The sequence below is a fragment of the Symphalangus syndactylus genome, chromosome 6 (assembly GCF_028878055.3).
Source record: "Symphalangus syndactylus isolate Jambi chromosome 6, NHGRI_mSymSyn1-v2.1_pri, whole genome shotgun sequence".
NCBI lineage: Eukaryota > Metazoa > Chordata > Mammalia > Primates > Hylobatidae > Symphalangus > Symphalangus syndactylus.
In genome coordinates this window covers 79,615,211-79,838,034 of record NC_072428.2, presented here as the reverse complement: position 1 = coordinate 79,838,034, position 222,824 = coordinate 79,615,211, and the positions used below count along the sequence as shown (strand labels likewise).

Genomic DNA, 222,824 nt, shown 5'->3' with positions numbered 1-222,824 from the left:
TTTTAAGCATATTATGTGTGTCTATTGTAAAAAATAATATGGAATATCATAAAGAAGAAAGCAGAAACTATCTTCAAATCTTATGTAGATAAAGCACTTTTAATCATTTTTAGTCAGTACTTGCCTATGCTGGTTTTTGTTTTGTTTCGTTTTGCTTTTTATTGTTCATGCATTACCATGTAAATAAATATAGAATCTTCACTAACAATTTTAATGTTTGTGTTTTGTTCTTTTGTACTTAAACCTCTTAAATTACTTACCCAGTACCTACTGATAAACTTTTTATTAATTTTCAGGTTTTTTACCACTATAAACAATTGTGTAATAAATTCTTTGTGTTTGCTTCTTTCCAAGGTATCTTCTCTTTTATTTATTGGATCCCATCCTATCTCCCTTAATCAAACATTTGTCCCTGTTTTTCCTTTGCCGTTTTTCCTCTCTCTGCTATACTATTTCTTTAGCAAACAGATATGAGATAATAACTTCCATCTCATTAAAAAAAATTTTCTTTGGGCCGGGCATGGTAGCTCACACCTGTAATCCCAACACTTTGGGAGGCTGAGGCGAGCAGATCACTTGAGGCCAGGAGTTTGAGACCAGCCTGGCCAACATGGTGAAATCCCGTCTCTACTAAAAAAAAAAACACAAAAATTAGCTGGGTGTGGTTGTGCACACCTGTAATTCCAGCTACTTGGGAGGCTGAGGCAGGAGAATTGCTTGACTCCAGGAGGCGGAGATTGCAGTGAGCCGAGACTGCGCCACTGCACTGCAGCCTGGGCAACAGAACGAGACTACATCTTTAAAAAAAAAAAAAAAATTTTCTTTGATGTCACTCCAACTCCAGCCCATTTTCTTGTTTCCTTAGACACCTAGAATGCTTGACAGAGTTGTTTACTCTTATCAGCCTTGCATCATCTTTTCTTGCTTCTCCTAAACCCACTCCATCAGGTTTTGTCCACATTCCTCCACACATAGTTCTTGCCAAGATCACCATGACCTCCATGTTGTCAAGCCCTTGGTTTGTCCTCCAACTTCATCTTCCTTGACCTCTGAACAGCACTTGACACCTGATCATTACTTGTTGGAATTCGTTTGCCTTCCAGGACACCACCCTCTAGGAGGCTCTCCTATTTTATTGGCCACTGCTCTTCAGTCCCTTTTGTCTGTTTCTCCTCGTCTTCCTGACCTCCAAATCTTGGACTATCGTGGAGTTCCATTCTCGGAACTTTTTTGTTCCTTACCTACATTTGTTCCTTAGGTGATCTCGTCTGGACTCAGGACTAAATCCCAGCATTCTACTCCCACATATATATCTCCAAGCTAGACCTTTCCCTGAACTCCAGATTCATAACCCAACTGCTTGCCTAACATCTCTACTTGGATGTCTAAGACACATCTCAAACTTGACAAGTGGAAAGCCCTTGATTTTTCTGAGTCTACCTCACCCAAATTTTCTTCCTCGGGCTTCCCCATCTCAATAAATATAATACTAACAAGCTGCAAATCTCAGAATCATCCTTGACTCCTTTCTTTTACAACTCACATCTGTATCGTGAGGAAATCCTGATGGCTGTATCTTCAAAACGTATCTAGAACTCAACCACTTTCAGCCACCTCCACTGTCCTCTCCCCCATCATATCTTATCTGGATTATCATGGCTTCCAAGTGGCTTTTCGGCTTACTAAGAAGTCAGAGGGTCTTTACAAATTCAAGTAATCGTTCATCACTGCTTTGCCTAGGGCTCTCTGGTTCTGCCTGTCTCATTGAAAGTAAACCTCACGGTCTTACTATGGCTGACAATGCCTTGCATTATCTCAGAGCACTGTCCCTCAGCCCCATCCAGCCTGCTTCAGTTTCCACCCTCCCTCACTCTGCTCCAGTCTCACCAGCCTCCTTGCTGATTCTTAGACACACCAACATGCTCCCATCTCCGCACCTGTTGTTCCCTCACTTGGAATCATCTCTTCATGGGTATCTCTATGTCTTGTTTCCCTGGTTCCTTCAAGTCTCTTCTCAAATGTGTCCTTAACAGAGAGTTCTTTCCTAATCACCCTGTAGGAGCAGGACATTCCATCTTCTCTTGCCCTGACCATTCTCACCACCAACACTACCACCACTACCACCACTACCCACCCACCCACACATACACCTCCCCACCATACACACACACTTTTTGTCATTTGTCTCCCTTGACTATAATGAATGCTTCTTTGCTTATTTTGTTGTTGGCCCAGTAAAGAATATCCCTAACGCCTAATCTAATGCCTTGCACATATAAGAGCTCAACAAATATCTGTTGGATGAAATAATGAATATTCATCTTCTAGTGTAGTTATCTTTTCATGATAGGCTTTTAGGAGTGGGATTACTGACACCAAGGGTATGAATATTAAAGACATATTCGACACATTCAACAATTTATGTTCCCATCAACAGAGTACTATTGACCCAACTCAAAATATTTGCCTATTAGATTACTAAAGATGAAAAAGTATTGACAAAACCTATCAACTTTGTCAATACTTTTCATCTTTAGTAGTCTGATAGGCAAATATTTACATTTTAGGATTATTTGAATGTTTTTCTGTGTATATTTCTTGACCATTTATATATATCATTTGTGTGAATTCCTAGATTATATTCTTTGTCCACTTTTCTATTGCAATTATTTCCTGTACTGACTTGTTCTTTCTGCATTAAATCTTTGTTTAAATTGCCATTTTTTTCAGTTTAGCATTTGTCTTTTCATCTTATTTTTGGTGTTTTTGCCAAAAAGAAGATAAATTTTTAATGCAAATTTATTCATTTTTCCCGTGTAGTTTTTGATTTATCCAATAAGAACATAGTTATGTGAATGAATATTTGAATATTGAGCCTGCTCAGGCTTTCTTGGTAATGTTTGTTAAGCATATTCTTTCATTGGAGGTAAATGTCTTGATAAAGTTTTATATCATGAGTCTAGGTAGAAGGAGGTGGTACAGCACTACATGACCCATCAAACATATAGTCCCATGAATCTGGGGAGTAGGAATGCTATACCAAGGCAAAGTGACATGAAGCCAATTACTTGGGGAGTTCAGGGAAGGGTGAGCTGACACAGTTGTTAAACATCTATATGTAAAGCGGGTACCAGAGGGAGAACATTGTGTAGCTCCTGGAGACTGTGCTCTCACAAGGTTCTGCTCCAAGGAGAGATACATAAATGAACACAACTACACAGGTTCTGGAGAAACAGAAAAGTTTACACTGACAGGCTTCTCAGACAGTAGAACCATATATCCAACAGCAATTTCCCTTGTTTCCTCAGCAGTATTGACTGACATATATCACCACTAATTGGTGCTATACATAAGCACAGCTAAGGCAGCTGTCTCCCCCTCATCCCCCCGTGTATCAGGCACTAAAGATGTCCTCAGAAGCAGAAACAATACTTTCTCGTCCCAGTATAAATGGGATGAGTTAGGGTAGTGCTTTCCATCCATTGTCCTACAGATGGGTTAAGGTGTACTGACATATTTATTCCTGGTAAACATGGCTGCTGGTAGAGGCCCTGGGTGGCCTGAATCCCCAACCCTTACTCCTCAAAGTACTGTTTGTGGACTAGCAGCATGGACATCTTCTGGGAGTTTCAGAATCTGCAGTGTCACAGATGTCCAGGTGATTTGCCGGGAAGTTCAGAAGCTGTGCCCAAAACAATTGACTCTGGTTTTGAACAACACCATCATTTAATTCCACTTCAATGTATTATCATTCTTTGTTTCTTGATTGTGAGAACATTTGGAGAGCACTGATTATTATAATCAGACGTAGGAAAATGATCAAATAATGCGGTTGCTGCTATTGTTTTTTAAATTTCTCTATTTTCTGGAAAAGTATGGACACTATTTATCACTTGATTTTGTGGGCTTTGTAGCCCTCTCTAATTGTTCACATGTAATATAAAGCTTGCCCCTTCTTAATGAGACTGTGAGATCTTAAAGAACAAGGACTATTTTCTTATAACCCTTCCTTATAATTTTTTAATACCGTAAAGTGGTGTTGTGCAAACTTTGCATAGGAATCACTGTGGGGAAGGTATCTTGTTAAAAATGCAGATTCTTATTCAGTAGCTCTGAGATTTGGCATGTCAAGCAAGCTCTCAGGTGATGCTGATACTGATGGTCCACGGACCACACTTTGAGCAGCAAGGTTGTAGGGTATTCATTTTATTCTCACAATGTGTTTATGAGGTAGGTGAGTTTGATATTATCCACATTTTATAGATGAGGTACCTGAGGAACAGGAAATTAAAGTCATGCCCAAGATCCCATAGCTAGTAAGTGATGGAGTTGGATTTCCCGTGGCGTTTGCCTCTTATAACCCATTCTTCCTTTGCACAGTAAAGGATAGAAGGGCAATGGATACTGGCCCTACAATTGCTAGAGGCTCCAGAGCAGCCTGGGGTCTAAGGCAAAAATTTTTTATCTCCTCTTTGGATGGCCATGACTCAGATAGTGTGTTTTAGACTGGCATTATGGTGAATAAGAGTTTTGTACCAGGGGGACATTTGGACACTCTCTCAGTGGCTACAAAATAAGTTTTACCCAAGATACTTATTACTTTACATCTATCTATCCTGGATCACTTGTAGCACTTTAAAAACATAGATTCCTGGGCTCCACTGAGAAGATACCAAATCAGCATCTTCAGAGACAGGCGTTCAGGCATCTGCATTTTTTTCATTTAAAATTTTTTAAGAGACGGGGTCTTGCTATGTTGCCCAGGCTGGTCTTGAGCTTCTGGGTTTAAGTGATCCTCGCACCTCAGATGTGCCACCACACCTGGCTTGGCATCTGCATTTTTCAAAGCACCACATGTGATTCTAATGGATGATGAAGGTTTCCTAAAAATCACTGCACACTCTCTCTTTCCATCTTCGCCAAGCTGAATTGTGGAAGAGCTAATGATTATTAAAACTTACTGTAGGCCTGCTAATTGCTCAATGTGTGGATACAGGACCAGCAGCACTGGCTTTACTAGGAAGCTTGCTACAAGAAGAATCTCGGCCGGGCGCGGTGGCTCACGCTTGTAATCCCAGCACTTTGGGAGGCCGAGGCGGGCGGATCACGAGGTCAGGAGATCGAGACCACGGTGAAACCCCGTCTCTACTAAAAATACAAAAAAAAATTAGCCGGGCGTGGTGGCGGGCGCCTGTAGTCCCAGCTACTCGGAGAGGCTGAGGCAGGAGAATGGCGTGAACCCGGGAGGCGGAGCTTGCAGTGAGCCGAGACTGCGCCACTGCACTCCAGCCTGGGCGACAGAGCGAGACTCCGTCTCAAAAAAAAAAAAAGAAGAATCTCAGGCCCCAACTCACATCCACTGCATCAGAATGTGCATTTTACCAAGATCCCCAGGTGATTTCTATGCACACAGAGTTTGAGAAGCACTGCTTTACATGCATAATCTCGTTTCACCTTATCTTTCCAACAAATTCCAAGGTAATTTTTCAGATGTGTGGGTGTTGAGGTCTAGGGAAGTTAAGTAATCTGCTACTAAGAATTCAAAATTGGCTCCACCTGAATCTAGAACCCACGTTCTTAACAAATATATCAGTGATTCGCACAATTTAGTATATAGAAGATTTACCTAGGGAGCTTATTAACAATATTGATTCCTGAGCTTTCTCCCTGAAGTTCTGATCCAACCCATCTGAGGCAGAGCCCAGAAATCAGCATTTTAACCCTTCCATCCCAGGAACTTCGAGGGAGGTGACCGCAGAACACAATTTGCAAAGCACTGGCACTTTATTATATTTACTGAAAGTACTTTTGGGGAGAGAACTACCCTATATTTTCAAAGCACTTCAAAATGAGAGCTTGACTGATAGTAATAAAGATTTTTTTTATTTTTTATTTTTTACTTTTTTACCAAATTCTGGATTGAGATCCCCTAGGCACCTCTGGATCTAATCCCAAGCTTTGGGAGAAAGCGTGAAGGAGGCCAGGTAAGGTAAAGACCCAGATCTGTTCGAGAATAAACCCAAAAGCTTATTTTTCACACTTTCCAAAACTTAATACAGGCAGGGATGTTGGTTACCTTTTAAAAATTTTATTAGATTTCATGTATAATTTAAATCACTGGGTGGCTGTAACTCCTGCTAATAAATTGTGTACACCCTGAACACAATAAAAATCAGCTGGTACAGCAGAATGGGTCTGTTCAGTGCTGAACCCCTAAGGGCATGACAAAGTTAAAAAGGGATGAACGATAACTAGCCACAGAGGTGCAGGATCTCTCTTCTTGAATTTTGTTTCAACAAAATACATTTTTAAAACATGTTTTGTTTGACATAACACTCCTCTCCTGAAGACCGCAGGGTGCTCTGTGTACACACACACATACACGCCTGCATGCATGCACACACGCACATTCCCATTGCCTTCATCTGATGCTTACCACGAGGATGTACAAACAGGAAGAGAACTAAAGTGAAAGAAGTAGAATGAAGGCCGGGCACGGTGGCTCATGCCTGTAATCCCAGCACTTTGGGAGGCCACGGTGGGCAGATCACTTGAGGTCAGGAGTTCAAGACCAGCCTGGCCAGGTAAAATCCCATCTGTGCTGAAAATACAAAAATTAGCCAAGCATTGTGGCACATGCCTGTAATCCCGGCTACTTGGGGGGCTGGAGCATGAGAATCACTTGAACCCGGGAGGCGAAGGTTGCCGTGAGCTGAGATCACGCCACAGTACTCTAGCCTGGGGGAAACAGAGTGAGACTCTGTCTCCAAAAAAAAAAAAAAGTGGAAAGGATCAGTAGTGGTAAATTACTTGCTAAGACTCACCACTTTGAGTCCACTCAGTCATTATATATATATATGTATATAGAACATTTGTTACACTCTAGGCCATTTGGTAGCTACTTAAGTGGCAAATGAGAGTATATCACAATCTCCACTCTCAAGAGTATATCACAATCTCCACCCTCAATATACCATGCTCATCCTGGAGCAGTAGGGTAGGGACAGGAGGAAAAACACACATGTACACAATTTTAACATGTTAGCTTAATGGGGGCAATGTCTCCTGAAAATAGATCTCCCTGGAATTTATCTGTTATCAATAAGGAGGAAATCTGGGCTTGGAAAATGTGATACAGTGAGCAGCCAGCAGTTCTGGAATGCGTACTTAACTCTGTGCCAGACATGCCCCACAGCAACTGGCAGTCTCTGAGTAGTTATCCCAGACTTGCAGATGAGGAGGGGAAGCCCCAAGAGAGTTAAAAACATGCCCATGGTTACAATGGGGGAATGTGGCATAATTAAACCTAGGTTGTCAGACTCTAGAGCAGCGTTCTTCTGACCTTACAATCTTATTTCCATTGTTGAGAAGGCGATAAAGAGAAGAAATGAAATCCATACATGAAGAAAATTTGACATAGAAAAATAACACTCTAATGATTGTGGCTGGGTTTTTGGAAATTCAATTTTGTAGTATTGGATCAAGTTTGGTAATTTACTAAACGAGTAGAAGGATGGCCTGGGTAAGGCTAGGTGGTTGATTTCCTTTTATAAAGTCTAAAAGAGATCCATGTAATGAGAGTCCACCCCAGCCATCCCATATGATAATGTTTAGTTTATTCAAAGGTGACCCCAGTATCAAGTAGGATTATAGATTCTGAGATGAGATTTTGTTAAAGGTTTTAACTCAGAAAGATGAAATCAGGGGTCTCAGAACATGACATACCACTACCCAGGTGCTGAAATCATCAAAAATCACAATGCTTTTCCCTGGGCCTATCTTTCCTCTCTGAAGATCAAGGTGTGTCGGGGCTGGAGTCAAACCTGGCAGTCTGTCTGTTTGAAGTTGCTGTATGTGGTAGGAATTCAAGGATGTGTGAATCAGTTATGCTGTAGTAATGAATGAGACTCCCAAATATCAATATTTATAACAATAAAAGTTTATTTCTCACTCCTATTTCCAGCATGGGCCAGTTGCAGCTGTGTTCCACATCTCTGTGCTGAGTCCAGGCTGATAGGCCAGTCTCTTCCTGAAGCATTCCCTGTTGTTGAGACCTGGGGAAAAGAGATGGCAAACCATGCTCTGGTTCCTAGTGGCACTTCTCACTTTTCATTGGCCATGTCAGCCTTAGCCACTCTGGAGTTCAACAGGGAAGGCTTCTATAATCCTCACAGAAAGGAGAATCAGAATATTTGGTGGCAAGTAAATCCAACCTACTGCAATGAGTCGAGGGTTTTGAGGAACACATTTGGGATCAAAACTCAGGGGTCAAGTACAATGCATGAGAGCAGGGCCATAAATGAAAGGCAAGACCAGTAAGGCTACAATCCACCAGAATTGAGGAGCACAGGGATTCAGAGCAAGGGTGGGATCAAGTGGGACTGCATGGGCACCCTGGGCAGTTTGTGTTCCCTGATCGGTGCTAGCACCATGGGACATGGATGAGCTGGCTGGCTTGAAGGTTCACAAATGTGCAGACTTCGGGAATACAGCTTGTTAGGGTCCATCTGAGTAGTGTGAGCTGTCCATCTGGTGTTTGCTGACCCTCATTGCCTTGTTTTCTGCTCTGCACACTGATCACCCTGGGGAAACTGAGGTAGCATGTTATACCAGTGAAGGTTCTAGAACATTTCCCAGGTCTATGGCCTTAAGAGGATCATTTTTGGACATCGAGTACTTCTTTCTTAAAATAGATAATTTATATTGGACAAAAGCCTTCCAACCCACTTTAAAGAATTTTTGATTTAAAAGATAGTACAATTAGGAGAGCCTTGCAGATAGCTACTTGTCTGGGATAAATGGTGATATATGAGGAGAAATAATCAAGAATGTTAAATTAGCTTTGCTTTTCTATTACTTGGAGCAATATCAAGCTAAACTCTGCTACCTAGAGGAAAAGACAAAGAATCAGTGCAAACAGGAAGTTGGATTAGGCAAAGGAGCACAGGATCCAATTCTTCCCCTTTTAGACCTTGAGAAAAAGTGTAAGTGAATTTGGTTCAGCAGTCTTTACCACTCCTTTATTTAGTGTTCATCTCACGAGTTTGGAGACTGTGCCTCCTCTGCCCTCTTGCATCCCACTCAGTACATGTACTACCTAGATTTGCCTCTCAAGGCCTGTCTCAGTGTCCCAAATCTTTTTCCCCACTATTGAAATTACCGTTTAATTTCCTTGTTTAAGAGCACTACCTGAGGAATCTGTGAATAGACTAACTCAGAATAAATGACTGGTAACCAGTCAGTATGTTACTCTTCCTAGGAAAATTTGCATTTAAAATCTTCCCAAGGACAATGCTTCAACTAAGCAAATACTGCCGTAATGATGCAATATGAGGCAATGCAGCTTGCCAGTAGGGGAGCTGTTTTGTTAGGGGCCCTTCCCTGGTTTATTTCTAGTCTCTTCTAAATAACCTGTATTTATGAGCACCCAGCTTGACAAACAATTCAAGCAGCCCAGCTGCTGGTGACTTCTGCATAGTACTGTACCACTCTTCTTTTCTTTTTCTTTTCTTTTCTTTTCTTTTTTTTTTTTTTTCTGAGACAGAGTCTTGCCCTATCCCCCAGGCTGGAGTGCAGTGGCATAATCTCGGCTCACTGCAACCTCTGCCTCCTGGGTTCAAGCTATTCTTATACCTCAGCCTCCTGAGTAGCTGGAATTATAGGCGCCTGCCACCACACCCGGCTAATTTCTGTATTTTAGTAGAGATGGGGTTTTGCCATGTTGACCAGGCTGGTCTCAAACTCCTGACCTTAGGTGATCTGCACACCTCAGCCTTCCAAAGTACTGGGATTATAGGTGTGGGGCACCGCACCTGGCCTCTATACCACTTTTCAGCAAGATATTTGTGAATCTGGGTCTCAGGTGTCTATGCCTGCATGGTCAGGAAAAAACTAGTCATTATAACACTAGTTGTAATTTATCATCAGCCTTCATGATTTCCCAAGCACTTACACATGGATTAACCTTGTTGATACTCAAAAAGCCTATGATGGAGGCAGTGCAGGTTTATTATCCCCCATTTTATGGATGTGGAAACTGACGGAGGGATTAAGTGACTTACCTAATTAGTTTCTCTACACCCAATCCAGTGATCTTTCTTTATGTAGTGCTGCTCCTTCAGCCTCTGGCACGGCCTGGACTGCTGGTGCTTAGAGTTTGGATCAGGCAGGCGAAAGTGCAAGATGGCAGGGCCACATCATCTGTCAAAGCCACTGATGTTTGGTATATCTAGGACATGGCCACAGTGTTTTGCCACAGGGCATCACCTGGTGGGGGAAGGTTCCTATATTGGTATTCTGCATCTGTATGGGTATTGATTTATTTCTCAAAGGGCTCTGTCTGCCTTCTATCTAATTATGTTACTAATCTTCATCCCAGTCCTTTGAGGATTTTTATCCCAGTGCTACAGAGGTGCCAGTTTCCAGGGTTACCAGAAATCCATAGATTAAAGCCTTTCTCCAGCTTTCTTGTCAAGGTCCTTATCAGTAGAATTTTTTTCATCATCTTCATTTTCTGGATGGTGTATCTCTTACAACTTTTCTCTTTTACTTCTATTTGCAGTTAATCTGTTAAGAATAATCCCCAAGAAGCTGCTTTGTGCAGATGTAAAATAAATTATAGACACTGTGTCCTCAATGATTGTTTAAACAAAACCCAAACAACCCTACATCAGGGCCAATGTTGTGAGGTAGATAGTGCTCTGCTCTTGAAACCAGCAGATCTGGGGCCTGTGGGACGCATCTCAACTTGTCAGTAACTAACTCTGTGGTCCTGACCTAGTCCCGTAATGGCTCCTGGCTGAGTCTGTTTTAATAACTGCCATATTGGTTTGGGAGGCTTTGATGAGATGATTCTGTCAGACAGGCCTTCTCAAACTTTAATGGGCTTTGGAATCACCTCTGAGAAATCCAGGTTAAAATTCGGATTCTAGGCCAGCTCATGCCTGTAATGGGCTTTGGAATCACCTCTGAGAAATCCAGGTTAAAATTCAGATTCTAGGCTGTGGCTCATGCCTGTAAACTCAGCACTTTGGGAGACCAAGGCAGGTGGATCACTTGAAGTCAGGGGTTCGAGACCTGCCTGGCCAACATGGCAAAACACTGTCTCTACTAAAAATACAAAAATAATTGGCAGGACGTGGTGGTACGTGCCTGTAATCCTAGCTACTTGGGAGGCTGAGACATGAGAATTGCTTGAATCTAGGAGGTGGAGGTTGCAGTGAGTCGAGATCACACCACTGTACTCTAGCCTGGGCAACAGAGACAGATTCTATCTCAAAGAAAAAGAAAAAAAAGAAAAAAATGCAGATTCTAAATCAGCAAGTCTGAAGTGGGGCCTGAGATTCTGATTTCTCCTAGATTCCCAAATGATGCGACCAAGGTTGAAAACCACTGTTTAAAGAAATCTCGGAATGACACATGGCTACAGCCTGCAATGAGGGTCTGAAAACTGAGGGGGTGGGAGAAATCATAGCAGCTTTTAGGAAACTTCCCCAATTCATCTTTCTTGATTTTTAAGACCTGCCGCAAGTAGGGTTTAAATGCAACATTTATTTTTTTTCTCCTTCTTACAGAAATAATGAGTGGTATTTGTAGACACAAGGCTAACACACATCTCAATACTTTTCTTGGCTGACATTCACACTGATTTACAGTGCCAGAGGCTAAAGGTTTGAAAATACCCCAGCATCCTACCGCACAGGTAGCTAAATTAAACCCGATACCCAGGACCTGCGTGATTGGAGTGATGTACTATTCCAGTCTACCTCAAAAACCTGTCAGTGGGGGAGTATTGGAGGATCAGGAGGAAGCCAAATTTGGGAAGTAGAAACTGTATTGCAAAAATACAGTCTCAGCAACTAATTACCCATCAGATAATTGTTTGGGATGATAAGAAATTTTCTGTTTCAATTTGCCTTGAAGTTCAATGGATTCTTGACCCAGAGAAAAACCTTCTCTTTTGCCATTTGGAGAAAATGGTCAAAGTCTTGTAACAGTTAACCATCCTTATGTATTCCCATATCCAAACCCTCCTTCTTAGACCCAGGTACTGGACAATCTCGAAAGGATTGTAGACTAATCATGCAGCTAACCCAAGACATCATCATCTCCAGAATGATAAGAGCTAAAATTGTGCAGTGCTTTGTGGTTTAAAAAGCACTTTGGGCCAGGCGCGGTGGCTCACGCCTGTAATCCCAGCACTTTGGGAGGCCGAGGTGGGCGGATCACGAGGTCAGGAAATCGAGACCATGGTGAAACCCCGTCTCTACTAAAAAATACAAAAAATTAGCCGGACGAGGTGGCGGGCGCCTGTAGTCCCAGCTACGCTGGAGGCTGAGGCAGGAGAATGGCGTGAACCCCGGGGGGCGGAGCCTGCAGTGAGCCGAGATCACGCCACTGCACTCCAGCCTGGGTGAAAGAGCGAGACTCCTTCTCAAAAAAAAAAAAAAAAAAAAAAAAACCACTTTCACTTACGTTATATCATTTCATCCTTATGACTATTCTTTAAGCCACACACTATTATCTCCATTTTCAATTCTGGAGAATTTATGTGATGTATCTAAGGTCATCCTGTCAGTGGCAGAGCTGGAGGCAAACCCATCTTTTGACCACATACTTATTGTTTTTTTCCACAAAAGTACGTGTATCTTTGTTCTAGAATACTATCTTTTCAATCCTGGACTCACATTAGAAGCTTTTAAAAATACTGATGCCTGCCCTATTTGAGGTCAATTAAATTAAATCAGAATCTTTGGGGTGGAGCCAATATCCATCTGCATTGTTTCCTTTTCTTTTCCTTTCTTTTTTCTTCTCTCTTTTTTTTTTTTAAACTCTGAGACTGATTCTGATGTGTATCCACAGGTGAGAAATCACTATTCTGGAAGAAGTTTTAGGGAACTTTTTTTTTTCTTTAAAAGGAAAGTATCTGTTTATAGAGCCAGATATGGACATGATACTTGGTTTTTTGTGTGAGTAATTTCTGGCACCTAGCTCAAATGTCTGACAGACTGGGGTAAAGGAAGCAAAATTAGTGAGCCTCTGCTTTGAGAAAGGTTCCCTGCTGATCATTTTACTGCTCTATAAATGCAGTGTAATTAGTATTAGTATCATGGCCTTGTTTGTGCCATTTGTAAATATCAGGGCTGAGATTTGAACCCATATCTGCTAATGCCAATGCCCAGATATGTTCCATTGTGCCAGTGGTTCTAAACCTTGGCTGAGAGTCTGGTTACCTGGGCTGGAGTAAGGCCCAGGCATTGGTGTGTTTCAAAAGCCTCCCCAGTAATCCTAATATATAGTGAAGGTTGAGGATCACTGCCCTACACTGTTTTATCTTTGAAAAGTGCTTAGAATACACTTGTTGAGCTTGAGGGTATGGGGCAAGGGCTTCCTTAGCCATGTAGACATATATATACATGTACACACATCAACCTACTCACATCTCTCTCCATCCCTCCACCCCAAGTTAGAGAGAACAAAGACTTTCATTCCACAAGAACACATTTTAGAACAGAAAATTCAATCACGTGAATTCACATGTCAAGCTTTTCCTGAAAGCAGAGAGAGGGGAAGAACTTTCTTCTGTAGGCCTGGGGTTTCTGAAGGGTCATCAGCCTCGGGACATGGCACAGAGTGGGTAGGGGAAGAGGCAGAACATTGAATTGGGCCACAAACACAAACATGGACATCTTTCCAGTTCCACCCCGAGCCAGTCTGCACTAGGAACCAGCCACATCTTGGCAAGACAATGTGATAATTTAGACCAAACAGTGTAGAGAATGGCCTTGTGACTGGGAGATCATTAAGAAGTTTAGAAAATGCCTTATTAACTCCCTAGGAGTTATGCATTAGTATAACTCTAGGAGAATGCATTAGTATTTTGAGGAAAATAGAACAGATTTCCCATTGGATTGGGTCCCGGCTCCACTAATCTTCAGTAGGTCCCATGTGCCTGTTCAAAACTGTCTGGGGTAGTAGACATGCAAATGCATTTCAGGTTCAGGCGAAGCAATTCTTAGGCACTGTCTCTGCTCCAAAAGCCATATCCAAGTCATCATTTTTATTCAAGATTCCAAGTAAGTGTTTCAGAATTATGAGAGAGAGATAGAGAGATGCTTGCACCTTCTTTTCCATTAGTATTCCTGCCGTGTTTGAAGAAAACACCATATAATTTTTACATGAATGTTTGAAATTTGTCCAAATGAAAAATTATTAGTCAATTTCATTCACTGGATTTCTCTGAACCTTAGTTGAACCTGAGACTCCAACTTCAAAATGCCAGACTAATCTCTGAAGGTCACAGTTCAATGACATCAACCTTAAGAAAGGAATCCTTACAATCTAGATTAGGTTGGATCTGAATTAATTTTTTTTTTTTTTTTTTTTTTTTTGCCAAAGATTATGTGCTGCCTAAATAGAAGGAGACTTGGTACTTTAATTAAAAATTTTGGGTCTCCTAAGCCAACATTTCAGAAAGGGCCCCCTAATCTCTATTAATAACTGAATTCAATTCAAGAAGTATTAACCGAAAGAATATTTAATAGGTAGATTCAAAATGGAGTGAAACACAGGCCTATTAATTTGTTCACTAAGCACTAATCATGCTGTTACTATGTGCCAGACACTGACCTAAGCATAGGGGTATAGAGATAAGCAAGTTGCTGCCTCCATCCTAGGGGCTTCTAGTACAGTGGGGAGACCCACAATATTTCCTCAGCACCCCATTGCAAAGTAGAAGAAGTATTTTCACATCTGGTGTATAGATCAGGAGAAAGAGAGAGAAGGCAGATGGCATGGCTGTCCCCTTGGTGAGTTCTCCTTTGCTGCTTCCTCATGTGGACTTGAGCCACACAAGGAACCAGACCTTAATATACCCAGTCCATCACCACCTCCTGAACAATTAAAAGGTTTAGCTGCAGTGCTTTTTGGGGCTCTTGAAGGTAGTGATAATACTTGCTGACTTCCCCTGTGGGGTTAATTCATTTTATAACTAAGAGAAGGAAGAGGATCACTCTAATATGGTGGTGACCTCTTGATTGGTCTCTTAAAGCTATGGAGACCTCTTTCTGGATTCCAAACCTTACAAACCATTTTCATGCTACTGATAAAGACATACTAAAGACTGGGTAATTTATAAATAAAAAGAGATTTAATGGACTCACAGTTCCACATGGCTGGGGAGGCCTCACAAGCATGGTGGAACGCAAAAGGCATGTCTTACATGGCAGCAGACAAGAGAATGAGAGCCAAGAGAAAGGGAAAACCCCTTATAAAATCATCAGATCTTGTGAGACTTATTCACTACCATGATGAGAACAGTATGGGGGAAACTGCCCCCATCATTCAGTTATCTCCCACTGGGTCCCTCCCACAGCACATAGGAATCATGGGATTCCTGATTCCATGATGAGATTTGGGTGGGGACACAGAGCTAAACCATATCACAGGGACTGATTGGGTAATTTCACCTAGACAAGGATGACATGTCATAACAAGAGGAAATTCTACCATTTTCCATTCTTTTATTATTATAATGTAACTCACTTAACTGGGGCAAGAATACTGGGTCTTCACCTTCCACCCAACCAGACATAGATTAGGACTCCACCAGGCCAAGGAGAGGGATGGGAAAGTAGGAAGCACTGGGGTCTGGGCATGACGCAAATCGCCAGGTGTGGGTGTGGAGAGCCAAATTCACATTCCCATGCATTGGCAAAGCCTGCAGACAGGGAAGTAGGTGGGATGGCAAAGACCATCACTGAAGATCCTGTTATGGGTAGCTTCCTGTTCTTACCAGATCAGTGAAGCGCTGTGAATGGCTTCTCATAGTTAATAGTTAGCATAAGACAGACTGCAGAGGCCGCATCAAAGGAAGACAAAAATAGTTATTGTGTGAACTTTTGACCCCTGGCATGTATAAAAGCGCTGAATAAACCAGAGCTTGTCGGCGCTTCCCTATCAGGGGACCGTCCCTCCTAATCCCGCTTTTCTGTGTCTTTCTTTCATCATTCTTCTCACTACTTCTCGGTGCATCCCTGAATAACCCCTGCGGCAGGACCGCTAGTGGTATGCCAAAGACCAGTGAGAGTGGGATATCAGTGGACAGGAACAGACAGAAGTCAGGTGTCCAAAATTCTAGGTAGGGGCTAAGGCATGAATGGTCATTTCTGGTCTGAAATAGGCTAAAAGTGAGGAGCATGGAGAACCACAAAGGGCTACTGGCTACCATGGTCAATGGCAGACTAGGAGTTCTGGGAGGTGAAGATCTTTGTTATAAAGCTGTCTTGGCAGGAGTCATGTCAGCATTTGGGTGGGCCCAGGGCCACAGATGGGAACCAAGAAGTGAGAAGAGAATGCAGCTGGTTAGGGCAGAAGAAAGTGGAGGCTACAGGTTGCTAGCTTTCTGGGTTTCTGCTCATCAAAGAAGGGTGTATTCTTCCATACATATTCTCAACCTTATTGTTGCATTTATCCCAGTATATTATTTTTTCTTTACTTTTTATCTCACCAGCCCACTTCAGCGCTTCCAGGACAGAATCTGCAAGCTTGCTCAGCACAGGTGTGGCAACACAGTAGGTGTTGTTTGCTTTGCCTGATTCCTAATTTAGGGCTCTTTACCATCCCCCTGGGGTTTCCATGTGGATGCTCAAACTCTTAGAAAGGACACCTCTAAAAATTATTCAGGTGCTTGTTGCTACCATTGTCTCTGACAAAAGGGTTCACGGTAGCTTGCAAGCCAGTGGCATAATGTTTCAGACCTTGCTTTTATGTTCTGCCAAAATATGCTAATGAGGTAATATTTATTGGGAACTGCTACAGGGTTGGCCCCATGCTTATGGTGCAAACATCAGTAAAAAGATTTGAATACCTGTTACCATCAACCCAGCTAATTAAGTAAAATCATCCCCTGAAGAGGCAGCTCTTCTCATCTCCCTGATTATGAGCTGAGAGATTCAGAACTCAGAACTATGAGAAATGAATGTTTATTGCTTAAGCCACCCCATCTATGGCATCTCCCTGATTATGAGCTGAGTGCTCCCTGAGACCTCCAAATATTCTGCTCCCATGACTCTTACTTGGATTTTTTTTTCCCAGGCTGACAGTCTTCTGTCGAGGTATGGCCTTTATTTTTTTCTAATTCCCCAAACACTGTGATACAGTCAGAACAACATTATTGCCTGTCTTGTCTAATCACATTGGTGAAGAAGGAGAAAAGGAGGAGTGGAAAAAGGAGACGACAGTAGTGTGTAGCAAGGGAGAAAAAAGAGAAACAGAAAGAAGGCTGAGGGAAAATAAGGAAAGTAATGAGAATCTTCTTGACAGTTTGAGTTTTGCGTTGTTCAGAAAACTGTTTAAATCCTTCAAATTTTCTCTTTCAAACCAGTCCCCTGTCAGAACTTGAAACATCTTTTCTGCCTGGGACACAGGCTGTAGGAAACTTAAAAGATTCAAAGATGTCTACTTATCTAGATAATTTTCCTACGTGTGTGTGTGCGTGCGCGCGCGCGCGCGTGCATGTGTATGTGTGTGTGTGTCTGTGTGTGTGAGCGCTTGCCCACGTCCCTTAGGCTATGGCAAGCACTTTCGAGTTCAAACACCAAACACGAACTCTCTACTTATTTGTTCCCAGGACACAAACTCTGGCTGTAGTTTTTGTTTTGTTTTGTTTTTCACTGTAGGATGGCTTATTGGGATGGCTGAGAGGAGGACAGTAATTGTTATTTATTTTCAGGCCATCAATTAGCCAGGGAGTAGGGGGAGAGAGATGATTAACTTTTTTATTTCTAGAATTGCTTTGTAAATTTTGAATTAAAGGCTGGGCGCGGTGGCTCACGCTTGTAATCCCAGCACTTTGGGAGGCCGAGGCGGGCGGATCACGAGGTCAGGAGATCGAGACCACGGTGAAACCCCGTCTCTACTAAAAATACAAAAAAAATTAGCCGGGCGTGGTGGCGGGCGCCTGTAGTCCCAGCTACTCGGAGAGGCTGAGGCAGGAGAATGGCGTGAACCCGGGAGGCGGAGCTTGCAGTGAGCCGAGATCGCGCCACTGCACTCCAGCCTGGGTGACAGAGCGAGACTCCATCTCAAAAAAAAAAAAAAAAAAAAAAAAAAAAAAAATTTGAATTAAAAAAAAGTCCTGGGTGGGCACGGTGGCTCACGCCTGTAATCCCAGTACTTTGGGAGGCCGAGGCGGGCAGATCACTTGAGGTCAGGAGTTCAAGACAAGCCTGGCCAACATGATGACCTCCATCTCTACTAAAATATAAAAATTAGCCAGGTGTGGTGGTGCATGCCTGTAATCTCAGCTACTCGGGAGGCTGAGGCAGGAGAATTGCTTGAACCCAGGAGGCAGAGGTTGCAGTGAGCCTAGATTGTGCCACTGCACTCCAGCCTGGATGACAGAGCGAGACTCTGTCTCAGGGAAAAAAAAAAAAAGTCCTGCTATGACCTGAATGTTTGTGTCTCCCCTCTTTCCTCCAAATGTATATGATGAAATCCTAACCCCCAATGTGATAGTATTAGAAGATAGGGCCTTTGGGGGTTAATTAGGGTTAGATGAGATCATGAGGGTAGAGTCCTCATCAATGAGGTTAATGCCCTTAGAAGAAGAAATGCAAGGAAACTTCCTTTCTCTCTCTGCTCTCTGCCACGTGAACACAGAGTGAGAAGGCAGCCATCAACAAACCGAGAAGCAGGTCCTCACCAGACATCCAATCTGCTGGTGCCTTGATCTTAGACTTCCCAGCCTTCTGGACTGTGAGAAATGAATGTGTATTGCTTAAGCCACCCAGTCTATGGCAATTTTTTATGGCAGCCCAAGAAGACTAAGACATGTCTCTTTCTTCCTCTGTCCTCCTGAGCTTCCCTGATCCCAGTGAAACCGCCTTTGCAAAAGTATAACAGACAGTGAAAGAGATTTAACTTAACCGACTCCATCTTGCTTTTACCCTTTAAGCTGTCCTTGTTTATTCCTGGGGGTAGGCTGAACTAAGTTTGGGAGAAACAGTTTATAGTTTATAGTTTAAACAAAGATGGTAACAGCCCTTTCCCAAAGCAGACCTCCTTCTTGCCTGAGGACTAGATTGCCTTTGTAGGACTAACATTAGCCACAAGATTAGAAATTATGGTTTAGGAGACCAGTCAACATGGTGGAACCCGGTCTCTACTAAAAATACAAAAATTAACTGGGCATGGTGGCACTTGCCTGTAATCCCAGCTACTAGGGAGGCTGAGGCAGGAGAACTGCTTGAACCTGGGAGGTGGAGGTTGCAGTGAGCTGAGATTGCACCACTGCACTCCAGCCTAGACGACAGAGGGAGACTCCATCTCAAAAAAAATAAAAAATAAAATAAAACACCATGAAATGAAAAGCCAAAGCACAAGGTCCTAGGAAGAAGAGAAGCAGAATCCTCGACAATGGAATCGACAGTTGTCTGTGCTTTACTGTGTGTATGTGTGTGTGTGTGTGTGTGTGTGTGTGTGTGTGTTGGGGGAGGAGGTAGTGATAGAGAGTGAGAAAGAGGTAATGTCTGCATATTCCCGATGGTTACTTTTTTTCTGATGGTTTTAATTATGCTTCCTCTACTTTTCCTAGCTGGCCTTCTTTACCATCCTCCCAGGGTTTCCATGTGAATTCTCAAACTCATAGAAAGAACATCTCTAAAAATGATTCAGGTGCTTGTTGCATTACTTTTCTTATTTTCCCTCAGCCTTCTTTCTATCTCTCTTTTTTCTCCCTTACTACACACTCCTATCATCTCCTTTTTCCACTCTTCCTTTTTTCCTTCTTTTCCTTATTCACAAAAACCATTAGACAGGACAGCCTAATCACTTCCCTAACCGTAGGATGACAGTGAGCTAAGGAGGGGATAGAAATTCCATGTCACATGGAAAACTCTTTAGTGGATGTGGAGGTGACAGGAGGTAATAGAAGCAAGCAACAGAGAGTGGAAGGAAAAGTAGTATTGTGCCGGAATTGAGAGTGTAGGTTTTGGACACACCTGGATTTGAATATTAGGGTTAGCACACAGCAGCCGTGGAATCACTTAACTTCTCTTAGTGTCAGCTTTCACATCTATGAATGGGAAGAAATTAGATTATGTATTTAGAGCATTTAGCAATGCTATATATTTAGTTAAAACTCAATAAATGTAGACATTATTAAGTGTGGAATACTGGAGGGCAAAAGCATTGAAGAAGTAGTTTTTAGATGAAGGTGCATGAGAAATCAGTTGGGCACAGTATGAAGAGTACGACTCCCACCTGCTGCCCATCCTTGTGTCAATTCTCTGGGCAAACATGGGGACTGGGTAAATGGGTTGCCTCCATCTGAGAGGACTTCAGGGAGATCTGGTGAAAGGCAGATGAGCAGTTATCAGGGGTTCTGTTTCTTAAAAAGTAATGCCTTACATCTCAGCTTCAACTAGATGACCCCCAATGTCCATTAAAGCCTGATTAAAAAAAATACGCGTGATATAACATCCAAAACCTGCAAAAGGATTAAGTACAATTAAAAGGAAGTCGTCCTTCCACTCTTTCCCAGTCTTCGGGTCCCTCTCCCCAGAAGCAACCACTGTAACTAGTTTCTTATATTTTTAACTGTATTTTAAATGTTCTAGTCTCCAAAACCCCTTTTCAGAATATCCCATTCTCCTTTACACATGCATTAAAATCTAACTTTTAATGTTCCCTTTTATACTACTTGAGAACTTCCATGACTGTCATAGCTGGTCTGATGATGACCCTGCCAGCTGTTCACAAGGGGGGTATGCAGAGCTCTGGTGAGCACCCAGAATGGGAACATGGATAGGCAGGAACACACAGCATGTGCAGGTGGGGCCTGGCATCAGTCAAGAGAGCCCTACCCACCTGCTCTCCTGCCAGAGACATTGGCTTTCTGCCCTTGTGGCCCAGATCATAGCAAAGCAAGATAATGCTGAAACAGACAGACGCAGTGTGGTGAGGAGAAAAGGGAGGGAGAGAAGTGCATACATGCCCAGAGGTTAGTGGGCGGAGGAATAGAAGGGGTTTTATTCTGTTCAAAGAGCCTGGAGAAAAGTCCTATAGGGCCAAGAGGAGGAAAAGTTAAACTAGAAAGAAAAAGGAATACAGAGGACAGAGTGTCACCCACAATGGTGACTGCAAAACAGAAAATGTAAATGCTTTCTCCTCTTCTGTTGTTCCAAAACTACCTAATTTTATATTCTTGCCAATGGTGACTTCATTCATTCTGCCATTCTACATGGCACTATCCCTTTCCAATAACACAGTATATGTCCATTGTTGATTTTGCTGAGAAACACCCACAGGGCTGCTCAGGTCTGGCTTTTACAGCATGGTCTGATTTCAGTAATGTTATAAGGCAAACTCATTAGAGCCAAGTTAGGGGCCCACAGAACAGATAAATGAATAGTCTGCTAAGCTATCCATTTAAAATGGCCATAATAAAAATGTTAATAAACATCAATATTTGTACCATGGTTTATGATCACTTTTAACGAGCAATTCTGTGTGCTCTTTGAGTGATTTTCTTTAATAGATGACTTCCCTGTTGTCAAATCTGACCTTGACTCAATGCGATTATGCCATCCCACTATGTCTGTGCTTGAGTTAAAAAGCCTCTTGGCTGAATTCCACAACTGAACTCAAAAGTTGAGAAGTTGGACATCTTAGTGACTTTTATAAGTGGTTGTCACCTTAATGCATGATTTGGGGTGGAGGTTGTTGCTAATTTAAATTGTAGGTTCCATAGAGACACCCCCAATTCTAAAAATGCAGAATTAACATCTGCTTAGATGAATGACTAATTTGGACCCTTCAAAATCCATTTCTGAGCCAGAACTATCTGGGTTGGGTGTCTGGACAACTACTGAATGTTAATTTATTTTCAACTTTATATTTGGCTCTCTAGACATTGACTTATTAGGCCACCAAAAATTCTTTAAAAATAGATAGTGTCATGTAAACCAAAGGTTTTCTTCACTCATTGACTCTGTTTCCTCATCTGTAAAGTGAGAGTGATGATAATCTCTACCTTTCAGAATTATATACAAGGCACATACATATATGTGTATATGTATGTGTATATATATATGTATATGCATATACATATTTGTATCTTATTTAAATAAGTTACTATATACTAAGTGCCTAACAGTGGTGCCTGCTGTGTTAACTATCATAATTACTCTGCAGTGGCCCCTGTAGGATTTTCCTGAAGTTCCTCGCTCAGATGTGTAAAAATAGTAGGCTTAGTTTTGTGTTTCCCTTAGTTTTGTGTTTGTCATGTCTTTTGCATAGTTTTGCAGGTACATGCAGATCATGCAAGCCAGAAATAATCAGATTGTCTGACACCAAATGATACTTCTCCAGGGTTGTTTGTTTTCTCTCTGATCTCTTTTTACTTATCAACTCTCACCGACACAAATTTTTTACAGTAAGGGCTTTGATGGGGAATGGAGTGTTCTGTTTACTGAAAGATAAAGATTAGCTTAAAATTAGCTGCGAGGCCTCTTTTGTCCATATCTTGTTGAAAATATTTCCAAATGAGAAAGTCTATTTTCTTGTCCTCAGACAGTTCCAGGAACATGTTAGTTCATCTTTCAGTGGTGATGGAAGCTCTTGGAGTGTCTGGGTCATTGCTCTGAACACTGGCTTTCATCACACAGGCCTGAGAATCTAAAAGCTGAAGAGCAGGTGTTGGCAACTTGAGCCAAAGTTGACACTGAGGCTAAAGTTTCTTTGGGCTTACTGTATTATAATCATGTCTTACATAGTTTTGTGTTGTAGGTACTCGAGAAATGTTTGTTTAATAATTGCATCCTTGCTCCCTGAGATCCCTAGCCTCTCCTGCCATCTCCCTCTCTCCCATCTTTTTCCAAAAAACACTAAAGACAGCTTACAAGAACTCCTAAAATATAAAGAATGTGGGAGGCATTACTTAAGGATAAACCAGCATCAGTCATGTCTCCCCTTTCTCCCTGCTGTGTGGCCACGTTTCCACTGTGGTGAGGCCAGTTCTCCTGTCACTGTAGATTGCACCAGGAATTGGGGGTATGGGGTGGGCAAAGCAGTGGCTGAACACAGTAAATCAGTTTCTCTCTCCTGAAAGACAGTTCTCAGTGTTGGGTGATGATATTTCTTCCAGAAACTTCCCTTCTTGATGTGGTTAGAAGTAAATCTTGTTATGTCCATTTTAGGGTACTGGGCCTCAGAGAAGTGAGGTCATGCAGATTTGGGATTTGAATTCAAGTTTGCCTGACTTGATTGTCTAGAATCCTGTACTGAACCAATATGGCAGCCACTAGCCACATGTGGTTATTTAAATTTAAATTTAAAGTAATAAACATTAATTTGAAAAATTTGGTTTCTCAGTCACACTAGCCACATGTTAAGTGCTCTATATCCACATGTGGCTAGTGGCTACTTCTAACAGGAAACACACTCAAACTCAAAGTGTTTTCCTCTGCTCTCACACTACCGACACAATCAATACAGAAGACTTCTATGACCAAATGTATGGGGGTTTTTCCTCACATACTTAAGCAAGCAATTAATTTTGCAGTGGACACCAGCTGGGTATCCTCCAGTTCAATCCTGATGCGCTCTACCTGGGAGATAGCCTCGAAAACCATATGTTGAGGGCTTAGTCCCACAGGACTGCCCCCCACTTCCCACAGATCACAACTCCAGGCCTCAGGAACTTCTGACCAATGGTCTTCAAGTTGGGGTTCCCAGGACACTCTCTTTGGGTTAGATTAATTTGCTAGAGTGGCTCATAGAACTCAGGGAATCACTTATGTTTACTGGTTTATTATAAAGGGTATTACCAAAGATACAGATGAAGAGATGCATAGGACGAGGTATGGGGGAAGGGGCAAGGAGGTTTCATGCTCTCCACAGGCACAACACCCTCCAAGAAACTCTATGTGTTCAGCTATCCAGAAGCTCCTTGAACCCTCTTCTTTTGGGGTTTTATGGAGGCTTTATTACATAAACATAATTGAATAAACCATTGGCCATTGGTAATTAACTTAACCTTCAGCTCCTCTTCAGGGGTTGTGGGATGGACTGAAAGTCCCAACCATCCAATCATGCCTTGGTCTTTCCAGGATCAGCCTCTATCCTGAAGCTACCTAGGGGCTGACAGCCATCAATCAATCATTAACATACAAAAAGACATAACTTTGGAGTTTCTAAGAATTTTAGGAGTTGCATGCCAGGAAACAGGTTCAAAGAACAAAAATATTTTTCAAATATCATATTACTGTTCTGGACAGTGCAAATATAGGACATTTCCATCATTACAGAGAGTTCTACTGGCTTGGGCTCTTAAAGTGGAGGACTGAATTGTAAACTAAAAGGTATCTGAGACAGGTCTGAATTGATTTAGAAAGCTTATTTTGCCAAAGTTAAGGACTCGGCCATGACACAGGCTTGGGAGGTCCTGATGACATGTGCCCAAGGTGGTCAGCACACAGCTTGGTTTTATACATGTTAGGGAGACATGAGACATCAATCAATATATGTAAGAAGTACATTGGTTCAGTCTGGAAAGGAGGGACAACTCGAAGAGGGGAAGGAGCTTCCAGGTCATAGGTAGATAAGAGACAAACGATTGCATTCTTTTGAGTTTCTTATTAGCTTTTCACCCAATGTCCAATTTACAGGAATCATCACTTATGCGTTAGTCTGGCTTAGTGAAATAGGGCAAAGGAAGCAATCAGAGATGCATTTGTCTCACATGAGCACAAGAATGACTTTGAGTTCTGCCTGTCCTTTGTCCACAAGTAATTTCTTTGTAGGTAAATTGTGATGGAGGTATGTAGCTTTTTAATCTTTGTACCTGTCTTATTTGGGAATAGAATGAGAGGCAGGTTTGCCCGCAGTTCCCAGCTTGACCTTTCCCTTTGGCTGAATGATTTTGGGGTCCCAAGATTTATTTTCCTTTCACAGACTCAAGCTCAACTTCAATATCCTATGCATAGCACAGATTTCCAAAACCCAGGAGTCACTAATAGTCAGCATTGTTTCTTTTTCCCATGCCATCAACACATTTTCAATGTAGATGAAACACCCTTCCATTGGAAGAAGATACTATCTAGAATTTTCTTAGCTAGAAAGGATGTCAAGGCCTGACTCTCAAAGGACAGGCTGACTCTCTTGTTAGGGATTAGTGCACCTACTCTAAGTTGAAGCCAGTGCTTATTTAGCATTCTAAAAATCCTAGGGCCCTTAAGAATTATGCTAGATCTACTGCCCGTGCTCTATAAATGGAACAACAAAGCCTAATGACAACACATTTGTGTACAGCATGGTTTACTGAATATTTTAAGTCCACCGATGATGGTACTTACTGCTCAGAGAAAAAGATTCATTTCAAAATGTTAGTGCTTATTGACAATGCACCTAGTCACCCAAGAGCTCTGATGGAGATGTACAAGGAGATTAATGTTGCTTTCATGCCTGCTAACACAATATCCATGGATCAAAGAATAATTTTAACATTTAAGTTTTATCATTTCAGAAATACCTTTTGTAAGGCTATATACCTGCCATAGTGATTACTCTGATGGATTGGGGCAAAGTAGATTGAAAACTTTCTGGAAAGGATTCACCATTCAGAACATTCATGATTCATAGGAGGAGGTTGAAATATTAACACTAATAGGAGTTAGGAAGAAGTTGATTCCAATCTTCATGGATGACTTTTTACAAGTTATTTTACTGGTGAGTCATGGTGGCTCATTCCTGTAATCCCCACACTTTTGGAGGTTGAGGCAGGAGGATTGCTTGAGCTCAGGAGCTCAAGACCAGCCTGGGCAACATGGTGAGATCCTATCTCTAGAAAAAATACAAAAATTAGCCAGATGTGGTGATGTTGCACCTGTAGTCCCAACTACTCAGGAGGCTGAGGTGGGAGGATCACTTGGATTTGGAAGGTTAGGACTGCAGTGAGCCATCATTGCACCACTGCACTCCAGCCTGGGCAACAGAATGAGACCCTGTCCCCAAAAAAGAATACAATAAATAAATAAATAAATAAATAAATGAAATTATTTTACTGATAATCCAGATCCTCATGAATGACTTGGAGGGGCTCAAGACTTTAGTGGAGGAAATAACTGCAGATGTGATGGAAATAGCAAAAAAACTAGAATTAGAAGTGGAGCCTGAAAATGTGACTGGATTGCTGCACTCTCATGATGAAAGTTGAATTGATGAGGAATTGCTTTTTATAGATTAAACAAAGAAAGTGGTTTATTGAGATAGAATCTACCCCTGGTGAAGATGCTGTGAACACTATTGAAAGGACAACAAAGGGTTTAGAATATTACATAAACTTAGTTGCTAAAGCAGTGGCAGAATTTGAGAGGACTGGCTGAAATTTTGAAAGCAGTGCCACTGTGGGTACAATGCTACCTAATAGCATCACATGTTACAGAGAAATCTTCCATGAAAGGAAGAGTCAATTGATGTGGCAAATATCACTGTTATGTTAAGAAATTGCCACAACCTCCCCAACCTTCAGCAACTACCACCCTGATCAGTCAGCAGCCATCAACATCCAGGCAAGACTCTCCACCAGCAAAAAGATTATGACTCACTGAAGGCTCAGATGATCCTTTGCACTTTTTAGCAAGAAAGCATTTTAAAATTAAGATATGTATATTGTTTTTATAGACATAATGATACACACAATTGCACAATTAATAGAGTACAGCATAGTGTAAACATATCTTCTGTATATACTGGAACACCAAAAAATTTGTGTGACTCACTTTATCATGATAATTGCTTTTTTTGCAGTGATCTGGATCTGTACATGCAATATTTATGAGGTATGCCTGTATATACTGTAGTCCAGACTTTAGCAGAATAGTTTAGGATGGGCTTTAACTATTTCCTCCATGATCTTTTAGCTGGGATAAAGTGCATATAGGGCTCCTCATCCTCCTTGGTGATCTTCTGTATAGCTATTAGTTCACTTGGACACCCTCACAACACACACACACACACACACACACACACACACACACACACAGACACTACAGTCTAAATCCATACTGATGAAATGAAACATATTTATAATTACAATATGGTCCACTAAAATGCTCTTGCCCATGATAGCAGTAGAATAGTATATTGTCATGCAGAGTTTTGTCAATCTCTTTAAAACGTTTCTTTTCCTGTGCCACCTTAGTGAAAAAAAAAGGTGTCAATTTTGGCTATCTATAAATTAAAGGTCACCAGTTGGATACTTGGAATACCTTGCCAAAGCTTGAAAATTAAAGTTATTTGTTTAGTTTTTACTTTGGGGGACAAGATTAAATCCTTCGGCTGGGTATTCTTCCAGATATTCTGAAATCGTACTCTGAGGAAAGGCAGCAGGAGACGCTATTGTCCTCTGCTCCTAGTGACCCCATGGGCCACAGAAGGATTGGAAAGGAGGCAGAATTACTCTAGTATTTACAAACAACTAATACATTCTACACAGTGCTGCAGCACTCACCCTCGCACTCAACCAGCAACGTATCACCCAATGCCTTTTCTTGGAGAATGCCAGGAGATTCTCCCTGACCTCTAATATCAATTTAAACTTGGATAATGAGTTTTCTTCTCTTTTTTTTTTTTTTTTTTTTTTGCCGAAACAGTGCTCTGAATACTATGTCTACTTAATAAAAAGTCTTCAGTAGAAGGTTTTGTGATATGGCTTTGGAGCCGAACAGACCTAAACGGAAGCAGAAGCTAACTGTATCCCTATGAGCAGTTTACTCAGTTCATTCTACAAATTTTAACTAAGCACAGATTGCATGCCAGGCACTGTGCTAAGTTTGAGAGACACAAAAATGAGTAAGATGAAATTTCTCCCTCTTGGAGTCTAGTGGAGGCTGTCAGAGAAGTAAACAACTAATTACCGCACAGCATAGCATACCAGCTGTCATCGCAGGCGGCTGTGAGAGCTGAGGCCCAGGGGAGGGTAAGGGAAACGTTCTCAGAGGAACTGGGTAATAACTGAATGAGTCCTAATGAGTGTGAACCTGAAATGTCTGCGACAGGTCTCAGTTAATTCAGAAAGTTTAATTTGCCAAGGTTGAGGACACATGCCAGTGACATTGCCTCAGGAGGTCCTGATGACGTGTGCCCAAGGTGGTCAGTGCACAGTTTGGTTTTATACGTTTTAGGGAGACATGAGACATCAATCAACACATGTACGATGAGCATTGGTTTGGTTCGGAAAAGGTGGGACAACTCGAAGCAAAGGCGGGATTGAAGCAGGAGAGGGGGCTTCCAGGTCATAAGTAGATAAGAGACAAATGGTTACATTCTTCTGAGTTTCTGATTAGCCTCTCCAAAGGAGGCAATCAGATATGCATTTATCTTCGTAAGCAGAGGGGTGACTTTGAATAGAATGGGAGGCAGGTTTGCCCTAAGCAGTTCCCAGCTTGACTTTTCCCTTTCACTTAGTGATTTTGGAGCCCCAAAATATTTATTTTCCTTTCACAAGGGTTAGTAGGAGGTAACTAGGAGAGCTAGGGCTGGTTAGAGAGGAGAGTGTTTGAGGTGGAGGAGAAGTAACCATCAATAACAGGGTGATAGGAATACCTAACACATGGAGCTGGTGGGAGAATTAATGCAGAAAATGTAGATGTATAAAATTCTAGCCCAGTCCATAACAGGTGCTGAACCAATGCAGTCCAGGAGGCCCATCCTCTCCCTCTCAACCATGGTATTCTCTCCCCCAGTTTCCTCTTTGTGGCAAAACTGAACTCTGGACTTAGCAGGCTTCCCTGTGGTCAGTGTGCATTTAGAGTCTGCCAAAGATCATGTACTCTCCACTATGTCAAAACTGCCCATATTTTATACAAGTTAATTGCAGAGGTTACAAGGGGATTTGGCCACCTTCTTAACTTTTCTCCACAGCACATGGTAAGCACAAGTGAGTCCAGGAATGCAAATAAAAGCACAATGCAAAGGTCTGAGTGTGCTGGTACATACACTGAATTATTCTCTGCATGATCATTTCAATCACTGTTATTAGGCCCTGTAATTAAATATCACTAATGTTTCATGACAGCCCCTCAGTTGGATTCGGGGCTCAAAGGAAAAGATTGGGGTGAGTTGGTGGGGGTGGGCACACCAAACACAGAGATGTCTGTGCTTGGGAAATGGTGTCATCCTTCAGGACCATTCACTAATACAAAATCTTCTCATTTATATACAGAAATAATGAGGCAAAGGAGCAGCTTAAGAAAAAAAAGAGAGAAGATAAGCAAAAATACTACAGATCACTTAGAAAGCCACAGTAATTTACCTATCTGCTTTTCTTTTCTGGGAAGATTTCTATCTGTCCACATTGTCATAAATTACTTAGTGGAGTAAAATTGGTTTTCAGTTTGTTCCACCTCTATTTGACCTCTGTGTAAACAAGAAGCCACACTGGATTTCCTCATACGCTTAGCTGTATAACAGCCCCAAGAAACCAGGTTTTCAGTTTCCAGTTGACCACAATTCTGGGGCTAACAGATCAGCCATAGCAGGGAATCGCAAGCAAGTTCCTGGCCCTGCTGCTGAGGGATTCATAACACTTTCTGCCTCCAGGCTGCCTGCTGGGTTAAGCAGAGCCTGTCCTTGGTGCCCCTGACACGTGCAAAGTAGCCAGAGGGAAGGAAACCTTGGAGGAAATGTGAGTTCATTCTCACCCTTGTCAGAAAGGAATTTTTCCTCCGGCCTCTGAGAAGGTCTGTGAAAGTAAATTAGGTAGAAAATTACTTTTTGACAAACTTGACTGAAGCTGTGAAAGTCGTTCTGCTTAAGTTTGAAAAGTGATTGGAACTGAAGGTTTTTTTTTCTTTTTAAAAATGATACTTTCTCTCTTTTCTTTAAAAAACAAACAAACAAAAAAAACAGATTGCCCCAGGGTAAAGAATAAGAATTCAGGTAGACTGTGAGCACTTTTCTAGTTTGTCTGATTCTGATGAGGAATTCTTTTTTGTTTGTTTGTTTTAGGCGGAGTCTCGCTCTGTCACCCAGGCTGGAGTGCAGTGGTGCGATCTCCTCTCCGCTCACTGCAAGCTCCGCCTCCCGGGTTCACGCCATTCTGCTGCCTCAGCCTCCCAAGTAGCTGGGACTACAGGCGCCCGCCAGCGAGGAATTCTTGTCTTCATTTGCATGTCATTACCCAGGCCCTCTTGGATTTTCTAGGCATTCTGCATCAGTATGTAGAATTTTCTATTATTTCTCATTGCAAATGTATCATGTTTATGGATTAATCAGGCATTCCTGCTAGTATTAGAACAATACAACCATCATATTTGAGCTGTCGTAGCTATGATTATTTGTTATCTACTTTTGGGTAACAAAGCACCCCAAAATTTAGTGTCTTGAAACAACAGCAATTCATTATCTTCCTAAATTTTGTGGGTTGGCCAGGCAGTTCTTCAGCCAGATGTGGTGCTGTCTGGGCTCTCTTACAGCTTCATTCAGCTGGCAGATGGACTGGGCTAGAGGGTCCCTGAAAGTCTCTCTCACATGTCTGGGACCTGGTGCTGACTGTACACTGGGCACCTCTGTTTTCCTCCGTGTATCTGCCTCTCCACATAGGTCTCATCCTCCAGGGCCTCTCATCTCCAGAGGACAGCCTGGACTTCCTTACAGCGTGGTTGCTGGGCTCCAAGAGGATAAATAAATGCCAGGCTTCTTAAACTCTTAAGGGGTGGGCCAGGACTAGCATAAGGTCACTTTGTCCATATTTTATTGGCCAATGCAAGTGACAAATCCAGCCCAGATTCAAAGGAGAGAGAAACCAACTTCACCTCTTGGTGGCATAAGCAGCATGCACAATGAGGTGGGGGAGGAATTGATGGCAGCCTGATATGGTTTAGCTCTGTGTCTCCACCCAAATTGTTACAGGAAAGTGGTCCCGATCCAGATCCCAAGATAGGGTTCTTGGATCTTGCACAAGAAAGGATTCAGGGCGAGTCCATACAGTAAAGTGAAATCAAGTTTATTAGAAAAGTAAAGGAATAAAATTATGGCTACTCCATAGAGCAGCTTCTAGGGCTGCTGGTTGCCCATTTTTATGGTTATTTCTTGATGATATGCTAAATGAGGGATGGATTATTCATGCCTCCCCCTTTTAGACCATGTAGGGTAACTTCCTGACATTGCCATGGCATCTGTAAACTGTTGTGGTGCTGGTGGGATAGCAGTGAGGAAGGATGACCAGAGGTCACTCTTGTCGCCATCTTGGTTTTGGTGGGTTTTGGCTTACTTCTTTACTGCAACCTGTTTTCTCAGCAAGGTCTTTATGACCTGCATCTTGTGCCAACCTCCTGTCTCATCCTGTGACTTAGAATGCCTTAACCATCTGGGAATGCAGCCCAGTAAATCTCAGCCTCCATCCTATTCAAGATGGAATTGCTCTGGTTCACACGCCTTTGACAAAATCTCATCTCGGATTGCAATCCCCATGTGTCAAGGGAGGGATTTGGTGGGAGGTGATCGGATCATGGGGGTGGATATCCCCCTTGCTGTTCTTATGACAGTGAGTGAGATCTGGTTGTTTGATAAGTGTCTGGCACTTCCCCATTCTCTCCCTCTCTTTTCTGCTGCCATATAAGACATGCCTTGCACCTCCTTCACCTTCTGCCATGATTGTAAGTTTCCTGAGGCCTCCCCAGCCATGCAGAACTGTGAATCAATTAAACCTTTTTCCTTTCTAAATTACCCAGTCTCAGGTATTTCTTTATAGCAGTGTGAAAACATACTAATACACAGCCCTTTTTGGAGACATCCAACACAATGGTAAAATGCATTTGAACTGATGCTTAAAAGTTTGTTCCAGGAAATTGAGGATTGCCAGTATTATTGAATGAATCTGGATAAACTGATGATAATTGATAGTGATAACAAGTATAACTACTCTTCATTAAGTGCTCCCTTAATGTGTGTTAGGTGTGATGTTAGGTGCATCATTTCTATCTTCTAGAAAACAGCATGGGAAGGATGGTATTGTTATACCCATTTTACATATTAGGAATCTGAGGTTTAGAGACCCAGTAGTGCAGGGGTTCCCTGCAGCAAGCCGTGAAAGGTGCAGAATGGGGCATCCTGCCTCCACTTTCCTCAACTATTTAGCACTCCAGAGCGTCCCACCTCAGCTCTTCCCTGACCTGGGCCACACCAGTCAAGACTCACTGCTTCCTTCCACTATCTGAAGGTCTCTTATGTTCAGACTTTTTCTAAGCCTGTTTTCTGCTCACTATCAAAGGGTACTAACAGGTTTTTAGTTAAACTTCCTCCATCAAATATGTTGCTCCTTTAAGTTGACAGCCTTGACTCACCCAGTTAAAATTTTTCCTTATGAAGGTACTTAGCCAAGAAGAGGCAGGAGAGAATTTTGAAGAATTTAGAAGAGTGCAAAGAGCTGACGATTAGCCTCTGCCATTTGGAAGAATGGCTATACCAGCAGGGTGGGTTATGAATAAATGCAGAAGGAATGGACCCTTTGAAGAATGGTTCTGGACAACCAGCCATACATATGAAAAAGCGCAAAATTAGATTCCTACTTCATACCATACACAAAAATTAATTCCAGGTAAATTAAAGGCCTAAATGTAAACAAGTAAAGAGGATATGATGTTATTTCTAGGACCTTAAGTGGAGACAGGTATTTCTTAAATTAGACACCAAAGCTCAAAACATATTGAATAAACTGATTAATTCAAATGATATTAAAGCTTAAAACTTCTGTGAAGTTGAAGATGTGAATACCCTCCAGCCCAGTACTTGTATGGTTATTGGTTATGGATAGATCTAGAGAAACTCTCATATGCAGGCATGAGGAGGAATGCAAAAGTTTGTTCACTGAAGCATTGGTTATAATATTAAAAAAATTAGAAACAGTCTAATTGTTCCACAGTAGGGGAATGGAAAAATGAACTGTGGTTTATTCATACAATGTCATAACATTTAGCAGTTAAATTGAATAAACTAGATTTATATGTAGCAACAGGGATAAATCTCAGTCATGCTGAGTAAAAAAAGCAAGTGCAGTGTATATACAGAATGATGCTTTTATGAAAATTTTAAAATGCAGGGAATAACATTAAATATTTTTAATATGGCTACCTGCATATGCAGAAACGTATCAAAAGCACAGGAGGATACACACCAACTTCAAAACAATGGGAATGGGGGAGGGAGCTGGCAACATAAAGAGAGGACTTCATTGTATCTTATGCTTTGTTTCTTAAAAAGGATTTGGATTCAATGTGGCAAAATATTATCCTATGTTAAATCTGAGTAGGAATAACAAGTGCTTTTATTACATTGCTTACTATATTTTTCTTACGTTTTAAACAGTTTATGTTTTTAGAGCCCCTAAAGAATGATAGCAAGGCTGTGAGGTCCAGGTAAATATGAAAGATAAAATTTGGAGAATGTAGATTGTATTTGAAGTTGCAGCTTGTGAAGTGCCTGGTGGCTTGCCTGGTGGCCCATCAGCCTGCCATCTCAGGACCATTTCCTTTGAGCCCAGCCCTGGTCCAACTGATAATGCTCCAGCCCCTCTCCTGCTTCCCCCTGACCTGTCTTTGGGGTACCCTCTGCAAGCAGAAAACAGGTTGAACCGTCACTTGTCTCTACTTACTGTTCCCAGCTACCCAAGCTCATTCCTATTTTCCCTTTCATGCTTAAAAATTCAAAAATCTGAGGTGAATAATGAGGATGCTGTTGAAGAAGGAGAGGAATTCCAAAAGGTCTCACTTCTTAAAAAAGCTTTGTGTTTTTCAAGTCTGTGTCATCTACGTTATTTCAGTGGCATTGCATGTTAACCTTGTAGACAAAGCAAGTATTTTTATTTCCATATAACTGATGAAGAAACTGAGTTATTGCAGAGCTAAAAATCATTAAAATAATTAGTGAGATGGCTGAAACAAGAAGCCAGTCTGAAGTCCCATTATATAGGCTCTTCACAGTGTAATGAATTGAGTGTGGTGTGTGACTAATATGGTGAGCACAGGTCTCCAAGGGGGCATTGGGTTGAATTGTGTCCCTACAAATGACATGTTTAAGTCCTAACCCCAGTACTGTGAATGTGACCTTATTTGGAAATAGGGTCTTTGTAGAGGTAATCAAGTTAAGATGAGGTCATACTGGGTTAGGGAGGGCCCTAAATCAAATGACTGGTGTCCTTTTAAGGGAAACACACAAAGACATACACACACACACACACACACACACACACAGAAGAAAGAAGGGCATATAAAGACTGATGCAGAGATTGGAGTAATGTAGCTATAGCTAAGGAACACCAAGAATTGCTGGGATCTGCTAGAAGCCAGGAGAGCAGCTGGGAGAAGATTTCTCTTTCAGAGCCTCCAGAAGGAACTAACCCTATGGCCACCTTGATTTAGGACTTCTGTCTTCTTGGACTATGAGGTAATAAATTGACGTTGTTTTAAGGCACTGAATTTGTGGCAATTTGTTACGGCAGCTTTAGGAAGCTAATACAGTCACCCAGGCTTGGGGTGATCTCACACAAGGTAATGCCTCAGCTGAGAACTGAAGGGCTAGTATAGGGATGGTTTGGGGAATGTGTTCAGCCACAAAATATGGAAAACCCATCCAAAGCAGCTTAGACAAATAGGGTTTGTTTCTTTCCCATAACAAGAAGTCCAGAGATAAGCAGTGCAGGGCCCTTGCTTAATGCCATGGAGGACCAAGTCCTTCCTGTATTTATTTCCACTTTACTATCTCTAGGTTGTTAGTGTCTTTTTTTTCTTCTTCTTCTTTGAGACAGGGTCTCACTGTTGCCCAGGCTAGAGCACAGTGGTAAGATCAGGGCTCACTGCAGCCCTGAACTTCTGGGCTCAAGCAATCTTCCTGCCTCAGCCTCCCAAGTAGTTGGCACTACAGGCATGCACCACCATACACAGCTAATTTTTAAATTTTTTGTAGAGATGGGGTCTAACTATGTTGCTCAGGCTGGTTTCAGACTCCTGGGTTAACGTGATCCTCCTGCCTTGGCCTTCCAAAGTTCTGGGATTACAGGCATAAGCCTGGTGCTTGGCTGTTTGTTGGTGTCTTTGTCCTCATGCTTGTTGCCTCATGATCGAAAGATGGCTATGGAGCCACCCAGCCATGCATCTGCATTCCAGGTGGAAAGAAGAAGAAAGAAAATGAAAGAGTCCTTTTCAGAAATTCTCAGCAGACTTCTGCTTGCATTCAATGGCAGAACTGGCTTACATTTCATATGGCTCCCCAGCTGCAAGGAAGGGAACCAGAAATTTGTATTTTTAGCTTTCTAGCCTCTATAATAGAGGAATACAGCAAGAAGTTGATCACTGGTGTTGAGTAAGCCATTTTGCAATAATTGTCATAGGTACTGTATCAATAAATTTTAGGTCTGGCAGCATATAACAAGAAAACCCAAATAATAATAGTTCAAACACATGGGTCTGGCTGTAGGCAATCTAGGGCTGGTATGGAGGCTCCACAATAATCAAGAAAGCATATTTCTTCTACCTGTCTTTTCCTTCATCCTCATTGTTAGCTTCCATCCTCATCATGCCCTCATAATCCAAAATGGCTGCTGAAGTTCCAGTCATCACTGTTTCATCCCAGAAAGCAGAGTGGATGAATAGGGAACATAAGATTGCATACAATTGTCAATTGTCGTTTTGAGGAGACTTCCAGTCAGTATCTTCCATTATATTTCATTGAACAGTATTAAAGAAAAGGCGAGAAATGCTGCTTTTACTTGAATAAAAACAGGCTGTCTCAGTAAGGAAGAAGAAAATAGATATTAGGAAAGCAATAAGGAGCTTCTCCCTCATAGGGCACATACGTTTCATGTCAAGTGGGAATCTGGCCTTATTTGTAGTGATTCATAGAGCTCTGTGTTAGAAAGGATTCTGAGGCAGTGATCCAGGCTCAGTAGGTAGGGTTCAGTGGTTGATTTGGATCTTGGTCCTGGTCATGAGTGTGCAGGTAGCTTTGTACATACATGTGCCTTGAATTTGCTATTCCTGGATATGGCTATGTTAGCCAATGAATGTGGAGGTTAAAAAAAATAAAAGGAACACATGCTCCTGACAGTCCTTCCTTACTCACCTTGTAGCTCCTGTGCATAAGCACAATGCCGGACATCTTACTGGTCACTGTGGAACAAGTGATTGTTGATGGATTTCTCTTCCTTTGGAAAGGGTTGTGGAAGCTCATTTGCTGGTGATGGGGGTGACTGTGGGAAGATGTATTGATTTGCTAGGACTACTGTAACAAAGTCCTGCAGAGTGAGTGGATGAATAGAAATGTATTTTCTCATGGTTCTGGAGACTAGAAGTCTAAGATAGATCAAGGTGTCAGCAGAGTTGGTTTCTTGCAAGGGTCATGAGAAAAGAATTTATTCCAGGCCTTTCTCCTTAGCTTACAGATAGCCATCTTATCCCTGTGCCTTCACATCATCTTCCTTCTGTCCAGGTCTGTTTCCAAATCTTCTTCTTCTTTTTTATTTTTTTTTTGAGACAGGGTCTTACTCTATCTCAAAAAAGGTTGGAGTGCAGTGGCATAATCATGGCTTACTGTAGCCTTGACCTCCCCAGGCCCAGGTTATGTTCCCACCTCAGCCTCCTGAGTAGCTGGGACTATGGGCACGCACCACCACACCCAGCTAATTTTTGTACTTTTTTTTTTGTAGAGACAGGGTCTTGCTGTGTTGCCCGGGGTGGTCTCAAACTCCTAGGCTCAAGGAATCCACCTGCCTCAGCCTCCCAAAGTGTTGGGATTACAGGTCTGAGCCACTGTGCTTGGTCTCCAAATCTTCCTATAAGAACACTAGTCATATTGGATTAGGATCCACCACAATGACTTCATTTTAATTTACTTACTTCCACAAAGACTTTATCTCTCTTTTTTTTAAGATAGAGTCTTGCTTTGTCACCCAGGCTGGAGTGCAGTGGCACGATCTCGGCTCACTATAACCTCTGCCTCCCAGGCTCAAGCAATTCTCCTGCCTCAGCCTCCCGAATAGCTGGGATTACAGGCTTCCACCACCATGCCTGGCTAAATTTTGTATTTTTTTTTTAGTAGAGATGGGGTTTCACCATGTTGGCCACACTGGCCTCAAACTCTTGACCTCAAGTGATCCGCCTGCCTCATCCTCCCAAAGCGCTGGGATTACAGGCATGAGCCACAGCACTCTGCTACAAAGACTTAATCTCTAAACACAATCACATTCTGAGGCACCTGGAGTTAGGGCTTCAACATATGAATTCAGAGGAGGGACAGACAAGTGTTAGCCCATAAGAGAAGATATTGTTTTCCTTTCTGTCCAAACAAAAATGCATTCCTCAGATGGAGAGAGAAGCTTGAGCTATTCAATAACTATCCCCAAAGAAGTTTCCTTTATACTAAAAACACTGATTTGAAGACTGGAAAAATTCAATCTCATCTGTTAGGTGATGTTGGGTGGCAGGAAACACTGTCGGCTTCTTAAGTTCATGCAGCATTATGGGTGGTAGCAGAGTTGTGCTATGGGGACCAGGACTGGGAGTTGTGTCAGGTGAGAAAGGACTGGAGCAGTAAGCCCAGGGGGCAGAGAGCAGGTCCTGGGAAGTGAGCTATTGCCAAGAGGAGTGGCCAGACACCCCAGGCTGAAATAGGGAAAGTTTGGAGGCTGTGAGGCTAGGCTGTGAGTGTTTGAGGGGGTGGGCTCTAGAATCAGACACATCTGGGTTTGAATTCTGACTCCACTTCCTGCTGCTTACATTAACTGGTCAAATCACATGATTTCTCTTAGCTTCCATTTTCTCATCTCTAAAATGGGGGCAACCTTCTAGAGTTGTAGGGAGGAAGATAATGTATCTAAAGTATTATCATAGTAACCTTTGGTGCATAGTAACTGTTCACTAAGTGGTGAGAGGTCAGAGGCCTGGAGTGAGGAGCAGAGAAAATACCCTAGACCAAAGCCTGGGCAGCCAATGCTAGGATCCAGTCCAGAGGTGTGGCTAAGGTCCAAACGAGTCACATGGAATTTGAAATTACAAGAAGGTTCTGAGGGTCCATAGCTATCTAAGGTCTTGCTGTCCCAAACCAGAAGTGGTTTAGATTAGGTTCCTTGAGGGCAGGAATAGTGTCTGTGTCTTTCTGGGTGTGTGTTCATGTGTATGTGTGTGCGTGTGTGTGTGTGTCTGTGTGAATGCCATTAACTCCTAGTGCCTGGTCCTGGTCTGACACTCATTTAGTCAACAAATAGCCCCCTTTACATACGTTATTTAATTTAATCACCACATGCTATACATCACGTATTATAATCCCCATTTTTAATATGAGAAAACTAAGGGTTGGAATGGTTTAGGAATCTGCCTAAGGTAATGCAACAAGTTAGGGTCAGAGGCATGATTCAAACTCTGTTGTATCTGACATCAAAGACCATGCCCTTTGCACTGCAAACTAGGGATGTCTGCCTCAAGTGGCCATTCTGTGTGTGCACAGAGAATGCAGTAGATACCAGCTAGGGGTGGAAGGGGGGTGACAGAACACTTTCCTTAGTGGCGAAGGCTATCCCCTCACTTTTCTTAGTAACTGTGCTGTCCCTCTGCTATGGTCTGAATGTTCATGTTCCTCCAAAATTCATGTTGAAATCTAATCTCCATTGTGATGACATTAAGCAGTAGGGCCTTTAGGCTTTGCCCTCATGAATGAGATTAGTGCTCTTATAAAAGAGGCTTGAGGGAACCATTTGCCCCTTTCTCCATGTGCAGTCACCGTGAGAAAGTGCCATTTTTTAAGGAGAGTGTTAGCCTTCACCAGGCACCAGATCTGCTGGTGCCTTGATCTTGCAATTCCCAGCCTCCAGAGCTATAAACAATACATTTCTGTTGTTTATAAATTACCTGGTCTAAGGTGTTTTGTTCTAGCAGCCCAAATGAACTAATACACCTTCTTATTATTTATTTGTTAATCATTAATACATTTTTTAATAAATTAATTAATTTATTAATAAACAGCCCTTGCCCTACCAATCATGGGGGTATTATAGGCACATTACTCAGGCTAGGTCAGTTATATTATATTATTGATAATATACCATTTCCCTGTCCTCAGGGATTGATCGATGTATAACCATGTGGTTCGAGTATGCCAAGAACCCTTCCCTGGAATTTTTCAACTACACCTGGAAGAGAGAAGTTCTCTTTCCTTTAGGATGATTAAGCTAGGAGGCTGCAAGCCCAGAGTGGTCTGTGCCGTGTACCTTGCTATGTGAAGAAATTCTACTTGTAACAAAGTGAATGAAGCCAGAATGCAGAAAGGACCAGAGACAAGTTGGACAAAGTCCCCAAAGCATTCGAGTCCCTAGATATACATATCCCTAAGACCAGCTCCATTCTTTCTCTTTCCATGGCTATATAAGTTATGGGGAGGAAGATCATGTATATAAAGTATACTAAGTATACATAATGTATACTTTATATACATGATGGTATACAATGGTAATATATTACATTACTTAGTTTACCATGGCAGAGTTGGATATCTGTCACTCTCAAGCAAAGAATCTAGATAGTTTCCCAATAGATGGAATATATATGAAAACACTTTCAGTAAAATTTTTATCTGACTAGTGGGATAACTAATCACAGACCCAAAACTTGATTTCTAGGTTTATTTCTTGAGGACGCTTTTCAATCTATGGCTTCCCCATTTTTAAAGAGGTTTTTCAGAGTAGTAGCTAGCCTATAGCTATAGGCTGGTGATTCCCAAAGAAAGACATCGAACTTCTCACTGAGAAAATATTTTAGGACCAGAAAACGGTATAGTATCAGTATTAATTCATACAGGGAAGACTATTTTGTAAGTGCCATTTAAATATTTCTTTTCAAAGCAATCTTATAGCTTTGAACCTTTTTTTCTATATAGATGTGGAGTTCCTTTGATGGGTTTCTAACAATGTCAAATTCATGACTTCTACTTTTAAGTCTGTGATATTTAAGATACTTAAAAAGCATTTACATTTGAATCCAGTTATTAGACATGATGGCCAAATTATATTTTAGATGAAACTTTTCCTAAATTAGCTGCTCCCAACTATATTTATAAGAAAACTTTATATTGTGACAATATATGCAAATTCTATTCCTGGTGAGGAGATGACATTGCTAATAGCAGAGAACAGTGGCCTGACAAGTCTATTTTCTCACAGGAAATATGAAGAAACACTTGCAGTTGAGGTTTTGTTTGCCCTTAAAGTTAATAAATTGCATGATCTAATAATAATTAATTGTGCCTTCCCTCCGTCATAAAGCTCTTAAAGCATTTCTCAATCAATTAGCAGCTCAGGGACATTATTATTACTGGACATTTTGCAAAATGAATGTGTTCAGAGTGAATACAGAGTAGACTTTACTGCTGAGCAGCTCAGGGTGGGCCTAGGTCACAAGCTGAGCAAGCAGGCTTTGAAGTTTATAAGGAAAGCTTTCAATGTCTCACCAGCTTACTGGCAAGGTTTCTTGGTCCCTTACTTTTATTTTTCACGTGTTGCTCTTCTCATTACTTATGCGTTGCCCATTAAATCCAGCGCTGCAGCTGAGGTCTGGTTTTTCTACATTTCCAAGTTGCATTGCTGGATTGATGTCTTTGAAAAGATAAGCTAAATTGTATGCCCAACCAGTGCAAAGTCCAATACTGCATAATTATCCAGTATAGTTTGTTGGCATAGGCTAGCAAAGCCAGGTGATTTAGGTCAGAATGTATTTTAGATTAAGGTCATGCTGGAAACCCACCAAGACTTATGGGCCGGATTTAAACATTCAAATGCCACCAACTTCTGCTCTGGCCCACTGAGAGGTTGTTGAAGCCCTATACAATTAACTATTTGCTCATAGCAATGGGTGACCAAAAAGGTGGTAAAATGATGTGATGCAGTTTCCCTGGCACCTTTACATGTAGACTCTGCCTGTGACTTCTTTGGTTTACATGGTATTTAATTTACATGGTATGTTGAATCAAACACAAGTCTTTTTGTGGATCCTCCAAAAGGGAGTTTTAAGGTTGCTTGAAAGGCCTTCCATAACTTATTGATTATCTGGAGGCTCTCAACCTGACTGGAATTCTGTTTATATTTGGTAGTTTAAATAAAGGAAGGCCCTGGCATCTAATTAAACTAAAGAGCTTCTGCACAGCAAAAAAGAAACTACCATCAGAGTGAACAGGCAACCTACAGAATGGGAGAAAATCTTTGCAACCTACTCATCTGACAAAGGGCTAATTAATACCCAGAATCTACAATGAACTCAAACAAATTTATAAGAAAAAACCAAACAACCCCATCAAAAAGTGGGCGAAGGATATGAACAGACACTTCTCAAAAGAAGACATTTATGCAGCCAAAAAACACATGAAAAAATGCTCATCATCACTGGCCATCAGAGAAATGCAAATCAAAACCACAGTGAGATACCATCTCACACCAGTTAGAATGGCCATCATTAAAAAGTCAGGAAACAACAGGTGCTGGAGAGGATGTGGAAAAATAGGAACACTTTTACACTGTTGGGACTGTAAACTAGTTCAACCATTGTGGAAGTCAGTGTGGGGATTCCTCAGGGATCTAGAACTAGAAATACCATTTGACCCAGCCATCCCATTACTGGGTATATACCCAAAGGATTATAAATCATGCTGCTATAAAGACACACGCACACATATGTTTACAGTGGCACTATTCTCAATAGCAAAGACTTGGAACCAACCTAAATGTCCAACAATGATAGACTGGATTAAGAAAATGTGGCACATATACACCATGGAATACTATGCAGCCATAAAAAATGATGAGTTCATGTCCTTTGTAGGGACATGGATGAAACTGGAAACCATCATTCTCAGCAAACTATCGCAAGGACAAAAAACCAAACACTGCGTGTTCTCACTCATAGGTGGGAATTGAACAATGAGAACACATAGACACAGGAAGGGGAACATCACACACTGGAGACTGTTGTGGGGTGGGGGGAGGGGGGAGGGATAGCATTAGGAGATATACCTAATGCTAAATGACGAGTTAATGGGTGCAGCACACCAACATGGCACATGTATACATATGTAACAAACCTGCACATTGTGCACATGTACCCTAAACTTATCATAATAATAAAATTAAAAAATAAATAAGTAAATAAATAAATAAAGGAAGGCCCTGGGAGCCTAGGATGCCCTATGATGCCAAACTGAGATATACTCCTCGGCTCTCTTCTCTTAGCCTCTACCTTAAGGTGACAGAAAGGGCATGTCTTAGCAATCGGGAACAGTATGATAGGCTGAATCATGTGCCCTCTCCCCAAAGATGTCCATGTCCTAATGCTTGGAGCCATTGCATGGTACCTTACACAGCACAAAAGAACTTTGCAGATGAAATTAAGTTACAGGTCTTGATATGGGGAAATTATCCTGGATCATCCAAGTGGGCACTAACTGCAATCACCAGTATCCTTTTAAGAGGGAAGCAGAGGGAGATGTGACACTGACAAAAAAGAAGGCAAGGTGGCCACAGAGGCAGAGACTAGAGTCACGCAGCCACAAGTCAAGGAATGCCAGCAGCCACCAGGGCTGAAGCGGCAAGGAACGGGTTCTTCCCTGGAGCCTCTGGAGGGAGGCTGGCCCTGCCAACACCTTGATCTGCAACTTCTTTCCAGCTTCCAGAACTGAGAGAAGAAGTTCTGTTGTTTTAAGCCATCAACTTGCGGTAATTTGGTATAGCAGCCATAGGAAACCCATGCAAACAGTGAAGTATAAGCAGGGAGAGAGGAAGATCCTCGGTCATGCCAGGGCCTGCCTCAAGTTAGGAAGTGTAGAGAATATACTGTGGTCCAGGACTGGCCTCCAAAAGAGCCTCAGACTGACTGTTTGGGTCCAACACAAAAAAAATTTTTTTAGTGGATAAAAAAAAAAATGAATGTGAGCCTGAGACTGATGGTAGGAGTTTGGGGACTTCACAAACCTTGGGTTATACCCCAAACTACAGACTGTCCATTCACTCAAATCTGGAGTTGCAGGCGTATAAATTGCTAAATGCTAATGGTCTGTGGAGGGATGTATTTATCTGGCTTTCCTTTATCTCAGCTTTGCGTTTATCTGACAGAATTTCACTGTCAGAGTTATTTTATCTATTTCCCCTACTCTGTTTTTGGTGGGAGACTATTTTATAGCATGGTTCTTGAAATTGCATAACTGAATACTGAAAATCTTCACAAAACCCAGCATTTCTCTAGGCCTTTTGGGCAAAAAGAAAAGCCTGGCATCGGCAGTGAAAGAAGATGGCAGCCCAGAGCTTCCCCACACCATTGCACGGGAATGTGGGCCACGGCACATTCAGTGATGTGTATGAGCCTGTGGAGGACACGTTTCTGCTTCTGGACGCACTCCAGGTAGCGGCTGCCGAGCTGGCGGGAGTGGAAATATGCCTGGAAGTAGGGGCAGGGTCAGTGTAGTATCTGCATTCCTAGCCTCTATGATAGGTCCTCAGGCTTTGTACATGTGCACTGATATCAACCCTGAGGCAGCAGCTTGTACCCTAAAGACAGCACGGTGTAACAAAGTCCACATTCAACCAGTTATTACAGATTTGGTCAAAGGCTTGCTACCAATATTGAAGCAAAAAGTTGATCTTCTGGTGTTTAATCCCCTCTATGTGGTGACTCCACCTGAAGAGGTAGGAAGTCACAGAATAGAGGCAGCTTGGGCTGCTGGCAGAAATGGTCAGGAAGTCATGCACAGGTTTTTCCCCCTAGTTCCAGATCTCCTTTCACCAAAAGGATTATTCTATTTAGTTACCATTAAAGAAAACAACCCAGAAGAAATTTGGAAAATAATGAAGACAAAAGGTCTGCAAGGAACCACTGCACTTTCCAGACAAGTAGGCCAAGAAACTTTCAGTCCTCAAGTTCACCAAGTTCTAGCATACAATGTGTGCCCAGAGCTACTGGAAACTGAATGCATTTAACATATCTTGAAACTGAAGTCATTCATTAGGTAAAAAAGAATTTTATCAGAAATTTGTTGTTAAAAAAAAGGTAGAAAGGTGGAACATTCCCTTTCACTCAGGCCTATAGAATTATTTGCACATGTACAAGTAAATATTTATATTTATAATTTGCATTTTAAATATAAAAGTTATGTATGAAGTATTTATTTCAGCATTATTTAGTAAGGCAACAGAATTGATCTGGCAAATGTCTTTTTTTTCATACTAGTCCATAAAGGCAGTTTGCTTTCAGATGGCAGGGCCAGCAATACACCTTCATTGTTGTATCTCCGGTGTATATCAACTCTCCAACTCTATGCCATAATTTAGTTCATAGGGATCTTGATTGCCTTTCCCTTCCACAAAATATTACACTGATTGGTTATATTAATGACATTATGTTGACTTGACCTAGTGAGCAAGAAGTAGAAACTACACTAGACTTAGTGGAAAGACATTTGCATCAGAGGGAAGGAAATAAATATGACTACAATTCAAGGACCTTCTACCTTAGTGAGATTGGTAAAGATCCAGTGACATGGGGCATGTTGGGATATTTCTTCTAAGGTGAAGGATAAGTAGTTGCATCTTGCTGCTCTTACAACCAAGAAAGAGGCACAATACTTAGTGGGCCTGTTTGGGTTTTGGAGGCAACATTTCCCAATTTCATTATGTTACTCCAGCCCATTTACCAATTGACTCAAAACGCTGCTAGTTTTGAGTAGGGCCCAGAACAAGAAAAGTCTCTGCAACAGGTCCAGGCTGCTGTGCAAGCTGCTCTGCCACTTAGGTCATATGATCCAGCAGATCCAGTGGTGTTTAAGTGGCAGTGGCAGATAGGGATGCTGTTTGAAGCTTCTGAGAGGTCCCTATAGGTGAATCTTTGTTTAGGATTTTAGAGCGAAGCCCTGCCATTACTAACAAATAACTAGTCTCTTTTTTGAGAAACAGCTCTTGGCCTGCTACTGGGCCTTAGTAGAGACTGATACTTAATGAGTCACCAAGTTACCATGCAACCTGAGCTGCCCATCATGAACTGGTTGTTATCTGAGCCACCAATGCACAAAGTTGGATATGCACAGCAACACTCCGTCATCAGATGGAAATGGTATACACATGACTGGGCCTGAGCAGGCCCTGAAGGCACAAGAAAGTTACATGAAGAAGTGGGCCAAATTTCCATAGTTCCCACTTCTGCTATCTGCCTTCTCTCTTCCAGCCTGCATCTATGGCTTCATGGGAACTTCCCTATGATCAGCTGACAGAGAAAGAGAAGACTTAGGCCTGGTTTACAGAGGATTCTGTATGATATGCAGGTACCACCCAAAAGTGGACAGCTGCAGCACTACAGCTCATCTCTGGGCTACCTTGAAGGACAGTGGTGAAGGGAAATCCTCCCAGTGGACAGAACTTTGAGCAGTCCCCCTGGTTGACTTTGCTTAGAAGGAAAAATGGCCAGATATTCAATTATATGCCAATTCATAGGCTGTGGCCAATGATTTGGCTGGATGGTCAGGGAGTTGAACATAACTGGAAAATTGGTGACAAAGAAATTTGGAGATGAGGGGTGTGGATAGATACTGAACGGGCAAAAAGGGTGAAGATATTTGTGCCCTATGTGAATGCTCACCAAAGGGTTAGCAAAGAAGGATTTTAATAAAGTGGACAAGATAACCTGTTCTGTGGATACCAGTAGGCCTCTTTCTCCAGCCACGCCTATCATCACCCAGTTGTCTCATGAACAAAGTAGCCATGGTGACAAGGATAGAGCTTATGCATGGGCTCAGCAATGTGGACTTCTACTCACTGAGGCTGACCTGGCCAAGGCTACCTATGAGTCCCCAGTCTGCCAGCAGCAGAGACCAACACTGAGCCCCTGAGATGACACCATTCCCTAGAGTCATCAGTCAGCTGCCTAGTGGCAGGTTAATTAAATTGATCCACCTCCATCGTTGAAGGGATAGTGTTTTTTCCTTACTGAAATAGAGCTTACTCTGGATACAGATTTGCTTTCCCTTCGCACAATGCTTCTACTAAAACTACCATCCGTGGACTTACAGAATGTCTCATCTACTACCATGGTATTCCACACAGCATTGCAAGGAACTCAGTTCACAGCAAAAGTGTAGCAGTGGGCCCATGCTCATGGAATTAACTGGTCTTACCATGTTCCCTACTATCCTGAATCAACTGGCTACATAGAGCAGTGGAATGGCATTTTGAAGACAGTAATAGCACCAGCTATATAGCAGTGCCTTGCAGGGCTGGGACAAGGTTCTCTAGAAGGCTGTCTATGCTCTGAATCAGCATCCAGTATATGGTGCATTTCTCTTATGACTGGGATTCACAGGTTCAGGAATCAATGGGTCAAAATAGGTGGGACACCATTTGCTATTAGCCCTAGTGACCCACTAGTAAAATTTTTACTTCCTGTTCCCATGACTTATGCTCTGCTGGCCTAGAGGTCTTACATAGGGTGAAATGTTTTCCACTGAGAGACACAATAATGATTTAATTGAACTGGAGGTTTAAGACTGCTCCTCAGCCATTTTGGGCTTCTCATGCCTCTACCTCAATAGACAAATGAATTACAGTGCTGGCTAGGTGATTGTTCCTGACTACCAAGTAGAAACTGGACTACCCCCAAACGGTGGTAAGGAAAACTATGTCGGGAAGACACGAGATTCCTTAGGGCATCTCTTATTGTTACCATGCCCTGTGATTAAGGTCAGTGGAAAACTACAACCTAATTCAGACAGGACCACTAATGACCCAGACCTTTCAGGAATAAAGGTTTGAGTCACCACTGGGTAAATACCGTGACCAGATGAGGTGCTTGCTGAAGGCAAAGGGAATACAAAATAAGTGGTGGAAGAAATACTAGCTTTGATCGTATGACCAGTTACAGAAACACAGACTGTGATTGTTGTAAGTATGTCCTCCATATTTTGCTATGACTCCATTTTGTGTGTGTGTAGCTTTGTTTTCTTTCTTCTCATTTCCTTATTCTGTAACATAAGATGCATTGATTTTATAGCATAGTGTTTAAATATTGTTAATTTTTAAAACTGGCTCCAATGTTCAACGTTGATTAATTTTACATCATATTATTTAAGTTATGGGATATCAAGGAGAGAGTAAATATCACATGAAGACTTTACCTTCCCTTCTGGGAAATGGGTTCGTGTGTTTCTGGTAGAATGCTGGATTGTTAATCATGTTAGATGGAATTATGACCTTGTTATTGTCTTTATGTGGCAGTTACATATGGTTTAAGGAGATGTGTATGGTGCCAAGTTGACAAGGGTAAACTTGTGATGGTTAATTTTATATATCAATTTGAATAGGCCACAAGGTGCCAGATATCTGTTTAAACATTATTCTGGAGTGTCTTGAGTGTGTTTACAGAGGATATTTGCATTTGAATTGGGGGACTCAGTAAAGGAGATTGCCATCCCCAAGGTGGGGGGGGCATCATCCAGTTTGTTGAGGGCGTACATAAAATAAAAGGCAGAGGAAGGAAGAATTCATCCCTTAAAAGAAAAGAAAAGCCTGGCATCCTGGTTACCTGCCTGGTTGGAGTGGACCTCCTCCCTGAGCCATGCTGGGAAGTGGCGTGCCCCTGGGGCAGCAGGGCAAGTGATCCTGGAGCACCGTGGAGAAGAACTACCTGGCTATCCCCGGGCTATGCGGAGTCTGGATATTAAATAACGTGTCTACTATGCAGAGGCTCTAACTTCTGACATGAAGCTGCTGGGGAAGCATCGATGTGCTGCTCACAATTAGGGGCTGGTGGAAATCCAGCCGAAAGGAACAAAGTGATTCTGAGGACAAAATAGCTCAATCAAGTGAAAAGTGATTTCAGACCTGACATCAGCCTGACAGTAGCAACTGGGTCCTTATTATTATCTGCTTTTGAACCTCAGTAAGAGAACTTGCCTACCTTTGATACTGTAAGCAGGATCCTTCATGTTTAAAGATTAAAGCAGCTTTCTGGCTTGTTAGAAAGAAATCACATGGGAATGGGTTTCACAGCCAGAAGCTGAGCTCTCTCAAAAGGATGTCATTCTGCGGCAAGATTATCTCCCCCTTCCATGAATACCAAAAAAGCCCCTGATTCTTTCCATTAGGAGCCCCATGTCCCCCTACTGTTAGATTTAGGATTGAAACAATATAGTCTGATTACCACTGTGTCCTGTGCAGTTTAGATTGTAAGTGTGAGATGTGAAATGTAAGAATTTTTTTTTTTTTTTTACATCTTGTCACTCCAGATGAGAATATACTTTGGAAGTGAAATTAGAAACAATGCAATGTTGATTAAGGACTAGGACTCTCACACGGCCCACCGTGACAAGATTTTGATTGGCATTATGTAATTAAAGGGTACTTTAAATGGTTGCTAAACATAACCAGCTACAAAAAGGTGACAGAAGAATAATTTTAATATAGGAATTTTTAAAAAGTTATACTCATTCATAATATATATAAAACACCTGATCGAACATTTAAAATTAAATCTGTAGGGTGTGCTGAAAGGGTTATATTCCACAGTTTCTGCTTTTTTGTTTACATAAAGCAATACTTTTTTTTTTTTTTGAGATGGAGTCTTGTTCTTGTTGCCCAGGCTGGAGTGCAATGGTGCAGCCTCAGCTCACTGCAACCTCCACCTCCCGGGTTCAAGCAATTCCCTTGCCTAAGCCTTCCGAGTAGCTGGGATTACAGGCACCCGCCACCACACCCTGCCAATTTGTTGTATTTTTAGTAGAGACAGGGTTTCACCATGTTGGCCAGGATGGTCTCGAACTCCTGACCTCAGGTGATCCACCTGCCTCGGCCTCCCAAATTGCTGGGATTACAGGCGTGAGCCACCGTGCCCAGCCTTACATAAAGCAATAATTTAAGGCACACTGTATTTGCAAGAAATTGCTAGTTAATGTGTATAAATCATTAGGGAAAAGGGGAAGTTTTGAGATATAAAACACTGGTATTTTAGAGGATAAATAGCAATATGCCTTGATTTTTCCCTCCTGTGATAGTATTTACTGAATATAATCAAAATAATTAAAATGTTTAATTGTTTTACTATCCATAAATTATCCTCAATCAAAATTTTTAATTGTTGCCTAATTTGAACATACTTCCATGGTTGGGAGGAGGTTTGGTCTGAGAGAGGGGAACAGAAACAGCCCTAAATGCTTCCTCCTGCTCCCTAAGAAATACTTACAAACCCAAAGGCCCTATTGCAAAAGCACCTCATTTGCAATGTCACTAGGGAGTTACCAAAATGTAGAGAAAAGTATGTTCTAAAGATAAAAAAAAATTAAGTTGATTTTAAATTTTTCTCTTTTTTTTCCTAATCCCCAATGTGATAGTATGATTTAATATCTATATTTATGAGTTAACAATAGTGGACACACAATTTGTTAGTGTGAGTTCTATGTGTTTTTGCCAGAAAGGCCACCCTTGATGGTCAAGCCCAAGGCTACTACTCGTTGTCCATGCTTAGGCCCACAAGCTGGGAGAAAGCTGCTGGAATCAGTGGGCATGCATCCTCCTAGGCAGCTCCTCCCAGGCACTCTTAGGTGACTGGTGGTTCCCTTGCAAATGCACTTACAGAGCAGCAGATCTTGTTAATTATTCATGTAACCAACCCCAAACTTTCTCCTTTGCCTCTTTTTGAACTTAAGGAATAGAGGGAACTGAACTGATCTGACTACAAGTAAACAGGCATGGAAACTCCTGATTGGCATTATTAGTCTTCCCTAAAGAGAAACACAGCAGGGCCTTCTTAAATGTTAGGTTGAGAGCATTTGACAAACCTGGACAGCCTAAGAGAAAAATGTTGCTAAATGGTTCACAGCAAGCCCTTCACATCACATTCCTACTTTCTCCTATAAATTGCTTTGCGACAACGGGATAGGTGGAGAAGACCTTTATTCCCATCAGATCACTGGACTCTTTGTCAGGACTTGGTTCCATCCTGACTCTCTGATTAACTATGGTGACAATTCAGATTATTGTCCCCAAGGGGCTCACTGGTTTTTCAGCATTAGCAGTAAACTCTGTTATCTCATTCAGCAACCCAATTACCCATGTAAAAGGCTGATACTGCAGGTAGGTGTAGTGGGAGACAAAAGAAGTGTAAGCCTCAGGGAGTTCTGAATCTGCTTGAGACGATGAAGCATACAAACAGTGCTTATTCACCACAGGAAGGTAGGAAGGAAGGAAGGAAGGAAGGAACGAAGGAAGGAAGGAAGGAGGGAGGGAGGGAGGGAGGGAGGGAGGGAGGGAGGGAGGGAGGGAGGGAAGGGAGGGACGGAAGGAAGGAAGGAAGGAAAAAAGGAAGGAAGGAAGGAAGGAAAAAAGGAAGGAAGGAAGGAAGAAAAAATTTTGGGAAAATTCCTGCTCTCCTTTTTATCTCTGTTCATTAAATTGAATTGTTTAAGAATTTATTCGAGGTTCAACTTTTAATTTTTTAAACTAGTGAATTATTAGCATTTTAATAAATAATATTTAATATCTAGTAATGAAGGTTCAGAATATTACACTACCATATCTTAGTGTCTATTAAGCCAAACCAGACCAAACCAAACAGAAACAGCAAAGTATTATTTATTTATTTTTTAAATTATACTTTAAGTTCTAGGGCACATTTGCACAACGTGCAGGTTTGTAACATATGTATATATGTGCCATGTTAGTGTGCTGCACCCATTAACTCATCATTTACATTAGGTATTTCTCCTAATGCTATCCCTCCCACCTCCTCCCACCCCACAACAGGCCCCAGTTTGTGATGTTCCCCACCCTGTGTCCGAGTGTTCTCATTGTTCAATTCCCACCTATGAGTGAGAACATGTGGTGTTTGGTTTTCTATCCTTGCGATAGTTTGCTCAGATGATGGTTTCCATGCATTTAGCATGTCTCTACAAAGAACATGAGCTCATCCTTTTTTATGGCTGCATAGTATTCCATGGTGTATATGTGCCACATTTTCTTAATCCAGTCTATTATTGATGGACATTTGGGTTGGTTCCAAGTCTTTGCTATTGTGAATAGTGCCACAGTAAACATATGTGTGCATGTGTCTTTATAGCAGCATGATTTATAGTCCTTTGGGTATATACCCAGTAATGGGATGGCTGGGTCAAATGGTATTTCTAGTTCTAGATCCCTGAGGAATTGCCACACTGTCTTCCACAATGGTTGAACTAGTTTACAGTCCCACCAACAGTGTGAAAGCATTCCTTTTTCTCCACATCCTCTCCAGCACCTGTTGTTTCCTGACTTTTTAATGATCACCATTCTAACTGGTATGAGATGGTATCTCATTGTGGTTTTGATTTGCATTTCTCTGATGGCCAGTGATGATGAGCGTTTTTTCACATGTCTGTTGGCTGCATAAATGTCTTCTTTTGAGAAGTGTCTGTTCATATCTTTCGCCCACTTTTTGATGGGGTTGTTTGATTTTTTTCTTGTAAATTTGTTTGAGTTCTTTGTAGATTCTGGATATTACCCCTTTGTCAGATGGGTAGATTGTAAAAATTTTCTCCCATTCTGTAGGTTGCCTGTTCACTCTGATGGTAGTCTCTTTTGCTGTGCAGAAGCTCTTTAGTTTAATTAGATCCCATTTGTCAATTTTGGCTTTTGTTGCCATTGCTTTGGTGTTTTAGTCATGAAGTCCTTGCCCATGCCTATGTCCTGAATGGTATACAGCAAAATATTTCTAAAGAGGGGGACAACAGCCTAGCAGAGATAGCATTTAGTTACACAGTACTGCAAATGAGCACTTCCTAAAGTCACTGTTTCCTCCTTTGGCATTTCTCTAACTTTGTTGAATGAGAAAGGGGCTGAGCTTCCAGCAGAAAAGGAAGAGAGCCATAGACTGGCATTTGATTGAAATATAATTCCTTAATAATTTTTTAAAATAATTTTAAATTCATAGAAAAGATGCACTAATAGTAGAATGAACTCTCATATACCCTTTATTTCTTTCCTAATCCCTAATTTCCTAATGTGATATTAATATTTTTCCACCTTTGCCTTTCATGCTTTCTCTAAATGTATTTATACATTTAGGGTTTTTTGTTTTTGTTTTAGTTTTAAGAGGCAGGGGCCTTGCTATGTTGCCCCTGCCTCTTAAAACAAAAAGAGAGACCTTGCCATGTTGAGGCTGGACTCAAACTTGTGAGCTATAGGGAACCTTTCACCTCAGCTTCTCAAGTAGCTGGGACTACAGGTATGCACCATTGCACCTAGATAGTTTTTTTAAACCTTTGAGAATAAGTTGCAGATATATCTCTTACTCCTTAACACATCAATGTATATGTCCTAAAAACAAGGACACCCTCCTATATAACCAGAGTACGGTCATCAAAATCAGGAAAGTAACATTAATACAATACTACCATGTGATTGATACTATTGTATTAATTGGTATGCATGTAAATACTACCTCAGAGCCCATTCAGATTTCTGTGATAATCCCAATAATGTCCTTTATAGTTCCAGGATCACGTGTTACATTTAGCTGTCTGAGTCCTTAGTCTCTTCAGTTGAGAACCCTTCCTGTGGTGTGCTGCTAAACTGCTTATGTGGCGGGGTAGGGGGGTCTGATTTGTAGTGGCTGCCAATGATTATAGTGTGAATATTCCCATTCTGGCTGATTTCAGGTTACCAGCTTTGTAGCACTGAACTGCACAATTGGGAAGAGATGCACAGCATCAGTTTTCTAGAGTGGGGCTGAGCCAGTACCAGCTGTCTCCAATGTACCACTGATCGTTCCTCGTTCCTTCGTCTTTCCTTGTGTTTCATGACTATGTTTTGTTGGTTTGTTTGTTTGACAAGTACAGAGCAGCTACTTTGTAGCATGGCCTTCAGTTTGGGTTTGTCTACTACTTCTTCACATTTATATTCAGTGTATGCCCTCTGTGGCAGGAATTTGACGGAAGTGACACTGTGCTCTTTGCAGGGCCTCGTCTCAGGACCATGTGATGATGACTTGCCCCATTACTAGAGACATTCACCTTCTTTCTTTCCTTTTTGAATTTCACGTAGGTGTTAACTTTTATTACGTGATAAGACAGTGTCTAGCCAGGTTTCTCTGCTGTTAAGATAAAGAATATTTTATACCTTATTTAATAAGTAATTAATAGGCATTTTATGGAGAGACTACATTGAGACTATTTAAATACTCAATCCTCCTTAAACTTTTACCTACTGGTTTTAGTATCCTTTGGTGATTCTTGCCTGAATCAATTATTTCTATTATAGTTGCCAAAGAGTGATTTTTAATATTGCAGTAACCCTTCTAATATTACTAGTTGTCATTCTGCTGTAAGGTAGATACTTCCCTTCTCCCCAATTTCTTTATTTATATTAATATGGACTCATGGATTTCTATTTTATTCAGTTGGTTATAATATACTATGATTATTTGTTTTGATGCCAAAACATTGTGGATTTGGCTAAGTTGAGCCTCTTTGGGATGGTGTCCTTTTGACAGGTCCTCATCACTCTTGGATCAGCATCTTGCTTTCTGGCAGAAGATATTCCAGTCATCTTCTTCTTTCCCTGTGTCAGCCTTGGAATGAGCTATTTTCCAAGGAGCCTTGGTTTCTTTGAGTGGAGAATGATATTTAGCAACCAAGATCTGGGCAGTAGATGTGCTCATTCTACTGCAGTTTCATTGCTTCTAGGCCTTCTCAGAGCTAGGAAATATAGTTATACACACACACACACACACACACAGACACACACATTGTGGTGGACACAATCATGTACATCTCAGAGACTCCTTTAAGAGAGGACTTGTTGCAAAGAATTGCCTTGCCCAGTGTCACACCTTGCCTGGGGCAGTCCACATCTTATACTGATTAAGAAAAGATTATAAAGGCTGGTCATTTTGGTCCAATGAGGAACAACTCTGACAGGCCACATATGCTCAAGAATGGGGTTGGCCAAGGCTCTCTTGAGCCTGCATTGCAGTTCAAGTTCTTCTGCCCAATCCATTTCCTTCCACATGTTTCGATTGTTTCGATCCCTAATAATACCCTACACACTAAATGTCATCTCAGCATTTGCTTCTAGAGAGCCCAATCTGCAACACACACACACACACGCACACACATACACATCTATTTCTATACTTATAAATATATGAGCTCACACCAACACCTCTAATTCTAACCAATAACTGTAAGTTTGTTCTAGTCTTCCCCTCTCCAATCATCATCAACACATTTACTTATTTTCTCCATCCCTCTGTATGTAGGCAACCTCCTGACGATGCAGGATGTCTCTTCATTCCCACCTCCACCAGTCTGACCCCACACATCCTTGGCCCTGGCCCTGCTGACCTCACTGGCTGTGTTAGCTGAATCTTCAGCGCTGATCAAAAGGAAGGAGAGTTCAGTTCATGTTATAAGACAGAGGGTTATAACATTTCATATAAGTAATACATTTTATTTGGTTTGAAAATATATTTCAACATTAAATAGTGCTTATTTCCTTTTTAGCGGTGACTGAGGTCTACTAAAATTGAAATTCTGTATTATAGTTTCATCTTGTATTAAATGGAAAAGTGTTTTTAGAATCAGCATTTTGGCACATATAATAGAAAAGACATGTCAAGAGAAGGCTCTAATTACTTTAGGAAGTTGCTCCATGAACATAGCAATCAGTTCTAGCTGAGACAGAAAAGTCTTTGCAGAGGAGGCGGGGTTTGAACTGGCATCTCCAGGATGTATTGGCTTTGAACAAATGAATCAGAAATATACCAGGGAAGGAAAGGTGGTAAGCGAAGTCAAGGAATAGGTAGAGTGGGTAAGAACGAGTATCAGGTGACAGTGATTAGATCAATTTGGCAGAAAATATTCATGTAAGAATGTGGGAGATAAACCTGGAAAGTTAGGATCCTGACCATGCTTCAGATTTTATTTTGCAGGCAATGGGTAGATATCTTTCATCCTTTGAATATCATGGTAAAGATGAGGCTGGCAGCATTGGTCAAGATGTACTGATGGGAGAGGGAGCAGTTAGGCCGTTACTGCGAGGGTTTGAGTGCTGAAGATAAAGGCACTAGGGAAGTGGGGAGGGGGCAAGTGTAGCAGACAGGGTCCAGTCAGGGAAGCAGACCCACTGTGAATACTATGGAATAGGGATTTATTTTAGGCATAGATCTTATACTATTGTGAAAGAACAAATGAAAGCTTTTCAAGCTGGGGCAGATTTGAGCAGAATTATAGGTTGAGGGGGAGGAACCAGTAGAAAAAAGAGAGGCTGATGATATATTAAGAAAGAACTAAATCCTGAAAGAGCCTGGAAAAGGTGAAAACCAAGAGCTCAAAAGGAGTGGTTACTCTCAGAAAGGAAGCACGTATATTCCTTTCATACATACACTGTCCCCCAACCAACCCCCAGCAGAGGAAATCCCGGCCCCCTCTGTAGAACTCCTGCCCATTATCTTCAGACTAATAAGCACCATGCATTTTTACTTCTAACAATACTTCATAAGGCAATCGTATATTCTCAGATTAAAAATATAAGTCACTTGGCTTTTTACACAGCTTTTGCTTATTAAACTGAACTGCACTAGAGCAATTAAAGAGAAATATCTTACAACTCACTGGAAAAGGATCATCCATAGATGTCAGGGTTCTGGTATTTTTATTCCCACTTTAAATTTAAAGACATGGGAGCTTGTTAAACTGGCTTTTTTATTTGGGGATTTGTGGAGTTAGCAAATTCTGAATGTCTTCAGTAAGATAATTTAGTAAGAAAGTTTGTGTATATCTTTCAGTGCAGGTGACAACATTCCAGTGAAGTATTTCACAGCGTGCAGAACATGGTCATTAATAAAGCAACATCCTCAACAGTCATGCATATTTCTTTTTTATAACAAGCATCTTGTTTGGTAATGGCAGGACAGCAGAGTGAATATCCTGCCACACTGAAATTCATGAAGTTCAGTCCATTTTATGAAATGCACTTTTTGCTATAATCTTTATAAATTGCTATCTCTATGACTTAGGGATTTGGGAAATACTCACCTGGTAATAACACTTTAAAATGCATCTCCCCTGCAGTATACCCATTATGCTGATTGAACTCAGAAATTCTTAAAATATAGCCTCCCTTATCTCTATAAGAATAATTATCTGTGGAGGATGCCATGCTTAAAAGGTGTAGGGGGAAAGGAATAATGGCTCCAGTGGAGGATCATCCTGGGATTCAGCATCTTTGTAAGAGCAGCTAGGATCATGCTGTCAAAATACATTAGGCAAATCCAAAGATTAGAATCCCTCTCCTTTGTAAAATGAGAGGCGAAAATGAGTAAAGTGCATACCTGGCTTTGCTTTGGTTCAATTCTTTTCTCTGGGCTGCTCTGCCAAACCTTGCTTATTGAAACTAACCTGGGAGAAGAAACGTCTGACTTATGGAATGTTTTCAAATAAATGCAATTTTTATACTCTTCAATACAAATAGTAACTCAAGCCAGGTGAAAATTTAGCTAGATGGGTGTTCTGGGAGGGCCAGTTTTGTGACTAGAGCTGACAAGGGCTTGTAATTAGCATAGTGACTGTGTGCAGTAGGTTGATCCTTCTAAAGTGCTTTTTTTTTTTTTTAATTATACGTTAGGTTTTAGGGTACATGTGCACAATGTGCAGGTTTGTTACATATGTATCCATGTGCCACGTTGGTTTGCTGCACCCATTAACTCGTCATTTAGCATTAGGCATATCTCCTAATGCTGTCCCTCCCCCCTCCCCCAACCCCACAACAGTCCCCGGAGTGTGATGTTCCCCTTCCTGTGTCCATGAGTTCTTATTGTTCAATTCCCACCTATGAATGAGAACATGCGGTGTTTGGTTTTTTGTCCTTGCGATAGTTTACTGAGAATGATGTTTTCCAGTTTCATCCATGTCCCTACAAAGGACACGAACTCATCATTTTTTATGTCTGCATAGTATTCCATGGTGTATATGTGCCACATTTTCTTAATCCAGTCTATTGTTGTTGGACATTTGGGTTGGTTCCAACTCTTTGCTATTGTGAATAGTGCCGCAATAAACATACGTGTGCATGTGTCTTTATAGCAGCATGATTTATAGTCCTTTGGGTATATACCCAGTAATGAGATGGCTGGGTCAAATGGTATTTCTAGTTCTAGATCCCTGAGGAATCGCCACACTGCCTTCCACAATGGTTGAACTAGTTTACAGTCCCACCAACAGTGTAAAAGTGTTCCTGTTTCTCCACATCCTCTCCAGCACCTGTTGTTTCCTGACTTTTTAATGATGGCCATTCTAACTGGTGTGAGATGGTATCTCACTGTGGTTTTGATTTGCATTTCTCTGATGGCCAGTGATGATGAGCATTTTTTCATGTGTTTTTTGGCTGCATAAATGTCTTCTTTTGAGAAATGTCTGTTCATGTCCTTTGCCCACTTTTTGATGGGGTTGTTTGTTTCTTTCTTATAAATTTGTTTGAGTTCATTGTAGATTCTGGATATTAGCCCTTTGTCAGATGAGTAGGTTGCAAAAATTTTCTCCCATTCTGTAGGTTGCCTGTTCACTCTGATGGTAGTTTCTTTTGCTGTGCAGAAGCTCTTTAGTTTAATTAGATCCCATTTGTCAATTTTGGCTTTTGTTGCCATTGCTTTTGGTGTTTTAGACATGAAGTCCTTGCCCACGCCTATGTCCTGAATGGTATTGCCTAGGTTTTCTTGTAGGATTTTAATGGTTTTAGGTCTAACATTTAAGTCTTTAATCCATATTCAATTAATTTTTGTGTAAGGTGTAAGGAAGGGATCCAGTTTCAGCTTTCTACATATGGCTAGCCAGTTTCCCAGCACCATTTATTAAATAGGGAATCCTTTCCCCATTTCTTGTTTTTGTCAGGTTTGTCAAAGATCAGATAGTTGTAGATATGTGGCATCATTTCTGAGGGCTCTGTTCTGTTCCATTGATCTATGTCTCTGTTGTGGTACCAGTACCATGCTGTTTTGGTTACTGTAGCCTTGTAGTATAGTTTAAAGTCAGGTAGCATGATGCCTCCAGCTTTGTTCTTTTGGCTTAGGATTGACTTGGTGATGCGGGCTCTTTTTTCGTTCCATATGAACTTTAAAGTAGTTTTTTCCAATTCTGTGAAGAAAGTCATTGGTAGCTTGATGGGGATGGCATTGAATCTATAAATTACCTTGGGCAGTATGGCCATTTTCACGATATTGATTCTTCCAACCCATGAGCATGGAATGTTCTTCCATTTGTTTGTATCCTCTTTTATTTCATTGAGCAGTGGTTTGTAGTTCTCCTTGAAGAGGTCCTTCACATCTCTTGTAAGTTGGATTCCTAGGTATTTTATTCTCTTTGAAGCAATTGTGAATGGGAGTTCACTCATGATAGATGCAATAAAAAATGAAAAGGGGTTATCACCACCGATCCCACAGAAATACAATCTACCATCAGAGAATACTACAAACACCTCTATGCAAATAAACTAGAAAATCTAGAAGAAATGGATAAATTCCTTGACAAATACACCCTCCCAAGACTAAACCAGGAAGAAGTTGAATCTCTGAATAGACCAATAACAGGCTCTGAAATTGTGGCAATAATCAATAGCTTACCAACCAAAAAGAGTCCAGGACCTGATGGATTCACAGCCGAATTCTACCAGAGGCACAAGGAGGAACTGGTACCATTCCTTCTGAAACTATTCCAATCAATAGAAAAAGAGGGAATCATCCCTAACACATTTTATGGGGCCAGCATCATCCTGATACCAAAGCCTGGCAGAGACATAACCAAAAAAGAGAATTTCAGACCAATATCGTTGATGAACATTGATGCAAAAATCCTCAATAAAATACTGGCAAACCAAATCCAGCAGCACATCAAAAATCTTATCCACCATGATCAAGTGGGCTTCATCCCTGGGATGCAAGGCTGGTTCAACATACGCAAATCAATAAATGTAATCCAGCATATAAACAGAACTAAAGACAAAAACCACATGATTATCTCAATAGATGCAGAAAAGGCCTTTGATAAAATCCAACAACGCTTCATGCTAAAAACTCTCATAAATTAGGTATTGATGGGACGTATCTCAAAATAATAAGAGCTATCTATGACAAACCCACAGCCAATATCATACTGAATGGGCAAAAACTGGAAGCATTCCCTTTGAAAACTGGCATAAGACAGGGATGCCCTCTGTCACCACTCCTATTCAACATAGTGTTGGAAGTTCTGGCCAGGGCAATCAGGCAGGAGAAGGAAATAAAGGGTATTCAATTAGGAAAAGAGGAAGTCAAATTGTCCCTGTTTGCAGATGACATGATTGTATATCTAGAAAACCCCATTGTCTCAGCCCAAAATCTCCTTAAGCTGATTAGCAACTTCAGCAAAGTCTCAGGATACAAAATCAATATACAAAAATCACAAGCATTCTTGTACACCAATCACAGACAAACAAAGTGCTGTCTTTTAAGCACGTTTTAGTTTTCAGCATTCAGTGTTCTTGCAACTTTTTTTACCTTAGTAATCTTTCAGAAATAAACTGCAGTCCTGTTTCTGTTTCATGAATTTATAGTTAATGGGACTTCAATTAAGGAGGGTGTGTGTGTGTGTGTGTGTGTGTGTGTGTGAAGCCATTTTATTTTAAACAAAGGAAGGAGAAGAGGAAGATGCAAGTTATAGGCCAAGATGTCATATAAGTTCTGAAGATGGATATAAGGGCACAGTCTTAGGGGACATGAATTGATGTTTTTCTAGTATATAGCATGTTTCAGACTCTGAATTAGGGGATTTTGTATTAGAAGCCAGGAATTCTGAATCTAGAGATTCTTATAATTAAATCTACTCAACTAATTCTTGAAATGCCAAATATTCTCCCTCAAAGGTGTGTAGGGGGCAAGAGCTCCCCTTGTCCCTCTGAAGTTTCGCTGAAAAATCAACTTGCGAAAGGCAGGTTAGTTGGAGATAAGAAATACAAATTTATTTAATATGTATACATAGGGGCCTTCAGAATGAAGACCCAAAGATACAGGGGAAATTGTCCATTTTTATGCTTAGGTTCAACAAACTATGGACAGCCATGTATAAATATGATTAGACAGAAAGAGTATGATCTAATGTTAACAGAATTAGTAGGACAGACACAGAAAGGCCTGTGCGTCCAGATTCTTCTTGGCCTTTCTAAGCATGCATTCCTTCCTTCTGAGTATGGGGCAGAACCCTCTCTGGAATAGAGGTCTTATACCTAAAGTCAAACAAAGTAGTCAGATAATTTATTTGTGGCCACTTTTTACATAGAAAGGTGGAGGGATGCCAGGTGCAGTGGCTCACGCCTGTAATTCCAGCACTTTGGGAGGCCAAGGCAGAAGGATCACTTGAGGCCAGAAGTTTGAGACCAGCCTGGGCAACATGGTGAAACTCTGTCTCCACTAAAAATACAAAAATTAGCCAGGCCTGGAGGTGTGCACCTGTAGTCCCAGCTGCTCGGGAGGTTGAGGCACGAGAATCGCTTGAACCTGGGAGGTGGAGTTTTCAGTGAGCCGAGATCACACCACTGTACTCCAGCCAGGACAACAGAACAAGACTCTATCTCAAAAAAAAGAAAAAAAAGGTGGAGAGATGGAGAGAAAGTTAGTTTATGGCTGGCTTTGGGAAAAAGAGATTCTGGTTTTGATGACCTGGGGAAGAGCAGTTTTAGTTTCTATGGCTAGCCCTAGGGGAGAATTGGAGACAGGAGGGCAAAAGGTCAGAGAAAAACTTCTGTTTCCTACACCTTCATTTTGGGGTATTGTTTTCTGAGCCCCAACAAAAGACACAAAGAGCCTTGGGACTAGCTCTTGAGATCAAAGAGTTATCAGGAATCATTTAGGTAGCAGCCTTAACTAGCGAAAACAAAGTAGATAACCTAGAAGAAAGCCAAAAAATAAAATAAAATCTGCCCCACCCCACCAAAAAATACCATCAACAAAAAGCCTCTGAAGCAAAATCAAGTACTGACCAAATAAAACAGATGGCCTCACATCACAGGCACTGTTCTTATACTAGAGCTTCATGAGTTTTCACTTAGAATGGATTTACTCTTATTTTAGACATAATTTTAACAAGACTGAATGGCTGGTTTCTTAGCCAGCTGGTGATTAGAAGCAACCTGTGCTGGCAGTGGCAGCTGTGATTGCCAATCATTTAATACTGAAGGAGAAGACATAATCTAATACATCTAGAAGCCATCCAAACTCAATGCCTATCAATCCAGAGTCTTTAATGTAGGGAATAAACTGCTTTAAAAACCCCTAAACATATTTTTATTTTATGGTGCAGAAAAATATGACTGAGTAATCAAGCAAAGATTAAGTTATGTAAAATGGACTCACATTAAAGTGGGAAAATATTTAAAATATTAAAATGTTTTGGGGCTGGCACGGTGGCTCACACCTGTAATCCCAGCACTTTGGGAGGCCAAGGCAGGCGGATCACCTGAGGTCAGGAGTTCGAGACCAGCCTGACCAACATGGATAAACCCTGCCTCTACTAAAAATACAAAATTAGGGCCAGGCGCGGTGGCTCACGCCTGTAATCCCAGCACTTTGGGAGGCCGAAGTGGGCGGATCACGAGGTCAGGAGATCGAGACCATCCTGGCTAACATGTTGAAACCCTGTCTCTACTAAAAATACAAAAAAATTAGCTGGGCATGTTGGCGGGCACCTGTAGTACCAGCTACTCAGGAGGCTGAGGCAGAAGAATCACTTAAACCCGGGAGGTGGAGGTTGCAATGAGCCGAGAGCACGCCACTGCACTCCAGCCTGGCTGACAGAGTGAGACTCCATCTCAAAAATAAAATAAAATAAAAATACAAAATTAGCCAGGCGTGGTGGTGCATGCCTGTAATCTCAGCTACTTGGGAGGCTGAGGCAGGAGAATCGCTTGAACTCACAAGGCAGAGGTTGCAGTCAGCCAAGATTGCGTCATTGCATTCCAGCCTGGGCAACAAGAGTGAAACTCCATCTCAAAAAAAAATTTAGGAGCAGAGTTTCCACTACATTTAAATTTCAATGATAAGAAATATTTTATTTGTGGCAATGCCAGCAAAACACTTCTTTTATCCACCATTTTCCTTAATTATTTACTTGCTCATTATTTTTACCCATCCTCCAACATTTGATGTGGCTGAGGTGTTAGTATATTGAGACATTAAGGAAATATTGCAGTTTTATTTTTATTTTTTATTTTATTTTTTTAATTTTTCTTCTGGTTCACAACATTCCTTTGGAACCAATAGGAAATATTGCAGTTTTAGATGCCTAATTTCCAACTTGATCTTAAATCACTTATACAGGTCTAGCAATTCTCAGGATCAGAAATGCAACCTGGGGAAATGCTTCTCTGATAAAAGAAAATTGAAGAAACTTGGAGTGTCCATGAGAAATGAACCATAACCAAAGACAGTTCCTTTGAGGAAAGTTTCGTTGTAAGTGAATACTCCTTGTCATTAATACACATCTTGTGCATATAAACAGAAAAATCATTGTGGCAGTGTTATAGATTCAAAAGAAAAAAAAGAAAAGGAAACATGGGAGAAACAAGGAAGATAACGGTTAAAACAAGGGATGAGGGCCCCAAATAGAGCAATGCAAGTACTTATCAATCTGCTTCTCAGCTTGGACTAAAGTAAATTCTTCAACTGCACCAAAATAATGCACCAACCCAAAGGTTGATGACCAGCCTGAACTATGTCCTAAGGCAAACTTTGCTTGAAAACTCTCTTTTAAAGTTCAGTTTCTTATATAGGTACACACATCAAATATATATATGTACATACATATATTTGATGTATATATGTATATATGTGTATATATACATGTATATACGTATATATACATATATATACGTATATACATGTATATACATGTATATATGTGTATATACACGTATATACATATATTTGATGTATATGTGTATATACATATGTTTATTTAGAACTGTTCAGTTAATATATCAGTTATATTAACTGAATATATATTAACTGTTCAGTTAATATATATTAACTGTTCAGTTAATATATATAACTGTTCAGTATATATATATGCATATACATATATATATTTATTTAAAACTGTTCAGTTAATATATCAGACATTTATTAAGCCCCACAATATGCCAGGCCTATTTGATCTATATAATCTATTAAAACTGTTCTTTATTAATTAGTTCTGGAAATCTTTGGTGATACACACACATACACACACCTGCAAACACACATGCCCATGCCTATGTTTTCATTCTTTTTTTTTTTTTCCTTTTTTTTGAGACAGGGTCTCACTCTTTCTGTTGCCCAGGCTAGAGTGCAGTGGCACAATCACGTCTCATTGCAACCTCAACCTCTAGGGCTCAAGCGATCCTCTTGCCTCAGCCTCCCAAGTAGTAGCTGGGATTACAGGTGTGTGCCACCATACCCAGCTAGTGTTTTCATTCCTTTTAAATAATATTAATCAAGTGTATCATTTCCTTCTGATCACTCTCTTTTCTTTTCCTACAAAATTGCAAACCAGAGATATCAAGTCTTACACAAACAGTAAAAGGCAATTATAATAAAACCGGTTCAACAAAATTGCAAAATTGGCTGATTTGATCTGCTTTGCCTTCACAAGCTGCTCTTTCTGTAACAATATCATTTAATTTCCACATTTATTGAGCACTAGAAAACCTGTTCTCAGGCTGGGTGAGATGGCTCATGCCTGTAATCCCAGCATCTTGGGAGGCTGAGGCAGGTGGATCACGTGAGGTCAGGAGTTCGAGACCAGTCTGGCCAACATGGCGAAATCTTGTCTACTAAAAATACAAAAACTAGCCAGGCATGCTGGTGGGTGCCTATAAATCCAGCTACTCAGGAGGCTGAGGGAGGAAAATCTCTTGAACCTGGGAGGCAGAGGCTGCAGTGAGCCGAGACTGTGCCACTGCACTCCAGCCTGGGTGACAGAGTGAGACTCTGTCTCAAAAAAAAAAAATAAGAAAATAGAAAATAGAAAACCTGTTCTCAGACAATATTTTGGTATCCATTAATTATATGTTTATTTATGTCTACATATATATATATACACACAGTCTTTTTTTTTTTTTTTTTTTTTTTTTTTTTTTTTTTTTTTTTGAGACAAAGTCTCGCTCTGTCACCCAGGCTGAAGTACAACGGTGTGATCTCTGCTAACTGCAACCTCCGCCTCCCAGGTTCAGGTGATTCTCCTGCCTCAGCCTTCCGAGTAGCTGGGATTACAGGTGGATGCCACCATGCACGGCTAATTTTTGTATTTTTAGTAGACACCGGTTTTCACCATGTTGGCTAATCCGGTCTCGAACTCCTGACCTCAGGTGATCCACCTGCCTTGGCCTCCCAAAGTGCTGGCATTACAGGCATGAGCCACCGCACCTGGCCTACACACAGTGTTTTTTAAGGGTGAAGCTAGGGGCTGGTGTTTCACCAATAAACACCAATGTACTTAGAGTCTAATAGTATAGTATTCGAACTACTTTCTATGGTGGCTGAACTAATTTACATTCCCACGAACAGTATATAAATGTTCCCTTTTCTCTGCAGTCTTGTCAGCTTCTGTTATTTTCTGACTTCTTAATAATAGCCATTCTGACTAGTGTGAAATGGTCTCATTGTGGTTTTGATTTGCATTTCTCTGATGATTAGTGATGATGAGCATTTTTTCATGTCCGTTGATCACTTGTATGCCTTCTTTTGAGAAGTGTCTGCTCATTTCCTTTTTCTTTTTTTTTTTTGAGACAGGGTCTCACTCCATTTCCCAGGCTGGAGTGCAGTGGTGCAATCATGACTCACTACAGCCTTGACCTCCTGAGCTTAACTGATCCTCCTGCCTCAGCCTCCTGAGTAGCAGGGACCACAGGCATGCACCACCATGCCCAGTGTTTTGTAGAGACAGGGTCTCCTTACGTTGCTCAGGATTGTCTCAAACTTCTCGCCTGAAGCGATCCTCCTGCCTTGGCCTCCCAAAGTGTTGGGATTAAAGGCATGAGTCATTGCACCCAGCCCTTTGCCCATTTCCAAATGGGGTTATTTGTTTTTTGCTTGTTTATTTAAGTTCCTTATAAATTCTGGATATTACACCTTTGTCAGATGTATAGTTTGCGAATATTTTCTTCCATTCTGTAAATTATCTGTTTATTCAGTTGATAGTTCCTTTTTCTGTGCAGAAGCTCTTTAGTTTAATTAAATCTCACATATCAATTTTTGTTGTTGCAATTGCTTTTGGGGACTTCACCAAAAATTCTTTGCCAAGGCTAATGTCAAGAAGGGTATTTCCTAGATTTTCTTTTAGGATTTTTCTAGTTTTAGGTCCTACATTTAAATCTTTAATCCATCTTGAGATAATTTTTGTATATAGTGAAAGGTAGGAGTCTAGTTTCATTCTTCTGTATATGAGTAGCACCACTTAAAGAACCTAAAACAGAGCTACCATTTGATCCAGCAATCCCACCACTGGGTATATACCCAAAGGAAAATAAATCATCCTACCTAAAGGACGCATGCACTCATATGTTTATTGAAGCATTATTCACAATAGGAAACACATGGGCTCAACCTAGGTGCCCATCAACAGTGGATTGGATAAAGAAAATATGGTACATATATACCATGGAATACTATGTCGCCATAAAAAAAAATCATGTCCTTTGCAGCAAAATGGATGGAGCTGGAGGCCATAATCCTTAGTGAATTAATGCAGAAAACCAAATACAGCATGTTCTCACTTATAAGTGGGAGCTAAACATTGAACATATACAGACATAAAGTTGGGAACAACAGACACTGGGGCCTGCTAGAGCAGGGAGGGAGGTGTGGGCTGAAAAAACTACCTGTTTGGTAGTATGCTCACTACCTGGGTGACAGTCATTCTTACCCTAAACCCCAGCATCATGCAATGTATCTATGCAGACCTGCACATGTACACCTTGGATCTAAGATAAAGGTTGAAATTTTTTAAAAAAGAGCATAGTCTTAAAGTCAATGTGTTGCTTTCCCCGGAGTGTCTGCTTTTTAAGCAGATCTGCTTTACAGTTTTCTCAGATAGCAGAATAAAATGTTCTTTATCTTATTAAAGGACTCTTGGGCAGCAGGTACTATAGATGGGGGTTGTGGGTATTTTGGGGATGGAGACTGAATTGATGTGGACCACTTTCCTGCCTGGATTAAGGAGTTAGGAAGGTTGAGGCTTTGGAGGGCTTTCTTCCTGGAACAAGCTACGGGCTATCTGCACAGCATACTCTGCCAGTAACCTTTTTTGATGGTTTCAACCAGGCCAATGAACTTGACGCCTTCTTCTCACCTCCCACTCCCTGGCCTGCACAGAGTTCTTTTAATCATGCTTTATTCTGGTCTCCTATTCGTTGCCTGTCCTGGTTCCACCCTAGTGCTATGCTGTTTCCTGTTTATCTCTCCTGTCTTTTCCACACCCTCACCTCTGTACCAGGTGGGGCTGATTTCCCTGGGCTGTGAGCTTTCTTGTTTGTTACTGGAGTGGGTGAAAAGAGGACCTCATATACATCAAATTTTCATTCCTCGGTCTATAACTTGGTGACCTTGAGCAAGTGAGTTAATTTTCTAAACCTCAGTTTCTTCATTTATAAAATGAGATTAGAGCCAGGTGCAGTGGGACACTCCTTTAATAATCCCAGCACTTTAGGAGGCCAACAAGACAGGAGGATTGCTTGAGGCCAGGAGTTCAAGATCAGCCTGGGCAACACAGTGAGACCCTGTCTGTACAAGAAATTATCTAAAAATTAGCTGGGCATGGTGTGCATGCCTGTAGTCCTAGCTCCTTGGGAGGCTGAGGCAGGAGAATTACTTGAGTCCAGGAGTTAGAGGCTACAGTCAGCTATGATCACATCACTGCACTTCAACCTGGGTAACATAGTGAGACCTTTACTCTTAAAAAAAGGAAAAAGGGCTGGGCTCTGTGGCTCACATCTGTAATCCCAGCACTTTGGGAGGTCCAAGGCGGGTGGATTGCTTGAGGCCAGTTGAGACTAGCCTGGGCAACATGGTGAAATCTCATCTCTACAACAAATTGGCCAGATATGGTGGCATGTGCCTGTAGCCGCAGCTACTTGGGAGGCTGAGGTGGGAGGATCACTTGAGCCCAGCAGGTTGAGGCTGCGGTGAGCTGTGATCACACCACTGCACTCCAGACTGGGCAACAAAGCAAGACTCTATTAAAAAAAAAAGAGTAGGAGAGTAGGATTAGTAACATCTGCTCCAAATATATCTGTAAGGATTGTATATGGGAAATTTTCAAATAATAACAACTAATATACCTGACATTTTTTCATTTTGGTAAATCATTAAAAACAACTCCACAAAGTAGATATTATTATTATCATCCTCTTTATATAGAGGGAGAAAAGTTTTGGAGGAGGGGAGGTAGGAGAATTATGTAATTTGTCCCAAGTCATCTGGTTTATTCAAGTGCCAGAGCTGAGTTTGGGACCCCGCCTGTCAGTCTCCAGATCTCTGGTTTGTAAATACTGTCTTATTGGAAGGGAACACAGGTTCATTTTCTCTTTTCTCTTTGCATGTTGGCTGGCGCTTGCGTCTTGGCGCTGCCTCACTCACAGTCAGCAGTTCTTTCTGTTGACCCCATTGGACACCAATATCACAGCACTTGTAGTCCCTGGTGCAGCCTGAGGGCTCGCTTTAATTAAAGTTTGTGGCGCTGGCAGAAAGAAATCTGGCAGGAACTATCTTCTTAAGGATTCTCCCCCAGACCCACTTGCTTCATTGCACCACAGCAACAATTGCCCGTCCCTGCTCATAGGTCTGCTTGCCTGAAGAATGGCCCCCGAGCATCTGGAAAGCAAAAACCAAAGGGCACTGTGGCCTGGCAGCAGATCTTCTCTTCCAGTTTTGACCCAACCCACATATTTGTCACTTAAAAGGAAGAAAACTGGTTTGATGAGTGATTTCCAGGCTTCGGGTTTGTTATCTCTCCTGACAGCTGTTCTCCAGTATTTTGTAGGCCTATGGAGTGGAAGAGCAAGAAACTTATTCGGTGTAGTCCAAGAAGAAATCACTGGAGGCAAATTTTAGCTCAGTGTAAAGAAGGCTTTTTACTTTTTTCAAACAATGGTGTTTGTTTCCATATGTAGGGAAAATGCTGGATGAGGGGGCATTTTCAGGGGCCCTGAGTTGTATAGGACTTTAGGGGCACACCCATCTAACTGCCTGGCCCTTAGGATCAGGACAGCTGGGCTGGAGAGAGGGTTAAATGATATGACTGTGGGTGCAGCACCTTGACTAGTGCCCACAGTTGGCAGGTGCTCAGCAAACAGTGTTTATTTAACTGACCTCACAAAGGTCTTATTATGCATCAGACACTATTGTAAGTATTCAGCAAATATTAACCCATTTCATTCTCATGACAGCCTTATGAGGTAGTACTGTTACTGTGTCTGGGTGGAAGAGTGGTTGCAGTGGTTTCTAGTGCTCTCTCCAACTTTGAGATTCTATGACCAGGCTCTTGTGATTGGCACTGCTGATAACAGACCCAGCCAGTCAGCTGGACTGAACTGATGTTTGATGGACTGTTGGATTATATTAGCCACCAGCTGTCTCGACCCTAAGGGCCAGGCATTTAGATAAGTGCACCCCTAAAGTCCTGTACAGTTCAGGGCCCATGAAAATGCCCCTTCATCAAGCATTTCCCCCCATAGAGACATGTCCATTAACAAATTTTTTCATTATCCTTGAAAGCATACTCTGGCTGCTTGGAAAATCATCTCTTCTTCCCCTCCTTCTCATAATCAATTGCTACCAATTGCTATGCCAAAATCCATGTTAAGCTATACATGTATGTGTGTATCTATACACATATATGTGTACATACACATGTTTGAGCAGGAGAGCAACAGAATCCGTTTATGTCTTGGTAAGTTATTAACACATAAGTCCAGTCTGATCTCATTCAGACCCTTCCTTATTTACATAGCTATTTTAATGTGCCTGAGATCTATTCATGTCCGCAAAGATCCCTTACTCCCTCTCTGTGAGCCCCTGGTACGGCTAAGTAAATAGCTGAACTGAGGTTTTCCATGACAACTCATTATTTTTTTTAAAAAAAATTGGCTTATAATAAAAGGTGATAAAAACAAGATTGAGCTAAAAGACAACGTAAGCAGAAGACAGAAAATGAACACAATATCTAAAGAACCAGATAAGACTGTGAGAAACCAGGTCAGTACAAGCTGGTAATTACATTAAAATTGACACAATCTATCTGTTTTTCTCATAAGCGAACATTTTGCCTGACTGATTTTCTATGAGTAAAGTCAGGAGTTCTTTTTTTGTTTTTACATATATATATTTTAAAACCACAGAAACTCATAGCTTAGAAGGAAGGAGAGAACAAAAGGAGAACCATTCCTTCTTTTATTCATGTAATTATTCAATAATAATGTATTAAATGTAAATTATGGCTAGTTTGGGGTTCCATAATGTGGAACTCATTTGAAAAACTATGAAAACAACAAAATTGTTAAAAGGGTCAGGAAATGGGCATTGCTACAAGGCTGCAGAAAGTGGTTGTCTACTCAAGGAAACAATTGAATTTTTATCAGTCAATACCTTTAATTATATGAAGAGTTATTATTGACCACATTAGTCGTCAATTATTTTTCTTTCCCAGTCAGAGAAAATAAGAAGAAATAGGCTTCCCCTACAGCAAGCAGAGTTTAGAAGCTGTAATACGACCTCATTATGGAATTGTTGAGTCCATGAGACCGGGCTGTATTAGCAAAGGGCATAGCCTCGGCATCATTGAGCGATCAGAAGCTCCGTGCCCTACTTTCTGTAGATCTCCATTACCCACCATGCCCACATACCCTCAGTCTCAGTTCCAGTGAGACAGATTACTGGAGCTACTACAGCCAATTGCCTAAACAGCATTGCTGGGCATCTCTGCTGTGAGTCCAGCTCTGACTCAACAGCATGCTTCCCAGGCCTGCTGGGGCAGTGGGAAGAGCAGCACGCTCTGTGTTAAGAAGCCTGGCTTGCAGGTCCTACTCCACATGTTGTTTTCCTTCTTTTGGCCCCAGTTTTCTCATCTGTAAAATGAACAATATTTCCTTCCTTCCTTCCTTCCTTCCTTCCTTCCTTCCTTCCTTCCTTCCTCCCTCCCTCCCTTCCTTCCTTCCTTCCTTCCTTCCTTCCTTTCTTCCTCCCCCCCTCCCTTCCTTTCTCTTTCTCCTTCCTTCCTTCCTTCCTGCCTGCCTTCCTGCCTGCCTGCTTGCCTACCTGCCTTCCTGTCCTTCTCTCTCTCTCTCCTTTTTTTGAGACAGGGTGTCACTCTGTTGCCCAGGCTGGAGTGCAGTGGCACAATCTCGGCTCACTGCAAACTCTGCTCCCACCAGCCTCCCGAGTAGCTGGGACTACAGGCACACCACTATGCCCTGATAATTTTTGTATATATATATATTTTTTTTTTGAGACAGTCTCGCTCTGTCACCCAGGCTGGAGTGCAGTGGCACAATCTTGGCTCACCGCAACCTCTGTCTTCTGGGTTCAAGCAATTCTGGTGCCTCAGCTTCCCGAGTAGCTGGGATTACAGGCATGTACCACCACACGTGGCTAATTTTTGTGATTTCAGTAGAGATGGGATTTCACTATGTTGGCCAGGCTGGTCTTGAACTCCTGACCTCAAGTGATCTACCCACCTCGGCCTCCCAAAGTGCTGGGATTACAGGCGTGAGTCACCTCGCCCGGCCTAATTTTTGTATTTTTAGTAGAGGTGGGTTTTTGCCATGTTGCCCAGGCTGGTCTTGAACTCCTGGGCTCAAGCAATCCACCCACCTCGGCCTCCCAAAGTGCTGAGATTACAAAGTGAGCCACTATGTCTGGCCCAAGTTGGTCTTAATGCTAGTAGCTCTCAAACTACTAAAATTAAAGTGTGATGAGAATCTAAGCTTATTTTGTTTGGAGGGAGTGCTTATTGAAAATCCAGATTTCTATCCCTTTTCCCACATAAATTTTTGTTTATTTAGCCTGGATGAGGCACAGAACATGAGATTCTGCATATTAAAAAGTATCTGATAGTGTAAGTTGGTTGAAGGTAAAAATTAAAATAAAAAAAAGAATAAAAAAGTATCTGATACAAGTGATCCTGGGCTAGTACATTAGTTTGCTAGGGCTGCCATAACACAATACCATAACAGGCTGGGTGGTTTAAGCAACAGAAATTAATTTTTCTACAGTTCTGGAGGCTGGAACTCCAAGATCAAGGTGTTAGAGGGTTTAGTTTCTTCTGAGGCCTCTCTCCTTGGCTTATAGATGGGCATCTTCTCACTATGTCCTCACATGGTCAACTCTCTGTGCATGGGTACTCCTGGTGTCTCTTTGTGTGTCTTAATCTCTTCTTATAAGGACACAAGTCAGATTAGATTAAGGCCTATCTCAATGGCCTCATTTTAACTTAACCAGTTCTTTGAAGGCCCAATCTCAAATTTTGAGTTACCAAGGGTTAGTAACATATGAATTTGGGGGGACAAAATTTAGCCCCTAACAGCTAAATAATCTCTACAATTCTATGCCCAATGAAAGCTAGATCAAACCTCTCTGCAGACTCAGCCTTGTTTTGGGGTCTTGTTATAGGACCCTTGTGTTATAGCTAAACTCTTATTTTTATACTTTTTCCATTTCTCTAGCTAAAGCTCCCAGCCCTAATTTGGTGACATCTGGCCTTAGTCTCCTTGTTCTAATTAGCATTGCCACCCTATCTAAAGTGCCTACCACCTCATTCATGCCCACCCCGTCCTACCACTCTACCTTCTCATTTCTGCATTGATTCAGATCTGTTATTGCCTCATTTATTGGTTTACTTGTTTCCTGTCTTTCTCCCCTACTAGACTATAAATTCCATAGATCAGCCATGGAATGTTTTGTTCCTAGCACCATGAACAGTGCCTGGCATACAGTAGGCACTCATTAAATATTGATGCATGAATAAATGAATGAATGAGTGATGAGTTGAGATGACCTTTAAGGTCTGTGTCTGTTCCAACCTAGAATTCAATTGCCTTTTCCTTCTTTACTCTTTCACAGGGATGGTATTTAAGAGACCTCCCCCCAGCCAGAGGGAATAAGGTATGTGGAATACTGAAGCACACTGATATCTATCTAGAGACCTTGGAGAGGTGAAAATGCTGCTCATTTATTGTCCTACCAATGTCTTAATCACCAATGCGTTAACAGTGCCCTGGACCTAGAGTGTCTGGACTGTACTGCGGAGATAGGTTGATTACAAAGAAAGGCAGTAAATCAGCCAAGGCCAAATGTCACACACCACAATGGAATTGACAGTCCAGCAGATGATCTGCTTTGGCCCACAGCTGAAGTCTTGGTGTGATCATCAGTCTTCTTGCAGATGGTCAGAAACTCCTATTTATGAACTTTGGCCTGAGACATTTGCTAACATGGCATAAGCAGTTAGGCTTTTTCAGCTATGAAATTCCTTTAGGTTGATGGAAAGATGCTAGCACATGTCGATAAAGGTGACAATAATAGTGCAATATAAGTAATAATAATAAATGAAAAAAATGTTAATAATAGTTTAAACAGGTAAAGTCTGAGGTACACTAAAAATGCGTTAATTATAATCTTTGATTGGGTTGGCTGTACATACATGAATAAAATATCTTGGAAGTCCTAACCAGAGAAATCAAGAGAAAGAAATAAAAGCATCGAATAGGAAAAGAAAAACTCAAAATATCTCTCTTCACTGATGATATGATTGGCTACCTAGAAAACCCTGAAGACTCTGACAGAAGGCTTCTGGAACTGACTTCAGTAAAGTTTCAGGATACAAAATCAATGTACAAAACTCAGTAGCATTTCTATACAGAAATGATGTTCAAGCCAAGAGCCAAATCAAGAACACAATCCCATTTACAATAGCCACACACACATGCACAAATACCTGGGAATACATCTAACCAAAGAGGTGAAAGATTTCTACAAAAGTTACAAAACACTGCTGAAAGAAATTGTAGATGACATAAACAAATGGAAAAACATTTCATGCTCATGGATTGGAAGAATTGATATCATTAAAATGGCCATACTGCCCAAAGCAATCTGTAGATTCAGTGTCATTCCTATCAAACTATCAATGTCATTTTTGACAGAACTAGAAAAAACTATTCTAAAACTCATATGGAACCAAAAAAATAGCCCAAATAGCCAAAGCAATCTTAAGCAAAAAGAACAAAGCCAGAAGCATCACATTGCCTAACTTCAAACTATACTATAAGGCTACAGTTATTGAAACAGCTTGGTACTGTTACAAAAACAGACACATAGGCCGCTGGAACAGGATATAAAGAAATATATAGCCATATACCTACAGCCACGTGATCTTCATTAAAGTTGACAAAAATAGGCAATGAGGAAGAATTTATAATGCTGGTATAGCTGGCTGGATGTATGTAGAAGAATGCAACTGAACCCCTAGCTTTCATCGTATACAAAAGATGAATTAGAGGTTTAAATGTAAGACCTCAAACTTCAAGAATCCTGGAAGAAAACCTCAGAAAGACCCTGTGGACGTTGGCCTTGGGAAAGAACTTATGACAAAATCCTCAAAAGTAATTGCAACAGAAGCAAAAATTCACAAGTGAGATTTAATGAAACTAAAGAGTTTCTGCACAGCAAAAAAAACTATCATCAGAGGAAACAGAAACCCTACAGAATGGGAGAAAATATTCACAAACTACACATCTGTCAAAGATCTAATATCCATAATCTATAAAGAACTTAAGCAATTCAACAAGTGAAAAACAAATAACCCTGTTAAAGAGTGGGCAAAAGACAGGAACTTCTCAAAGAAGACATACAGGCAGCTAACAAACATGAAAAAATGCTCAACATCACTGATCATCAGAGAAATGCAAATCGAAACCAAAATGAGATACCATCTCACACCAGTCAGAATGGCCATTATTAAAACGTCATAAACGACAGAAGCTGGTGAAGCTGCAGATAAAAGAGAACACTTATACACTGTGGAGGAATGTAAATTAATCCAGCCAATGTGGAAAGCAGTTTGGAGATTTCTCAAAGAACTTAAAACAGAACTACCATTCAACTCAGAAATCTCATTACTAGGTATATACTCAAAGGAAAATAAATCATTCTACCAAAAGACACATGCACTTGTATGTTCATTGCAGTACTATTCACAACAGTAAACACATGGAATGAACCTAGGTGTTCATCAAAGGTGGACTGGATAAAGAAAATGTGGTACATATACACCATAGAATACTATGCAGCCAAAAAAAGAAAGAACAAACTAATGCCTTTGGCAGCAACATGGATGTGTCTGGATGCCATAATCAAAGGAACAGGAAACCAAATACTGCATGTTCTCGCTTATAAGTGGGTGCTAAACATTGGGTACTCATAGACATAAAGAGGGCAACAATAGACACTGGAGGCTAAAAGAGGGGAGAGGTTGAAGAGGGCAAGGGTTGAAAAACTACCTATTGGGTACTATGCTCACTACATGGGTGATGGGATCATTCATACCCCAAACCTCAGCATCACACAATATATCTACGTAACAAATCTGCACATTTGCCCCTGAATCTAAAATAAAAGTTGAAATTATATGAAATAAAAATAAATAAATATGTTTAAGTGGAAAAAATCAAATATTTTATAGCTACATGAGGTAGTATTTTTAGATAGCTGTCATGTATATCTTCACTGAAGGCCTTGATTCTAGGCTGAGATGATTGCTTTTTCCTTATATTTATTAAATTTGAGAGGAAAGATTTGTTTCTACATCTGTTTCCTCTACTAGAGCAGTGGTTCCTTGAAAGCAATGATCTTATTTATTTCTGTATCTTCTGCACCCGCTACATGGCCCTCAAAATTTGTTTATTGGATACACGACTATCAAGGAGATTTAAATGTTATTGACTAGTAAACATTGCCTAAATGTTTTAAGGCAGATTAGACTGAGACTCATTAATTACTGCTACCATCATTCTAATATATCTTGCTCTCAATTATATTATTTATAGAATTTTAAAAAACTGGTTTTTAGTTTAAGGTCAACATTTATTAGAATGGGGAGAGCTAAGCATATTTGCAGGAAGGAAAGAAACCAGGAGAATGATACTTGCATGGCCCTCCTCTGGGAGTGCAAAGTGACTTTCAAATTATCCCAAGTCAGACATAATCAAGAAAGTAAATATACTGAAGGACAGCCAAATACCTGTGACACAATGCAAAGCATTTAAAAAATCATCTTGTGCTGCAGATTACACACATTGTTGCTCCACTCAATAGTGTATGTAATAGTAAATTGGCTCTAATTATTAATACTAATAATACTATTCACTGAGAAATCAGTTTATAATAGAGGATTATTCAGCTACCAAGTTCCTGGGGCTATAGCTAAGCACCTGCCAGAGAGGCAGTCATGAGGGGTTATTATTATTAATTATCTGTCCAATTATTTCTCCCTTAGGAACAGCAACAGTATATATGCCACATCTAAGGAGGGGAGGAGGGGCCCATCTGTGCTCACCCCACTGCTTCACAGTCCTTCTAACAAAGAGATTATGCTGCGGTGGCCCCAAGAACCTTCCTGCAAGTAACACAGGTCCTTAAGAAGCCTTCAGAGCTGCATCAAAGTGCAGCAGAGGAGACTACACTGTGTTGTTCCCCTCTTCCTCTGTCACTTTCCGTTCTCCCGGCTCCCTTCCTTCCAATCCTGCTCTTTGCTGCCCATTCTCAGGAAAACCTTCCCTCAGCTCTACCACTCTCTCGAGCTAATCTTTTCCATTGTGCTCCCAAGCCAACTTTTTCCTTTGAGATAGCTTGGGAAAATGATGACAGGGCAGTGGTGAAGCATCCTTAAGTTGAATGGGGCTTTTTAAAAAAGTTGTAAAATACACATACAATTTACCACTTAAACCAGTTAAAAGTGTACAATTTAGTGGCATTTAGTACTTTCACAGTGTTGTAAAACCTCACCACTGTGCAGCTTCAGAACATTTCCATCAACCCAAAAAGAAACCTGCATCAGTTAAGCAGTCACTCCGCTTCCCTCCTCCCACTCAGCCCCTAGCAATGACTCATCCACTTGTTGTCTCTATGGATTTGTCTATTCTGAATATTTTATACTCAGTATGTGACCTTTTGTGACTAGCTTCTTTCACTTAGGGAGAGGTTTATCCACTTTGTAGCACACATCAGTTCTTCATTCTTTTTTATGACTGAATAATATTCCATTATATGGATATACCATATTTTGTTGATCAGTTAATGGACATTTAGGTTGTTTCCACCAAATTTAGATTGTTTTAAGGATAGATTCTATGCAGTATCTCCATATCCTTTATCTATTGAGATTTGGCTTCTTCTCTAACAAGGATAACAACCAGTAATGATGACAGCCCATGGTTATGGGAGAGTTTGCCCTGTTCTGGACATCATACAGAATATTTTGCAAGCATAATCCCATTTAATCCTGATAAGGGCAGAAGCTTGTGTAGTTTGCTTTCACACCAGCATCCCAGCAGAGGGGCCAGGGCTAAAATCTAATCCAGACTTCATTGGTTCAGCTGAGCCCTTTGCTCAGGTTGTATCTGTCCTGAGAGGGAAGCACTGGGCTCCAATGTGCCCAAAAGCAGCTCTGTTAACGGCTCTTTGAGGTAAACATTATCATTATTCCCAACTTGTATTTAAGGAAAGTGAAAGTGAGAATTAGAGAGTTTCTGTAACTTATTCAAGATCACGCATCTAACAAAGGGGAGGAAGCTTGGGCTTGAAGCCATATCTGGGTCCAAATTATTAGCCACTGCCCTATTCTAGGATAATGTTGGGATGGACATCAGTGGCCTCCTTTCTTCTTCCAAGATTTTCTTTTACCATAATCCAAAGTTAAAGATATATCTTACTGTGTGACCCAGAACATAATGCACATATATAACAGGGAAAAAATTTCATGGAACTACACTTAACCTTAGTACCTGCAATACACTTTTCTATTCTATTTAATTTTTTAAAAGAAATACTGGTCAGCCTCTACTAAATTGGTTTCTAACAGGCTGTTGCCCACAGTTTAAAAACCACTGTTGAAGTCTATTTTTTTTTCAGTCTTTATTTTACTCGACCTTTTTGTGGCAGTTGCCACTTAGATAAGATTCTGTATCTTGAAACTCAATCTCTTTGCAGATCACCCTTTCATGGGCTTCAGAACACATTTCCAGCTTTCCTCCTGCACCTCGACCAACATGTCTTGTATGGCCTGGCACGTTGGCTCATGCCTGTAATCCCAGCATTTTGGGAAGCCAAGGCGGGTGGATCACTTGGGGTCAAGAGTTCGAGACCAGCCTGGCCAACATGGTGAAACCCCATGTCTACTAAAAATACAAAAATTAGCCAGGTGTGGTAGTGGGTGCCTGTAATCCCAGCTACTTGGGAGGCTGAGGCAGGGGAATCGCTTGAGCTCAGGAGGTGGAAGTTGCAGTGAGCTAAGATCGTGCCATTGCACTCCAGCCTGGGCGACAAGAGTGAAACTCTATCTCAAAAAAAAAAAAAAAAAGAAGTCTTGTATGTACTTCCTGCCTTCTTCTCCATCCTTTTAAAGCTGCTCTTTCTCCACTGCTCCCCAGCTCACTTTGATTCCTTCTCTACCTTCCCAGTCTCCTGAAATATATAAAGAACTCTTCCAACCAAGAGTTGAATAGAGTTCAACCAAGATTAAATAGACATTTTTTTCTTTTTTAGAGACAGGGTCTCACTTTGTCACCCAGGCTGGAGTGCAGTGGCATGATCATAGCACATTGCAGCCTCAAACTCTTAGGATCAAGTGATTGTCCCTCCTCAGCCTCCCAAAAACAAAGCTGGGACTACAGGCATATGCCATCACATTAAGATAATTTTTTTTTTTTTTTTTGGTAGAGACAGGGTGTTGTTATGTTACCCTGGCTGGTCTCAAACTTCTGGGTGCAAGCAGTCTTCCCACATTAGCCTCCCAAAACACTGGAATTACAGGCATGAGCCACTGCACCCAGCCTGAATAGACAATTTTTAAAGGAATATGTACAAATGGACAAGCACATGAATTGATGCTCAACACCATTAGTCATCAGACAAATAAAAATTAAATTCACAATGAGACACCGTTATACACCTACAAGAATGTCTAAAATTTAAAAGACTGACAAGCAAGTGTTGGCAAGGATATGGAGCAACTGGAGCTTGCGTGTATTGCTGATGGGAATATAAAATGGTACAGCCACTTTGGAGACTGATTGACGGTTTCTTGTACAGTTCACTTCACACTTACCATGTGCTTTAGCAATTTCACTCCTAGCTATTTCCCTCATGAGAAATAAAAACATATGTCCACGCAAAGACTTGTACATAAATGTTCATAGCAGCTTCATTTATTTATTTATTTTGAGGCAAGGTCTTGCTCTGTCTTCCACGCTGGAGTGCAGTGGTGTGATCTCAGCTTACTGCAACCTCTGCCTCCCAGGTTCAAGTGACTCTTATGACTCAGCCTCCTGGGTAGCTGGGATTACAGGCATGCAGCACCATGTCTGGCTAATTTTTCTATTTTTAGTAGAGATGGAATTTCACCATGTTGGCCATGCTGGTCTCCAACTCCTGGCCTCAATTGATCTGCCTGACTCAGCCTCGCAAAGTGCTGGGATTACAGGCATGAGCCACCACACCTAGCCTCATAGCAGCTTTATTTGTAGTAGCCCCATATTGGAACCAACTAAAACATCCATCAGCAGGTGAATACATAAATTAAACATGGTATATACACAAAAGGGAACATTACTTGGCAATACAAAGGCACAAACTACTGATAAAGACCAAAAAATTGATGAATTTCAAAAATATTATGCAGACATAATATTTTAACATAAAGGAAGGCAGACAAAAGGGTTCATACTGTACAATTCTATTTTTATGAAATTTTTATGAAATTTCAAAAAAGAAAAAAACTAAGTTATAATGACAGAAAACACATTAGTGGCTATCTGAATTTGGCAGAGTCAGAGAGTGGTTTACTGACTATAGAAGTCCTAGGATAACTTTTTGGATGATGGAAATATTCTATATCTTGGTTGTGCTTACATGAATATATACATTTGCCCAAACTTACTGAACTGTATACTTAAAATAGGTGCATTTTTATTTTATGTAAAGTATATCTTTATAAAATTGATTTATCTGGCCAACTGGGATTTTAAAATGCGTTCAACTTTCTCCTTTTTGTTACTCCCTGCAACTAATCAATTATGAAATCTGATTACTCGACTTCAAACATTTATCTCCAATGAGTTTCTCTTGTCACCCTCTCAACTGCTCAGTATTAGTTTAGGTCCCCAGCCCCTCTCCACTGTACCAGTCTGAGAACCTCTGGTCTTGCTCCCCTCCCCTACTCAACTCCAGCCAACATCTTCCTTCTCACCATTTCTATTCATACTCCCTTAATGAAATACTTCCATTGGCTGCCTTTTGTCCCTAGGTTGAGATACAGATTCCTTCCTTCAACAAATACCTGTTGGAAAGAGGCAGGCATTTGGCACATCGAGAAGAACCATTTCATAAATTGGTCCCTTTCAAGGCTCATCGTTAGTTACATTGAATTTTCACAACTCCTCATCTCTTATATGCTGTCCCTGTCACTGGTTTTACCTTTCTGTCTCTCTCTTTCCATTTATTTCTTTAGGTCTAGCTGAGATATTTCCTTCTCTGTGAAGATTTTACCAAGGACCCAGGCAGACATAGGGATCTCAGAACCTTTCATGTAACCCTAACATAGCATTGGTTGGTTATTGCTTCATTGTGTCTGTGAAGTCTGTTTCCTTTGTAGACTGTGTATGATTTGATGTTATGGACTCTGCCATGGTCATACCTGTGCCTCTAACAACTAATATGTTGGGGCTTAAAAATCTTTATTGAATTATGAGAATCAGACACTTACATTGGCCATATTTCTATTGACGATGAAGTTGGCAATATAAATTCTCCTGTTAGAATTGTTTTCCTCTCCTATGCTCCCATATCTTTTATCAATGCCTCTCTTGTATCACTTATTATTCTTCCACTAGATTGTGAACCTAAGTTTTTTTTTGAAATATTTTAAGCACCTAGAAAAGTACTGTATAGGGAATAATAAAAAAAAAAAACCTCTTAGGTACTCTCATTTTTGTCAAATCTTAGCATTTTTGCTTTGTTTGTTTCAGATGTTTTAAAAAAGTAAATGTAACATTTGTTTATACAGTGGAAGCCTCTTGGCACCCTTTCCCAATGCCATTCCCTTCCTCCCTTTTGAAGGCAATCACTCTCCTAAGTTTGGTGTTTTTCATTTATTTGCATATTTTTATACCATGTATGTATGAATTCATAAACAATTCATGGTATTGCTTTATATATTTTAAAACTTCGTACAAATAATATAATGCTGCAGATATTCTGCAATTTGATTTTTGTTTTGGCTCAACATTATATTTTTAGATTTATCCACGTTGATAGTTGTAACTATAATTTTTTTAAAATTTCAAGTTCCGGGGTATATATGCAGGATGTGAGAGTTTATTATAATGGGTAAATGTGTGCCATGGTGGTTTGCTTCACCTATCAATCGATCACCTAGGTATTAAGCCTAGCATGCATTAGCTATTTTTCCTGATGTTCTTCCTCCCCCATCCCTCCACCAACAGGCCCTTGTGTGTGTTGTCCCCCTCCCTGTGTCCATGTGTTCACATTGACTTGTAATTATGATTTAATGAGTAAGTTACAGCATGTATGCATGTATGAATATTCAACTAGATGTAGTCTGACTGTAAGCAGAGAACATGTTATGTAATGCAGTCAGGATTATTATAATTTGCCTGTCATAATACATGACATTCCTTTTTTTGGCTACTGTGCAGAAGACCATGCCACAATACAGTACAGATGTCCCTGAAGTGACAATTCACTAAGAATCAGGGCTGGAAAACATTTTCAATAAGCTAGAGAGATGGACCAAGTCTATGAATTTGAAATTTTACATGGACAAACGTAAAACATGGCATTTGGGTACAAAAAATGTTCAATGTTACAAATATAGGTTGGGGGAGACATGGCTTGCAAGCAGAACATGGGCCAGCCTCAGTGGCTCATGCCTGGAATCTCAGCACTTTGGGAGACTGAGGCAGGATGCTTGTTTGAGGCCAGAAGTTCGAGCCTGTAGTGAGCCATGATTGCCCCACTGAAGTCCAGCCTGGGTGACAGAGTGACACTCTGTCTCTAAAATAAAATAAAATAAAAAAGAAGCAGAACATGAACAGAAAGTGGACAAGATGGCAAGGATGGGAAAGGAAGCTCCCGTGGAAAGCCACTGGGATGGCATCTCTAGTACCAAGATGTTGGGCTGTAGAGTGCGCTCCTCCAGGCTGCTTGGACTACATCTGGGAGAGAGCCTTCAGTTTCTGAGTGTGGAGCTTGTTCAGAGGAAAGTAATGAGAATGGTAGAAGAAAAAGGTAATGGTTCACTTCAAGAAGGGAGGTTGAGGCCAGTGGGATCGTGATGGTTGATTTCCATGACTGGAAGGGAATTCTCTGTGGCCCCAAGAGATATTGGACCAATCTTGCTCCTCTTCCTGAATTCCTTCCTCAGCAGCACATCCACTCTGTCCCACAAGCTGGAAGCCTGGGAGGGGTCCTCAACTCTCACTCATGTTCTTGTCTCCTACCTACCTGATGGTTTTTAAGTCCTGTGAGATCCACATTCTAAACATCATCTTACTTCACTCAGCAGCCTTTCTACAGTTCCTCCTACCATGAAAACTCTCTTCTGTTGATTTTGTGTGTTGCACGTTTCCCTAAGTTTCCCCCTACATCTAAGAATGCCAGGGCAAGAGCAGATTTTTGGAGCTTGAAGTGTTTTTATTTTGGGAGGCTATCTTTAAAGGAACACAAAATTATAAATAAAAGGCCTTGGATGGGACTCATACAAGGTAGAGAATTATTTCGCAGCAAATCCACCTCAGGCTTTCTTTTCTTTCTTTCTTTTTTTTTTTTATTTTAATGCCCATCTTCTTTTCCATTGCCATGGGGTGGAATTCCTAAAGATACATCAAAGCCCTTTTCTCTTTAATGCTATATACTCCCGTGGCTTTGAAGATTTCCTTCCCATCTTACATGGCCATGACTGAGTGATGACTCCTGAGTCTGTATCTCAAGCTCCGGCCTCTTTGTCTTGTGCTTAGACAGTCATCTCCACTTGAGTATTGCAAAGGCACTGCAAACTTCCTGTGGCTTAGGCTGACTCATTTTCTTTCCCCTCACCTTCCGGTCCCTTTGTAGGGTTTTCATCTCACCAAATGACATCAGCATCTACCCAGTTCCAAAAGCTGGGCACCTGGGCACCATCCTTAACACCTCATCCTCCCCCATGCTTATATCCAACTTATCTTCAGCCTTGTCACATTTACCTTAAATACCCCTTCTCATCATCTTCATTGTCACCATCCCTGGCCAAAGTAATGTCATATCTTGGCTAGACCACCACAATAGTCTTATTCCTTTTTTTTTTCCTTAAAGGTGTCGCTGTTAAAATCTTAATCTTTTAGTGACATTTTGGGTTCACAGCAAAATTGAGAGGAAGGTACAGGGAGTTCCCATATGTCCCCAGTCCTTATACATGCACATCTTCCCCATTATCAACATCCCCCACCAGAGTGCTACATTCGTTATAACTGATAAACCTACAATTGACTCATAATCTCCCAAGGTACATATTTACATTAGGATTCGTCCTTGCTGTGGTACATTCTACGGTTTGAGTGATATGTATCCACCTTATAGTGTCACACTGGGTATTTTTACTGCCCTAAAAATCTTTTATGCTCTGCCTGTTCATCCCTTCCCTCTGACCTCAACCCTGATCTTTTTACTTTCTCTATAGTTTTGCCTTTTTCAGAATGTCATATAGCTGTAATCATCTAGTATACAGCCCTTCTAGATTGGTTTCTTTTTCTTAGTAATATGCATTTAAGTTCCTCCATGTCTTTTTTTTTGGCTCGATAGCTTATTTTGATTTAGTGCTGAATAATGTTCCCTTGTCCAGATGCACCATAATTTGTTTATCCATTCACCTACTGAAAGACAATTTGGTTACTTCCAAGTTTTGGCAATTAAGAATAAAGCTGCTATAGATATCTGCAGACTGGTTTTTGTGTGGACATACGAATTCCACTCCTTCAGATAGATACTAAGGCAGATACTCAGGTAGATACTTATCTCCTAGGTAGATAATATCTTAGGTAGATAGTATCTCTTAGGCAGTAAGTAAGTAGATAGTATCTCTTATCTCTTAGGTAGATAGTATCACCTTACCTTAGGTAGATACTAAGGCCAGAGTACAATTGATGCATCATGTGATAAGAGTGTTTTAGTTTTATAAAGAACTACCAAACTGTAGTGGCTGCACCATTTTGCATTCCCACCAGCAATGAATGAGTTCTTGTTGTTCCACTTCCTCTCCAGCCTTTCATGTGGTCAGTCCCAATAATCTCCTAATTGGTCTTCCTACCAATATTATCTGACAGCGTCCCCTACCCATTCTCTTCTCTACATTGCTGTCAGACCATCTTTCCAAAAGGCATATCTGGTCACATCATCCCCTGCTTAGGACCCTCCAAAGCCTCCTATCATTCTTAACACAAGGATCAAATCCTCAACTAGGCCTTTAAGGTCCTGCCTGATGTGGCTTGCCTGGCTCTCAACTGCCCTTTTACCATGCCACCTCTGCTCTCCAGCCACACCACCTCCTCTCCGTCCCTTCTGCAGCCCAGCCTTTGCCTGGAAATCTCTTCCTCAGCTGCCTCACTCCTGAGTCCTCAGTCTAGGTCAGGTTCCTTTATTATTCCCTTTTTTTTTTTTTTTTTTTTAAAAAGACGGAGTCTTGCTGTGTCTCCCAGGCTGAAGTGCAGTGGCGTGATCTCTGCTCACTGCAACCTCTGCCTCCTGGGTTCGAGCGATTCTCCTGCCTCAGCCTCCCCCCACCACACTCGGATAATTTTTTGTATTTTTTTTTTAGTAGAGATGGGGTTTCACTGTGTTAACCAGGATGGAGTCGATCTCCTGGCCTCGTGATCTACCTGCCTCAGCCTCCCAAAGTGCTGGCATTATAAGCATAAGCCACCATGCCTGGCCTATTCACTCTTAAAGAACCTTATTTCCCTCCTAAGTCTATTTATCCCTATTCAGTATTACCCATTCACTAGTGTCATTGATTTGATGGATTAATGGCTGGCTCTCAACTTGACTCTGAGTTTCATACAGGCTTGAACCATGCATACGTGTCTCTGCTTGCTTTTCCATGTATCTGGACCTTGCTCATAGCAAATCTTCAATAAATATTTGTTAAAGAGTAAATGGACCCTTAGGAAATGGATTAATAAAAAAAAATCTATAAAACGATGCAAGCCTAGCCTCTAAGTCTTGGGTCAGAGAATCATTTACTTTGAGTGAATGAGATTTAAGGACACTATAAATTGCAGAGGCATTTGCCCTGTTAGGCCAGGAAACGTATCTCTCTCTAAAGATTTTGACTTGCCAATTCCCAATACCCTATGTCAAAAGCCAGCTGGCTGCCCACACTTTTGGAAACACAGTGAGACATTAACCCTCAAAGGCAAAGTCCAAGGGCACAATTTTGCTGCAAGGGCTACCTGCCTGACTGCAGCTTTAATAGCTGATTCTCCAAATATGCACTGACGTCAGTGAGAGTTCCCTGTGCTCAGCGTGTCTGACTCAGCCTCCACGGTGCAATTTGGAGGGAAGAGTTTGACCTGAAGACATTTCACCTGCTACTTGTTTTAGGGTTTAAAGTGAAATGCAGCCTTTATGCCACCCCTCCAGCCTGCCCTGGTATGATTTAACTTTCATTTGCTAGTGGATTTGTATTTCCTTGTATTTTATTATTTAAGAACTATTAGATAAAAATCAGAATGCAGAGCTGAGGCTAGATCAGCTGAAAAATCAAGCTGAATCAAGTTCTTTTTAGTCTTTAGCCATAGTTAAAGACACAAGAAGAAATGTTTTGTTACTTTGAGATACAACAGAAGCTGGAGGATTTAGTGTTTTATGTTTTTTTTGTGTGTGTATCTGTTATTAAAAATCCTTTCTAACTTTAAAAATAAAATGTGGGGCTGGGTGTGATTGTTCATGCTTCTAATGCCAGCACTTTGACAGGCTGAGGTGGGAGGATCACTTGAGGCCAGGAGTTCGAGACCAGCCTGGGCAATGTAGCAAGACCCTGTCGCTACTAAAAAATAATGTGTTAGTCTACAAGATGCCAGAAAATTCTCAACAACTTAACTAATCAGGGCATCATATAATGCAAAAACATGTTAATGGAAAAGATTTTCCTGCCAAGTGTTCATAAAAAGCAGTCACGTGAAATCCAAAGTTTCACATGGGATTCTTTAAATATGATATAGCAAGATATTATGATGTTGTCAGAAGTGTTTGCAAAAGCCTCAGCATTAATTTTTCCCTTCTTAGTGCTCTCAAAGTGCCTTAGACACACCTCACTATAGTGCTTATTTGGGCATGACAATAAATTGTTGAGAGTCTCTGCTGAGATTGTGAGCCTTTGAGGACAGAGCACGTTTCTTAGCTATCTGTGATAGGTCTAGCTTTTATTATGGTGTGTGGCACATGGTAGTTGCAAAGAGAAAGGGAACTAGAATCAGAGCTCTGCGCTCCAATCCTGCCCTCATATTTTCAAACTGTGGAATTACGGCAAATGCTTAACCTCTGCAAGTTCCATTATTCTGTAAAAGGGGAATCACACTTCCTCACAGGGCCGCTGAGGGAGTGAAATGAGATATGTGTCCGTATGTAGTAGGTACTAATAAATGTGATTGTCAAGGAATTAAGAACTACACCCTGAGATTGCATCCAGGTTCCACATTTGCTAGCTTTGTGACCTTGGGCAAGTCACCTAACCTCTCTGAGCCTTGGCTTCTTATCTATATGATAGGAATAATAACATCTATATCGCAGAGTTGTGGTGAGAAACAGATTTCAGACTTTTGTATTTAATGCATCCAAACCAAAGTCTAGTACTAACCTTTTATTTTTTTCAAGTAAGAATGTTCCAGAAAAGAAACTATCATCTACTATCACCATAAAAGAAAGAGTATCTAACACCAAAAAGTGAGAAAGATAAATTTCCTTAAACAGAAATATCTTTAAAAAGAAAAATACTTTCCAATGTCTTTATTTTAGGCTTGTGAAAACTTTAGTCTTACACCAGCACCATCTGTGTCCAGACTCTTGAATCCATTAATAATGAAGATGAAATGATATAATATATATAAATAGCTGAGTGTAGAGCCTGGCACACAGAAAACACTAAATAAATATTAACTGCTACTATTTTTTTGTCACGATTGTGTTGGTTAATTTTATGTGTCAACTTGTCTGGGCTAAGGGATGCCCAGATAGCTGGTAAAACATTATTTCTGAGTGTGTCTGATATGGTGTTTCTGGAAGAGAATAGTATTTTAATTAGTAGACTGAGTAAAGAAGATCGACCTTACCAACGCAGGAGGGCATTCTCCAATCTGTTGAGGGCCTGAAGAGAATATAAAAGTGGAGGAAGGACAGATTTGTTTTCTCTGCTTAGGTTGGGACATCCATCTTCTCCTGCCCTGGACATTGGCACTTCTGGTTCTTTGGCCTTTGGGCTGGAATTGACACCATTACCCCCTTATCTCAGTCCAAAGGCTGAAATGGCAATGTACACTAAATTATACCACTGGCTTTCTTGGTTCTCCAGCTTATAGATGGCAGACTGTGGGACTTCTCAGCCTCCATAATCACATAAGTCAATTCCTGTAAATTTCCTATATATGTCCTATATATAGGATAGCTCTCTTTATATCCCAGAGAATCCTAAATAATACAATCATCGTAAGTTAAAATACTTAAATTTTCTATTAGAAAGTTTGATAAATGAATGAATGAAATGCCTGTTATATTTGTACTCAGTAGAGCTAAAGAATGAAAAGAGGTAACGATATGCATAACTGATCAGAGGTTTTGGGAATAACAATGTTACTGGCAAATATTCAAAACCAAATACAAGTGTTCACTGAGAGCTTCCTGTATTTCAGGTGCTCCTCTTAGTATTTTACATAAATAATTTTATTTGTGCTTCATGAAAACTCCATTTATCCCATTTTTACAGATGAGGCAACTGAGGCACAGAGAGGTCATATAACTTACTCTAGGTTACCCATTAGTAAGTGTTGTGGCTGGGATTCCAACCCAGGCAATCAGACTCTATCACTTGGACTTCAATACCATGATATTCTGTCTCCTTATAGTAAAGATAAAATATATAATAAATTCTAATTTAAATGAATATATTATGTAAATAGGAAGAAGAAACAATAGACAATTGACAGGAAGGGCAACGGGTTGCCTCATTGAACTAGATTTGGGGCAACCTTAGAAAGGAGTCCCATAATCATATTCCTTTTTATGTAAAAATTTCATGCTCTAGAAATGTGTCAGCATTTAAGCGCAGTTGAAGAATTTGATGTGTCAAGGGTTGAGCACCTTGTCACATCACCTTTATTTTCTGCTTGGCTTCTCTTGTTTGGTTTTCTGAAGTGCAACATACTTTTGATAGTTTGGAAAGGGTGGGTGAGGGATGGGACTGAGGGGAAGAATGATGGTTTGGCTCTGAGCCTTGTTTTCAGCATTTTGAATTCATGCTATTGCAAAGACAGCAAGGGAAAACTGCTGGGTGGGCACCATATTCCAGCTGGAGTAGGGGTGACAGGCCAGGCAGGCAGTGTTAGCTTTCTTGACACTAACTCACTTGGGTGGAGCCTAGGCTAATGAATCACTCGCTCCATAAAGCAGCCACTGCTTCCTTGCTGTGCACCAGCTCCATGGTGCAGGCCAAAATCCAGCTCTGGCAATGAGCCTGTGCAGAATATAGTAAAATAAGAGGTCACATTTTCCCAGAGCTTCGCTGCCAAAACGTGCAAGTGCCCAGCTGAAATTGGCAATAGTGGCCACCCAAACCTCCCTCCAGCCAAAAGCAGAGAAGCTGGCTTCTTGGAGATGGTTCAGCCACAGCCATGCCCTGGATCATTCCCAAGCCAACACTTCACAGCAGGGTCCCAGGAGGACCCGCCAAGGTCCTGGTGTCGCAGCAGGGGCTGCCAATGTGAGTTGCTCTTTTGAAGACCGGAGACCTCTCAGCTGGGTTGAGGCTAAGCCTCCGAGATTCACAGGATGCCAAATCACACAGGCCTTCCGTCTTCTCATTATTAATCTTGTTTCTTATTAACCCAAACAAATATTTTGGCCTTGGCTTCAGTGTTATTCAGGACAAAAATGATTATCCTTTTTGGGGTTCAAATTGATAACATTTTCTTTGTTTCAGGTGCTGCCCCTAAGCTCTTTTTGTGAATTATCTGTCTCTCACAAGCACCCATGCAGGAAAAGACATGAAAGTGAAGAGAGATGAAATAACTCACCGAAGAGCACACAGTGAGCACACACATTGAGAGCCCAGGTTAACTCCAAAGTCTAAGAGCTTTCACCACATATTGGTGCCTCTGTCTTGTGAGGGTTGTGAAAAGAATTATTATTTAAGTGTTCATGTCTCTATTTTCTTCCCAAATGGTTTCTATTAGGTTGGTGCAGAAGTAATGGTTTTGCCATTACTTTCAATGGCAAAAACCACAATTACTTCAATAGCTTCTTGAGGGAAAGGACCTAGCTCTAAAATAAATTAATGCCAGCCTGGCTCTAAAATCAATCAATCAATAAATAGTCACCCAGGCGGGAGTGAAGTGGTGTGGGACCATTTCTACTGTGGTGTTTCCAGAGTATTCATTCATGCATTTGGGAAAAATTTATTGAGCACTTATTATGTGCCAGGGACTATGCCAAGCATTTGCCAATGAAAAGGCAAAAAATCATTGGGCCTGCTCTTTGGGAGCTAATAATCGTATGCAGGGTAATACCCAGGGAAGTCAATGAGTTATTACAAAATAACAAGGTCAACCCCACATAGGGTATGCCATTCTAGCAGTTCTTACCAGTTATTTATAGACTATTCACATATTTTATGTATTTATCTTGTATTTTATTCTAAATGCAATTAACAAGAATGTTCTCATAAAAATAGTTACATTAATCCAATGGTGGTGTGGCGTAATAAGAAATATGTATTTGGTCTTTGCCCAGGGTTTCTGACACACAGCTCCCATATCCCTTGGAACCTCTGGAGTGATAGGAACATGTCTTGTTCTAATGAGATAACTCTTGGTAGGCTCCTGGATGGGTGTAGTCACCAGAAAGACCAAACCTTGATAAGCAGCCTGAAACTTTCAGCCCCAAACCCTAACCTCTGGGAAGGGGGAGAGAGGTTGGAGATTGAGTTAATCACCTCTATATGATGAAACCTCCATAAAAACTCCTAAACTTTGGGATTTGGAGAGCTTCCACGTTGGTGAGCATGTTGAGATACTGGGAGGGTTGTGCTCCTAGAGAGTGTATGGAAACTCTACCTGCTACCCTTCCTTTTTTGCTCCTCTGCATCTCCCATTTGGCTGCTTCTGAGTTGTATCCTTTATAATAAACTGACAAATGTAAGTAAGATGACTTCCTGAGTTCTCTGAGTCATCCTAGCAAATTATCAAACCTGAGGAGGGGTCATGGGAACTCCTGATTTATAGCCAGTCAGTCAGAAGTACAGGTGCTGTGGGACCTGTGACTGGTGTCTGCAGTGCGAGTAGTACTGTGATACTGAGCCTCTACCTTGTGGGATCTGACACTAACTCTGAGTAGTGTTGGAATTTAGTTGAATCATAGGACACTCAGTTGCTGCTCAGAAAATTAGAGAATTGATCACTGGAAGTGGAAAACACCACAGTGGGCTTCTTGAGAGAGCAACATAAATATGTTCATAACTAAACATGGGCATCAGAAAATATAAACATCTTCTGTGAAAATTGTGTAGCAGACTCAAAACACATAGATTTCATCTTTATGAACTATATCAAGGACAAAATAAAAGATGGATGTTTAAACATTTTGTGTTAAGTTCCTGTCCAGATTATTACAATGGCCTCCCGACTATCTCCCCTTTTCTTCTGTACCCCGCTTTAATCCCCCTGCACAGAGCAGCCAGGTGATCTTTTAAAACAATAAATCAGACCGTGTCCCTTACCAGCTAAAAGCCCATTAATAAGTCAGGATTGTTGTTAGACTAAAACCCAAATTTCTTATCACGGGCTGCAGTGATCTACATGATCTATCTCCTATCTGTCCAAACTGATATGATGATGACGATGATGATGATGAAGAAAAATAGACTGCATTTATTGAGCATCCACTAGGCACTTTATATGCTTTCTCTCATTTAATCTTTTTTTAAAAAATACCAACCAGAATTAGCTAGAATTTCATTTAATCTTTATGACAGTCTTATCTCTCCTCCTCTCTAATTTATATGGCAGCCGTACTTTGCTCCTTTCTGTTCCAAATGCTTGCAGCGCTCTTTCCCACCCCCTGGGCCTTTGTACTTGCTGTCCCCTTGGCCTTGGAAATGCTAGCTCCAGCTCTTCTCACAGTTGGCTTGTGTGCACCCACCAGGTGTCAGCTGAAATATCACCTCTTTGGAGAGGCTGCCCTTGACTACCCAATCTAAGCAGCTTTCTCCAGTTATGATGTCCTTTTCTGCTGATGGGTTCTTGCTGATAATTTACTGGAGCCTTTCATGGTCATGTTTATGTCTTTTATTGTGCTTGTCTATTTCCCCATCTGGAATGTTTTGTAAGCTCTGTAATGGCATCTTCCTCACTACTGTCTTGTTTACTACACCAGTGCGTGGTATGTTTAAGGAACAGTGGCTCAATATGTATATGGCAAATGAGTTGATAAATGTATCTTATGAATATTAAGTAATAAATGCTAAAAAAAAACAGCCCATACATTTCTTCTAAGTAATGACCATCTACTCAGGTCAGTATTTAATAATTTAGCAGGCCTGGATTTCTTTTTTTTTTTTTTTTTTGAGATGGAGTTTTGCTCTTGTTGCCCAGCCTGGAGTGCAATGGCGCGATCTCGGCCCACTGCAACTTACACTCCTGGGTTCAAGCGATTCTCCTGCCTCAGCCTCCAGATTAGCTGGGATTACAGGCATGTGCCACCACGCCCAGCTAGTTTTGTATTTTTAGTAGAGACGGGGTTTCTCCATGTTGGTCAGGCTGGTCTCAAACTCCCGACCTCAGGTGATCCACCCGCCTTAGCCTCCCAAAATTCTGGGGTGATAGGCATGAGCCACCATGCCGGGCAAGCCTGGATTTTATATGGTCACTAGATGTGTGTGTATTTGTTGGTTAAGTGGTCATAAGAAAAGCAGGTCCAGGTGAGCCTTAGGGAAACTTACCTAGGTGTTTTAGATATGGCTGGATGATAAGGTGAGTACTAGCACACTGTTAGAACAGAGAGCTGTGGGAGGAAGGAGTGATGAGCTGTCTGGGGCTGTCAGAAAGGCTGATGATAATTCAGGCAGCAGGTGAATCCTCTTTGGGTGGGTAGTGGCTTGGTGTGGGTGGAGCTTGGGATAGATGGGATAAGGAGGGATGAGGAGTGGCAGAAGATGAGATTGAAAGTTAGACTGCAAACAATGGAGAAAGGTGGTGAGTGCTGTGCTAAGAAGGACAGATTTTGTGCTGGAAGCAATGGCCTTAGAAATGGGGAGGGGCTTAAAAAATCACAATTAGGTTGATGTCACATAGAAGAGGGGACTTGGATGGAGAAAGCAAATACTGGAGGCAAGACACGAGGCACTCCCTCCACTAAGGTAGTGCAGTCAGAATGAAGAGGATGCTGTGCACTGAGCTAATGCTCAGCATGTTTGTTCAATAATATCAAGTATTTAAAATATGCACATTTAAATATACAACACATTATACAAACTGGTTAAAGGAAAATTGATGTAAGTGATAGGATAGAGATAATCCCTTCTTAAACGCCAGCATGATTAATGCATAGACAAGCATCGCATGTCCCTAAACGAAGGATTGTAGATGCAATTTTTAGGTATGTCATAGGATTGAGAACTAAAAGGAGCTTCGGAGGAGACCTGTGCCCTTATTCTTTATTTTTACCTGCTTGGTCTTGCTGTTTCCATTAGGGGCTCCTTCAAGGTCCCCGACTCTGCCACATCTCCAGTTGTTTCCTCTTGCTGGTCCCTCAGTTCTTCGTTTTTCTCTTCCATCCCTGCTGTGTGAAATCATTTTTCTTGGCCGAGATACAGAGTCATGTCCAGTGCCTTCCTTAACTTTGTTCAGGTAAAATTAATTGCTGTGCTGTGTGCACCTGTGTTACTCACATTTAGGTCTATTATGTAAAACACATAAGGCACACTCACGTGATGATTAATGGTGTGGACTTTATAAAGCCAGGCTGCCAAGGTTCGTTTTGGACTAAGTCACTGACCTGCTTTGTGCTTTAGTTTCCTCATCTGTAAAATGAAGATAATAATGGTATTTTTACTAATAGTGTCTTAGTCTGATCTGGCTGATACCACAAAATATTATAGACTGGTGGCTTATAAACAACAGAAATTTATTTCTCACAGTTCTGAAGGCTGGGAAATCCAAGATCAAAGTGCCAGCAGATTTGATGTTTGGTGAGGAATTGCTTCCTCATAGATAGTCATCTTCTCACTTTTGCCTTTTCAAAAGCAGAAGGGGTAAGGGTCTTTCCCAGGCTGCTTTCATAAGGGCACTAATTTCATTCATGAGCCATCATGACCTGATCATCTTCCCAAAGCCCCATCTCCTAAAGCCATAAGCTTGCCGGGTAGGATTTCCACATATGAGTCTCTGGGTGGGAGACACAAACAGTCAAATCATAGGAAATACTGTTTATTTCAGAGGGTTGTTGGAAGGACCTAATGAGCTAATACATGGAAAATGGAAGAACAATCCCTGGTACACAATATTCAATGTTTGCTGCTTTCTTGCTAGACTATGGGTTTCTGAGAATGGGGATGCAGGTCTTATTGATCCTGTAACTCTACAGCCTGGCCTGGCCCACTGTGGTCCTCAGGGATTGCTGCTGAATGAATGGATTGCACAGATGAGGAAACTGAGGAATATGTTCAGGGCCCCACTGGAGCATGCACCAAGGGCCTCGTGACCCCCAGGCCTGTGTTCCTAGGTCACTTATTGAATTGATCACCGCTGAATGTGGAGTAAGAAATTCCGCTTATGTGCCTTTAGCAAGGAAGACTGGGTGCCTTTAAACTCACTTTTTATGTTGCCTTTTATGACATCTAGGAGAGGGACATTTATGGTTACAGAACATTAAAAGAAAAATAAATGCAAGTGTAAACTTCTGAAATTACTGTGATTTAGGGAATGATGGTATTTTTTCACAGGTTTTATATAATGTGAGTGCATGCTATGGAATCATCTGAACAAAAGTTGTAAATAAACCTGAAAAGTACTCATTTTTAAGATAGGATATGATAGAAGTATATGCTTATCTTTCAAATATTTATAAAATGTGTAATATTTCTAACAGTTTAAACATGAGATATTTCCACACAATATTTATTGCCTAAGACTTTGTGAAACAGAGGCATAGCCACGTTTTAGGGTCCTGATTTAGATCCCCTAATTCCCCAAGCATGCACACTAGGAAGAGGCAAGAAGGCAAGGGAGGGTCCAGTTTCTTGCCTCAGGATTAAGACCTCTTTGTCCTCTACCTGCAGGTATCTACCCTGCCCTGGCTATGGGTCCAGTTCTGATTTGGGGGGAATTTAAGGAGCCCTGATCTATTGCAAGTTATTCCTGCTGCTGGGCCCATTCTGATCTGAGTTCCAACTCCAGTTAAGGGAACCAATTTTTGATTGCTTGTCAATTGTCCTCTCTATGTCAGGCTTTTACATGCTTCATTTGATTTAACCCTCCTAATAATTTAACATGTGATGAAACAGATGCCCAGAGAGGGTAAGTGATTTGACCAAGCCACCCTGCAATGTAAATGGGGAACCAGGATTTTAAAACCTTGGTGCATGATGAAAACAACCCAAATGCTGATCAGCTGATGAATGGATAAACAATATGTGATATATCCATACAATGGAATATTATGCAGCCATTAAAGAAATAAAGTAATGATACACGCTATGTATTAGTGAGGATTCTTAAAAAAAAAGAACCAATAGGATATATGTATGAGTGTGTATATATGTATACACACACACACACACACACACACACAGAGATTTATTATAAAGAATTGGAGGCCGGGTGTGGTGGCTCATGCCTGTAATCCCAGCACTTTGGGAGGCTGAGGTAGGCGGATCACTTGAGTTCAGGAGTTTGACACCAGCTTGGCCAATATGGTGAAAACTCGTCTCTACAAAAAAAATACAAAAATTAGCCAGGCGTGGTGGCAGGCACCTGTAATCCCAGCTACTCAGAAGGCTGAGGCAGGAGAATCGCTTGAACCCAGAAGGCAGAGGTTGCAGTGAGCCAAGATTGTGCCACTGCATTCCAGCCTGGGCAACAGAGCCAGACCCTGTCTCAAGAAAAAAAAAAACAAAAAACAAAACAAAACAAACAAACAAAAAATAATTGGCTCATGCAATTATGGAGGCTGAGAAGTCCCAAGATCTTCGGTTGACAAGCTGGAGAACCAGGAAAGTCTATGGTATAGTTTCAGTCCTAACCCAAAGGCCTGAGAACCAGGAGACTCATTGGTGTAAGGTCTATTATGAGTCCAACTCCAAAGGCAGAAGACCAATGCCTCACTGGAAGACATTCATACAGAGAGAGAACAAACCCTTTCTTACACAGCCTTTCTGTTCTATTCAAGCCTTTAATTGATTGCATGGGTCCCACCCACACTGGGGAGGGCAATCTGCTTTCTCAGGCCACCAATTCAGTTGTTAATTTCATTCAGAGACACCCTCACAGACACACCCAGAATAACGTTTAACCAAATACCTGGCACTCCATGGCCCAGTCAAATTGGCACATAAAATTGACCATTATATGCTATCACATGGATAAACCTCAGAAACATGCCATGAGAAAGACACCAGACATAAAAGATCACATATTATATGATTCTATTTATATAAAATATCCAGGATAGGCAAATCCATAGAGACAGTGAGCAGATGAGTGGTTGCCAGTCAGGGACTGGTGGGGAGTGGGGAATGGAGAGCAACTGCTTAATGAGGGTGGAGTTTGCCTTTGCGGTGGTGAAAATGTTCTAGACCTGGATAGTGGTGATAGTTGCATAGCACTGTAAGTGTACTTAATGCCACTGAATTGTACACTTTATATTGGTTAAAATGGTGAGTTTTATGTTTACACATATTTTACCACAATAAAAACAGACAAATGGAAACCTATTACAGTTATCTTTGAAGGCCTTGATTTTTCTCGTAAAACAGGATGTGCTTCTGCCTAGTTTCTGATTCTCAGTTCCTACCTGAGAACTGGATCTGTCAGTGGAGAAACCGTTCAGCCCCTTGGTCCCTCAGCTGCAGGGTTGCTGCTTTTTCGGAGCACTTCTCTGCTTCGTTTCCCTTCTGGCTTGGAGCTCTGTCCTTCAGGGAGAACCTGCAGTGGATGCCACTCATCCCCACTTCCTGCCCACTCGCAGCTCCTGGCCACTGCTCCTTCATCTCTTGTGTGGCTCTGCCGATACCAGTCTAAACTCTAAACTCTCACCTTTGGCTTGGCATTGTAGTGGCTGGATTTCCATGGCCTGGTGCTGGGCCTCACCTGGGCTTACCTCAACTCAGGGAGCTGGTCAGGCTGACCTTTGTCAACACGTTCATGTCCACTTCCCCACTCACCTTCAGTCTTTTCCTCCTGTAGACACTTTCTTACCACCGTACCCTACTCCTGACTTATCTGTCCTGCCATTCTGACTCCCTGGACCTGTCAAACTGTCCACAGTGTGACAATTAGTCCTCTGCAGAAGTGGAATGAAGGCTACTCATTCAGGCTTCCTTGCCCTTCTCCAGTTGGGTCAGTCTTCCCAGAAAACATGTGGTCATTACCCATCCAACTCCTAGTTAATCTTCCCAGCATGTGCTTAGATTATGTTTACTCTCCTTCTCAAAAAACTTTACTGGCAATTATAGTGACATTTTCTATGCTTTACTGCTGCTCAGCATCTTCTGAAAGCCTTTCTACATTTAGGGAAATGTGCAATTCGGAGTCCTGCCTTCCCAAGGCAAATGCTAGAAACTCTTACCCAGCCTCCCTTGCAGCTGGAGCACAGGCCCAGGACCCTTGCTCTGCCCATAGACTGCTCTCAGTAGACTTAGGTTCAGAGGAGAGCACCAGGAAGCCACATGGAGTGGGATCCATTTTCTGGAAGTAGAGATGAGGTCTTGAGTCTAGTGCCCGGTGGTAGTAAATGTGGTCCTCCATGGAACTGGCACAGTGGGTGGATTAGCTGCTCAGCTTTCAAGTTTTGTTCTTTGCCCTCCCAGAGTTCCTGTAAATTACCCAATATCTCAATATTTTTACTCAAATTACTCCCAATTTTTCAGCTTTATTGACGTGTAATTGACAAATAACAATAGTATATATTCTAGATATACAAGATGATGTTTTGATACAGGTATACATTGTGACATGATTACCAGAATCGGGCTAGTTAGCCCATCTGTCACATCACATAGTTACCTTTTTTTGGTGATGAGATTACTTAAGATCTACTCTCTTAGCAAATTGCAAGTACACAGCACATTATTATTAACTATAGTCACTATGCTGTATACTAGGTCTGCAGTATTTATTCTTCGTACAAGTACAAGTCTGTAATGTCTTTTAATTAATTTATTTTCTATTTAAACTCCCTGGAATGGTTGTTCGTAACTCAGAAGTCTTAAAGTACACAGTCCCTTTTGTCTTCTGATTAAGAGCAAATGTCTTCCCTTGCAGCTGAGGCTTTGCCTGTTGTGATGTCAGCTGTTTCTCCAGGCTTCACTCTTTTCATGTCTCTGTGATACAGCCAGAGGGTGTAGCTCCATCTCTCCTGATCAGAGGGGGCTCCCCATGTCTATGCCATGGTTCCTGCTGTCTACTCCACTTGGAACACACTCCCAGCTACACCTTTGTCACTAATATTCTACTCATCCAGTGTTTCTTTAGAGAAACACTCTAAATTTTTTTTTACGACACCTCATACTTAAGCTCCCCCACCATAAAAATGTGTCCACTTTTTCTAGAGGGCAGAGGCTCTGTCTTAGTCATCCCTCAGAATTCAGCCGTGTGGCTTAACAAAATAACACTGTGATCCCTCAAGGTGGGCAATTGTGAAAGGATCCCTGTAACGGCCTAACACTTGTTCCTCCAACGTCACTTTCTTCTTGGGAATGTCTTCAATTGCTGCTTCCACTGCTGTCATGACCTTAGGTGGCATCAAAGTCCTTACCTTTCTACCCTAAGGATGGGCCAATTCTCTTCTTTTGGTATCTTTCAGAACAGCTGTGCTTAAATTAAAGCTTTGTGCTAATAGCATAGAATGATTCATAAAACTCTTGGGTGAATAAATGGTTGTTCTAATCACCTGCACCTGCCCATCCTTGGGGAGCCCCTCCAGATCTGCCTCCCTATCCAGCTTCAAATGGCAAGAGTCATTTTTCATTCCCCCTACCAGGTAGGACATTCAAGCCTTGCTAAACTTGTAGGAGCTTGAGCTCAAGAGAGCCATATCAGAGAAAGGAAGACATTCTTTCCTTACCCCTGAGTCCTGTCTTCTAATCCCTCACTTCTTCCAAGTTCCACTGTTTCTCAGGACCACCAACACCAGAAGTGTCCATTACTCTATATGTGACTCCATCTTCTGAACACAAGGATGTGGCTTCATTTTATTCCAAGACTCAAATGGGACAGATCCATTACAGGACAACTCAATTCAATATCTATGTAAGAGACACATATACATACAGCAGAGATATATAGGCAGTGCACAGTAGATGTATGGAGAATTGAATTAACCCAAACTTATCCTTCAATGATTGTAGTTATAGGAATTTCAACTTTATACACAAATATTGTACCTTTAAAATATTTTTATAAATTAACCTAATTTCTCCCATCCCACTGGGCTTGTAGCTGGGGAAGGGCTACTTAACCTAAGCCATTCTTGGACTTTCTCTGCCCCCTCCAAGCCCAGAATTTAGATCACAGTTCCAGGGTCATTCACATTCCCCAGAAATCTGATGTGGGGAGATGTCTCCCTTGTTACCAGGTCATCGGTTTACAGTTTTCTGCTGTCTACAGGGCTGTATTAGAACTAGTGCCTCTCTGTATCATTTCTTTTTCTTTTTCTTTTTTTTTTAGAGATAGGGTCTTTCTATGTTGTCCAGACTGGCAGTGGCTATTCACAGATGTGATCCCACTGTTGATCAGCATGGAGGTTTTGTCCTGCTCTGTTTCTGACCTGGATCACCCCCCTTAGGCATCCTGCTGGTCCCCTGCTCCTGGGAGGTCACCATGTTGATGTTGTATTTAGTGCAGACATCCCATTGGCATAGTGCATTACAGCCCAGATCTCCTGTGCTCAAGCAATCCTCCTGCCCCGCCTCCCGAGTAGCTGAGTCTACAGGTGCACAGCACTATGGCTGGCTCTGCAGATTTTATTTCATGCTTGAGACACAAAAATCTTTTACAAGGCTAACACAACAAGCTAGATTCAGAGACTACCAGTGGGTGGAATGAAGCCCTAGATGTGTTTTTTTCACCAGCATAGTGTAAATTTTTTAAACAAAATTAATACACTCAGGACATAAAACCCCAGGTAGACATAGTCCTTACCACTCCCGCTTGCCTCTCTACCAGTTTTACTCATTTATTTGTTCATAATACCTTCTGATTCTTTGAAGGCATTTGAACATCTGAGCTTGCAACCATTCCTCTCTGGAGTCATACACCCTCTTTCTTTTCTGCCTTGGCCTGGGGTTGGCTGTGTGGTCTTGGGAGGATCCTTTCTTCTTCCCAATGCCTTGATTCAAATGCTCAAGTTACTCTATGAATTGCCTCTTTCTTTAACCTCCTTCATGAACTCTCTTAGGTCTTCAAAAGATAGAGGACTTTGGAAAACAAAGGCCTAGAGATATTACTGATTAATCCCTGATTTCTTCCCTGCCACATCCCTGAAAAAATAAGGCACATTTGGAAGTTGTGGGAGAAGACACGGTAGAAAAAAGAGAAGAAAACATAAATTTTGTTGCAAAATATTAGCTAACCACATCATCTAAAACAAAGAAAAACTAAAATGTGAGGAATTTTGAACACAGAAGGAAAGAAGAAAACATTATAAGTTCAAAGGGACATGGTTGGGAACCTCTGGAGTCCTACAGTATCTGTCAAATTACATGATGCAGGCAACAGTGCTTTTCATCTGTGTCCCCCATCCCAAAGCCCCTGTCCTTTCCTGTGAGCACTTAATACCACTGAACCCCCTTTTCCTGCCAAAACAGTCCACATACTACCCCCTCGGCAACTGTCACACACCTGGAGATAGGACACAACCTGCTCATTCTCTGAATAAGCTCCATACTTCATTGCCATGACTTTTCCCAAAGTCCCTGTCTGAAAAAAACAATGTCATTAGACATGTAAAAGGAAAAAAGAACCTTCTGCATATTCTAGCTAGAAAGGAAGCAGGCTGCATCTAGGGGAGATGATGCAGCAGGGAAGGTGCCCTGTGCAAGGCGGGGCTCTCTTGTGCAGGGCGGCCTGGAGAGGATGACTGGGAGCCCCGTGAGACTTGTGTAGGGAATGTGGCAGGAGACAGGGGAGAAGTACAGAAACTGGGAAAAAGGATCAATGCTTTGGCCTGAAAAAAATCAATCTCTTGCTGATTGAGAGAATCAAGCAGTTTTGATCTCGCAATCCTACAGGGTACTTGTAGCAAATACAGAAGGAATAAGACACAATTCCTGTCCTCAGGGAGTTTACTTTTTAATGGAGGAGGCCAGACAGACACTCCACACCAGGCAATACCTGGATATGTTCAAGGAGTAGTGGTGTAATAAGTGGAAATTCAGAGGATGGGGAGAGAACTGGGGTCTGAGAAAGCTTTTTGGAGAAGGGGAGACTTGAGCCAAACCTTGAGGATTGGGTGGGATTTGGAATGCAGAAAGGGGAGGCCCTTAGGTGGAGGGGCCCTGTGGGCAAGGTGTGACAGTCAGGGGACAGTGAGTAGGGGAGCCTGCCTGGCTGACACAAAGGAGTGAGTGGTAGAGAAAAGGTTGGAAAGGAACGAGAAACAGAAATGTGGTGAAAGCTTGACCAGTTGTGTGACTTTATATGATCTTTTGCCTTAGTGTCTTCATCCCTAAATGGCCGTAATAAGCCTAGTCGTGGTTTTCATAAAGTTAAATGGGGTGGTTGATATGAAAGCTTTCTATTGTGTGGGGCTTCAAAAAAGGTCAGTTCTCCCTTTCCAGACTGAGGTGCTTAGACAGTATTCTGTAGGCTGTGTGGTGCCAGCAGGGTTCGTGAGCAGGAAAAGGAACTTCAAAACCCTAGCAGACAGAGAACGATGGAGGAGGACATGAGAGGGGCCGGTGGACAGCCAATCCAATCCTGCTGTGATGGAGGCTGGCAAGCTCTAATGGGATATGCTGAGGTCCTGGGTGGGGTCTATTACCGGAATGGGTAGCCCTTCAGTCATCTTTCAGATCCTGATTGAGGCTGTGAGATCATGTTTGAAATCTTTTCCTAAAAGCTCCACAGAGCCAGCAGGCAGTAGGGGGCTGCCAACCCCCAGATCCTCAAGTGAGAGCGGACTCTGGGATTGAAAGTGAGAGACTCTACCCTCCCTTATAAATCATTATTGCCAGCCAGTCTTCAGTCTGGCTGAAATTTAGTGGATATATTAAAAATGCATCCAGGCACAATAAAGCCTAGTTTGAGGTTTAAAATACAGCTTGTCAGATGAGTATTTAGTGGTGTGTTTTAATATGCATAAGTGCAAACCGGAATTTAATATGTAGGCTAAAGTACACATTAGCAATTTCATAAGTGATCTCAAATTGTAGCGTACACAAGCAACTTGATGGGAGGGTGGGTTGAGGGGGAAAAAGGGAAATAAAATACTGTTAAACTTTGGGATTATTTTTTTCTTTATTCCCCTAAGTAGGACTTTATATAATTCCCAGGTGAATTTGTTATGGAGTTGACTTTTATTTACTTATTTCTTATTTGTTTTTGTTTTATGGAGCTAATGAATGCTAATTCATAGAACATAAAATCAGCTTTTTTGCCATATATAATTCATTACCATCTAGTACCGTCACAGTGCTGTTCCATCATCACCTCTATCCATTTCCAACACATTTTCATCACCCCAAAAGGAAATCCTATACCCATTATGGGGTCAATCCCCCCATTAAGCCGTCACTCCCTGTTTCCCCCTCCACGCAGGCCCTTGCAAACACCAATCTGCTTTCTGCCTCTCTGGATCTGCCTATGCTGGATCTCTCTCTTTCTCTCCCTTTTTGTCTTGTTTTGTCCTATGGTTTGTATAAGTTTGTGTTTTTCTGGACTTAGGCAATGCTTGCTGCTTTGGAAGTATTCAGAAGTTGCAATGCTGGGAACCAAGATGTCAGGTTATTGAAAGGAGAGGAACTACCAGATAGAGCCTGGCTTTGTAGAGCAAATGAAGGTAAGGCTAGGAGGCTTGGTCCTACCAAGATTTTCCTAAGAGGGCTAGTGATTTTTTGGTATTATAGGCTCCTTGGCAGTCTGATGAAGCCCTTAGACTACTTAGAATAATGTTTTGAATAAACTAAAGCATACAGATTACCAAGGAAACCAGTTATGTTAAGATGCAACTTTAAAATATTAAAGTATCTGGTGATCAAGTAATATATATGCTTCTTTATTAACACATTGAATAACAAGATCTAGCTTGGGTCTACTAACACTGTAATTTTAAAGCAGTGAAAGGTATAAATTATGTTTTGAGATCTGCAACACTATAACATGATATGAAAATATCTGATTTCTACTGGTAGCAAAGTCATGGGAATTGCTAATAATACTGTGGTTTGTAACCAACATTCATAAATAAGCAAACATGAATGGAAGTTAGTACAAACAAAGATATAATTTTTCCCCATCCGAGTTTATACACAGACTTATTAAGAACTCCTGCTCTGGGATCAATTGTTTCTAATCCATTTTCAGCCATAGACCCCTTCGAGAATCTGATCAAAGCTGCCTGTAGACCATCTCATTGGGAAAATATACTCATCAGCAGATATAAAAATTATATCTTGTCTGTTGACCCCTGACACCCACCCATGAACCATGTCCCAGTCTCTGGACCTCAGATTAAGAACTTCAGTTTTAGATGTACTATCAGCCAAAAGCACTGTCCCATTTAGAATTCATTGCCTGTAAATAACAGAAATGGACTTTGGAACCATGTGGTTTTAGAGGCTCTTTGTAGCAGAAGCTCTGGACAGTCTTGTCTACATCCTACGCCTGGAATGAGTAAGCTCCATCTGTGGCCAGGCCTTTGACGTTCTGGTCACTGTTGATACATCTGAATAGTCTAGCTTGGGTAGGACAATCCCTTCACTAGGGGAAAGCTGCACACCTTGATGAAATAACCCAACAGGCTGTATCTAATAAGCAAGAATAATTTCCTAAAAGGAATTTGAGGTGCTATTAGAGAAAAAAATTAAATTGATGTGGACATGAGGTAGGCAAAAGAGAAAACAAAGTCCTGTTAAAAGTAATAATGTGGGCCAGGTGCGGTGGCTCATGCCTGTAATCCCAGCACTTTGGGAGGCTGAGGTGGGCGGATCACCAGAGGTCAGGACTTTGGGACCAGCCTAACCGACATGGTGAAACCCTGTCTCTACTAAAAATACAAAAATTAGCTGGGCGTGTTAGCAGGTGCCTGTAATCCCAGCTACTCAGGAGGCTGAGGCAGGAGAATCGCTTGAACCCAGGAGACAGAGGTTGCAGTGAGCCGAGATCACGCCATTGTACTACAGCCTGGGGAACAAATCGAGACTCCGTCTCAAAATCATAATAATAATGATAATGATAATGTGGCTGGGCACGGTGGCCTACACCTGTAATCCCAGCACTTTGGGAGGCCGAGGTGGGTGGATCACCTGAGGCTGGGAGTTTGAAACCAGCCTGGCCAACAGGGTGAAACCCCATCTCTACTAAAAATACAAAAATTAGCTAGGTGGCACAAGCCTGTAATCCCAATTACTTGGAAAGCTTGAACCCCGGAGGAGGAGGTTACAGTGAGCTAAGATTGTGCCACTGCGCTTCAGCCTGAGCGACAGAGTGAAACTGTCTCAAAAAAAAAAAAAAAAAAAAAGTAGTGATGAGTACTCACTTTTTTTTTTAAAATTATAAAACATACTTTTTGGAAACATTTTAGTGTTTCCAAAGTCAGAATATGGCTGTATGGCTCTCAATATATGTAAACATTGAAAGCAGACATTTTTCGCCCCTAGAAAAGTAAGCTGTTGTTCAATGACTGTTGCATCTTAGAGTTGAGGAGTCTCAGAACCTAGGAACTGTGTCCTTAACAAAGTAATCAAAGCGATACCAGATGGATTCCTTCAAGTTTCAGGAAGTACTTCTACACCAATGCTCTTCATACCATTTTCTTTCCATCTCTGCACTTCTAAAGCATGCTTACTTTGCCTAATTTGGCTCTTATTTCACATCAGATGTTTGGCACACTACTAAATGCTGAAAATTCAATCCCATTAAACAGGTGTTTGTTGAACAGTGGCTATGAATCAAGTTCTCTTGTAGACACCATGAGCATTAAAAAAGGAGAGTTAGATAGAGCCATCCGCTCTCCAGGCACTGACAGTTTAGGTGTAGAGACTGCATATGCACAGGAACTAGTAAAATACTCACCTGGAGTGCTCACCTAAGTGCTGCAGCTGAGGGGAGTCAGGAATTCAGAGAGCAGAGTGTGAGTTGGATAGAGAAGGAAGCCCCTGTGGAAGAAGCTGGGGACTCCCTGTCTTGCCTCTGCACCTCTGGGGAGACAGGGCCCCAAGACTCCTCTCTGAAAGCAATGATGCACCAAGAAGTTGCACTTCTTGTTCTGGTCATTGTCCAAGACATAGAGAAGCCTTGGGTGAGGAGGACCACATACCCAGGAGGTTCCTCACTGGGCCAATACGTGTTCATCTCTTTGGTCAAACTTTCAGATCACTTCCAGAAAGGTCTTCTCTGACCTTTCAATATAAAACTTGTTCTCTTTATAAAACTTTCTCATAGAACCTTGTTCTTTTTCTTCAGCACGCTTAACGTAATTTGTAAAATTTGTAATTATATATATTTTTTCTCTCCACTGGTCTGTGAGTTTCTCTAGGGAAGGAAAGGAGTATACATCTTTTTTGCTTTTATATTCACACAATTCGATAAATTGCCTGCATGTACTAGGTGTTCCGTAAATATATGTGAAGTGATTGAAGAGTTAAGTATAGACTAGAAACGTTCTCATTGTTTTCCAATAAAGATGAAGCTCCCTTGGGGAAAAAGACATAGTTGATAGGAAACACCTTTGATGTTAAAAAATGTGCCAGACCAAAAGGTACAGCTGGTATATGAGTCACTAATGAAGATCTTGTGGTTATAGGTCTGAAAGTTAAGGTAATTAAGCATTATTTTTTACTTTGGGATTTAAAAATGATAGTGGGCTATTTACAGCCTATGGAATAAAAGTGGAGCTACCCCACTCCCTTCTAAACACACCAACAGTTCCACTTTTGTTTTTTCTTCTCTGCCACATACTTTCCCTGAAAAAATAAAATAAAAATAAAAATAATTCAGGGTCTCGCTCTGTCACCCAGGCTGGGGTGCAATGGTGCGATAACAGCTCAGTGTAGCCTCAAATTCCTGAGCTCAGGTGCTCCTCCTGCCTCAGCCCCCCCAAGTAGCTGGGACTACTGGGGTGTGCCACCACGCCTGGCTGTTTTTATTTTTTAATTTTTTAAAATTTTTTGTAGAGACGCGGTTTCACCATGTTGCCCAGGCTGATCTCGAACTCCTGAGCTCAAGCAGTCCTCCTACCTCAGCCTCCCAAATTGTTGAGATTACAGGCATGAGGCACCGTGCGTGACCGAGTTCCACCTTTAATGATACCCTGGGGAGTTGTGATTTTAGTGTGGTCTTACTTTCTGAAGCAAAACTCCCCAAAATTCTGAAAGGAGTTAGAAGAGCATGAAGACAGGCATGTTAATGACGCTCTTATTTCTCTTGAAATAGAAACTTGACATTTGCCAGCAGGCAGAAAGTTGTGGAGAAATTTAAAGGGTTCACTGGTGTTCTTGGCTTGAGAGCATGCTTTGGTTGCCGGCAGCAGGGGTGGAGTAGGAATTCCTTCCCATTCTTTATCTAGAGACTTAAATTTCAGAAAACGGGGCAGTAAGCATGAAGATTTGGGTTGAACTTTTCAGTAGCGCTCTGGTGCTTTTTTCAAACGAAAGCAGAGATCTTAAAACTTTTCCTTATATGGGATTTCACAGCTTTATGAAAATGGGCATGCTTAATTTCCAAAAATAGGTATAATTTTGTTTGAAGTCTTTAAAAAAATTACTACCAGTGAGAAAAAGACACTTTTATTATAACACTTGATACTTATGTCAATGTACAGGACTTAAAGCTCTACTGCTTCTTAAATCCAAGAAGCTGGTAGTTTTCCCTCTTAACTTAGGGAGGGTAAGTTTTACCTCTTGGCCAAACATGATGGTTTGTGTCTGTAATCACAGCACTTTGGGAGGCTGAGGTGGGAGGATCACTTGAGCCCAGGAGTTCAAGACCAGCCTGGGCAACATAGTGAGACCTTGCCTCAACATAAAAAAATAAATAAATAAATAAACAAATTAGTTAAGCATGGTGGTGCATGCCTGTGGTCCAAGCTAATGGGGAGGCTGAGGCAGGAGGATCGTTTGAGCCCAGGAGGTTGAAGCTGCAGTGAGCTGTGATTGTGCCACTGCACTCCAGCCTGGGCAACACAGTGAGACCCTGACTGAAAAAAAATTTTTTTTTACCTCTTTCCTAGTTCTAGAAAAGTCTTTCCATAATAATGTTGGCTTCTGGGGATTCATATCAGATTTAACTTCACGTAACACCAATCAAGCACCTGAACTATGACCAAAGAGGTTAAGGTTAATTAAGTATTTGAACTTTGTATTTAACCAGGCTTGGGGTGAATTGCTTAAATGTTCTAAGTCTTATTTTCTTTCTTCGTAAAACAGGGATTAAGAACAATATCTCCTCTTAGGGTTAAGTAGCTCCCCTACAGTGGAACAGTGTTGGGACACCCAAGGACTCTCCCTGCCATAAGTACACACACATGCATGTGAGTGTACACACACACACTCATGGCCACTGACCATGAGGCAGGGGAATAGAGTCTCAGGGCAGGAAAACTAAGGACTTCCTAGAAGCAAATCAAACGGAAAAACCCCAACTTTCTAGGACCAAGTAAATAACTCTGTAACTCTACTTCAGCTATGACAGGAAATAGCCTCTTCATATGCATAGAGTGTACACCAAGTAAATAACTTTGCAACTTCACTTCAGCCTCTTTATTTATACAGGGTATACACACCAAGTAACCAGTGGGAAACCTCTAGAGGGTATTTAAGCCCCAGAAAATTCTGTACCCAGGGCCCTTGAGCCACCTGCTTGGGGCTGTTCCCACCCTGTAGAGTTTCATTTTCAATAAATTTCTGCTTTTGTTGCTTCACTCTTTCCCTGCTTTGTTTGTGTGTTTTCTCCAGTTCTTTGTTCAAATGTTTGAAATGCCAAGAACCTGGACCCTCCACTGATAACAACCAGACCTCAAGTCCAGATCTTCCTTGTGGACAGGACAGAACCAAGGCCCAGCTCCCTCCTGACCTGCAGCCACAGATGTGATTCTGGCAGTGAAGCCCCCTTAACCCCATGTTTTAACCACTGGAGTTAAATGACTGCCAAGTAGGTATGAGGCAGAAAAGGAAACAGGCTACATGATTAAAACATGAGAAACAATAAAACAACAACGGTTGATTTTCTGATGGGTCTGAAGCCTTTGCAGGGATCGCCCAGGTCTCTGAGATTATGAAGTGGGAATTTCTGAGGCTTTCAGATTTCATAGACCAAAACCATTACAAAAACATTTTGGGAGCGGGAATGGAAACTGAGGTTGTCAATTTTTTATTTTGCCAGAAAATGACCAAAACAAAAACCCACATCCAAATGATTACAAATATAATAATCATTGATACAAGCATTGCATACATTTAGCTTTACATTGCTCTGATTACTCTCATTTTACCTCTGAGTTGTGAAAAACCTGTCTGTGGGTTTGCAGCCATTGGCAGATGACTCTGGAACCTCTGCTACAGAGAATGCACAGCCAAGCATGAACAGCGGCCAGGGGAGTAGGTTTATGAACATACATTGCTGACCTCAGCTCCTGGCAGCTGCAGTCAAGCAGCAGTTTTGAGGGTTCCTACTTCTGCAAACATTCTGAGACATGCAGACCACCATTCTAGGCCTCCCCCTCTTACTTCATTACTTACATAATTTATCCCTCAAGGACAGTACAGCATAGCACAACACATGGCTTATCTCTGATGCACAAGGTTGTGTTTCTTCATTTATCCTGCACATGAGTTTTTGTCCTCTCCACAGCATCACTAAGGGACCCAGCAGAGAGAATCTTCCACAGCCTACACTCATTATATTCTCTTTGTCTTTTCTCATTCTTCCTACAAAGTTAATATCACATGGATTAAGTCAGAAGACTCACAAGGCTTATATTATTCATTCATTTGTTTGCTCATTTATTGATTGATTTAATAAATATTTATTGAGTTCCTATATGCACCAGGCTCCATGCTAGGTATTGAAGGTATGGTAGTGGGCAATCAAGTGCAGTCCCTTTTCTCATGGAGGGAGAATTCAAGAGATGCAAACACATGAGAATATGCAATTATAAAAATGTGATGAGAACAGTGAAAAAATAAATAAGGAGTGTCATGAAAGTGTGCAACAGAAGGGGTGGTTAAGAAAAGCTTCTCTAAGGCCGGGCGCGGTGGCTCACGCTTGTAATCCCAGCACTTTGGGAGGCTGAGGCGGGCGGATCACGAGGTCAGGAGATCGAGACCACGGTGAAACCCCGTCTCTACTAAAAATACAAAAAAAAAAATTAGCCGGGCATGGTGGCGGGCGCCTGTAGTCCCAGCTACTCCGAGAGGCTGAGGCAGGAGAATGGCGTGAACCCGGGAGGCGGAGCTTGCAGTGAGCCGAGATTTGCGCCACTGCACTCCAGCCTGGGCGACAGAGCGAGACTCCGTCTCAAAAAAAGAGAAAAGCTTCTCTGAGAAGATGACATTTAAGGCAAAGCCCGAGAGATTATGTAGTGGACATTCACTGGTTTTGTTATCCTCGATCAACTTTCCCTTCTTTGGTAACAACGCCCTGATGATTATGTTTGGGGGCTTTCATTCAAGGTGTCCTGTTCTTCTCTGGCTGAGGGTAGGCATGTGGCCAAACTAACTAAGGCTGACTTTCTTCTAGGGTTTGGAGTCTTAAGTGGAGAGATGCAAAAACAGAAAAACCAAAGTGGCTTGTTCCACTGGTTGAGCCTCAACAAGGCGTCTGTTAGGAATCAAATCTCCATAAGATTCCTGAGCTCTTTGGTCTTTGAGCTTTCCAAAACTTGGCTGAAGAGACTGAGAGCTACCTCTAGGTCCACCAAATTTTTTTGTTTACATTATTTCCCAAATAATGTACCACAGAACTCTAATGGGTTCTGGAAACCGGGATTTAGCAAAGTGAAGAGTTTGGGAAAGAGCACGTCAATGGAAGGAACAGTCTGTGGAAAGGGCTTTCTGTGAAGTGGAGAAGGGCTTGCTGGTTTGGGGAACAGAAAGAAAGCCAGCTGGGCAAAGTGTGCTGAGTGAGGGGCAGAACGGTACCAGTATCTCTGGAGGGGCAAGCTGCACCAGACCTCATGGGGCCATATATAATAGTTTAGATTTTATCACCAGCACATAGGAAAGTTACAGACATATTTTGAGCATGGGAAGAATATTTTAAATAGCAACAAATGTCACAAAGGAAAAACAGAAGAGTTCAACTAACAGCGTAAAGAACTGTGAATTGGTCATCCCAGTTCTGCTCTGAGCCAGCTCCAGGACCTTGGATATTTGTAAGGCTCTGATGATTTCTCTTAGCCCCAGTTTTCTCATCTGTAAAATGAGATGGTGGGTTAGATGATCTCTAACTTCCTCTCTGATGTTTCGTGATCTATGATAAAACTATGCCACTAAATGTAATTGTCATTAAGGAGCTTACAATCAAGTGGGAGAGATAAACACACCCAACCTCTATGATACCTGCTGTTGATGTTCCAGGGAGTTCTAACGTTTAAAGCTTTTGGCAGCTTACAACCTGATTTTGCCAGCCCATTGTTAATGTTGACTGCAAAAGGATTTTAAACAGTACTAGGCTCAGTAACCAATTCAATGAAGAACTTTGAAAGAGGGTATTTACATGAAATGTGATGCTCTGCTAAGCTTAGATTTAGTGACTTCAACTGAATGCTTCATAACAGAAAACACTAGCGGGAGTACTGATTCTTGGGTGAATTTCATCTAGAACTTGTAACTGTAGGAGTGCCTATGAGTGATCTGTATGTCAGTTATCTATTACTGTATAACAAACCACCCCAACACTTAGTGATTTGAAACAACCACCACTTTATTTCTCACAATTCCTGGGTTGGCTGGATTATTTTTGGCTGGCTTTCCCTGGAGCTCACTCATGTGGCTGAGAGCTGGTGGGCTGCATAGCTGGGACGGCAAGGCTTTCTCTTCTCAGGGTCTTTCCTCTTCACGGAGGTTGGACCAGGTTTCTTCATGGCAGTCTCAGGGTAGCATTTCAAGAAAGCAAGGAGCAAGGCACAAGTGCACATTGAAGGCTCCTGTTTGTGTCATATTTGTTCATGTCCCAGTGGCTAAAGCAAGTCACAAGGCCAACTCCAGGGTCAATGTGGGAGGGAGCTACAGAAGGACAACTCGGTAGGGGTGATTCATTAGAAGCCATCAGTGTAAAATGTGTAAGCTTTTCCTCTGAGACTTGCATTGCAAGATATGCAACTCTAACCTATAAAGGATGGCACTTTCTTTTTCTTTTCTCTCTCTCTTTTTTTTTTTTTTTGAGACAGAGTTTCGCTCTTGTTGCCCAGGCTGGAGTGCAGTGGCACGATCTCAGCTCACTGCAGCCTCCGCCTCCTGGGTTCAGGTGATTCTCCTGCCTCAGGCCTTCCAAGTAGCTGAGATTACAGGTGCCTGCCACCACGCCCAGCTATTTTTTGTATTTTTAGTAGAGATGGGGTTCATCATGTTGGCCAGGTTGGTCCCGAACTCCTGACCTCAGGTGATCCACCTGCCTCGGCGTCCCAAAGTGCAGGGATTACAGGGGTGAGCCACCATGCCCAGCCAAGGATGGCACTTTCACAAAGACACAATATCTATGTTATTACTACTACAAGGGAGCATGTGGAGTCACCTTATTAAGGGACTGAGTCCTACATCAGTGGCTCTGCTTACCTCATAAAATTATTCATTAATTTTTAGCAGTGGCCTTGGGAAGTTATGTACATAATATTTAGAGGAAAATGGCATTTACAATGATAATGAATTAAAGCAATTCACACGGCAGTACCATTGCCCCAATTTAAACCTTGAGGCTTGCTACTTTCATATTTAGCTGCATCCCCTATGCTCCCAATCCCTTTGTCCTCGCGTGGAGCTACAGCTCAAACTCCTTTGAAGGCAGGAAACTTACCTCACACATGTGAGTTGCCCTCACTCTTTCAGCACATAGAACACTAAAAAGATACTCCTTAAATACTTGCTAAATAAACTGATCAATAGTTGCCTTTTATTAAATATCTTTGTGTTTCAGGTATTTCCTTCACAGACCGGATCATGAATTATCTCCCAGTGTGACAAGGTCTTATTCTCCACAGTTTACCATTGAGGGGACTGAGGTGCAGAAAGCCCAAGGTGTATGCAGCCCAGTCCCCTCTGATCCCACTCTACTGCATTGCTGCCTTTTGTATGCAGCAGGGACACTTCCTGTAAAAATGAAAAAAAGCCTCAAGTTGTTCGAGAGAGGGTCAGGAAGAAAACGGGAAGAGCCAGTAGACTGCAGGTGCTTTCAAAGGGCTCCCTGTTTTTGACATCCCTAAAATAAAAACTTGTTAATTAAGAGATTAGCCACAGAAATTCAGGTGGAAACCCTGCAGAAGAGTGGGTTCCACAGTTCTTCAAAACAGAATTAAAAAACCCAAGACTTGTTAATTTTTACCGGTGGAGGGAAGAGGTTACAGGAGTGGCCTTCTCCCAGGGCTGGCCTTGCTGAGCAGGTGACAATACCACACATATAAAGGTTTTAAGGTTTGTCCTCAGGTGAAAAGGTAGTCAATATTTTACATTTTGAAGATAGTTTTTAAAATCAGCTACTGCATCAGTAGTAACACAACAATAACTACCATTTACACACCACCGCACACATCGGGGCTGTGTAAAGAGCTTTACAGTGCACCATCTCAATTCTCGCAACTCTATGAAGTAGGTTTTATTATTCTTAATTTATACACGTGTTAACTGTGGCCCAGGGAGATGAGCTTTCCTGCGATTGCCCAGCTTTTAAGAGGTAGATCTCAAACCTAAATGTGTTTGACCAAAAGCCCTGAATAACATTTAGCTGTGGGCCTCTTGCGGATTTGGCGCTGGTCCGAGGTGGGGAATTGTAAATCTCATTTATTTATGCTGAGCTGCGCACACGTATGCACGTGTAATTTACAAAAAAAAAATCCAGGTCAGGATCTCTGTCCGCTTGAGGTTTCAAAGCCTACTTGGGTAGACAGCGGTAAAAATCTCAACTCATTCATTTACTCATTTGTTCTCTTCACAAGTATTTATTGCGCACTTCAGTATTCCAGACAGGGCGCTAACCTTGCCCTGGAGGAGAGGATGGTGAACACAACAGACATAGCGTTTGCCCCCAACTATCCCCTTCCCGATTCTGCTATCTCACGGGCGAGGCGTTCAAAGAAGCAGGAAATATATCAACAAGGGGGTGACTTAAGCACCCGCTGCGCGGGAGCCGGAGGAAGCGCGCTGAGCCTGCAGAGGTGGTCAGGGCGAACTTCCTGGAGGCAGCGGCAGCAGCAGGCCGGGCGAGAACCCAGGTCGCTCGGAAGCGGCAGTCTGAGCCGGGGACAGGGAAGAGGGGGCGGGAGCCGAGGCCCGGGCGGGGGCAGCCAGCGAGTTAGGGTTAGGACGGGAGGATTCGGCTTCCCGGCGGCAGAGGGCGCCTGGCGCTGCGGTCCGGCGCGCCAGAGCCGCCCGCGCGGGCGCCGAGAGGAGAAGCGAGGCGGGGAGCGCAAGCGGCGGCGGCCACTGCCACGTATTCCCGGCAGTGGTGGCGGCGGCGGCGGCGGCGCCCGCGGGCAGGTGGGCTGGGAGCGGCGCGGTGGCGGCGGGGCGGGCGAGCCGGCGGGCGGGCGGGGGGCACCGGGCAACGGGCGGGGGTGCGGCGCCGGGACAGCGCGGTTCCCGCCACACCGGCTCCGCCTCCGCGCAGTGCTGCCGACCCAGGCCCGGGCGCCCGGCGGGTCCCGAGCGCAACTCGGGCGGGCGGGGTTGGGGGCCCGAGGGACTCGAGCTCGCCAGCCCGTCGCGGCTCGAGACGCTGCATCCCGGTTGCTGCGGGGCCGGGGCTGGGAAAAGTTGGGGCGGACCGCGAGCCCGCGGGGCCGGGCGGGAAGTGCGGGTGCGGGGCGGACTCAGGGGCCAGGGGACGCAGTGCAAAGGGCTCGGGCCGGGGCGCCGGGAGGGCCCCGTACGGGAAGGCAGGAGACGCGGGTCCTTTGAGGACGCCGAGAAAGGGGTGCGCTCAGGGTCTCTGGGAGTGGACAAGAGTCCGGCGGGGGGGCCTTGCGGGTGAGAAGGGTCGGAGCCTGGGGGTCGCGGAGTAGAGGTGAGGCGGGGGCGGGATAGAGCCTTCCTCCTCCTCCGTTCTGTCGGGGCCGACCCTGAGACCGGGGGCAGGCTCTGAGCTGGGGACGCCTATGGCATCTGAAGACCCAGTGGGGAGTTCCTGTACGGGGTGGGTGGAGGAGGGAGCTGAGCGTTGCTTCCTCTGCCGCCGGGGCCGACTACCGCCCCTCCCCAGCGGCCAGATTCACCTCAGACTGCAGTGCTTTTGCCCTGAGGAAGTTGAGGAGGGACAGCTGAGCGGATGAGATGTTTGGGGTGTTCCAAGATGAGTGGGATTAGGCTGCATGGTATCACGACTATCTCCGGGAGCTGTCAGAAAACACTCCCATGTCCTCATACACCCACCCATCCGCTCCTCCAGTCAGTACTGCCAAGCTCCAGGCTCCCTTACTCTTTAAGTGACACCTCTAGGTCCCCAGAGCCCAACAGCGCATCTGCTCACAGCTTCGAGGGTGGCAAGGGTGGAAGACACGGCCTGCTAGTGTCTGCGTAGGTTGATGCTTTCAGAAACAAGTGGTTCTGGAGGTGCTGGATGCTTTATTAGAACAACCTATGTGGAGCCCGTTGACAATGCAGATGACTCATGTTGGCTTTTTTTTTTTTCCCTTTACAAATAAACTTTGTATTCGACACCAGTATGCCTGGTCATTTGCAGCAGTGATACAGCAAGAGACCCATAGTGGGCTTCTTGAGCCCTTATTCTCGTCCTAGATGTGTTAGCAAGAAGTTTGACCTTGGATGAGTCACTTGCCCTCTCTGGACTTCTGTTTTCTTATCTGTCACATGGGGTATAAAGAGGGAGCTCGACAGTAGACAGGAGTAGGTTTCTGAGGGACACAGTGAAATCTTTTTTCTTGTAAGGCTGGATCAGCCACACAAAATAAGCCTCAGCCTGTTCTTATAAAGAAATGAGGTTAGATTTAAAAGAAAATATGAGAAGCAAGAAATACTGCAAAAAGCAAAACAACAAAAAACTAATAGTAGTTGATACTAGATTTACAACATGAATACTGTTCTTATGCTTGCAGTTAGTGTACTTGGTTGTCCAGCTGTCTACTATAAAGTTGCTCATTGTGCTTAGAAAATGTGTATTTCACCTGTGGACCCGAACTTTTTCTTATTTTTTAACCTTCAAGCTTGGAGTGGACGCTCAAGCTTGGAGTTGGATTGGTCCTGCTGGGGTTTGTCTGAAGAACATCCTCAGGGTCTCTCATTGCATAATATTATAGGTTTCCTTCCGTCTGACTGATGCTGGGGTCCTTGTACAACTGTGCTTCTGCCATCTTTTCCATTCTGGCTTGAGAAGTGGTGAGCTGGTTCCTCTTGCCTCTGGCATGTCCAGACTTCTCATTTCTTTTCAAATGAGTGTAGTAAAAGGCAAGCAGTGCATTAGATGCAGCACATTAAAAATTGCTCCAGGCAATCATCTGTGTCCCCTCCACCCCGCTCCTGTCCCCTAGACCCCCTGGGAAACTTCTCACTAGAACTTCCTGGTCATAAGCTGGCCTTGACATTTTGGATACTGAGGGCCATCACAGCATTGAAATGACTTGGCCAGGGTCACACCACACATTAATGATCAAGCCATGGTGCTGGAAGGAGAGGAATTTTTTGTGTGTGTGTATTTTATCATAACTGAATGTTCTTGTTCTTGTCCATTAGTAGCTTTCAAAATCCATATTAGGTTTGACCACATCATTTTCAGTAATCCTTTTTTGTCAGCTTTTTGGAAGCTGCAGTTAGTGGTTATCTCTGAGTTTGAGGTAGTGGTATTTTATTATTACACAATTATTTCCAAAAATTTTTTTAAACTCCTTTTCAGACCAGATGAGGTAGTGTTAAAAATAATATCTTCTCCAACAAGTAAAGGCTTGATTAATTAGGTTGAGTCTTTAAAATATCTAGTGTTTGTGTGTGTATAAATTTTACTTTGAGAAGTATTAATAAAAATCATAATCGTCACCATTTGAGCCCCTGCCATTGAGCAGGCATTGTGAGGTAGGAGTGAGCATCATTTTACAGGAGAGAAAACAAAGCCAAGAGACTCTGGTACAGCTGTCATGCATAAGTTACTGATGATCTTTCAATCCATGTACCATTTTGTTAACAGTGGAAAAGGAATTCTCAGCTATCCTACAGGGTTGTGCTAGTTAAATGAGATACTGTATGTGAAGAGCAACAAGTAAACTATAACGGGCTCCCTAACCCAGCACATTTTAACATAAGCACTTGTGGACTCTGGAAGCAGTGTGGTGAAGTGGTAAGTTCAAGCGTCTTGGGAGTCTGGCAGGCCTGGGTGTAAATACTGAACCTGCTGCCTGACCTCTCTGAGCCTGGTTTCCACGTGTGTAAAATCAGGATAATACTGTCTGTCTTACATTCAATGAAATGTACCCGCTAATTGCAGTGGGTTCTGAGTAAAGGTTGGCGTCCACTCCTTTCCCTTGCACACAGGTACTTGGGTCAATGGGATTGAGTAAGTCTTTCAGCAGTTGTCCTCAGGGGGAAAAGGCTTAAAGTACTTTTTGTACTTATCAATGATTCTTCTAGCCTTTTTGCCTTCCCACCCTAAGCCCCAGCACGCGCAATGAATATTCCAGGGCCTGTGATTGTCTTGTCCAAGGGAATTGAAAAAATTGTAAGCCAGAAAGGACAGGTCTTTGATAGAAAGTTGAAAATGGATGTGGCTGGTTTCCCTTTGCCCATTTTGTGGCCTTCTTCCTTTTTTTTTTTTTTTTTTAAATTAATTTTGTTGGACAGGGAAAAGATAAAGAATTCAGGGGGTTCTAGCTGGAGGGGGGCCCTGGAAGAGCCTATAGTGTAGGGCAGCTAGAGGGAGGAGTGGGCTGGCTGATGGTCAAAGCTAGAGTTTGGTGTGGGGGAAATTTCTGTTAGATGCAGAATTTGGCTAAATATGGGACCAGTTTCCATCTAGTCCTTTAAGGCCCTCTTTTGGGACTTTGAAGTTTTTGTGCTCCAGGCAGATTTTGACTGGTTGTGGTGGCATCACAAATGAGTTTCCATAGTAAATTGTATGCTGAAAGGAAATGAAATTCCAAGAGGGTGTTTGTTGTGACTGATGCCAGAATTTCCTCTGAGAATTTTATTAACATTCAGTCTATGAAAGTACTTCTTAGTTCTCTGAAGATAATAATTAGGAAATAGTTTTTAAAAAGTAGAAGTGTCATCTTTGTGAGCTTTTGGAATGTCATCTTCCTAAATCTTTGGAGCAAATGAGCCTCAAAACATCACAGAGACTATATTTTCTTCCTAAATGTAATGTTTTCCTTCTCTTCCTGTTCTTTCTGTCCTCCCACATTATTTTGATAATGAGTTAATTTTGGTTTCTTTCACATTGTGGTGGCCTAATTTTTAAATTTATGACCCTTCATTTTTAGATCTTGCATGTATTTTTTTTTTACCCTTGAGTCAATTCTCAATCATTATGAAGAGCTGGTATAGCAAGGTGGGAAAGAGAGAGGACCCTGGAGCTAGGTTGGTGAGATCTAGGCTCTTTAGAACTTGGATTCGGTCCTCACAGTAGCTCTGGGATGCTGATCATGCTATTCCCAACACATAGATGTGGAAATGGGTGCAGAAATACATGTGTGTTCACATAGCCAGCAAGTGGTTAATCTAAGTGTCACTGTAATGATCTGTAGGACTCCAAAGCCCATGCTTCCAGCTGGAAAGGCAGGCAGGGGCCTTGCATGCTGTGCCAGGGTTGGGACTTAGTCCTATAGGCAGAGAGGGTCAGGTCTGTATTCTAGAAAGGTATCTCGGTGGCTGTCTGGAGTTTTGAAGGGAAGCAAGTAGAAATTAGAAGTAGAGAAACTAGTTCATTAAAGTAATATCTGAGAGATGATGAGGGCCTGAACGGAAGACATTAAGACAGTGGCAGTGGTGGCAGAGAAGAGGGGACTTGTTGGAATCCATAGAGCTTAGTGCCTTTGGATACTAGAATTGCAACATCCCTTTCCATTTCAGGTCTGATGCCCCAGGGATGGGTGTTGGAGATGCTGACTATGTACAGGTTAAAAGCAATCTCTGCAGAAACCAAAAGTACCTCCTTTGGTCTCTGCTAACAGCTAGAGAAAGGTGGCTGAGCACAGTCCGAAAGGGCCTTCCCTTCTCTGTGCCCCCCAGCCGTATGATTCCTAACTTTCCAGGAGCATCGCAGAGGATGGAAGTTGGATTCCTCAGACTGCATTTTGGGAAATGCTAGTTTGAGCAGTCAAGGTTAGAAGTGTGGAAGGGAAGACGCCTTCCTGGGGTGTTGTCTGCATACCCCTCTTCTCTGGTGGCACAGGGGACCCACTGGGGTTTGGTCCTCAGTTTTGGCTGTTCCATAAGAGTTGATCTGCCCTAGATGGGGTTAACTTGTGGTCACCAAACTTGCAAGGGTTGACTGGGAAGCAGGAGTGGCAGTGAACATAATGGCCAGCCCCAAGAGGAGTTGAGGCCAGCCTCCTCTGACGGGTGCAGTCTCTGTGGGGCGCCAAGCCATGCTCAGGGGAGCGGGCGTCAGAGCCCAAGGAGATGGTTGACTGGGGTCTGTATGTCCTGTCATTGGTAGGACTCACTGTTGCCATGTCAGGAATATACTGGTTTTGTGCCCTCTCCCCTAGTCAGTGCCAGACGTGGTAATAAACTTGCTTTTGGGCTTCCGTTTTTCCAAATTGTGCAACATCCCTGCCCTTCTGAGAGTTTGTGCTGGCTCTGGTCAGGCCGGAGGTCAGGTGGTCAGATTCTGGCTTTATTTGGGCTGTGTTCTCGCTGCTAGGAGGAAGCCAGGTTACCTCTGTTGGACCTGCCTGCTCCCAGCATCTCCAGCCACAAGCTGTCTCTGTCGGTGAGTCACTCCATGCAAGAGTCTGCTCACCCACTTTCTGCTTGATGTTTACACCTTTCCCTCAAAGAGGGAACCTCTTCTCCTTGTTCTGAGGGCACTTCTCGGCAGTCCCCTAGAGTGTCCAGTTAGTTTCTTTTGTGGGGTAAGAGCCCGTGCCAGACAGGTACACGTTTTAATGGGAGAAGAGCATTTCTGCCTGTGGATATGAGCTGTCATGCCTACCTCTTGAACATTATGTCCTGAGCAAAGCCCTTTTCTCGTTCTTTTTGCTTCATGTTTAGGTGCGTGTTTGGGTGTGTTTGCTTTAATTATTACTGGGAAGCAAAAAAGATATTTATCAAATGTTTAAATCTATAGCAGTGTCCCTGCAAGCAGGAAGAATAAGTATATATTTAGCCAGGATATCATTGATTTATCACCTTTTTTTCCATTTTGTTCCTGTTTTGTTGGCAGAACCACCTGATTTGTATACTGGTTCAGTTTGGATTTCAGTAGTGAATGTGAAAAGATTCCTGGGCTGTTTGCCTAAGTGGAGGGACTCGAATGAGTGGGCTTCAGGGCTGCCAGTCTTGGCTGTCCCTGCAATCCCAGGAGCCTGGCACATGGTGCCTTTGTCAGGAAGGTGGAGTTTGGCCAGGCCGTTTCTTTGGCTTTGCCTGGGAGCAGCTCTGTTGGTGACAGTGGAGGCCTCCCTCTGCCGTGGGAAAGGGAATTCTCTCTTGATTCTGGTTTTGGCTTATTTCTCATCCTATGGGGATGAAAGGGAGGAAGGCCCCAGAACTAGTGAGTTTTGGTGATGGGTAGGTTCAGGGTAGGACTGGTTTGCAGCTTCCACAGAGCTTTTACAGACATTTTCCTTGCATCCCACATTTTCCTTCTTCCCTGTTAGTCCCAATTCAGTCTGTCATCAGTACCGCAGAAATTGGCTTGAACTTTGTCAGTCTTGGGAAGACCTGGAAGTGCAGCATAGAAACCTGTTCAAATTGGTGCAGCAATTCCACATCAGCATAAGTAGCTTGTTTTGGTGGTGGTGGTGGTTTTTTAATCAGTTTAGGTGCTTTTTTTCTGAAATCATATAAGTAATATGCAGATGTATTCTCCTGCAGCCTGCCCTCGCATTTAAATAGTGCAGAAGGACACAGCAGACTCATCACATTCCCCTTCACCCAGCACCCCTCCCCAGGTGCCACCTCCTCCAGGTCCTCAGAGATAACCAGTGTTAGCAGTTGGATCCGTGTCCTCAAACTGTCAGCCTGTATACACAAATACGCTATGGTTTTCCTTCTTTTAGAAGCATAAATCTGATTGCATCATACTGCTTTTTTCACATAGTATATCTTCGAGAGCTTTTCATGCATGTAGCTCTTCTCTGTTCTTTTATTTGCCTACAAAATATTTTCCAGTGTAGGTTTGTCATAATTTATGAATTGGTCCCCTATTGATAGACATATAAACTAACTCATTAGTTTTGCTATTATATCTTCATTCATACATATTAGTATGCACATGTTTCTCTAGGAGTAGAATTGGCATGTCAAATGTTAAATTCATTTAAAATGTTACAGCAGTACCCATACTATGCTCTCAAGAGATGTGCTGGTTCTTGTTACCAGTAGTGTATGGGCTGCCATTTTCCTGGGTGAAAGAAATGGATCATTGTTCAGTAGGCATTTCGTTTATTATTGGTGAGGTTGTGAACCTCATCATTTGGCTTTTTTTTTTTTTTTTGATAAACAGACATGTTTAGTGATAGCTTGCTCTTCACAGAGATGTCTACAGAGACTTTTAATCTATAATCCAGGAGTGTATAACCGTGCAGCACAGACCAATTATCCAAATGCAAAATAAACTAGATTCTTACCACAACTATCCTATAAACACTGCAACTATTTTTTCCAAAAGGACCCTAATCTTAGGTGAAAACACCTACTGTGGGGGAACCAGAAACCTAGCTATGTGGCCAAAAGGAAAAAATAGCAATTCAGTGGTTAATTGGTGAAAGCAGGAAATGTATGCCTTTTACTGTGCTGCTGTTGCTGCTGCTGTTGCTGCTGTTGCTACTGCGGCAGGTGCTCCTGCTGCTGCTGCTGCTGCTGCAGCTACTTTGGTCTTCTTAGTTTTGTTCTTTTTGTCTCTCTTCAGCCCATCCATGTTAGCTCTCAGGAGGTTTGAATAAGCCATCTGAAACTTACTCACTTCTTTGGAGCCCACCACAGTGCTGATCATCTTTTTCCCATCGGTAGCTCTTAACAGACACTTGTTGTCTGCAGGCTCAAAGCCCTCCACAGTACCTTTCTTTGGAATGGGTTTGGTTTGACCGTCATACTTCTTTAAGGTGATATAGATGCTGCCCGACGTCTGGCACTTCTAGAAGAGTCTGGTCAGCTCCATCAGGAACTGCTCGCTCTCCAACAACACCATCACAGCGATGCTGGCTCGACTACCTCTGCTTAAGCCCCTAGCAATGAGAGCCGGTCATTTGGCTTCTTGATTCTTATTGCTGAGATTGTAGACATTAAAAGTGGTGGGTGCGTAGCAACTATAGAAGAGGAGGGAACCAAACCCTCAAGGACCATGGCTCAGCTCAGGCTGGTGTGAGCGTCATGCCACCAGTGGTGGCATCATGGTACCTGGAAGCAAGAGCTCCTGGTTTCACATTCTTTATTTCTCCCGGATGCTAGGTATGGTAATAGGACATTTTAATTTTGGTGTAACTTGCCAGAGTATTTCTCCAAACCTTTCATCTGAGTAATCAAGGGTCCGTAAGTATTAAGATCAGTCTGTCCTGTGCTGCTGAGGCGTGGATTGGAGACTGGGGAGCGGCACTGGGAAGACACTTAAAGATTGTGTGCTGGAAAATCAGGCACTGTTGCTTCTGGAAAAGCCTCTAGGAATGTGGGGTAAAGCAGATCTTTTCTTCTAGTTGTGTGTGATTATTCCCCCTTTCCTGGCTTGCTATGGGAATATTGTGGTGCTTTGACCCTTAGCAGGATGCTCTGGGGAGAAGTGATGACTTCTTAGAAGGTGTTTGAGGGTTGTGGCACAATGGGCTGGTAGAGAAGGCGTCTGGTGACTTCCATGAATAGGCTGATCCCGGGGCCCTCCCTGCAGGCTGGGCTGCCCAGTGGACACAGTGGGCTTCAGAAAGCCCTGGCTTACTGGACCACAGAGTCCTTTACCTATTGCTCAAAGGGGCAGAGAGCAGGAGTGATGGAGGGGGAACCCTTGGGAGACGAAGGGACTGCAGAGTTGAGCCACACTGGACTCAGCTCCCATTCAGCACCTTAAGGGTGTGTGACTTGAGCAGCTATCTCCCTGGGCCTCAGCTTTTCCCTGTAAGTTAGGAATAATAATTAGTACCTGCCTTACAGAGTTGTTGTGAAGATTAAAAGAATAATGTTTATAAATCTCTCAGCGTATTACCTAATTAGTACTTGGTAATTTTAAGTAACTCCACCTATTTGTGTTCCCTTTTCCATATATATATGGATCTCTCTCTCTCTCTATATATATATATATATTTTTTTTTTTTTATTTTTTTTTTTTGAGACGGAGTCTCGTTTTGTCGCTCAGGCTGGAGTACAGTGCCGCGATCTTAGCTCATTGCAACCTCTGCCTCCCAGGTTCAAGCAATTCTCCTGCCTCAGCCTCCCTAGTAGCTGGAATTACAGGTGTGTGCCACCACACCTGGCTAATTTTTGTATTTTTAGTAGAGATGGGGTTTCACTGTATTTGTTGGCCAGGCTGGTCTTGAACCCTTGACCTCAAGTGATCTGCCCACCTTGGCCTCCGAAAGTGTTGGGATTATAGGCGTGAGCCACCACACCCGGCTAATAACTGTTTTAAAATGAGTGACTACATATTACATTTGCATATTACATAAGTAGACTTAATCTGGTAATATTAAAGAGAAGAGGTCAGGAGATTAGTAGCTGTTGGGGCAGATGAGGGTGGGGGCTATGGGAATTAAAAGGGATGAAGGTGGGAGGCTTGGGTGGAGGCCTTAGGGGCGGCAGGAGAGCTGAGTTGGGATGTTCTCTTCCAATACCATTGCTCCTGCAGAAACCCCTCCTTTGTGCACACCAGAGCCCCACACGCAGAGGCCTTTTCCCTTTTTTTAGATAGACTGAGGGCTAGGGGATTGCTAGTGCAACTTCTACCCTTTATTTCGAGGTGGCTGAGTGAGGCCCTCAAAGCCAAAGTGTCTGCCTCAAGCTACACAGCTGGCCAGGACAGAGCACAAGTAGGCCCAGCTCTCTGTGCTCTGGGGAGTTGAGATTTCTTTCCCTTCTTCCCTGCACTGCCGTGCGTTGCTTATAGCCGGATGCAGGAAAGAGACATGGTGTTAGGCACTTTACAAAGATCTGCCGTTTACTTCTCCCAAGGTTCTTGTGAGATGAGGTTGAGATATGCATATTCTTCTATTCCTGCAGTGCCAGCCACAGGTTGATGTCTGCTGGTTTCATTCCCCTGGTCACCTGTAATCAAGGGGAGGACAAAGACTGGATCCTGCTCCCTGTTTCCCACCATACCATGTATGTCGTTAGTTTTTCCTGCATGGAGCAGCTCTCCTGGGGACTGGTGTGGCAGTCAGTATTATTTATCGAATAAATGAGCAAGATCCAATTCAGTCTTTCCCTGGCTCTCATGTCTCTGAAGTGAGAACATTTGCCTCTCTGTTTGGCCCTCTGGGATTAGTATAGCACCCCTGCCTGCCTTTAAGCTTATCCTCCTTCACTCAGAATTCATTCAGGAAATACACTGTTCTAGGTGTTGGGGATTTTACACCGAACAGAAGGAGCCAAAATCCTGTTCTCATGGGGCCTATTTTCTAGTGAGGATGACAGACGATAGTGATTAAAATACATGACATGTTTATTAGGTTCCCAGGGCCGCTGTAACAAAGTGCCAGAAACTGAGTGGCTTAAACAGCAGGAGTATGTTTTCCCTTGGTTCTGGGGGCTCTGAGGGGAGTCTGTTCCATGCCTCCCTTCCAGCTTCTGGTGGTTGCTGGCTGTCCTTGGTATTCTTGGCTTGTGGGAGCATAGCTTCAGTCTCTGCCTCTGCTGTCTCGTGGCGTTCCCCTGTGTCTGTATATGAATCAGGGTGCTCCAGAGAGACAGAACCAATAGGACATAGACAGATAGATGAGAGGGGATTTATTAGGGGAATTGGCTCACATGATTTTGGAGGCTGAGAAGTCCTGTCACAGGCCATCTGCAGGCTGGAGAACAAGGAAGGCTGGCAGTGGGACTCCGTCCAAGTCCAAAAGCCTCAGAACTAGGAAAGCTGATGGTGTAAGTCTCAGTTTGAGGTTGAAGACCTGAGAACCTGGGGGTTTGGGGGCAGGATGTGCTGGTGCAGGTCTTTCTTACTCAGCTGACTGATTCAAATGCCAGTCTGTTCTGGAAACATCCAGATGATGTAGTACTTTACTAGCTTTCTGGATATCTTTTAGTTCAGTCAAGTTGACATCTAAAATTAACCATTACAGTCTGTGTCTCTGTTTTCTTATAAGGACACTAGTCATTGGATTAGGGCCCACCCTAATCTAGTATGACTATGTGAACTCTGAATATCTGAGACAGGTCTCAATCAGTTTAGAAGTTTATTTTGACATGCGCCTGTGACATGCACCTGTGACACAGCCTCAGAAGGTCCTGATGACATGTGCCCAAGGGGGGTCTGAGCACAGCTTGGTTTTATACATTTTAGGGAGGCATGAGACAATCAGTGTATGTAAGATGAACATTGGTTTGGTCCAGAAAGGTGGGACAACTCGAAATGGGGCAGGGGCTTCCAGCTTATAGGTAGATAAGAGACAAATGGTTGCATTCTTTTGAGTTTCTGATTAGTCTCTCCAAAGGAAGCAAGCAGATATGCATTTATCTCAGTGAGCAGAGGGGCGACTTTGAATAGAAAGGGAGGCAGGTTAGCCCTAAGCTGTTCTCAGCTTGACTTTTCCCTTTAGCTTAGTGATTTGGGGGCCCCAAGATTTATTTTCCTTTCACAACTGCCTTTTTTTCAACTGTGGCAAAAAACCCCATAAAATTTACCGTCTTAACCATTTTTAAGTGTACAATATATTAATGTTACCTGTCTGTACATCACTATGCACCAGTATGACCTCATTGTGTTAGAGTTCTCCAGAGAAACAGAACCAATAGGGTCATGTGTATGTATATAAAGAGATTCATTATAAGGTGTTGGCTCACGTGGTTATGAAGGTTAAGAAGTCCTAAGAGCTGCAGTCAGCAAGTTTGAGACCCCAGAGAGCCAATGGTGTCAGTTCAATCCAGGTACTGAGGCCTTGAGACCCAGGAGAGCCAATGGTGTCAGTTCTAGTCCAAAAGCCAGCAGGCCTGAGACCCAAGAAGAGCCAGTTTCTCAGTTCAGGTCAGTCCAAAGGCAGAAAAGACCAATGTCCTAGCTCAAGCTTACATACACTGCAAGAGGAGTTCCCTCTTACTCAGGCTGTTTGTTCTGTTCAGATCTTCATTTGATTAGATGAAGTCCACCCAGATGAGGGAAGGCACTCTGCTTTATTCAGTCTACCCATTCAAATGTTAATTGTATCCAGAAAACACCCTCACAGACATATAAGGAATAATCTTTGGCCAAAAGTCTGGGCACCCATGGCCCAGTCAAGTTGACACATGAAATTAACCATCACACTCATCTTAAAATATTGTATCTGCAAAGACCCTATTTCTAAATAAGCTCGTATTCTGAGGTTCCAAGTGGACATGAGTTTTTTGGGGCTCTGTTCTGTCCAGGTGGTATGTGAGATATTGGTGACTGCTGAAAAGCTGGAAGAGTCCTGCAGCAGAGGGGAAGGTGAGGTGGTCAAGGAGGGCTTTGCTGGAAGGAATGTGTGCACTTCGGGCTGGAGAAGGGGGAGAGAGGGAGGAGCTGCTGTGTGGAGGAAGAGGATCCTGTGTGAAGGGGACAGCACAGGCAGAGGCCCTCAAGTGTAGGGACAGTACAATTTGAGTCCATTGTGTCAGGGGAGGAAAGGGAGAGGTTGGGAGTAAAGAAGAGGATGAGGATCAAGAGGTCCTTCTTTGCATGGACTGTGGCCTTTGCTCTAGTAAGATGGGAGCCACTGTTTTGCCTGTGAGCATGAATGAAAGCAGGTAGTGTGGGCCAGCTCACTGAGGACTTTTCTAAGTTCAGATGGATGTAGTTGAGCTGTGTGTGTGCCTAGATATTTTGCAGCAACTGTTTCTAGGCAGGTTTTTAAAAAATGTTAGTGCTGTGCTGACCCTTGATCCACCACCCTTTCCTTTCTGTATGCTTTTTACCTACCCACCCACCGACACATAAACCACAAACACGAAGAAGAGAGAGCAAACAGACAAGGCTGTGGTGGTAGGAATTGCTAGGAAATTGTGTGCATAGCTGCCCTGCTGTGAGCTGCAGGGCCTCACACATGTGAACTGGTGGGCTCTTCTCCCCACGACCCCTTAAGCCCTGGGCCTGCCTGGTGAACGCCATGCCTGCCATTCAGGTGGTCTTTAACCTGGGTAGATTTAGAAAATGCTGAGGTCAGTGTGCAAGCTATGTGGATTCTTCTGTGCTTCCAGGATTCTTCTGTGTATAAAATCACTATGCTGTGAAAAGAGTTGAGTCAGTTCCCCTGGTCAGCAGGCCACATTTGGCCTTGAAAACGTAGGACAGGCAGGAACATCCAAGAAGACCTTTGGAGACAGTGAGTAGATGGCTGTGTGGTCTTGGTACGCAGGCCCAGGGCCCTCTGCTGCCAGCCTTGTTACTGGCTTACAAAGTGTTCACACATTGGTGTTCTTATTTGTCATAAAAACACTTCAGTCTGCAATCTGAGTATTGGTCATTTAAAAAGAAGAAGGAACTCCAGGTGGAGGCTGGCCCTCAGCAGGCCTGGCCTGCTGGTCTGTGGCCTGTGCCGGTTCAGTTTGCCCAGTTACTGGGGGAATCACTACTTCAGATTCCTTGGCCTTGGAGTTAAAGGGAAATATCCTTATCTGGTTGACATTTAATTTCCTTTTTGCCTCCAAAGGAAGGGGCCTGGCCCTTGTGTAATGAGGGCTCTGGGGAAGTGGGCTATGAGGGGGCCTGATTTCAGACTCTCCTGCCTCCACTTACCAAGATAGTGCCAGAAGCAGCCTGCGTGGGGAGGTTATCTGGGAGGCCGATGTCATTGTGACCCCTCTGGGGAGCATCACTTTAGAAGATAATTATGTGTAAGTTGAGATGGAAATAGGATTCTCCAGTGCCAGGAGCAGCTGCTCTTCTGTAGTGTTTCAGGAGTTGCCTTTGGGGCCCCTCCTTCCTCCCAAACAAAACACACCCCTCCAAAATGAAAGTTGTGAAGACGATTCCTAGCTAGAAAAGTGAGTGTTACAAATGCGTTTTGTGAGTGTGTAATTCCAGAAGTTATTTTTAGGGTGTTCTTTCCTTAGCACATCAAAAGAGCTTCCTTAGAGGAACTGCCTTTTAAATTGCACAGCCTTTCTCTGCCAGAGTGCTACAGGAAGTTTTGACTCAGGTAGCGTTTCTTCAGAATCTGTGGAGGCAGGCTTTGCTTCCTTGTTATAGTTGGAACAGAAAGGCCTTGCCCAAGAGTGAGAGCCAGACAGGGCTCCATGTGTTCCCCTCCCATAAGACAGCCTCTTTGTCCTATGCCCAGGGGTGGCTTTTGTCTCCGCTGACATGCCCCCAGCATCTAGTAAATACGTACTTGTTGATGGACAGGATGTATTGGATGTGGGCCCTGACATCTTTGCTGGGCTCTTGAGTAGGCGGCAAGCTGCGATTTCACTTAGAACCCTGAGAAGTTGGTCTTCTGGTATCCAAATTGGGACTGGAACATTAAGTTCTGATTTCATCACTGCTGCCTTCGATAAGTTACTTGCCTCCCTGGGCCTCAGTTCTCTCATCTTTAACCTGGAGGGTTGGATGAAATGATTGGCATGGGGGTCTCCCTTCACCTCTCCACCCACTCTGGGCAGCCCCTTGCACCTGTCTCCCTGGTCACAGTGGCAGCTCCTGGAGGGTAGGCACAGGGAACATGAACTTTTTGTCCCAGCCAGCCTGACAAATACAGGGCTTCCCCAGAACTCAACGTGCTTCAGCCCTGGCGCTCCCTGATGGCCCGTCTGGCCAGACCCCCAGAGTTCTTGCTTTCTGGGTCAACTTGGAGGCAGAGACGAGCAGGTGGTGGAGGATTTGGCTAAATCTCCATTCTGGCTCTGGAGGCGGGTGTCTCCAGTTGCTCAACCTGATCTCCTTGTTCTTTTCTCAAGTTTCACACAACTTTTTATCCTTTCCTTGAACAAAGGCTTTTTATTTCTGGATGATGTTGTGAGAAGTTTTTGTATTTATAAGTAAGGCAGAAAAGAATGGATCATAAAAATTTTAAATCAATTACATTCCAAATTTGTTAAGAAATATCTATGTGTAGTAAAAAGACCATAAAGTACTTTATTTTAGTGGTCATCTCTGGATTTTCATATTATAGGAGGGTTTTTTAAGCATTTTTTTTTTTACATTGAGCATGTACTGTCTTTATAACTATTAAAATTATGATGAATAATAAACAGCTATTAGGATTTAGTATGTGCCAGACAATGCAAGAACTTGCCATTATAGTATCTTATTTAATTCTCACTGTGAAGCTATGACATTCCTATTTTAAAAAAACAAAATATACTGGGTGTGGTGACTTGTACCTATAGGCCCAGCTACTCAGGAAGCTGAGTTGGGAAGATCACCTGAACCCAGGAGTTTGAGACCAGCCTGGGCTACATAGCAAAACCCACCCTGTTTCTTAAAAGCAAACAAATATTAACCTAATTTTTGTTATTGTGGTAAAATATACATAAAAATTGCTTTTTTAGGCTGGTTGTGGTGTCTCATGCCTATAATCCCAGCCTTTTGGGAGACTGAGGCAGGAGGATCACTTGAGCCTAGGAGTTGGAGACCAGCCTGGACGACATAGTGAGATCCCACCTCTACAAAAAATTTTTTAAAAAATTAGTTATGCGTGGTGGTGTGTGCCTGTAGTCCCAGCTACTTAAGAGGCTGAGTTGGGAAGATCACTTGAGCCCAAGAGGCTGAAGTTGCAGTGAGCTGTGATCATGTCCCTGCACTCCAGCCTGGGTGACAGTGAGACCATGTCTCAAGGAAAAAAATTGCCTTTTCAACTATTTTTAAGTGTATAGTTTTGTGGCCTTAACCACATCCCCTGAGAGATCTTTTTTTGGGGGGGACCCCTTATGTGATAAATGAGGACGCTGAGACTTACAGAAACAAAGCTACTTGCCCAAAGTCACAGAGCTAGTCAGCTTCAGAGGCAGGATTTGAAGCCTGAACTGACATACTCAGAAAGGTCCCAGGTTCCTGGGATCTGTGGTATATAACAGTTGGAGTCCTTGATCACTTTCCTGCCTCTGCCCACCATTTGACTGTAGAAAGCCATTTGCTAGCGTACGTCTCTTTTTTGAAACTCTAGGGGTTGGATTGTGTGTGTTTGCCAGCGAGGTGGTGGTCAGCCCGACTTAGGATGTGTGGCTGATGCAGGTGCTGCCTGTAGGTGGATGCCAAGGTTGGTTTGTGAGCTCTGTTGTCTCGAGAAGGTTGAAGAGTGGGCTGCTGTGCTGAGAGGGTTGTGTGTCGGAATTCTGTCTCTAGAAGGTCCTCAGCAGTGCAGTGGAAAGGGCAGTGGCCTAGAGCTCAGATATGTGGCCTTGTCAGGTTTGGGTTATTTTGGAGAACACACATTGAACTTGGGAATTAGTCTGTACTTTAGTCCTGATTGTGCCGTGTGGTAGACATACTTTGGCTTCAATTTCCTCATTTCTCAGTGAGTGATAAAAATGCCTGTTCTACCTGCCTCCCAGGATGGTGGTGATGATTAAATGTCATGATGTGGGGAAAAAGTGCTAAGGAAACTACAGGGCTCTCAAGGAAGTTTCTCTGATGAGAATTTTGAGTGTACAATGGTGCGTGAGAAGAGTGGGGCTGACCTTGGAGATGTGAGGCGGATGGATGCGGATGTGAAGAGCAGCAGGTTTGCTTTATTTCGTTTTGTTTTTGGCACCAGCTTGTTTCCTGTACCATCACTTTGCTGGTGAAGTATAATGTTCCATTGTCTACCTAGTATTGTACTGCCTAGTGCTGAATGCTCTAGGATTTCACTGGAATTTGTCCCTGCCAAATTCCTTGGATTCACTCTCCCCAAAACTCTCATCTCTTTGGTGAAATGAGTTGTAATTTAGGAGATCATTCTGTAACTCTGTGGTGGTTGAAAGTACACAGCAACTTTCCCTGGTCTTGTCTGTCTTCCTAGTTTTTTTTTTTTTAGGAAATGTTTGTCTGTTTCTGTTCTCTAATCTTGAGCAGCCAAGCGTGTGAGTGGGCTGGAACCCAGTGGTCTGCCCCTGGGGAGGGGAGGGGAGCACTCCCTTGGGTGGTGCTTGCTCTTCATTGGACCTTTTCTGTGCTTGATGCTTTGTAGAACATTAAGGTACAGTAGGCAGAATCCCTTGTTTTATAGGAAGATATGTATACTCAAACCAATGAGTGTTAGGGATAGACAGCTTGAGAAGTCCCTGTCATGAGAGGTGTAACCCTCAGTCCAAGTGGATGAAGATGGATTATTGGGGATAGTCAGGATAAACTGTTGGCAGGACTTGTGACTTTTTGCTTTTTTACAACTGTTTGAATCAGCTCTTTCCAAGCTGGGGTTTCTGTCCAGCTATCCTGAGATAATTTCTTGAGTCATCACTGTTGTAGTGCACGTTTCATCTGACAGGAAAGCAGGGGCCCATGCAGGGCTCTGCTGAAGTCAGCAGCCCTGTCTTGTTTTTTGGCTTTGAGAATGGTACTCGAAGACAAAGTAGGTCACAGATATCTATTTTGAACTGAGTATGACTGGGCTGCATGGACATTTAATTTCCGGATCCAATCCTGTTGGTCGTGTTTGCGCAGGAGCTTGGCAGCAAGCACTCTCTGGTTGGTCGTAGGGTGTATTTATAAAGTGGGAAGAGTCTGGAGACACTGCAGTTCTCTATTCCTGCAGGAGAGCCAGGAGTGGGTGGGCTTCAAAACCCTTTAGGAAAGGGGAGAGTGGAATTTTTCCACCTCACTTCCTTAAATTTTCTGAAAATTGCTGATCCTCACTAACTTTATGGAACTTTTTTCTTTCAAGGAATCAAATTTAATTTTTACCCAATATTAGCTGGCCTCTGCTTCAAGTTGGATAATAGCTTCAATTGCTGTGTGCCTTGCCTTTTATTCACATTATCTCATTTAATCCTCACAACAAGCTCAGAACGTGGTTATTATTTTCTCCATTTTACAAAGGAAAAAACCTGACAATCAGTGGTGCAGTAATTTGCTGACAGACCCAGTGTGTAAGTAGCAGGGCTTGAGATTCAAACGTAAGATCTTCTGATCAGAGTGTGGCCTTTTGCTGCATAGCACAGTGGTCTCAGGAGCCCTGGGAGAAGGTGTTCTGGCCACAGTTGGAAGTGGCATCAGGAACCTGGGAGAGGGTGTTCTGGCCACAGCTGGGAGTGGCAGTACAGTAGTGGCTCCTTGGCCCACTTCCTTCTGGGCCTTCCTCTGCAACCTTCCTCTGAGTAGAGGCCAGCTGTGGGTGTTGGAGATGTGGGCTGCCCAACCCAGGGAAGCATCTGTCTTTGTGGAACTGGAGTTATGTTTTATGATGTCACTCTGGTATGACTGGATCACAGAATTCTGAGTTTATACCCTTTGTTGGATGTTTTCCTGTTTCACTATTTTTCTGTGGGTCCTTGCCCAAGACCTTGGATGAGTGCAGTAAGCAGGAGAGATCTGTGAGTTAACATAGGTGGGGACCGCATTGGATGCACCACTTCCTCTGTGTGCACCAGCGGTTAACCCACCATTCCTCATCGTCAGTACTCCGTGCCTTCCCTGCATTTTGGAGGACTAAACACTTTTGTAGCGGGGAGTGTGTGTTTTGCCTTTCTCTTCAGTTTGTCACCATAAGGGGCCAATCCAGGGGCCTGGCAGTAATGCTGCTGCTCCAGGTCATTTGTGTTTGTTGAGTGTCAGAGTTTTCAGGACTTTGCCCAGAAAGTCTTGTCCAGTGCTCCCAGGGAGTCGTCATCATCTCCATTTTACAGATGGAGATTCTTAAGGGAAGTCACTCTTAGGTAGCATACTTCTATACCATAGCTTCCCCTGTAAGTTTCATAAAACACAACCGAGGAGGTGTCTGTTTAAAATCAGCTTGTGTTCCGAAAGTGGAAGAATGTCCTCTTCAAATGTCCTGGGGCTCGCGTACACAGTGGGGTTCTCTTCTCCGTCAGAAATGTGTGGGCCCATCCTAGGTTCCCTCCCAGCCATTTCCTGGCTTTGTGAGCCTGAGCTGGTTACTGAACCTTTCTGAGTCTGTGTCCTATAAAGAGGCTGTGGTAAGATATATATGAGACAGTGTATGTGAGATCACCCAGGGCTCAATGTGTTGTAATTGCTTGTTTTTATTTTTCAACCAGGATGGCTTGAAGAAAACACGGATCTCAGCTACAGAGGCTGAGGCCTGAGAAACCCCCCTCCCCTGAAGGGCATTAGTAACAGATCTTCCCTGCACACTTCTTCCCCCAAAACAGGAGGGAGAGGATGAAGCTTAAAACCCCTATTTCAGCTAGAATCTTTCCAAGATTTTCTCATTCTTTTTGGTTTTGGAACGGGGTGCTGATATTTGCTTCATTTACTGGAAACCAAAACTAAGGAAGTCCATGTTAACCGCACAGCCTCTCAGAAATGCCCAGTTAAAAATGAGGAAAGGCCAAAATACGATTTTTAGAAAGCGGGGTATTTTAAATGTACATATTGGACGTGTCAGCACTTTTAGCACACACACTTTCACTGATTGTATAATTATCTTTAAAAGACTTAAAAAAACTAAATTTGAGGTTTTCTGGTCTCATTTCTTGTGGGGTCTTGCTCCGTTGCCCAGGCTGGAGTGCAGTGGCATGATCTCAGCTCACTGCAACCTCCACCTCCCAGGCTCAGGTGATTCTCTTGTCTCTGCCTCCCGAATAGCTGGGACTTGTACAGGCACGTGCCACCACATCCAGCTAATTTTTTATATTCTTGGTAGAGATAGGGTTTTGCCATGTTGCCCAGGCTGGTCTTGAACTCCTGAGCTCAAGCAATCCACCTGCCTTGGCCTCCCAGAGTGCTGGGATTACAGGCATGAGCCACTATGCCCGGTGTGGGCTCACCTCTTAAAAGACCTAATCAACGTCTAGTGGGTAAGTCTTACTTTTTGTTTTTTTTTTGAGACAGGGTCTCACTCTGTAACCCAGGCTGGAGTGCAGTGGCGTGATCACAGCTCATCTCCTGGGCTCAGGCAATTCTCCTGAGTAGCTGGGACAGGCAATCCTCCTACCTCGGCCTCCCAAAGTGCTGGGATTACAGGCATGAGCCACCGTGCTTGGCCAGCTCTTACATTTTTGGTCACTTAATGACAGACCTTTTTTCCCTTCCCCTCTCTCTCCTTTCCACATTAGTTTTTATGTTTGAGCCTAGACAAGTATAGGGGAAATTCCACAGGAACCAGCAAAGTGACCTGCAATTTTTGATCTTCGGGGTTTCCAATTTTGTTTATTTGCTGTGTGATCTTGAGCAATTCTCTTACTTCAGGTCTCAAGGAACTTAGCGTCTCGTAGGGGAGATAGAACTGGAGTTGATAGCCCTCTTATTGCTGTGGCTACAGACAAGAATTTTTGTCCTCAGTGTGGTGGCAGTGGTTTTTAAGTCTTTATGCGTTATAAATTAGAAGTTTGCAAGGTGTGGTTTTTGACGCTGAGGGAATTGCAAATGGGATCAAGGACTAGACTTCCCTGCATGAGACACTCTCACCAGACTCCCAGACTTCTGTTATACCACCTGGTGCAGTCAGTTACAGTTACCTGTTTACCTGGCCACCTGCCCAGCTTAACAGCAAGCTCTGCAATGGCAGAGACTTGGCCTGTGCCCTGTTATATCTTAGGCATCTTATGTATTGTACTTCCATGTGGAATACAGTGGATGCCTACATAAAATATTTGAAGGATTTCTAATCACTTAACATGGTAGCAGGCCTAGGGGCGGAATTGGCTACTGCCAGGTCCTCTGTTGCGTAAACTTGTCATGCCACATGACCAGACTTGTTTCCCTTCCCCCGAGGCCCACAGCCCCTCTGCTGAGAAAGACAGAACCAGTACCAGGTAGGTCCCTTGTAACAAGCCAGAGGGGTGAGTGGAATTATCTTCTGTTTTATAGACCAAGATCTGGAGAAGTCACATAGCTGACATGCCGGAGAGTCAGCATTTGAATGTGGGCCTGCAGGAGTCCGCTTTTTACACCCTTCACAAATCGGATATGCTGGTGCATCTGCCCCTGAGGACATATCCAGCGATACAAATCTTATTAACCTGATAGCCCAAGAAACTTAAACTAGGTCTGAGGAAGAACTTCCTGACATTTTGTTTTTGTTTTGTTTTAAAGTTTTTGCTAAAATGGGGCTAGAGTTGGGGCTTTTCAAACTGTTAATCACAATCCACAGTCACAGAATTGATTTAGTGGGTTGATACATTTTTAAATGTAATAGAACAGTGAAAAATAACAGTGTATGACACACAGTAAGGCTGTGTGTAGGTGCATCCCTCCCAGGCCATAATAGAAATACACTTCTGACTGTGGATCAATGATCAAAATATCTGAGAGAGAGATTATAGCTTCAATTGGTATTGGCTGGATTGCAAAGTCCTTCGCGGCAGGGATGTTCTGTCTGTTATGTTCCCTTCATCCTTAGTCCAGTACTGAGTACTCAGCTGATTGGTTGGTCTGTCTGGGAGAATTTGTAACAGTTCACCCCTCAGACTGGAAGAATAGTCAGAATGATGTTAAGGACAATTTGCAGAATACTGTCTCTGCAAGGAAATGACAGGTATTCTTACCCTTGCTTTGTGAATGAGGAAAGCAGAAAGACACCAAGGGTGAGAGTTAAGAGCTTGGGCTCTAAAGTCTGAGAAACCTGTGTTTGAATTCTGTTTGTGCAATGTCATGGTTGTGTGACTTTGGGTAACTTTTTTAAGCCTCACTTTGTCCATCTTTAGGCAGGGTATGATGAGGGCACCTACCTTAGGTATTGTGACAATTAGATGAGTTAGCTCAAGTTTAGTGGCTTTAGCACAGTGCCTGGCATCTGATAAGCAGTTAGTAAGCATTATCTGCTGCCCTTCGTTTTATGATTAAGAGAGATTAAGTGACTCATGTTGGGTCCCAGGGCACCAGCTAGAGCCAGGCCCACTGCAGGAGCCCCTTCTAGAGTTGCAGATCTGTGATGGTTATTGATCTTGAGCTAAACTTGTAGCTCTAATCTGTGGTTTGGCTGTGGCAGTGAAAGGAAGTGAATGTTGCAACAGAGCAGGTGTGTGCATACAAAGAGATGTCCTGGTTTTGCCAGTTAGAGAAAACAGTATCTTCCAGAGATATGGCTGCATGTGGCATCTGAGAATATAAATGTGACATTACTTAGGAAAGCCAGGTGCTTGTATTTTCATCAAAAACAAGTTTCCTAAAACTGAATATAGCAATTTATATGCTTAAACTTGTGGTTTTGTGTCTGGCACAGTGATAATTTTAGTGGAAACTCCAAGATTTGGTAAATACTGATTTCTGAAATCATTCACTGAGCCTAGCAGCACCACTGTGCACTTAGAATGAACTCCTTGAAAATATGTGACATGCTGAAGGTGCAAGGCCTGGACAGAAATCCCAAAGAGACTTGGTTTTGGCTTTAGCCCCTAATTTGCAAGTCTGGGTCTCTGTTCAGTTCTCTTTTCCAGGCTGGAGAGTCTTGAGTCTTCTTTCTCCTTAAAGTCAAAATAATTTTGTTCTTTATATCCCAAAGTGCTGATTATCTTTGTATCTTGATAGGAAAAGGTAGTATATATGAAAAATTACCTCATGGTCGAAACTTGCTGGTTTATACTTTAGTTGAAAGTAGCCTTTCTGCCTTGTTTGGAAGCAATATAGTTTAGGGATAGTTAAGTATAATGGTCAAGAGCAGAAACTTTTAGCTGGATTTAGGTTCCTGTCCTGCTTGTGCTTCCAACAAAGTGTTTGACTTTGGTGCCTTAACCCCTCTGCACCCCGTGTGTAAAGTGGGTTAATAAGAGAACTGCTACCTTGTAAGTTGTTGAGAGGATTAAACGGGGTAACATGTAAAACCCTCAATGCAATGTCTGCTCCTAAACTCTTCAGTAAATAAGAGCTGTTACCGTCATCATTGTAACCATGAGTATTATTAGTGGAAGGTCTTTCCAGGAGCCCAGAATTATAGACCTGGCTGTGCTGTTGCTAACAGTTGCCCTGGATATGTTGCTGAACTCCTAAACTTCAGGATTCTTTTCTCTGAAACGAGGGAGTTGTCCAGATGCCTCTAGTACAAACGTTCTGCCCCACCTGCAGCATGCTTTGTTTCTCATCAGGCCTGAGCGATGCCATCCGGGCTGCAAGGGTTTGAGTCCCCCTTTCCAGTAAGGACCTATAGTGGCTCTGCCAGATGTTGGCCCTGCTAACCTTTGCTTTTCTTTCCTTGATTTTATGTTTGTAGTGTAGCTTTCTTTTTCTGGCTCTGCCACATGACTCCTCATAGTTTTATATGTTTTTCTAGTGTATTCAGACTATAGGTCTGGCGTTGGAGTTAAGTCTCAGCTTGGGAGAGCTTCACACATAGGGGATATCACAAGTAAAGGTGAGCCCATCACTTTGCTGTTGACTTTTTAAATATGTTTGTGTCTGTAGCTGTCACATTCCCCAACCCAAGTACTGAGGACTGCCTATATCTGAGGCTGGCCATTGAGAGCCACTCATGAGAAAGGAATGGCTTTCCTGGATCCATAATAAGCTACCTTCTTGCTTTGTTTCCTTCCTTGCCTTGGTTTTAGTTCGAACTTTTAAAGAGCTCACCAGAGCTCATGTTTGTGTAATTTTACATTTTGCACATGCATCTTTGTTAGCCCCTACTTTTGCAAAAGATGGAGCTGTGGAGTTAATCTCTGGTCTGCCATTGATGTTTTAGGTTTATCTTGTTCTCTTGGACAGGCAGGCACAATGAATTAATTGAGTTGTTTTCAGCCCACTTCCTGCCTAACTGAACACCTGCCCAGTGAATGCTGCCAAGTCACTTGCCTATTACCTGATTTGCCAGCCATTCCTGTCATGTCAGTGTCTTGCTTGTATCCAAAGACTCAGTCTTGTCATTTGTAGTTCGCTTTCTGTGTTCTTCTGATAACTTTTTTTTTCATGTAATTTAAAGGTACTCGTGCATCCTCTTTTGTCACAGTCCCTCTGCATTCCCATCTTGCCACTGTCCTCCCGGTTAAGATCATTACTGACTAGGCCTCATAAAAATGCTGAAACACCAGATGTAGGACAAGGGCATACGTGCACCCTGGGTTGGTTCTGATGATTGCGTATCTTTCCCTTGGTCCCAGGCTAAGTTTCCAGCAAGCCATTCTTAAAGTAGTGCTGACGGTTTAGAACTAATTAGAAATAGTCTTTTAAGGGTTGGGACACAAGATGGTTTTTAAAAGAGTGCTGGCATTTTTTGACATTAGAGACTTGTATCTTTCCAAAGAGAAGAGTGGTCCTACTAAAAGTGAGAACCAGGGCGGGAATTCAGCTTTCTCTGATCACAGAAAGCCGCCCCTGTTAATGGCCTATGCTTGTCTTCTTGACTGTTTTCTTTGGTTGAAAAGTCTTATAGCCAGTCACATGGCTCCTAGTGGAGCCCTGGCTTAGGTGTGATTTTGTTGTTAAAAATATCCCAGAGATACAGCAACCCCTTCTTAGTTATTTGGTAGAATTACATGTCTTTTCTCTTAGCCTTTCAAAAACACAGAAGTGTACTGCTTGGATTTCTTCTGCCCAGATTTGAACTTATTCAAATGAGATGAGACTGGTTATCTCCTTTGATTTCATTGAGGTTTGCATTTTGTTTTCAGTTTCCTTTTGGCTTTTCTTTGCAGAATTTCAAATTTTAAAAATATTTCAAAGGGCATGGTTCCTCAAAAAGTTAAACATAGAATTATCATAAGACCCAGCAACTCCATCCTAGTTATATACTCAAAAGAATTGGATCAGGGACTTAAATCCTTGAACCCAAATCTTCATGGCAGCACTATTAGTGACAGTCAAAAGGTAGAAGTAACTCATCCAGGTGTCCATCAGTAGATACATGGATAGACAAAATGTGGTATCTCCATATCTATACAATGGAATGTTGTTCAGCAATAAAAAGGAATGATGTACAGATGTATGCCACAACTTGCATAAACCGCAAGAACATGTTATTGGTAAGAGAAACCAAACACCAAAGGTCACATATTGTATGATTCCATTTATACAAATTATCCAGAATAGGTAAATCCATAGATACAGAAAAAGCAAAGTAGTGGTTGCCAGGGGCTGGAGGGAAGAGGGTGTGTGGATTGACTGCCAAGTGGATACTGATTTTCTTTTGGGTTGATGAAAATGTTTTGAAACTAGATAGAGGTGGCAGTTGCACAACATTGTGAATGTCTACATGCCGTGAATTATGTACTTCAAAATGTCTGATATATGTTATATGCATTTCACTTCAATTAAAAACAATTTGGAGCGGCAGCATATGTGTTCTTGCGAAAGATGGTTTTTCCAGTGACACCATACAAGAGTTGTTGTCTAGCAAGGTACTTCAATGCGGGTAGGAGGAGTGTGGAGTCAGCCTGCTGGGACTGGGATCTTGGCTTGTCACTTGGCCTGGGGGCAAGTTAGCCTGGTGAGTTGCCTCCGCTTTCAGCCTGTTTTTTTCCTTCTGTAAAGAGCATAAAAGCATTACTTTCTAGGGTTGCTGTGAGAATCAGTGGAGATAATGGATATAAAGTGCTTGGTACACTGTAAGTGCTTAATAAATATTAACCTTTATCTGTTCTGTGGAAGGAGAGGAATAAAGTGGACTCAAGGAGAGAAGCAAAGTGCTGGAACTAGAGAAATTGGGGTTGATTTCAGCCATCTAGGTTTAGGTTAGACCTTTGAGAAGAATTTTAAAAATCTTGTTCTCGCCGGGCGCGGTGGCTCAAGCCTGTAATCCCAGCACTTTGGGAGGCCGAGGCGGGCGGATCACGAGGTCAGGAGATCGAGACCATCCTGGCTAACACGGTGAAACCCTGTCTCTACTAAAAATACAAAAAATTAGCCGGGCGTGTTGGCGGGCGCCTGTAGTCCCAGCTCCTCGGGAGGCTGAGGCAGGAGAATGGCCTGAACCCGGGAGGCGGAGCTTGCAGTGAGCCGAGATCGCGCCACTGCACTCCAGCCTGGGTGACACAGCAAGACTCCGTCTCAAAAAAAAAAAAAAAAAAAAAAAATCTTGTTCTCTAGATTTCTTTTTAGAAGTTGCCATAACCATGTGCAGTCAGTGATGCTATTGGGAGCTGATTTCTACCAACTAAAGCAAAGAATATTTATAAAGCACTTAGGATAGTGCCTGCCAGACAGCAAGGGCTCAATTAAGTGCTTGATTAAATTAAAGAAGAAAAAACCAATTGGATTACGGCAGTCGTAAGGCAGCAGTAGGGTGACGGCCCCTGCCCACTTCCCTTCCTGAGCTCTCTGCTTCATGCTTGGGTGGTCTCATTCTGGAGCTGGTTTTGTGAGAGAGTGTTGAACACACATCCATGGAGATGTGCCGGCATCTTTTGTTAGCCCTCTGGCATTTGTAGGAAACTCAGCTACTGGGGTCACCTTTGTAAATGTATTTTGTGTTTCTGATTCCTGCTTTCTTCCTTGGAAGAAAGGTCTTTATCATCACCTGGGCCCGGGTGAAACTTCCAGCTGAGTAGAGGACAAAGAAACCCAGGATCTAAGGAGAGGCTCCCATCGTCCAGCTTTAAGGGAAGGTGGAAGGCGGAGGGCTATGAGGCAGGGAAGGCTAGTCTGACTTTCACTGGTAAAGAAATAGTTTTTGTTTCTTCTTAGCACACAATTGTAGAGATTTCTAATATTAGGATACTACTCGAATGTAAATGGGCATGTAGATCTCTCTGTCTTCTTTTTTTTTTTTGATAGAGTCTTGCTTTGTCACCCAGGCTGGAGTGCAATGGCAAGATCTCGGGTCACAGCAACCTTTGCCTCCCGGGTTCAAGCGATTCTCCTGCCTCAGCCTTCTGAGTAGCTGGGACTACAGGCGTGCACCACCACACCTGGCTAATTTTTGTATTTTTAATAGAGATGGGGTTTCACCATGTTGGCTAGGCTGGTCTCGAACTCCAGGCCTCAAGTGATCCGCCCGTCTTGGCATCCCAAAGTGCTGGGATTACAGGCATGAGCCACCACGTCCAGACGATCTCTCTCTTTTCTAATTCCATTTGCACTAAATGTCATTATGCACAATTAGCACCTTTTGTATATTGGTGGTTCTTTACTGTTGGTACTTCACAATTTAGTGCCCAAATAATGTAAACTGTGGTATAGAAAGAAGCAAGATTACTGGACTTGGGATCTGAAGAACAGAGCTTAGCAGTTATGTGTACAGGATTTCTATTTACTTTATCTGCCTGATTCCCCTTCCTTCTTTTGAGACCAGCATCCTCCCTTCTTCATGGTTGTTACTTCTCCCTTATCCATTATTGGGACCTGCCAAGCATGCTTCTTGGTTCCCTGTGTTCTTGGTCTTGGTACAATTTTAATTATAATTAATTTTTTTAATTAAAAAATCTTTTTTAGTAAAATGAAGAATTTATTATGAGAACCAGAATGCCTCAAGAAAATCCAAGGCAGTAATTGCAGCCATGTAATAGGATGTTAAGATGGGGCCTTTCCCTGCCCCAAATGAATGTGAAGCAGCCTCCTGTGTAGAAATTACAAAGGAAAAACAGAACCAGTTTTACCGCATTTGGACCCCTTGCCAGGTCAAAACTATTAAAAGGGGGTCAGACTGGAGAGGGGAGAGGATTTGATGGATAGGTGTCTTTGGACAGAGCTGCTGTTGTGTTGCTGCCAATCCACCCAGCATAGATAGGGCTGGGGAGAGGTACAGTGGCATAGTGCACATTTGTTCAAGCCTATCTCCCTGGAATTTTGAACTTGAGGCCCAAGAGCCTTTTCTTCTGGGGTGGTGGAGCCAGAGAAATGGGAGCGTGAAGCTGCAGTGACCCTGGTTTCCTGTCTGGAGGAGAAAGCTGGCTTGCTGTAGCTGGCTTGGAGTAGGAGGAACTTGTAGGCAGAGAGAAGCAGAGAAGGGAGTGTGTTTGCCTGGAAATTCCCTGCTGTCTGGCCTCTCTTCCTTATTGCAAATTTTCTTTTGCCAAGGTGTTTTGTTTTGTTACTTATAACCAAGGGTCCTGAGTAACAGACATGACCTTCATTAACTCATTGAACTTCCCTTACTCTAATTTTTTCCTCATGTATACAGTAGTATACAAGTAATTACCTCACAGTTACAGAGATGATCCAATAAAATAATGAACATGGAAGCTTGGGGGGACTGTAGCATAGGAGAAGTGGAGGCTTTAGCATTTTGTGATTATTTTACTAACTACCTGTCACTAATGATCTGATTGTTCTGAACATCATTGGTTTTCTTACCATACGTTAAACATTCTTTCAGAAACAAATGGTGCCAATAACATGCTCCACTTTTTAAAATCACAGAGTTGCTTGACCTGACCTGTGTATTTCTAGGAAATGAATGAATGGCTCTTGATAAATTGTGGCCTTTCCAGACCGAAAAAAAGCTTTCTCTGAGTTGAGTTTTAATTATATTTTGGGAAGCAGAGAGTACTGCCTCCAGGTCAGATGAGCTTTTCTTCATGTTTCTGTGCCAGGGATAATGGTGCCAAAATTTTAGAGTAATGGTGCATTTATTTGGCCTTGGAGTTAAGTAGCCTTGGGTTTGAATGCCATTGTTGCCACTTATTTAATTATGTTGTCTCTTTGAGCCTCAGTCTTGAAGTCTGTAAAATGGGGATAATTACCCCAACCCTGCAGATGGAAGATTATAGGAGAGGATGTGTTTAAAGTCCTTAGCTATGTCTGGTATTTGGTAGAGGCTGAAAAATGCAGCTGTTACTATTAAAAACGATACCGTCAGTAAACCATTTGCAACTAAAGGGAATGAGGCTAGAAAATGTGAATGCCAAAATCAATTAATCAGCTATTAATTGAATATACTATTGAGTGCCTCCTCTGTGCAAGGGGTGGCAGTGGAGTGGATAAGAAGTTATGTAACACCATTCCTGTTTGTTTATTAGGGAAATAAATCATGTACGTATGGAAAAAAGTAATACGTGAGGCAGCTGGGGTTTGGAGGGTGGCAGAGGATTGGAAATGGGGAGGCTTCTTGGAGGTGTAGAGCTGATGGAAAAATATAGCAAGGGAATTGATGTCAGGAATTAAACACTTAGGGTGATCTTTGGAAGAGACCAAATTTTATTTATATATATATACATAGCCTCATCCTGTTTTATTTTTCCTTTGTCTTCCTGTTTCCTTCCCAGATCTGCTTAATGTTTCTGATCATTATATTGATGACCCATGCCCATTGCCCATTCCAGAGTTTAGCATTTTCTTTGCAGACTAATTTTTGCCATGAACCACTGGCCTATAGCCCTCAGTGATCAGAATTCTCCTAACAGATTCTGCATCCCTCCTCCCATTTTCCCCACTTTAATTTTCTGCACTGGAAATGGCCTTCTCAGGAGTTCCATCATGTGGAGTCATGATCATTCATTCAGCAGATGCTTGTTGAGCACCTACTCCAGGCAGCACGCAGGGCAGTATGCAAAGGAGGTCTGGGGAATAAAGAGATTGATGAAACCAGGCGGTCCCTGCCCTGAAGCAGCTTGGTTAGTAGAGGAAACAGATGGGCAAATGGACTCTAATTAAATGTGATTAGTGCTTTATATTGGTCAGATAAGGAAAGACATTTGGCGGGAGCCCCAAATCCCAGAGTCCTCCCTCAGTCACTTGCTGCTGTGCTTGGTTCAGAAAGGCTGTCCCCCTCACGGAGCAGTCTGGGAAAATGCATTCCTTATTAATAACTACGATTCTGATGTGAAATCTCTCTGTATAGTATCTTGGTTGGGAAAGTGTGTAAGTGAAGGTTCCTTTTGTCACCTCCATCCAAATCCTCTTCCACTGAGGAGTCCAGTCTTCCTTCCTCTCACAGACAAACCTGCTCTTCCTCCTGGGCCCCCCATCTCAAAATTGGCACTGTCATCAATCCAGAGGCTTGAGAGCATCTTTGATACCTCCCTCTCCCTCATCACCTCTATCTGATCATCCACCAAGTCCTGGCACCTCTATTGCCCTCTCTTCCATTGCTATCACCCAAGTCTAAGCCATCTCCAACTGCAGGTCATGACCCATGTTACCTCATTGTGAAATTAACTTAGTATTTTTCCCCCCGTCATTTAACAAAATAAAAAAAAATAGTAGAATGGAAGACATTAGAGTAAATTACATGTAGTAAATATAAGTTTTATTTTGTGAAACTTGTGTTTGTGTATAATAGTTTCACATACAAAAAAAGGCCAACATTGCTAAGGTCTTCACATATATTGACTTATATATCTCCCACAACAACCTATATAGTAAGTACCATTATGCTTATCCTTATTTTACAAAAGAAGGAACGGAAGCTCAGAGAATTTGAGAAGCTGGCCCAGGGTCACAGAGAATGCTAGTGTTCCAGCCCCCACACTGCAGCCACAATAGGCTTATAAAATGCAAGTTGGATGATTCTTCACTACTGATGGGTCCCATGCTCTTAGGAGAGTATAAAGTCTGGTCATAAGGCCCTGTGTAACCTGGTTTCCCCACACCTCTCTGGCCTGCTGACCGTCCTCTTGCCCCACTGCCTTTCAGCTTCTAGATGTGCCAGGCTTTGAAATACCTCAGGGCCTTTGCCTTTGGCCTTTCAGACTTAGTTAGGCCCCTTCATGACCTGCCCCCATAGTACCCTGTATTGCCCTGTATTGTATTGTAGTACCCTTTCACAGCACTTACTGGAGCCACCAAGATATACGGTCATTGCCTCACTTAATGACAGGGACACATCCTGAGAAATGCATCATTAGGCAGTTTTGTTGTGTGAATATCGTAGAGTGTGCTTACACAAACCTAGATGGTATGGCCTACTACACACCTAGACAATGTGGTTACAGCCTATTGCTCCTAGGCTACAAACCTGTACAGCATGTTGCTATACTGGAAACTGTAGGCAGTTATAACACAATGGTAAACATTTGTGTATCTAAACATATAAAAGGTACAATAAAAATACAGTATAAAAGATTTGAAAAATGTATACCTGTATAGGGTACTTGCCGTGAATGGAGCTTGCAGGACTGGAAACTGCTTTGGGTGACTCAGTGGCTGAGTGGTGAGTGAATGTGAAGGCCTGGGACATCATTGTACGCTCTTCGTGTGGCAGTGCAGTAGGTATGCTTACGCCAGCATCACCACAAATACGGAGTAATGCTTTGTGCTACGGTTTTATGATGGCCATGACATCATTAGACAATAGAAAGTTTTCAGCTTCACTATAATCTTAGAGGACTACTGTCATATATGCAGTCCTTTGTTGACCAGAACATCATTACGTGGTGCGTGACTGTACACTAAGTCCTCATTTAACCTCATACATGGGTTCTTGGAAACTATGACTTGAAGTGAAACCATGTATAATGAAACCAATTTTATGAAGGCTAATCGATATAAACAAGAGTTAAATTCCTATTGCATATTTCTGGCACAGAAATATCACCAAACTTCTAAATAAAGACCCCAAACACTTGTAATACTAAACACTGAAGTAAATGGGAGCTATACCTACATTTAAGAAAAATTAATAAGAACAAGTGAGATCACTATTGACCCAGTTTTTGGTGGATCAATGAGTGAGGGTGGTCTTGTTTACAAAATGAAAATTACCAGAGGCATCTCCTCCCACCATGCAGTTTAAAAACAATTACGAGTATGGCAGCTCACTGAGCACTTTCAGACCACATTGTTAATGTCCTGCATTTGTATGATTATACTTTATGAATTTTTGTTTGACAATAATTTGTATTCATTCATTTATCCATTTTCTAACCTGCTTATTCCAGTGTAGAGTAGCATATGGCTGGAGTCTCTCCCAGCAGCTCAGGACACAAGGTGATAAGTGCACCATGGGTAGGACACAGTCATCCCAAGGTGCGCTCACATCCACTCCGATGGGGACCATTAGACACACAAGTGCCTAACTTCAACATCTTTGGGATGTTCAAGTTAGGTATTTGTAGAGGATGTAAGAGGAAACCAGAGTACCTGGAGAAAACCCACACAGACGTGGAGAGAATGTGCAAACTCCACACAGACAGTGGCCCCAGCTGGGAATTGATTTCTTTTTTCTTTTTATCAACGTTATAATGCAATGATGCTATTTGAGGACCTGCTATAGTTCCTTGCTGACTTCAGGGGCACAAAGGCTGGCCTGCATCCTCAGTCCCTAGGGCAGCGTCTGGCATGCCAATCAGGGAAAACCTAACTGGGTGTTTGATTAGCTATGGGAGGTGAAGGAAGGGAGGGGTCTCATTTTTGGCTGAATCGTCTATCCCTGTCAAAATAGTCCTTCTTCTTCCTGTCTTACCTTTCTAGAAAGCATTTTTTTAATTGGACATGTTTATTTCTGTGGGTGGGTCAAAATCTTTTGAGTGGGCTTTTTGTTTTTGTCTCATTTTGAGACGGAGTCTTGCTATGTCGCTCAGGCTGGAGTGCAGTGGTGTAATCTTGGTTCACTGCATCCTCTGCTTCCTGGGTTTAAGTGATTCTCCTGCCTCAGTCTCCCCAGTAGCTGGGTATACAGGTGCCTGCCACCATACTTGGCTAATTTTTGTATTTTTAGTAGAGATGGGGTTTCACCATGTTGGCCAGGCTAGTCTTGAACTCCTGACCTCAAGTGATCCACCCACCTCAGCCTCCCAAAGTGCTGGGATTACAGGCATGAGCCACTGCAATGGCCTGTTTTTGTCTCTTAATCTGTGGATCCCCAGTGTGCTGCTCTAACTAGATGAAGAGCTGCTGGCTTACATCTGTTGGGCAGGCCCTTAGTCCTTGTGGGCTGGGCAGTGTGGTAGTGAAGGAGTCCTGAGCCCCAGATCAAGAGGTAGAGGACCTGACTACACCACTTCTTTGCAATTCAGCAATGAGACAGCTTCCTGGTCCATAAAACGGTGGTGGGGTGCAGTGGGGTCGGGGGTGGGTGGTAACAGCATACAAGTCTACATCTGGGCTGCTTTTAACAATTGGGAGATAATAGTGTGTAAAATTACGGTCCCTGGCATGGCAGTGTTGGCTGTTCAGGAAAAGTGACTGTTTTTAAAAAATCTCTTCTTTCTTGGATCTCTTTGTGCTTGGCAGTGTGCCTTTCCACTTAGATCCAGGCCATGGTTGGTCAAGGGCAGTTTTTTCATCAGCAGAGTGACTGTAGCCCTAAGGTCAAAGCCATTCAAATTCTTTCTTACGTTCACACATTGGTGATTGTTGAAACCTTGACCTTTGAGCTTGGAGAGCTTTCTGGCCTAGGCTAGTGCAATGATAACTGTAGGTCCCACTTTGGCCCTGCGGTCATAACTAGAGTGATACTAATTGCAGCTTTCATTTGTTGAGCATCTGCCCTTCGCCAGACCTGTACTCAGAGTCCATGATGCTCACACCAACCTTGTCAAGTAGGCAGTGGACTCCCCATTTTATGCAAGAGGAAACTGTAGTCCAGAGAGTTTGAGAAACTTGACGCGGTTTCCCGTTTCGAGTTCTCTATAGGACCTCCTTATAACTACTCTTTTAATTGCTTTTTTGGTTTTATTCCAATAGGTTTTTGGGGAAGGGGTAGTGTTTTATTATATGAATAAGTTCTCTAGTGGTGATTTCTGAGATTTTGGTGCACTGATCACCTGAGCAGTGTACACTATACTCAGTGTGTAGCCTTTTATCCCACACTCTGCTCCCATCCTTTCCCTACCAAGTTCCCAAAGTCCACTCTTATGCAGCATTCTTATGCCTTTGCACCCATAGCTTAGCCCCCAATTATGAGTGAGAACATAGGGTGTTTGGTTTTCCATTCCTGAGTTACTTCACTTAGAATAATGGTCTCCAGTTCCATCCAGGTTGCTGTAAATGCCATTATTTCATTCTTTTTTATGACGGAGTAGTCTTTCGTGGTATATGTATAGCACAGTTTCTTTATCCACTCGTTGATTGATGGGCATTGGGCTGGTTCCATATTTTTACAAATGCGAATTGTGCTGCTGTAAACATGCATGTGCAAGTATCTTTTTCATATAATGACTTCTTTTCCTCTGGGTAGATACTGGGGTTGTGGGGTTGCTGGATAAAATGGTGGTCCTACTTTTAGTTCTTTAAGGAATCTCCACACTGTTTTCCATAGTGGTTGTACTAGTTTGCATTCCCATAATTGCTTTGACTTAGAAAATGATGGCTGTTTGTAAGCTCCTTGTGAGCAACTTTTTTTTTTTTTTTTTCATTTTGAGTCAGGGTCTCATTCTGTTGCTTAGGCTAAAGTATAGCAGTGCAATCATAGCTCACTGCAGCCTTGAGCTTCTGGGTGCAAGCGATCCTCCTGCTTTGGCCTCCTGAGTATCTGAGACTATAGGCATATGCCACCATGCCCAGCTAACTTTTTTTTTTTTTTTTGTAGAGACAGGGTTTCACCATGTTTCCCAGGCTGGTCTCAAACCCCTGGGCTGAAGTAAATTGCCTGCCTACGCCTCCCAAAGTGTTGGGATTACAGGCATGGGCCACTGCACCTGGCCGTGAGCAATTTTTAATAGTTGTCTCTTTTCTATATGGCCTCTGTTCTTGATTGGCATAACCCAGTTTTACCTAGATGAGGTCATTGCTCAGTGGGTCTGCTCATCCAGGCTCTGCAGAGGTCTACTTTGCTCTGGAAGTGTTTCCTGCTCCTTCTTTTCCCACCTCCAGTGGTGGAGTGCTTGCTGATTGGATAGAGTCCATGCTCTGGAAATAGGAACCGATTTTCTCTCCTCACTACTTTTTATTTCTAACTGCTTCTGTTCGTCTTTTCTGGGCTGCATTCATTTTCCCTCTTTACTGCTGTAGTTTATTGCTCTTTGCTGACTCCTTTATTTTTATTTTCCAGACTTGCCTGAAATGCATCTTGATTCTGGCATCTTTAGATGTTTAAAGCCCTGTACTTTGTTACTAATGATTTCCCTCATTTTGCAGAATTCCATTTGGTTGCAGTTCTATTTGGCAAGACCCTGCTTTTCTTCTTTCTTAAATCATTACATTTTAATATTCTTCTCTTCCTGCTTTTTTATAGAAATTTGTATTTCATTTTTTAGGTTGTAATAATGGACCTTCCACGCCCTACAGTTTAACTTCTTATCATACTTACTTGTTTTCAGAATCATATGTTCTTGGAGCAGAGGCATTTTATGCTGTCCTTGCTTTTTCTAAAAGGCAAATCTGTCCATACCATTTTGGTACTCAGCACTCTTCATAGACTCTTGAAGATCTGCTCTCAATGCCCCATCCCAGTGTTGGAGACCAGTGGTGTCCCCCTCCCTTCGCCTGCCCGCTACGACACTAGATCAGCAGTTCTCCAGAATTGGTTTCAGGACCCCTTTGCATAACTCTTAAAAATTAGTGAGATTCCCCAAAGAGCTTTTGTTTATATAGATTGTATCTAGCAATATTTACTGTGTTAGAAATCAAAATTAAGGAAATTAAAAAATATTTATAAACCTGTTTAAATATAACAATAAACCCATTATATGATATATGATAACATAAAGTAACATTTTTAATGAAAAATAAATATTTCCAAAGCACAAACATTTAGTGAGAAGAGTGACATTGTTTTACTTTTTCCCAAATCTCTTTAATGTCTGTCTTAATGGAAGACAGCTAGAGTCTCATAAATGCTTTTGCATTCATTCTGTTGCAATATGTTGTGTTGGTTGAACTATATGGAGAAAATCCAGCCTTACACAGACATGTAGTTAGAAAAGGGAGGAGTGTTTTAATAGCCCTTTCAGTTAATTGTGGATAGTCTTTGAAACTATATCAGAACTTGACCAGCTGTAAAGGTTTGTTGCAACATAGAATCTGAAACCAATCAATGAACTTTTCATAATGCTGTTACATTAAAGTCCATTGTCCTATCACATCCGTTGAATGGATCTTTTACACATCATTTTGTAACATCATGCATCATTAGTCATTTGGAAAATATCAAAATATCATATTTAATACCACCATTTAGAAAAATATCAACATGTCACATTTGTTAATGTCATTGCCATTCTCATCTGAAAAGTCTTTAAGTATTGAGATGCTCTAAAGCTGAGAATACTAGATACAAGCTTTCCAAAGTTTTGTTTGTTTGTTTTGAGATAGAGTCTATCCCCCAGGCTGAAGTGCAGTGCCATGATCTCAGCTCACTGCACCCTCCACTTCCTGGGTTCAATGATTCTCATGCCTCAGCCTCCCGAGTAACTGGGATTACTGACACCCACCACCACCCTTATTTTTGTATTTTTAGTAGAGAGGGGGTTTCACCATGTTGGCCAGGCTGGCCTTGAACTCCTGACCTCAGGTGATCTGCCCGCCTCAGCCTCCCAAAGTGCTGGGATTACATGCGTGAGCCACCGCACCCGGCCCCGAAGTTTTAATTTTTGCTTGAACGCCCAAAATTTGTCTTTAGCAACAAATACTGTCAGTTTTCCTTGAAATAACAGGCTCACTGTATTTATTTTTGACAAAGTGTCTATAAATACCCAAATCTGAGTAATCATAGTTTTTCTCAGTCATTCTTTCAAGGAAAGATGGTGTTCTGTGAAAAACAGTGGCTAAGCTTGCAGCTTAGTCACACAAGTACTTTTTCTTCCCGAAGACAACCACTGCACTCTGGCCTGCAGCGGAAGTGCTGAATGAGTGCGCTTAACATTTTGTTACATGGGATATTAAAAAGATGTGTACTCAAGAATCAATATTTAATGAAATTAATAATTTTACTGCTTCATCAAGGACACGCTTAGCTAAAATTGACTTAAAAAATAGCTGTGTGTGGCCGGGCGTGGTGGCTTACGCCTGTAATCCCAGCACTTTGGGAGGCCGAGGCGGGTGGATCATGAGGTCAGGAGATCGAGACCATCCTGGCTAACATGGTGAAAACCCGTCTCTACTAAAAAAAATACAAAAAATTAGCTGGGTGTGGTGGCGGGTGCCTGTAGTCCCAGCTACTCGGGAGGCTGAGGCAGGAGAATGGTGTGAACCTGGGAGGCGGAGGTTGCAGTGAGCCGAGATCGCGCCACTGCACTCCAGCCTGGCGACAGAGCGAGACTCCGTCTCCAAAAAAAAAAAAAAAAGCTGTGTGTGTGGCAGTAGAGAATATAATGACCGCTGATACAGTGAGATGCTACTGCCTTGATTTATGCTAAGCCACCAGTTGTTTTACCTGCTATTGCTTTTGCACCAGCAATGTAAGTGTCAACACAGTTGAAGATAGTTTTGACCTGGCAGGACTCCCAGAAAGGGTCTTGGGCCACACTTCAAAAACCAATGGGTAAGAGTAAACTGCCCATCATTCATCTGCATGCTCTGGATTCTCTTGCTTTCCATGTCTTGGCTCCATGCCCCCTCTACTCGGAACATTCATCTTCACCACCACCTCTCCCTCCCTGTGTGTGTGTGCATATTCACACATATTTATACATCTGCACATGTATAGGTGTGTGTGTGTATAAATGCACACGTGTGTATATTCAGCATTTCTGGTTATAATCGTGTTGCAATGATCTCATCCAGTAGACTGTAGACTGGGCCAGGTTTCATATTTATCTTGGTGGGCAGGAGCACCAAGTACCATGTCTGGCACAGCTAATCACTCATTAAATGTTAGCTATTTTCATCATCATCATCATCATCATCATCATCATCATCATTGCAAGGGCTTAATACATTTTTCTTTTTTAACAAATGAAGAGTTTAGGTTAGTATTTCCCATGGTTTCCTTAGAACATTGGTTCTCTGTGATATCAGTAAGTGTTGATGAACGGGCATCTGTGATCAGCTAGATTTAGGAATGCTCAAATACATTTTTGATTGAAGGATTTTCAGGATCCTTTGTTGTATAAGGTGTATATCGTGAATCTTTAAGGGGAATGGGAGGCTATAGAATGTAGCATTTCCAAAGCTGAATAACTTGTGAGCCTTCTTTTTTTTTGGCATAAGTCATAAAATTAGGTTTCTTGGAATTTTCTTTGGGAAATAATCACATAGTCTGGCCTTTTCATTTTTACAGATGAGGAAACTGATGACCTATATTCATTCTTGCATTAATTTATACCTCAGATATGTAATGAGTACTTCTTAAAGTTAGACACTGCTAGGTTGGGTAATACAATAGCAAGTGAAAAAAAACAGAGGTGGGGAAAGTATTAATTATACTTTTTATATGGAGTAGACGATTAAGTGGGAGGTACAGACATTAATGAAGTAGTTACTGAAATTAGAATTGTTATGTGAATGGTGTGTAGGAAAGTAGACAGTGCTAAATCATTTGTTTTTTGTTTTACTCATTTTCAAAGCTCTGCCAGGCCCATTTAGGTCTTCCTCTCAACGTTTTGCCACTGCTGGCAGCTCTGTGATCCAAACTGCTGAAGATCAGTAAAGATGTCCATTTGCCCAGCTGCATCATCTGAGAATGTAGCATGTTGAAGACATGATCTGTTTCAGCATGAAACAACTTTCTCTTAGTGCCTCATGTTTAATAGGTACTTCTACATATTGATAGACTGCATGAAGAATGCATAAACATACTTAGAAAAACCTAGACTGAAGGACAAACCCTACACTGTGGTTTCCTCACCGACTGCCCTAACTCACTGTGCTGTACAGGGGGACTGAATAAAATCATTTCACATGCGTTTCCTGCACCCCCATGCTCTGACCTGGCCCCATTTTGGAGGGATCCAGTGACTCTTCCCTTCCCCACCATGCAAAACAGAAAAACACATCTTTCTGTTTTGATCCAGTACTGCCCACACATTGGGGAAAATGTTAATATACTATTTGTATGAATATATTTAATCAAAGGACATGATGTTGATACGGTAAAATTGGCCTGTGGTCTGGTGGCTGCCTGGGCAGATGATAGCAGGAGGGTTTTGCGACAGAATAGCCTTGGAGTCAGGACTTTTGTAAGAAGATTAGGTCAGTGTTTGATTTGATGTTTCATTCTGTGAAGTCACCTACAGAGAAATCAAACATTTACATGTTTATTAACTGGTGCTTTTGGTTTTGGCATGTGGCCACAGGCTTTGGGCTGGATGAGCTCTGGGAGTGCATAAAAATCTCTCATTCCCTCTCTTGTATGGGTAGATAAGCAGGAAAATATTTACCTTTTCAGGTTATCCTCTTCAAAGAAGCCTGAAACTTCTTCAGCCACATCATGTTCCTACCAGAGTCTGAAAACCAACAGGCTTTCAAGAGACCAAGGGTTGAGTGGAGTCATTTAGGGAATGGCATGTATCCAGGTTGCTAAATTTTTTGGTGTTGGCTCTGAGATTGAATTAGGGAAATTCCCATGGAGTTTTGGACCTCTTGATTTCTAATCTTCTTTGATTAAGTTGGAGTTACAGAAATATCATGGATTCCTACTTTTAAAATAACTTTTTCTTTGTAAAAATAATTCAGACTAATTGTAGAAATTTGGGTAAATAGCAGAAGGCATAATGCTGAAAATTACCCATAATCCTTCTTCAGAGATAATCACTATAAACATTTTGTTTTATTTGCATGTATTTTTATATGCATAATTAAGATCATTGTGTATACATTTTGGTTTCTTCTTACTCCATTTAACATATGAATACTTTTTCTGGTGTTGAGAGCAACATGGACTTGTATTAGTTTCTTGTTGCTGCTGTAATACATTTCCACAAACGGAGTGGCTTAAAATAACAAATATAGTCTCATAGTTTTGGAGGCCACAAGTCTGAAATCAAGGTATGGGCAGGACCGTGCTCCATGTGCGCAGACTCTAGGGGAGAATCCTTTCCACTCCTTGCTCTCCCAGCCTCTGGTGCTGCCGGCATTCCTTGGCATGTGGTCTTGTCATTCGTGTATCTGCCTCAGTTTTCACAGTGTGTGTCTGTGTGTTTGTGTGTGTGTAATGTACCTTTCTTATAAGGGCATGTGAATTTAGATCCAATCCAGATAATCAAGAATACAGCTTTATCTCACAATTCTTGACTTAATCACGTCTACAAAGACCATTTTTCCACATAAGATAACATTTCCAGGTTTCAGGGTTGGGACCTGATATGGTTTGGTTGTGTCACCACCCAAATCTCATCTTGAATTGTAGCTCCCATAATTCCCATGTGTTGTGGGAGGGAACTGTTGGGAGATAATTGAATCATGGGGGCAGTTTTCCCCATACTGTTCTTGTGGTAATGAATAAGTCTCACAAGATCTGATAGTTTTATAAGGGAAACCCCTTTCTCTTGGTTCTCCTTATCTCTTGTCTGCCACTATGTAAGACATGCCTTTTGCCTTTCACCATGGTTGGGGAGGCCTCACAATGGAACTATGAGTCCATTAAACCTCTTTTTCTTTATAAATTACCCAGTCTCGGGTATGTCTTTATCAGCAGCGTGAAAATGGACTGATACAGGACCTGACCTCTCTGGGGCCATTATTCAGCCTTCTGCAGGGTTCTAGACAATGGACTCTGGAGCCAGACTGTAGGGGATCTAATCTTAAGCAAGTGCCTTAACTCTCAGTACCTCTTCTTTCCGATCTGTAAAATGGGAATAATGGTACCTGCCTCCTTGAGTTGGTATACAAATTACAAAGATTAACATATACAGAACACCTAAAAAGCTCAGATTAGTGGCTGGCCTGTGTAAGGAGTAGCTGTTATTATTGTAGTTGTTATTTTTATTAACAATTCTTTGTTAGATGTCATTTTTAATGGCTGCATAAGAGTTTTTAAATGAATCTACCATAATTTGTCTAATTATATCCTTTTGTTGGATAAGTTTCTTTTTCATTTTTTATCTCAGGTATGATGTTGCCATGTAGCATTAAGTTTTGTTCCACTTTATTCCTTAGTGTAGAGTTCTGGAAATGGAATTACAATGTCAAAGGGTGTGTATAGTTTTAAGCCACTTAATGAGAATTTGTTAAATTGCTTTCCAGAAAGTTGAATGATGAGAGTACCTGTTTTACCATGGCCATACCTGTTATCGCATGTTACCATTTTCAATACTCTGAGGTCCTTTGACATAGTCTGCCCTTTAAGCCTGAAATGTACAGCATAGGGACCCTACACTTTGTGTTTCATTCAGTGAGGAGTATTCTGACCATGCAAGAAAACCTCCAACACAAAATGAAATCCTTGCGTTGTGAAGTCACTCAAGTGCCTTCTTCATTCTGTTATGAAGCCGGGAAACTTGCTGGTGTTTTTGAGGTTAGGGGGAGGGCTGTTGGGGGAAAGGTTGTTAGTAGCAGGGTAATGCTAGGTTTACAGGGACTTCAATAGCATAGTTTTGCTTCTATTCTCAAATGTGGACATTTAAAACTGAGCATTTGATGGGATGGGATGAGGGAGGTACATTTGAACAGAAAACAGATTAATGTAATCACTTTACAACTAAGGCCATGTGAGGGACAGGAGTATGGGGTGGGGAAGGGGTAGCTCCTGCATTGCCTGCTAGATTATCTGGGAGATCAGCCGTGGGAAAGGCTAAGGGAACAGTTTGCATCTGCACTTTGCCCCCCCGTGTCACCTGCTAGCATGCTCTCCTTTCTTGGTGGTGCCCATTGCAGTCTGGTCCTGTGCAGCCCAGGCCTCTGGGCTATAGAGAGGCATAGCAGGGGTTCCGAGTGTGTGTGCTCAAGAGAACCTGCTACATTTGACGTCATCTGGTCCATTGCTGTTCAGGCTATTTAGAAACAGGGTGGCTGTGTTTCCCCAGTGGAAAGGTACAGTATACACCATGTGCAGCAGGTCACGCACAAATTCAACAATACCCAAACCCACTGTAGTTGGCTAAATGGTGGCCCCAAAGATGTGCTTAGATTGGAACATCGATGGAACCTATAAATGTTACCTTAATTGGAAAAAGGGGCTTTGCAGATGTGACTAAGTAAGGATCTTGAGATGAGATAATCCTGGATTATTTGGTAGGCCCTAAGTGCCATCACAGATATTCTTATAAGAGAGAAGCAGAGGGAGATTTGACACAGATGAGAAGGCAGTGTGCCAAGAGGAGAAGGCATCTGTCAAGATGGAGGCAGAGGTAGGAATGATGTGGCCACAAGCCAGGGAATGCCAAGCCACCAGAAGCTGGAAGCAGTGACGAACGAGTTCTCCCCTACAGCCTCCAGAGGGAGCATGGCATTGCCTGTTCCTTCATTTCAGACTTCTGACCTTCAGAACTAATACATTTCTTGTTTTAAGCCATCCAGTGATAATTACGGCAGCCTCAGGAAACTCATATACTAGTCTGTGCCCTGTCCAAGACACTTCTGCTGTTTATGTGCTTGGCTCTGTAGCAGTATCATATTGCTAGAAAAGCTTCTGAGCGCTTACTCCCAATTTCTGTATTTATCTGGTCATGACCCAGCAGCAGAGTTGGCACTGGTTTGCAGAACTCCTGTTGAGTACCACTGATCTAGTCTCCATCATTTTATGAATGAAGAAACTGAGGCCCAGTGAGAGGAAGTGCTGTAGGTCTGGGACGAGCAGCAGGTGCCTCTGCTCCTTGGAATATTTAGACAGGGCCAGATCTGGGGAGAGCAGATAGCAGAGTTGCCCTTCGGGGGCCAGGTGGTGTCCCTGTCGCTGTTCTGTACCTTGTTAGTGAAAGCTGATGCTCCAGTGAGCCCCTAGAGCGACAAGCTGCTCAGAAGGCCTAGAAACTAGGGCAAACTGGTAGAGCCTTTGCTGCAGCTACTGAGCCAACAGCAGCAGGCAAAGAACCCTGTCAAGGGTAGAGGTCACGGCTTGCTGATGACTTAATTTCCAGCTAACTGCTTCAGTCTTTATAGACCCTCTAACTCAGGTCATATTTTTCCTCTGGAGCCCAATTTTAACTTTCCATATTTTCAGAATGGCAATTATCTCTTAGAGAATGGGGACTAGACTACATGCTGCTTTGATAAAGTCCAAACTCCTTTACTTGGCATTCATGACTCCTGAATAACCAACTCCCTTTCCCTTTCCAGTTCTGTGTCCCATCCCTCCCTTTTACATACCTTAATCTCTGGACTTCACCAAAATCAGTGCTCCATAGTAGAAAAGGCTACAAGACATTAGGTTCTTAAATCCCTACAGTAGGTAAGTTCGTGATTGCCCAACTCAGGAACTAATGGAAAAATATGGCAAGGATAGAGGTTGGGCATACATCTGTGAAGCTCTTGGGGGGATAAAAAAACAACTGTTTACATTTACTGCAAGAGAATATAAAGGCAGCACAGCAGCCAGTACCAACCACTAACATGAACAAAGTCATCCGAGACCATCTGGCCCAGTGGAGCAACCAGATGCCTATAGCCACATACATAAGCCAGGCAAGACCAGAAGAAAAAGCCCAGCTGAAACTCAGCACTGATTGCTCACCCACCATACCTTGAAATGAAATGTTGGTTTGAAATGAAATGTTGGTTTGAAACAAAACAAGAATCACAGTAAACCAAGATTTATCTTTATGTATTTTAGTAATGATAGGCATTGTGCCATTACTCAATTATGTCTTGCTTGTTATGGACACTTTTTGGAGTCTCCCACCTTTTTACTTTCAATGGAACTCTTATTTATTTTGCTTTGTGGGTAATACCCATACTAAAAGCTCCTTTCCCCTGGTATCTGGGCTTCCAACTTAATATTTAATGCCACTGAGGTTTTGAGTTAATTTGTTGGCTGTCGTTTGTGGCTCTCACACATCTCTCTTTCCCCTCTGATGTTATGGGACAGTAGTTCGGATACCTGGGTCACTTTCTCATCATCTTTTATTTTTCCCAAGGCTTTGGTTTAAAAGCCTCTGTTCCTTCACCTTCCACGTTTGTTTCTTTTTCTAGTCCCAAACCTGTATCCTTCGTTTTTAAATCAGTGATTTTTGATTGCAGGGAACAGCCATGCTCTCATGGCAGCTTAAGTTAGCAGTGAGTTTGTTGTAGAAATCCCAGGAATACAGGAAGCAAAGCTTGACTGCCTGCTGGGCACAGGAGTGGGAAGGCCTCTCTAACTCCACACAGGGGCTGCGTGGTCCTGTCCATCATGCACATGCACACATGTGCCAGTGTATCTGTCTATTTGCCCTTCTGGAGCAGAGTGGTGACAAGTGTCTATCCGTAAGCCAGTTGGGAGAGGGGAACCGTGTGACTGCCCTCTCAGCATGGGCTGAGGGGGTCCCAAAAAAGGAGTCTGTGGAGGGATACCTCCCCAGCACCTATTATACCCTTTCTTCTAATTTCTCAACAGGAATAACTCAAGTCACCTGTACTGGAAATCAGTTTGCTGAAATTATTCAATCAACGATTCTTGAAGTTGAAGAAAAGGTAAACATTATTTTATAAGGGAAACTCATTGTCCGGGGAGAGGTTACTGTCCCTGTCATTCCTCCCATATGCCCAGTTTTGTGTGTAATATTTTACCCCTTCTCTCTGCCTGGCCAAGTTCCTCTTCATCCCTCAAGATTTTATCAAATGCCACCTTTGTCCTTTGTGGAGGATCTCCTCCAGGCTGGGGGTGATTTCTCTTGCTGTTGAACCCCCACGACACTTTCTCCTTCCTGTGACGTTTGTGTTCTCGTTTGCCCTTCCCCTGATGGTCTCACCCTTCCTTTCTTGGCCGGTCGGGTAGAGGTCTGTGACACAACCCCCATCATGGTACTTACTTCCACACTTTATTCTCGTTGCCTGTTTTTGTGTTTTCCCCAGTAAGCTCCTCAAGGGCTCATCTGAATTGTGCCTGGGACACAGTCGGTAGGTACTCCATAAATGTTTCTCGAATGACTCATGAAGGAGCCTCCCTGCAAGAGGCCTGCTCCTGTGTGGACCCATGTCGTACCCCCACCATGCCTCCCTTACTGGGCCTGTACTAGAAATCATTCTTAAATACATTATGATCTTTGAGCATTCATCCGAAATTCCTGATCTTCTCCAGGTGTCCTTTGGCTATTGGTGAAATGAAGCTAATAGCAAAGCTTTTGTATCTGATTCTTTTTTTTTCACATTTGATTTTGGGCCCATGTTAAGAGCAGGAATCCAGAAGTGGGGAGGGAGGTGACAGGCAGAGCTGGATGCCAGTGGTCTCCGGAGCACGGCTCCCCAGCCCCCTTCAGCCCCCTGTGGCGAGTGTGAGTGGGGGTTGTGTGTCGGGGCGGGGGGAGGGTTTAGGTCTCGCTGTGGTTGTGGCCCCTCCTATCTGCTGCGCAGGTGGATCACCTTCTCCATCTGTGCCTTGCTCTCAACTGCTTCACTCAGTGACTTTGTGTCTTAACCCACCTCCCTGCCCCCAACCTTTGTCCTTTAAGTGAACAAGTTGGCAGGTTCCTTTGCTCAAACTGTTTACTGTAACTGCTGAAGATCCCAGAAAAGTTTCTCATTAATTTTATGAGTTTATACATCATAGCCAGAGGGACAAAGCATAGATTGTGGGTGTTCCCAGAGATACAAATTTCTAGAGATTGTTTTGCATATTCATTTGCACATTGTTGTCTGGGTTTGACATGTGTATTGGGCTTCAGTGTGAGGCTTTTAATATGTATATCCTGTTATCAAAAAATTATCCAAGTGGTTGAATCCTGTGAGACTTCGCAAGTGTGTGCAAATCAAGTATACTTGACTTTTCAACCTCTTCTTTCAATGTAACTTTTATACAAAATAAATAATCAATTGACAGTTCTCAAAAAAAAGAAAATCAGTTTAGTTGGTCACCATCATCTTGGAAGACTTGACTCAGCCCTTTCTGCCTAACAGTAACCAGCAATTGTCTCGCACATTTGTAGAGTGCTTTCTCTTTTGCAAGGTGCTTTGACACACATTGGCAGATTTTCTTCTCCCACCGGTCCTGGGAAGCAGGCAGAGGCAAGTGGTAACTTCTCATTTTCAAAATTGGGAAATAAGCTCAGAAGTTCAATGTCTTGCATAACATCATGAACCGATGTGAATGGGGTTCAGTTCCCCCGCCCCCCCGCATCTGATCTTGGTCCCTCCCTTTGGAAGCCATGGCAAACTAACAGTGTCACAGAACCGTCTCTTCCCTCTCTTCCCTACCCTCAGTGTTCCTTTGAGGGAGAGGAGTCTTGACCTTCTATTGAGAGTCTGACCCTGGTACTCCCTCCACCCTCAGCCAGGCAGCTTTCTTGAAAAAGCAGGTATGTTCCTCCTGAGACCTTCCAGTCAGTCTTCAAAGTTTTGTTTTTGTTAAGGCTAATTTAAATACAAGAAATTTAATTAGTTTACATGAACGCTGCATTGTCTTACTCTGATAAACTAGAAGACACTAACGGGTTTGATCAGCTTAATTCAGCTGTATCTGATGATGTTCTTTCGCTTCCTTCTCTTTTAAATCGTGCAAATGGTTTCTATCAATCAAGGCGGCGGAGCACAGTGCCATGTGGAATTGTTTAGTTAACTGTGATTTTTTAAAAATTGCTCAACTTTTAATGAAAGAGTGGATTGTCAAGTGACATTTTGATTTGTCCTTTGATGAGGAAATGGGAAAATAGAGCCATCATAATAAAAAACCAGCTTCTATTCTAGAAGGGGGGCTATTAACTTAAGAGCAGGATGTGATTTCAGTGAATTGTTGTTTTCCTAAAACAGGCCACTGTCCCTGGTCTTTTTATGTTGAGAGACCTTCCTCTGATACTCCCTTAGATTAACATTTGCCTATGGGAAACTCTAACCTGGAATCCCCCAAACAGGTTACTCCCCATAGTGTAAGCGTTGGGGCCCAAGACCAGATACCAACACCCTTTTACTGGGACTCTGAAACATCAGTATCGAGAAATCTGCAAGCCTATTGTGATGCTTGTAATAGAAGGAAACAGGCTTCACATTTTACTTTTAGTTGTGGCATGATGCAAGCACCATTTTACTGTTAAGGTTATTGTTTTCTTAACCCCAAAGCTGGATCTGCATTAGTGAGGATCCTCATAGAGGCTACCCTCGTGTGTCCTGGCTGAATGGGGTTCCAGGTGCTCCTCAGTGGTTGTGCCCACCTTGAATTGGCACAGTGGCAGGACCTCCGACACCATGAGAGGATGGACAGGGGTCACCTCTGAGGCTGGCCCCAGGACTCCTCTGTGTTCTATAGCATTCTTACACCCTTTATGGCAGTTAGCAAACTTGGTATCTCATGGGCACCTCAAGCTTACTGTGTCCAGATTTTAACTCTTGGTCTACTTCTACCATAGTCCCTTTCTAGGCCTCCTCCCTTCCCCCATCTTATTAAGGTACGTAGTTGTTAACTCACTTTGTCAAGCCAGAAACTGGTACTTCATTTGTTAATACTCATATTTTTCTTCCTCCAAATCACCAAATCCTAATGATGCCTCTCCTAAAGTAGATCTTGAGTTCATCCATGGCCTTCCTGTATCCGCCCCCAAGTCCAAGCCAACATCATCCTTTGCCAGGTAACTGCTAAAGCCTTTTAACTGGCTGCCCTGCCTGCTTCCCCTTTTCTTCTATTCCTCTCATCACTTTGGACCCAGAGCAATCTTTAAAAATTCTTGTCAAATCATTTCATTCCCTTGCTTGAAACCTGTTGGTGACCTCATCCTGCACTTGATGAAACACATAAGCCCAGTGCAGCCCATGGAGTGTACTGCAATGTCTGGGCCCCAGGCCTGGCTACAGAGGCACAGCATTGTTGGCACCATGTTGTTGTAGCTTGTGAGACATTCTCCCCTTCACCCTTGACTTCCTTGGAAGATTGCAGTGACTTCAGTTTTCCAAACTCAATAAAATAACTCAGGCTCTCAAAGGTGTACTTAGAATGAATATTGTGTTCTGGGAAATGGAACAAGGAGTGATTTGTTCCTCCAAACACCAGAATAACAACTCCTAGAACACAGAGGTGGACCACTATTTCATTTGGAACCTTAATAAGTTAATAGGCAATAAGTAATCAACTGAAATTGCAATACTCCTTGCTACTCCCCAAGCAACCTCCCCACCCCCCACCCACATATTTTGACATAAAAATGTGCAACAGCATTTTAGCTCAGGAAATCTTGAATGAAACTTGGTTCTAGGTTGGTACAAGAAAAGACTGGCATTCTATTATACAAGGGAAAAAGAAAGCTAAATATTAGCATACAGCTTTCCTTTTTAAATATGTTTCTCCTATCTTGAAGCCGATTTGTTTTCCTTAGTCTCGAGCTTTACTCCTGTGTGTGTGTGTGCGTGTGCTGCCGTGCACACATCTGAAAAGCACGTACCTGAGTTTCATCTTAGGCATGATACTCTACATTCTCAGGCCTTCCCCAAGGTAATTAATGGTAATACTGAAACTCCAGCTGGATGTTTGGTACACTGTGGCCTGATGAGTTACAGCAAAGATTGTAATGGGAATACCAGCAAAGGTGATTTTAATAGTGTGATGAGCGTGTGATAGAGTTTATTACCCAGAGTCATGGGAACACAGAGATGGCCCCTTACTCACCCTGGGGAGTGGAAAGTCATGTGACCCTTGAGATGGGTCTTAAAAGAGATGCCAAATACTAAGTGCGTATTACTTTTTTGCCAAGCAGAAGGAATGCTTGGGAGAACAGGGGTGCAAAGGGCATTTCAGACAGTTGCATGGATAAAGGCCTGGGAGGTCAGCAAGGGCGTGGCATGCCAGAGAACCCCAAGGAGGGTCGCTGCTTCGATGGAGGGCATGGTGGGGTGGGAGTTGAGTGCAAAAGGTGGGCAGGAGCCATATCATGCAGGTCCTTCCTTGGGGACCAGGTTAAGCAAGGGATTCGGATTTTATTCTAAAGGCAGTGGAATGCCACTGTAGAATTAAATACTAGGGAGTTACTGGATCAGGTTTGTCTTTTACAATAGGGATTCTGTAGGCATGGTCTGTACTAAGACTTCTCCTGAAAGTCAGTGATCTGATTCAGATATGCAAGTCCTTTTATTAGTTCTAATGGGTGTGAGACTTAAAATTCCACAGACTTGCACATTTTAGGTGTGACTGTAGGCTGGATGTTGCTAAGTGACATGTGATTGGTGTTAAGTTAGTACCCTGCTGGAGTTTCTGGATGATCGTACTCCCCTGGGTTGCCATGCTCAGCAGTGGTGCATTCTAGGTGCCTGCTGAGCATGGACACAGGCAGTTGGATTCCTGCTGGTTTGGAAATGGCACTCTGACAGTGCAGCGTCAGTGAGGTCTTGAATTTCTGACAGCAACTAAAAGTTGCTGGGAATCTAGAGGTCTAATTATACTGTTAACTTGGCTTTCTTATTATTTGGTTAACATGATTTAGTTGGTTGTTAACCCTGCACTATGAAGTGATGCATATTTATGCTAGGAATGTGTTTTGGCTTCAAAGTTTACGATAACTAGACTTTAAAACAGGTATGAAGTTTAGATGCATCATCCATATCCCTTTGCAAAAGATGTCTCTGTCTCCCACATTTGCTTCTCTGGTGATTCTTCAGTGTTATTACCATGTTATTTTTTCCTGCTAAGGGGAAAATACGTGCGATGAGCAAGGGTGGCATCCCTTGCCTTGCCTCCATGTGGTTTCGAAAGGACTCAGGAGTGTTTGCATTACTTAAGGCTTGAGAAAGCAGTAAGGTGAAGGCAGAGAAACAGTGGAGGAGGCTATCACAATTTCCTCATCAACAAAGATGAGGGCTGTGGGGAAGGAGAGAGGGGTATGTTTGAGAGATGTTTAGGATAAGGGAGAACAATCTGATGTAGGGAATGACAGAGAGGGGTGGTGTCTAAGAGATCCCCAAACTTCTGGCTTGGGCAGCATTGGCGAGAGGGACAGTCTTGTATCATCCAGCAAGTACGTAAAGCAGGCCAAGATGAGGAGGCTTGGAAGTGGGCAACAGTGTGGCTTGTTCTCCCACTATGTGCAGACAGAACAGCCGTGCATGATGCGATGTCAGAGGTCAGGGTTGGGCTCAGCATAGAGGTGTTGAAAGCCAGGTCCTATCTGCACTCTGTTTTGTTGACAGTGGGGAACCCATGAACACATTCTAGTTAGATGACTAAGATCAGACATGGGTTTCTGTGAAATCATTCCCTGGAAATTGAGGAATCAGGAGGATGGAGGAAGGGAGGCATCTGGGTGGAGATGCTGAGGACTCGGTGATGGCAGGGAGAACATACAGGCATGGGTGTGCGTGCAGTGTCTGCAGCTTCTATTTTATTTGGGGGTGGGGTGTGATACAGATTCTAGAGTCAACACAGAGGAGAATGAGCAGCCCTTGGTAAGCTATTAACCAGGAGCAGGTGGGGGCAGGGTGGGGAAGGTGGAGTAGAAGGTGACTGGGAGAGCTCTCCTCTGTTCTGGTGCCCAGGCCTGCCTTAGTTAATAGTGGACCCACAGTGGTCTGAGTGGACCTAAGACTGGAGCTGGTCTGACACTTGCTGACCTGGAGGCTTCTGTGCAGTCTGCAGATGGGCCAATGGCAAGATCAATAAACCTTGTCTTCAGTGTTCAAAAGCCTTCTTGTTCTGTGCCATTGCCGAAACCATTCTCATTGACTGGTAAGTCAGCTTAAGGTTCAGCAAAAAGGAGGACATTTAAATTAAAGATCAGATATTTATCACTTTGATAGTGACTAATGCAACTTCAGCAGCTCAAGTTCATTTTCTGATGGGGTCATTCCCTTTCTCCTACCCTAAAATAGACTCCTAGGAGACTCTGGAGAGCATTGACACACCGCTATGTAAATATTTGATAGCAGCTTAGCTTACTGCCTTTCTTTTGTAAAATATTTGAATTTTGTCAGGAATCAAAGGTCTGCAGTGAAGCACACATGGTAAGCATTGAGACGTGCACAGTGTGTTTGCAGAATCCCTTTTGGACCGGCCGTCTCAGCTCCTTGGCTAGTCCCTTGCTCATCGTTCATCAACTCGTTCTACTCTGGTCGCCCTGGCCCCTTGCTACCCCTTAAAACCTTCAGGCTGCTCCTGCCTTGTGGCCTTTGCCCTCCATGCCCTTCCCTGTCACCCTTTTCTTTGAGGTCTCCTTGGGGCTTGCTCCAGCCTTTCCTGCAGGCCTCTGCTCTCCAGTCAGAGAGGCAGTCCCTTGTAATGCTCTCTGTGTTAAATCACGTCCCCCACCCTGTCACCTTAAACTCTTTTGTCTTTCTTCATAGCACTTTGTTCCTTGACATATTACACTTTTATTTGTTTATTTTTTATCTCCCTCGATTGGAATGTGAGTTCCATGAGACCAGGAACTTTGTTTTCATTATTCTGTCCTGTCACCAGGACATTACCCAGCGCATCGAGTCTGCCTTGTATTTGGTGAATCAATGAATGATCAGATGGACCGGTCAATCAGTTTGTATATTCACAACAGTTAGTCAGCATGTGGCAGGCGGTAGGTGCTCAGGAAGTGTTTGAAAGAATGAATTGGTGAGTGAGTGAATGAATCTGTGCATGGTTAGTTGCCAACACTGGTGCTCAGCAACTGTTAGCTGGATAAATGAACGGATGCTGGAGCTTACTCGCCTGTCTCTGGTGCTAGTCCCCAGCTTCTTTATTGGGGGAAGGCCCAGATGCACTACCTTTGGTGTGTGCTCTTGTTCCTGTTTGATAAATTCAGTTAGTCCCTATTCTTTCCGTTTGTCTGCCATCAGCCCAGGCTCTGTAATTAACTTACTGTAATTTAGCTGAGAGGTGAATTTTTCATTTTAAAGATGTTATAAACAACTGGTGCTTGTGCATCTTGGTCTTTGATGAAGTTCATGCCTAAAAGAACATGAGGGCTGTGTTATGTGTCTAGGAGAGAAGGGGCTGTTAGCCCACACTTGGCCATAAAAACATGGGGACAGGCTGGCAAGTTCTGGCAAAGTTGTGTTTCTCTAGCTCCAGTGCACCAGCATGCCAGCATGGGGGCCAAGGATCAGGGTCAGTGTGGTCATCTTCCTCAAGGGTCACATTTAACCCAAAGATTTGGGAGAAATAACATTTTAAAATTTTACAACCAATACTGATATTTGTTAAAGGAGAATTCAATATCGCTTAGTAGTTAAGAGCAGGCTGTGGAACTGGACTGCCTAGGTTTGACTCTGTCTCACCACTTACTTGCCTAGTGGTCCTGAGCAAGTTACATAATCTCAAAACTCATTTCTCACTTCTAAGGTGGGAGCCTGTGATGCAGTAGAGCCAACAGCATGGGGATGTCAGGGATCAGTGAGAGCCACGGAAGGCTTTATCACAGTGTGTGCACGTTGTAAGTAAACAACAAGGCGGATGTTACATGTGATCACTTGATGTTTTAAGATAACAGAGGAGCCAAATGAAATTTTATTCCTACCCTGGCCATGCCCTAACATGGCCTCCAGGGATGGGCATTCATTTACTTCTGCATATTTCAGATGGGCAAGTTAGGAGAAGCACTGCCTTAACAAAACCCAGTGCACACCATTGGATGGCTTGCATGCTTTCTCAGGAATTCTTCCCCAGCCTTGCCTTGGAGTTGAGCTGCCATTAAGGAAGTGATGAATTAGCCATGCTTACTTTTAGTACCTGCTGTTTTAAAGTACCTAATTGAATAGCAAATGAAGTTGAGGGAACCTACAGGTTTGGATAAAGAACTGCCATCTAAAGAATGACGGTATATAGAGGAGCTTGTAGTTTGAGCATTTTCACACACATTGCTTGCATTTCATTCTTATAACCACCTATTCATCAAGGTAGAGAAGACTGTCAGAATGGAAAGAGACTTCAGTAACTCTTGGGTCCATCTCTTTGATATGATTTCTGAAGTCCCTTCTTCAGCATCCTATTCATCTTTCAGAAAGAAAGAGCATTCCCTGCCCCAAAGGCAGTTCAGTCTGGCTCCCCATAATTTCTACACATTGGTTTAAGTTCTGTCTTTTAGAGCCGCAGCTAAATCTAGCACTTCTTCAACCTGTAATTTATGCCCTTTTAATATACAGACCTCTGGAGCTAGTGTTTCCACAACCTCACCTGGGCCATTTAACCATTGTGATTTAACCATTAAATACATGAAGTCTGCGGGAGGCAGCCTTGACTGGTAGGTCAGCTTAGTCCAGTGGACTTAAGCTACAGGTCTCAACTCATTGATTGATTGTGAAATCTCTTTTGTGGATCGCAACCAGCATTTTTTTAATGAAATGAAATATCAGAGTATAGAAACATACATACTTTCTAAAACTCTGATTTCAGTTTGTGTTGCATGTGCTGCTGTTGTATTCTTTCTGCACATCATAAGCATTTCAAAAGCCATTGTTTTGGACCCTCGTACAGGAATTTCAAGTTACTTCATTTTTATTTAGTTATCATCTTTGTCCTTTTAATGGTTGAATTTGCTTCAGGTCAACTAGTTAAAGACATAGTAGCTGTGTTTCAGGTTGCTGATGGCTATTAATTTAACTCTGATTGCTCTGTAAAGAAGAGCATTTCCTGGCTGGCCAGGGTTAAATAACAAGATCTGTTCAAAAGCTCTGCTTCCTCCTTTTTCCTTACTCCAGCTTCAGTGAGAGAATTTGGCTGTGAGCACCTAGAGGATTTCATGCAATCTTAGGGCCTGTCCTTAAAAGGCAGCCTTTCCTCAAGGCAGGAGGAGCCTCCTTTGCTCCTGGCTCTGGGAAGGAGCTTTTGAGGACAAGCCTGCACTTACATGGGCTGCTTTGGTCTCTAGACTGCCCTGAGCCTGAAAGTATTCTCACAAACAAGAGAGGCACCTTATCACAACTTGGTGTGAGGGATGTGACAATACCTCCAACTGGAAAGGGAGGGATGTGGTTTAGTTGAAAGAGCAGAGCTGAGAGTCTAGCATTGTTTTCTGGTCCTGAACTCTGCATTGGGGATGGAGGGGGAGAGGTGTGGGGGGACAGGTGAGGGACAGCTGTGGAGAGAAGGGGCTCCTTGGACACATGACTTAACCTCTTTGAACAACGGTTGGATTTCAGGTTCAGGGCCTATGCCAGGGACTTTTCTTTTGTAATCTCATGTCATCCTCACATTGTCTTTCTCTTACTTTGTCGTACTGGCCTGATGAAACCCCATCCCTGGTTAAATTGAACCTCCTACTTTTTCTGTGCCTACACCTGTGCGCTTGGTGCCATCCTGAATTTCCTGCTTCAAGCTGTGTGGCCCCCAACTGCAGTGGGCCCCGAGCTGGTGGCAGGTCATGCCACTCCTCCCATTCAGTCATCGCCTCCTCGACAGCTGTTCGTGGCTTCTCTCTCTTCAGACTCCAACATCTCCCTCCTCTCCCTGCCTCCTAAGCAGATGCTCTTCTTCCAGGAATTATTTTTCATACATAATTATTTTGTCATTATTCCTTATGATGATGACAGCTAATGCTTATATTATACCTACTATGTACCAGTCACTATTCTTGTATATCAGTTTTCTAGGTCCAATTATTAGCCCCATTTTTCAGGTGAGACATCTGAGGCACAGAAAGATTAAGTAACCTGCCTGAGGTTGCAGGGCCTATAAACGGCAGAACTAGGATTTCAGGCCAGCGCTGCCTCCGAGTCTTCCCTGTGCTCTTGTTTACTGCAGTCTGGAGAAGAGTTGCCCTCACTGCCTTCCGTCTGCCTGCTGCCACCTTCCCTCAGACTTACTCCGATTTTGCCCTGATCTTGCCCCTGACCCCTCTTCACCAAAACTGCTCTGCAAGTCATGGAGGACCTGCATGTGGCCAGATCAGATGGCCAGCTCCCCTTTCCTCAGGACACCTTCTTCATTTGCCTTCCAAGCCACCATCTTCTTCCTGGTTTTCTTCTTGACTCCCTTTTCAGTCTTTCCCTGCTTCCTCTTCAACTCCCCCCAGGTCTAGACTTTGGATTGCTCCAGGGCTCAGTCCCCTACTCTGCACACACTCCACTTCCCGGCTTTAAGGGCCCACAGCTCCCAGGGTCCTGTCTCCAGCCCGTTCTCCCTGCTTTGCAGGCCCATGCCTCCAGCTGCCTTTTTGTGCCTCTACTAGGGATGGCTGATAAATTGTCAAACTCCAGCTCTCCCCACCCACCTCACACCCCGTTGCAACTTCCCACCTCCCTCAGTGGCAACACCATTCTTCCAGTTGCACAGGCCTGAGAACCTTCAGTCTGTTTTCTTTTTTCCCCCTCCATTTCCAATCTCGGTAAATTGTGTGGCTCTGCCTTCAGAGTGTGCTCGGTATCAGACCACTTTGCACCACATCTTCCCCTATCCTGGAACATTAGGTTTTACCTGAATAATTCATTAGCATCTTCACTGATTTCCTTGCCTTAGCCCTTTCATGGCTGCAGTCAGTTGTCCACACAGAGTTCTTTTAAAATGTAAGCAGCACCCTCCTGTGGTCCCATTTTGCCCTCTGCTGCTCCCTCTCTGACCCTTCAGCTCTCCCTTTGCTTTCTCTGGACTTGCTGGGCCCTGCATGCTTCTCAGACATGCAAGGGATGCCCCGCCTGAGGGTCTGTGCATGGGTCCTGCCCTGCCTGGAAGATCTTTCCCCTGCACAGGTCCCTTCAAGTCTCTGGTCCAGTGTCACTTTCTCATGAAGCCTTCCCTGATCAGTTACTCTAAATTTACAGCCTCTGCGCCTCCAGCAGCACATAGCATCATCTGACACATGCTCTGTCCATTTGTTAGTTGTCTGTCTCTCCACATTCCCTGTGAATGAAGGCAGCTTCATTACCTGAAGGCAACATTTTTGCTTGTTTTGTTCATAGCTGCGTCCTCAACATTGTCCCCTGACATACAGGGTATGCTTAAAAAATATTTGAATGATAGATACTTTTATCTTTGTTCGACAATATAGTAATTGAGGGTCTTAAGAGGTTAAGTTACTTGCCCAGGATCACAGACCCTAGAATTGCCAGGATGGGACTGAAACCCTGACATGCACTTAATTTACCGTGTGCTGCTTTTTCTTGTTAACTAAGGACAATAATACATAACACAGTTACTTTGAGGATGAAATGAATAATGCACAGAAAAGCACTTTATTAATCCAAGTGTGCCAAAAAATATGTGACTTATCTAATTTATTGAGAATGCTAGCTTTCATGTCTCTGTCATTCGGCAACCCACTTAAAGATTCTTTTGTGTTTCTGGATTTTTATTTGGGAGTAGCCAATGCTGCTGCCACTGCTGCCAAATAACATTTTCTTCTTTTTTCTGCCCTTGGTGTGAGAAGTGTGTGTGTGTATCTTTTATCTGTCTGTAGCTATGATCCCTCCTCCTCCCCATATACCCACTGGCCTTCAGGTCAAGAGCTTTCCTGACCCCTGTGGCCTGTCGGCAGCAGGGAGCAGTGGAGCTAGCACCTGTGTGGCTGTCATTGTTTGTTTATGTATATGTTCCTGGGGCAGACGCTTATGTTATCAGCAGGTGCTTTGCGGGTGTCCGGAGTCCCATCTTGCACAATTCTCCTGGCAGCCTGTCTGCCCCCTTCCCCACTCTGCAGCAGACTGGAGTGAAGTGATCACAGGCCCATTATGGCTAAATACCAGGGACATAAAACGAAGCAAGCACACTTGATGAACCGCAGAGCTGCTGCTCTCAAGTGCAGAATTTGTGTCTCCCTGAACCCAGGGCAGCTTCCCTGGGCTTATAGCATAAAGCATAGAGCAGTTTGGCCCTTCTAATGCCTCACGTTGTAATAACGACACAGCTACAAGAAGAGATGGTGGAGCTTTCCCCATATATACCCTTCTCGTGTTGTTTATTCATTTGTGTTCCTGATTTTGAAGTGGGAGAAACATGCAGCCACTTCTTAGGGAGCGCCTTAAACTGTTTTTTCTGAAGACAGGAGAGCTTTGGCACTTTAGAAAAGGAGAACAGCATTGAGAATAGTCTAGTGGTTGGATGTCTGGGCCTGGTTACTGTTCTCACATGGGTTGTACAGTGGGATGTAATGGGCATTAGTGTACAGGGACTTAGCATGGACTCCAGGTCTGGTCAAGCTGTTCTCGGCAGGCACCCCTTCAATAGCCTGTGACATCCTTGGCTCCCTCCATGCTGTTGGCCCTGGGCAGTGTAGGAGTGGGTGGAGAGATGCACTTTTCCTGGCGGCCTTCAGAGCAGCCTGGCCCACACTGAAAACTCAAGCAGGATGTGGTGCATCTTTTAACCCAGAATGACTGCCCAGCCGGCGTGTAGCGGCACCTTCCAGGCATCAGGGCTAGCCTGATTGTAAGCAACAGACTTTACCTGCTGCCAAATGAGACACCAAGAAGGCTTGTGTTCCTCTCACAACCCTCCCTGTGTCATCAGCTTCCAGAGCTGACGAGCAGGAACCAGGCTTGGACTCTTGATCTGTGTCCCATTGGTCCACATGCCTTGTAGGGGATATCCTGGCCTCCCTGGAAGCAGCTGCGTGGAGTGGGAGGATCACAGTTTCTGAGCCAGAAAGAGCTTGATTGGAATCCCAGCTGCACTATTGACTTTCTAACCACCTGGGGCCTGCTCTAAGCCTCAGTTCCCTTGTCTGCAAAATAGGGATGAAGGCTGCTGTGAGGCTTGCGTGTTTGTGGAGGGCTTTAGTGCAGTCGCTTGATAGGTATTGAGCATTCAGGAAGCAGTAGCTGCTGTTCTTATTTGTAGGGTGGTTGAGAGGCACTGTGGGGTCACACAGGATGGGTGGGCTTTGGAATCAGGTCTCAGTTCAAATCCTCATTCGGTTGGTCATTCATTAAATACTTAATGAGTACTTATTGCAGGTTTTATAGTGGAGTTGAGATTGTGCTTGTTCCCAGCAGTCTTTGATGTTGGACAATAGCGTACTTTACTGAATCCCAGTTTCATCATTTAAATGGGGGTAAAAATTCCAATCTTGTATGATTGTGGTGGGAATGAAATAAGTATTTATAAATGGCAGCTAGCTAGTTTATTATTACAGAATTTTCTATTCTAACTCAATGGTTAGTTGCCTAAGATGAACTACTTGTCTTAAAATATTCCGGCTTTGATATTCAGTCCAGCAGATGTTTGTTGAGCACCTGTTATATAAAAGGCATCATGCCAGCCCAGGAGAATATTATTACCAGCAAGGCACATTTGCAGTCCCTGAGAAGTGGAGACATCAGAGGCCCAGCCAGCTAGGCAGTAGCTGCCAGTCAGTGCTGCAGTAAAGGTATAAACCAAGTCCTGAGATAGCACCGAGGAGGAAGCTGTTGCTTCTGCATGGAGGAGCTGGCAAAGGCCACATGTGATGGTTGTCCAAAGATGAGAGATTGCTCAGGCAGGTGACAGTGCGAGGGAAAAGGGCATTCCAGCATAGATGTTCCATCAGCAAAGGCATGGAGGTGAAGTCCACAGGGAGGCTCAGGTGTGATGGTAATAGTGGGTCATTTGGGTGTGGTGAGGCTGGAAAGAATGAATGGGGCTGGGCTGTGAAGGCTTAGGGAGTTCTCAGCCTTGTGGGCTGAGCCTATGATGTGGAAAGCTTACAGGAGGGCAGGGTGAGCCCCTGACTACATGAGGCAAGCTGTCTGGTAAAAGTATAATGCCAGCTACTCATGGAATTTAAAACTTTTCTAGTAGCCACATGAAAACAGAAAAGAAAACAGGTGAAATCGATTTTAATAATTGATTTTATTTAACCCAGTATATTCAAAACATTATTTCAACATGTAATCAGCATAAATAACTTTTAATGAGCTATTTGTCATTCTTTCTTTTGGTACTAAGCCTTCAAAATCTTGTGTGTATTTTATACCACAGCACAGCTGATTTTGGACCACAGCCATATTGTAGATGTTCGACACATGGGCGGTGGCTGCTGCATTGGCTGCACAGGGTTAGCAGGTCTGGGGTGATGAGAGTTGAAAGTGATCTTCCTTGTCCTAGACCTTCCCCTGAGAGCCTGAACCAGCCTTCTCCCATCAAACCTTTGAACAGACCTGCCCAACAGCTAATTGGTACCTCAGGGAAAAGAGAAAACCTGGGGGATTTTGTCATCCATGGGTCATATGGTGCAAAAAAATAAAAAAAAGTAGAATTCCCTGGTGTTTCCCAGATTCATATACATCTCCACGGGACAGACCTCGCTGGACAGCAAGTTACTGTGTACCATCTATTGAGCCTCTGGTATGGCCTGTTCATCCACTGCATACTTCAGATAATACATTATTTGTAATTTTTCGATGTCTGCAAAACAGGTTTCTCACTCATTTTTACAGAGGAGGAGAGTTGGAACATGAGAGATTTTGTACCTTGTCCAAGATCGTTTAACCAGATGGGGCAGAGCTAAGGCACAAACCTGACTTCAAACCTGCGTTCCTACCTTTCCTTAATAGGATCTAACACTCTGTGTACATTATAATCTCCAAATCGGAGAAAAGTACATATAAGAAGTTAGCATGTGTGCATACATGCGTATCTATATACATAAGTAGGAAAAGATGGGAAAGTTATAATCACAGAAAAAAAAATCACAACAGTTCTGTGCTGAAGAATGCGTCCCTGCTTTCCTCCTCTCTGCCTCTGGTCTCCTGCCCACACATACTGGGGACCATTTGGAGTGTCCCCATGCCGACCGGTTGCCGTGGGTGTGTGCTGGTGGGGGATAGGAGCATAGCAGGTGGAGTTTCGTTAGAATTAGTAGAACTCAGGCATTTGTGAAGTTTCCCTTTCCCTGGCTAGGGAAGCTAGAGGCCGTGGGGCACTGGCATTTGAGAAGCTGGAGGCTGCAGCGTCCATCCTGCCTGAGCTGCTTGCTGGGCAGAAGCCAGGCTGAATGTGTGAGCTTCATTTATTTCTCTCTTCAAGGGGCTGCTGAACCATGATGGGGGCAAAAAGTGGGTGAAGGGTGGGAAGATAAGTGGGGTGCACCCAGGAAGGTGGGGACTGTCCAGGCTTCAGAGTCACAGATGTGGGTTTGACCTTTGACTCTGCCAGTCCTTTTGTGTCAGTGACAGGGCCTTGGATTCCTCCTTGTAAAACTGGAGCAGTCATTTTAGGCAGAGCTCTTTCCAGTGTAAGGGACAGAGACCCCTTGGAGCCAGCCAAAGTTGAAAGAGGCGTTCATCACATACAGAGACACGTCGGGGTACCCTTAGGACAGGAACCTGTGTAGAGCTGGCCTCACAGGGGACTCAACTAGAAGGAGGAGAGTGTGGAGGCTTCTCTTGCAGCCTCTCAGGGGTGCTCCCTCCACCCCCAGGCCTCTCTCCTGCCTGGCTTCCCTGGTGACTACATCTGTGTGATTGTCCAACTTCAGTGTCCCTTCATGTCTCTTAGATTCTTGAAGTAGAGGCCGGTTGGCCCAGCTTCTCCTTTAGGCAAGCCCACATTTCAGAGGTCCTAGCAGATGTACTTGAGCCAGCCCTGGCCCAGGAGGCCACCCGGTGCAGCCCCTGGGCCAAGAGCCATGGTGAGGCGGTCCTCAGCCCAGAGGGAGGCAGGCATGGACAGTGCCCTGTGGTGGCCTTTCCACCCTCCAAAAGTGATTGCTTCTTGATTTCTCTTTCCCTGAGCCTGCCTCCCAACTTCCCAGACTTTAAGCTGAAACCTTCTCCTATTTCATTGAAAAAAACAGAAGCCTTTAGTCCCCCAACCCTCACAGTACGGAGCCACCCCTCGCCCCCAGTGCCATCTTCCTACCCTCCTCTTGTTGAGTTCGAAGGGTCCTTTGCCTCTCGAAGGCAGGTCTGTCCATTCGGCTTCTCGTCTTGCTCCTACAGAGACCTCTTCTTTTTGCAGTGTCAGGGTTTTCTCCCTCAAACGTCATTCTCTAGTTTCTCTTATTATTTAAAGAAAAAGAAAGAAAAACCATTTTGGCCAGACACATTCTTCCCACAGAACTTCAAAGCAGTTTTCTGCCCTGGTGCTGTTTGGCGTGCTGGCATGCAGACCCATCATCATCACAAGCTACCAGAAGACAGAGGGGCTTGCAGCAGTGTCAGCCAGCTCTGCACTGAGCACGTGCCACTGACAGTTTTTCTCTTGGCCAAATATTCCCGAGGAAGGAAGCAGTGCATTCGCTTATGTTCTGGCACAAGTGCCTCTGTCTTCTGACAGTTGACCTTCTTGACTGTCTTGGTCCCCATGACAGCACGTCCTCTTTTGCCTCACTCCTCTTCTCTGAGTACCCCATGCTTACTCTTCCCCTTCCTGCCCGCTCTTCCCCTTCCTGCGCTGTAGCTGTCAGGGTGAAAGGACTCAGTCCTGGGCCCTTTCTCTGCCTGCCTTGGACATGATCTCTCTTAATCCAATAGTTGATGACTTCCAAATACAGATCTTCAGCCCAGACCCAGCTCCTGACTCATTTATCCAGTTGCCTCCTTGATATTATTTCCATGACGATGTCTAAGAAGCATCCTCACACGCAGAGTACTCAATGCGCTTTTTGAGCCCACCCTTCCTCAGTGCCCATGCCTTGCCTGGCTCGGGCCACTCTGCCCTCTGCCTGGTGCTCTTCCTAGCTTTTTTCCTGGCTGGTCCCTTGTCACCATAGGGTCCCCTCCCCAGTCGTTATCTCAGAGATGCTTTCCCTTGCTGCCCCAGCTCACAGGTGAGTGAGAGCAGAGATGACGCTTCTCCCTGAAGCCTGATGAAGTACCCAGGATTCAGATGGGCATGTTTGCCCTTTAAATCCTGACCAGACCAGCCCCAGCCCCAGCAGCTTGAGGCTTTTTTCCATGCCTCCAGGAGCTTCTGAATGCATCTTACAAATGTTGAGAACTGGTCATTGTGGAGGCTGGGGCCTTTGAATGTCAACTACACTTGTGTGGGTGGACGCAGACAGCAGCATGAAGTGCAGGAGGGAAGTCAGGCCCAGCACTGCTAGCCAGACAGCCAGGGCACGGCTAGCCTCAGGCCCGGAGTGCCACCTGCCAGTCCTGTGAGGAATTTGGGAGATAGCAGCGGGCTCCGACAGGCCATTAGTTCCACAAGGAAATGACCACGAATCAGAGTGCTGCGAATGGCTTGTTTCTTTTTAAACAATTTTTTTGAGGCCATGTCAGAGAGAATGGGCTGCCGTTTGCAGCTTTGAACAGGAATGCTGTCCATTGCTCTGTTAGAAGCCATGGGGTATTTACAAACTGGGTGACTGTTGGCAAGACATTTTTCCCCTTTGCTCCTTGGATTCCTCCCTTCCGTGATGGGGATAATAAAGGCTGTCTGTCTGACTCACAAGGCCGTTGGGGTGTGTTCCAGATGTTGGTATGTCAGCTAGCACGAATTCAGCGCCCGCTCTGTGCCGAGCCCTGAGTTATACAGCTTCCTATTCCATCCTCACCACGGTCCCGCGAAGGTGGTCATCACTCAAGGCTGCAGTCAGGCTTAGAGGAGCTCAGTGCACCCGTCCCTGGGCCGCCCACGGGTATGGGTGGAGATGTCTCACCCCGCCTGTACCGTGTCACTGCGGGCGGGCAGAGCTCTGCGTACAGATGCATTTGTTTTCCAGATTCTCACAGTCATCCTTTAAGACAAGCTGTTCTCATTGTTCAGATGATGGCATGGAGGCCTAGTGGAGTTAAGTGACTTGCTCAAAGCCATTTAGCCTGTAAGTGATTCGTCCTGGATTTGAAGGCAAGTCTGCCGGGAAGTCCTTTGGAAGACTTGAAAAGGAGAATTGGTAAAGCCAGGGGTTCCTATACCTTTCAGGCCTTAAGAAAGTAATAGTAGGTTTTTTTTTTTTTTCTCTCTGTTCCTAATTTCACGAAGGAAATTAAACATTTGCCCAAATGGCGCTTCCCTTAATATTTGCTGAACCTTAATGTTTGCTTTTGATGGCATTATGCCATCCTAGCACAATAATATTTGTCATCTCATACCTTAGGAAACTCTGCTTGATTTTGAATGATACAAAAAGGTTTTGGGGTCTAAATGGAATGAGAGGAATGGTAAGAGATTAAGGATCCCTCATAAAAACAGGGTGTTATCAAAAAGACCTTTCCCAACTCTGAGTCCACATTCTGCCACCTCGGTCACTTAGGTGTAAATGTCATCTTCCTCAAGATGATGACAGGCTACCCACTACCCTGGGACAAAACAGGGAAGACAGTATACAGCATAGGTACCTCTGCTAGAGGAACATTGGTATACAGTGCTCTTCTACTTCCAAGAACCCCTCACTCCATGCTACTCTCCCACAATATTGTAATGGACATCTGCCTTTGATATATCCCTGCCTGATACCCAACCCTGCTTCTTCACTGTGTTTGGAAAGTACTCTTCCTGCTGTACAAATTGGAAGGCTAGGCTGTGGGCATATGGGCCTGGGCTTGGCTAGTCACACATGCATGGGAGCTGGTGATGCAGAATGCTGGGGGGTGGTGAGTTCATCTGGAGACTGTGCCAGCAGCCACATCTAGTTTTTGGGGGTGGTCATGGTGGTTCGGCACCTCCTGCTCCAGTGCCCGTGTTCAGTGCTGACGGCGGTGATGCAGGCTCTGGCATCCTCACACTGGGAGTGTGAGTTGGGCTCCAGTTATGGCAGCACAGCATAATGTCCTGCCCATTTTCTGAGCCTGGTTCTTTGGCTTTTCTGGGAATCAGTGAGATGCCAAAGGCCTTTGAGTAAACTTGATTTAAATCAGCTGAAGTCTGTTGCATCTGCTTAAAGCTAAGAAGCCGACTTTTAAAGAGATGTTCCTCTGTAGTTATCCAAACATTTGTATTCATTCCTCAAGCCCCTGAAAGTTCTACTTCACCTGTTAGGCACCTCCGCGAGCTACAGAATTAACAGGAGAATCCCAGGTTGAGTGGGTGGCAGGACTGTGGGCTCAGCCATCTCCCTTCATTGTTATTGTGACCCAGGTCTCCATCATGCCCCCTAGACTGTGACCTCTGTGGGGACACAACTGAGTCCTTCATCTCTATCCTCAGCTCCTTGAGCAATGCTTGGCACACGGTGGGTGCTTGGGAAGGTTTGGATGAATGGGCCAAGGAACCAACAAAGAGATGAGAGAAGTTGATGCCTGTGGGCTCTCTGCAGCCTTAATGAGGCTGGCCTGGCTTGGGCAGGAAGGGGGCTACGTGCCTGGAGACTGCAGGCTGCCTGCAGTTCCATGCTGGAGATGGGCTGCAGAGATCATGGAATTTAGAGCAGGAAAGCAAGTAGCTAGAGCCATGAAAGGGAGAGCCGCTCCTCTGAGTGGAGGCGGCGTAGTTGGTGCTTTCCAATCCTTTCACCTCATGGCACATACAGAACACAGTATTATTTGTCTGGTACCCAGGGCTTTGTCCAGCTGGCACTGGAGCAGAGGCCTCTCTCACAGCACACCGGTGACCCAGTGCCCACTACTTAGAGCGCTGATCCCAAGAGAACTTAGAGCCTGGTGTGGCCTCTGTTCTTAGCCCTTTGTCATGTAAGTTGCAGATATTTTTCCTAGTTGTGTATTTGCCTTTATGATTTATTTTTTCTTCCACTTGGTTTATTCTTGACCATCACAGTTGTTCTCTCTACAGGAGGTTCCAGACTTGACAAGAGGAGTGTGGCCTTTCCTGGAATCCCTGTGGACACACCCTCCTAGCATCCTCCAGGGAAAGATGCGGCAGCTCAAAGGGAAGCCCAAGAAGGAGACCTCCAAGGACAAGAAGGAGCGGAAGCAAGCCATGCAGGAGGCCCGGCAGCAGATCACCACAGTGGTGCTGCCCACGCTGGCCGTGGTTGTGCTCTTGATCGTGGTGTTTGTGTACGTGGCCACGCGCCCCACCATCACTGAGTGAGCCCTGCAGCCAGCCGCGGACCCCATCGGCTAGGAGAAGAGGCACGGGAGGGGGATGCAAACAAAAAATGGCTTTCATATTCAGAGATGTTCATGTTGCTGAGCTGTAAGCAGGAGCACCCTGTCTTCTCTGCTCTTTGACTTGATTAAAGTATCTCTGCTTTCTTGGGAGGGAATAGGGGATGTTTTATCAGTGAATGTGCCATACACCTTATGGTCCACTTCATGTGCCTTTCAGACTTCAAAGCACGCGCGCGCGTGCGCGTGTGTGTGTGTGTGTGTGTGTGTGTGCGCGCGCTTCTTTTTCTCTCCTAAGAATCGATAAGTAGCTCCACCTGAAGAGGGGCGGAACCTCTGGGTCAGGAAGCAGCTGGAATCCACACTCACCTCATTCCCATTGTTTGGATCATGCCTCTTTCCAACACGTGTTCACAATCTCCAAAGGGACTGTATTTCTTCTCTGTGCTTAATGTGATTTGAAATATGTTGAATCAAAGTGAAATATTTATTTTTTGAATAAAGGAGATAATAGCCTTAAACTGGATGCTTACCATGTTTTGCAAGGAGGTGCTGTCTGTGGGTCTCCCCCTGCCCACGGGTCTGCCCCTCTTCCCTCCCCTTCCCTTTCTCCTGTGGCTGTCTCCACCTTCCCCAGCACTCCCTCTGCTCATCGTTTCTGAGTAAAATTATGCTTTTTGACCGATAATTTTAAGATGGAGAGGGACAGAAAGAGCGCATTAATTGGCTTGCTTTAGAAAGTGAGAGTTCTAATTAGACTGTGACCACAGGTGCTTTTTACGCCAGTTAGTTTTTCCTACTTTAACTTGGTATGTTTGTGCAAACAGCAATACAGAGTGGTCCTGGAAGTAAAGGTCAGGCTTGGTTTTGTTCTTAGCTGAAAGGATGCAAATTGTTGGCATTCCAGCTGAGTTTTCAATGCAAATTGGCTGGAATGGTTGCCTCATTTTATTCTAACAGCACTGCTCATGCGGTCCTGCTTCCTGATGGAGCAGCCTCTTTCTGGAAGTCAGATTCATGGTTACTGTTCTGAGGATGTCTGTTCTCCTGTCATTGCTGATTATGGAGATTTGTGGGGAGAGAAGCGCTTTTCCTAATCCCCGTGGCTGCGCGACTCGCTCACGGATGGCAGAGGCTGTTAGTGGAGATTTGGGGCCCCTTGGAGTGAGTCTCTCAGGAAGACGAAGCAGCTATTGAAAGGAAGGACTTCTCTGGCTGATGCCTGGAGAGCCTGGACTCGGCAGGCCGACAGAGCTCTGCGGCCCCGCTCTGTGAGCTGGTCTCAGAGAGACCTGGTGTCTCCTCATGCTCACTCAAGGGCCAATGGCCCTGGAAAGAGATTCGCTAAAATACTTGCCAAATTCAGAGGCTGCTAGCATCAAATTCCTCTGAGGTTTCTGTTTTCCTACCCTTTATTTGGTTCTGTTATGAACTTCAGTGCTTGCTGATCTGAGACTGCAGGCCACTGTCCCAAGGACTTTCTAATTCAGGGGCTGGACGGTGGAGGAAGGCATCTGCGGCCATTCCTGCTCCTCACAGCAGCTGCTGTGCGGCTGGTGAGTCCCCTTCCCAGGGCAGATGCTGTGAGGATGGAGCAAGGACAGCCCGTCCAGTCCAGCAGAAAGACCCCAGTCTGCATGTCTTGCAATTACCTGATCAGCATTTAGTTCCCAGTCTACCACTCAGAATTGCGGATTAGTTAAGCCCACTGAACTTCAGTTTCCCTGTCTGTAAAGAACTGGTAAAGTCACTTTTAGGAAGGTAAGCCCTAGTAGAAAACAAGGCTTTTAGAACAAACTTGGGTTTTGATGCAGATTTTGCTGCTGGAACCCCTCTGAGTCCACTTAGAGGTTATCTTGCTTCATAGGATTGTGGGGAGGGTTAAGTTGAAATAGTGTATTTGTAAAGCCAAATCTAGCCCCTGGGGCTTAGTTACTCAGTTACTGTGTAAACAATAGTAGCTTGATATTTTACATGTATTTATTTCTCACACAGCCTCATGAGGTAGGTATGATTATTACTCAATCTTACACATGAGAAAGCTGAGGCAGGCCAGGAAACCTGTCCATGTCACACAGCTAGTGAGTAGAGGAGCCCTGGTTTGTTTATTCTTAAGCTTTTGTTACGGTACATTTTAAACATACACAAAAATAGATGCAGCATGCCTCAGGTCCCTGTTGATCATTCTTCAGCAAACCCCACTGGCTGCTCCTGCCCATCCATCTGCACTGCCCCCACATCCAGACACCCTCATGTGCACACATTCCTTGGACTGTTTGGAGCAAAACAGGAGATGGGATTTTAAACCCAGGCAGCCTGGCTCCAGAGTCCATGTTCTTCTTCTTCATTAAAATCTGTTGCCTTTCAATAAATAATTTTTTCTACTTCCCTGGTCTAAAGAAACCTTGCCTGCCCAGGGTATTTGAATAGCCCTCACCTGGTCATGGTGAACAGCCTTTGATGCCATTTTAGACACATGGCCTATGAGTTTGGCCTGCCCTGTGGGCACTAACTCCACCCAGCCTCTGGTCTATTGCTCAGTGAAAGAGGAGCCTCACCTGGTAGCTATAAGAGAGTCTTTTCCACGGGCTCCTTACTTAAAACATTTCAGTGTTCTTGCTCAGGAGATTTTGTGTATGATGTAAAAAGAATATAATCTTTGGGAAACTGACATATCTGAATTCTACCTCTGCCGCTTTCTAGCTGAATGACGTTACTCAGGCCCCATGACTTGAGCCTCACTTGCCCCACATCTGTGAAGTAAGGTTTACTCTCTAGGGGATGTTGGGAGGATATATTGAAATATGAAAATGGCATACTTTGTGCCTAGTACATTATGGAGGCCCCATAAATGGCCATTCCCTTTTCGTCAGTGTGTTCAAAAACTGGGAATATAAATGAAGGCCTGCTCCCCAAGGCTCTACTGGCCAAACAGACATGCCACACAGTGTAATAGATCCTTTAGGTGCTTGTGGCTCTATTTTCACCACTGTTTTCCTCTTTGTTGTCCATCAAGAGGCCTAGTTGGTTTGAACTAGACCTTCAGAAGGCAACTACTAGACAGGCTTGGTGAAGGCAGGCTGAAAATGGACCTTTAAAAGATAACAATTTTGATGTGAGTGGCCTGGCAGGGACCAGATGCCAATTTACTGTGGACTTGCTGGGTGGAATTTTAACAATTCTTAGGGGAAATAGTACTCTCATGTGGGTATACTTGGTAATGATTTGAGACACCAGGTTCCAAATTATTTCCAGCTATTCAATGGCTTCAAGGCAATACTGAATTATTTCTTAGGAGTTTCACAGAAAGTCATGCTGGGGTTCCTGCAGTAGAATCTAGGACTCTTGGCTTTCAGAGTCCTCATTACCAAGCCTAATGTTTCTTGAAGAGCATATTCTGAAAGAAGAATCGAGTTGGAAACAAGAATAGAAACCATTGTCATTGATTTAAAAGGTGGCATTTGGTGTATTTTTTTTTAAAAGTCCTGATACCAAGATGTGTTTGTGTATTCATTTTATGGCCAATGAAAATCTTGGTGATTATCATTGTCATTATGGAGGATATGAGACTGAGAAGAAGGATCTAGACCCAGTCTGCCACTCAGAGTGTGACACTGGCCAGGCACCTCATATAGGTATGTTGGACCATAGAATTTCCTGAGAGCTCTTGTATCCAGAGATTCTGTGAACGTAGAGTTAACAAAATACCTATGTGAATGAATAGATTTACTTGGAGCTCAGAGAACCAACGGCACCTGGTCTAAGAGGTCTGAGGATAGAAGCTACAAGGTAGCCTGTGTATCTCCTTGTGATCCTCCCAGAGCTCTATAAATGCAGCGGTTGCTACCAACTGATCATGAATCTAAACCTGTAAAGGTTAAGTTCAGTTTGATTGGTCCTGAGGCCACCAGCTATAAGTTTTCCTGGTCAGCTCAAGGACAGAGCAAGTATGCACCCGTCCATCCTTCATGTGTCCTTCATGAGATAAGATAGGGAACCTGCAGCCAGGCTCGTCTGTGAACTGGAGATGGTTAAGACATTGCCATAGGTCGCTAGGAAAATTCGAGAGATGATTGTCCTTCCCTCTTCCCCAAAAGGATCTCACACCATTAATTACTTGTCAGAGGTAGAAAAATCAGGAAATCTTTTGAAATTATGGCCCTCAGGTTTTTTTTTTTTTTTTTTTTTGGAAGTCTACTATCACATTCCCTATAGCTCTGTCTTGAAAATATCCCGTACAGGATATTTTTCAAAGATGTCTGCCTTTGAATGTATTTGAAACTGTCTAATTCTGTGTTCTATACAATATTTGCCACAGACTTTTGCTTAAACATTAGAAATGAGATATAGAATTTGGGGATCAAGAAGATACATGAATAGCTTCCTCTAAATCTTTTGAGAGTATCTGTACCAGAATTGCAGAAGGGTTTGTACATCTTCTGGATCCGTGTCCCCCTCCCTCCATGCTTCAAATATCAGGCAGAGCAACTGTGCACGTGTGGTTTGCCTCTACACAGCAAACCTCTTACTCTATCAGGCCTAATTTTTTCTTATGAATCATGTACTTCAGTAGGCAGTCCTCTTCTGAGTATTTTCTCATTACAAGGCAAATGTCCCTGACTTCAGTGTATTTCAGTCTTGTCATTGTTATCTCCCTGCCTCCCAGTTCTTTGGAAAGGAGCCAGTCTTTTAAAAAAGCTTTTAGTCCCTTGAACTATTGAGTGACAACTTCAGGAATGTGGAGCTGAGAGAGGATTTGGATGCTCAGTAATGTCATGGTTAAGGGTCTCTCTCCTTCCCTTGTGTTCACTTCCCCATTGTTTCGTAAAGGTTGTCTGCTTTTGAACTTTCCCACAAGGAAACTTTCATCCAACCTTTGAATATTCCCTTTCCAGTTGAAACAGGCACAACTGGTCACATGTGGATCACCCCAGCTTTTTCAGAAACCATATTAAGTCATTTGGGATCAGACTTAACTTCAAAGGCACCAACAAGTTTGGGTTAGAATAAATTAAGAAGGCCCATTATGAACTCCTTTTGCAGACTTCTCCACCTTGAAATTTCTCTGTCTCTACCTGATTCTGTCGAAGGTCTGCCCATCTGTTTCCTCCACCCCAATTCTCCAGAGACATTGAAATTCCCCTATCTCACACAGTCCTTCCAGATTGGATTTTAAAAGATGTAACAATGTCTAGAAAGACATATTTAAAGCAAAAATGTATAAAACATTGAAAACAAAAAAAAAGGAAGACAAATATGAACAAAAGCTATGGCAACAGTTTTAACATCAGCAAAAGAAATATAAGGTGAACATGCCATGGCGGCAAAGGATGACATATACTAGTACTATTTATTTATTTATTTATTTATTTATTTATTTATTTATTTTTGTGACGGAGTCTCGCTCTGTTGCCCAGGCTAGAGTACAGTGGCATGATCTCAGCTCACTGCCAGCTCCACCTCCCGGGTTCATGCCATTCTCCTGCCTCAGCCTCCCGAGTAGCTGGGACTACAGGCACCCGCCACCACACCTGGCTAATTTTTTTTTTTTTTTTTTTTGTATTTTTAGTAGAGACGGGGTTTCACTGTGTTAGCCAGGATGGTCTCGATCTCCTGACTTCGTGATCCACCCGCCTCGGCCTCCCAAAGTGCTGGGATTACAGGCGTGAGCCACCGCGCCTGGCTGACATATACTAGTACTCTAATAAAAAAAGATTATGATCATGAATGTGTATGTTAATATAGCTTCAAAATATATAAAGTAAGTGACTATTGACAGGACCACGAGAAGAAATACATCACAATTTTAGTTGTTTTTAAGGTAGCACTTTTAGACGTTGACAGGTCAAGCAGACGAAAGGAGCAAATATATAGATTTGAACAGTAATATGAATAAGCTTGATATGGTATATAAAACGATCCTTTTACTCAATGGAGAATATAACTTTTTAAGAGTGCACATGAAAAACGTTAATAAAAATTGGCTTAGTTTTCAACTTTGATGGAAAATAACCCACAGATTCAAGAAATTTAACAAGCTCTAAGTAGGGTAAACAAAGAAAACCACACCTAGGTGTGTCAGAGTCAAATTACTAAAAACCAAAAATAAATAGTGGTGGGCATGGAAATCTAGCCTCAACTATCTCTGCCATTTAGCACTTGAGCAATGCCTACAAAGTTCTCAGGGGGAAAAGACCAACCCAAGAGCTCTTTTGTATGTTTCCTTTGTATAATATGTTGCTGATTTAACTATTTTCAGTGTAACAACTATGTGCCAGGTACTGTTATTGGTACTGGGAGATACATCAGTGAGAAAAATGTAATATATTCCTGTCTTTATTAAATAGAGTACATTTTAGCAGGGAAACACATCAAACTAACATGTATAACTGCAATACATAAGCATTTCTAAACATGGAAAAATTAGGGACTATTTCTCATAAGTATTTTATGAAGAAACCATAAGAGCATAGTGTCCAAACAAGAGAAATGGAGAAGCTACAGCAAAATAATTTGCTATAGGATTACGATAAAATCAACTGTGCAAACTATGGTTTCAGAAATGTTATAACAAGTTGGAAGTGAGAAGACATGAGGTGGCATAAGTATTCTTTCTTGCTCTTTTAATGTTAGGACTTTAAATTATTTAAAGCTGATAATATACTTTGAAGGGTAAGGGTAAGTACTGAAAGAATAAATAGAAATAATATAACCAGCTTATTTGGTGGAGGAGCAGTATGAAGTGAAGCACGCTATTTTATTGTTGCTTAGGTATGGTGTCAGTACATAGGAATTAAGGAAGTAGAGGATTAATGAATAAAGGTGCTAGACGAAAACATGATAGAGAATTCTGTATCGCTGGTCTGGGCAATGATTTTTTTGGATATGAACCCAAAAGCACAGACAACGAAGGCAAAAATAGACAAATGGGATTACATCGAACAAAAAAGCTTCTGACCCAAGGAAACAATCAACAGAGTGAAGACACATCCTACAGAATGGTTAAAAAAAAAAGTGCAAACAATACATTTGATAGGGGGTTAATATCCAAAATATATACAGGGAGATGGTTAATGGGTACCCCCCCAAAAATAGAATGAATAAGATCTGCTATTTCATAGCACAATAGGGTGACTATAGTCAATAATGTATATTAAAATAATGAATGTAGTTAGATTGTAACTCAAAGGATAAATGCTTGAGGGGGAATGGATACCCCATGCTCCATGATGTGCTTATTTGACATTGCATGCCTGTATCAAAACATCTCATGTACCCCATAAATATATACACCTACTATATAATCATGTAAATGTTTAAGAAAAACCCAAAACCCCAAATATATATATTTATATATGGAACTCAATAGTAAGAAAACAAATTAGAAAATGAGCAAAAGACCTGAATAGACATTTCTCAAAAGACATACAAATGGGCAACAGGTATATGAAAAAATGTTCAACCTCACTAATCAGGGAAATGCAAATTAAAGCCACAATATCACCCTTGTACCTGTTAGAATGGCTATTATCAAAATGACAAAAAAATAAGTATTGGAGAGGATGTGGAGAAGGGAACACCTGCATACTACTTGTGGGAACGTAAATTAGTGCAGTCATTATGGAAAATATGGAGGTTCCCCAAGACATTAAAAGTAGAATTACCATGTGATCTACCAATCTCACTACTGGGTACATAGTTAAAGGAAATGAAATCAGTATGTCAAAGAGATATCTGTACTCCTATATTCATTGCAGCACTATTCACAATAGCCAAGATATGGAGCCAACCCAAGTGTCCATCAGTGGATAAATGGATAAAGAAAAAGGTATATATGCAATGGAATACTGTTCAGCCTTTAAAAGGATGGAAATTCTGTCATCTATGACAATATGGATGAACCTGGAAGGGTTTATGTTAAATGAAATAAGCCAGGCACAGAAAGATAAATACTGCATGATTTCACTTACATGTGTAATCTGAAAAGGTTGAACTCATAGAACAGTTGCAGGGGCTGGATGGAAGGGGGTTTGAGAGCTACTGGTCAACAATACAAAATTTCAGTGAGGAGGAATAAGTTCAAGAAATCATGTAATACAGCACAGTGACTATAGTTAATGTATTCTTGAAAATTACTAAGAGTAGATTTTAAGTATTCTCATCACAAAATGACAACTATGTGAGGTAACGCATATGTTAATTAGCTCCATTTAGCCATTCCACAATGTATACATATTCAAAACAACATAAACATGATAATTATACACAATTTTTATCAGTTAAAAAGTTAAAAACCAACAGATTCTGGAGAGGCCTTGGAGAAATGGGAATGCTTATACGCTATTGGTGGGAATGTAAATTAGTTCAGCCACTGCGGAAAGCAGTTAGGAGATTTCTCAAAGAATTTAAAACAGAGTTAACATTTGACCCACCATCCCATTACTGGGTATATACCCAAAGGAAAATAGACCATTATACCAAAAGGACACATGCACGCATGTTCACTGCCATGCTATTCTCAATAGCAAAGATGGGAAATCAACTTAGATGCCCATCAGTGCGAACTGGATAAAGAAAATGTGATACATGGAATACTGTGCAGCCTAACGAATGAAATAATGTCTTTTGTAGCAACACTGATGGAGCTGGAAGCCATAATCCTAACTGATGCAGGAACAGAAAACCAAATACCCCATGTTGTCACTTACAAGTGAGAGCTAAACATTGAGCACCCGTGGACATAAACATGGGAACGATAGATACTGGGGACTACTAGAGGGGGGAAGGAGGGAGAGGTGTGTAGGTTGAAAAACTTACCAGGTACTGTGCTCACTACCTGGGTGCAATATACCCATGTAACAAACCTGCATAGGTACTCACTGTATCGAAAATAAAAGCTGAAATTAAAAGGAAAAATCAGGAAATTGTAGGAAATATATAATGATCATTTGAAAAATGAAAAGCCTTTCCTGACAAAAAACAAGACAAGAGAAAAAATAATAAAGTAGCCATTAGGAACGACTAAGACAAAAGCTTATAAAATCATGACAGCACACACGAGTGAAGGAAACAAGCTATACAGCTTCTATATACATTGGAAGTTACATATATTGGAAGTTATATATACATTGGAAGTTATTTTGAACCATTGATGGAAATAGTGTAATGCAAAATATGATGACAGAAGCAAGACCAAACATAGCTATCAAATCTGAGAAAATGGCATGAATATACTTATTTAAAGAAAAAAGACTTAAATTGGAATATAAAGGAAAACCTAATGCACATCTTATAAAAAAGATACACCTTAAAGTGACTCAAAGCAGTTGAAAATAAAAAGATGGACAAAAGTATATCAGTGATGCATCTAGAAAAAAATAATACCATTAGAGGAGAGCTCAGATGAAAATTCATAGCTTTAAACAGGTATCTATGAACAGGAAATTGTCAGGAAAACAAAGAGGAAGCAGTGGTTACAACTTTACTATTAAATAAAGTTGGGAACAAAAAACATAAAAGAGATAAAGGGCACTTTATGATGTGAAGTATATAATTTATAATGAAGATCTAGAAATTATGAATACGTACAAAATGACCAAATTTATCTTAACAGAAATTATAGGAAATACAAAGAGTGATAGACAAATGTATTAGTAACTGGAGACTTTGAGTCTTCTAAATCCTTATCTTTTATTTGAGCAAGTAAATAAAAGATAAGCATTTAGAAGACAAAATATATCTGACTCATACATATCAAACTATTCCTAAAAACAGAGGCTATGTATTTTTTTTCAAGTTTCAGAAACATTTACGAAAATTACTTACTGGCCTGGTGTGGTGGCTCACACCTGTTATCCCAGCACTTTGGGAGGCCAAGGTGGGTGGATCACGAGGTCAGGAGTTCAAGACCAGTCTGGCCAACATAGTGAAACCCTGTCTCTACTAAAAGTACAAAAATTAGCCAGGTGTGGTGGTGTGCTCCTGTAATCCCAGCTACTTGGGAGGCTGAGGCAGGAGAATTGCCTGAACCCAGGAGGTAGAGGTTGCAGTGAGCTGAGATTGTGGCACTGCACTCCAGCCTGGGTGACAATGTGAGACTCTGTCTCAAAAAAAAAAAAAATTACCTGATGTATGTTTACCTCCTCTAAATCCTGAGCTCCAGGAGATTCAAAAAGAACTTGTCTGTCTTGTTAACCCCATTTTCCTAGAGCCAAAAGAGAATATCAATAAATATTTTTTAAAAAGTAAAAGAGCAGATAATTCACAAAAGAAAAATGCAAATGACCAGTATGCTCATGAAAAAAAAAAAGCACAACTCTGTAAACAAAAATTTCTGTTCAAGTAACAATAGAATATCATTTTACCTATCAAATCGGCAAAGCTTTTAAAAAGCAGCATGCTCTAAATCCTTTGCTTTATACATAAATACATATGTAGATAATTTGTCAACTTTCCAAAATGTTGAGCTGAATAAATGTGAAGAGTTCTTCCCAATTCCCATTACTCTCGTGCAAACTTCCAAGTCAGCCATGGCCTGTGAGGAAATGCATTACTTTGTGTTATGGCCCATCCTAACTTCCCCTGGATTTGCGAGTGGCTTATACCTAAGCAGGGTGACATGTCCTCCGGATAGACTCACCACATGGGCCGACCCACCCTGAACTGGGTCCCAGGAGCTCTGCTTAGCTGCTCTTGCCCATCATTGTCCATCTGCCCCACTGCACTGCTGTACCCCGAGGAAATATCTCCCTGAGGCTCTTATTTAGTCTACTGCTGATACATAAATTTGCTGCATGGATCCCAGACCATATTTACATAGCAATTAAGGTCTATATTTCATGGTTAGATTTTCAGACTATCTTAAAAAACCTATTTGAATTTTAGAACATTAGAGATGAAAAATTTCTTAGAGTTTACTGGCTAGATCTCCTACCACTTCCTGGAGCATCCTGATAGATTCTGATTAAGTATCTAGCATTATGAGAGCCTAGAACTGGAGAAGATAGGCCCGAAATACTGGTGTTAAAAAATAAAACAAAATAACAGAAGAAAATGGATTTTGAAGAAAATTCCATATCTAAATAAGGATATCTTGTACTTTCTCCTTCAAGTTAGGCTTGGGATTTGGCCCCTGCCTTAGAGTCTTTCTCATTACCTATAGTAATGATAAGAATTAATCCTAGCTACAATCGGAATAACTTGAGTCCATGTGCATGAAGCAGGCTTGGGAGAGGAGCCTATGTCCCAGCTCTTAACTGGATAAGAATGATGACAAACTCAGGGAGGCTGAGGCAGGAGAATTGCTTGAACCCAGGAAGCAGAGGCTGCAGTGAACCAAGATTGCACCACTGCACTCCAGCCTGGGCCACAGAGTGAGACTTTGTCTCAAAAAAAAGAAAGATGCTGACAAACTCAGATGTCATGTTAAACCCTTACAACCACAATTCCTATGTGTTGGCTCAGGCTGAATAAAGACTTCTGGTTAATGATGGTGAGTTGAATACATGCTCCCTCCTAAAGGTAAAGCCATAGTAAAGTAAAAGGAAAAAAGACATACATTCCTAGTGAAGCAGGATATTTCCCTATCCCCTTTGCAAGACTCATGACAGGGGTGCCTCGTTTACTCAGCCCGCTGCTCTCAACTCCTCACAGGAGGGAGTGCATCAGCAAATGAGGTGGGAACTGGAGTGTGTGAGTGTTGGAACTGGTTGGCTGCCTCGGCACTAGCAGGAGAGAACTCCATGCAGGCCCTTGTGGCAGTGTCTAGGTTGGGGTACGTGTAAACCCAAGAGCCCCAGAGGGCATGTTACAGTGCTCTTTTAGCTCTGCCATCTGCAGATGGCTTAAGTGTTAACAGCTCAGTGGGCCCTTTGCCTCATCACATGAGGTAGCTGCCCTCCACCAGCAAGGGCAGAGGGCCAGCGTGACAGCCTTTTTTATCTGCACTCATGGCTCCTGAGCTCTTGTGCGGTGTCCAGGAAAAATGAGCTTGCATGGGCGAATTGAAGGATGGTAAATGTGGGGGATTTTATTGCTGATGAAAGTGGCTCTCAGTGAGAAGGGGAGCCGAAATGGGGTGGGAAGTTAATCTTCCTCTGAAGTCTGGCTGTCTCCAGCTGGATTCTTCTCTGAAGTTATGCCGTTAAGCTGTCCGTCTAAAGTCAAGCTGCTTCTCTCCGACATCCAGCTGTAGTCCTGACATCCAGCTACTTCTCTGCTGGCTGAGTCTGGGGTCTTTATAGGCACAGGACGGGGAGGGGTGGGGCCATGGGTAGTTTACAAAAAGGCAACATTTGAGCAGGAAAACAGGGATAGAAGTTTTCATTTTGGGCCATGGTTTCAGGCTTTTCAGCTTGAGGGTGGGGTTTTTGCCAGGGACCTGCCCTTTCTTGCTTAGAATTTCTCTGCCTCCTGTCCCTATCACTAGCATGAAGAGAAAGGGAGCAGAGGTAAGAGCAGCTCCATTTTGAAAAATGGAAAGCAAAGGGATGAGTGGTAACTGCCTTAGCAGACCTGAGAACAATGAGTTATAGTTGGCAGTGAAAGCATCTCAAAATGAGTCTGACTGTCACTGCAGATCCTCACAAAGCTCAGGAATGGGTATACCCAGGTTATTCTGGAAGTGACTGTGAAGGTAAAGCTAGAAGAAGGATTGGTAGAAAGTCAGTCTAAGAACTCGTTAAACTACCAGATTCTTTCCCCAACCGTGACAGAAGGCAGGTGATTCATTCTCAAGAGAGAGTCGAACACAGAGTCTCTTGGCTGAAGGCACCAGGTACAGCTGAAGGAAGAGGTCTTGTACTAAAAATATGGGCTCAAGTAATATACATATCGAATGCTGAGATCCTCAACCTTTTTTTTTCCACCTGGACCCCCAGAATGTGGCAAGGAAGAGTATACCCTTCAGACAGAAAAGTAGAAGCAGCCTCTCTGAGAAATGTAACAGATCCAAGAGAAAAGACCTAAGGACACTAATATTGAGGGCTACCCAAAGAAATCTATTTAGATTCACCTGCAGTAAAGCTCCAGGTTAGTAAAATTTCACTGAGCCCACCCATGGGCACAGAAATTTTTAGTGTCCCACTTTAAATACAAGCAGATGGCTAAGGATCATGATATATTTTTTAAAAGACAGAAGCCAACATAAGGAAACATTAAATAGCAATGCAAAGGAAACAGACCATACTGAATGACTGAATGATGATTGCTGTTTGGATCAAAATAAACTTCCTAATGTGAATGTGAATATATATGTTTTAAGTATGGTTTAAAATTTGTTTTTCTGCTGCACAGTGGCCAAAACAGATTGTGAATGGAAGGGCTGAGAAAGTTAAAACCAATATATACAATTCAAACCGAACTCCTATTCAAAGAACAGTCATATTTTGTGGCCTGCAACACATTTGAATAAAGCACACACCAGCTTCCATGGTATAGTGAGAATCCAGGATGTAGTATATGGAAGCATATAACTGGAGAAGATGAACTCATGGTGCTGATATTAAAACAAGACAAAGAGGGTTTTGAAGATTCCAAATCTAGAGGTTATATACCCACTGCTCTTATCCCCTCCCAATTAGGATTGGGATGGACGTTGTCCCTGTAGAAAAACCACTATTGCAATTATAAGAACCAAATGACTGAAAACACATTTTAGGACCTCTCTGTTTGGAACTCTGTAGTTTTAGCATTTAAAACACCATTGAATGAACATACAGTGTTTCTTGGTGTTTGCACTAAACTCTATAAACTACTACAGCCTGTGGGCCAAATCTAGCCTGCCACCTGCTTTTGAACAGATGGAAAGCTAAGAATAGTTATTTTAAAAAAATAAACTTTTTGAAATAACTGTATTTTCACATGCAGTTGTAGGAAGTAATACAGATAGATCCTGTATACCCTTTACCTAGTCCCCCCCATGTTAACTTCTTCAAACCTATAGTACAGTATCTTAGTATGATCAGCACATTGACATTGATGCAGCCAAGATACAGAACAGATCGTCACAGGGACTTCTCAGCTTCCCTTTTTATAGCCACATCTCCTGCCCTCATGCTCCCACTCGCTCTGTAGCCCCTGGTAACCACTAATCTGGTCTCTATTTCCATAATTTGTCATTTCAAGAATGTCATATAAATGGTAGAGTACAGAATGGAACCTTCTGAGATTGACCTCTTTTTGCTCAGCATAATGCTCTGCAGAGTCCTCCAGGTTTTGCATGAAGCAATTGGTTTTTGTTTTTTCTATTGCTGAGTAGTATTCCATGGTATGGAGGTACTTTTTTTTTTAACCATTCACCTGTTGAAGGATATCTATGCTATTTCTAGTTCTAGTTTTTGGCTATTATGAATAAAGCTGCTCTGAGCATTCACATATAGGTTTTTTGGTGAACATAAGTATTTACTTCTCTGGGATAAATTTTGAAGAGTTCATATGCTGGGTTGTATGGTAGTTGCATGAAACTGCCCAACTATTTTCCAGAGGAGTGGTACCACTGTGCATTCCACCAGCAATGTGATCAGTTTCTCTGTGTTCTTGCCAGTATTTAGGGTTGTCACTATTTTTTATTTTTAGCTACTCTGATAAGTGTGTAGTAATAACTTACTGTGGCTTAATTTGCATTTCCCTAATGGCTAATACTGTTGAACACCTTTTCATGAGCTTACTGGCCATGTATCTATTCTCTTCAGTGCAATGCATCTCACATCTTTTCTCCATATTCTAATTGGATCCTTCAGTTTTTTTTCTGTTCAGTTTTGAGAGATCTTTATACATTCTAGATGTTAGTCCCCTGTCAGATATGTGGTTTGTAAATAATTTCTCCAAGTAGCTTTTCTTTTCACCCTCTTAACAGACTTTTTTTTTAAGCTACCTAGTTCAATTTATTTGTGGCTCCACTAGCAAAAGTATTTTTTTTTTATTATACTTTAAATCCTAGGGTACATGTGCACAATGTGCAGGTTTGATACATAGGTATACATGTGCCATGTTGGTTTGCTGCACCCATCAACTCATCATTTACATTGGGTATTTCTCCTAATGCTATCCCTCCCCCAGCTCCCCACCCCACGACATGCCCCAGTGTGTGATGTTCCCCATTCTGTGTCCAAGTGATCTCATTGTTCATTTCCCACCTATGAGTGAGAACATGCAGTGTTTGGTTTTCTGTCCTTGTGGTAGTTTGCTGAGAATGATGGTTTCCAGCTTCATCCATGTCCCTGCAAAGGACAGGAACTCATCCTTTTTTGTGGCTGCATAGTATTCCATGGTATATATGTGCCACATTTTCTTTATCCAGTTTATCTTTAATGGACATTTGGGCTGATTCCAAGTCTTTGCTATTGTGAATAGTGGTGCAATAAACGTAGGTGTGCATGTGTCTTTATAGCAGCATGATTTATAATCCTTTGGGTATATACCCAGTAATGGGATTGCTGGGTCAAATGGTATTTCTAGTTCTAGATCCTTGAGGAATCGCCACACTGTCTTCCACAATGATTGAACTAATTTACACTCCCAAAAACAGTGTAAAAACATTCCTATTTCTCCACATCCATGCTAGCATCTGTTGTTTCCTGACTTTTTAATGATTGCCATTCTAACTGGCATGAGATGGTATCTCACTGTGGTTTTGATTTGCATTTCTCTGACGACCAGTGATGTTGAGCATTTTTTCATGTGTCTCTTGGCTGCATAGATGTCTTCTTTTGAGAAGTGTCTGTTTTATCGCTTCTCGGCCTTTTGGCTAAGATCAAGTGTGAGAAGTGTCTGTTCATATCCTTTGCCCACTTTTTGATAGGGTTGTTTTTTTCTTGTAAATTTGTGTAGATTCTGGAAATTAGCCTTTTGTCAGATGGGTAGATTGCAAAAATTTTCCCCCCATTCTATTGGTTGCCTGTTCACTCTGATGATAGTTTCTTTTGCTGTGCAGAAGCTCTTTAGTTTAATTAGATCCCATTTTTCTATTTTGGCTTTTCATGTCATTGCTTTTGGTGTTTTAGTCATGAAGTCCTTGCCCATGCCTATGTCTTGAATGGTATTGCCTAGGTTTTCTTCTAGGATTTTTATGGTTTTTGTTCTAACATTTAAGTCTTTAATCCATCTTGAATTAATTTTTGTATAAGGTAAGGAAGAGATCCAGTTTCAGCTTTCTACATATGGCTAGCCAGTTTTCCCAGCACCATTTATTAAATAGGGAATCCTTTCCCCATTTCTTGTTTTTGTCAGGTTTGTCAAAGATCAGATGGTTGTAGATGTGTGGTGTTACTTCTGAGGGCTCTGTTCTGTTCCATTGGTCTATATATCTGTTTTGTTACCAGTACCATGCTGTTTTGGTTACTGTAGCCTTGTGGTATAGTTTGAAGTCAGGTAGTGTGATGCCTCCAGCTTTGTTCTTTTTGCTTAGGATTGTCTTGGCAATGCGGGCTCTTTTTTGGTTGCATATGAACTTTAAGGTAGTTTTTTTCAATTCTGTGAAGAAAGTAATTGGTAGCTTGATGGGGTTGGCATTTAATCTATAAATTACTTTGGGCAGTGTGGCCATTTTCATGATATTGATTATTCCTATCCATGAGCATGGAATATTCCTCCGTTTGTGTCCTCTTTTGTTTTGTTGAGCAGTGGTTTGTAGTTCTCCTTGAAGAAGTCCTTCACATCCCTTGTAAGTTGAATTCCTAGGTATTTTATTGTCTTTGAAGCAATTGTGAATGGGAGTTCACTCATGATTTAGCTCTCTGTTTGTCTGTTATTGGTGTATAGGAATGCTTATGACTTTTGCACATTGATTTTCTATCTTGAGACTTGCTGAAGTTGTTTATCAGCTGAAGGAGATTTTGGGCTGAGACGATGGGGTTTTCTAAATATACAATCATGTCATCTGCAAACAGGGACAATTTGACTTCCTCATTTCTTAATTGAATACCCTTTGTTTCTTTCTCTTGCCTGACTGCCATGGCCAGAACTTCCAACACTATGTTGAATAGGAGTGGTGAGAGAGGCCATCCCTGTCTTGTGCCAGTTTTCAAAGGGAGTGCTTCCAGTTTTTGCCCATTTAGTATGATATTGGCTGTGGGTTTGTCATAAATAGCTCTAATTATTTTGAAATATGTTCCACAATACCAAGTTTGTTGAGAGTTTTTAGCATGAAGGGCTGTTGAATTTGTCAAAGGCCTTTTCTGCATCTATTGAGATAATCATGTGGTTTTTGTCTTTGGTTCTGTTTATGTCATGGATTACATTTACTGATTTGTGTATGTTGAACCAGCTGTGCATCCCAGGGATGAAGCCGATTTGATCATGGTGGATAAGCTTTTTGGTGTGCTGCTGGATTCAGTTTGCCAGTATTTTATTGAGGATTTTTGCATCGATGTTCATCAGGGCTATTGGTCTAAAATTCCCTTTTTTTGTTGTGTCTCTGCCAGGCTTTGGTGTCAGGATGATGTTGGCCTCATAAATTGAGTTAGGGAGGATTCCCTCTTTTTCTATTGATTGGAATAGTTTCAGAAGGAATGCTACCAGCTCCTCTTTGTACCTCTGATAGAATTCGACTGTGAATGTGTCTGATCCTGGACTTTTTTTGGTTGGTAGGCTATTAATTATTGCCTCAATTTCAGAGCCTGTTATTGGTCTATTCAGAGATTCAACTTCTTCCTGGTTTAGTCTTGGGAGGGTGTATTTGTCGAGGAATTTATTTATTTCTTCTAGATTTTCTAGTTTATTTGCATAGAGGTGTTTATAGTATTCTCTGATTGTAGTTTGTATTTCTGTGGGATCGGTGGTGATATCCCCTTTATCATTTTTTATTGCATCTATTTGATTCTTCTCTCTTTTCTTCTTTATTAGTCTTGCTAGCAGTCTTTCAATTTTGTTGATCTTTTCAAAAAACTAGCTCCTGGATTCATTGATTTTTTGAAGGGTTTTTTGTATCTCTATCTCCTTCAGTTCTGTTCTGATCTTAGTTATTTCTTGCCTTCTGCTAGCTTTTGAATTTGTTTGCTTTTGCTTCTCTAGTTCTTTTAATTGTGTTGATAGGTTGTTGATTATAGATCTTTCCTGCTTTCTCTTGTGGGCATTTAGTGCTATAAATTTTCCTCTATACACTGCTTTAAATGTGTCCCAGAGATTCTGGTACGTTATGTCTTTGTTCTCATTGGTTTCAAAGAACATCTTTATTTCTCCCTTCATTTTGTTTTTTACCCAGTAGTCATTCAGGAGCAAGTTGTTCAGTTTCCATGTAGTTGTGCAGTTTTGAGTGAGTTTCTTAATCCTGAGTTCTAATTTGATTGCACTGTGGTCTGAGAGACAGTTTGTTGTGATTTCTGTTCTTTTACATTTGCTGAGGAGTGCTTTACTTCCAATTATGTGGTCAATTTTAGAATAAGTGTGATGTGGTGCTGAGAAGAATATATATTCTTTTGATTTGGGGTGGAGAGTTCTGTAGATGTCTATTAGGTCTGCTTGTTGCAGAGCTGAATTCAGGTCCTGAATATCCTTGTTAACCTTCTGTCTCATTGATCTGTCTAATGTTGACAGTGGAGTGTTAAAGTCTCCCATTATTATTGTGTGGGAGTCTAAGTCTCTTTGTAGGTCCCTAAGGACTTGCTTTATGAATCTGGGTGCTCCTGTATTGGATGCATATATACTTAGGATAGTTAGCTCTTCTTGTTGAATTGATCCCTTTACCATTATCTAATGGCCTTCTTTGTCCCTTTTGATCTTTGTTGGTTTAAAATCTGTTTTATCAGAGACTAGGATTGCAACGCTTGCTTTTTTTTGCTTTCCGTTTGCTTGGTAGATGTTCCTCCATCCCTTTATTTTGAGCCCATGTGTGTCTTTGCATATGAGATGGGTCTCCTGAATACAGTACACTGATGGGTCTTGAATCTTTATCCAATTTGCCAGCCTGTGTCTTTTAATTGGGGCATTTAACCCATTTACGTTTAAGGCTAATATTGTTATGTGTGAATTTGTTCCTGCCATTATGATGTTTGCTGGTTATTCTGCCCATTAATTGATGCAGTTTCTTCACAGCATCAATGGTCTTTTCAATTTGGCCTGTTTTTGCAGTGGGTGGTACTGGTTGTTTCTTTTCATGTTTAGTGCTTCCTTCAGGAGCTCTTGTTAGGCAGGCCTGGTGGTGACAAAATCTCTCAGCATTTGCTTGTCTGTAAAGAATTTTATTTCGCTTTCACTTATGAAGCTTTATTTGGCCGGATATGAAATTCTGGGTTGAAAATCCTTTTCTTTAAGAATGTTGAATATTTGCCCCCACTCTCTTCTGGCTTGTAGAGTTTCTGCTGAAAGATCTGCTGTTAGTCTGATGGGCTTCCCTTTGTGGGTAACCTGACCTTTCTCTCTGGCTGCCCTTAGCATGTTTTCCTTCATTTCAACCTTGGTGAATCTCTCAATTATGTGTCTTGGGGTTGCTCTTCTTGAGGAGTATCTTTGTGGTGTTCTCTGTATTTCCTGAATTTGAATGTTGGCCTCTCTTGCTAGATTGGGGACGTTCTCCTAGATCATGTCCTGAAGAGTGTTTTCCAACTTGGTTCCATTCTCCCCATCACTTTCAGGTACACCAGTCAAACGTAGATTTGGTCTTTTCACATAGTCCCATATTTCTTGGAGGCTTTGTTCATTTCTTTTCACTCTTTTTTCTCCTATCTTGTCTTCTCGCTTTATTTCATTAATTTGATCTTCAGTCATTGATGCCCTTTCTTCCGCTTGATCGCATCAGCTATTGAAGCTTGTGCATGCGTCACGAAGTTCTCATGCCATGGTTTTCAGCTCCATCAGGTAATTTAAGGTCTTCTCTACACTGTTTGTTCTAGTTAGCTATTCATCCAATCTTTTTTCAAGGTTTTTAGCTTCCTTGCGATGGGTTTGAACATCCTTTTTTAGCTCGGAGAAGTTTGTTATTGCCGACCTTCTGAAGCCTACTTCTGTCAACTCGTTAAAGTCATTCTCCCTCCATCTTCGTCCCGTTACTGACGAGGAGTTGCAATCCTTTGCAGGAGAAGAGGTGCTCTGATTTTTAGAATTTTCAGCTTTTCTGCTCTCATTTCTCCCCATCTTTGTGGTTTTATCTACGTTTGGTCTTTGATGTTGGTGACCTACAGATGGGGATTTGGTGTGGATGACCTTTTTGTTGATGTTGATGCTAGTCCTTTCTGTTTGTTAGTTTTCCTTGTAACGGTCAGGTCTCTCAGCTGCAGGTCTGTTGGAGTTTGCTGGAGGTCCGCTCCAGACTCTGTTTGCCTTTGTATCACCAGTGGAGGCTGCAGAACAGCAAGTATTGCAGAACAGCAAAAATTGCTGCCTGATCCTTCATATAGAAACTTCATCCCAGAGGGGGCAGCCACCTATATGAGGTGTCTGTCAGTCCCTACTTGGATGCGTCTCCCAGTTAGGCTACACGGGGGTCAGGGACCCACTTGAGGAGGCAGTCTGTCCATTCTCAGAGCTCAAAAGCCATGCTCCGAGAACCACTGCTCTCTTCAGAGCTGTCAGACAGGGACATTTAAGTCTGCAGAAGTCATCTGCTGCCTTTTGTTCAGCTATGCCCTGCCCACAGAGGTGGAGTCTAGAGGCAGTAGGCCTTGTTGAGCTTCCGTGAGCTCTGCCCAGTTCGAGCTTTCCAGCCACTTTGTTTACCTCCTCAAGCGTCAGCCATGGTGGATGCCCCTCCCCCAGCCAGGCTGCCATCTTGCAGATCGATCTCAGACTGCTGTGCTAGCAGTGAGCAAGGCTCTGTGGGAGGGGGAGCCGCTGAGTCAGGCACGGGAGAGAATCATCTTGTCTGCTGGTTGCTAAGACCTTGGGAAAAGCACAGCATTTGGGTGGGAGTGTCCCGATTTTCCAGGTAGTCTGTCACAGCTTCCCTTGGCTAGGAAAGGGAAACCCCCCACCCTGCTTCAGCTCACCTTCTGTGGGCTGCACCCACTGTCCAACCAGTCCCAGTGAGATGTACCAGGTACCTCAGTTGTAAATGCAGAAATCACCCGTCTTCTGCATTGATCATGCTGGGAGCTGCAGGCAGGAGCTCTTCCTATTCGGCCGTCTTGGAACCCAAAGCCTAGACCTTTTATCAGAGCAAAAGTGTTTGGTTTTTATGACTTTCAATTTAATTTTTCCATTCATGGATTGTGCTTTTCTGTCACATCTAAGAACTCTTTGCCTAGCTCTAGGTCCCACAGCTTTTATCCTATGTATTCACCCTTAAAGTTTCATAGTTTTACATTTAAGTTCATGACCCATTTTTGTATAATTAATTTTATAATTTATCAATTAAAAAATGATAATTTTTATAGAAAGTGTGAGACGTAAGGTTCATATTTTTGCCTTTGGATATCCAATTGCTTCAGCATAGTTTATTGAATACCTATCATTCCTCCATTGAATTCTTTTTGTACATTTGTCAAAAATCAGTTAGGCATACTTGTGTGGGTCCACTTCTGAGTTCTTCATTGATATCACACAGACTTCATTGCTTTCCCTATATATTGTCTCAAATTGAGTAGACTGAATCCTTTATTGTTTTTCAAAATTGTTGTAGATATTCTAGTTTGTTTACTATATAAAATTTAGAATAACCTTGTCTGTGTGTAACAAAAAGTCTTGGCATTTAAGAGGAATTGCATTAAATCTGTATATCAATTTCTACACTTGTATATTTGAGACCTTTACTATGTCAAGTCTTCTAATTGATGGTACGTCTTTCATTTTAAAAAGTCTTTGATTTCTTTCATCAGCATTTAGCAGTTTTCAGCATACAAATCATGCATGTGTTTTGTTAGATTTACACCTAGGTATTTAATTTAGTGATTGTAAATGTTATCAGATTTTTAATCTCAACGTCCATGTGTTTATTGCCGGTATATATACAATTGATTTTTGTGTGTTTATCTTGTGTCCTGCGAGCTTGCTGGGCTCTCTTATCAGTTCTAGAAGTTTTTTGTAGATTCCTTGGGACCTTCTACTAGACGATCATTTTACTAGAAAATAGGGAAAGTTTTATGTCTTCCTTTCTGATTTATGTACCTTTTATTTTTTGTCACTTATCACACTGGCTAGAACTTCCAGCACTATGTTGAATAAGAAGGGTGAGAATGGACATCTTTGCCTTGTTCCTGATCTTTTTTTTTTTTAAAGACGGAGCCTCACTCTGTCGCCAGGCTGGAGTGCAGTGGTATGATCTCGGCTCACTGCAACCTCCACCTCTGGGGTTCGAGCAATTCTTCTGCCTCAGCATCCTGAGTAGCTGGGATTACAGGCGCCCACCACCGTGCCCGGCTAATTTTTGTATTTTTAGTAGAGACGAGGTTTCACCAAGTTGGCCAGGATGGTCTCGATCTCTTGACCTCGTGATCCACCCACCTCGGCTTCCCGAAGTGCTGGGATTACAGGCCTTGTTCCTAATCTTAAGGGGAAAACATTCTGCCTTTTACCATTAAGTAAAATGTGATCTATAGGTTTTTGTGAACATTCTTTATCAAGTTCCCTTTTGTTCCTATTTTTCTGAAATTTTTTTTTTTAAATCATGAAAGAGTGTTTAATTTTTGTCAAATGCTTTTTCTGCATTAATTCATATAGTCATGTGAATTTTTTTCTTTAGTCTTCTCATGTCTTTAGGTGGATTACATTATTTCACTTTTGAACCAGCCTTGCATCTCTGGAATAAATCTCACTTAATCATGGTATATATATATATATTTTGTTAAGGATTTTTGCATGTATATTCATGAGAATTTTTTGTTTGTAGTTTGCTATGTCCTTGTCTCATTTTGCCATTATGGGAATATTATTTTCAAATGAATTGGGAAATGTTTTCTTTCCTATTTCCTAGAAGAGATTTGTGAAATTCATTTTTTTTTTTTTTTTTTAACTTTTGCTAGAATTTTCTGATGAAATCATTTGGACCTAGAGATTTCTTTTTTGGTAACTTAAAAATTATGAATTCAATTTCCTCAGTAGTTTAGGGCTATTTAAATTTACTAGTTTCCTATTGAGTGAATTGTAATAATTTGTGTTTTTTGAGAACTTGGTCCATTTCAACTAAGTTGTCAAATAAATATTTGTGTTCATAGCAGTTCTGTATCCTTTTACTTTTTACAGAGTCTGCAGTGAGATCCTCTGTTTAATTCCTGATAATGGTAATTTGTATTTTCTTCCTTTTTTTGTCAGTCTTGCTAGAGATTTGTCGATTTTATTTATTTTTTTCAAAGAGCCAGCTCTTTATTTCATTGATTTTCTCAATTTTTCTGATTTCCATTTTATTGATTTTTGCTTTTTATTATCTCTTCCTTCTGCTTGCTTTGGGTTTATTTTGGTCTTTTTTATCCCCTAGGTTCTTGAGATGGGAACTTAGATGATTTGAGACTTTTCCGCTTTTCTAATGTATGCATTTAATGCTATTAATTTCCCTCTTAGCACTGCTTTAGCTTGGAACCAGAAGGGTCCTTTTTTTTAAATGATTTAATCATTTTATTTATTTTATTGATTCTCTTCAAGGATCTTCATTTCATTTTATTCAATTTTCTGGATTTCGATAATACAATGAGATATAAATTATTGCTCCCCCAAACACAAAAAAATAACAAAAATTCTAATGAGTATTCTACTCCCTTAGTTCTTTTTTTTTTTTTTTTTTATTACTTTAAGTTCTGGGATACATGTGCAGAATGTGCAGGTTTGTTACATAGGTATACACGTGCTGTGGTGGTTTGCTGCACCTATCAACCCATCATCTACATTAGGTATTTCTCCTAGTGCTATCCCTCCCCTAGCCCTAACAGGCCCTGGTGTGTGATGTTCACCTCCCTGTTTCCATGTGTTCTCATTGTTCAATTCCCACTTATGAGTGAGAACCTGCAGTGTTTGGTTTTCTGTTCCTGTGTTAGTTTGCTGAGAATGATGGTTTCCAGCTTCATCCATGTCCCTGCAAAGGACATGAACTCATCCTTTTTTATGGCTGCATAGTATTCCATGGTGTATATGTGCCCCATTTTCTTTATCCAGTCTATCATTGATGGACATTTGGGTTGGTTCCAAGTCTTTGCTATTGTGAATAGTGCTGCAATAAACATATGTTTGCATGTGTCTTTATAGTAGAATGATTTCTAATCCTTTGGGTTTATGCCCAGTAATGGGATTGCTAAGTCAAATGGTATTTCTAGTTCTAGATCCTTGAGGAATCGCCACACTGTCTTCCACAATGGTTGAACTAATTTACACTCCTACCAATGGGATAAAAGTGTTCCTGTTTCTCCATATCCTCGCCAGCATCTTTTGTTTCCTGACTTTTTAATGATCGCTATTCTAACTGGCATGAGATGGTATCTCATTGTGGTTTTGATTTGCATTTCTCTAATGACCAGTGATGATGAGCTTTTTTTCATATTTACTGGATGCATAAATGTCTTCTTTTGAGAAGTGTCTGTTCATATCCTTTGCCCACTTTTTGATGGGGTTGTTTGTTTTTTTCTTGTAAATTTGTTTAAGTTCCTTGTAGATTCTGGATATTAGCCCTTCGTCAGATGGATAGATTGCAAAAATTTTCTCCCATTCTGTAGGTTGCCTGTTCACTCTGATGACAGTTTCTTTTGCTGTGCAGAAGCTCTTTAAGTAGATCCCATTTGTGAATTTTGGCTTTTGTTGCCATTGCTCTTGGTGTTTCAGTCATGAAATCTTTGCCTATTCCTATGTCCTGAATGGTATTGCCTAGGTTTTCTTCTAGGGCTTTTATGGTTTTAGGTCTTACATTTAAGTCTTTAATCCATCTTAAGTTAATTTTTGCATAAGGTGTAAGAAAGGGGTCCAGTTTCAGTTTCTGCAGAAGGGTCCTTTTTACCTCTAAGCTCAGGTAAATTTCCTGACTCTCCACCAGGCCTCCACTGCCCCACTCTAGGGGTGAGGGGTAGAGTTGCCTGTTCCTGCCTTGTATGAGATACCCACATAATCTGCACTGATGCTGCCGAGGTGTACATTGCATCACCTGCTGGCATGGATGAGAGTTCTTTTGCCCTACTCAGCCCTCTGCGATGCCACTTTGCTATGTATTTGAAGAGAGGGCAGAAATCTAGGCTCTCCCTCTGCCTTTGCTGGTGTGGGTGTTAGTGTGGCCAACAGCTTTTTTTGGGGTGGTTGGCTGGATTTTAGTGGTTCTTATCTGAAAGTTTTCTGTCTGGCTGTGCTGCCCCTTTCTCGGTCCTTGCCAAGAGAGAGCAGGCTTTTGATGGGGCCTTTTCTGTCTGTGCCTGTTGCCAGCTTGTTCAGCTCGAAGTCTGGGATGTATGAGTGTAGTAGTTTCCTAGGGCAGCTGTAACAAAGTGCTGCACATTGGGTGGCTCAAACAACAGAAATGTATTGCCTTGCAGTTCTGGAGGCTGGAAGTCCAAAGTCAACGTGTCAGTAGATTAGTTCCTCTTGATTGCTGTGAGGTAGAATCTGTTCCAGACCTCTCTCCCAGCTGCTGGTGGTTGGCTGGTGATCTTTGATGCTTCTTGACTTGTGGAAGTATCACCTTGATGTTTACCTTTACATTCACATGGTGTTCTCCCTGGTTGCATCTGTGTCTAAATATCCTCCTCTTATAAGGACACCAGTCAGAATGGACTAAGGGTCCACTCTACTCCAAAATGACCTCATTTTAGTAACTAATACATCTGCAGTGACCCTATTTCCACATAAGGTCACATTCTAAGGCACTAGGGGTTAAGACAGAAACATATGAATTTTGGGAGAACACAATTCAAGCCATAATTATGAGGCAAAAAGAAAATCCAAGAAACTCACTAGCTTGTTTTTTTGCTCCTGAGGGTTCCAGCCAGTCTTCCTTCTCTCTCTATCTTTCAGTCATCTTGTGTTTATTTCATATATAAGTCCAGAGATCTTAGTTGTACTTAGCAGGAAGAATAAGTGTATGTGTGTTGGGGGGTAAATACAACTTGAGAAAATGTGGCCTAAGATGGAACAGAGAAACATGAAAGAAAGGCACTTGTATCATGAGTTCCATGCCACAGTTTTGATTATGTTTGTCCCATAGCCTGTTCATGACTTTATGAAGCCCTGGGACAGATATAATCAAAAGCACTACCTGCTTCCCATCCTTATCCTATCTTCGGGAGCAGGTACACTATTTGCAGGGCCCAGTGCAAAATAAAAATGCAGGGACCTGGCTTTGAAAATTATTAAGTTCAAGATGTCAAGAGCAGAGCACTCAACCAAGCCCTTCTGAGCACAAGGGCCCTTCTGAGCACAATAACCTGTGTCACATGCCTGTGAAGTCAACCCCTCCTATCCCTGATGCTAACTGCTATTGAGCCTCTAAAACTCAGCTAGACATTTCCTTGGGGAGCCTTTTTTAGATAACTCCTATTTTCCACCCTCTCCTAATACACACAGTGCCGCCTGCCCCCCCAAGTTGGGTTAGGTATCTTCGTTTGAGCTTCCATAATGCTGTGCACATGTTTTTAATATTGCATGTTGTTTTTTAATGATCTGTATAGGTATCTGACACTCATTTGGGAACATTTTGAGAGCATGAATTGTTTTTTACTCAACTTCATACCTCTAAAACCTAGCACAGCCTGGCTTGCAATAGACAGTCAAGAAATGCTTTTTGACTTGACTGCTGAACTGAGTGAAAGAAATGGCAAACTAATGAGGTGAACCTGTTCCAACTTCATCTCCTCCACCTCCATCCAACATGAAAGTGTTGCTACAAACTCTGTAAAGCTGACAACTTAAGACCATCTTTAAAATTATTTAAAACTTATTTGTGAATATCTAAGTAGAAAACAGCTATGTTGACTGGTAAACTAACCAATGAACATAACATTGGAAAACACTATCCATGTTTATTCAGGATTGTGGGCTCTTATCTAGCATCTGGGCCAATGCCTGACCCTTGGTGGGTTCTCAGTGAATTCTGTGGAATGAATGATGAGCCAGGTAGCAAGCACGTGAGAACATCCGTTTACTTAGCTTCTTCATCCTTCACTTCTTTTCCAACTCATCTTTTATGGTCCAACTCAAAAGCCAGCTTCTGGGTTAATCTCACTCTCATCTGAGAATTTTTATATCTTTATATATCTAAAGTTTTATTCTTCCCAAAACTTTGGGTGCCTCATACCTTTAGCATACTATCTTCAATAAAATAAATGTATTTTCTCCAAAATAAAGCTATTACATTTGGCCATTAAATCCTATCTATTTTTAAGTACTCATATTTTCAATATTAAAAATAATGACTGACTGATATATGTTTGTTTTCCAAGCTCTGGGACTGTTCTTGATTCATGTTTTATTGATTATTTTCAGGGTTTTGTATATATATATATTTATTTATGTATATACGTATATATGCACATAAGTGAATACACACATGCATATGGATATATACTCTCCCCAAATTCTTGGGTGCAACTCTTGTTAATATAAAAACTTTGATTATAAAGTAAACTTTATATATAGCAAACATTTTATCTGAAGCCAAAGAACTGTTTTAGTTTGATTACTCACAATTTTATCTATCAAAATTCCTTGGTAATGATTCATGAAATAATTTATCACAACCAAGGGATATATTTAGGATTAGAAAAGGTTTCAGCTCAATCAGCACTGACTTTTGGAAGATTTTCCTCAAGCTGATGAAAAGGAAGAATTTCCAAACTGCAATGTTGTTTTTATAACCAACCAACCAAACAAAACCAAAAGAAATCATACCAAAATGGGAAGAATGATAGCTCAGTTCTTTTCTATTTTATCAATTTAATGTGTACAATTTTGTAATGAAGGGAGATCTGTCGTGCATACCTCAAGTACAAAAAAGCCTGTTGGCATTATGTTACATAATAATTTTTTTAGGCAAGTGCTATGATGTGTTTGTGTTACCCCAAAATTCATATGTTGAAATGTAATCTCCAGTGCAATATTACTAAGAGATGGGGCCTTTAGGAGGTGATTAGATCATGAGGACCGATTAGTGACCCTATAAAAAGAGGCCTTAAGGAGCTTGTTTGTCCCTTCTGCCGTGAGGATATAGCTAGAAGGTGTCATCTATAAGGAAGGGCCTTTCATGAGACACCAAATCTGCTGGTGCCTTGATCTTGGACTTCCCAGCCTCTAGAACTGTAAGCAACAATTTTCTGTTTATAAATTACTCACTGTAAGGTATTTTATTATAGCAGCCTTAACAGACTGAGGCAGCAGGTCACCACACCTGATAAAAGACACATTGACCAGATAAGTGAAAAGCTTAATTCTTCATTTTATTTACTTATTTATTTATTTATTTAGAGACGAAGTCTTGCTGTGTCACCAGGCTGGAGTGCAGTGGCATGATCTCAGCTCACTGCAACCTCTGCCTCCCAGGTTCAAGCAATTCTCCTGCCTCAGCCTCCCGGGTAGCTGGGACTACAGGCGTGCACCACCATGCCCAGCTAATTTTTGTATTTTTAATACAGACGGGGCTTCACCCTGTTGGCCACTTGACCTAGTGATCCACCTACCTTGGCGTCCCCAAGTGCTAGGATTACAGGCGTGAGCCACTGTGCCCAGCCTAATTTTTCATTTTATGTGAAACCCACAGAGCCAGTAAGTTTGATCTTGGATGGGTTCCTCCTGTTGGGGGAGCAGCTGTTTCATTTCTGTGTGAGTAAACAACATTTGGGAAGTCAACACATCTGAGCTCCTCTTATTTAGCAGAGGTCTTGGTCACTGGTTGTCAGCAGTAAATATCAAAACAAGTGTGGTTCATTGCAAACCACATCTTGGTCCTTTGGCATTTTGTTTTTCCTTTCTTTGGCAGGCAAGGGAGAAAAACGTGTCCATCTGAATTAAGTACAGCCCTTATCATTGGGGGCTTTCCCAGGAGGCTGGGGCTCCTAAGGCAGCAATTCTCAAGGGGGCTTTCAAGTGAGGAGAACTCTGGTCTTTGGGCAGAAGCAGGTTTGGGTTTTGTTAGCTTCCCTGTTGCCAGCATTTGGAACTCCCAGGAGGCACAAGTCATTGAGGAAAAAAAAAAAAAAAAAAAACTTGAACTAGGACACCCACAAAAGAAGGTTGTTTTTGGTGGCAGCCTTGGTGGTGCAGGGAGGAGTCACCTTTTCCTTCAAGAAGCCGTATGTCTGCTAGAGGCAGTGTGGCCTGGTGGAAGCAGCACAGATGTTAGCACTCCACAGACTGGCCATTTTCCAGATACTTGATCTTGGAATACTATCACTCAGTCTTTTAAGTCTCAAAATAAAATAAGCCTAATTCTTACTTTCAAGGTTATTATAAAGGTTAAATCAAGTTTAAAAGACACAGATCACCAAAATGGACCCAAGAAGAAATAGAAAATCTGAACAGAGCTATAACAAGGAAAGATATTAAGTAATAATTAAAATTTTCCCACTAAGAAAAGCCCGGACCAGATAGCTTCACTAGTGAATTTCATTGTCATTTAAATAAATAATACAAACTCTTCTAGAAAACAGAGGAGTAGGGAAAACTTCCCTATTCACTCTATGAGGCAAAAATTACCCAGATACCGAAGCCAGACAAAGATATGACAAGAAAACTAGAGACCAATATCCCTCATGTATATAGACACAATTCTCAACAAAATATAAGCAGACCAAATCCAGCAACATATAAAAAGAATTATGCATCATGATCAAGTAGGATTTATCCCAAAAATATAAGATGGGTTTATCTCTTTTAAAAGTTGATATAGTATACTATATTAATAAACAACAAAAATCCCACGATCATCTCAGCAGACACAGAAAAAGCATTTAACAAAATCTAATGGCCAATCATAAAAACTCTCAATAAACTAGGACTATATGAGAACTTCCACAACTTGATAAAAAGCATCTACAAAAAACCTATAGCTAACATCATAATTAATGATGAAAGACTAAAAGCTTTCTCTTAAGATCAAGAACAAGGCAAACATGTCTGCTCTCGCCACTTCTATTTAACATTGTACTGGAGTTTCTAGCTAGTGCAGTCAGGTAAGGAAAAGAAAGAAAACGCGCCCAGAATGGAAAGGAAGAAGTAAAAAAGCTGTCTTTATGTAAAGACAACATGACCCTGTATGCAGAAAATTCCTAGGAGCGTGCACGCGCGCACACACACACACATGCACACACGCACACACACACACACACACCCCTACTAGAATAAATGAGCTCAGCTGGGTCACAGGATACAAAACTAGTATACAAAAATCTATTGTATTTCTATATACTAACCATGAACAATCCAATAATGAAATTAAGAAAATTCATTTGTAACAGCATCAAATCAAATAAAATATTTAGGAATAAATTTAACAAAAGAAGCATAACATTGTACATTGAAAACCAAAACATTTCTAAGAGAAATTAAAGAAGAACTAAATAATGGAAAAAATGTGAAATTTCATGTTTACAGATTGGAAGACTCAATATTAGTAAGATGGCAATACTGCCCAAACTGAGATTCAATATAGGTCATTTTGGAGAGGTTTGCCATCTTAATCTCCATAGAAATCTCAGCAGGCTTACTGTTATTATTATTACTTTTTTTTTTTTTTTTACAAAAGTTGACAAGCTGACAAGCTGATCAAACTACCCAAAATAGCCAAAATCATTTTGAAAGTTGGAGGACTTACACTTCCCAATATTAAAACTTCTGGCAAAGCTACAATAAGTACGATTGTGTGGTACTGGCATAAGGAATAACATATAGGTCAATGGAAGAGAATTAAGAGTCCAGAAATAAACCCTTATGTTTATATCCAACTGATTTTTCAACAAAGGTACCAAGACAATTTAAAGGGGAAAAAGAATGTTTTTTTTTAAATGTATGGTGCTGGGACAATTAGATATCCACATGTAAAAAGATGAATCTAGACCCTATCACCATACAAAAATGTTAACTCAAAATGGATTCTAGATCTAATGTAAAACTTAAAACTATAACAATTTTAGAAGAAAATATAAAGGATAACTTTGTGACTTGGATTGGGCAAATATTTCTTAGATATGATGCTAAAAGCATAATTCGTAACACAAAAAAACCAATGAAGTGTACTTTATCAAAATTTAAAACTTATTTGCTTCAAAAGACACCATTAAGAAAATGACAAGTCATAGACTGGGAGAAAATATATGCAAATCTTATATCTGATAAAGTATTAATATCTAATATATAAAGAATTTTTATAACTCAACAAGAGAAATAAAATTATAAAATTGGCAAAAGATTTAAATAGACATATCACTGAAGAATAGATGTGGATGGTCAGTAAGCACACATAATGATGCTCAACATCATTAGCCACTAGAGAAATGAAAATTAAAACCAGAATGAAATATTCTTTTATACACACTAAAAATTTCTTTTCAAAGTTAAACATAAATATACCATGTAACTCAGAAATTCTACTCCTAGGAAATGATTCAATAGATATGAAAACATATGTCCCCATGGAGACTTGTGTATTCATAACAGCTTTATTCATAATAGCCCTAAACTGGAAGCAATTCAAATGTCCATCAACTGGTGAAATAGATAAATGAAACACGGTTTATTCATACAACAGAATACTGCTGAGCAATAAAAAAAGAACAAGATACTGATATACGCTACAATACAAATCTTGAGAACATTATGCTAAGATTAAAAAAAACCCACATATGAATTCATTTATGTAAAATGTCCAGGTAAATCTGTAGAGACAGAAAGTAGTTTAGTAGCTGCCTGGGGTTGGGTATAGGAACAGGGAGTGACTGAAAACAGGCATTAGGGATCTTTTTGGAGTGAAGGTAATGTTCTAAAATTGAGTTGTGGCAATGGCTACACAACTCTATAAACTTAGTAAAAATCATTGAAATACACCTTTTAAATGGGTGAGTTTTATGGTGTGTAATTATTTTTAAGAAAACTGTTAATGATTGAGTTTAACTTATGTATGGTGGCTGTCACATGGTCCTCAAAAAATGATAGTATTGTTCCTCGAGGATGTGCTTTGGCTTCGGAGTTCAGAACTAATGCCTCAGAGGGCAAGGATGGCAAATGCTAACAGCTAGCATGTACTGAGTACTGACTGTGCCGAGCTCCGTGCTAACCACATTATGTACATTACATCCTCTAATCCTCACAACAATCCTCCGAGGTAGGTAGTATTATTATGCCTGTTCTATAGATAAGGAAGTGGAAGCTTTGTTAAGGTCACTGCGCCAAGGCATGGAGAACCTTGTCTCCAACAGGTCTAACTTGTCCTATTGTATGGAGCACCTTTAAGACCTAAACATTTCTAGTCCGGTCCTGGGGTCAGCGAGGTAGCTCTGAGGATCCCCTTAGTTCTTTGCTTGGCCCTGCTGAAGCCTTCCCTGTTTGAAACTCTGCTTTTGGTGTGGAGGTTATAACCAGTATCCATGAAACAGTTTCTGCAGGAAAATGTATTCTGTACTAAGGTAATAACCAAGCAAATCTGCCTCTCCTTCAGGCCCCCTCCACAACATCTAGGGAAGCTACTCCATGGCCATGCCTTTGGCCTATGGTGAGCAGAAGGGGAAGAGAGAGGAATAGAGATGGGGAGTAGAGAGGGCAGGTTGGCCTCACTACCTCCTTTCAACATTCAACAAGGACTCCTTGCCTTTTATCTTGATTACAGTATATCAATGTTGGACTTCAGTATATGATTCCTTTTGAACACTGAATCCTGTTCTTAAGCAAAACATATCGAAAACCACAATTTTAAGAAAGTTACTATGAAGTGGAATGCTGAAATAGTAATTTAAAAGAAGTCTGTATATGGACTTAAGTATTAATAGTCCATAGGGGCAAATTTACCTTTAGTTCTGGACATAGTCCAAACTCATGCTGTCTTGACTCTGCTAAGTTCTGAGACTATTGTAGCCTAGATCTTTATTTCGACAAACAATTTTCAATTGTATCTTTACCCTGAAGAGAATGAAATGTCATTCTGACTTAGGGGATTATCAAGATGTATATATTTAAACTTTTTCATTGTTTGTATTAGGGATATTAAGGTTTCCAAATTTGTTTATGGAATGCCTTTTTCTTAAACATACTTCTTCCTATTTTCTAAAGATAACACTGAAAAATATTTTCCTCATGTCTAGGCTAGCAATTACTAAATAATTTGAAGGTATCATAATTTTATTATTTTTCCACCTGGAGATTTTGTGAGTACACTAATGGCTTTGGACCTTCTGATGTTTTGTCATCAAACCTGGCTTCTGTGGATGCAGCTTTGTTTGCCATCTGCTTGTTTACAAGAAGTGATACTGGGAAGTAATAAGAGCTAGAGCCAGGAATCAGAAGACCAGGGGTTTCCCTTCTGACTCTCCCATTTACCATGATTCTGAGTAAGTTTCTTAACAGCTCTGATTCCCAGGGACAAGGATATCAGGCTTGCTGACCTCACAGGCTCATTTTGAGTTTAAATGAATAATCCTATGGGAAGGTGTTGTGGACAGAATGTGTGTGCCCACCCAAAATTTATAGAGTCATGCACTGCATAATAATATTTCAATGGACCTAATATATGATGGTGTTCCCATATTATAATTCCATATTTTACTCTACCTTTTCTATATTTAGATACACAAATACTTACCATTGTGTTACAATTACCTACAGCATTCAGTATAGTAACATGCTGTACAGGTTTGTAGCCTAGGAGCAATAGGCTATGCCATATAGCCTAGGTGTGCAGTAGTTGTGCCATCTAGGTTTGTATAAGTGCACTCTATGATGTTTGCACAATGTAATTGCCTAACAAAACATTTCTCAGAATATATCCCTGTCATTAAGTGATACATGACTGTATTGAAATCTTAACCTTCAATGTGATGGTATTAGGAAATTGGGCCTTTAGGAGGTTTACATCATGAGGGTAGAACTTTCATGAATGGGATTACAGCCTTATAGGAAGAAACGAGAAGTTGCTTCCAAGATGGCCTAATAGGAACAGCTCTGGTCTGCAGCACCCAGCGAGATCAATGAAGAAGACTGGTGATTTCTGCATTTACAACTGAGGTACCTGGTTCATCTCACTGAGACTGGTTGGACAGTAGGTGCGGCCCACGGAGGGCGAGCTGAAGCAGGGCAGGGTGTCGCCTCACCCAGGAAGCGCCAGGGGTTGGGGGATTTCCCTTTCCTAACCAAGGAAGCTGTGAGTGACTGTACCTGGAAGAACAGTAAACTCCTGCCCAAATACTGCACTTTCCCACAGTCTTCACAACTGGCAGACCAAGAAATTCCCTCCCCTGCCTGGCTTGGCAGCTCCCACGCCCACAGAACATTGCTCACTGCTAGCGCAGCAGTCTGAGATAGATCTGCCGTGCTGCAGCTTTGTGGGGGGAGGGGCGTCCACCATTGATGAGGCTTGAGTAGGTGGTTTTATGCTCACAGTGTAAACAGAGAGGCTGGGAAGCCTGAACTGGGTGGAGCCCACCACAGCTCAGCAAGGCCTACTGCCTCTCTAGATTCCACCTCTATGGGCAGGGCATATCAGAACAAAAGGCAGCCAACAGCCTCGGCTGACCTAAACGTCCCTGTCTGACAGCTCTGAAGAGAGTAGTGGTTCTCTCAGTATGGCCTTCGATCTCTGAGAACGGACAGACTGCCTCCTCAAGTGGGTCCCTGAACCCCGTGTAGCCTGACTGGGAGACACCTCCCAGTTGGGGCCAACAGACACCTCATACAGGCAGGTGCCCCTCTGGGATGAAGCTTCTAGAAGAAGGATCAGGCAGCAATATTTGCTGTTCTGCACCCTCCACTGGTGATACCCAGGCAAACAGGGTCTGGAGTGGACCTCCAGCAAAATCCAACAGACCTGCAGCTGAGGGGCCCGACTATTAGAAGGAAAACTAACAAACAGAAAGGAATAGCATCAGCATCAACAAAAAGCACATCCACACCAAAACCTCATCTGTAGGTCACCAACATCAAGGACCAAAGGTAGATAAAACCACGAAGATGGGGAGAAATCAGAGCAGAAAAGCTGAAAATTCCAAAAACTGGAGCACCTCTTTTCCTCCAAAGGAGTGCAGCTCCTCGCCAGCAAAGGAACAAAACTGGACGGAGAATGAGTTTGACAAGTTGACAGACGTAGGCTTCAGAAGGTCGGTAATAACAAACTTCTCTGAGCTAAAGGAGCATGTTCTAACCCATGCAAGGAAGTTAAAAACCTTGAAAAAAGGTTAGACGAATGGCTAACTAGAATAAACAGTGTAGAGAAGACCTTAAATGACCTGATGGAGCTGAAAACCACAGCATGAGAACTTCGTGATGCATTCACAAGCTTCAATAGCCGATTCGGGCTTTTAGTGAGGTGGAGCCAAGATGGCCGAATAGGAACAGCTCCCGTCTCCAGCTCCCAGCCCCAGCAACACAGAAGACGGGTGATTTCTGCAATTCTGCTAGAGGTACCGGTTTCATCTCACTAGGGAGTGCCTAACAGTGGGTGCAGGACAGTCGGTGAAGCGCACTGTGTGCGAGCCGAAGCAGGGCGAGGCATTGCCTCACTTGGGAAGCGCAAGGGGTCAGGGAGTTCCCTTTCCTAGTCAAAGAAAGGGGAAACAGACGGCACCTGGAATATCGGGTCAGTCCCATCCTAATACTGCGCTTTTCCAACGGGCCTGGAAAACGGCATACTAGGAGATTGTGTCCCGCACCTGGCTCGGAGGGTCCTATGCCCACGGAGTCTCGCTGATTGCTAGCACAGCAGTCTGAGATCAAGCTGCAAGGCGGCAGCGAGGCTGGGGGAGGGGCGCCCGCCATTGCCCAGGCTTGCTTAGGTAAACAAAGCAGCCAGGAAGCTCGAACTGGGTGGAGCCCACCACAGCTCAAGGAGGCCTGCCTGCCTCTGTAGGCTCCACCTCTGGGGGCAGGGCACAGCCAAACAAAAACTCAGCAAGAACCTCCACAGACTTAAATGTCCCTGTTTGACTGACAGCTTTGAAGAGAGTAGTGGTTCCCCCAGCATGCAGCTGGAGATCTGAGAACGGACAGACTGCCTCCTAAAGTGGGTCCCTCACCCCTGAGCAGCCTAACTGGGAGGCACCCCCCCAGTAGGGACAGACTGACACCTCATTCAACCGGGTACTCCTCTGAGACAAAACTTTCAGAGGAACTATCAGACAGCTGAATTTGTGGTCTCACGAAAATCCGCTGTTCTGCAGCCACCGCTGCTGACACCCAGCCAAACAGGGTCTGGAGTGGACCTCTAGTAAACTCCAACAGACCTGCAGCTGAGGGTCCTGTCTGGTAGAAGGAAAACTAACAAACAGAAAGGACATCCACACCAAAAACCCATCTGTACATCACCATCATCAAAGACAAAAAGTAGATAAAACCACAAAGATGGGGAAAAAACAGAGCACAAAAACTGGAAACTCTAAAAAACAGAGCACCTCTCGTCCTCCAAAAGAACGCAGTTCCTCACCAGCAACGGAACAAAGCTGGATGGAGGATGACTTTGATGAGTTGAGAGAAGAAGGCTTCAGACGATCAAACTACTCTGAGCTACGAGAGGGAATTCAAAACAAGAGCAAAGAAGTTAAAAACTTTGAAAAAAAATTAGAAGAATGGATAACTAGAATAACCAATGGAGAGAAGGGCTTCAAGGAGCTGATGGAGCTGAAAGCCAAGTTTCGTGGAACTACGCGAAGATTGCAGAAGCCTCAGTAGCAGATGCGATCAACTGGAAGAAAGGGTATCGCTGATAGAAGATGAAATGAATGAAATGAAGAGAGAAGGGAAGTTTAGAGAAAAAAGAATAAAAAGAAATGAACAAAGCCTCCAAGAAATTTGGGACTATGTGAAAAGACCAAACCTACGTCTGATTGGTGTACCTGAAAATGATGGGGAGAATGGAACCAAGTTAGAAAACACTCTGCAAGATATTATCCAGGAGAACTTCCCCAATCTAGCAAGGCAGGCCAGCATTCAGATTCAGGAAATACAGAGAACGCCACAAAGATACTCCTCGAGAAGGGCAACTCCAAGACACATAATTGTCAGATTCACCAAAGTTGAAATGAAGGAAAAAATGTTAAGGGCAGCCAGAGAGAAAGGTCGGGTTACCCACAAAGGGAAGCCCATCAGACTAACAGCTGATCTCTCAGCAGAAACTCTACAAGCCAGAAGAGAGTGGGGGCCGATATTCACCATTCTTAAAGAAAAGAATTTTCAACCCAGAATCTCCTATCCCGCCAAACTAAGCTTCATAAGTGAAGGAGAAATAAAATACTTTACAGACAAGCAAACGCTGAGTGATTTTGTTACCACCAGGCCTGCCCTAAAAGAGCTCCTGAAGGAAGCGCTAAACATGGAAAGGAACAACAGGTACCAGCCACTGCAAAAACATGCCAAATTGTAAAGACCACCGAGGCTAGGAAGAAACTATAGCAAATAACGAGCAAAATAACCAACTAACATCATAATGACAGGATCAGATTCACACATAACAATATTAACGTTAAATGTAAATGGGCTAAATGCTCCAATCAAAAGACACAGACTGGCAAACTGGATAAGGAGTCAGGACCCATCAGTGTGCTGTATTCAGGAAACCCATCTCACGTGCAGAGATACACATAGACTCAAAATAAAGGGATGGAGGAAGATCTATCAAGCAACTGGAAATCAAAAAAAGGCAGGGGTTGCAATCCTAGTCTCTGATAAAATAGACTTTAAACCAACAAAGATCAAAAGAGACAAAGAAGGCCATTACATAATGGTAAAGGGATCAATTCAACAAGAAGAGCTGCTAACTATCCTAAATATATATGCACCCAATACAGGAGCACCCAGATTCATAAAGCAAGTCCTCAGTGACCTACAAAGGGACTTAAACTCCCACACAATAATAATGGGAGATTTTAACACCCCACTGTCAGCATTAGACAGATCAACGAGACAGAAAGTTAACAAGGATATCCAGGAATTGAACTCAGCTCTACATAAAGTGGACCTAATAGACATCTACAGAACTCTCCACCCCAAGTCAACAGAATATACATTTTTTTCAGCACCACACCACACCTATTCCAAAATTGACCACATAGTTGGAAGTAAAGCTCTCCTCAGCAAATGTAAAAGAACAGAAATTATAACAAACTGTCTCTCAGACCACAGTGCAATCAAACTAGAACTCAGGATTAAGAAACTCACTCAAAACCGCTCATCTACATGGAAACTGAACAACCTGCTCCTGAATGACTATTGGGTACATAATGAAATGAAGGCAGAAATAAAGATGTTCTTTGAAACCAACGAGAACAAAGACACAACATACCAGAATCTCTGGGACACGTTCAAAGCAGTGTGTAGAGGGAAATTTATAGCACTAAATGCCCACAAGAGAAAGCAGGAAAGATCCAAAATTGACACCCTAACATCACAATTAAAAGAACTAGAAAAGCAAGAGCAAACACATTCAAAAACTAGCAGAAGGCTAGAAATAACTAAAATCAGAGCAGAACTGAAGGAAATAGAGACACAAAAAACCCTTCAAAAAATTAATGAATCCAGGAGCTGGTTTTTTGAAAAGATCAACAAAATTGATGGACCGCTAGCAAGACTAATAAAGAAGAAAAGAGAGAAGAATCGAATAGATGCAATAAAAAACAAAAAAGGGGATAGCACCACCGATCCCACAGAAATACAATCTACCATCAGAGAATACTACAAACACCTCTATGCAAATAAACTAGAAAATCTAGAAGAAATGGATAAATTCCTCGACAAATACACCCTCCCAAGACTAAACCAGGAAGAAGTTGAATCTCTGAATAGACCAATAACAGGTTCTGAAATTGTGGCAATAATCAATAGCTTACCAACCAAAAAGAGTCCAGGACCTGATGGATTCACAGCAGAATTCTACCAGAGGTACAAGGAGGAACTGGTACCATTCCTTCTGAAACTATTCCAATCGATAGAAAAAGAGGGAATCCTCCCTAACACATTTTATGAAGCCAGCATCGTCCTGATACCAAAACCTGGCACAGACATAACCAAAAAAGAGAATTTCAGACCAATATCCTTGATGAACATTGATGCAAAAATCCTCAATAAAATACTGGCAAACCGAATCCAGCAGCACATCAAAAAGCTTATCCACCATGATCAAGTGGGCTTCATCCCTGGGATGCAAGGCTGGTTCAACATACACAAATCAATAAGTGTAATCCAGCATATAAACAGAACCAAAGACAAAAACCACATGATTATCTCAATAGATGCAGAAAAGGCCTTTGACAAAATTCAACAACGCTTCATGCTAAAAACTCTGAATAAATTAGGTATTGATGGGACGTATCTCAAAATAATAAGAGCTATCTATGACAAACCCACAGCCAATATCATACTGAATGGGCAAAAACTGGAAGCATTCCCTTTGAAAACTGGCACAAGACAGGGATGCCCTCTCTCACCGCTCCTATTCAACATAGTGCTGGAAGTTCTGGCCAGAGCAATCAGGCAGGAGAAGGAAATAAAGGGTATTCAATTAGGAAAAGAGGAAGTCAAATTGTCCCTGTTTGCAGATGACATGATTGTATATCTAGAAAACCCCATTTTCTCAGCCCAAAATCTCCTTAAGCTGATTAGCAACTTCAGCAAAGTCTCAGGATACAAAATTAATGTACAAAAATCACAAGCATTCTTGTACACCAATAACAGACAAACAGAGAGCCAAATCATGAGTGAACTCCCATTCACAATTGCTTCAAAGAGAATAAAATACCTAGGAATCCAACTTACAAGGGATGTGAAGGACCTCTTCAAGGAGAACTACAAACCACTGCTCAATGAAATAAAAGAGGATACAAACAAATGGAAGAACATTCCATGCTCATGGGTTGGAAGAATCAATATCGTGAAAATGGCCATACTGCCCAAGGTAATTTATAGATTCAATGCCATCCCCATCAAGCTACCAATGACTTTCTTCACAGAATTGGAAAAAACTACTTTAAAGTTCATATGGAACCAAAAAAGAGCCCGCATCGCCAAGTCAATCCTAAGCCAAAAGAACAAAGCTGGAGGCATCACGCTACCTGACTTTAAACTATACTACAAGGCTACAGTAACCAAAACAGCATGGTACTGGTACCACCACAGAGACATAGATCAATGGAACAGAACAGAGCCCTCAGAAATGATGCCGCATAGCTACAACTATCTGATCTTTGACAAACCTGACAAAAACAAGAAATGGGGAAAGGATTCCCTATTTAATAAATGGTGCTGGGAAAACTGGATAGCCATATGTAGAAAGCTGCAACTGGATCCCTTCCTTACACCTTATACAAAAATTAATTCAAGATGGATTAAAGACTTATATGTTAGACCTAAAACCATTAAAATCCTACAAGAAAACCTAGGCAATACCATTCAGGACATAGGCGTGGGCAAGGACTTCATGTCTAAAACACCAAAAGCAATGGCAACAAAAGCCAAAATCGACAAATGGGATCTCATTAAACTAAAGAGCTTCTGCACAGCAAAAGAAACTATCATCAGAGTGAACAGGCAACCTACACAATGGGAGAAAATTTTTGCAACCTACTCATCTGACAAAGGGCTAATATCCAGAATCTACAATGAACTCAAACAAATTTACAAGAAAAAAACAAACAACCCCATCAAAAAGTGGGCAGAGGACATGAACAGACACTTCTCAAAAGAAGACATTTATGCAGCCAAAAAACACATGAAGAAATGCTCATCATCACTGGCCATCAGAGAAATGCAAATCAAAACCACAGTGAGATACCATCTCACACCAGTTAGAATGGCCATCATTAAAAAATCAGGAAACAACAGGTGCTGGAGAGGATGTGGAGAAATAGGAACACTTTTACACTGTTGGTGGGACTGTAAACTAGTTCAACCATTGTGGAAGTCAGTGTGGCGATTCCTCAGGGATCTCGAACTAGAAATACCATTTGACCCAGCCATCCCATTACTGGGTATATACCCAAAGGACTATAAATCATGCTGCTATAAAGACACATGCACACGTATGTTTATTGCGGCACTATTCACAATAGCAAAGAGTTGGAACCAACCCAAATGTCCAACAACGATAGACTGGATTAAGAAAATGTGGCACATATACACCATGGAATACTATGCAGCCATAAAAAATGATGAGTTCGTGTCCTTTGTAGGGACATGGATGAAACTGGAAAACATCATTCTCAGTAAACTATCGCAAGGACAAAAAACCAAACACCACATGTTCTCACTCATAGGTGGGAATTGAACAATGAGAACTCATGGACACAGGAAGGGGAACATCACACTCCGGGGACTGTTGTGGGGTGGGGGGAGGGGGGAGGGACAGCATTAGGAGATACACCTAATGCCAAATGACGAGTTAATGGGTACAGGAAATCAACATGGCACATGGATACATATGTAACAAACCTGCATATTGTGCACATGTACCCTAAAACCCTAAAGTATAATAAAAAAAAAAATAGCTGATTCGATCAAGTGGAAGAAAGGATATCAGTGATCGAAGGTCAAATTAATGAAATAAAGCGAGAAGACAAGATTAGAGAAAAAAGAATGAAAAGAAATGAACAAAGCCTCCACGAAATATGGGACTATGTGAAAAGACCAAATCTACATTTGATTGGTGTTCCTGAAAGTGACAGGGAGAATGGATCCAAGTTAGAAAACACTCTTCAGGATATTGTCCAGGAGAACTTCCCAAATCTAGCAAGGCAGGCCAACATTCAAATTCAGGAAATACAGAGAACACCACAAAGATGCTCCTCAAGAAAAGCAACCCCAGGACACATGATTGTCAGATTCACCAAGGTTGAAATGAAGGAAAAAATGCCAAGGGCAGCCAGAGAGAAAGGTCGGGTTACCCACAAAGGGAAGCCCATAAGACTAGCAGCGGATCTCTCAGCAGAAACCCTGCAAGCCAGAAGAAAGTGGGGGCCAATATTCAACATTCTTATAGAAAAGACTTTTCAACCCAAAATTTCATATCCAGCCAAACTAAGCTTCATAAGTGAAAGCGAAATAAAATCCTTTACAGACAAGCAAATGCTGAGAGATTTTGTCACCACCAGGCTTGCCTTATAAGAGCTCCTGAAGGAAGCACTAAACATGGAAAGGAACAACAGGTACCAGCCACTGCAAAAACATGCCAAATTGTAAAGACCATTGACACTATGAAGAAACTGCATCAATTAATGGGAAGAATAACCAGCAAACATCATAATGACAGGATCAAATTCACACATAACAATATTAATCTTAAATGTAAATGGGCTAAATGCCCCAATTAAAAGACACAGACTGGCAAATTGGATAAAGAGTCAAGACTCATTGGTGTGCAGTATTCAGGAGACCCATCTCACATGCAAAGACACACATAGGCTCAAAATAAAGGGATGGAGGAAGATCTACCAAGCAAATGGAAAGCAAAAAAAAAGCAGGGGTTGCAATCCTAGTCTCTGATAAAACATACTTTAAACCAACAAAGATCAAAAGAGACAAAGAAGGCCATTACATATTGGTAAAGGGATCAATTCAACAAGAAGAACTAACCATCCTAAATATATATGCACCCAATACAGGAGCACCCAGATTCATAAAGCAAGTCCTTAGAGACCTACAAAGAGACTCAGACTCCCACACAATAATAATGGGAGACCTTAACACCCCATTGCCAATATTAGACAGATCAATGAGACAGAAAATTAACAAGGATATCCAGGACTTGAACTCAGCTCTGGACCAAGTGGACCTAATACACATCTATAGAACTCTCCACCCCAAATCAACAGAATATACATTCTTCTCAGCACCACATCACACTTATTCTAAAATTGACCACATAATTGGAAGTAAAATACTCCTCAGCAAATGCAAAAGAACAGATATCACAACAAACTGTCTTTCAGACCACAGTGCAATCAAATTAGAACTCAGGATTAAGAAACTCACTCAAAACCGCACAACTACATGGAAACTGAACAACCTGCTCCTGAATGACTACTGGATAAAAAACAAAATGAAGGCAGAAATAAAGATGTTCTTTGAAACCAATGAGAACAAAGACACAATGTACCAGAATCTCTGGAACACATTTAAAGCATTGTGTAGAGGGAAATTTATAGCACTAAATGCCCACAAGGGAAAGCAGGAAAGATCTAACATCAACACCCTAACATCACAATTAAAAGAACTAGAGAAGCAAGAGCAAACAAATTCGAAAGCTAGCAGAAGGCAAGAAATAACTAAATCAGAGCAGAACTGAAGGAGACAGAGACACAAAAAACTCTTCAAAAAAATCAATGAATCCAGGGGCTGGTTTTTTGAAAAAAATGAACAAAATAGAGCACTAGCAAAACTAATAAAGAAGAAAAAAGAGAAGAATCAAATAGATGCAATAAAAAATGATAAAGGGGATATCACCACCGATCCCACAGAAATACAAACTACCATCAGAGAATACTATAAACACCTTTACACAAATAAACTAGAAATTCTAGAAGAAATGGATAAATTCCTGGACACATACACCCTCCCAAGACTAAACCAGGAAGAAGTTGAATCTCTGAATAGACCAATAACAGGTTCTGAAATTGAGGAAATAATTAATAGCCTACCAACCAAAAAAAGTCCAGGACCAGATGGATTCACAGCTGAATTCTACCAGAGGTATAAAGAGGAGCTGGTACCATTCCTTCTGAAACTATTCCAATCAATAGAAAAAGAGGGAATTCTCCCTAACTCATTTTATGAGGCCAGCATTATCCTGATACTACAGCCTGGCAGAGACACAACAAAAAAAGAAAATTTTAGGCCAATATCCCTGATGAACATCGATGTGAAAATCCTCAATAAAATACTGGCAAACCAAATCGAGCAGTACATCAAAAAGCTTATCCACCACGATCAAGGGATGCAAAGCTGGTTCAACATATGCCAATCAATAAACGTAATCCATCACATAAACAGAACCAACGACAAAAACCACATGATTATCTCAATAGATGCAGAAAAGGTCTTTGACAATATTCAACAGAGCTTCAATGCTAAGAACTCTCAATAAACTTGGTATTGATGGAACATATCTCAAAATAATAAGAGCTATTAATGACAAACCCACAGCCAATATCATACTGAATGGGCAAAAACTGGAAGCATTCCCTTTGAAAACTGCCACAAGACAAGGATGCCCTCTCTCACCACTCCTATTCAACATAGTGTTGGAAGTTCTGGCCAGGGCAATCAGGCAAGAGAAAGAAATAACGGGTATTCAATTAGGAAAAGAGGAAGTCAAATTGTCCCTGTTTGCAGATGACATGATTTATATTTAGGAAACCCCATCGTCTCAGCCTAAAATCTCCTAAAGCTGATGAGCAACTTCAGCAAATTTCAGGATACAAAATCAATGTGCAAAAATCACAAGCATTTTTATACACCAATAACAGACAAACAGAGAGCCAAATCATGAGTGAACTCCCATTCCCAATTACTACAAAGAGAATAAAATACCTAGGAATCCAACTTACAAGGGATGTGAAGGACCTCTTCAAGGAGAACTACAAACCACTGCTCAATGAAATAAAAGAGGACACAAACAAATGGAAGAACATTCCATGCTCATGGGTTGGAAGAATCAATATTGTGAAAATGGCCATACTGCCCAAGGTAATTTATAGATTCAATGCCGTCCCCATCAAGCTACCAATGACTTTCTTCCAGAATTGGAAAAAACTACTTTAAAGTTCAAATGGAACCCAAAAAGAGCCTGCATAGCCAAGATAATCCTAAGCAAAAAGAACAAAGCTGGAGGCATCACGCTACCTGACTTCAAACTATACTGCAAGGCTACAGTAACCAAAACAGCATGGTACTGGTAACAAAACAGATATACAGACCAATGGAACAGAACAGAGGCCTCAGAAATAACACCACACATCTACAACCATCTGATCTTTGACAAACCTGACAAAAACAAGCAATGGGGAAAGGATTCCCTATTTAATAAATGGTGCTGGGAAAACTGGCTAGCCATATGTACAAAACTAAAAGTGGATCCCTTCCTCACACCTTATATAAAAATTAACTCAAGGTGGATTAAAGACTTAAATGTTAGACCTAAAACCATAAAAACCCTAGAAGAAAACCTAGGCAGTACCATTCAGGACATAGGCATGGGCAAAGACACCAAAAGCAATGGCAACAAAAGCCAAAATAGAGAAATGGGATCTAATTAAACTAAAGAGCTTCTGCACAGCAAAAGAAACTGTTGTCAGAGTGAACAGGCAACCTACAGAACGGGAGAAAATTTTTGCAATGTACCCATCTGACAAAGGGCTAATATCCAGAATCTACAAAGAACTTAAACAAATTTACAAGAAAAGAACAAACAACCCCATCAGAAAGTGGGCAAAGGATATGAAGAGACACTTCTCAAAAGAAGGTATTTATGCAGCCAAAAGACATATGAAAAAATGCTCATCATCACTGATCATCAGAGAAATGCAAATCAAAACCACAGTGAGATACCATCTCAGGCCAGTTAGAATGGCGATCATTAAACAGTCAGGAAAACAGATGCTGGAGAGGATACGGAGAAATAGGAATGCTTTTACATTGTTGGTGGGAGCGTAAATTAGTTCAACCATTGTGGATGACAGCGTGGCGATTCCTCAAGAATCTAGAGCTAGAAATACCATGTGACCCAGTGATCCCATTACTGGGTGTATACCCAAAGGGTTACAAATCATGCTACTATAAAGACACATGCACACGT

The 222,824-nt window shown here is 42.2% G+C and overlaps 1 protein-coding gene, 1 long non-coding RNA gene and 3 pseudogenes across 7 annotated transcripts; 4 read left to right on the top strand and 1 right to left on the bottom strand.

Moving 5' to 3' along the window:
- The first annotated feature begins 30,063 nt into the window (after positions 1-30,063).
- Positions 30,064-101,798, top strand: LOC134737023 (uncharacterized). Its single transcript, XR_010121545.1, has 4 exons — positions 30,064-30,217; positions 72,153-72,194; positions 75,586-75,711; positions 101,723-101,798. It is a non-coding gene; the product is annotated as an uncharacterized lncRNA (long non-coding RNA).
- On the top strand, positions 43,317-43,958 carry LOC129485395 (methyltransferase N6AMT1-like; annotated as a pseudogene).
- A 10,691-nt stretch (positions 101,799-112,489) lies between the features above and the next one.
- On the top strand, positions 112,490-177,546 carry SMCO4 (single-pass membrane protein with coiled-coil domains 4). Of its 6 annotated transcripts, none has more exons than XM_063642035.1 (3): positions 112,527-112,683; positions 156,663-156,739; positions 176,733-177,546. In XM_063642035.1, the coding sequence occupies exon 3, from the start codon at positions 176,829-176,831 to the stop codon at positions 177,006-177,008; it is 180 nt and encodes a 59-aa protein (XP_063498105.1). In that variant the 5' UTR covers positions 112,527-112,683; positions 156,663-156,739; positions 176,733-176,828; the 3' UTR covers positions 177,009-177,546. The 6 variants fall into 6 exon arrangements, with proteins under 6 accessions (XP_055139237.1, XP_063498105.1, XP_063498102.1 ...); XM_063642032.1 differs by having other exon boundaries at positions 112,531-112,683; positions 176,748-177,546; XM_063642033.1 differs by lacking the exon at positions 112,527-112,683 and adding an exon at positions 130,902-130,920 and having other exon boundaries at positions 176,748-177,546.
- LOC129484766 (signal recognition particle 14 kDa protein-like) lies at positions 119,794-120,520 on the bottom strand (annotated as a pseudogene).
- A 15,204-nt stretch (positions 177,547-192,750) lies between the features above and the next one.
- Positions 192,751-192,913, top strand: LOC129485629 (uncharacterized; annotated as a pseudogene).
- The last annotated feature ends 29,911 nt before the right edge of the window (positions 192,914-222,824 follow it).

What these genes read in the sequence shown, in the direction of transcription:
- SMCO4 (XM_055283262.2), top strand. Translation starts at nt 176,829, where the DNA reads ATGCGGCAGCTCAAAGGGAAGCCCAAGAAGGAGACCTCCAAGGACAAG.